We start from the raw sequence: 288,358 nt of genomic DNA, 5'->3' as shown, positions 1-288,358 counted from the left end.
ACTTAGTAACCACATACAATTTCGGGTTGTTTTTTTACCGAAGAACCTTCTGGTTGGGGAAATAAAAAAAAGCTAGAGAATTAAATATACAAGGAATCAGTTATATTCTGGATATAACTTTGTATGGTGAAGAAAAAAAGAGCTGAGGACTTGATTTCTAGTTTAGGATGACCAGATATGTAAGTATGTTCCATGCCATATTTGGGATGTACACTTTTTAAAACAATTATTTCTTGTTTATCTGAATTTAAAATTTTGTTGGGTATCCTATTTTTATTTGCTAAATCTGGCAGCCTATCTCTAGTTCTGCCACTTACCAGACTCTGCTCCTTAGATAGGAATTTTACCTTGAGAGAATTAAAGGAGGTATAACATTTGAAATTCTTAGTATAATGTCAGGCACTATGTGCTGACACTTAGCACTCAAAAATATTTATTCTCATTATTACTTTTTTTGTTTTTAGAAAATTTTATTTATTTATATTCTCCTTAGTTATATATGTAATTATAAAAGGTACTATTTACTGCAATAAGATTCCATTACTTATAATAATGAGCTACAATTTATTGTGTGTCCTACTATACATAAGGTATTGTTCTAAGCCCTTCACGTGTATTATTCCATTCATTTATTCCAATGAAACTTGAAAAGGTATTACATTATTTCCACTTTACAAACGAGATGTGAAGAGTTTGGATCACTGACCTGGGTGATAGCGTTCAGTAGTGGTAGAGACTGCCTCAGATCCAGGTGATTTCAGGGCCTGCCTTCTCCACCACTGGACAGCAATTCCCACATGTTACAAATGAGGCTGGGTCCATTTATGGATGAGCATTCTTTCCTATTTCACAGAACTGCTTTCCCTTAGCCCCTCTCACCCTGGAAAATTGATTTTGCTGCCCACCTGGTAAAATCGGCCATTCATTTTGCGCCAAGAGCTAATTTTATAGAAATCTAAATAGACTTTACTAGATTTACCTGTTAACACTAAAAGAAAAAAGGTTCCCTGTTTGCCTTTTTGTTGGGTCAAGCCTTTGGTTTTATAGGCTTGTTTGAGTAAGTAATTATTCTGGTTATGCCAAGGCCTCCTTTATTGAGCCATAAATGCATCCCGGACCACTCAGAATAACAGGCAGCCCCTTCCCTTTGAGCCTAGTAGGCAAACACTGTTTAGCTAGACAGAAGTTGGCTTGCCTGCCCCTGCAGGTTTCTCTCTCTCTGGAAACCTCCTATGAAACCATGTGAAGGGGGGAAAGAGGATCAGATAATTGGGATCTTTAAGATGGTTATTATGAAAAATGTTCTGGAACCAATTCAAATACCAATCAGAAACCACATTGTTCAACTAAATCACTTTCAGATGCCACATAAGATACAAAATACAATTATTTCCAGTTTAAAAATATAATGTTCCTTTAAAAAAACACAGTATTTTATTTTATTATTTAAAAAAAAAAAAAAAACCTGCTTTGGCTGGAATTCAGGGCCGTCACAGATGATGTACAGACAGGCTTTGTACAGGTCCCTTTGGATCCGGGGCCTATAGACCTAACTGTAATGTATTTAAAAGTTCCTTAAAATGGATGTGACGGCTGTTTTCTTTGTGTATTACAGAAATATACAGAGTTCAGAGGCTCCGTGGCTACACTTTGGGCATGTATGTCATTAGAGGAATGAAAAAAAGATGATGGCCAAATGCTGTATTAAAATCCCATTAGAAACGCTGGGAGGAATTTATGGCCCCAATCTCTTTTATCTGACAGGCGTCAGTTTGGTGAAACAGTTTTCCTTCTTGCCATTTTCTTTTTTTTCCTTTCTTTCCTCTGTCTTTTCGCTCTGTCTTTTCTTTTCCCTCTTTCTTTTCTTTCCTCCCTCCCTCCCTCTCTCTCTTTCGTTTTTTCTCTCTCCTTCCCTCCCTCCTTTCCTTCCTTCCTTTTTCTTTCTCTCTCTCTCTCTCTCTCTCTCTCTTCCTTTCCCTTCCCCTTCCCTTCTCTTCCTTTTTTATTTCTTGCAGTTCTCAACTTGGCCACAGAATGTCTGGATGTTATCTTGACCACCAGAAAGGCAAATATTATCAGGTTTCTGTCAATATTTGCTCTTCTTTACTGTCTCCCACATCAGGCAGCATTGAGGGGGAAGGTCATTCATCCTTTTCCCAGATAGACTTTCCTCTCTAGCTGAGGTTTCATTACATCCATGCATGTTTATCTGAGCCGTCATCACTGTGATGAGGGGCAAGGAGGTTAACACACCATGTGACCTCAGGAATGATTTCTGTTACAGCAGCTCCCATATGAACCATCAGACTTTGAGCATGAATTTTAATGGACTCAGAACCGCTTCTCCAGCCTTGGGGCCAGAGGTCACTGGCTTTCAGAGTAAATCTTCCATAAACTGTCAAGAGAGGTGTGGATTTTTGTCCCTCTTCAGATCTGTAGGGCATGCATCACCCTCTGTGGAACAGGAGGGAAATACCAAATCATTACTCCATTGAATATAGAGTTACTTATGGAGTAACACAGAAAATTCAGCCCACAAAGAGCAGCTACAGGGTCTAACAATAGGAGCAGTAAGAGCTGGGAATTCTGGTTCTGGTCCTGTCTTGCCACTTACAAGCTGTGTGACTGTCAGCAAGTTGTTCTCTCTCTAGGTTCAGTTCACTTATCTGAAACTCTGTTTCTGTGAATCCAACTCACCAAGAGTCAGACAGGGGAGAATAAATATTGCTGTGAGATGTTTTAACCAGTGATACACAGTAGCCACTGTAATTTTTTTCCCCCTAAGTAGTAGTGAGATACCCTGAGAAAACCATAATTCAAAAAGAGTTATGTACCAAAATGTTCATTGCAGCTCTATTTACAATAGCTAGGAGATGGAAGCAACCTAAGTGTCCATCATCGGATGAATGGATAAAGAAGATGTGGCACATATATACAATGGAATATCACTCAGCCATAAAAAGAAACGAAATTGAGTTATTTGTCGTGAGGTGGATGGACCTAGAGTCTGTCATACAGAGTGAAGTAGAAAGAGAAAGACAAATACCGTATGCTAACACATATATATGGAATCTAAGAAAAAAATAATGTTATGAAGAACCTAGGGGTAAGACGGGAATAAAGACACAGACCTACCAGAGAATGGACTTGAGGATGTGGGGAGGGGGAAGGGTAAGCTGTGACAAAGAGAGAGTGGAATGGACATAGATACACTACCAAACGTAAAATAGATAGCTAGTGGGAAGCAGCCGCATAGCACAGGGAGATCAGCTCAGTGCTTTGTGAGCACATAGAGGGGTGGGATAGGGAGGGTGGGAGGGAGGGAGACGCAAGAGGGAAGAGATATGGGAACATATGTATATGTATAACTGATTCACTTTGTTATAAAGCAGAAAAACTAACACACCATTGTAAAGCAATTATACTCCAATAAAGATGTTAAAAAAAAAAAAGAGAAGGATAAATAACTCCATACTTGAGAGAACTCAAAGTCACTGATCATACATTAGTTCATGCTCATCTCTTTCTACCAGCCTAAAAACCACCTGAGGACAAGGATGGTGCCACCCATCTCTGTATCTTCACCTCTGTGCCTGTTTGTTGAGTGTGGGAACAAAGGTGTAAAAATTAGATAGTACTCATGGTGAGGAAAGTGAAGGAGGAGGAGAAATCCAACAGATAGGTAGAAAACTTAGAGCACACTATCACAGAAATTAAGGCAGGGGAGCATCTGAGGAACAGCACGTGGAGACCACTGTTGAATGCTGCAGGTGGGCGAAGAGAGGCCAAACAAAAGAATCTTCAGCTGGGGGATATCAGTCTCTGGAGAGGAGAAGAGTTGCTCTATTGTGACTTCAACTTGCAACTTTCATCTAAGGAAGTTAAAGCTCTTCACCTGTCTAGGATCTCAGGAAAATAGGAAGACAGCACTGTCATTCAAGGTTGAATAAACTGAATTTCGAAGAAATTGATCTTTCACTAAATGCTACACAGCAATAGAGGTGTCAAGTCTATACCTCTGACCTTTTAGATCTCACGCCCTCTAGACTACATTGTATACTTTACTTCTTATTATTGTGGGATGGACTAGTTAGTGGAAAGGGGCAGAATGGCCTAGAAGCTGGCAGAGTATACTTCGAGGCCCAGAAGATCATTATACATGCCACCACAGGCTTACTTCTCACTACATCCTTGAATCAAATGGAAGGAAGAATTTGAACTACTTAATAGTAAAGAATTACTTGCAAAAATAGCAGAAGATAAGAATCTGTAGTAGGCAAGAAATGGGAAATGTGAACATTTTACAACAATTATGTTCAAATGACTCTCAGCAGAAAATTCTGTATCTGCAAGGACTGGCTTAAGTAAAACTATGACGATAGGATTTAATACTAACTTCAAATTATAGACCCATCTCCAAAACAGAGAAAGAATATGGTTAGGGGCAGTACCATTTAGATAATTTAATGTTAGTTTTAAGGAATGTTAAAATGCATTTTGAGAAAAAAATTGGAAATACCCAAAGAGTAAAGAAATCATGAGCCAGAAAGGGTATGGACTTTTGCAGGAAAATTATGCCAAGAATATTATATTACTTTTTTGAGAATAAATTTATAATATTAGTGAGAAAGGAAAGGTGGATGCTATTTATTAGAGTTTTTATAGACAATTTGATTCAGAAATAGCAAAATTATATTTTTAATTTATTTTGAAACTTAGTTTCAATTGGCATACATTATATTCCAAAGGCTGCTTGTAGAAGAACCAAGAAAAGAAAATGTCAAACTCCTGTTGGAGTTTGGAAAGCAATATGGTTTATATCTCTTTCTTATAAATATTTTTATTGCTTCTCTGAAAGAAAAAGAAAATGGAACATTAATGAAATTGGTACTTAAACCCTTAGTTTGAGAGTGTAGTGAACATTAAAAAATGACATAATTAAGACAAAATTATTTCTCTCTTTTCTCTGGGTTCTGTGAAAGGTCAGAGGAAAAAAATTTATTCATTCATTTATTTAATTATTTTGTAATTAAAATATTTATATTTTATAAAATATTAATATTTATTTTGTTTATTAAACATTTATTTCTCCATGATCACATCGATCCCATAATAAATACAGCAGGGACACATACAAAATTACCATTTATTTAAATTTCAGTTTTCTGCACCTTGATTTCCTTATCTGTAAAATGGAGATTATAACAGCTAATTCTGAGGGTAACTGTGAGAATTAAATGTGATAATTTGCGTAAAACAGCAGAATGCTTGACACATCATATGGTAATGATATCACAACAAACATTATCAATCACTTACTCTGTACTAGATACTCTGTTAAGTTTTTATATATGCTAACACCTTTGATATTCACAACAACCTTATGGTGGATGTAGACATTGTAATCCCATTTTGTGGAAGAAGAAACTGTAGTTTAAAGAGTCTAAGTAACTTTCCTGAGCTTATAAGCAGTATAGCTGAGATTCAGACCCAGACAGTCTGACTCTGTTGCTCATACCTGGCAGCTATTATGGTCATTACTACAACTACTAGGCTGAGCTGAAATTGCAGCAATAGGAATTTAAATATAGACATGAAGTTCTTGACTATAAAGATTATGAAAAAATGGAATGGAAAATTTTGAAGTACAAAAATCCCTAGAGATGCTTAAGTGTATCTCAGCTGTCAGCTGAGGTCCTACGATCCCTTGGAGACTTAGATCAGCTTGGTTTAAAATTCCACTTTGGTACCTCTGCAAGTTCAGAGCCATCTCTACAATTTCTGTGAATCCTTAATGGCTTTCTTTCTCAGTTTTCTCTGCCTTGCTTTGGATTTATCCTGCATCATCCAAACACAGAGTCCACTTTCTCAAAATATGTCATTAGTTTAGTGGTTTTACTGAAGATCTGAGAGATTATGGGAGAAGTCACATCACATACAATATTATGAACTTCCTGGTTTCACCTCCAGTCCTCCTCATTTCAGACAAGAGCAAACATGCTTGGCAAGCATGTCATTTCCAACCATCTAGTAAATGGTGGAGCCAGAACTACAGACAGGATCCTGTTGGCAGATAAGATAATCAAGCCAGTGCAAGTGAGGAGAAAAACCTCCTTTTTATTCATCTAGCTATTCCTCTTAAGGCCTGCATTTTCTTTCTACCAATAAAAGAAAAATAAAATAGACATTGTCAAAGCTAATGGAAACCACTTCTGATTTTATTGATTTTGGGTCCTCTCTTTTTTCCTGGATGAGTGTGGCTAAAGGTTTATCAGTTTTGTTTATCTTTTCAAAGAACCAGCTTTTAGTTTCATTAAACTTTTCTATTGTTTTTTGGTCTCTATTTCATTTATTCTGCTCTGATCTTTATGATTTCTTTCACTCTATTAACTTGGGGTTTTGTTTGTTGTTCTTTTTCTAATTCCTTTAGATGTAAAGTTAGGTTGTTTGAGATTTTTTCCTTGTTTTTTGAGGTAGGCTTGTATTGCTATAAGTTTCCCTCTTAGAACCGCTTTTGCTGCATCCCATAGATTTTTGGACTATTGTGTTTTCATTTTCATTTGTCTCCAGGTTTTGTTTTTTTTTTTTTTTTGCGGCATGCGGGCCTCTCACTGTTGTGGCCTCTCCTGTTGCAGAGCACAGGCTCCAGATTCGCAGGCCCAGCGGCCATGGCCCACGGGCCCAGCCACTCCATGGCATGTGGGATCCTCCTGGACTGGGGCATGAAGCCGCGTCCCCTGCATCGGCAGGCGGACTCCCAACCACTGCACCACCAGGGAAGCCCTCTTCAGGTATTCTTTTATTTCTTTGATTTCTTCAGTGATCCATTGGTTGTTTAGTAGCACATTGGTTAGCCTCCACATGTTTGCATTTTTTTTCTTGTAGTTGATTTTTAGTCTGCTAATGTGATCAAGAAAGATGCTTGATATGATTTCAATTTTCTTAAATTTACTAAAACTTATTTTGTGGACTAGCATGTGATCTATCCTGGAGAATGTTCCATGTGCACTTGATAAAAATATATTCTGTTGCCTTTCAATGGAATGTTTTTTATATATATATTTATTTATTTATTTATTTATTTATTTATTTATTTATTTATTTTTTGGTCTAGGGTGTCATTTAAGGCCAGTGTTTCCTTATTGTTCTCTCTGGATGATCTATCTGTTCATGTACATGGGGTGTTATAAAGTCCCCTGCATTATTGTGTTACTGTCAATTTCTCCCTTTATGTCTGTTAGTATTTGCTTTATGTATTTAGTGTTCCTATGTTGGGTGCATATATATTTACATTGTTATATCTTCTTGGATTGATTCCCTAATCATTATGTAATTTAAAAAATTAATTTTGTATCTATATGAGATGATGGATGGTCACTAACTTATTATGATAATCCCTTCATAATGTATGTAAGTCAAATTATTATGCTGCATACCTTAAAATTATACAGTACTGTATGTCAATTATATCTCATTAAAACTGGGAGAAAAAAAAGCTAAATTCCTCTTGAAAATGCAAAAGACCAAAAACTGAAAACAATAAGGTTACATTAAAGCTAGAAATGTTTCTAAGATGTTACAGCAAAAAGATCCTTTGCTCTCTGACTTCTGGTTGGGTTGGGCCAGTGGGAAGCCCTGGCAGAAGCTTGGAAAAAGGGAGGAAAATGAGGTCAGAGCTCTCTCCCTCTTGGGTCATCTGAAGCTGGCTATGTTGCTCAACCAAAGGTCACTGCTTTTCTGTGGCAGCCTGCTAGTATCCAAACCCTCTCCTCATCCTTTGAGGCCTAGAGGTAGTAACAGCTCTGCTGTCCTAACTACAGGTTACTGCAGTACACAGTGCAATTCCCTATATTCCATCTATACCATGTGTTATGGGTTGAATCATGTCTCCTAAGAAGATGTTGAAGTCCTAACTTCTAGTGCCTATGAATGTGACCTTATCTGGAAATAGATTTTTTGCAAATGGTCAAGTTAACATGAGGTCATTAACGTGGGCCCTAGTTCAATATGACTGTGTTCTTAGAAAAAGACACAGAGACATGCACACAGGGAGAACGTCATGTGAAATGAAGGTAGAGATCAGAGTGATGCACCTACAAGCCAAGGGATGCCAAAGAGTGCCAGCAAACCACAGAAGCTAGGAGCTGGGCATGCAATAAAGTCTTCCTCATGGGCCTCAGAAGGAACCAACCCTGTCAACAGGGCTTGATCTTGGGATTCTGGCCTCCAGAACGATGAGATAATAAATTTCTTCTGTTTCAGCTACCTAGTATGTTGTACAGCAGCCCCACAAAACTATTAAATCATTTAAATAGTCCCTTAAAAATTCCCAGAGTTTTCTTCTTTCAGCCACGTGGTGTGGCTTGTGGGATTTTAGTTCCCTGACCAGGAATTGAATCTGGGCCCTGGCAGTGAAAGCGCCGAGTCCTAACCACTGGACCACCGGGGAATTCCCCAGAGTTTTCTTAATTTGATTATACCAACTGATACTTATTGGGACCCTGACTGATACAAATGGTATTATATAAGGAAATAAATCACTGGAATAATGTCTAGCTTATAGAAGAACTTGACGAGGTATCGCCAGTTAAGAGCCAGTTGTGGGCTGTGTTTGAAAATCTCTCACGTAAACTAGTACAAAGCATCAGATTGGAAGCGAACATTTGTATGACACATTTGTAGAGTTTGCTAATTGCTCAATACTGTGCTCCTTTTCAGCTATCCAATGATTAATTCCCATCTCCAAACATCCATTAGCTCTTGAGGACATTTAGTGGGAACAAAATATCTGTGACATGTTAAGAAGAAAAATAAAAACAGGGTAATGGGACAAAGAGTTATGGGGTAGGGGCTCTCAGATAGGGGTGATATTTGAACAGAGATCTTTCAGTGGAGTAAAGGAGTGAGACCTATGGAAATCTAGGGACCAGTGTCCTGGGCAGAGAGAGCAGCCTATTCAAAGCCTCTGAGACTGGAGTGTGCTTTGTGTGTCAGAAACAGAGTGGAAGCCAGCATGGCTGGAGCAGATGGAGGCAGCAACAGGTAAAAGATGAGAGAAATAACCCTCATTTCCCTTTATTTATTTATTTTTAATTAATTAATTTATTTTTGGCTGCATTGGGTCTTTGTTGTTGTGCACGGGCTTTTCTCTAGTTGCGGTGAGCGGGGGCTCTTTGTGGTGGCTTCTCTCGTTGCAGAGCACGGGCTCTAGGAGTGCGGGCTTCAGTAGTTGTGGCATGCGGGATCAGTAGTTGTGGCTCGAGGGCTTTAGAGCGCAGGCTCAGTAGTTGTGGCACATGGGCTTAGTTGCTCCACAGCATGGGGGATCTTCCCGGACCAGGGCTCTAACCCATGTGCCCTGCATTGGCAGGCGGATTCTTAACCACTGCGCCACCAGGGAGGCTCCTTGTTTCCTTTTCTATCCAATTAAAATATTTTAACTTTCTCTACTCATTTGTTGTGAGCATTTAAAGTTTGAGCACAGTGTTTGCAAAGTAATTAACAGAATGTTTCTCACATAATAAGTGGGGTAGAGGTCACAAGCACCATGTTTTTCTCCAGATTCCTTCTCCATCCTTTCAACACCCCCAGCAAAAATTCATATTATTCAAAAAGACTAAGAAATATTTTATTTTTAAATGACAACCTAATATCTAATCAAGTGAATTTTCTTGACTTTGGTAGAGATGATTTTCTTCAGCCCCAAGTTAGTTTCCAGACCTTCCTGTTTATTCCATTTTGATTTGTGTGACCATGCATCCTTTCCCTGACCTTCCATTATTTCTCTGGAGCCATGTTTTGGCTCTGGGAGTCCCAACTACTGTAACATAAAGAACTCTTACAGATTTTTAAGGAAGTTTTTCACTTACAGAAAGTAATAAAAGTATTAATTTCCTTTTCAGATTATTTAAATGGATCATAAAATAGCCTAATTTACTGAGCTTACCTTTCCTTGTGTCTCAAACAATCAAAAGAGGGTGTATGGTCTGGGATACTAAAGCATTTATGCTCACTGGTGCCTGAAAGGTTTAATGTCTCTTCCTGGAGTAATTAATTTAAAGTAGGGCAAGACTGGACCAACATTATTATTTCATTTTAAGTGCATCTGGAAATTCAGAGAGTGAGCTTTTGTTTAGCTCTGTTGAAGAAAAAGAAATACATGTTCATAATGTTTACCTATTATTAGAGCAATTCTACAATTGCCGCTCACAATCAGGAGGCAAAGCTCATGACGTCACTTTGAACAGGAGCCAGGAGGCAGCAGAATCATTTGTGTTCTATTGATGAGGCATGGACTTAGGGAGCAGAGCAAATGGGGCTTAGTGAAGCAGGGAATTTCTACAATGGGAGGAATTAAGCAAAAATTGAGGATGTATTTAGAAAGAGAAAAGGAATCCCCCAGATAACTTTTTTTTTTTTTTTTTGGCGGTACGCGGGCCTCTCACTGTTGCGGCCCCTCCCGCTGCGGAGTACAGGCTCCGGATGCGCAGGCCCAGCGGCCCAGCTGCTCCGCGTCATGTGGGATCCTCCCGGACCGGGGCACGAACCCGTGTCCCCTGCATCAGCAGGCGGACTCTCAACCACTGCGCCACCAGGGAAGCCCCACCAGATAACTTTTAAAGATGTTCACTATTACAAACATCACAAAATCGAGCAACAGAACATAATAGTTTTTAATAATTGACTGCCTGACATACCACTTTGCTTTCTTCCTACATTTTTGACTGCATACTCTTTGATGACCTTTTCATATTAAAATGACTTTGTAATATTTTCTACAGAAAGAAGAGAAAAATATCTCAGTCCCAGCTTAGTCGACTGGAATTTGTTTTCTATTATTCCTGGTTTAGAGGAATACAATTGTGGCTTAATACACAGTCATACTCACTGTTTTTACTACTGCTTCCAGTTTGTGATCTGGAATCACAGGAATTCTGATCATTCTATTATTTTATTTCTCACAGTTCCCATCAAAAAATAATGTATGATGTGTCTATAACTGTACATGCTGCATTACATTCCTGCCAGGAATGAATGCCCATGTTGACCAGACATCTGTGAAAAACAAATCATTGAGGAGAAGCTAACAGGTCTATACAACTGGTGATTGGAACAGTGTTCTTCAGACTGGCTTCTAGCTTCTTACATTTCGCTTTTCCTTTCTCTTTCATTCTTCACGTACTCCCAACAACTCCTGACCTAATTATCTCCCAAAGGCCCACCTCCAAATATGGTTACATTGACGAATCAGATTTCACATATGAATGGGGGGAACACAAACATTCAGTCCATAGGTAGGCAGTGTAGGGGAAAAGTAAATACACACACACACACACACACACACACACACACACACACGAATAACATGTGCATCCCATCAGCTCCCATATCTTTGTATGGTCATAGCTGGGTCTAAGTCTCTTCCTTCCATGAGTATCCTTTCGACCACTTTCTGTATTTTTTTCTTACTCAAGTCTGTATGTGATGTATATATTAACCTGATTTCATTTAGATAGGTTGTTAGTACCCTGCTGCTGGGCACAGTGTTTTGTTGGCTACTGGCATTTGGTTGAACATAAGGGAAGCACAAGGTTGTTGGTTTTTTTTTTTTATCTTTATTGGAGTATAACTGCTTTACAATGGCGTGTTAGTTTCTGCCGCACAACAAAGTGAATCAGCTATACATATACATATATCCCTATATCCTCCCCTTCTTGAGCCTCCCTCCCACCCTCCCTATCCCACCCCTCTAGGTCGTCACAGAACACCTAGCTGATCTCCCTGTGCTATGCAACAGCTTCCCACAAGCCATCCATTTTATGTTTGGTAGTGTATATATGTCAATGCTACTCTCTCACTTTGTTCCAGCTTCCCCTTCCCCGCTGTGTCCTCAAGCCCATTCTCTACTTCTGCATCTTTATTCCTGCTCTGCCACTAGGTTCATCAGTACTGTTTTTATAGATTCCATATATGTGCGTTAGCATATGATATTTGTTTTTCTCTTTCTGACTTACTTCACTCTCTATGACAGACTCTAGGTCCATCCACCTCATTACAAATAACTCAATTTCGTTCCTTTTTATGGCTGAGTAATATGCCATTGTATATATGTGCCACATCTTCTTTATCCATTCATTTGTTGATGGACATTTAGGTTGGGAAGCACAAGGTTAATCCAGTCATTTGGAATTACTGGAAGCTCTTCTTGATGTAGTGTAACCTATGGAATCCATTTATATTTTCTTGCCGTTTCAGAAATTAAGCTCCACTTAGACCAGAAGGAAAAGAGGCTACTTTGAATTTTTTATTTTTTATTTTTTTTTAGTGGGAGCCTTCAGGTGGAAGGAGGAAAGACAGGGCATATTTCCTATAAGAACAAAAAAAATGCCACATAGTGTTTCCCCTACCTGTCTGATTTCTTTCCGTTAGGAATATGTTTCACAAGGGAGAGCATGTTCTCCTGATCAGGGACCTTCTTTATTTTTCTCTCATGTCCCTTAAGATAATTTTGATAGATTATGGTTCCCCCTTGCACATTTAAAAGTTCATAACTAAAATGTTTAATTGTAAATGTATACAGTTTCAAAGGATATAATTTCTGGCACATTAAATTGAAATTTTAAAGTGAAACTGTTACCTCACTTTTAAATATATCTATAGCAATGTTACACCACCATCATCTATTTTTAAAGGCATGAAAATTCCTTCTTTAACAATTAGACATTTTTCATTATTCTCTTTCCTCCTGGTAATTGTATTTCCATTCCACCTCCTCCTCAAAATTGTATACCAGTTTAATCTATTTTTCTGTTTAAGTATATTTTATTGATTACTCTTTCATATGCTTATGCAACAAAAATAAAAGAATTTCCATTCTGTTTTTTTAATAATCTCTAGTCAAGAACTTCATGTCTAAGTTTAAATTCCTTTTGTTACAATTTTAGTTCTGCCTAGAAGTTGCAAAAAAGAAGATAAATTTTCTGTAAACTTAGAGTTCTAAGAGCTAAAACTTTCTCCTGTAGTATCATTACAGTTATTTTTCATATGCAAATGATCAAAAACAACATACATAAATTATATTTTTTTAAATTATTGCATATCAAAAATAAAATTGTATTGGGAATGCATTTCATAGTGTGATAGGTAGTGGAGGTTTATGATGTTTCAATCAAATGAGGTGACACAAATATTTACAGTTGTTCGTTTGACACCCAAGAGATTACATCTTAGAACCATGCAGTGCACCAACAGGAATGGGTGACAGGTGTACCTTTCTATTGTCAAGTGGGAGACAGGCTATGGGCAAAGGAAGGGCTACAAATATTTCATTGACATCTACCTTGGCAAATTAGTTTTAGGAAAGAGTCGATATGGAAGTTGAGTATCTGGAAATTGATTTCCTTAAAACTGTGTTTGCATATCTTCTGAAAAGCTACATGTACATACCTGTTTGAAAAAGCTATTCTATATAGTTATTAAGATAGTCCATGAATGTGTTCCCCCGCAGGAGTAAGAGATAAGAGTGCAGTAAGAGGTGCAAGTGGGGACAATTGCAGACACCTCTTTGAGACCTTTGTAGTGGGAAGGAACACAGTGGGAGAGCCTTTTTTTAGATAAGTTTTAATCTTTAGGAATTCTGATCCAATTATATTTTGATTAGAACAAGAACTTCATTTGATTTCTGTTGTCAAATATTTCCTGCCTTTTAAAAAGTGCCTTTTAAATTAATCTGTTAAATTATCTGTGTGATAACTGAAGCTATTAATCTCAGATCCAATGACTTCTCCTAATGTATGCTCACACGGGAGACCCTACTAATTATAAAATGTCACAGATTATCACTTACAAAGGAGAGAGGAAAATATGGAGGAAACTCACAAACAATATACATGAGTTTAACACATACTGACAAATGTCACCCACTTAAAATTGTTTCTAGAATCAGTTAATGATTTTACCTCAAAAACTTTATATAGATAAAAAATTTCAATAATCCTATTTATTTCATTTTATATATTTCAATGTATTTTTAATTTATAAATTTATTTATTTATACTTATTTTATATTTAATAAATTGATAAATGTATGAATAAATATAAATAAATAGATGTTATTTATTCATAGTTATCTTTTTTTTCTCTGAAAAATGGTATACTGCATAAGGAAATCAAAAAATATCTTTTACAAAAAAGGTTAAAGATACCACATTCGTAAAGGCACATATGAAACTATAGCAATGGCAAGGCCAGTGAGAATATAAACAATATGCAAGTAGGACCAATATCTAAATAAGACTTTATAAAACAACTAGAAAACAGTGCAAAAAAAATACCTCATAATTGTGCATAAAACTGGCAAGCATAAGCTTATTTACTAATATAAAAAAAACATAGAATAGCATGCATAATTTTATGTGAGGCTTTTAACATTGAGAGGGAGTCTACACTAAACTAAATTATAAATTTATAATCTTGTACATTTCTTAGTTTATTCTATTTATTTTCAGTTTACGTTTATCTTAATTTAGCAAAAATACCCAGCTATTAAAACAAAGGAATCAGACTTTTTACTTTACACTTCAGAAAAGTGTAAATTAACAAGGTCTTACTGTAAACTAACTATTTGTTTTCAATTACTTGGCACCAGATCTTACATATTTTTAACCCAATTTTTAACTTCCCCTTGGAGCACCCTGGAGCAAAAGTTTTGAAACAATGTAAGAAAAACTGCTCTTGGAGCACTTGGCAGCCAGAACCTCACTCCATATGTTATGTGATGTCTCACCTGGGTTTTAGTTAAACCTGGAAACATCTTTCATCCTTGGGTCAAGCAGCAGACTTGCTTAAGCAAAGCTGGTGAAGTCAGAGCCTGATCCCAGGCTTGGAAGTGTGTGTGGGGAAAGGGAAGGGAGAAGGAAGCGAAGGAGAGGAGAGGAGTGGGCAACAAAGAGATATGGAGAATAGGAGGAAAAAGAGAGATGTCAAGAGGAAAAATAAGAGAGCTGTGTGAGATTGGAAAGGCTAGGGCGGCACCATCCCTGCATCTCCTGCTGAGCAACATTGTTACCTAAGTCTGTTTAGGGAATTTCCAAAACACAGAGGAGCTTTGAGGGTCTGGCTGTCAGACCTTATGCAACCAAGTTGTTTTGGGAACAGCCTGAAAATTTCACAAGAGAGCTGAGTTCTCAAGAGATTGACAGTTTGACCAAAAGATCAAAGGTCTGGTGCAGCGGGGCTAATTTTCAGAAACCCTTCCAAATTGTGAAGATTTTCCTCCTTGTTATGGCAATTAAGACGTGAAAATAGTCATTCAAGGCACTTCTAAGCAGCTTTCTTCTTTGTTCACAAGGTTCCACGAATGTCAGTCCTCTCCAAACCCACGAAAACAAAATAGGTGACCAGGATGATTACACCCAAATCACTGATAAAAGGAGAGAGAAGCACAGAAATATGCAGTGATTTGTTTGGCTTTCCGAAAAGAGAAAGTTGCATGGTTGGATTACAAATATTATTGCCTTCAGATCAGCAAAGTACATAAGCAGCATTGCTGTGGGTGGGTGTGGAGGAAGGAGTAATTGCATGATTAAGAGTGAGTAGCAGGGGCTTCCCTGGTGCCGCAGTGGTTGAGAGTCCGCCTGCTGATGCAGGGGACACGGGTTCGGGCCCTGGTCCGGGAAGATCCCACATGCCGCGGAGCGGCTGGGCCTGTGAGCCATGGCCACTGAGCCTGCGCATCCGGAGCCTGTGCTCCGCAACGGGAGAGGCCACAACAGTGAGAGGCCCGCGTACCGCAAAAAAAAAAAAAAAAAAAAGAGTGGGTAGCAGCAGCCAGATGGGGTGGAGAAGGAAATGTTAACAGTTATTTGAGATTCTGAGTTCACCAGATACAGTTCCCAAACCAATAAGAAGATCTAAAAGCCATACAGTGAGATCCCCTAGATTAGGGAAGTCTGTGATAAACAAAAGCTAATATGCTGTGTTGCTATTGAAAAATACACATAAAGTAATAGCAGCTCTCTCTCTTTTTAAAACATTTGTTTAATTAACAAAAGGTGATATAGATAATCTAAATACCAGTTAGCAATCCCTAACAACCAGGAGATGCTTAAAATTTATTTGGAACTTAGAGTCTGGAAGTAAAGACCCATTTTCCACAACATTTTATACATCACTGTTTTGGCTGCTGAGACTAACTCAGAATATGGGACCATAGAAACTTCACAACTGCACCAAGATTTTTCCGTTCATTGTTCCTACAGTTTGGATTCGGCTTCACAACCATACCTGGGACTTATTAGGCCAGGAAGTCAGGGAGTTGGCATGTGTTTTTATTATAGTTAAACTTATCTGGATTTAAAAGGCATTAAACATCTTCTGATTTCTTTCCTTTCCTTCAATTGTACAAGAATGTTTTAATTGGATATTGTAAACGAAAACGTTCACTCTGCATTGATCACCTAGAGATCTGTTTTCAACCCTCTGAAGATTCCCAAATGCAGGCCTTCCCCTTAAAAGTCCTTAAAGCAGGGTCTTTAAGCCTATAAAGATCCATGAGCCCAAGATTTCCGGCTTGGAATGCTTTGAGCCTCAGTCATCCAGTTTCACTCTTTGTTCAATTACCCGGATAGCAGCCAGACCCTGGTTTCCTCTTGTGCCTTGTGGATAAAGTCATCATTATCTTCATTAATGAAAATGAAAATTCAACTTATTTGCACAGAATTCATTCCGTTGCTACATATCTCCTTTCCATCATAATTTAAGAAGTTTAAACTTGGTACACAAAGCACATTCTGAGGATGACTGGCCAGACGTTGTTGAAGGGCTTAAGTAACAAAAGAGCAAAATAGTATAGGCTGGGTAATGGTCATCTAAATTGCACTCTAAGCAACATCAGCTCTATTATCAGCTCCCACTGAAATTAAATGAAGATGGTTTTTCCAGAAGGAGTATGCATTCAGCCATAGTGAATGTACAGTGGAAGCTTTCAAAAGTGACATAAGTTTCTCCTCAGTTACTCTACTCATAATTCCAATTAGGAACACACTGATTAACCCCAGCACACAATTTCTGGGAGAATCTTACTTCTGTTATCCTGACTAATTTCATGAACCCAGAGGAAAAGGGAGAAGTTTATAATTCATTATGGCAAATTATGCAAAACTAAACCTCCGAAAGCCTGTATCTATAAAAAGATATGAGATTGACCATTATTGATGTTTTTCCTAGGAAGATGGGAGAGCTCTGAATTCAGATGCTGAATGAACTGACTGCTTCAGAACTGCCCTGTAGATACAGTCCTTTCAGGTAGGGGAAGATGCTAAATATCTGGCTGAATTTTGTCAGCGTGTTAAAGCATTTATTTTTTCTAAAATCATTTCAGAAGAAAATAGTGGGCGCAATTCATTGGAGCACATGCACATGAATGTGATAAAACGCAGTGGTCTGCATAGCCAAGATAACATGGAATGAATGACAAAACAAATTTCTCCAAAGGTAAGTTGTGTCATAATGTTTATCTATATTGAACGATCTGTCTTTACCTCATCTTTACCAGCACTGCTGTCTTTACCTCATCTTTACCAGCACTTCTGTCTTTACCTCATCTTTACCAGCACTGCTGGTAAAGACTTTACCAGCACTTCCTCTGTTTCATCCTTACACTGCTTTACCAGCACTTACCTCATCTTTACCAGCACTGCTCTGGCCAAGCCACCTCACTGAAGTCTTTACTTCCTCTCATATGCCTTGTCAAGCCTCTTTTCACAGCTACCACGGTGATTTAAAAAAAAAAAAAAAGGATCATGTTACCCCTGCTTATTTAAAACTTATCAAAATTCCCATTGCATTTTGAATAAAATACAGATTCCCCTCAGATCTCATTTCTTCTCATGTCTTTCTCAATCATTATTTTCCAATGTCACTGACCAACTTTCTGTACCTACAAAACATCTCTGCTTCTGGGCCTTTGCATTTCTTAGGCCCACTGCCTGGAGTTCACTTTTCCCTGAATTTGACCAGGCTAATTCCTTCTAGCAATCAGGGCTTAGTCTTTTCTAGGCATCTTATCAAAAGTAGCCTGCAGATTTTTCATTATCACGTTATCTTGTTTCATCTTCTTCATAAGGCTCTCATTATCGGAAATTATCTTTATTTGTGCTTAATGCCGTTCTTCGCCACTAGAATGGAAACCCAAAGGTCAGCGGCCTGTTTGTTCTGTTCACTGTTGTATTGCCAGCATTTTGACATATATGAAGACCATGCGCCATTTTCTAAATCAAGATTCAGAATGGCTTACATTTTTTGTGGAGAGGGCTTGTGATCAAGACTGTATGAACTTGGAGGGATATGTTGTGGATATGTTGTGGCCAGGGATACGTTGTGGCCAGAATTAAGGATGGCCAAGATGATGGGCAGTATGATATTGCAGAAAGTATGTGAGCTTAGAATCAGACCTGAGCTCAAATCTCAGGCTGCCTTACTAGTTGTGTGACCTTGGGCAAGGTACTTACAGCTTTAGTGAGGCTCACTTTCCTTACATATAAAGAATAGAGAACAAAGAGCATTTACAAAAAACTGTTTCACAGTGTTGTGAAGACTAAATGATACCATGAGTGTAAAGTGACTAGGTCTGTGCCTTCTACATATAGGCTCCCAATAAGTGGTAAATTATTGTGATAGACATTACTTGTTACCTATCCCATAGCTATAGTCCCTTCTTCTTTGATAACAGGGCCCTAATTTTGTTCAGGGTGGTAATGCCTAGGCCCAGATGGTGAATCATGTTTAATCTAAGACAATCATTAGCAACCTGTTCCCCACTTTCCCAGCCTCCTTTGCAACTACAGGTGGTCACGGGATCCAATTCTGGATGATGAAACTAAGGGAAGGTTGGCACTGTGTGTGTAAAGGGGAGAAGGGAGACTCCAGGGAGGTTTCTGCTTTTCTGATACAAGGACAGACATCAGTGATGCTGTATATGACTGCCTCCCCCCGCCACCCTTTCTTCCTGCCGTGAATATTGAAGTGATGGCTTATGAGTAAGCATCCTACAACCTGAAGAGAAAGCCTTGCCATTTTTGAGCCACAGAACCAATGCCAGAAACCATTTACCTGCATGCATTTTTGTCATATGAAAATAATAATCCCATATTTACTGAAGCAACTGTTAGGTTACCTGCTACTAAAAGTAATGTTTCTGAATGATGCAAATGTATATGTGTCTGTGTGTCTGTATATGTGTGTGTAGGCAAGTAGAGCATTTAAAGTTGATGGTAGTGAGATATACGTTACTGGTACCCAAAGTTAGCTGGTTCAGTGTCACCAGGATGTTTACCAAGTAAAAGCAGGGATGGATTGCCAATCTATTCAAGGTCACACCTTAAACATGGTAAAGTTTAAGGATGTGGATTTTAAATTTCATTAATTAAAGCTGATACTCAGGATACCCATCCCTCCAAAACACGGGCTACATTTTATTGTGGAAAACAATAGTATGTGTATTTATCTAAAACCAAGTTTTAAAAGAAATCTGCTTTCCATTTTCAATGTTAACCTCATTTTATTTCCTTTTATAAAAACTGAGTATATTCTCTTTATATTTTTGGATATTTGAGTAAAGAACAAACAGCATTTACAAAATGCTACGTTTAAAAAAACTTATTTTAGGGCTTCCCTGGTGGCGCAGTGGTTAAGAGTCCACCTACCGATGCAGGGAACATGGGTTCGTGCCCCGGTCCGGGAAGATCCCACATGCAGCGGGACGGCTGGGCCCGTGAGCTATGGCCGCTGAGCCTGCGTGTCCGGATCCTGTGCTCCGCAACGGGAGAGGCCACAGCAGTGAGAGGCCCGTGTACTGCAAAAAAAAAAAAAAAAAAAAAAAACACCTTATTTTAGGTCTTAAAATTTTCAAGTGTTTATGAGACAAATGTTTTTTAAAATAAAACTGACATTTAAACTAAAAATGTTCTATTGTACTATATAAATTCATCATGCTATATGAAATATATTATTGTAGTCTAAAATTTTAAAACAATATGGTATACTTTTAGGTACTTAGCTAACTGTTAATTTTCATAATAAAAGTAAAATTTGTATAGTGTTACTATGCACCTAATTGTTCTAAAATCTTAATTTATATGAACTCATTTAGTCTTCTCATCAGTCTTCTCTATGGATTTGGTACCGTTATTATTGTCATTCCCATTTTATAGCTGGTGATACGGAGGCACAGAGATACTGAATAATTTGTCTCAGTAGAGCTAAGATATGAACCAAGGGATCCTGGCTCTAGAGGCTGCTCTCTTATCTGCTATGCTTTGTTGCCTCCCAAGTTTACTCATTATACCTCATATGAGCATAGTTATATTATTTGTTAACTTGTGGTAGGCTACATTCCTTAACACATTTCCTATTCACTCCTTTTGCTGTGTATTTAAAGATTGTTTTTCATTTATTATCCCATATACTTTGGAATAAATGGACTTGCCACCCTCCCTTACCCTATTCCTCCCGGTAAGCTAACAAGTTGCGGTAGATCTCTAGCACTCTTGTGCACTCAGCCAATTAGAACAAAACTCCTTCTGATGGGAATCCTAAGCCAAAATTCTCATCTGCCTTAAGAATAAAGATCCTTAAGAATAAAGGATCAGTTGCCCTTTGGGGACACATTAGGAGGCATTGCACCAACCATATTCAGCTTGTAAAACTCTAGCTTGAATTCTGCCATTTCTATTTAGTTCATGGCCTGCAGTTCCGGGGCTGTGTATATCTTATTCCATATTCTGGGGGAACCTCACAAGTGTTATCTTTTCCTTTGTCTGTCTGTCATTGTGACTTAGGAAATATGGACAAGGATGAGGACTACTGATTTTATGGATGAAACAAAAGTTTTAGAAAGGGAGCGGGACTGAGCATCCCTTCAGTTGTCTGTTCCATGATTAGGCTGACTGTGAGAAAGGGATAAGAGAAAAGCCAAAGTCAGACATATTTAAAGGAAGAGAGTAGAGAATGTGAGAATAAAATGTGGGAGAAGGGAAGAGATTCAGAGAAGAGTGAGAAAGTCAGCAGGTCTGGGTCTTGGGGGTGTGGGACAGGTATATGAAGAGTGTTGGAGAAGAAAAGATCTGCTTCTTCCGTGTCTCACTTGTGGAAACTACAGTGTTAAAGGAAGCTGCCCAGAATGGCCTCTCTGCTTGGAAGCTCCTTAGGCATCAAGGAAATAAATAATTAAGCCTAGTCCTGACCACATCCTTTTTCTCCTGGCATTTGTATCCTCCCTCCATTCTCCAAACCTTTGATATTATTCCTTAAATTAATCACTCATTTTCTCTTTGCAACGTCCTGTCCTGGCGTCTGCGGCTCTCGCTTTTGTGAACGGCTTTTGGGTACTCTGCACTAAGCAGCCATCCTGGATCAGATCATGTCAGAAAGCTGCTTTTCCAGTTATGGGAAAACCACAAGAAAGTTCCTAAAATGGCAGTCCCGGCTTGCTCCCCGCAATTATGTTTTTGTCTCCCCCTTCTCGCTTTCAAGTTTTTTTTTTTTTAGTTTTGTATATGGAACTTAGCTAACAGGAAGAAGAGATTACTAGCGTTAACTTTTGAGCAAACTCCTTAGAGGAGTTCCTCTGAAATTTCTGTAGCTCCATGATGTAGGCTGACTGCTGCCTCTTCATTTTCCTTTCACTCATCAGCATCTCACAAATTCGCTTCTGCTCCTCTACGAAGTCTGGTCCTACAGAAGTTTCTAAGAACCTCCCCGTTCATGACTCAAATAGAAACTGTTCAGTCCTTTTGTTAACTGAGTAGTTTTTGTCCACATCTTTCTTTCTTCAATCCCCAAATCCTTGTGCCATGTATTCCTCTCAGGTTCCTTCTGATTTTTTTCCCCACTGGTTCCTCTTCCTCTGTTTCATCCTTACATTGTAGCTTCCCTGGGCTTCTGATTCTGTCATCCTTTCCCCTTCCTTCACCTTCTTCCCTATTATGGGTTGAATTGCATCTCCTCCAAAAAGGTATGTTAAAGCCCTAATCCCTAGTACCTTGGAATGTGAGCTTATTTAGAAATAGGGTCATTGCAAACATAATTAGCTAAATTGACATGAGGTTATACTGGAGTAGGATGGGTTCTAAGTCCAATATGACTTGTGTCCTTATAGGAAAAAGTAAATTTGATAGAGCATATGTACAGGGGAGGCAGCCATGTGAAGAGAGAGCAGAGACTGGAGTTATGCTGCCACAAACCAAGGAACACCAGGGGGTTACCAGGAATTGGGGGAGGTGAGGACGGCTACTCCTTGAGAGACTTCAGGGGGATCATGGCCCTGCCAACATCTTGATTTCAGACTTCTAGCCTCCAGAACCATGAGACAATACATTTCTGTTTAGCCCTGGTTTGTGGGTACTTTGTTCTGGCAGTCCTAGGAAACTAATAACCCTCCCCTGTTCTCCTCTCCCCTCTCATCCCTCCTCCTCTTTTCCCTTTCTTTCTCTTTTCTTCCCTAATCCCTGGATAACAACATCCACCCCATGACCTATATTCCATTATCCTATATTCCATTACCTGATATTCCATTATCACCTATATTCTGACAACTCTCAGGTCTCCTGAACTCTAAAACCAAATTTATAATTTCCCATTTATCTTCTTCATCTGGGTGTTCTGCAGACATTTGAAAGTCAACACATTTAAAACAGGACTCATATTTGCTCTTTATTCTATGTTCTTGTGGCAGGTTGTATTGTCCTAAGATGACTGCACAATGTATCTCACTGTGACATCGTAATGTGACATTGTAACTCTGTTCATCCAGAGTTGAGGGTCTCTGTTCCCTCCCTGAACCTGGGTGGACCTTTGTGATAACCTTGACCAGTGAAGTGACTAGTAGCAGAAGTGACTTCATGTAACTTCTAAGGCCAAGTCATAAAAATTCCATTCACTTCCACCCGGTTTTCTTGGAACACTTGCTATTGGAACCCAGCCACCATGCTGTGAGAAAGCCTAGGCCACATGGAGAGGCCAAGTGTAGGCACTCTGATCAACAGCTCCAAGTGAGGTCCCAGTTGACAGCCAATATGTACCTCTAGGTATATGAAAGAGGAAGGCTTTGAGATGATTCCAGCCACAGCCGCCATCTGACCGCAACATGTGAGAGATCTTGAACAGGAACCGTAAGGCTAAGGCAATCAGCCTCCAAAACCATAAGAGATGATCACAAATGATTGTGTTATTTTAAGCCACTAAGTTTTGGGAATAAATCATTATGCAGCAATACATAACTGCAGTGGTTCTTTATTTCGATTAATAAAACAACATTTAGTCAGTCACAATGCTTTATATTCTCAGTCATCTGTAATTCTTCCTTTTCACTCATTCCACAAATTTAGTCCATTTTCTAATTCTTGCCAATTCAACCTCATAAATTTTTGCTGAGAAAATGCTCTTCCTTATATACTCTGTTTCCCTGCCTTATGGATACCATTGTAATAATGCATACGAAAGAGGATGAGGTCTTAAACTGGCATCTTCCAGGCTTCCATTTTGTCCTGATTGAATCGATCCTCATGCTTATGTTAGAGTGATCTCTTTAAAGTACAAATCTGACCATGTCATTTTCCTGCCTGTCACCCTCTGAGTTAAAGATAATGTCTTCTTATGCAAAGATATTCATGCAAGGTCCTCCATAAGGTGGTTCCCAAAACTATCTTTCCAGATTTATCACTTGGCATGGCACCCCATGTCCCCAACATTCTAGCCACTTTGGCCTATTCATTTTGCCCTAAGTAAGCAGCACCTATGCTTCTGTGCTTCTGCCCATGATCCTTTTTCTCCCTGGAATGTCTTTGTGAGTTTTTCCTGTCCTAGATTACATACCACTGTTTTGAAGAACTTTATTGGAACATTCTCTTGTCCCCCAGCAGAACTACTTTTTTTCCCCTCTGCTTTAATAAAACCTTGCAATATCTCTCTCATTTTATTAGAATTATGTTTTTCTAGCTGTCTCTCCTATTAAACTGAGAAACCTCTAGTACTAGAACTACATGCTAGATTTAATATTAGATACTGATGATTCTAAGAACAGCAAGGTATAATATAGTTACACCATTCATTCAATCATTCATTTATTTGCTCATTCACTTATTCCTTTATCAAATATTGTTTACCAATGGCACTCTATTCCCAAGGAAAGAGTGAGCATGTAACTTTTCTAATTTGTCTTAGAGAGCTGAAAAATCAAGCCATTGTCTTTTGCTGGGAGAGCTCACAGGATACTTTGGGAACAATTTCAATACCAAAGATAAAACACATGTTTATGAAACTAAACACTGTAATAACCACTTTACATATATCATTACACTTAATCCTCATAAAGATACTTGAATGTAGATTTTATTGTTGAGTAAACTGTTAAAGACTAAATAGCTTGCCCAAGTTAACAGTAAATAGCAATGCTATATTTGGATCTAAGTCTGTTTGGTTCTCAAGTTCATTTTCTTTCCATCATTAGGTCATATTTTCTTCTCCTTTTAGTATCAGTGGTCATCTCTTTCGTAATTACTGCATTGTTGTCATTTCCAGATCACCTACGTGTCCATCTACTAAAATATCTGGTGGGGAGGTGGGACACTACTAGCCCTGACAGCCTTTCCACCTAACTTTCCAGATTTCAGTTCCCCCAGGTGTCTAGTGAGCTGTCCTTTATTTCTCTTCCATTCGCAGTTATTTTGAGCAGTTTAGAAGTTGAGTTTTCATGAGGCTGCACTGAGAAGTTTGATTAGTCAGGCAAAGATGGACTTGAGAGACTCTAATTAGAGACAGTCTTGTGTTCAAATAAGGCATGTGGGAGGAAAGTCACAGCTGAGTAAGTAAAGACTGTGGGTCTGGGTGTGGCATCTGCGTGTGGGCCTTTGTGTCTGTGTGGGTGTGAGAATGCAAGCACATGTGCTGTCTGTAGCAGAAGGCATCTGTGGCTGGAGTGGGTCTTGCTACCACGAGGCATTTTTATTGTCTGCCTGTCCATGTGTTCTTAGGTGCACATGTGGCTTCTCCGTGGGTGTGCCAGTCGTGTCTGTGTATGGGTTTCTCTGTGTGCGTGTGGAGGTGTGGAAGGAAAAGCTAACTTCTCGATAGCTTTTCCAGACTTCCATCGAGAGCCCAAGACTCAGAGTGAAAATGCTGTCAGATGCTTAAATGAAATTTGCTACTGATATCTTAACTAGGAGGCATGGAGAAGCCAGAAAATGGAATCAACAATCCATTACATGCCCCACTCCTCTTCTTTTTCCAGTCTTAAAAGAGTCTCCTTCCTCATCTCCACCTCATCACTTATCTGTCCAGGTGAATTATTTTTCACTCTGCTTGCATGTCATCAAGCTGAATGATTGTTTCTGTGTTTCTGCCTCTAAACACTTCTGTGTTTTTGCCTCTAAAAAGGAAGAGAAGAGCTGTGAGATCCGGAGAGGACCGGCAGGTGAAATGTCTAGACGGGGGACACAGGGAGCCACTGCCTGCTCTGCCGTGTTGAATCATCACGTTGACTACATGCCAGGCACTGTGTTATAATATCGTCACACCACTGTCCCAATGTCCCCAAGTGATAGGCTAACAACCAAGAGGAGATAAAATAACAGGTAGAATTATGGTGGAACGTGAAACAGATCAATCCATGAAAGCAACTATGTGAATTGTGGAATATAAGTTCTCTTTGTGCTCTATCAAAGTAAAATTTGCAAAAAATTTGACCAAGGTAAAAAATTTATGCAAAAAATAAAGAGAAAAAATCTATGAAAACAGTCTAATGCAGAGCTTCTACTAATACCTGAGTCAGACTTCACCCCTCTCCAAACTATATGTAACTATTCTACATTGGCTGGTGACTCTGATTTCTAAAAATGAAAAATATTTTATTTTTAAATTCTGTGGCTTTTGTATAACTAGAGAGGGTACATTTGAGAGAGAGAGAGGAGAGACAGAAGAGAGAGGACAGAAGAAGAGAGGGAAGGATGTAACATGACTGAGATGTATTGATAGATTTTTATTCTTCTATTGAATGACAGCCATACAATCAGAACAGCAGTGAGATGCTTCCTCCTAAGTTGGAAAAAGGAGAAATAAGGTTTGCCATCTGTGGGAGTAGGCCTGGAGACTGTAAATAAGTGCCTGAAGTGTTTGGGAACACGAAAAGCTCCAGTTAAGGTCACCTGGGTGTAATTTCAGGCAGGCAGTTCTAGAATGTGATTTTAATTTAGTAATGGGAACCCAGTTGTATTGTACTTCATATGGAGAAAGAGTTGAATGGACAGAAGACAGTTCAGTCTGGAGGAAAAGAAAGGGAAACTACAACTGGGCAGTCCAGAGACAGGGAATTGGGAGACACAAATACTCAATCACTGCAGCATATTGTGGGGCAATGATCCTTCATCCCACAGCCCCCCCTCTAGCATGAATAGGAGATTTTGCTTAAGATCATGCATATTTCCATTTGTTTTTATTTTCTGCTCACTAAGTAGCATTTTCATCATGAACTGTTCTGCTAATGAGAAGGTAATAACCTGGATGGGAAAAAATATCATTATTCTAGAACCTGGAAGGAGTGTCTTTCCCAGAATAAGTGAAGGAAGGGACAGTCTAATTGGACTGATAAACTTCAATCTCCTGTGAGTTTGATTAGTTTGATTAGTCTTTCCAGGACTGATGATGGAGAGACGCTGACAAGGTAAGAGCCAGATCCAGAACTGTATCACCTGTGAGGCCCATTGGTGGACAGGAAGCTGGCCTTCCTCTGGAAAGCACTCTGCTGTTACTACATTGAATACTTAACACTGCTGGGTCGTTATTTAGGAACAATACATATAGATGGGATAAGGCTTATCAGTATATGCATATTTCCAACATTGCTCCTTCCCTGACACTAAAAAGGACTCTAGCTTGCCTATTTAGTGTTGTTTCTTTTCTCCACTCTGCAAATCATAGTCCTGATTTGTTTGAATGGTTTTTGAGATTTTGTGATAGAGGGTTGAGAGGAAAAGGTGGGGAGTTGGGGAGCAAAAGGACAAGATATGCTTGTGTAGGGATTGAAAGGAGATTAGTGGTGGTCTGTGAGAGAAATGGATTGAGGAGCGAAATAAGTAGTCATCAAGGTCTGTGTATCAGCTTCATGGAGTTTGAGGTGACACAAGTAAACTACTTTTTTATACTGAAATTATTTTAGTTGGATGAAATAGAATGCATTTTTTTTTACCCACACATTTTCTGCCTTCCTTCCTTCCTTCCTTCCTTCCTCCCTCTCTCCCTCCCTCCCTTTCTCTCTCTTTCTTTCTTTCCTTCTTTCTTTTTTAACTTAAATTCTTTTTTAATTGAGATATAGTTGATTTACAATATTATATTAGTTTTAGGTGTGTAACATAGTGATAGAAAATTTTTATGGCTTATACTCCATTTATAATTATTATAAAATATTGGCTATATTCCCTGTGCTGTACAATATATCCTTGGTCTTATCTATTTTATACATAGTAGTTTACGTCTCTTAATCCCCTAACCCTATCTTGCCCCTCACTCCTTCCCTCTCCCACTGGTAACCACTAGTTTGTTCTCTATATCTGTGAGTCTGCTTTTTTCTTGATATGTTCACTAGTTTGTTTTATTTTTTAGATTCAACATATAAGTGATAACATGCAGTATTTCTCTTTCTCTCTCCGACTTATTTCACTTAGCATAATATCCTCCAGGTCCATCCCTGTCATGACAAATGGCAAAATTTCATTCTTTCTTTATGGCTGAGTAGTATTCCATTGTGTATATATACCACATCTTCTTTATTCATTTGTCTGTTGATGGACACTTAAGTTGCTTCCATGTCTTGGCAATTGTGAATAATGCTGCTATGAACATTGGGGTGCATGTATCACTTTGAATTAGTGTTTTCATTTCCTTTGGATATATGCCCAGGAGTGGGATTCCTGAATCATATGATAGTTCTATTTCTAGTTTTCTGAGGAACCTCCATACTGTTCTCCATAGCAGCTGTACCAATTTGCATTCCCAGCAACAGTGTATGAGGGTTCCCCTTTCTCCACATTCTCACCAGCATTAATTATTTATGGTCTTTTCGATGATAGCCATTCTAATGGGTGTGAGGTGATATTTCATTGTGGTTTTGATTTGCGTTTCTCTGATGATGAGTGATGTTGAACATCTTTTCATGTTGGAATGCATTCTTTTAAATTCAACATTTGTAAGGATGAAAACAACTTAAATACAGCTTTAGAAAGATTTCACATAAATTTTATTGCTTACTATCCTAAATTATTTTGCCTAGAATTTGTTAATTAATTTGATTTTCAAGCCCAGAGAACCATCAATCATGAGCTATTAACCCGCCCTCTCTCATAGCTTAAGGTATCACATATTAAACCATTTTTTCTCCAGAGCTCCAGACCATATATCCAGCTACCAACTGATCATTTTCACTGAGATATCCCTTTAGCAGCTCAGGTTGAAATGAGCTCACCATTGTACTTTCCAAACCTTCTTCTCCTTCAGTATTTCTTTTCTTGGTGAATGGTACTCTTTTATGCCTAGATTTCTGAACCAAACCCATGGAATCTATCTTGACTCTTCCCTCTCTGTTATCAGCCTCACAATTTCTCTATTATAATTCCTAAATATATCTAAAATTTGCCCACTCCATCTCCATCTCACTGACACAGCCTTGGATCAGACCACCATTGTGTCTCACCTGGGTAACTGAAAGAGCTTCCTAGTGATTTTCTCTGTCTCCAGGCCTTCCCTGACCCAGACCTCTAGATGAAAATAATGTGACAATTTACTTCTGTTACTGTTTGGACTATACATTTCCTATATAGTTCTATTTAATTATTAGTCTTGAGGGTTTTTTTATTTGATTTGTATGTAAGTGTTTTATATTGATCATATTCTAGAGTTTTTCCAAATACTACATCTTAATAGCTATACTACTTAATTTTCCCCATATTAAAAAAAAAAGCGATAAATCAATGCCATTCTTTTTTCCCCCATAGAGACCTTCCTCAGAGAATTTTTGTCTAACTGCCTGAACTACTTAGACCTAACACCTGGGGCTTCCTTTTATGTCTTCCTGCGTTAGATATACAATTGGCTGGATCCCATGTCTTCCTCTTTCTTGGTTTATTCCTGAAAGTGACAGCCTATGAGAGGGTGAATATGGGAGACAATTCTATAGTGTCTTCTTTTATTTTAACATCTTTATTGGAGTATAATTGCTTTACAATGTTGTGTTAGTTTCTGCTGTACAACAAAGTGAATCAGCTATATGTATACATATATATGCCCATATCCCCTCCCTCTTGTGTCTCACTCCCACCCTCCCTATCTCACCCCTCTAAGTGGTCACAAAGCACTGAGCTGATCTACCTGTGTGATGCAGCTGCTTCCCACTAGCTATCTATTTTACATTTGGTAGTGTATATATGTCAATGCTACTCTCTCACTTCATCCCAGCTTACCCTTCCCCCTCCCAGTGTCCTCAAGTCCATTCTCTACATCTGCATCTTTATTCCTCTCCTGCCCCTAGGTTTGTCAGAACCTTTTTTTTTTTTTTAGATTCCATATATATGTGTTAGCATATGTTATTTGCTTTGATCTTTCTGACTTACTTCACTCTGTATGACAGACTCTAGGTCCATCCACCTCACTACAAATAATTCAGTTTCATTTCCTTTTATGGCTGAGTAATATTCCATTGTATATATGTGCCACATCTTTTTTATCCATTCATCTGTATATGGACACGTAGGTTGTTCCATGTCCTGGCTATTGTAAATAGTGCTGCAATGAACATTGTGGTACATGACACTTTTTGAATTATGATCTTCTCAGGGTATATGTCCAATAGTGGGGTTCCTGGGTCTATGGTAGTTCTAGTTTTAGTTTTTTAAGGAACCTCCATACTGTTCTCCACAGTGGCTGTATCAATTTACATTCCCACCAACAGTGCAAGAGGGTTCCCTTTTCTCCACACTCTCTCCAGAATTTATTGTTTGTAGATTTTTTGATGATGGCCATTCTGACTGGTGTGAGGTGATACCTCATTGTAGTTTTGATTTGTATTTCTCTAATGATTAGTGATGTTGAGCATTCTTTCATGTGTTTGTTGGCAGTCTGTATATCTTCTTTGGAGAAATGACTGTTTAGGTCTTCTGCCCATTTATGAATTGGGTTGTTTGTTTTTTGATATTGAGCTGCATGAGCTGCTTGTATATTTTAGAGATTAGTCTTTTGTCAGTTGCTTCATTTGCAAATATTTTCCCCAATTCTGAGGGCTGTCTTTTCGTCTTGTTTAGGGTTTCCTTTACTGTGCAAAAGCTTTTAAATTTCATTAGCTCCCATTTGTTTATTTTTGGTTTTATTTCCATTTCTCTAGGAGTTAGGTCAAAAAGGATCTTGCTGTGATTTATGTCATAGAGTGTTCTGCCTATATTTTCCTCTAAGAGTTTTATAGTGTCTGGCCTTACATTTAGGTCTTTAATCCGTTTTGAGTTTATTTTTGTATAAAGTGTTATAGAGTGTTCTAATTTCATTCTTTACATGTAGGTGTCCAGTTTTCCCAGCACCACTTATTGAAGAGGCTGTCTTTTCTCCATTGTATATTCTTGCCTCATTTATCAAAGATAAGGTGATCATACATGCGTGGGTTTATCTCTGGGCTTTCTATTCTGTTCCATTGATCTATATTTCTGTTTTTGTACCAGTACCATACTGTCTTGATTACTGTAGCTTTGTAGTATAGTCTTAAGTCAGGGAGTCTAATTCTTCCAACTCCATTTTTCTTTCTCGAGATTGCTTTGGCTATTAGTGGTCTTTTGTGTTTCCAAACAAATTGTGAAATTTTTTGTTCTAGTTCTGTGAAAAATGCCATTGGTAGTTTGATAGGGATTGCATTGAATCTGTAGATTGCTTTGGGTGGTATAGTCATTTTCACAATGTTGATTCTTCCAATCCAAGAACATGGTATATCTCTCCATCTATTTGTATCATCTTTAATTTCTTTCATCAGTGTCTTATACTTTTCTGCATACAGGTCTTTTATCTCCTTAGGTAGGTTTATTCCTAGGTATTTTATCCTTTTTGTTGCAATGCAAAATGGGAGTGTTTCCTTAGATTCTCTTTCAGATTTTTCATCCTTAGAGTATAGGAATGCAAGAGATTTCTGTGCATTAATTTTGTATCCTGCTACTTTGCCAAATTCATTGATTAGCTCTAGTAGTTTTCTGGTAGCATCTTTAGGATTCTCTACATATAATATCATGTCATCTGCAAACAGTGACAGCTTTACTTCTTCTGTTCCGATTTGGATTCCTTTTATTTCTTTTTCTTCTCTGATTGCTGTGGCTAAAACTTCCCAAACTATGTTGAATAATAGTGCTGAGAGTGGGCATCCTTGTCTTGTTCCTGATTTTAGAGGAAATGGTTTCAGTTTTTCACCATTGAGAACAATGTTGGCTGTGGGTTTGTCATATATATGGCCTTTATTATGTTGAGGTAAGTTGCCTCTATGCCTACTTTCTCTAGGGTTTTTATCATAAATGGGTGTTGGATTTTGTTGAAAGCTTTTTCTGCATCTATTGAGATGATCATATGGGTTTTTTTGTTTTTTGGGGCTTTTTTGGTGGTACGTGGGCCTCTCACTGTTGTGGCCTCTCCCGTTATGGAGCACAGGCTCCAGACGCTCAGGCTCAGTGACCATGGCTCATGGACCTAGCCACTCCATGGCATGTGGGATCTTCCCGGACTGGGGCACAAACCCATGTCCGCTGCATCGGCAGGCGGACTCTCAACCACTGTGCCACCAGGGAAGCCCGATCATATGGTTTTTATCCTTCAGTTTGTTAATATGGTGTATCACATTGATTGATTTGCGTATATTGAAGAATCCTTGTATTTCTGGTATAAACCCCACTTGTTCGTGGTGTATGATTCTTTTAGTGTGCTGCTGGATTCTGTTTGCTAGTATTTTGTTGAGGATTTTTGCGTTGATGTTCATCAGTGATATTGGCCTCTAGTTTTCTTTCTTTGTGACATCTTTGTCTGGTTTTAGTATCGGGGTGATGGTGGCCTTGTAGAATGAGTTTGGGAGTGTTCCTCCCTCTGCTATATTTTGGAAGAGTTTGAGAAGGATAGGTGTTAGCTCTTCTCTAAGTGTTTGATAGAATTCTCCTCTGAAGCCATCTTGTCCTGGCCTTTTGTTTGTTGGAAGACTTTTAATCACAGTTTCAATTTCAGTGCTTGTGACTGGTCTGTTTATATTTTCTATTTCTTCCTGGTTCAGTCACAGAAGGTTGTGCTTTTCTAAGAATTTGTCCATTTCTTCCAAGTTGTCCATTTTACTGACATATAATTCCTTGTAGTAATCCCTTGCGATTCTTTGTATTTCTTCAGGGTCAGTTGTTACTTCTCCTTTTTCATTTCTAATTCTGTTGATTTGAGTCTTCTCCCTTTTTTACTTGATGAGTCTGGCTATTGGTTTATCATTTTGTTTATCTTCTCAAAGAATCTGCTTCTAGTTTTATTGATCTTTGCTATTGTTTTCTTCATTTCTTTTTCATTTATTTCTGATCTAATCTTTATGATTTCTTTCTTTCTGCTAACTTTTGGGGTGTTTTGGTTCTTCTTTCTCTAATTGCTTTAGGTTTAAGGTTAGGTTGTTAATTTGCAATTTTTCTTGTTTCTTGAGGTAGGATTGTATTGCTATAAACTTCCTTCTTAGAACTGCTTTTGCTGCATCCTATAGGTTTTGGGTCATCATGTTTTCATTGTCATTTGTTTCTAGGTATTTTTTGATTTCCTCTTTGATTTCTTCAGTGATCTCTTGGTTATTTAGTAGCATATTGTTTAGCCTCCATTTGTTTTTGTGGGTTTTTTTGGTGTTTTTTTTTTTGCGGTACGTGGGCCTCTCACTGTTGTGGCCTCTCCCATTGCGGAGCACAGGCTCCGGACGCACAGGCTCAGCGGCCATGGCTCACGGGCCCAGCCGCTCCGCGGCATGTGGGATCCTCCCGGACTGTGGCACAAATCCGTGTCCCCTGCATGGGCAGGCGGACTCTCAACCACTGCTCCACCGGGGAAGCCCCTGTTTGTATTTTTAACAGTTTTTTTTCCTGTAATTGATATCTAGTGTCATATTGTTGTGGTCAGAAAAGATACTTCATACAATTTCAATTTTCTTAAATATACCAAGGCTGATTTGTGATCCAAGGTATGATCTATCCTGGAGAATGTTCCATGAGCACTTGAGAAGAAAGTGTATTCTTTTGTTTTTGGATGCAATGTCCTATAAATATCAATTAAGTCCATCTTGTTTAATGTGTCATTTAAAGCTTGTGTTTCCTTATTTGTTTTCATTTTGGATGGTCTTTCCACTGGTGAAAGTGGGGTGTTAAAGTCCCCTACTATGACTGTGTTACTGTTGATTTTCCCTTTTATGGCTGTTAGCATTTGCCTTATGTATTGAGGTGCTCCTATTTTGGGTGCATAAATATTTACAATTGTTATATCTTCTTCTTGGATTGATCCCTTGATCATTATGTAGTGTCCTTCTTTGTCTCTTGTAATAGTCTTTATTTTAAAGTCTATTTTGTCTGATATGAGAATTGCTACTCCAGCTTTTTTTTGATTTCAATTTTCATGGAATATCTTTTTCCATCCCCTCACTTTCAGTCTGTATGTGTACCTAGGTCTGACGTGGGTCTCTTGCAGACAGCATATATATGGGTCTCGTTTTTATATCCATTCAGCCAGTCTATGTCTTTTGGCTGGAGCATTTAATCTATGTACATTTAAGGTAATTACCAATATGTATGTTCCTTAATTGTTTTGAGTTTGTTTTTGTAGGTCTTTTCCTTCTCTTGTGTTTCCTGCCTAGAGAAGTTCCTTTAGCATTTGTTGTCAAGCTCATTTTGTAGTGCTGAATCTCTTAACTTTAGCTTGTCTGAAAAGTTTTTAATTTCTCCATCAAATCTGAATGAGATCCTTGCTGGGTAGAGTAATCTTGGTTGTACATTTTCCCCTTTCATCACTTTAAATATGTCCTGCCACTCCCTTCTGGCTTGCAGAGTTTCTGCTGAAAGATCAGCTTTTAACCTTATGCACATTCCCTTGTATGTTATTTGTTGCTTTTCCCTTGCTGCTTTTAATATTTTTTCTTTGTATTTAATTTTTGATAGTTTGGTTAGTATGTGTCTTGGCAAGTTTCTCTTTGGATTTATCGTGTGTGGGACTCTCTGTGCTTCCTGGACTTGATTGATGGCTTCCTTTCCCATTTTAGGGACGTTTTTGACTATAATCTCTTCAAAAATTTCCTAGACCCTTTCTGTTTTTCTTCTTCTTCTGGGACCCCTGTAATTCTAATGTTGGTACATTTAATGTTGTCTCAGAGGTCTCTGAGACTGTCCTCAATTCTTTTCATTCTTTTTTCTTTATTCTGCTCTGTGGTAGTTATTTCCACTATTTTATCTTCTAGGTCACTTATCTGTTCTTCTGCCTCAGTTATTCTGCTATTGATTCCTTCTAGAGAATTTTTAATTTCATTTATTGTGTTGTTCATCATTGCTTGTTTGCTCTTTAGTTCTTCTTGGTCCTTGTTAAACGTTTCTTGTATTTTCTCCATTCTATTTCCAAGATTTTGGATCATCTTTAGTATCATTGCTCTGAATTCTTTTTCAGGTAGACTGCCTATTTCCTCTACATTTGTTTGGTCTTGTGGGTTTTTACCTTGCTCCTTCCTCTGCTGCATATTTCTCTGTCTTATCATTTTGTTTAACTTACTGTGTTTGGGGTCACCTTTTCACAGGCTGCAGGTTTGTAGTTCCAGTTGTTTTTGGTGTCTGCTGCCAGCGGGTGGGGTTGGTTCAGTGGTTTGTGTAGGCTTCCTGGTAGAGGGGACTGGTGCCTGTGCTCTGGTGGGAGGGGCTGGATCTTGTCTTTCTGGTGGGCAGGTTTGCATCTGCTGGTGTGTTTTGGGTTGCCTGTGAACTTAGTATGATTTTAAACAGCCTCTCTGCTAATGGGTGGGGTTGTATTCCTGTCTTGCTAGTTGTTTGGCAAGGGACGTTGAGCCCTGGAGCTTGCTGGCCATTGGGTGGAGCTGGGTCTTAGCACTGAGACAGAGAACTCTGGGAGAGCTCTTGCCAATTGATATTACACAGGGCTGGTAGGTCTCTGGTGTTCCAATGTCCTGAACTCGGCTTTCCCACCTCAGAGGCTCAGGCCTGACACCAGGCCAGAGCACAAAGACCCTGTCAGTCACACGGCTCTGGGAATTCAGGCAAAGTCGGCAGGAATCAACTCCAAATATTAAGACCTCCAGCTTATAACCAAGCAGAAATGCTTCCAATTCTGCAGTCTTTTCCTGTCTTAAAATATATTAATTCTAATCTCAAATTGATTGATAGTTTTGGTTATAGAATTCTAGGCTGAGTTATTCCCAAAAGCCAAGACATGGAAATAGTCTAAATGTCCATTGATGGATAAATGTATAAATAAAATGTGGTATATACACAATGGAATATTATTCAGTCATAAAAAGAAGGAAATTCTGTTTTTGTGAGAACATGGATGGACCTTGAGGTCACTTTGCTAAGTGAAACAAGTCAGACAGAGAAAAAAAATACTTCATGCTCCTATGTACAGTATCTAAAACAGCGGTACTCATAATGATGGACAGTAGAAAAGTTGTTGCCAAGAGCTGGGGGTTGGGGGAAATAGGGAGATGTTGATCAAAATGTATAAACTCCCGGCTACAATATGAATAAGTTCTGGGGATCTAATGTATAGCATGGTGACTATAATTAACAATACTGTATTATATACTTGAAAGTTTTTAGGAGAGTAGATTTTAAATGTTATCACCACACACACACACACACACACACACAAAGGTAATTATGTGAGGAAATGGAGATGTTAATTAGCCTTATTGTGGTAACCATTTTGCTATATATATGTATCAAATCATGAAAAAATAAATAAATTAATTAAAAAAATCCTGGGCTGAAAACAAATTCTCATTGAACTTGAAAATATTGTTCTCTAGCATATGCTTTCACTGACAAGAAGTCTGCTTTTCTCCCTGGAGGCTATTTTCCCCCAGCTTTATTGAGATATAATTGACATATAATATTGTGTAAGTTAAGCTGTACCCAGTGTTGATTCCAGGTATATATTGCAAACTGATTACCACCATAGTGTTAGCTAACAAAGCCTTCAGATACAGACTTCCCTGGAGGTTTTTACGATCTGCTCTTATGATTTTTTTATGTTTTGATTTCTTTTACAATGATTTTCCTAAGTGTGATTCTTATTTACATCACTTGGCATTTGGTAGAATTACCCATTTTAAATTCACCCTCCAATTAGGAAAAAAAAATTTTTCTTGCTTTGTTGTTCTGATTATTTCTCCTCTATTCTCTCTTCTCAATACTCTTATCCTTTGGATTTGGATCTTCTGTATTCATCTCTTAAGTCTCTTATCTTTCCCCATGTTTTCCCTTTCTTTATCTTTTCTTCCAAGTTCTAGGGAACACACTAGATGATATGTTCCTATCCTTCTATTGAAGTTCTATTCTGGAAACTTGATTTTTAACTCAATCTGATACTCTCTCATGTCACATGGGAATGAAACTAAAGGCTCTGTCACAACCCCGGACTTCTTTCCAAACTGCTCCTGTCGTACATTTTCTACGTGGCTCCTGCTTGCTTGGATTTCCCTCTGATTTGCAGTCCTGTTTCTCACCTTTGCTTTTGGCACAGGAAATTCCTGAACAATATTTCGTAAGCTGCTCTGAGACATCTCTTTAGACCCCATAGGGTCTTGGCACCATATGTGCTTCTAAGAGCACTGCTACTCTCAGACCCATTTATGGTCAGCTGATCATTTGTGTTAAGGTGACTCCTTTTATAGAGTAGAGAACAATTTGTAAATTAAATCATCTCTCCTAACTTTTCTTTTGCCACAGTTACAAAATTCCTTGAGTCAGGTTTGATGAAACGAGTGGGCACTTCTATTACATGAGGTAAAAACAGTAAGAAAAAGTAACAGATTTCACGGCCACTGTCTTTCAGACCCCGGGTCAATGATTTGTGGCTTACAAAGCAGGCAGTTGTTCACAGTGCAGTAAACTGCCACAGAGGGCTACTGTCTCTGAGCATAAATTCGGGTGATTCATTTCTATTCCAGCCTGAATCAAAATAATGATAATGAAATTGATGATATGAACTGCATGAGAAATGAGCTGCATTTTGTGTTATAGACGTATTTTGTAGGTGAGAAAGCAGAACTCAGGGACGTCTTGCCAGAGGTTCACATCTAGTAAATGTCATAGCTTTGCATGTCCCTTCCTCTCTACATCTCCTTATACTCTCTGCTGCCTGAATTAACCTCCCTTCTTTGAAATAGCTAATGCCTATTTCAAAGCCATTAGCAGTAGAGCATGGTGGTTAAGAGCCTGCTCCATCACTTAGAGACCTTGATTCACGTTAGTGACCTGCTCTATCACTGTGACCTTAGAAAGTGACTGTGCCCATCTAGATCCACTTTCTACCCTCTCCACCTTTCTCTCTTCCCCAGTAGTCTGACCTCAGCATATTTATCCACAGGCTCAGGACTCCTGATTGGTTTTTAGGTAAGTAGAGCATGGGAAGAGAATGAAGATGGATTATTTATCCTCCCTTGTCCTTCCTTGCATTTCCCATAGGCCGGCTGCATCCCTCTGTAGAGGGGATCCTGTCAGATAGTCCTCCCGACTTGGCTCTCCTTCTGGCTTCTGCGAATCATTCTCTCCTCCAGGGTTAGGATTAGTAATGGTCCCAACATTACTAGCATCAGGGTACTGCATTATTCCTTATGATTTCCTTACACTCTGCCTATACTTTGGCAAATAGGGCTTTTATTAAAACCTACTCCAGGGCTTCCCTGGTGGCATGGTGGTTGAGAGTCTGCCTGCCAATGCAGGGGACGTGGGTTCGTGCCCTGGTCCAGGAAGATTCCACATGCCGCAGAGCGGCTGAGCCCATGAGCCATGACCGCTAAGCCTGCGCGTCCGCAGCCTGTGCTCCACAACGGGAGAGACCACAGCAGTGAGAGGCCCGCGTACCGCAAAAAAAAAAAAAAAAAAAAAAACCTACTCCAATTAACCTATTTTTGAGTTCTCCATCTGTTTCCTGCCAGGACCCCACAGATATATCTATGGCACTCAACTTTTTATGTAAAATGAGTATAAGAATATTATTCACCTTATGGATTTGTGGTGAAGATTAAAGGAGACAATGGCCCTAAAGCATCAAGCATAATATACAGAAAGTACTTGATACGTTTTAGCTATTACTATTAATTGTAACAATGTTATTCCATTTAGGTTAAGGTCAAAATTTGCCTATTATTGACTATACTTTCAAGTTCAGTGTTTCAATATTTATGCATACTGGGTTTTTCCCACTTTCTTTTCTCTTCTCTGTCATGCTTTGTTCCTTCAACTAACTAATATGCTTCTTAAAAGATAACTAGTAGGTTAATGCTAAAGAATCGTTTATTAATAAACAGGTTGAAAGAGATTCTGGTTTAAATATAGGTATGAGTTCCTATCGCTAATACAGCAGTCATGGACAAAAAAAGTAAAAATAAAAATACGTGTCTATTGTGGGCTATAAACTGAAACCTGCCCACAGGTTTCAGGTAAGAACTTAGTGAGTAAATTAATATATTCTCTGTATATGGAGGTAAGAACAGAAAATCCCTTTACAAATAGAATAAATCTAAACCTGCTTAGAACTGTGACGTTCTGGCAGGAGTTAGTAAGATGAACTGGTTGACCTTAGCTTTCCTAATCTTTCATTCTATGATTGATCTTGACAGGAAGAGAAAGTCACAGAGAAGCTGTCCAGGGGCAGGCCAGTCACCAGTACCTAACACCATGAAGTTTTAGCCTTTGTTCATCTAAATACGGAGCATTGCTTTGTACAAAGAAGAATGGAAAAACATCTCGGGAACAGATGTAAGAAAGCATTCTTTTCCTTTTTAGCAAAAATGTGGTTACCGTAGTCCACCACAGTCAGGACCAGAGGACACCATGCTGGCTAACGGAAACCAGATGCTCTGGTAAAGGAAGCCATGAATAAATATGAATTATTTTCAGCTGAATGACCTTCAATTATCTCCCTTAATGTTGAGCCCCAGTCCTCTGCCATAATCTTCCTTTGGTTACCTAACGAAGAGAACAACAAAGGCGCTCCATGATAGAGTGATTTATGGAGGACATGTACAAAGGCCATCTATGGTATGTGAGAAAGGGAGGGAGAGAGAGCTGGAGAGCAAGAGAGAGAGATTGAGAATTAGTTCAAGATCAAAAAGAAAAACACAGGAAACACAGTTTTGTGGGTAGAGTCCTGGCTATGAGCCAAGAGTCCTGGGTTCCAGTCCTTATTTTGGTACTCATTCATTGTGACATACTGGAGCACTTCAAATTATATTTATTATGAATCTAATGTCTTAGCCTCAGTATACCAAGATTTTCCCACCATTGCAAAATGGGCTGATATTTGTAGATTTCCTAATTTCCAGGAATGCTATGAGACTTGATAGTCATTTTCCTTCACACTAGCTCTACAATCCCGACGTTGTTTCCTTTATCTCTATATGGGACTATGTGCTATCCTAGGCCCATAGTTAAACATCTTGAAGATGTCAAGCTTGAATAGTCATTTTCCTTTTCCCAAACGGAACTTGTTTTTAACCAACTTCCCTTTACCAAACCACTTTTTCGTCACAATGGCTATATCTTAATAACTATTACATCCTTTTTTTTTTTTTTTTTTTTAAGGAGGTGGTGGTGGTGGTGTGGTGGCAGGAACTCTTCATAGTAAGAAAATTGTTAATGGGAAATGTAATCTTTTAGGGAAGATTTACTTATAGACTTACCCCATCTCTTTCTTTGGATTTTGCTAAATTTTTCTCAGCAATTTCAACACCCACAAGAACATCTCCACCTACATATCTTACCAAATGCAGACAAAGTTAAATTCATCTTGTTTCTTTTTTCTTGACTCTCCTCGATTCTGCCTCTCTCTTTTCTTCCACTTAAAAATAATTTCTGTTTTTCTGATCTATTTCTCTTAACAGATCCATGATTTTTCTAGAAATTGAGGTTTGGTAGAGTCTTCTCCTCTCCCTTATTGTTTACTGATTCTGATATAATCACTATCAAGAAATCAGAGAAGGTTTATTTTATGGTCCTTGACTGAGGCCTAAGGCTAAGAGGAGCTCTGGGAAATGAATAACAAAGACCAGATCCCATCCACTTTAACTTTCTCAACAAATATCTCTTATCAGTTTTCCTCCTCTGCCTCCTAGATAATCATTTTCTCCCTCTGGATATTTCCTAAAAAGCACGCAAACGTGCTATAATTATTTCTTCCATTAAAAAAACCGTGTCCCCCCCACGCCCCCGCAAGAGAAACAAAAAAAAAAACCTTTAAAACTACTATATGAGTTTCCTAGGGCTGCTATAACAAAATGCCATAGACTGGGTGGTTTAAACACCAGAAATTTATTTTCTCATAATTCTGGAGTCTAGAAGTCCAAGATCAGGGAGTTAGGTTTGGTTTTTCCTGAGGTCTGTCTCCTTGGCTGGCAGATATGGCTACCTGCTCGCTGTGGTCTTCACATGGTCTTCCCTCTGTGTGTGTGCATCCCTAATGTCAATCTCTGTGTGTCCTAATCTCCCCTTCTTATAAGGATACTAGTCGTATTATATTAGCGCCCACCCTAACTGCCACATTTTAACTGAATTACCTCTTTAAGGGCCCTATCTCCAAGTGTAGTTGCATTCTGAGATACTGAAGGTTAAGGCTTCAATATATGAACTTTGCAGGGACACAATTCAGTCTACAACAGAAACCAACAGCAACAAAAATTCTAAGAACCAGTTTTTACCCCACTCCCTTCTACTACTACCACCTGATTTCTTGCTCCCCTTTGCAGAAAATCTTCTCAAAAGAATTGTGTATACTTGCTGTCTCCAGCCTTTCCCCTCCCATTCTCTCAACACCACTCCATTCAGTTTTTTGCTTTCACCAGTCCACCTAAACTACTCTGGTCGGGGTCACTCACAACGTTGAAGATAAATCCAGTGGTCACTCTCAGTGCTCATTTTAATTGATAGAGCACCAACATCTGACACTGCTGATGGACCCTCTTTCTTGATACCCTCTACTCGTTTGGCTTCCAGAACACACACTCTCTTGGTTTTCCTCCTGCCGTCCTGGTTATACTCTCTCAATCTCTTTTGGTGGTTCCTCCTCTTTCACCAGAACTATTAATGTTGTAACAGCCAAGATTCTCCTCTTTATCAACATTTATCCCCTTGGTTAACTTATCCAGTTTCACACTTTTAAATACCATCATTATACTAGATTCCCAAGTTTATATCTCTAGCCCTCTGTCCAGAATTTTAAATGCCTATGTATCATTTCCATATGTATATAATATGTAAAAAATTGAATTCCCAAACCTACCCCATATGTTACCTCCTTGACCTCAATTTTTGGCAGCTCTATCTTTCTGGTTGCTGGGATCAACCATATTGAGTCATCCTTGACTCCTCTCTTCTCACATTCCATATTTTATTCACCATGAAATCCTATTGGCCCTACTAACAAATGTATTTAGAATCAGACCACTTCTTGCTACCTCTGTTACTACTAATCGGTGCCCAGACATGATCTTACCTCACTTGGATTACTGTAATTGCCTCCAAAATAGTCTCCCTGATTCCATACTTGACTCCCTAAAATCTATGCTCAGTAAAGCAGCCAGAGTGATGCTTTTAAATGCAAGTCAAAAAAAAAAAAATGCAAGTCAGATCCTGTCAGTCCTAGACCTAGAACCCTCCAATGACTCCACATGTCACTCACTGGAAAAGCCGGTCTTTATATGGCCTAGAGACCCTTCATGTTCTGCCCTCTCTTATATCTTTGATCTTATCTTTTGGTCTTCACCCTCTCACTTGCTGCTCCACTCACACTGGTCTCATTTGTTTTCTAGAACACAACAAGAACATTCCTGCCTCAAGGCTTTTGAGCTAGTGGGAGCATTCTTCTTCCAGATACTCACATAGATAACTCACTCCTTTCCCTCAAGCCTTTGCTTGTTATGTCCTTTTCATCAGGCTTGCCCTGACTGCCTTTTAAAAATTGTAAATTGCCTCAAACCCCACTCCACCCTTGTGATCCCTCTGACTTTATTCTATTATTATCTATTTAATTACTTATCTATTCAGTAGAACTTATCACTTTCTAATGTAATACATAATTTGTTCAATTATTATGTTTAATATTTTCATGTTTTTATCCTCTATAATGTCAGCTCCAGGAGGGTAGCAATTTTTTTTACCTGTTCACAAAGCATTGTGAACAATGGCAAATGTAGTTATTCAATAAATACATGTAGTTTTTGGCAAATGTAGTTATTCAATAAATACATGCTGGCAAATGTAGTTATTCAATAAATACATGCTGAAAGAATAAATGCATGATTTAAGAAAAATTAGCTCTAGAGGAGAAAATCCTTTAAGCTGAGTTCTCACATCATCGAGAGGATATTGTATTTCTATGATCTGTGTCACTAACTCGGTGGATCAACAAAGACCCTCATGGGCTCTTTAAGACCTGGGAAAAAAGTTTTTAAAAAATAATTGAAAAAAAGAATATGAAAAAGAATATATACATGTATAACTGAATCACTTTGCCACACAGCAGAAATTAACACAACATTGTAAATCAACTATACTTCAATAAAATATAAAAAAATAATGAAGACCTGGAAAGACCACCTTGAAGACAAAACTTTCAAGGAAAGGTTGGAATCACCTCAGCAAAAGGCCACACTTGCCTGAAGTCTCTTGTCAGTATAACTCTCACTCGAACGGACCACAGTCCTAAAGTCTGCCTCACATTCTCTGACGTTTTCCTCTACTATCTTTCTCCATCTATGGTGAGAAACTATAGGTGACTTAACCATGAAAGTCATTGGTCATCTTGATTCTGCCTGTTTGTTCACTCCTGACACTAAAGGTCCTGCAGGTGTCATTCACTAACTCACTTCCAATTCATGCTAGCCTCCCATCCAGGTCTTTGATGACACATTTTACCATATTGACTAAAACAGGCAGCAATATTTGTCACATTTAATAGTATCATGACATTTTAGCAGTCACCTCCTTCTGGAAGATGTTTATTCAGTTTTATACTGGTCCAAATTCATCTCCCAGCCCCAGTCTTCTTCCTCTAACTTACTCTTTGTATTGTTTTAGGTTAAGCTTTTGAAAAAACAGCTCTGATTTCATGAGACCTTGAATAGCTCCCAAAGACTGCTGAATAAATTCCAAATCCCTTCGCTTGCTGTTCAAGGCTGTCTATAATCCAACCAGAGTCCACCTTATCAGCCCCATTTTTCACTATGTCCCTATGCATACCTTAAACCTTAGACAAAATGGAACACTTGATACTCATTGAACAGATCTAATAGATTTCCTGCTTTCATGCCTTTCTCATATTGTTAATTCCACTTAGAGTACCCTTTCTCCCTTTCCACCATCTGAATTGCTTCTATCAGACTGAGTTTGAATACCATCTACTTTATAAAATTACCCTAAAACATCCTTCAATGAAGAGATATTTCCTTTCACTAAACTCCCACAGCGCTTTATCTGAACCTCTCTTTTGGCAATGATCACTGCTGCTTTCCGTTATATTTATATGTATAGCTGTCCTTTTTTCTCTCTGCCCACTCCCTTACCCACACTGCCCCTAGACAGAGAGTTCTCCCTCACCAGGGTGGATTTTATTATCCTGGGGTCTTCTACAGTTCTTAGCTCCATGCCTAGCACCTCAGAGTCACAGTTATGAATCTGTTGAATAGATGTTGAATAAGTTTCCAATTTTTTCTATCAGGTTGTGTAACTCTGTACTGCCTCCTTTATCCTCCTGTATCCCTTTGCTCTTATGACACCCTACTCTTCTGCCATCTGTTTTATTTTCCTCTCTGGTTCTTTTTGGCTTTGACTTCATTTTAGATCTCATGCTTTAAGCTATCCAGTGAAGTATGTACGTAAATTAGTAAAGGCCTCAAATCATTTCCTCGTGTGTACACTCACCAAATTAGTGAATGTATATTTAATGCAGAAATACATATTCTGTTTATAGCCCTAATCTTTGCATTGTGTGTCATACAGTTTAAAAGTGGGCCAATATTTATTTTCTCATACAATTGTGAAGGTCCAACTGGAAATTCTTAAAGAACAGAAGGCGTTTTGATTTTTTCTTTTGGTGATCAGAAGTACTAAAAACCAGACATCTTGAATGATCCCTGCTGGTCGTATTTTCAAATATCCTCTCCTGGTGTAAGAACATGTGACAAAGATTTGGCTTCAGATATTATGGTTGGTGTGGTAAACAGTTTATATGCTTAGATCCCTTCTTGTTCTTGGGTACTTGGGGTCCTGAGTGAGAGGAAGAAAGGTTTCATATCACCAGAAAGAGTGAAAAAAACAGTAACTGGCTTTGCTGGCATACATTCATTTTGGCAGGCTTTTCTTTCCACTTAGAGGAAAGTAACTGTCTGAGAACTGACTAACCAACTAGCATTTATTGAGCATCTACTCTGTATCAAGCCATGTGCTAAATTAGAAAGACCTTGAAGAAAGAGACTCATCCTTGTAATCACTTTCTTCAATCCAACAGGGCCAAATTTAATCTACTCATTAAACAAATGTATGGATCCTTTGCTATGTACCAGGAACAGTGCTAGGCACTGGGTATATTAAGGTGAATATGTCTGGTTATCTGATTTCAAGGAACTTATAGGATGAGAAATAGACAAAGAAGAATGACTATGAAAATTTAACCACAGTACAAGGCCAAATGTAGTAAAATAGCCAGTGAATGGTAGAGTCAGTGAGTACTGAAGGAGTTTGCAGGGAGATGACTTTAGGATGGGTGGTTTAGGGGGGCTAGAACTGAATCCCCAAACCCAGCCCAACTGATGATTCCAAAAATTCTATTGAGATTAAATTCTTGTTCTATAGTCCTGCAAGTACAGAGTCGTAGGTCAGCTTATTGTGAAGAATGTTCTGATACCGTTTTTAGAGTTAAAACTGAGATAGCTGCCTGGATTAATTTTGGGGTATGTGACTCTCTGACCCTCTGAACAGAGATTGTATTGACATCCTGTGCAACTATGAACCTTCCCTTTCTACTCTTTGTGAGACCTTAGGAAATAAATCCTAAATGAGTGTGGCAAGAAAGTCTGTAAAATGATCTGCCTATGATTATTAAAAGGTAGTGAAGTCTCTCTAACCAAAAGATGAGTTCTTTGCATCTGGGAAAGAGAGAGTTGGAATCTATTCTGTATCATCTATCATAAGCTTCTAGCTGCGGTCAAAGAGTTGAATATTTATTACAAGCAATGATGGAAGAGGCAAGAAGAGCCCAGTTTGATTTCCAGATCTAAGGCTGCATTTTGAGCCGACACTTAGAAAAATGCTTTGACTTAAATACTGAGCCAACTTGATTTGGAACTGTCACCACCAAGAGAGAAAATATCTGGAATACTTGCAATGTCATTTCTGGGTAGTCTGTCTTTTATGACTTGCCGTGCATTACTAAAGAGAGACAAGTGAATACTGTGTAGGATTGGGGACTACATGAAACCATTAGTGCTGTCATAGCAGGCAGAAACAAGACCACCAGGCAGAACAAAAGACCACCCAACACAAAACATGAGTTCCCATTAGCAGCATTGTTGAAACTGTATGCTCTTGACACTTGCATTTCAGAATGTTGAGCCACCAAGCACGCTGTAGGATAATTATTGCTTTGTGATGATATTTAGTGACTCTCACAATGTGGACCACCAATTCTGGTGTGGGTTTCTTCTTTTTTATTAGCACCATCTGAGAATGTCTGTGGTAGAGACTTTGGTGAATTTCGTCTGTCCTGTGGCCAAAGGAATGAAAGGAAGAACAATTTAGTTTGTTAATAGGGAAGAGTTCAGCAACAAAAAGCCCATGACACATGTCTGAAAGAGGCTTCATTGAGGGCTTTTTTTTCTCCTTTTTTTCCCAAACAAATCATACCAGAATGTTTTACTACCACTTCTTAAAGTACACTCTGTATGCAAATAGTCTTGTACTCATTTCAGAGCTGTGGTGGGATCTTTTTATCCAGCAAAATTTTCTGGTCACTATTTCTATCTCAGACAGACCCAGCTGTCTCCCAGTTAATAAAACAAACTAAAACAAAACACTTTTCTTTTTCCCTAGAAGAAATCAATATGATTGCTCAAGATAAGTTCTTTACCTTTTATTTTATTTCATGTTTTGTAGAGGAAAAGCCAGCCCAATTTCTCTCCATTTCTCCCCTTGTTCTCAGACTCTTTTCTTTGCCTTTATATCATTTTATTCTTCTTCTTATACTGAGTGTCTTGATCAAATTTTTAAATCTGAATTCACCAATACTAATTCTTGTCTAACTTATTTCCTGATGGCAAAATTTTTGATGAGTTTTTTTTATTGTTGATACTTTCTCCTCTTGTATTCTAGTTTGCTCAGTTAACATTTCGTCAAAGTTTATTTACAGATTTCCCTAGATGTTCACAATCATTATCCAACTTCTTTTCTCTCTCACATTTATGATTTCAACACCTTTTACATTCAACTTATTTTTAAGGAAGTTTCCATTTTATTTGAGAGTTTTGGGTTCAAAGAGAATGAATAATCCTTAAATCAGTAACTCAGCAACTTAGTTTTCTAATTGGAACTTACTTAGTTTCCAGATTTTGTTGTGAAATTGATTTAGCATGTTATTGTTGTCATTGTTCATAAAATTAATATTTAGTGGAAGCAACAAAGAAGTACCTTAACAATATCATAGAGAAAGGTTGACTTTTATATCTAACACATAAATCTCTTGATTCAAAACCTTTGACAAAAGTAAATCAAAATTGAGTTATCTTTCTCTGAAACTAATCTCTAGAGCAGTGTCACTAGTAGAACTGGGGCTCTTTAACCATTCCAGTCTGTTGCTTGAGTAAGCAACACTGCTGTGTTACAGGCAAGATTCTGGTCCAATTAGTGTTTGGTCAGAGGGGATACACCTTCTAAACCTTTCCAATTCAATGAGAGCAGAGTAGGCGTCTTACACAGTGCACAACTATAAATATTTGATGAACAAATGGCAAGAGATGAACACATAACTAGAGAATGATATAGACAAAAGAAGAGGCAAAATTGTAAAAGAGCTAGATCTGGAAGGAAAAAGTCATGAAATTTATGGATTTTATAGTTGAAATCTCTGTTTCACCTCTACATATGCATGATTTGCTTTTGAACCCACTGTACATGCCACGATTCCCAGGAACTCATCCCAAATTGAATTCCATCCTGGAATTCTGAGGTTTTCAAATACTAAATTATTCACCAGTTATGGAACAATCCAAATTTCTCCTCAATTTACTCAAGCCTCTTCTGACCATCATTTCCTGGGTATCCTTATAAGAAATTCTGAGTTTCTCATGTTGGTATATAAACTCTCTGGCTTCACTTGTGTGAGTTTATCTTCTTTCTCACTCAGGAGATTTCTCTGCTTTCCCATGCCCTGCATCATTCTTTCATCTGTAGGGGCTGATCTGTCCATTTCCTGTGGGGTAGACGCTTGGCCCAAATGTGTGTAATTATGAAGTTTCCCCTGGGGTGTAGGATGGTGGGAGGGGTAATTCCTGGTGCCTGGTGTACGCAGTCTGTGTCTCAAGAGAAGAATCATAGAAAACAATTAACTGAGCATTTGTCAAAAATGCTGGCACGTGCATATGTCTTTTAGCTCCCAAAAGATTTGTCTTCTGCTTTGCTAACCTCAGGATACTGGCCAGCCACAGGGAAAGACTGCCAAGCACATCCAGCTCATGTAGCAAGAGGCTGCTCCACTTGACTATCTGGAAATCATTCTTTCACTCACTTGGGAGGTTCTGGGGCCTTTTTATTTCCTCAGAAACAAGGCCCACCCAAATGATTTCAAGGGTACGTTGCAGCACAGTTTTCACAGGCAGACAAGCTGTGAAAGTTGGAAATCTGCAGCTCCTCTCCTTCCCCATTTAGTGCAGAACATTCTTTTCCCAACCACATAGGTTTACAGTCTCCCAAGACCTTTCTCGTGAAAGGCAATAGAACCCAGTGTCAAGTTAGGTTAAGATTAATAATTAGGAGGATCTGTAGCTACTGAGAATGTAGTTTCTAGATGAGCATCAATACTGACCACAGGAGGTGAGGGTTTGCCTTTTTTCTATCTGTTGTCAGGAATGATGAAGAGAAGCAGAGGGCTCTGGTTTGCCTCTCGAGTTCTCAGCTCCATTTCTCAGTGTTGAGAGTGGTGCACCGGGTAGAGGATGAAGCTTCCTTCCTATTTCTCTTTCACTGGTGGGCTGATGGTGGCTCCAAGTTGTCTGCAAGCCGAGGACACCAATGTGAAAATAAATTCCATCTTTCGCTCTGAACTTCTCTTCTCCTTATCTCAGATCAAAATGGCCTTTCTTTATCAAGCACATATAATAAAACTGTGAAAGCATGACCAATAAAAAATAGAAATTCAGTGAAAATAAATTTATGCCTGACGGTTCTTTTTTTCCCCATTTCATTACTTCCTTTCCATTCTCTAAACTGGAAGTAATATTTCAGTAATGGTCTTTCTAGTCTATATCTCTAACTACAGCACTTTCTTGCTTTGAAACTTCCAATGGCTTGCCACCATCTGTAGAATAAAGTAAATGGTCCCTAGCATGATGCCACACACCTGAACTCAAGCCTTGCTGAATTATTCCACCTCCCTAAGCCAGCAGGCCCTTTTCCGTTCTGTTCCCGTGCACAGGCTACTCTCTTTATTTGGAATGCCTTCAGTTCACTCTGCTTCCAAAAACACTACTTCAAAATGCAGCTTGGAAGTCACCCCACTCACAAGCCCTCTTCAACCATCCCTTCCCTCTTCCCCACCAGCACAGTTGTGCTTGCTCTTGGCACCATGGAATTGTGTACGTACTTCTTTTAAAATATACCATACTGTTTTGCCGGTGTTATTATTGTTGTTGTTCATTTGCATGTCTCCTTCCCCAGTAGAATGTGACCTCCTCTGGAGCAGGAGTTTCTTACTACTGTCATATTAACCTCAGGAGTTCTAAATGCCGGCCATAACTGTGGGTGTCAGGAGCCAAAGTCTTGCAAATGCTTAGTGATTCCTGAGAAATAGTCTCCACTGAAGATGAAATTGGTGTCTCCATTCTGTTTCCTGTCCTACGTCTGTTTCCCATTCAGTCAACAAACACTTATTGGGCACTAGTTGCTCTTTATTCTTTTCTTTAATTTTTGATCTTATCTTTCCCCTTTTTGTGGGAAAATTCTTAGACCATAAATCAGAGAACTTTGATTGCTGGCTATGTAATTTTCAGGCAAGTCTCTGAGCCCTAGTTTCCTTATTTATGAAATGGTAAGAATAGCACCTCCCTACCAGAACTTACAGAGCCATTGAGTAAATCAAATAAAGCAATTTCATGAGTAACTTATAATAATTATATTTTCTACTTGTATTGTTTCTGCTATTTTCCTGGCCTTTAACTGTCAATGTCTTTCCTCCATAGTGCTTCTTTCTTAACAGTGTATTTTCTTCCTGCTTGTTAACTTTCCTTCTCTTTCCATAATATTCTTTTCATGCTCCTCTTTCACAAGTGCCACCCTTTTCACTGATGTCTTCAAAATCATTTTTGAAAGTCAGTCACTGTACATCACAGCTCCTTGGGACTGTCACATTCTTTTTTCTCTGCTGCCCTATTAGCTTCCTTATAAACATCTTAAAAAATGTTTTTTCCTTTGGGAAAAACTTGAAAATTCAGGGGAAATTTAAACTTGTGCCTGGAATCAAACAGATGTACAATTCTCCTTTCAGAGGGTTGTGATTTTTGAGACTAAGGTCCTTAATGACTAGCAGGAAGGTTTCTAGGGTTCAGTTGATCAGGGACTGAAAATTCTCTTCTCCCCATGCTGCTGTTATAATTAATGGTCTGACAACATGACTAAAATTTTGTCCCTTTCCTATTTCAGTTATTCTTAGTTCTTAATTTTTATTTGCTCAATAATTTATTTGTTCAATATTGAGCACCTACTTTACACCAGACGTTTGCTTGGTATTGTGTTATTTTTCTTTTTATTAAAGTATAGTTGTATAATATTATGTAAGTTTCAGGCATACAATATAGTGATTCACAATATTTAAAGGTTATGCTCTATTTATAGTTATTATAAAATATTGGCTCTATTCCCCATGTTGTACAATATATGCTTGTAGCTTATTGTATACCTAATAGTTAATCCCCTACCCCTCTTAATCCCCTACCCCTATCTTGCCCCTCCCATCTTCCCTCTCCCCACTGGTAACCACTAGTTTGTTCTTTATAACTGTGAGTCTGTTTCTTTTTTGTTGTATTCACTAGTTTGTTGTATTTTTTAGATTCCACATATAAGTGATATCATACAGTACTTGTCTTTTTCTATCTGACTTATTTCACTTAGCATAATGCCCTCCAAGTCCATCCATGTTGTTGCAAATGGCAAAAGGTACTGTATTTTTATGAAAGGCATGGTCCTCACTCCCAGGGAGCAAACAGTCCAGTGGGGATAAAAGGGATCATGCTGGTGATTACAAGACATATTTGGGGGACACATGGCTGAGTTTTGGTCTGATTTGTTCCCTGATATATGCACAGCAAAGGCAGTGCCTTGGACATAGTAGGTGCTCAATAAATATTTGTTGAATTTATGAATACATTTTGAAATTGAAAATGTTGAATATGAGTTAATCAGTTAAAGGAAATGGAATAGGGTGTTGGAACAGGCAAAGGGAACAGCATATGAAATGGTCCAGTGGCAATAGAAAGCATAACAATTATGGGGAACTACAGATTTCTTTTTGGCAAACGCTTAGAGTGAGGGATGGGTGTGATGAGAGTTGAGCCCAGTAAATCTAGGTGTTCCTTGATAACGACCACCAACTACTATTTACCTTCCTTATATCAGGTGCTTTGCATACATTATCTTAAAACCTTACAACAACCCTATGAAAAAAACTAATATTCAGCCTCTTTTGTTCATTTCAACCTGATTTCACTTAACTACAAGTGGTTGTAGTATTTGAGAACTGTAGTATACTTGACCCTGGCCATATACTTCTCTGATGACAGACAAGGTGACCAGACCCCTGCACTTGAGTTCAGCTGCCTCTGGAAAAAAGACTTCAGGTTTAGAAGTGTTCTTTCAGCTGCTCTCAGACTCTCATTCTCTGGGAATAAATTTGAGAGGACCCTAGGTAATAAATGATCTGTAGCTTTCAACTGCGGTGCAATGTTTCCTTGAGCAGTTGGATGCCAAATTTCAGTAAAATGTGGAATAAGTAAACCAGAGGAAGTCTAACTGGAGCATAATTCTACTTGGAAAAAAAACTCTGGGAAAACACTATGTTCTCTGACTAAACCATCAAAAGGTATGAGTTTTGAAGTGGGCTAGAGCAGAAGAGCAGCAAAATTATGACTATTTTAAATTCTAAGAACTTTCAAATTACTGGTTGGAAATTCACTCTGGGGGTTATCATTAAGAGGTTTCAAGAGTCTTAGACTTCTTGTATTGGAAAGGATCTTATAGATCTTGAAGTCTAACTTCCTTGTTTTGTAGATGTGGAAACTGAGGTCAAAGAAGTTCAATGTCCCATAGCTGTGCATGGAGGTCAGTGTTCTCTCTACTGTACCACATTATCTCCTGATAACTTTAGGTATTACTATTCTAACGTGAAAAGCTCTTTTTTAAATTTTTTTAACATCTTTATTGAAATAAAATTGCTTTAAAACGTTGTGTTAGTTTCTACTGTATGACAAAGTGAATCAGCTATATGTATACATATATCCCCATATCCCCTGCCTCTTGCATCTCACTCCCACCCTCCCTACCCCACCCCTCTAGGTGGTCACAAAGCACTGAGGGATCTCCTGTGCTATGTAGCTGCTTCCCACTAGCTATTTTATATTTAATATAAATATATAATATTTATATTATATTTGACATATATATATGTCAATGTCACTCTCTCACTTCGTCCCAGCTTACCCTTCCCCATCCCCGTGTCCTCAAGTCCATTCTCTACGTCTGAGTCTCTATTCTTGTCCTGCCCCTAGGTTCTTCAGAACCATTTTGTTTTTGTTTTTGTTTTTGTTTTAGAGTCCATATATATGTGTTAGCGTACGGTATTTGTTTTTCTCTGTTTTACTTACTTCACTCTGTACGACAGACTCTAGGTTCATCCACCTCACTACAAATAACTCAATTTCATTTCTTTTTATGGCTGAGTAATATTCCATTGTATATATGTGCCACTTCTTCTTTATTCATTCATCTGTCAGTGGACACCTAGGTTGCTTCCATGTCCTGGCTATTGTAAATAGTGCTGCAATGAACATTGTGGTACATGACTCTTTTTGAATTATGGTTTTTTCAGGGTACATGCCCAATAGTGGGATTGCTGAGTCATATGGTAGTTCTATTTTTAGTTTCTTAAGGAACTCTATACTGGCTGTATCAATTTACATTCCCACCAACAGTGCAAGAGGGTTCCCTTTTCACCACACCCTCTCCAGCATTTATTGTTTGTAGATTTTTTTTTTTTTTTTTTTTAATCTGCGGTACGCGGGCCTCTCACTGCTGTGGCCTCTCCCGCTGCGGGGCACAGGCTCCAAACGCGCAGGCTCAGCAGCCATGACTCACGGGCCCAGCCGCTCTGCGGCACGTGGGATCCTCCCGGACCGGGGCACGAACCCGCGTCCTCTGCATCGGCAGGCGGACCCTCAACCACTGCACCACCAGGGAAGCCCTGTTTGTAGATTTTTTGATGTTGGCCATTCTGACTGGTGTGAGGTGACTGGAGTTTCGATTTGCATTTCTCTAATGATTAGTGATGCTGAGCATCCTTTCATGTGTTTGTTGGCAATCTGTATATCTTCTTTGGAGAAACGTCTATTTAGATTTTCTGCCCATTTTTGGATTGGGTTGTTTGTTTTTCTGATATTGAACTGCATGAGCTGCTTGTATATTTTGGAGATTAATCCTTTAATCAGTTGCTTCATTTGCAAATATTTTCTCCCATTCTGAGGGTTGTCTTTTAGTCTTGTTTATGGTTTCCTTTGCTATGCAAAAGCTTTTAAATTTCATGAGGTTCCATTTGTATATTTTTGGTTTTATTTCTATTTCTCTAGGAGGTGGGTCAAAAAGGATATTGCTGTGATTTACGTCAAAGAGTGTTCTGCCTATGTTTTCCTCTGAGTTTTAAAGCGTCTGGCCTTATATTTAGATCTTTAATCCATTTTGAGTTTATTTTTGTGTATGGTGTTAGGGAGCATTCTAATTTCATTATTTACATGTAGCTGTCCAGTTTTCCCAGCACCACTTATTGAAGAGGCTGTCTTTTCTCCACTGTATATTCCTGCCTCCTTTATCAAAGATAAGGTGACCGTATGTGCGTGGGTTTATCTCTGGGCTTTCTATCCTGTTCCATTGATCTATATTTCTGTTTTTGGACCAGTACCATACTGCCTTGATTACTGTGGTTTTGTAGTATAGTCTGAAGTCTGGGAGCCTAATTCCTCCAGCTCCATTTTTCTTTTTCAAGATTGCTTTGGCTATTAGTGGTCTTTTGTGTTTCCATACAAATTGTGAAATGTTTTGTTCTAGTTCTGTGAAAAATGCCATTGGTAGTTTGATAGGGATTGCATTGAATCTGTAGATTGCTTTGTGTAGTGTGGTCATTTTCACAATGTTGATTCTTCCAATCCAAGAACATGGTATATCTCTCCATCTGTTTTTATCATCTTTAATTTTTTTCATCAGTGTCTTTTGGTTTTCTGAGTACAGGGCTTTTACCTCCTTAGGTAGGTTTATTCCTAGGTATTTTATTCTTTTTGTTGCAATGGTAAATGGGAATGTTTCCTTAATTTCTATTTCAGATTTTCATCATTAGTGTCTAGGAATGCAAGAGACTTATGTGCATTAATTTTGTATCCTGCTACTTTACCAAATTCATTGATTAGCTCTAGTAGTTTTCTGGTAGCATCTTTAGGATTCTCTACATATAGTATCATGTCATCTGCAAACAGTGACAGCTTTACTTCTTCTGTTCCAATTTGGATTCCTTTTATTTCTTTTACTTCTCTGATTGCTGTGGCTAAAACTTCCAAAACTATATTGAATAATAGTGGTGAGAGTGGGCATCCTTGTCTTGTTCCTGATTTTAGAGGAAATGGTTTCAGTTTTTCACTATTGAGAATGATGTTGGCTGTGGGTTTGTCATATATGGCCTTTCTTATGTTGAGGTAATTTCCCTCTATGCCTACTCTTTCTAGGGTTTTTATCATAAATTGGTGTTGAATTTTGTTGAAAGCTTTTTCTGCATCTATTGAGATGATCATATGGTTTTTCTCCTTCAGTTTGTTAATATGGTTTATCACATTGATAGATTTGCGTATATTGAAGAATCCTTGCATTCCTGGAATAAACCCCACTTGATCATGGTGTATGATCCTTTTAATGTGCTGTTGGATTCTGTTTGCTAGTATTTTGTTGAGTATTTTTGCATCTATGTTCATCAGTGATATTGGCCTCTAGTTTCCTTTTTTGTGACATCTTTATCTGGTTTTGGTATCAGGGTGATGGTTGCCTCATAGAATGAGTTTGGGAGTGTTCCTCCTCTGCTATATTTTGGAAGAGTTTGAGAAGGATAGGTGTTAGCTCTTCTCTAAGTGTTTGATAGAATTCTCCTGTGAAGCCATCTTGGCCTGGCCTTTTGTTTGTTGGAAGATTTTTAATCACAGTTTCAATTTCAGTGCTTGTGAAGTGCAGTGTCTGTTTATATTTTCTATTTCTTCCTGCTTCAGTCACAGAAGGTTGTGCTTTTCTAAGAATCTGTCCGTTTCTTCCAAGTTGTCCATTTTACTGGCATATAGTTGCTTATAGTAATCCCTCATGATTCTTTGTATTTCTGCAGGGTCAGTTGTTACTTCTCCTTTTTCCTTTCTAATTCTGTTGATTTGAGTCTTCTCCCTTTTTTTCTTGATGAGTCTGGCTAGTGGTTGAAATCAAAGAGGAAATCGAAAAATACCTAGAAACAAATGACAATGAAAACACGATGACCCAAAACCTATGGGATGTAGCAAAGGCAGTTCTAAGAGGGAAGTTTATAGAAATACAATCCTACCTCAAGAAACAAGAAAAATTGCAAATTAACAACCTAACCTTACACCAAAAGCAATTAGAGAAAGAAGAACAAAAAAACCCCAAAGTTAGCAGAAGTAAAGAAATCATTAATATCAGATCAGAAATAAATGAAAAAGAAATGAAGAAAACAATAGCAAAGATCAATAAAACTAAAAGCTGGTTCTTTGAAAAGATAAAGAAAATTGATAAACGACTAGCCAGAGTCATCAAGAAAAGCTCTTTTTAATTAACTCATTGGGTGTACAGAATTGTATCACTCTTGTTTAATGGTCTACATGCCAGTCATTCAGTTGTCCATTTAAAAATATTATTCATTCTTAGCGCCTTTAAGGTTGTAGAAGATGTCTGTGGAGGAAGAACTGAATTCAGTCAGCACAATTTTCTTTCATCTTGGCTTTATTGCCATTTCTGTTATTTTTAGTTTGAAGGAGCTCAAAATGCTTTGCCCATTATATGCCTTAATTATTTTGCAGCATGTAGAAAGTATTATTAATAAAATATTAGTTTACGAAACAAAAGGTCAGATAGGTTGATTTACTGGCTTACCTTCAGGTTGTACAGGAATCACAGCCAGAATCCAGTTCTTAAGAATCCTAATTGACCTCAAAGGTCAGAGTTACCCAGAGCTTCTCCTTGGAGGGGCTTTGTGGGATGAAAAGGCATATTATGTGGTCCTCAAAGAGTGCCTGGAGAATTTCCTGAAAAGCTTTGCAATAGTACTTCTCTAATCAAAGAGTAAGCTTTTGTAAGAGAACTTCATGAAACAACTGGTATGGTGCTTGATTTAGGGTTTTTCCATCATCATTGACAGTGGAGCCTTAATAGGAAAACAAACAAATAAAAACATCTGGACTGATGGAAACTAATATGGAAGCATCTGATATAGTATCTAGCAGAGAGGAGTTTTGATGGAAAAAAAGAAAGGGAAAGAGGGAGAGTGGAAACATGGTAAGGCCTTTTCAAAACAGCTTTTAAAACAGAAAAGAATGGACCCCAAATTCAAGTTGTTTAGTATCCCAAAGATAATACAATGCATTTGGGCCTCTTCAAAATGTTCTATTTGTAGAATTTATGACTTACATTTGGAGTGAAGTTTTGAATGTAACTTCAAGGAATATTTGAAAAACCTATTTTTGTTGAGGTTTCTTCTCATGTATTTGCATAATTGAAATAACTTGGTCTTTTGACCAATTCTGTTGTGTAAGAAATATTTTATGTGTCGTTATATGGATCCAAGTGCCAGCACTATAGTAATAAAGCACATGGAGCTATGAAAAAGAAACCCTTCTTAATAGTGAAATCCAGTTGGCAAATCCCATTTGTCATGAAAATTATTGAGATTAATTATAACATGTTCTATAAAATCTTTGGTAAAAGTACTCTGCAATTGTAAAATTCATAACACATAATCTTTGAGGAACTAAAGTTTTAAGCTATTTTGTTAAATTTTTAATTACAAAAACTTACGTGCGGGAACAGTGATAAATGATGGATTTATCTTTCTGTGTTGTGTGGGAAAGGGTTAGTGATATGGCAAGACATTCTTTCAGGGTCAGTTCCTAGAGCATACCTCTAATCCCAAATTCATAACACTACCAATTTATTCCTAAAGAGACCCAACTTCTTAATGAAATAAAAATGCAAGCTCCTTTGGCCAAGTCTATTCAAGATCCTCCATTAACTGTCATTTCTACCTTTGTGGACTCCTCTCCACCAAGAACCCCTGGCGTAAGCCTTGCATTTGGACCTCACTCTCCTGTCTCTCAAGTACCTCCTCAGCATCTTCTCTCTGTCATTTCATCTGCCTTGAGTCCTCCCCACCCTGCCCCTCACCTGTCTGATACCCACACCCATGCCGATATCCACCATTAAAATAAAAAATGGTACGTGTAATTCAAGTTCTGGCCAAATGCTACATCCTCCATAAAGAGTGCCCCATTCCACTTACTAGGCCAGTGGCTAGTCACTTCTTTTTCTGAAATCCCAAAATACGTCATAATCAGTGCCACACCAAAGGGAAAAACACTCTATCATATAGAATAGCCCTTTGTGCACACTTTTCTTATCTCTTCCACCAGAATATAAATTCTTGATAGCAAAGAGCTGGACTTGTTTGTTTCTGAATTATCTACAGTACTTAGCACAGTGCTCAGTACATTTTAAACCCTTGGCAAATATTTGAAGGATAAACAGACTGAAAAACAGCTCATAGGACCTCACAAAACTGATGACTTTCCTTTCTGAATGACGATGATTAAAATAAAAATAATGATAGCAGCTGACATTCATTGAGGATTTGCCATGTGCCAGACAATGTTATAAGTATTTCACATGTATTAATTGCCAAGACAGTCCTGTGACTTGGATACTATTTTCATTTTCCTTTTAGTGATTAGGGGAACTGAGGCAGAGAGGTTAGGGAATCTGCTCAAGTTATACAGAATGGTATTTGGAAGGCCAGGATTAAAAACCCAGGCAATCTGTCTCCAAAGCCCTCACTCTTAATTTCTTTACAAACATCTCACCTTTTTCAGGCTTTCCCTGATATTCCAGACAAATGAAGTCTCATGTGGGCACCTTCTTTCCCAGTTAATGAAAATATTCATGTCCTCTCTTGAAAAGACCACATGTGTTACAGTTACCAGCAGTGACTGAGACTTTGGCCATCCTCAAAGAGAGCCACACTGTCTGCTTGATAAAAGCCATAATTTTCCTGACCTGCTCCGGGCCTGGCGCCCTCAAAGAAAATGCAGGCAGACACTTGGCAACTCGGCTCTCCCAGACTCTCAAGCACAGTGCTGTGTTAGTGTTGGCAGTGGGGGACGGTTTGCTTCCTCCTCCTTTCATGAACTGTCACATCAGCCTCTTTGATCCTCCCAGGGTCTCGAGTGTGCCAAAATCGTAATTCCGTGTCTTTGCTCTGTTTCAGATAAGTGCCAGAGAAAACGCTACAGTCGGTAATAGCCAAGGTAGGGAAATATTGCTCCCTGCACAGTATACTGTTTATATATTGCATACTCAGAAAGGTTTCAGAGTGGAGGCATTGGTTATTTTTATTGCTCCAAAGCCATGAAAGGGAAAAAATGGGAATGAACAGAAATTGATACATCTGGAACAAGAGCCAGGCATGATTTACTCACATTTTTACCTGACCTGAAATTGCTTATTTAGAAAAAAGAAACATTATAAAATCTCAGGAAAATGTCATGAATCAGAGCCAGCATGATTTCACATCGGGGCTCCATAAACTTTTTTTAGGCAAAGAAACTGTCCAGGAAAATCAAATGAGCCAAAGGTAGCCCTGCCACCGCAACTGTCACCATAGCGACAGTTTCCTAGCGCGCTGCCTTGTGATGGCGCAGCTTAGGAGACTCAAACGTTCAGGGTTGCAAGTGGATGGAAATCTGGTGGTTCACTCGAAGCTGTTCTTACTAGGGCAGAGGGTGAGTGCTTGTTTGGGAAAGTAACAGACAAGAGACTTTCACCAAAACACTACTTTATTGCCTCAAAAATTGCTTTGCCCTAACCACACACTACATCACTGAAACACAACTACAGGAAGTTAGAAGAGAAAAAAAAGCTGATTAAAGCCTTCCATCCTGCTTTAATGGTTCCCTTACCTCGTGTGTTCTTGGCACATTGTAAGCAATATGAGCACAGTTATGAAGCAATTAGATAATAAATGCTATTCTTATAGCTACCAGCTGGAAGAGACTTTACAGACCATCAATTTTTTTCTTTTAATTAACTAAACTCCAGACTTTATTTGAATTTCATCCATTTTTCCATTAAGGTCCTCTTTTGATTCCAGGATTCAATCCAGGAAAGCACATTGCATTTAGTTGTCATGTCTCCCATCTCCTTTGATTTGTGACCGTTTCTCAGTATTTTCTTTTTTAAAAAATGACCTTGACAGGCCTTACGGGTATTAGCAAGGGATCCTGTAGAATGTCCTCCAATCTGAGTTTGCCTGATGTCTTTCTCGTAAGTAGACTGGAGTCATGGGTTTGGGGGAAGAAGATAAGAGAGATGAAATGCCCTTCTTATCACATTATATTGAGAGTACATGATAACTGCATGCCATTATTGAGATATTAACATTTATCACTTGGTTAATGTTGTGTTTGCCAGATTTTTCCAGTGTAAAGTTACTATTTTTCTTTTCCCTATTCTATTCTTTGGAAGTGAGTCAGAAAGCCGAGGCCATTCTCAAGGTATATCTGGGTAGAAGGAAGAGTCAAGATTCACCTCTTGGAGTGGGGTGTATCTATGTATATTATTCAGAATTCTTCTATAAGAAAGATTTGACTCTTCTTCCCCATTTTTAAAATGCAATTATTCATTTATATCAACATGTACTCATGTACATTTATTTTACATTTTGGATTATAACTCTATATTGTGTTATTTTGTTGACCAAATTGTTCCAGCTTTGGCTATTAGAAGCTCCCTTTGGTTGGCTTCCTTTGACATGTCCCCATCTATTTTTTTGTTGGGCACTTTCTTCCTTTTTGGTGCCACAAGGTGCTCCAGGCTCATCTTTTATTTTACCTGCCCAAGCTCTAGCATCAGGTATTTCTCCAAGGAACCCTGGTTCTTTTTATTCAAGAATAGTTTTTAGAAACCAAGGAGGTCATCAGTTTTTAACTCCCTTGCTCAAACAAGGAAGCTGAGGTGCAAGTGGGGAAATAAATTACCCAGGATATGACACTTAGTTAGTGGTGGGCAGGAATTAGAATCTGGGTCTGACTCTTGGTTCAATAGTCTTTGTTGTATATCTATGCTTTTCTGGCTAGTTTGTGTGCTCCTTGAAGTTAGGAAGTATGTTTTCTACTCTTTGTGAAATCTCTATTGTGTCTTCTGTAGTGTCAAGCACAGAATAGTCAATAAATGCAGGAATCAACTCTGCAGCATTCTCATTCAGCCTTACTTTTCACTGTCCAGGTCAGACTCTCATTAACTCTTGCCCTGAGCTATTGCAATCTCCACTAAAATGGAAGTTTTCCTCTTCTCTAATCTGTCCTACTCATTGTTGCAAGACTAAGAATAGAAAAGCAGAATTGTCGTCATCTCTTACCCAATACCATCTTATAGAATAAAATTAAACTCCACAACATGTCAACTTATTCCCATTTTTCTGAAATCTCGGACAGTCTTTGAAAGCCATCTTAGCAAATTTTACTACATGATGTGTTGCGCATAAAAGAAGGACCCTCAGATATAGCCTTAGCTTTCATCTCTTCTACGACCCATTTCATCTCTGTCTTTCACCAAATTCACATTTTTCTTTCCTGTCCCAGAATAAGTCCCTACTTCTTTCATAGGTTTTAATCAGTGTCATTGGGTCTGCTTTCTCTGGATTAGTGTTTAATTAATTATCATCTCTGAGTCTTAAATTTGTTTCCTCTTTTTCTACTGGCTCATTCCATTGAACATGTTTATATATGAATTCTTTCCCATCCTTGAAAAAAAAACAGCAACACAGTTTCCCTTGCCTTTTCTTCTTCTTTTTTTTTTTTTTTTTTTTTTTGCGGTACACGGGCCTCTCACTGTTGCGGCTTCTCCCGCCGCGGAGCACAGGCTCCGGATGCGCAGGCCCAGCGGCCATGGCTCATGGGCCCAGGCGCTCCGCAGCACGTGGGATCCCCCCGGACCGGGGCACGAACCCGCGTCCCCTGCATCGGCAGGTGGACTCCCAACCACTGCGCCACCAGGGAAGCCCTACCTTTTCTTCTTCACATCTGCTATTCTTCCTTCCATTTACCTTCATATTACTTAAAAAAGCCTCCACTCACAGCTTCATCTTTCCCACTTACTGATTGACTTATCCTACCTGGGTTCAGATTCCCCACCGTAATCATCTATTTACAGTATCCCTAATGTATCATGAATGATCTCTTTAAAGTTTTTAATTACTCCGTCAGTCATGGTCACAGTAGGAAACAGCACATTGAAAGGGTTTAATTTTAATGAAGTAAATTTTAGTGAACTCAAATAACCCCTTGGGGAGGTGAAGGGAGCTAATCATAGGTGGTGAGGTCTCCAGGAGCTAGCCAGAGCAGGAAAGTAAGACCTGGAGCGGTAAATGAGGAGAGGAGTATTATCAGAAACAAACAAGAGCTGTAACAATCTGATAAGAGCTGTGGCCTTAGTAGAGCAAAACCAGCCTCTGCCAAAACCAATGCCAGCACGGAGGGAGCAGAGAAGAAATTTCTTACCTTGCTCTTCTTTTACCCTTTGATGTCCTGCTGGTGTCTTCCATTGTTTAACCCAAACTCAGCAGAAGGCAAGAAAGCCCAGATAATGCAATTTGTAGAGGTCAGTTTTCTAAGGGATAGAGAGCAGGGCAAAGAAGGGTGGATAAATGATGTGAGGGATGTGAGGCACGAACAGAATAAGCAGTATAGTTATTATCTGACATAATATTTAGGAAGATTTTTCTGCTCACTTAAAGTTTTTCCATGCTCTGAGATCTGTAATGCTGTCTCCTGGTTTCTTTCAATACTACCTTCATTTAAAAGACTATTGTGGGGCTTCCCTGGTGGCACAGTGGCTAAGAATCTGCCTGCCAATGCAGGGGACATGGGTTCGAGCCCTGGTCTGGGAAGATCCCACATGCTACGGAGCAACCAAGCCCGTGCGCCACAACTACTGAGCCTGTGCTCTAGAGCCCACGTGCCACAACTACTGAAGCCTGCACGCCTAGAGCCTGTGCTCCGCAACAAGAGAAGACACCGCAATGAGAAGCCTCTACACTGCAACGAAGAGTAGCCCCCGCTCACCGCAACTAGAGAAAGCCTGCGCACAGCAACGAAGACCCAGTGCAGCCAAAAATAAATAAATAAATAAATATATTTTAAAAAAAGAAGACTATTGTGCACCCACTATGTTGAGAGCACTGTTCTAGACATGAGATTCAGTGGTGAAAAGATAGGCACTGTCCCTTCTTTCAGGGACCTTCAGTTCTAACAGTTTCTTTTTCATACATTCTACCAGGTTTTCCCTTATCCTCCTCATTTAATATCAACGTTCCTCAAAATTCTCTCCTTGAATCTTCTGTCTGTCTCTCTTGTTACCCCAGGGCTTTGGTTCTCACATACATGCAAGGACTTCCCAATCAATACTCTAAACTTAGACTGTTTGGCTTGTTAGCAAAGGATTCAAGGCCCTCAATATACTGGCCTCAACATTGTTACTTTTATTTTCTTACTTTTTCATGTATTCTCTATGCTCCTCCCACCTATAAAGGATCCATCTCAGCGTTTTGTTTTGTTTTGTTTTGTTTTAATCTGCTTTGTTCATTGATGTCTCTGAAGTGCCTATAATAGTATCTGATACACAGTAGGCACTCAATAAATATTTATTGAGTAATAACTGAATTGCTTACATGAAGTCCCTAAACATAAGAACTTGCTTATTTCTGCACCTTTGCTCACATAAATTTTCTTGCATCATCTCCATTTGTAATCCAATCTACCTTCAAGCCACAACTCAAATATCATTTCCCCTATGAGCCCTCTTAGATACTGTCTAATCAGAATTAATCCATTCAAATGTACTGCCAGTGTACCTTGTTAATATTTCTTCTTCAGCACCACTCTTATGCCATATATTTTAGTTAAATTTATATATTTCTTTTCTCCAGCTTTTTGAGGCAAATAAAAATTGTGTATATTTAAAGTATACAATGTGATGTTTTGATATATGTATACATTGTAAAATGAACACCATAATCAAGTTAATATATGCATCACTTCACATAGTTATGATTTATTTATGGTGAGAACAGTTAAGATCAACTCTTAGCACATTTCAAGTATACGATATAATATTTTCTATATTCACCATGCAGTACATTAGATCTCCAGAATTTACTCATTCTGTGTAACTGAACTTTTGTACTCTTTGGTCAATGGATGTGTATATTTCTTATCTCCTCTCACAACACCACTAAAGTTACCTAGGCTATTTATTCATTGCTATTTCTCCCCCACCTCTCCACAGAGCTTGCCAAAGTGCTTTGTTAAATTTAAGAAGACAAACATTAAGTCATTGCCCAAATAATCAAATTTGCCTCTCTCCGTCACTTAATATTAATATGTAGAAAAAGTGCAGGTCCCTCCTTTGTAGGAAAGTGAGGACATAGTGCATCTTTCATTTTGTGGTTCCTGAGAGTCACCAGAAGGTGTACTTGAAAAGCCTATGTCAGATAGCACGAATGGGATGCACCTCCAGGCTCTGCAGTGGATGAGCCCTCATTTAGAATGGGCTTCTGAATCTTCAACACTGTGATGCCACACTAGCCTATCTGTGCTGTAAAATGTATATGACCCAGCTCTAGTAAACTCAATTGTATTGATAGGAAGCCATATGGATCCAACTCAATATCGTTATGAAAACTGTCTTTTACAGGAAAAAAATTATCTATGAGTAGATATATACAGAAATCCAGAATAAATTACTGATGAATTTATAAGTATTAAAAATGATCCTCTAAGTCTATATGGAGATACTTGAGGTTGGTTTGTAATAATTCAGCTGGCCCTATTTTTGAATCTATTTATCATACCCTAAGAATTAGAGATCAACAGTCAAATCCAGGTTGGGCTTTAGCAATCCCAAATTGGCTTCCTTCTTTACTCCTCCACTAACATGTGGTGAGAATCATGCTTCTACTTCTCTTTTTGTTGTCTGGTCTTGGCTTCTGATCTACAGTGGGTGACTATAAAGACTAGAACACACATGTAGCTATAAGAAACTGCTGCATGCAAATTAATTCCTTTGACTTCAAGAATATGAAAATCCCCCACCTGCCTCAGCTTACAATAAACTAGAAATGAGGAGAACTGTAGCCTCCCAAGGACAACTGTAAACTTCCAATTTAAAAAATTGATTGATGGGGCTTCCCTGGTGGCGCAGTGGTTGAGAATCCGCCTGCCGATGCAGGGGACACGGGTTCGTGCCCCGGTCCGGGAAGATCCCACATGCCGCAGACTGGCTGGGCCCTTGAGCCATGGCGGCTGAGCCTGCGCGTCCGGAGCCTGTGCTCCGCAATGGGAGAGGCCACAACAGTGAGAGGCCCGCGTACTGCAAAAAACAAACAAACAAAAACTTGATTGATGAAGAAACAAAGATAGCGTGACTTGACACTGGCCAGCTGTTAGCCAAACTCATTTACTTTTGTTCCTAGGCACGCAACTAGAGCACATCTTTTAGCCTCCCATCAAATCTAGGTCTTATGATTGGCTTTTAACCAGTGGAATCTGAGTGGAAGTGATATATACTACCTCAATGTCCGGCCATAAAAATTTCCTGTGCTTCAATCTGCATGATTTTTCCCTTGCAGAGTGTGATGCAGATAAACATGGTAACTTGGAAGCTACATGATGAAGATGGCATAGCCTGAAGGCAAAAGGATCCTGGATCCTTGAATCACAACTTGGAAAAGGACTGGCCAGTGTTTAGGGACACCTCTTTTAGACTTTATGTGGTAAGTTTCCATCACTTTTGGTGTTATAAAGACTCATGTTATCTTAACTAAAAAGAGGGAGGGTCAAGGGAAGTGTTAAGAAATAGAAGGGTAGAATAAATGGTGTAAAAATTATAATACAGGGGATATACATTAAATCTTATTCTGCATTAGTTGACATAGTCGGAGTAGCTGCTCATGCTGTCTTCCTCCAAAAAGCAAGACAACCTACTGGTTAAAAAAAGTATAAGTTGATTTTTTTTTATTAATTTGCTTTGGTCACCTATGGCCAGCAAAGTGAGAAGGACAATTCAACAAACTAAACACACATTCATGAGTCTAAGACTAAGCAATGTAATCTAATATGTACCTAGAAAAGAAATACTCCTTTAAAGAAAATGATTTCCAGAAATGGATTGTTGTCTCCACTAGTTCCAACCTTATTCATTATTGTGGAAAGCAGTTTAACTCCTTAGAGTCCCACTGACTCAAGCATCTCCATTCCAGGAAAGATATTTATTCTTTGTTTGCTTAAGTAAATCTCTTTTGGGAAAGTTATCCTAGGTCAAAGGGATGTGCTGCCTCAAACTCGATGTCCAACATCTACTTTCCAGAAAGCAGAAAAATACTTAAAACATTTAGGTAATAGATTTTTTTTCAGACTCTATGCAGAAAGGATTCCAAAATATTTATCACTGGATCCGAGTTGCATACTGTACACAGCATTCCTTTAGCCTTATTATTTTTTCAAGGATGATAAGATCTAAGTTTGGACACGACACCCATCCAAATTTTCATTGTTTCCTTCACAAAGGTTCTAGAGTTTACTACTACTGCCAAAAATTGGCAGAGAGATATTCTGGTTACACCAGAACATGTGAGATAAAAGTGGGAACTTTACAAAGTATTTTTAGGTGAAGTCTACTGAACTCAATATTATCTATGAGATAAAATATAAAAATCAATATGGATTATTGGCCGAGAATTTTTGTCTTGCCTTCTGGAAGAGTAGGTGTATTTGCTGAGGTATGCTGAGTAGCCTGGCATGTACAATACTGGTTTATAATCCTTCCAGTATCAGAATCAATTCCAGGCCACTGGACAAAGCTACTAGCCAAGGTTTTCACATGAACAATTCCCAAGTGTGCTATATGTAGCATGGCCAAGAAAATGTGGTGACCGCTTTCTGGAGGATCAGCATAATTTCTCCATGAAAGGCCTTATTTATTATCAAATAACTCATAGTCATTAGTTTTGAGTAGATTGAATTTATTTACTGACTCCCTTCTCTGTACCTAACTGAAGATACAGACCAATCTGGTAACAGACCTAGATTTGTACCAAGATACATATTAATGAAGAGAGGAAAGAAGCTGACATGCTCACACAGTCCCAAGTGCTATTCTCAGTGTTTAGCCCTTATATCAATTAATTTAAACACTAAGAAATATGCCAGAGTTACATACATAATGGTTTAGAGTTTGGGCCTAGCCTTAGAAAAGATGCCAAAGCAAGATGCCAAAGCAAGTGATTAGTATTATCACTTACTTTTACTCAGTGCTTACTTTGACCAGGCATTGGACTAAGTGTACTACTTATTTCATTTATCTCTTTCAACAAACTTTTGGGATAAATATGAGTTTGTTTCTATTTTTAGTTGCTTGTCCAAGATTACATAACTTCTGTGTGGAAGGTCTTAAAATTCAGCCTGCCTTGAGGTCTCAAAATAGAGTGAGATTCAGCGACTATTTGATATTCTAGGAAATATCTTCATATTGGCAAATTCAAAACGTTGGAAACAGTGGGAAATCAAGTGGATTAACTACATCTGCTTGACTTTTATAAAAGATAAATATGTCCAGAACTAAATAGCCCAAGAAATTTTGATGCTTTTGGTTTGTTTTTATTATAAAAAGTTTCAATTACACATAAGTAGATAATATTTAATGTCCATCATAATGGCAAAACTTAATGTCTGATAACACTAAGTGATGGTGAAGATGTGGGGAAATGGGAACTCCAGCACATAGCTGTAGGACTCTAATTTGGTACAACCACTTTGTGGAGCAATTGCAACAATTAAGTTAAACATGTCAATACTCAGCAAGTCTACTTCTTGAAGTCTATTCTAGAGAAGATCTCACACGTGTGCAAGGAGACATGCTCAAGGATGATTGTTACAACTCTGTGAGATCAACAGTGAAAACAACCTAATTGTTCTGTATTAGGGAAATGTGAGCTATGAAACTCACCTATAGTATTAAATTTAAAACTTCAAGTCACAATAATAGTTTTACATTTACATAGAATGATATGTTCATGTAAAATGTTATACATGGGAAGACACTAGGATATCTTGTTAAACATGCAGGGACATCTAGTTCACAGATAGAAATGCCTATGACTTACATGTATCTTATACATACAGGAATGATAAATGTCAAGTGTAAAATAATGGTTATCTTTGGGGGAAGAGTGGTGTTCTTCCCCCAGGAAAGGTACCAGTGCAGCTGAGAAGCCTGGTGCCGTTGAAACTGGATCATCTGAGATAAGCCCAACTCTGTCTCTTACAAGCTGTGTGACCTTGGACAGGGGCCCTAACTTTACAGAGTCTTAGTTTCCTTGTCTGTAAATGAAGCAAAGAATATTTGCCTATTCTGAACATTTCTCATAAATGTATCCAAACAATATGGGGTCTTTGCTCATTGGTTTCTTTCACCTAGCATAATGTTTTCAAGTTTCATCAATGTTGTAGCAGTATCAGTGCTTCATTCATTTTTAATGCTGAATAATATTCCATTGTACGGATATACCACATTTGTTTATCCATTCATCAGTGATGGATATTTATGTTCCTTCCATTCTTCAGCTATTATAAATCATATTACTATAAACATTCATATATGAGTTTTTGTGTGTACATAAGTTTTATTTCTCTTTGGTGTATACCTAGTGAAATTGCTGGGTCAAATGGTAATTCTTTATTTAACATTTTGAGGAATTATTTTCTAAAGTGGTTGCACCACTTTACATTCTTACCAGCAAGTTATGAGTGTTCTAATATCTCCACATCCTTAGCAACAGTTGTGATTACTGCTATTATAAATGGCATTATTTTATTAATTTTATTTTCAGATTGTTCATTGCCAGTGTGTAGAAATAAAATTTTCACATACTTATCTTTTTTTTTGTGGTACGCGGGACTCTCACTGCTGTGGCCTCTCCCGCTGCGGAGCACAGGTTCCGGACACGCAGGCCCAGCAGCCATGGCTCACGGGCCCAGCCGCTTCACGGCATGTGGGATCCTCCTGGGCCAGGGCACAAACCCGTGTCCCCTGCATCAGCAGGCGGACTCTCAACCACTGCGCCACCAGGGAAGTCCACATACTAATCTTTATTCTGCCACATTGTTGAACTGATTTATTGGCTCAAAGTTTTTTGGTGTCATCTGCAAATACAGATAGTTCTAGTTCTTTCTTTTCAATCTGGATGCCTTTTATTTCTTTTTCTTGCCTGATTGCCTTGGCTAGAACTTCTATTTTAATGTTGAATAGAAATATCGAGAACAGATATCCTCTTCCTGTTCCTGATCAAAGGGGGAAAGTATTCAGTCTTTCCTATGAAGTACGATGTTAGCTTTGAGTTCTTTGAGATAGCAAAATAATAAAAGAAAAACAAATGTTAAATATTTGAGGTCCATTTAGAAAACTTAAATTTCATTTTCCTATTTAAGTTCTCCTTATCAACATTGAAATCATAGAACATAAGTTGCTTCAAGCTAGGAAGGAAACTAAAGTTACCATTTAGCTTTTGCAAAATATCACCTTATAATAGGCAAAGTCGTCACCAAATCTGTATGAGTAAAGCTATTATCAACACAACTTTTGTAAAAGGAGGTTGAGTAGATAATTCTTTGTTTAGATGTTTTTGTCCTTCCCTGAAACCCTCAAGGGGAAAACAAAAGAGATTCCTGAACTATTTTCTAGACCTAAGATTTAACCTTTGCCATATTCTCCAATGTTTTGTAATGCTTTAAGCTTGAAATGATTTTTTAAAATCTATTTAAGGCACAAAATGTTAGTTGGTTCTTATTCACTGTCTCATTTGAATTTGTGGGAATAAAATGGTTTTCAATGATAATCACAATGCTTAAGTTTTGCATGTGGACTAATTTTTGGTCTCATTTTTAGTGAGTTATACCCTAAGATAAAATAAAAACGCTGTGATAAAAACAAACTGCATATAAAAGAAGTAAAAATTATCTTAATAAAATAGCATTGATAAAAGAGAACTAAAGGATTCCTTCTTACCTTACTCTCCCATTCACCTTGACCCACCCTTGCCAAAACCACACTCTGAAGAAGCCTGAGCCCAGTGTCAAGGCCTCAAGCCTCAGATATTCAGACCTTAAACTGAAAACTCAGGACACCCAGGGAGCTCAGACCTTCAGACATGAGATCATCAGGAGAATGGAGAACTGAATGATCTGTAAAGACAGCACGGACTAGGGCAGAAAAGAGTGGAATTGAAACTGTGTAACTCAGATTGGGACTTGAACCCATGGTCTTTTAACTGAGATCACACACCTGGTCTCAGGACTTAATGAAGCTCAGGTTCTTGATGTCCTGTCACAGAAGGAATACAGTAAGAGACAAAGTGATAGGTAAGAAGTGGATTTATTTTATTCTATCTTTTTATGCAGCAGGTTTTTTTTATTAGTTATCCATTTTATACATATTAGTGTATATATGTCATTCCCAATCTCCCAGTTCATCCCCCCACCATCCCACCCCGCTTTTCCCCCTTGGTGTCCACACATTAGTTCTCTATATCTGTGTCTCTATTTCTGCCTTGCAAACCAGTTCATCTGTACCATTTTTCTAGATTCCACATATATGCATTAATACGCGATATTTGTTTTTCTCTTTCTGACTTCCCTCTGTATGACAATCTCTAGGTCCATGCACGTCTCTACAAATGACCCACTTTCGTTCCTTTTTATGGCTGAGTAATATTCCATTCTATATGTATACCACATCTTCTTTATCCATTCATCTGTTGATGAGCATTTAGGTTGCGTCCATGACCTGACTATTGTAAATAGTGCTGCAATGAACACTGGGGTGCATGTGTCCTTTTGAATTATGGTTTTCTCTAGGTATATTCCCAGTAGTGGGATTGCTGGGTCATATGGTAATTCTATTTTTAGTTTTTTAAGGAAAGTCCATACTGTTTTCCAGACTGGCTGTACCAATTTATACTCCCAGCAACAGTGCAGGAGGGTTCCCTTTTCTCCACACCCTCTCCAGCATTTATTGTTTGTGGATTTTCTGATGATGCCCATTCTAACTGATGTGAGGTGATACCTCATTGCAGTTTTGATTTGCATTTCTCTAATAATTAGTGATGTTGAGAAGCTTTACATGTACCTCTTGGCCATCTGTATGTCTTCTTTGGAGAAATATCCATTAGGTCTTCTGCCCATTTTTTGATTGGTGTTTTTTCTTCTTTAATACTGAGCCGCATGAGCAGTTTATATATTTTGAAGATGAATCCTTTGTCTGTTAAGTCATTTGCAAATATTTTCTCCCATTCTGAGGGTTGTCTTTTCATCTTGTTTACAGTTTCCTTTGCTGTACAAAAGCTTTCAAGTTTCATTAGGTCCCATTTGTTTATTTTTGTTTAATTTCTATTTCTCTAGGAGGTAGGTCAAAAAAGAGATCGCTGTGATTTATGTCAAAGGGTGTTCTTATGTTTTCCTCTAAGAGTTTTATAGTATCTGGTCTTATATTTAGGTCTTTAATCCATTTTGAGTTTATTTTTGTGTATGGTGTTAGGGAGTGTTCTAACTGTATTCTTTTCCATGTAGTTGTACAGTTTTCTCAGCACCACTTATTGAAGAGACTATCTTTTCTCCATTGTATATCCTTGCCTCCGTAGTCATAGATTAGTTAACCATAGGTGCGTGGGTTTATCTCTGGGCTTTCTATCCTGTTCCATTGATCTATATTTCTGTTTTTGTGCCAGCACCATGTTATCTTGATTACTGTAGCTTTGTAGTATAGTCTGACATCAGGGAGTCTGATTCCTCCAGCTCCGTTTTTCGTTCTCAAGATTGTTTTGGCTATTTGGGGTCTTTTGTGTTTCCATACAAATTGTGAAATTTTTTGTTCTAGTTCTGTGAAAAATGCCATTGGTAGTTTGATAGGGATTGCATTGAATCTGTAGATTGCTTTGGGTGGTATAGTCATTTTCACAATGTTGATTCTTCCAATCCAAGAACATGGTGTATCTCTCCATCTGTTTGTGTCATCTTTGATTTCTTTCATCAGTGTCTTATAGTTTTGTGAGTACAGGGCTTTTGCCTCCTTAGGTAGGTTTATTCCTAGGTATTTTATTCTTTTTGTTGCAATGGTGAATAGGATTGTTTCCTTAATTTCTCTTTCTGATCTTTCATTGTTAGTGTATAGGAATGCAAGAGACTTATGTGCATTAATTTTTTATCCTGCAACTTACCAAATTCATTGATTAGCTCTAGTAGTTTTCTGGTAGCATCTTTAGGATTATCTATGTATAGTATGTCATCTGCAAGTAGTGACAGTTTTACTTCTTCTTTTCTGATTTGGATTCCTTTTATTTCTTTTTCTTCTCCGATTGCTGTGGCTAGGACTTCCAAAACTATGTTGAATAATAGAGGCAAGAGTGGACATCCTTGTTTTGTTCCTGATCTTAGAGCAAATGGTTTCAGTTTTCCACCATTGAGAACAATGTTTGCTGTGGGTTTGTTGAATATAGCCTTTATTATGTTGAGGTAGGTTCCCTCTATGCCCACCTTCTGGAGAGGTTTTATAAATGGGTGTTGAATTTTTTCAATAGCTTTTTCGGCATCTATTGAGATGATCATATGATTTTATTCTTTGATTTATTAATATGGTGTATCACATTGATTGATTTGCATATATTGAAGAATCCTTGCATTCGTAGGATAAATCCCACTTGATCATGGTGTATGATCCTTTTAATGTGCTGTTGGATTCTGTTTGCTAGTATTTTGTTGAGGATTTTTGCATCTATATTCATCAGTGATATTGGTCTGTAATTTTCTTTTTTTGTAGTATCATTGTCTAGTTTTGGTATCAGGGTGATGGTGGCCTCATAGAATGAGTTTGGGAGTGTTCCTTCCTCTGTGATTTTTTGGAAGAGTTTGAGAAGGATGGGTATTAGCTCTTCTCTAAATGTTTGACAGAATTCAACTGTGAAGCCATCTGGTCCTGCACTTTTGTTTATTGGAAGATTTTTAATCACAGTTTCAATTTCATTACTTGTGATTGGTCTGTTCATAATTTCTACTTCTTCCTGGTTCAGTCTTAGAAAGTTATGCCTTTCTAAGAATTTGTTGATTTCTTCCCGCTTGTCCATTTTATTGGCATAGAGTTGCTTGTAGTAGTCTCTTATGATTCTTTGTATTTCTGCAGTGTCTGTTGTAACTTCTCCTTCTTCATTTCTAATCTTATTGATTTGAGTCCTCTCCCTTTTTTTCTTGACGAGTCTGGCTAAAGGTTTATCAATTTTGTTTATCTTCTCAAAGAACAAACATTTAGTTTTATTGATCTTTGCTATTGTTTTCTTTATTTCTATTTCATTTATTTCTGCCCTGATCTTTATGATTTCTTTCCTTCTACTAATTTTGGGTTTTGTTTGTTCTTCTTTCTCTAGTCCCTTTAGGTGTAAGGTTAGATTGTTTATTTGAGATTTTTCTTGTTTCTTGAAGTAGGATTGTATTGCTATAAACTTCCCTCTTAGAACTGCTTTTGCTGCATCCCATAGGTTTTGGATCATCATGTTTTCATTGTCATTTGTCTCTAGGTATTTTTTCATTTCCTTTTTGATTTCTTCAGTGATCTCTTGGTTTTTTAGTTACATACTCTTTAGCTTTGATGTGTTTGTGTTTTTTACATTTTTCCCCTGTAATTGATTTCTAATCAATTTCTAATTGATTTCAATTTTCTTAAATTTACCGAGGCTTGATTTGTGACCCAAGATGGGATCTATCCTGAGAATGTTCCGTGTGCACTTGAGAAGAAAGTGTAATCTTCTGTTTGCGAATGGAATGTCCTATAAATATAATTAAATCTATCTGGTCTATTGTGTCATTTAAAGCTTGTTTTTCCTTATTACTTTTCTGTCTGGATGATCTGTCCATTGGTGTAAGTGAGGTGTTAAAGTTCCCCACTGTTATTGTGTTACTGTCGATTTCCTCTTTTATAGCTGTTAGCAGTTGCTTTATGTATTGAGGTGCTCCTATGTTGAGTGCATATATATTTACAATTGTTATATCTTCTTCTTGGATTGATCCCTTATGTAGTGTCCTTCTTTGTCTCTTATAATAGTCTTTATTTTAAAGTCTAATTTGTCTGGTATGAGTATTGCTACTCCAGGTTTCTTTTGATTTCCATTTGCATGGAATATCTTTTTCCATCCCTTCTCTTTCAGTCTGTATATGTCCCTAGGTCTGAAGTGGGTCTCCTGTAGGTAACATATATATGGGTCATGTTTTTGTATCCATTCAGCAAGACTGTGTCTTTTGGTTGGACCATTTAATCCATTCACATTTAAGATAATTATGGATATGTATATTCCTATTAGCATTTTCTCAATTGTTTTGGGTTGGTTTTTGCAGGTCCTTTTCTTCTCTTGTGTTTCCCACTTAGAGAAGTTATTTTACCATTTGTTGTAGAGCTGGTTTTGTGGTGGTGAATTCTCTTAGCATTTGTCTGTAAAACTTTTGATTTCTCTGTCGAATCTGAATGAGATCCTTGCTGGGTAGGTAATCTTGGTTGTAGGTTCTTCCCTTTCATCATTTTAAATATATCATGTCACTCCCTTCTGGCTAGTAGATTTTCTGCTGAGAAGTCAGCTGTTAACCTTATGGGAGTTCCCTTGTATGTTATTCGTCATTTTTTCCTTGTTGTTTTTAATAATTTTTCTTTGTCTTTAATTTTTGTCAGTTTGATTACTATGTGTCTCGGCATGTTTCTCCTTGGGTTTATCTTGCCTGGGACTCTCTGCGCTTCCTGGACTTGGGTGACTGTTTCCTTTCCCATGTTAGGGAAGTTTTTGACTATAATCTCTTCAAATATTTTCTCGGGTCCTTTTCTCTCTCTCTCTTCTCCTTCTGGCATTCCTATAGTGCGAATGTTGGTGTGTTTAATGTTGTCCCAGAGGTCTCTTAGGCTGTCATCATTTCTTTTCATTCTTTTTTCTTTATTCTGTTCTGAGGCTGTGAATTCCACTATTTTTCTTCCAGGTCACTCATCCATTCTTCTGCCTCATTTATTCTGCTATTGATTCCTTCCAGTGTAATTTTCTTTTCAGTTATTGTATTGTTCACCTCTGTTTGTTTTTTAAATCTTCTAGGTGTTTGTTCTTTAATTCTTCTAGGTCTTTGTTAAATATTTCTTGCATCTTCTTAATCTTTGCCTCCATTCTTTTTCCGAGGTCCTGGATAACCTTCACTATCATTATTCTGAATTCTTTTTCTGGAAGGTTGCCTATCTCCACTTCATTTAGTTGTTTTTCTGGGGTTTTATGTTGTTCCTTCACCTGGTACATAGTCCTCTGCCTTTTCATTTTGTCTGTCTTTCTGTGAATGTGGTTTTAGTTCTACAGGCTGCAGGATTGTAGTTTTTCTTGCTTCTGCTGTCTGCCCTCTGGTGGATGAGGCTATCTAAGAGGCTTGTGCAAGCTTCCTGATGGGAGGGACTGGTGGTGGGTAGAGCTGGGTGTTGCTCTGGTGAGCAGAGCCCAGTAAAACTTTAATCCACTTGTCTGTTGATGGGTGGGGTTGAGTTCCCTCCCTGTTGCTTGTTTGCTCTGAGGCGACCCAGAACTGGAGGCTACATGTTCCTTGGTGGGGCTAATGGTGGACTCCGGGAGGGCTCATGCCAAGGAGCACTTCCCAGAACTTCTGCTGCCAGTGTCCTTTTTCCGCAGTGAGCCACAGCTGCCCTCCCCCCACACACACAGGATACTGTTCAACACTAGCAGGTAGGTCTGGTTCAGTCTCCTGTGGGGTCACTGCTCCTTCCCCTGGGCCCCGATGTGCACACTACTTTGTGTGTGCCCTCCAAGAGTGGAGTCTCTGTTTCTCCCAGTTCTGTCAAAGTCCTGCAATCAAATCCCACTAGCCTTCAAAGTCTGGTTTTCTGGGAATTCCTCCTCCCATTGCCAGACCCCCAGGTTGGGAAGCCTGACGTGGGGCTCAGAACCTTCACTCCAGTGGGTGGGCTTCTGTGGTATAATTGTTCTCCAGTTTGTGAGTCACCCACCCAGCGGTTATGGCATTTGATTTTATTGTGATTGCACTCCCATCTCATTGCAGCTTCTCTGTTGTCTTTGGATGTGGGGTATCTTTTTAGGTGTGTTCCATTGTCTTCCTGTCGATGATTGTTCAGCAGTTAGTTGTGATTCTGATGCTCTCACAAGAGGGAGTGAGTGCACTTCCTTCTACTCTGCCACCTTAGACCAATCTCCCAGAAGTGGGTTTATTTAGAGAGAAACACACTCCACAGACAGAGTGTGGACCATCTCAGAAGGCGAGAGTGGCACCAGGGTATGGGGTTGTCAGTTTTCATAGGGGTAGGTCATTTCATAAGCCAAAGAGTGGGAGGAGTATTCCACCTGTTTTGGGGAAGGGGTGGGGATTTCCAGGAGTTGGGCCACTGTCCACTTTCTGACCTTTGTGGTCAGCCTTGGAACTGTCATGGTGCCTGTGGATGTGTCATTTAGCTTGCTGATGTGTTACAATGTGTGTGTACTGAGGCTCAAAGTTTAGTGGAAGTCGACTGATCCATCATCTTGGACCTATTTGTTTCAAATCAGTTTATGTTGTGTCCTTGGGCTATGTCATTCTTTTAAAGGTTGTGCCCTGCCCCCTTCCCTCCTGTTTCAGAATCCTGATTCTATTGACTCACTGGTTTGGGCAAGGCACTTGATCCTTCACCTGTACAGTGGTAAGAGGATCACTTACCTTTTAGGATTCCAGTTATGATTAAATGACATAACTTAAAGGGCTCAATATAATATTTAGCATATATTCAGTACTCAGTGAATAATAGCTATTTTTATTCCCTCTGAAAAAGAAGCAGAGGAAATTTAAAAGGCAGAAAAAGAGGAAAAAAGAGAAGAACAATGAAGACAAGCAGGGAAACAAATAGCAAAGGAAAGGTAGGTGTTCAGGTGAAAGCTCCAGGGGAGTTTTCTGACTTGAAAGTGAACCATGCTGCAGACAGAGGTTTGCCATTGATGCTGAAAACTTGGCCTCTGTGCACTGGTGCTGAATCAAATCTCAGAGACAGAGTTTTGAGTGAAGTAGAAAAGAATAGCTTTATTGCTTCACCAGGCAAAGGGGGACATGGATAGGCTCTGTGCCCTCAAAAACTGTGTGTCCCAACCCCAGAGGATTTGGTGAGGCGTTTTATAGCAATGGTTCAAGGGTGGGGTTGCTGATAAGCTTAGGGTGTGTGCAGGGCCTGCACTCCTTTAATCTGGCCTCAGGTGGTCTCCTAATCTTGATGAGCTTCTCTGGTTCCTTTAGTCTGGCCTCAGGTGGTCTTCTGTGGAAGGAATAATGCTAACATCTTCCATTTGTTGGTGGTTTTAGTTCTGTAAAGAGCTCAAAGATATTGTTGTGTGTATCCCTGCAGAACCAGGACCTGCCCCAAGGCTGCACTATTGTTTCTTGGCTGCTCCTCCCTTGTCTCTGCATCCCCTCCTTTCCCTGCTTAGCAACTGTTTGAATCTGCCCTTTGGAACTCATGGAAGGTCATGGAGGCTGGAATCTATTCCCTACAAGAAACACAGGGCATGAAAATCTTCTGTGCTGAGGAGCCCCACAGGTTCCTGCTCAGTTTCACCATGAACAATCTCCTTCACAGAGAGCAGTATCTCCCACTGGTTTCCCAACCTACTTCAAATCTGAAGCATAGGGCTTCCCTGGTGGCACAGAGTCCGCCTGCTGATGCAGGGGACACGGGTTCATGCCCCGGTCTGGGAAGATCCCATATGCTGCGGAGCAGCTAGGCCCGTGAGCCATGGCCACTGAGCCTGCGCGTCCGGAGCCTGTGCTCCGCAACGGGAGAGGCCACAATGGTGAGAGGCCCACGTACCGCAAAAAAAAAAAAAAAAAAAAAAAATCTGAAGCATACACTCTCGAGTGAGAAAACATCAGGGAATGTAAAGAATGAAAGATATGAGTCAGCAAGCAATGGAAAATATGAAGCAAGAAGAAGAAAAAGAAGACATTAATCAAAAAGTGTAGGGCTTCCCTGGTGGCGCGGTGGTTGAGAGTCCGCCTGCCGATGCAAGGGACACGGGTTCGTGTCCCGGTCCGGGAAAATCCTATATGCTGTGGAGTGGCTAGGCCCATGAGCCATGGCCGCTGAGCCTGCGCGTCCGGAGCCTGTGCTGCACAATGGGAGAGGCCACAACAGTGAGAGGCCCGCATACCGCAAAAAAAAAAAAAAAAAGTGTAAAGAACATGAAGGACAATGAAAGAATAAAGGCAAAGTTAAATGCTTGGTAGTAATACAGACTAGCAGGCAAAGGACAACCAACTGCCTTTATTAATTTAAAAAACAAGCAGATCTTAGTCCTGTTAGTTTTGTAGTTTTGACCTTTAAGGTCTTTTTTTTTAGGTTTATGAGTAGGCTGAATCATGACAAATGCCTAATTTAAAATTGAATTAGCTGCCAATCACGTCTCCTGTGAGAATCAACTGCCAACTGAACTCTAAAACAAATAAAAATATTGGATTAATCCATTCAGCAACAGAGAAACATATCTCTTTCTTTCTGGGATCTTGGAGACAAAGTAAATTAACTCTGTTAAGGAGAGAGAGCCACATAAGCCTTACAAGGGAATGACTGGATTGGGGTCTCCACTGTCAAAGGCACAGAGGGGATTCAAGGTAACATTTCTTGATTGAAAACATGGTTCAAGCATTGGGCCAAGTAGGGTTTTTAGGGGTCACATGTCTTGGATACTATTCCACATCAAACATTTTATTTCTAGGACACAGTGACCGGAAAGGTTTCTCATTCCAACCAATGTAAAAAAAACCATGGCGTACTCCTCCCCTAATCCCACGCTAGCAGCCCTCCTTGGAACAGCTTACAAGGTAAAACATCTTTGCAACAAAATATTATTAGATCTTTCCTTTTAGCCACTTGATTTTTTCTCACTTCAGTAAGATTCTTAACAGGAGTGCAAATGCCCTATTTATTAGGAAAGACCTTGACCCTACACAGAGCAAATACAAACAGCAAAGTTATTATAACAAACTATGTAAGTTGGTGATCTCTTCAATCTGCTTTCTTTGTGCCTAACTGTTGGCAGGCCAGTAAAGCTTAGGGCCCATGGCATAGGAAGAAAGAAGTGTAGGGAGCCCATGAGTTTCATGCAATCTGGGAGGGATTTCTGGACAGGGAAACATGGATTCCTGGCTCCAAAGGACTTGAATCTCTGGCTGCTCTGGGAAAGTGTCCTGTTTGTGTTGGAGATGTCCCAGGGCAGGCTTTCATTACAGAAATTGAGAGATGTTGCCTTAGGGTTCAGTGCCTTTCCCAGGCTTGTTAAGTGCCATTCACTCATTCCTTCATTCAGTAGGTATTTATAAAACACTTCTGACTCAGAGCTAGGAAAATGTGAGCCAAGGGCAGGCTGCATCCTAGGAGTTGTCCTAGGAAATGAAAAGGTCACTGACTCTGACCTTGTATAGGCACAATTGTGTTATAGAGGTTAATAACACAGATATTAATTGGAGTTAGGAAGTTCTGGGTCCCCGTCCCACATCCTCCATTTTCTAATGTGACCTTGGGCACATTATTAACTTGTCTGGGTTTCCAATGTGAATAATAGTAATTCTGATGTGAATAATTAGCAACAGTAGGGTTATGATGAGCTTTAAATAAGATAATGCTTTCCCTAGCACATTATAGCCTTACACACTGCCTGACACATTGTAACTGTTATTAGTATTTGATAGTCTAATATCAAGACATATCTCTTCCGTTCATCAGATCCCTAAATTAAAATAAAGAAGCACAGCAATTATTGCTGGTTATAATTTCATCTGTAATCAATATCTCCAGAGAGCCTTCTCAGTGTTGGAGTAGAGCCCAAGCCATCTTGGCCAAAATGTCTCAATCTTTGGGTGTCTGAAAATGGCTTATGTTCATTAAAAGTTCTTTTGTTCTCACTGGATTGCCAAGTGCTTTATGAATATAAACTGATCCCAAGAGAGACTGATGCCTATTGTCTCTGAGAGGAGCCCTTTTTCTCCACGCAGCCCATCCTGCCAAATCCAAGACCACTCCAGTTTCGCTGAGAGCTGAGCATTGCTGAACCTCAGAGTTGAAAGGAGCTTTGGAGGACATCAATCTCAGGCCTGCTCCATTGCATGAGCCAAACCACAGAGCTAAGTAAGACACTTAGGTCAACTGATAATATTTCCTCTCAAAGTCTCATAGTTTTTTTCAGGCTTTCAGATCCTTAGACTTTCATGGAATAAGCTAGTGATTTTGAAGCAGTACCTATGAATTATCATTCAGTAAAGTGAAAAAACAATGGCTCCATTTGGGGGCTCCCCCGCTGTTGTAGATGGCTGAACATCTCTGAACTGGCTGTGGGTTGGTGGGAAAGTGTCAAGAATCCCATTGCTTTTACCATTTATATGGTAGTAAAAGGTATGCATTTGCTTTGTGTGTACTCTTGGGAAATACGTTTCTGCACATAAGTTCATGCAAAGTGGTAGCAAAAACAGCCACAAAAAGGTTCCAAGAAGGGGTGACCAGAAGACAAGGAGAGAGACCTCCACATCATCTCCGAAGCTGAGATGTAGGAGGAGGTGAAGTACCTTTTCAAATAGTAATAATATAATAATAATAATAGTGATCATAACCAGCTACACCAAGAAGTAAAGGGTTAAGCGGTGTTGTTCATTGTCACATGATGCTGGGAAAGAGCTGAGCAGGAACCTTGGGGCTGGGGAGGAGGCACATCTTGCCTGCACATGTGGCCTCTACCACAAACACTTCAAAGTGCCTCCTCAGACCGACATAACATTCTGACGCCGACTGTAAATGCCCTTGACACGCAGAGTGGAAAATATCAAACGCTCCACCAGTCCCCAAAATGCAGTGTCTCTGCACTGGGAAAGGCCTTAATGAGCCTGCAGTGAAGGGGGAGGTTGGGGGCCAGGACTCGGAGCCAGGGAGAGGGGAGGGGGGGTAACGGGTGGTTCTGATTTAAGGCTTGTACAGATGCACGCCGGCGTGTGCAACTCTGCTCAGACCGCTGTGAATCTAAATGCCCCAGGACCTTGCGGAACAGCCCCAAACATCAATTCCAGGCCTTGCTGAGTCAAGACCCTACTGAGACTATTTCCCCTTGCACATTCCAGAGCATATGACTCTTAAGTGGAAGAATTTTCCAGCCCACAGAGCTGTGATTTTTCGCCAGAGAATCTTTGTGCCCTGTTTTCTCCCACACAGTTCCCTTCCATTCTCATGGAGGACACCTTACCACGCTGTCCTCTCTCTGGTAGATTTTCATGATGAAGAAAGTCAGCTGCCTGAAAGGTCTCTCATCCTACTAAGGTGCACCTGCCTTTCTGTGAACAGAGGGTCTTTCCCTGGAGGTCTGTTGTTATCTGTTCCCAGTAAACCTGCTACAAAATAACTCAGGAGAATAGTCCAGGCAATGTGAAGGAAGAGTGTGTGTCCCTCTTTAATATCCCATCTTTTCATCATTGGCCCCTTGGGCTGAGTTTGTCATCCACTCATTCTGTAATTCATTCATGATTTTTGAAACACTGGAGCCCATAAAATTTATAAAACACCCTACCCTTTGAAGATATCACTGTGTAATAGGGGAAGGGAACATACAAAAAACCAATTACAAATGAGTGAGTACAGTGCTTTAATAGAGGTCTGTTACAAAGTGCCCAAGCGCACAGGAGCGAAAGTGAAGAGGTCAGCTCTAGGCATATGGACCTTTCTTCAGGAGACTGTTTAAGTTGGACCTTGACGAATGCATGGGATTTTAGCAGGCAAAAGAAACAGCCAGTGTAAAGAATTGGGAGAGAGCAAATCCTAGTGAATTTGGGGAAGCTGTTCAGTGTGGTTGGAGTACAGGGTGTGGGGAGCAATGATGGTGGATGAGGCTGGGAAGGCACAACATTAAGGGCTCGTGTGCCAGGCTGATGCACTCATTACAAAGTCTAAAGGATTTTAGGTTAAGCTCTGACCTAGAAGGGTAAATCTAGTGGAGTGAAAGATGAACTGGAAAGTGGAAAGGCTGGAGTCTTTCCTGTGTGTGACATGCTCTGTTCATCTTAAGAACATTATTTGCTCATCAGAAAAGATGTTTAATTTCTGTTTCTTCCCACGTCTGTTATACTCTCTGGGTGCTGTTTCTCCAAACTCCTTAGAGGCTTAGCATCGAAAACCAGTGTTCTCAAGGCATTTTTCTCCTGCCTTTGGCCGCTGCTCTCGTCTCTCCAGATCGTGTGTTCTAGAAGCAAGAATTTCGGGAAGTAATCAAAACCACTGGTCCATTATAGAGCTCCACCCCAGAGGAAATATGGAGGATGAAGTCCAGTCCCCAGGAGAGAGCAAACACATTCTTATATAAACACGGAGCAAATGCGAAATTTTAGCCAGAAAAATACATTCTGTTACTAAGCTTATATCAAACAGGCCCAAAGGGGCCCATCAGAAGTTTTCTTGCAAATTATATTTACATGGCTTTAGACGGTGTTTGGGTGGTTAAAATTCTTCTAGTATAATAACATGGGAACATAAGATAAGTGAATAATAAAAAAGATAACTGAATCTCATGTGTTAAGTCCTAAAGTTTTTACAGGTATAATCTTTAGGGAATAAGGAGGAATTAACCCATGAATAGGAAGGGTTCTGGAATGATAGAGGCAGTGCTCAGTGGTTTCTCCAGCTTTAATTGTCACTGCTGGAGACAAGACCCCAGAATGCATGAATTGATTTCCCTGCTGAAAACATCAGATTTTATGTATTTTGAAAATTGGTGGGAACTGCTGTAAAAATAATTACGACTTGTTTCTCTCCTCACAGAAAGACTGTAGATGACCAACGTCATTGCTTTGTTTGGAATATTGGCTCTGATTAAAAGTCTTTAGTTAAGATTCAGTGATTTATTATTGGAAACTTGTATAGCCTGGTCTAGATGTACTGACCACATTGAATATGCTCTTTTGATCTATCTCACCATCTGAATCATTTATACACTGCTCTACAAGTTATAGAACACAAGTTAGTGTGCTATGACTTTTATATGCATCATTTCATTTAAATCAATCTTACAACAACCCTGTGAGATAAGCTCTACTATTAGCCCTATTTTACACGTGTGGACACTGAAGGCTTAGAGGGATGAAGTTAACTTGGAGTTCCCAAGGAGCAGAAATGAGATTCTAATCCAGATCTGACTCACCATACTACATGGCACGCTGATATTTCTAAATGACACTAAAGGCTGTTACCTGAGTATGGGGGCGGGGAAAGGGACTAGATTGGGTTTAACTTAACCAAGTGGCCTGGGTGAGTGAGGGACAGACTCAGAGAGGTACCAAAATATTCATCTCCCTTCTCTTTGGTGTGGGCTGCACTTTTGACTCTCTTGGGTGCTAGAGGCAGTAGGGCACTGTTATCCCTGGGCTTGGAGTTGCGTCTGTAGAGCCAAAGAAAATCACCAACTCAGCAGGCTCAAAGTCTGAAAGCAATTATGCTGGGCCCAAAAAATAAGTGAGCAGCAGGTAAAACAATTTAATAATGTCTATTTAATTTCTAAATCCATTCCTTGCTTTTCCAAAATACTATATATATATATATATATATATATATATATATATATTCTGTGTTTTAGCAAGGGAGGTGTTTTACCAGGATTCTATTCCTCAAAGAAGCTGCTTCTGTCAGACAACTTCTCTGGGAGTTAGTCCCACAGGCAGGCTGTCCTTGAGCACTTAGCACCGTTCTCAGCTCTTACTTTAAATGGTCCAGAAGGGCACACGGAGCCCCCAGAGGGCCACCTTGCTCCCCACCACAGAGTCTAAGGAAGAGCCTTCACTGCTGTTCTACTCTCTCACCTGCTGTTCCTGACATGAGCAGAGGAAAATTGAAATTGTAAACTTGGCTTTGGTGAGCATCTTTACATGGCAAGTAGATTTGAAAGGAACCCAAGCAAATGCCCTGCTTCCTCTAGGAAGAAATAATACCCAGTTTGCAAGAAAAGAGTGAGGTGACAATTGATCTTGTTTCCCATATTGTTCCAACAGAGCTTCTAATCCAACAGGTTCCTTGCAATGGCATGACATCGGTGTTTTAGGTTGGAATAGGAAATTCGGACAGGGACTTCCCTGGTGGCGCAGTGGTTAAGAATCTGCCTGCCAATGCAGGGGACACAGGTTCGAGCCCTGGTCCGGGAAGATCCCACATGCCTCGGAGCAACTAAGCCTGTGTGCCACAACTACTGAACCTGCGCTCTAGAGCCCACAAGCCACAACTACTGAGCCCGTGAGCCACAACTACTGAAACCTGTGCGCCTAGAGCCTGTGCTCCACAACAAGAGAGGCCACCGCAATGAGAAGCCCGTGCCCCGCAATGAAGAGCAGCCCCTGCTCACCACAACTAGAGAAAGCCCGTGCGCAGCAATGAAGACCCAGAGCAGCCAAAAATAAATTAATTAATAAAAAAAAATGGGACATAAGAGGACATGATTACCTGGAGGTCTTCAAGACACCTCACCTTCCCCCTGTGAATGTATTCCTTTGCCCATATGTCCTTGATTAGTGAATGGTCCCACCATATACCCAGACAACTGTGTAGGAATCCCAGATTCTTCTTTCTGTCTTATCTCCCAGGAAGTCTTTTTGTTTTCCTCCTGAATATCTCTTTTCTCTACATTCTTCTTTTCACCACTGTCAACTGTCAAAATCCTCTTTATTAATCTCACGCCCCCCCTGCCCATCTTCCATACTCTGCCAGAATGATGCCATGACGACCTCCCCCATCATGTTTTCCTGAAGGTACCATCTTCCTCTGCTTGTCCACCACCTCCCTTTGCTCACTTCTGCCTCTGAGTCTTGCAGCAGTGTGTCTGCTTGGTGGAACTCAAATCACCTTGGAAACCATAGCTATAAGGAAGTCTGGAAAATATCTTCTTATTTTCCACTATTCCAACCTCTGAGTACAGGAAGACACATGAGACGGAGGCTGGAGTGGGTGTTGAGAGAACAAGTATGAAGTATTTGCCACTCTGCCAACTCAGCTTTACCTGTGGTTCTTTGTGTCAGAGCTGTCATTGTTCAGAATTGGTGGAGACAAACAGCAACGGGAATATATAGTGGAGTTTGTTTCATGCACATGATGCTGAAGGAGAAAAATTTACAGAGTATAGGAAATAGAGGAAACAGAACAATCATTAGCATTTAGAGGACCTCAAAAATAATAGCAAATACCAACTAGCTATAGTGGATCCAATAACTGAGGAATTTCAACAGCATCCTAACTGGTCTCCTATTACTACCCCTGTCTCCTTCAATGGCGTCTCTACACAATGATCAAAGTGACTTGATAAAACTTAAGGTACATCAAGGTGCTCTCCTGCTCAAAACTCCCCAGTGACATCCCTTCTCACTCCCTTCGCTCAGAGAAAAGCCGTAACCCCCCATCTGCCATTCCGCCCCTTTGTTCTTCCAATGTGCTGGGTGCACTCCACCTCAGCCCTTGCTCTGCTGCTCTCTTTGCCTAGAATACTCTTCCCCCAGGTACCTGTGGGACCTGTTCCCAAATGTCGTCTTCTCAGTAAGCCCTTCACTCGCTACCTTACCTCGAATTGCATCCCCCAGCTTCCCTCAGCTTCCTATCAATCTTCCTCTTTATTTTCTCCTTAGCATTTGTTTCCAAATGCTTATCTTGTTTAAATCATCCCTCTCCATCCCCTCAAATGTAAGCTCAATATAGGTAGAGATTGTTATACCCCTTTCTCACTACTATCTCCACAGAAACCAGCACAGTGCCTGGTGCATGACAGGTGCTTCATGAATATTTATTGAATCAAAGAATAAATGGACAAGCTGGTTAAATGAAAGAACTTTTGGATAGATGAAAAAATAAAAAACCTTTTCCCATAGAGAGATAAAATGTAAAAGGGATTTCTAAGGAGGCATAAAGGGAATTTTCTAAAACCGCTTTCCTTCTGGGGTATCGCTGGGGGCAAGACTGTGGAGGTGCTTTCTGCCAGCCACCTACTAGAGAACCCTTGGGGCTGGCAGAGCTCTGGTGGGAAAGGAACACTGTCCTGGGAGCCAGGACGGCAGGCTCTAGCCCTGCCTCTGCCTCTAGCTAGATAAGTTTGGGGAAGCCCTTTCTGCTCACTTGGGCCCTGATTTTACTGGTGGAGAAACTTAGGCTGCTATGGGCTCTGACTTTCTTCCATGGTGGATTGCACTGAAAGAACAATTCATTGATAAGTGATGTAAACTCTGTGGGTGTATCTCCAAAGACTCAAGAGCTACATTTTTAGCCTATGAATTTCCTCCAGAAGTGCTTGTGGCCCCAGAAATTTCTCCACTCCGCCCCATGGAGCGGGGCTGTGTCCACTGGGCTGTGGCCTCTGCCGGCTTATGTTAACAGTCAGAGCTCATGACGATGTCTGTGGCCTGCCTCTTTAGGACACCGTGTTCCATCTGCTGCAGCAATCTTGTGGTCCAATTTTTATTTCTACTTTAAATACACAAGCTTTCTCTACACATTTCACGTGAGTATCTTGAGGGAATCCAGGGACATTTTTCTTTAACCTGCCTGAAATTTGTTTTGGCAGAAGTTCTGAAGGCTGAAGTCTTGAGAGATTTGGGTTTTGTTAAATTATAGACATAATTTCAGTGAGGTTAAATAGCTCAGGCAAAAATTGGAGTGCCCTCACATCATTTATGCCCGTGAAACTCTACCCATCCTGCAAGGCCTGACTCTAGTGCTGTCTCATCCAGAGAGCTTTCCCAGGTCAGCAGAGCTAGGAGGGCATTCTCTTCTCCCCGAGGCAGAGCATGTAAAGGGAAGCCGGACAGATAAGGGTTTGAATCCCAGATCTTGCTAGTGGGTAACCTTGACCAAGTTTCCCAATTTCTCTAAGCCTCAGATTTCTCGACTGTAAACGGTGATAGTGAACATAGTAAGTAGTAGGTAACATTTATTGAGCGCTTACTGTCAAGCACTATGTTAGATATTTTACATCATCTATTTTACTCAATCCTCTGAAGAACCCTGTGGGACAAGACATTTTATTATGTCTTCTCTATATATGAGGAAACTGAAGGTAAAAATGAAATGATAATTAATATCTCACTGAGTGATGAAGATTAAATTTAAAAAATATGGATCATGGCATTCATTAAGCACTTAATAAATGTAAGTTCCTTCTCCATTGTATTCATTAAACCAGCTTGGGTATGTCATTCTCACACCACTTATGCTGTGTTGCCTTATATTATGACTCTGTAGAAGTAGTGAGATGTACAGGATGGGAAGTAAGAGCCTGGGCTCTAACCCTTGGACATGTTACTTAATCTTTGTGAACGCTGAACTCCTCAACTATAAAATAGGAGGAATGCTACTGTGAAGGTTCATTGAACTGATATATAATCTAAAATAATGCCTGGCACATAATAGCTATTACTATCATTATTTATCAAGAATGTTAAAATCTATATTCCTTTTCAGTTTGAAGTTACCTGAGAAATAAAACAGGTCTTTTCCATTGTTGTACCCCTTTGTGACCTCATCCTGTGTCTTGTATGTTACGAAATTACTTCTCAAAGTGCACCCAAAGTGGCACCTGAATTAGAATGTCCTGAAAGCTTGATAAAAGGAAGATTGCTGGGCACCTCCCCAAACTCAATGGATTATGATCTCTGGCAGTGACCCAGGATTTTGTATTTTACCAATCTCCTCAGGGAAGTTCTCTGGACCCTGATGTTTGAGGACCAGTCTACTCAGGGCACCAAATATCTATGAGTGAAATAAACAAGTGGATGGATGATCAAAGCAATTTTTTTTCCCATGTGGCACAGCTCGCATGATCTTAGTTCCCCCACTAGGACTGAACCCCGGGGCCACGGCAGTGAAAGCGCCGAGTCACTGGACCGCCAGAAAAGTCCCCAAAGCAATTTGTTTAAGTATGCGTTTTTCAAAAGTAATGGAAAGAAAAACTACCAATAGTGCTAATAATGTCAGGTTAAAAAGATTCTGGTCTTGCTCTTCAGCGTACAGTTTTGGATCCCACTTACTCGTTTGGCTTATTCTTGCCCCAAATGCTCCTTCAGTCCATTTCCTTGAGGAGGTGGAGTAGTTATCTATTGAGGCACAGGTCTTCAATAGACTCTGAAAATTTCCTAAGAACTGTGAGTCTCCAGCTGATTCCTCAGCAACATAGACTTACCCACACACTCTGGGTGCCTGCCTGTAAGTATCATCTTAAAGCTCTATCGAGATGAATTCTATTAATGGAGTCTATAAGAAAACAGACACCTCCAAACTTTCAGAACTTTTCATTGGGATAAAAGTCTTTTCAGCCTCGACATTTTAGCAAAGAAAATGAAATCTTGAGTTACATGAATCATAGACATAGACATTTTGGATTTATTTTTTATCCCAAGTTTCTTTTTTAAGGACATTTCTTAAAGCACCGCTAAACAAAAGATTATTTTTCTATAAAGACTGGTCACACCAACATCTCAGTAGAAATGCCGCCGCTTTAGAAATAAAAAGGAGGGAAGACAGAAAGTGATGTGGTCAGCAGAGTAATAAATTAAATTCACCTGGCAGAGTTTGTTCTTCAGGTCTGAAACATGTAAAAGAACACACTGCTAGTGAATGAAAAAAAAAATTCCACAGAAAGAAAGACCAGTTCTGAAACATGAAAAGAGAGGTTACTGTTCCCAAACCCTGACTCCAGCGTAAATGGCAGGCTCGGGTTAAGAGTCATAATTTCCATACCAAATGTGCAAAATTTTACAGGCCAAAACAAAAGCTCTCAAGCCCAGCAAAGCCCAAGCTAATTTAATTTCTCCTACAGAAAAGAAAGATGATAACAACCTAGAATTGAATACTTTTGTCATTAAAAGTTGCTCTATTTTAAATTTTTAGTTGAGTTGGGTAGTAAAAAACTACACACAAATATATCTTCTTCCAGGAGGTAGTAACTGCTATATGCTAAAGAGCTCAAAGTCAAAAGTTCTATAGGGTTTGCGTAGCATCTGCACTAGCATATTTCATACCCAGTAAAGCCTCAATTTCTTCATCTGCAAAACCAGAAACAGACCTGTGCTTTTTTCAAAGGGTGGTTGTAAGGATTAAATATTAAAATGTCTATAAAGCTCTTAGCACAGTTCCCTGCACACTGTAAGACCTTAATAAATGCTAGTTGTTATAATTATACAAGCTTCAGCCTGGAGACAAAGATTTCTACCTTTATTGGAATGAATAACTGATGCTCATGACCTCAATAATAATGAGATATTATGTTGTGTAGCCCTGGCAGAGGAACTAAAGCAAAAGTGGAGACTAAATAACATGGAAGGAAAGCCAATTACTTGAGCAGCAGGGGGTGATTGATGTACACTAGTTGGATATATCTTAAAGGAGTTGGTACTTCTAGACATGCCTCATGTCACCAAGAAGCTCTATGCCAACAATAAATTATTGTCATGTATTTAGGCAATAATGCCAAATGCAACACCAGATTTATCTGAGTCCTAGTTTTAGGAAAAATAGCCATCTGTTACCTCCTTTTTCTCTGAGGAATACAAAACACTTCGTATGAATTTTTACATTTTCAAAGATTATATTGTGTTAGTGAGGGAGTGGGGAATATTAATTTCTATTTTCTGTTGGGTAGAAGCAGGCCCAAGAAGATAAAACTGCTTTCATAAAATCACATAACTGAAACAGAACCTCAGTCTTTTAATACTAAATTTCAAACTCAATCCAGTAAAGCTCACTGCATTTCACATGGGCTTCACGTGCACGGTAGCTCTGCTTCTTTTTGGTTTCATTTTCAAGAGTAATAATTCATAAATTTCAACCATTTCCACGGTTTTTCCCATCACTGGCTCTCTGGACCTGTTCAGGGTGTTTGTCTTTTCGGCTTCAACGTAAATGCTATGCAAGTGTGAGCCTCGTGCTGGGCAGAATTGGAAAGCAGTGCAGTCGTGAAGGCTCTGGGGAACCACACCTTTGGTTTTTCATTACAAGTGAACCAAGCTGGGATCAAATCTGAGATCTGAGGGAGAAGGACCTGAATCACTGGAAGTGGCCTCAGCGTCCAAGCAGGATGTGTCAGGTATGGTTGGAGGGAACTTGAGGATCAGAGAGATGGCTGTCCTGAAAGAAGCCCCAGTCCATGGGGAACATTTTATGCCTGGCAAACGGGTGTGGGGATTTGAGGTTAATGATCAGTCAGGATGAGAGAGGTGAGCTAGAAGAATCTTCTAGAAGCTGAGAGGTCATTAAAACAATGCCTATAGTGTTAAAACAAACAAAAAATAGAATCCATAAAGAAATGATGGCCCTATAACACACAGGCAGAAAGTAAATGAAATAAGAGAAAAAAACTTCTTGGTTCCAGCTTTAGACATCAGTTCCTTTTCTCAGAAATAACAAACATGTATTTCTTGAAAAACATACCTTAGGGAAATAGTCAGAAATGCAGCAAAGATTTCTGTTAGAAGATGTTCATCAGTGTGTTATTCATGTTAGTAAAATAATGGAAGAAAATGTAACACTCAACAATAGGAAAATTTTAAATAATTTAAATATTTTATTGATACAATAAATATTGATACAATGAAATAACTATTTATTGATACAATAAATATTGATACAGTGAAATAGTAGACATCCATTAAATAACAAGTTTCCAAAGAATGTTTTATCACAATATTATATTTAGGTGAAAAAGTAAGACATAAAACTGTGCGTACAATATGGTTTTAATTATGTAAAAGAAACACAAAGACACACACACACACACACACACACACACACACACAAAGATTGGAAGTAAATACACCATAAAGGAAACGATACTCTATCTCTGGGTGATGAACTTCTTGGAGATTTTATATTCTTCTTTGTTTAAATTTTTAAAAGACTTGAAAATACAACTCACATATCTTTTCAATAATCTGAAGAAATATTATCTGAAGAAAGATGATGTGACAAACCCACATAGAAAAATGGTCAATGTGCCTGGCAACCAATGTTTTCTAAAACAACTTGTGCATTCTAAACCTGGAGAAAAACAATTTCAAATTAATCTTCTGCAACACCACTCCCGTGGCTACCTTGATTCAAACTTTCAGAAATTCACAAAGACCACGCCACTCAGCTGGCCTCAGGAATGCAGATGTCTGAGTCATTTCCCTTTGGCCATGTGGGGAACATCATCCCCATATATCCAGAGCTGTAAGCAGGCCAAATCCTGTCATTTTCTGTGGGCAAAGGGAGGGAAGGAGCTACGTGATGGCATGCACAGAATCACGTATCATCTCTTGTGCCATTACGTCTTACCAGCTTTCTGAAGGCACAAACGTTTCAATGCTCTGTTCATTTTTTCCTCGCAAGAATGTGGCCAAAATTTGATGTGTGTAGAAGATGTCTATTTAACCTCCCTTCCTCAGCATTCTCCCCAGTCTTTCAAATATGTGGTAGGAAAAGAAAACTGATTTGCATTACAACTTTTTTATTCTCTGCATTGAATTCTCTCTAGTTATTGTTTATTTGGCTTTGAAATGTTCTCCTTTTGAGAGATGAGCATTTGCATACACTGCAGATAGGACTATAAATTGGTATAATATTTTGTGGGAGATCTCTTAATCATAAACAAACACATATAGACGTGTATATATAACTTTACCTATATATATTAAGAGTCTTGAAAGTATCTTTAAAGTACACTTTCACACCAAAATGCCACTTATAATCAGTCAAAAGAAGATAGTTTAAAATTTCTTCCCATTTTGATACTATTGTTCTCACATGAAATTTGGTTTAAATAACAACAGTGAACATCATGTGTTATTGGCAACTTTTGGATAAAACTACGAAGCTCTGAGAAAGGTAAAAAGAAACCAACATCTGTTGAGAATTTTCTGTGTGCCAGACATTTTCCCAAGCTTATCTTCCTTAATTCTCAAGCTGAGATAGATGATGGACAGCTTCTCTTTAATCCCCCTTGTCCTGTAAGCCCTTTGCACTGGAATATAATTCTTCTGGAACATTTTCTCACAAGGTTCTCATACAAAGTGATTGATACCATCCTGTTTTCTTCAAAACCTTGATGATCAACTGATTGCTGAGGTTGGGACTGGAAACTATCTTATGATGGTGGGATAGGGGTCTTTGAAGGCATCTCAAGCAACACCACAGTGAGGAAGCACAAAGACTTCCAGAAAGGAAATAGTTCATGGGACCAAGAATCAATGTGTAAGATATAACTTTCATTCAACCTAGCCTCAGCAAGGTGTAAACAGATATTTCTACAAAGAACCGGAAGCACTCTTAAGGGACTTGTGTCCATTATCCTTCATTTTGAATCTAATCATTGTAGCATATTACTTGAGAAAATGCACCAAATTACAAAAAAATATAACTTTTCCTCTAATGGGTTAAATTACCAGAAAGTTTATGAAATGGAAGAAATGAACATTAATTCCACCTTCTCTAAGTTTAGGAAACTTAATCCTTTTGAACTGATTTGATAGTTTGGTTTTGGCTTTTAAGGTCCTTTGCTCTTTTTCTAATCTAGTATTTATAAGGAAGGAAAGACTTGATTTTTATAAATTCCTTCCTCCATTAATTAAAAATACCCTGAGTCTTCCCAGGAGTTGAAGTAAAAAATAAGGTTTCATATAGACTTCTTTCTTCTAATGACCACAGAAGTGGAGTTTCACATTTAGGAAACATGTACCTTATTTTCTCTGGAGTGTTATTTATTAGGAATGCATCATTAGTCACTTCATGGAGAATGCTTCCAAGACAGTGTGGCTGGATAATATCTTAACTGCCGTTTGATGCGCATAAAAAAATCCTTTACAATTATAGGGCAGAAAATAATGCAAGCTTCATTTAGGCAAAGCTTTTTGGCCTAGACAACTTTTAGAACTGAGTGACCCAGGGAAGGTCTGGAACTTCACTTAAGTGAACATGAAAACAGTCATTATAATTGACACCTGGGTTTGGTACCTAAAAGCTGCAAGAAAAGAACACAATTACAGATCACAATAGGACAAGATAGATTCCCTCTATATATTGCTCTTCACCCAACACTTTTATCATTACCAAGATGAGTACATAAATCACTCCCTGATCATTCTTCATATGTTCCCCAGATTGTAGTTCATTTTCCTGAGCCTCAACTTATTGTACTTTGCTGGACCGTAAGACCAGAATGTGATATTGAAACCAGGCCCGTATTCTTCAGAGCTCTACTATTTATATTACTCAACCTCCGTGGTCGTGCTGAGTGCCAAATCTATAGAATGCTTCCACCCCCATCGAAAGCTTCCTGGATTTTTAAGCAAGATGATACCTTTTATGACTTCTTAGTGGCTAATGTACAATTTAGGGAAACCCTCAAGAAGTCCATTCACCTTGCCTAGTTCTGGTTACTTCAGAATCCATACCGTATAACACACGTAGTGGCTCTGTGACAGAAAGATCCTGAAGCTGTGTGGGACCAGGTATCTATGTTGTCCTGACAGCCGAAGGGTGCTTTTAACTCTTAGGGAGAGTGCTATGATTGTGGCCGGGTATACACAGATCATTAGCTTTTTTTTCCTCCTAGGTAAAAAATAATCACTAACTGTGATCTTTCCACCAAGTTTAACTTGAATGACAGGCAGAAAGAACACTGCTAAGAACAAAAGCACTTCTAGGCCTGGAGAAGGGAATGGTGGAGAAAAGAGGTAGCCTTTTTTAAAGTCTCTTGAGTTGTAAGTGGAGGCACAAAGGAAGCCGGAATCAAAGAGATTCTTTCATAAAACTGGTAATAATTATAATTTAAATACTTGATTGCACCAATGTATTCAAAGAAAGCTGTGGTTTGGTCGTGTCTCCAGAAATTACAGAATATAAAACAAAGTTGGAAAGTTGCAAATGGACCTGATTTTGTGAAAGGAAGCAAGAGCATTTGAAATTTAAAGAGCAGTCATGGAAATTATTTTGCAAAATAATTTATGAGGGGAAGCAGAAAGAAATCTGAATGAAAAAGAATAAGGTATCACATGCATTTTTTACAAAACAGCATAAAAGGGAACTTTCAGGATGCCTTCCAGGATGTAGTAATAAGAATCGGTAATATAATGCAGGGATTGGGCCTGATGGGTGGAAGCAGGAAAATAAGTAAACGGTCACACATTAGAATAGATTTCATCTTAGGGGTGAGGAGCCACGTGACAGCTTTTGCAGCGAGACCACCATATTCTTGACAGACATCCCTTGTCTCCATCAAGAAGCTGCAGACGGACCACACCCCGGCGCACCTGGCGCTGCTGGACGAGATCAGCGCATGCTACCAGCTCCTCCACCCGCAGGTCCTGCAGCTGCTGGTGAAGCTCTTCGACACGGAGCACTCCCAGCTGGACGTGATGGAGCAGCTCGAGTCAAAGAAGACCCTCCTGGACAGGATGGTGCACCTGCTGAGCAGGGGCTACGCGCTCCCCGTGGTCAGTTACATCCGCAAGTGTCTGGAGAAGCTGGACACCGACATCTCCCTCATTCGCCACTTTGTGACTGAGGTGCTCGACATCATCACGCCCCCCTACACCTCTGACTTTGTGCAGCTTTTCCTTCCTATCCTGGAGAACGACAGCATCGCCGGCACCATTAAAACAGAAGGTGAACACGACCCTGTGACAGAGTTTATAGCTCACTGCAAGTCTAACTTCATCTTGGTGAACTGATTCAGAGCATCCTCCAGAGCTGGAGCAGAACATTCCAGGAGACCTGCTGTGGATAAACCCTTTCCAGAAGCTATTGTTGAAGAGGCCCAGTCAGCATCTTGGAAATGGGCTCTGGTGGGAGGAGGTGGATAACTTTTTTAAAAAGGAAGATGTTAGCAGTGTAACGGCTATTAGGAAGAGTTCCCTCTCCTCGTGAGTCCAGGGCTGCCCCCAAGTCCTGTTTACAGTATTCATTTCTCCCTGTAGTGGAACTAGGTTCCCCTTACCTCTTGGGATGTAGCCAACTGTCAGCCCCTTGGGTGGTGGAAATTCAGAAACTGAGACACTTAGATGAACTATTTTCAGAGTTGATTGGTTTTCTCACAAGGCTCCATTGGTTAGTTCATATTATTGCAATTGCTTTCATTTTCCGAGAACAAATAAAATGCCCTTCTGTGGTTGGAAGGTGTAGGTCCCGGTGTTAATGTTGTTTTCGTGTGTAAATAAAGCACTCAGATTCAAAAAAAAAAAGAAACCATGACCATTTGGCAGAAGATTTCAGCAAGGTCTTGGTCCTTCTATGGCCTTTATGTTTGTCAAGAAGTTCTGAAAAGTACTTCCTGCCAAACCTTACACCCTTTACATCTTGAACTTTCTGGGAATTCCAGCCCTCCTTGGAGGAATGAGATGTTGATTTTCATCCTTCCCTGCCAGGTCCAGAGAAGTTCAGCACTGCCAAGGGCTGGTGTCAACTATACAATCTTGATATAGCATGCAAATATCAAATATAGATCATTAAGTTTGAAGTTGCTAATGATCACTGATTCATGAACAAGTCAACAGAAATATTGACCAAGCATCCTCAATGTGTAAGGCATAATATCAGAGATATATAAATGAATTTAAGATATAGTCGCAATCAGGAAATCTACAATCTCATTGTAGAACAGACATTAGACATTAGCTCTTAGGAGGTATTGTTAGTTTTTCATGGAAATAAATATAAATGGCATGATCAACAAGAACCATCAAGTTCAGGTAAAGTGATAGATCCCCAGGGACTAGAGGGGCTACCATACCTTCAGGAAATAAGGGGACCTGAGGAAGGAGTAGAGCAAACAAACATACATTCTTGATAACCTTTTATGGGTCAAGCTCCACATTTATTCTTTCATTTAATCCTCTCACCAAGTGTCTGAGGTAGATTTTATTCTTATTTTTATAGATGAGAGCACAGAAGCCTAAAGATGCTTAGAAACTTGCCAAGGTTACAAAACTAATAGACAGCAGAGTCAGAATTTGACCCACGTCTGACTGAGTTCACCATCTTATACTCCTAACTTCATTAAGAAGGATGGCTGAAGTTGATAGACGAAGAAGCAGCCACAGAGCAACTTCCACACAGTCTGGCATGTACTTTCTCAATAGGCACCTGCAGAGATAGTTAAAATTAGTTCAGCGGTTAACGGTTCTCTTAGTGAAGTGGCGGAGAGAGAAATATGATAGCCTAACACATAAGAGGTGAGTGCTACAATTAGGTTTTTAGCTAAATGTTGTCTGGTTTCGTGCTCTCCCAGAAGCAGACCCAGAGATAAGGATTCAAATGCAAATATTCAATAGTATAAAAAGGCAAGCAGCAAATATTCATAGAAAAGTGGGGGAACAAGACAGGAAAGAACATGTAAAGGGTGACGTAGTAAAGCCAGTCACCGCCATGGGTGACTGGAACATAATCTTGTAGGGGATCATCTCTGGAAAACAGTGGAGAACACAGACCTCAGAGGCACCCGTCCAGGAAGTCATACAGCTGGAGGATTTATACCCGAGTTCCAACCAGCCATTGGTTAAGAGCAGAGGGATGGTGGAGTTGGGGTAGTTAATTCCCTGGTACTTCTTGTCTGCCGTGAGCACAGGCAGAATCCTATCTGAGGCTTGGAGGAAAGCCCCAGGAGAAGGTCATGCAGACACAATTGAGGCTGGCTGTCTTGAGTGACACAGGTAAGACTCAAGGGTTATGGGCAGGGCACTAGCAGCACCTAGAAACACCAGTATCTTTGGTGCAGATTTTGTAATATTCTCTATTACTCCAGCCCTTTGGATGTGTAGGATTATGTAGGTCATTGTCTCTCAAACTTCAAAGTGCGTAGGAAGCTCTTGCGAAGCTTGTTAACAAAGCAAATTCTGGGACCTCATCCATTGAGAGTCACCTGTGGTTCAGGGATGGAGTCTAGGCATTTATGTCATTAATAAGTATCCCAGGTGATTCTGACCCACATGGTCCATGGGTCACACACTGAGAAACAATGCCTGGAATCTCCATGAATTACATGGAAAACAGATGAACAGGGGAAGGCCATGTGATAAAGTGAAAAGAAGATGGTATTTGGATCAAGATATCCTTGGATATAAATGCTGGCTCCATTACTTAGTGACCTAAGAAAAATTACATAATCTCTTTGTTTCAGTTCTTTTTTTATAACCTATAAAATGGAGAGAAAAGCATACACTTGGACTGTTTTCTATGAGCGTTAAATAAGATAACTGGTAGAAGAGTCCAGAGCACTATGTGTCATGTGGTAAACATCAGTGTTAATTCTTTTATTTTTTTCTCAGAAGATTGAAATCTGTTGACAAAGTGATACCAATGGCATTTGACAGTTAATGCTGTTTGACAAATTATACCTGACTAGAAGAAAACTCGATGACAAAATAATGCAGGCCTTAGCTCTAAAATTTCCCCCCAATTTCTCAGTGCACCTACAAATTAAGTTATTTTTTACATTCCACTTACAACTGCATTACATAATGATTACCCTGGGGCTATAAATAGAAGTGCCCAAGTTCCAAGGGACAGATCAGGTTAAGTTGGCTCGAGATCTGGCTCAAGGACCTGGACTGCAGACTCTCACTCTTAGACACTGACTTTCTATACTGAGAAACTTTGGTTTATTGGTTCTTTGTGTTTCTAGGGAAGATACTTTCAAGTATACACTGAGAAGAGAAGGAAAGGTGCCAAGAAAAAGATTAGAGCTAAAACTATGATTTTGAATAGATCGTACTTATTTATTGTTATCATCTCATCAAACTGATTGACAATCAGAATGAATTTGGGATTATAACGGTATTACCACGATATAGACCTCAAGAGATGAATATTAGAGCAAAAAGCAATATGCTTTGTACTTAATAGATACTCAAGTGTTCACTGAATTTAATGACATCATTCAGGACACATAGTCACCTTCATGCTCCTCCAAGATCTCTAGATAGTTCACTCCCTCTGCCTCATCTTTACCTGGGTCACCTAGTTTGGCTTAAATATTAACCGAATCTCTCTTACCTTAATTTAGAGTAAGTGACTTCTGCTTGGTCCTCAGGAATTTAGAGGAAAATGTATCCAAGAGCAAAGCTTTTTTAGCTACTCCCAAGATGGGCTGACTTAATCTCATAACCAAAACATGGGTAGGACAATAGTGAAGATTTTAGAAGAAGAATTTTTTTCTATAAATGTTGATCTCATTTAGTCCTGATATGGATCACAGGGGCCACTTACTGTAGAGTACGAGGCTGCCCTCAAGCATGATGCCAGGGCACCTCTTTCTTTAAGCTTAGGTACATGAGCTATGCAGTCACCCTCTTACCATCACCAGAGAGGTAAACACTGCTGGACATGAAGGACATGAAGCCTGTAGCACAAGGCTCGTGGGAAGTCATGTTTTATCTCACCCCACTCGAGTGCACCTCCCAAAGTATTCCCTTCCCCATGCTTATGAAACCTCATACAAGCCTCTGCGTCCCTGTCCTTTCAAGTGAAAGCCTTTTGCTTTAGTCTCCCAGGCCTTCCCTGACCCCCAAAAGACTGGCTCAAGAGTGAATGATTAGGAAGTGAAGATTTAGAAACAAAGGACAGCCTTTGGGACGGGAAACTGGTAACAATTTAGACTATAAACCAGCCGCATTCTCTGACACCCATTCCCAAATTGTTTGCTCAGGAAGCAGACCCCACCAGATAAAAACTGCTGACCTTGGGCTTCCCTGGTGGCGCAGTGGTTGGGAGTCCGCCTGCCGATGCAGGGGACGCGGATTCGTGCCCCGGTCCGGGAAGATCCCACATGCCGCGGAGCGGCTGGGCCCGTGAGCCATGGCCGCTGAGCCTGCGCATCCGGAGCCTGTGCTCCGCAACGGGAGAGGCCACAACAGTGACAGGCCCGCGTACCGCAAAAAAAAAAAAAAAAACCTGCTGACCTCAAGCGCAGAGACCCCAGACCAGCTGAAAGCAGAAGATTGGTGATGCTCACAACTTCACCCTGATGCCAACCAATTCAAGAACTGTGCGCGAGCTGCTCACACACCCTGCAGCCCATCTCTCACATTGTCCTTAACAGTCCTTTGCCTGCACCACGATGTCAAGATGGTTTCTAAGGACACTAGTCCACCGTCTTCTTGGTTAGCATGCTTTCTCGAATAAAGTCACTTTCTTTGCCTCAACACCTTGTCACTTGACCCATTGGCCTGTTGTGCAGCGAGTAGCCGAACATGACCTTGGTAACACTTCCACAGGAAAACCAGTGTGGTCTGGTGGTATAAGGATGGGCTTGAGGGCTGATGCACCTCGTTCTGGTCCAGGTTCTGCCTGACTCTTCTTGCTTAGGGACCTGGATCAAGTCACATCTCTACACTCTCATTTTCTCTAATGTACAATTATGGAGTTTGAATAAATGATCACTAAACTCTCCTTCATCCCTGGAGGTGATTTTTCTAAGGAGAACACATCAGGATAACCAATGATAGATACATCTGATTCTCATTACCTGCAGCCATTATGTCCTCTAAGTAGCCAAGAACACTGAATTAGCAAACACTGAACCATGCTCTTAGGGGAAATACAGAGTTAGGTTCCTGCAAGCCTCAGAGCACAACATTTTCATCAACTGATCAATACCTAACCTTGTTTTATATGTGTGTCTATTTAAAGACTCCTTATTTAATATATATTGTTAATTTATTAACGTTGAACTCATGGCCAACAGCACTATAAACTTGTGCCTGAATAAAACTTATCTAACATTTATTTTCTCCATAAGGTACATTACAGCCTTCTTGTGCTTGGGAGCACAGCATTTCAGCACTCTGCTTGGGGACCATTGCAAACAGATGAATTCACCAACAAAAAGTACAAAATGCTAAAAACACGGCATTAAATAGACTGTGGAAGGGACACGTTTACAGTTTGAGAGTTGAAATAAGAAGGCAGAGCGTCGCCTTGTCCAGCCTCAGCTGGGAACGTGTGCAACAGGCTATTCAAATTTTTTGACACTCGGTGCACAGCCAAGAATGACTATGAAAGGACCACAAATATTTATTTGGAAGTTACAAATAAATTTTAGCGAGTAGGCAAATCTGTAAATATGGAACCCATGAATAATGAGAATCAACTGTACCAGTGTAAAATAAAAATAAATTATTGTGTTACTTTAAAGTCTCTTGCTTCTAAAAACAGCAGACTTTCTTCCAAATCTTGACTTCAAGCTGTGTAGTAATCTCCTAAATTCCCCTACACGTTCATTAAAATTACAACTCCATCTCATAGATGGTGACATGTAGAGATGAAGCAGCTTCCTGAATGTCCCCAAGCAATGCAACAACCAAGCCGGGATAACTCAGGAGTGTGAAACTAAGCCTGTGGTCGGCCCACTGGACTGTCCTGTTCCCGCTCAATTACTCACAGAGAAGATGTTCTCCCTTCTGGACCTGTTAGTTAAGTCCTGTGCTTAGGCTCCGTGGTGGAAGTCTGCAAATTGTTCTGGGACACACCTTTTGGGATTTCAGCAAGTGATTATAATTTTGTCCTCTAAGAGTGTTATCTAAGGATTACCTGGCTGTTCTTTTACCACACTTTTTTTCTTTTTTTTGTCTCAGAGATGGAATAGCTGACATTTTACCCCCACCCCCTGTATACAGGCAAGTTTTAATGCCATAGCCTCAATTAGGACGTTCCCGTCTGGGCTACTATAATGCATGTATTTGAGAACCATACGGGGCTAATCACTGTTCCTTTTCTGTAGGGCAAGAAACACTTTCTATTCCTTTTTAAAATTTCCCTCTCTTCCCCAGGTTGTCTGTAGCAGTGCCTGGGGCATAGAGCACACTGTAAACACGTTGATGAAACTGAATTCTCTTCCACCATGAAAAATTTCCCAACATGTCTAGTTGGGGAAGTGTAGTTGGAGGGGAACAATGGAGAAACATGTCCAGAAGAATTTACATAACTTGTCTAAAGTCACTAAGCTAGTAAAGGCAGAACTATGATTGAAATTTAGAGCCTGTTTTGGGGTTTTTTTTTAAACCAGGACCTATGGCTTAGTTTATTTGTAGTGGTAATGCCTTATATTTCACCAGGTGTAGTTTCAAATGAATTGGTAATTCCAGTTTACAAAAAAAAATTCTATTCTACTTTGTATTGCCTAGGGCTTCACAGGCAGACAAAAAGGATTGGGAAGTATTCAGGTTAAAAAGAACTGCCATTTACAAGTTGCTCTATGAGATTTACATCAGAGTTCTCTATCAAGAACCAAGAATGTAGCCATTCACTGGGAGAACCATTCTATGATGCTTATCTTTCAAGAAAATGAAAATTAATGAAAGTAATTATATCATAAATTGAGTGCAAACAGTATCAGACAACTCTAAACAGTACACAAAATGGCTTTTATTTCACATCCACTCATCTTTCAAGTAATTGCACAGCTTCTATACTATCACAAAAGAAGACAAGTAACTGGCATTCTCTTCTCTCCATTATTAGATGTCAGACCTTGTTGGTCTGCCTGGAACTGAGGAGATAATACAAACTTCATTATATAGATGATATTCAGAAAGCTTAATATTTCCAAAAGATTCTTCTGTATCAGTCATGTGTCAAGCGTTGCGACTAAGTCAACTCTAGATTTGATGACATTTTAAGATCCCTTCCTTTCAATCAAAAGTGTATTCTTTTCTGCGGCTACTCTAAGGACGACTAGATTCTCCCAGTATACTAAACCCATTAAAAGTCTTTGGAAGAATATGTAAGCTCATGAAAGAGGTGTTTTTCCCCTTCTTTTGCCATCTGCTGAAACAATTCCAACATTCTCAGGGCTGAGATTCTTTCCCTTTAAGATCTACTTATAACAGTACATTGATCAAGACACATGAAACCTTTAGAAGAGGCCTTAGAGTTCACCTTGTTCAACTGTGGTTCCCTCTGTAATATCTGTGCTCAGATTTAGCACTTCCAGTGATGAGGACTTCTCTACTGTCAGTACCATTTTGAGAAACTCTTCCTGGTATTTATTTAAAATCCATCTTCCAGTGACCTCTACCTACAAGTCGTAACTCTTTCTCCTTGAACCAGAAAGAGTAAGCCCAGATAGTTTTGAAATGACTCTATGGTGTGATCATGAGCCCAGAACAATACTAGTTTATGTGTATTGCCCTGGTTTCCCATCTGGTTTAGTATCTGATCCAGACTTTTCATTGTACAATAAAATTTTACTGTAATAATTGCCTTAGAATAAGCTTTAAACAGTTGGGCAGATCTCTCCTTTGTTCCTCTAGCTTCTACCATAGTCTTGTCCAGTAGTGGGTGAGACATACTTGTAGGGCACAGGGTTCTTATTCTCATATGCGGGCTAAATCTGAAAGATGCCCAGTGATAGCTCGTCTCGCTTTGCCTCACCTTTCCCCAGTCCTTCATACCTCCCTTTCAAAAACAGTTTTCTGATAAAATGAAGTATACTCAGACATGAATTGTTAGGTACAGCTGACCTCTTTCAGTCTCTGATAGTTCTAGGTGTATTCGACACTCTACCACTGCTGGCCGTCTGGTGTGGCAATCAGTTGTACTGTGGCCAGTTGCAAGGGCTGCAAAATACAGGAAGCCACCAGGTCACAGTCAGCAAGGTGACTGAGAATAAGAAATGTGGCAAATTATAGTTTAGGTACATGTGAAACAAGTGGAGGAAATAAAAACAGGGCAGTCCTGTCTGTGAAGCAGGAAGAGAACAGTTTAAACAGTTGGGTACTGTTGTTTTGTCAGTTATTGTACAGTAAAATAACATTGTTGTTGTAAAATCGACAACTATTTATTTTATTATTTGACAATGCTTTTTTATTCTGCAATAATCACTTTTAGCAGCAATAAGTTTAAAAAAGGAAGTATAGGTTTAGTTGAAAAAGAGGAAGTGAATTTTGATTACTCAGGAGAGTTAATGATGAACATGTAACTTGCACAAAATGTTTGTTGACATTTACTATCCACCATGGGGTCATAGTGGTATAAACGACCACATGAAAACCAAAAGACACAAATCTGCTGGAGAAGCATCAGCAGTTACTTCAAAAGTTAGTAACTAATTTATACAGACTGGGCCCTATTTACAACCGAAGAAAGTACCCTTCGTATCATTTGGTGAGATACAACTTTTCATTTAGATCAAATGGCTATTCTAAATCACTTTCACTCATTATTTATTCCAAGATTTGTTTTGTGTGCATGAATTCAAAATAAAGTAATAGCTGTTGGTGTGTGGCTTCATGAGCAGAAGAAGAAATTCACAGTTAAATAATGAGAATTTTATGTTGGTCATCAAATAGTCCAAACAGAAAATTAGCTCATCTCAATTATGCTTCTTTTTTCATCAATTTCATGTAATCAAAGCCAACATTTTAGAAACTCATTCTCTTGACAGTGAAATATTTGATGTTATTGTAATATAAATTCAGTGAAAACATTTGACATTGAAGATAAATTATGTTTTTGCAATGATAATACAGCACACATTTTGGTGAAACACAATGTTCTTAATAAATTAAGAAGCTATGAAGGAGAGGTGCCCTTGGAATTGGATATTATGCACACATACTTCATAACTATGTTGAAACACGTTGTGATATTCCACCAGTTGATATAGAAACTGTAGCTTCAAACTGTACAACTGTGTTTTTTATTTAACACACAGAGTAACTAATTCCAAACTTTTGTGATAAAGCTGATTTAAAATTTTAATGAAGTACTTTGGCATGGCAGTTCATGTTTTCTCTCTTTGCTATTTGAAATCAGCTTTTAAAAATGTTGGACCTTTTGAAGTACTACTTAGTAAAGTAGCCCATGTTACCCGCAATGAAAATAAACATTTTTATAAAGGATTTCTGTAAACTGGGATTTTTTTTTTCAAAATCAGTTGGAAATATTTAATAAAAGTGTTCGATGAATGGATCAGATAAATACTTCAGCATTTGAAGCTTTGTATATATTGTATATACTGAGATATAGTGAATATTTATATTGACCAGATTGAAAACAAATTTGCAAAGAGAAACACACTGACATGTATCCCTACACAAGCTAGGAAGAAACTGATCAAATTAAATGGTGAGAGTTCAAACAGTGTATGTAATAACTTTTATAATCAGTAAGGATTAGCTTTGTGCCATCTACTAAGCAAAGCACTTCATATACTTTGTCTTTGATGTTCCCAAGTATGAAAAAAAAGTAATTGTAAAAAGGAATAGTAATAATACTACTATATTATTATTCCGGGATTTTGTTTTGGTTTGATTTCAGGGTTTTATTTTTTTTTTGGATTAAGAGTCTGTAGCTTAAAGAGCAAGGTGAATTTACCCAAGATCATGTGACATGCCCAAAGAGCTAATGCAGCTCCCTCAGACTCCAAATCTGTGCTCGAAACCATTACACTCCAGTGTGGCATGCCTAGCTAGCAATTTGCTGAGCCTTTTAACACCTAAACTGTGCTATCAAACTTTACTTTGCATAAATTATTCTATAGAAAAGTACTCAAATGTTTCCCAATGTTCTTTCCCGAATCCAAAAATACATTGCCACATTAAACATTTTTTTTTCATATTAAATATACAATTCCTTCCTGATTAAAATCCTAATTCACCTTTAGGAAGATATAAGCATTTTTAACTCTTTCATTTTACAAATGAGAACTCTGAAGCCCCCAAAATGCTTAATGACATCTCAAAGACACAATGCAATCTGAAGGCAGAGCTGGGTCCGGAAGCCAGGAGGCTTAGCTCTCTGCCCTAATGCATTTCCCTATTTCAGAGAGACTTTAAATCTCCACAGGAACGTTAGCATGGGTCTGAATCTTCATTCTTAGCCACAGAGAGGTCAATAGCGCTTCTGCAGAGGGAGAAAAGTCCAATGGGCCTTCAGGGTGTTCACCCAGAAAATTGTAGAGAAATCAAGAAGGGCTGCTCTAGTAAGAAAGAAACACACTTGGGAGAGCAAGAACTGATGGAAATAGGCACTTTGAAGTTGCTTGTATTTTATTAAAGTCCATTGTTTCTGAGAGAACATTTTCATTTGCAGGAAGCAAGGAGTGCAGGTCTGAAAGTCCTGTCTTCCTTGACTCACTTCCAGAGAAATGAAGAACAGGACCAACGTGGCTCCCAGCCACCCATGCTAACAAAGCTCCCCCAAAAGGCCCTTTCCCTGGGTGTTCAGATGATATCATCAGCTTAAAGTGTCTCCAAGTGAGATTGGCTGCTCCCAGAAATCTGTCAGCTGAATGTTTGGAAGAAACTGAGAAATCCTTGAAAAACATGGAGGGATCAAAAGTACTTATTAAAGTATTTTCAAAAGAGCTCTGGATTTAATAAGAAGCAAATGAGATCAGATGGAGAAGATTCCAGAGATTGGTTCTAGTGTGGAAAACTCGTGGCAAAGACCAGGAAAATGGAATATATTGATGGGAACAGCACTTATTTGGAAGCGGGGTGTTAGACAGTGTGCAATTGAATTGCTCTGCCCTTGAACCTGAAGGAGTATGCAGAAGAAAGCAATTACTTAAACAGTCACATCTTTCCTAAGAGATCTGATCCAAGAAAAATAATGAATTACAACAAAAAATTTTTTTAAGGAAAAGAGAGGAAACACCCAGGCTCCTCTCTTACTGGAGAGCCTTTTGTGTCTCTAGAAGGTTTGCAACAGAGTCCTGACTTAGTCAGCCATCAGCCCTCTAACAGTTTGATTAAAAGAATGTTCTAAAGAAATTACAAGTTTTCTTCTCTCATCAACCAACCAACTAACTAACCAACCATACAAACAAAACTACCCTTGTTTTAGAGTAAAACATAAGCATGCTATTATGTAGAACAATTGCTCACGGTAATGAGGAACCATTCACACAATAAACTCCTAATATTTGAATAAGCCAAAAATTAATTAAATGTTCAGGTCCAGGCAAATATTAAGGCATTAGAACTAACATAGAAGATTTCTTCCATGGAGAATTAGGAACCCTGTGAATCTTATCTCCCTGTATTCTCAGTGAAACTTGAAAAAAGGCTGATTTGTAGAGAGATATTTATCCCTAAGGGATGAATCAAACTGATGGCAGCAATCTTCCCTTTTAAATTGCAAGTGTATAATTAATGAAATGTAGTAAGTTGTAACAGTGAAATGAAAAATAAAGTCATAACACCTGGTGTTCACTGGGTATGATAAAAGAGATGCTTAAACACAGAATGTAAGATCTTAATTGGCGTAACTATTTCTGTAAAAATGGAAGTATTTGCAACAGCTTTCATTTTAAAAGTTTAGCCTTTTTGACAGAAATTCCAGTTTAGAAATATCTTCTAAGGAAATTATGCATGCACACAAAATCTTAGCTACAGAGTTCTTCATTATGGCTTTGCTTAAAAAAAATAAGAGATTGGGCTTCCCTGGTGGCGCAGTGGTTGAGAGTTCGCCTGCCGATGCAGGGGACACGGGTTCGTGCCCCGGTTCGGGAGGATCCCACATGCCGTGGAGCGGCTGGCCCCGTGGGCCATGGCCGCTGAGCCTGTGCGTCTGGAGCCTGTGCTCCGCAACAGGAGAGGCCACAACAGTGAGAGGCCCGCGTACCGCAAAAAAAAAAAAAAAAAAAAAAAATAAGAGATTATCATAAAAGTGAACAAAGGGGGATTAAGTAAATTATGTGCATTCATTCAATAGCCATTTTAAGTAGCCGTTAAACAAAAGAATTTCAGTGTATATTTAATAATACCTATTATATCTATCTCTATATCTATCTAGCTATCTTGCTAGCTCTATATCCCTAAAAAGGTAAACTATAAAATAGAATCACAATATTCAAAATTGGTTAAAAATATTGAGAATATACATGCCTATATTGAAACTTGAATGAAATATATTTAATTATATATGGCTATTGTCTCTGGGGGGTAGAATTGCAAGAATTCAAAAATTATTTTTCCTAAGTATTTGTATTTTTGTTTATATGTCTGATTTGCTAACCAGCCTTACCTTAAGAGCAAACAACTATTCTTTGGGCATAGGTGACTCTCATGGTCTGGGGTAGTTACCTGACCTAAACTTACCTCATCCTTAGGTTTTTTGGTACACCTTGAGATGGCTCTACTTTTCAAGGGTGATGAGAGGAGAAAGAAGGAAAAAGAGATAGAGGGAGAAGGAGAGAGAGAGAGACCGTTGATCCCTAAAGCCGCCTCTGTTTTCCATTTTTAATCGTTTCCTTGTGCCAACTGTAGTAACTATATACCTCACAGTAAACCCTCTTCCTAAAGGTGGCTCAGGCGTTCCTTGCAAACAACAACACAACAAAACAGAAAGCCTAATCTGTTATAATCAGGAAAAAATGTTAAATAATATTTTAAATACATCTGTAGCAGAATAATAACATTTTACACTTTTTCAATTATAGAAAGATAATTAGACACACTTTATATTCTTGTCATCTTGATGAGCAAAGTGCACTTTTCTCAGAGAGATTAAAATCACTTGCTCTGCTTCTCTGTTTTTATAATTCTGGGAAAATGACAATATTGTTTTACTTGAAACTTGGATAAGATTTTCCTCCTACATGCAAGTTTTAATCTTAGAAAAGTTTACTCTGTATTCCTCCTTCAGTGCAGTTTTCCTTATTTTTAGCCCTTATTCATCCATGTGTCTTTCTCAGAGTGGGATTTTAGTAATGTTATTGATCTCCAATTCATTGTGCTTTTGAAACTCTGGGAATCCACCTGTACTGTGAGAAATTATATATTAGAAGAAACAATTACTGAGGAGATGAATGGATGAATGGATGGATTAATGAATGGATGGATGGACAGATGGAAGCGATCTCAATAATAATCAAGTATGTTTTTTTATATCTATGATGTGCTTAGCACTGTGCCAGCCTCTGGGAAGCAATGAGGGGAAGTATCTTGATTCCCTTTCTCAGAGAGCTTAAAATAATGTCACGTTGGACTATATCAGGTTAAGAGCCTCCCTAGGAGAAATCTATTGTTTTGAATGGCTCACTCCCTGAAGGCAGGCAAGATCATGCTAAGAAATGTGAAGCTCTGGAAAACTTCATTTTGCGGGACCCCTACTCACATCAACAATTTGAGTCACCCCAAATCAGTGTCAACCCCATCTGAAGCCCAATCTCATGTGGTCCTGCCAAAGAAATTCCACACCAGTCAGTGGGAGTGATCAACTTGCCAGGTCAGCCTCTTGGGGTCCTGAGATGACCCCATAGGTAGCAGTCTTAGAGCTTCTAGAGGCATCTGATTGACCCTCACAGATGGGATAGAGGGTTGACTGAGGTCCATGTGGATCTCTGTCTTGGCAATGAAAGTCTTGTCTGGATGGCACTGTGGGCTTCACCTGCTCCTAGGCACTGGAAAGGGACTAGAAAATGTTGAGGAAAATGATCCAAAGGCCTGGGCTCCTTAAGACATGGGGTTAAGGGCAGAAGTCCTTGCTTGTCAGGTCTAATGGTGATAGTAAAAGTAGTCATTTCTCTTTTCTTTCAAGTGCTCTTCCCCTGGACTCACTTTGTCCCATATACTAGATACCCACAGTATTTAAGGCACTAATAAATAATGACCTTGGTAATGGAAGATTCCACTTCCCTACTTGGAGTCTGACATGCCATCATTAAATTTCCAAACAGCTCATCATTAATGACAGAAGTCTGAGCACATACTTCTTAAGTGTATCTTCCAAAGCTCCAAACAAATTAAGGAAAAGAGATATGAGGTCTTGCTCCTATATTTAGATCAGGTTACTCTAATATTATATTTGTCTCTGTTGCTTAATTATTTGATGCTGTGGGCCATGAAGCTAATGAGCTAGATGGCTTTCTTCTTTAAACCAAGAGCCTTCAACCTAATTAAGATCACTTAGCTATTACCACCTGAACAGTACATAAATTCCAGCCAAGTAGTAAAGATCATAGGCAGGAGTTAAAGCTGTTTGGGTAACTGAGGACTTTTGTCCCAGAGGACAAAAGTGGGACACGGAAAAAAGTGTGGAGTCCAGGGCATCCCTTGTCCCAGACACAGAGACATAAGTCTGAGCTCTATGCGAAGAAGAAGCACTAACAAAACTGAAATGGAAAATTTCCTGAGACATTCAGTGACATGGGGCAGTTCAAGCAGTGTAGCTCTAGAGCACAGGAGTGAAATGCAGTATATATTCCTTTAAAGGACCATTCTCCTCTTTTGGTGGGGAATAGAGCATGGCTTTTTCACAGAGATGATCCAAGAGCCGCAATTCCCTTTTGAGACCTGGCTGCTTTGGAGGCACTGGGAGATGGTACCCTCAGCACTGGGATCAGTGTCCTTATAGTGAACACTGGCAGAGACGACAGTGGTCGGTCTTCAAAGCGTTTTGAGCACATCAGCTGTATATAAGTGGGTTCCAGAGCAGAAGAACACAGCAGGTACAACTGCTACTGTGGCCAAACAGACATCAAAACTTTTCTTTATACACTGAGTTGCTATGGGATTTAATGTAGATCAAACTTCTTCCTTCACTTCCCAGAAAAATATTTTTTAGAAAAATGGAACGAACTTGGGATTTAGACATAGACCTGAATTCAAATCCTGGCCCTTTCGATTGTGAGTTATGCCTCTTTGAACAGGTCATTTGACCCTTTGGAGACTCAGAATTGGTCATTTGATCCTCAATGGAAATATTGACTTTGTAGAGGCAGCATGAAGATTAAATGCACCTTGTAAGTCTGCTACCATTTTTGTGTTACTAGTCACAGGGTTATTCTTTTCTGAGGCCCTACAGTTATCACTGCGTTCTTCTACGGGTATATGTATCCTGGTTCTTAAAAAATGTGGGCTTCTTTGCTGGATCCTTCCCCTGGCTGCCAGCTATTGTGGTGAGTAATTATGTGCAAATGAGTGTTCTCCACCAAAAGTTGTAAGAGGCAGAAAACTCATTTCTTCAGTGCCCTTGAAAAGCACAAGACACTAATGCATGTCTGTGTTCCAGCAGTTTAGAAATGAAAATTTCCACATTCCTTGTGCCTGGTCTCATTAATTCTCCCCACCCCATTGGTGTTAAGGTTTTATAAATAAGCAAGACAGGATTGATTTGTTCCATTTCAGCAAACTGTAAAAGAAAACAGTCAAGAAATCACTCCCATCATCATTTCCGCTCCCCGCCCCCCATCACATTACTCTTTAAAACTGGGCAAAAGCCTGTATAGCCTTTCCCAATTAGGTGAAAGATGATTTCATTTCAGTAAGCTTTAGGGAAGTTATTTCTGGTTTGTGCAAACATGCCAAAATAATGCAGCAGAGACCAGTTTGATTTCTCACTGGCTAAAGGGAGATTCAAGATGCAGGAAGACCTGACCACCAGTATTATTAGGATTTATGATGTTCAGTCAGACCTACATGATGTAGCCTAGAGGAATGGAAGGAACATTGAGGGGAGAATTGGAACACCCCTTAAAGATGTCTGGTACTGGGGTTTGCAAACCTTTTCAGTGAAACCCTGGAGATTCCAGGCAAGGGTTGCCTTTTGGATATGTACAGGGAAAGGGGCAAGAATCTTCAGCCAGAGCAGACCTATTTTTGTAGATTCTACATATAGGCTTCCACATATGATCAGTTTCTCACCAGTATAATCTAAACACCCTTCTGTTGTTTGAATTCTCTCTACGGCTTCCCAGCTGTTCATCCTCTTGCTGATGCCTAAACAGCCCCAGTGACAGGGTTCCCTAGGCAGCCATCTTTAGACAGATGTTTTTCCCTAAATTCCCTCCTAGCCCTATTAATCTCTACCAGAGTATGAATGTAAACAGGAAAGACAATGGTGCGAAGACATAGACTGAGCTTTCATTAGTCTAACTTGACTCATCAATCCAAAACATCCTATGCCGTTACTTTTCTGTCTATAACAAATGAGGGTAAAAAACAATCTCAAATTTAATTTGTTTTAATATATTTTTAAAACATGTGAAACTACACCCCCCTCTTTGACACAGGGTGTTGCTTTTTCTCTTCAATAGGGAAAACATTCACATCAGGATTGATTTAAATTTTTTCCCCTTTTAAATCATAAACAGTCCCGGTACAAGAAACAGTAGCTGTTATTGATTAAAAGTTCATTTGCCTTGCCTGGGCTGATGATTGATACTTGGAGGGCAGGAGGGGTGTTGGATTTTGGCTGGGAAATTGGAAGTGGGGCAATTTTGTCACATTACCTGTTCTTTAGAAGAGTGTGAGGGTTGGAGGAAATTTAGCTTTGGGGAGAGAGCTTTTTTTTTCTCTGTAAATTTTGGTAGATGTTGGTCCAACATTTTGTTTTGTTTTGTTTCTTACTCTGCTGGTTTCACCAGCTTTTAAGTACTCATAGTGCACGTGAGCCGGTGAGAGCCCCTCTGAATGGGTTTTTAATGGTCTGTTGAATAAAGCAGCTACCAGTTCAGGAAATGCATGCATTTTATAGGTGCATATCTTCAAAGCTTCTATTTGTGAATGCTAGTTGAGAGGTACCTTTGTATATGTTCTTCACAAACCCAGTACAGCAATAAAGACTGCCTCTGGAAGCATTAAAAAACAAGAAATAAATTTCCTTGTCCCATTTATACTTCTAATTTCAAGAATAATAATTTTTGTGGGTAAAAGAAGTATCTTTCCTTTAGGAAAGTTATCTGAGCCCATTGGAAAATTATAATTTCACAAGAGTGTGGCAATCAGATTCATTGAATGCATTTGTCAGTGATATTTACAATCAAGGCATGGGATTTTAAAGAAAGTAAGAAGTGATTAGCAGTTACAACAGAATTCTTAGTCTTCAGTTTTCTAATTTTTATGTGTTGTGAACATTATCTCCCTTTTAGTTTTTAACTGTAGCAAACATCTACCATACACTAGAGATCCTTGAACTTGTCAGTTTGTACAACATCTGGAAATAATAGTGATCTTTGCACAACACCATTTAATATTGACATATTAAATTTAAAATAACAGAATATATAATATGACACCAAGTTTTATTAGATAGTAATAAAAGCAACAAAGAGCAGCACTGAATATTTGAGGAAAAAATGTGGTGGGAAACCTTGGAATTGAAAGATATTCCATTAAGTGTATTTTTCTGAAAAATTGGAAAGACTGCTATTATTCATATTTAATGGCACAATACCTTGGCTAAAATTGTGGAAGAATGGTGTTTCGTGGAAGCCTAGTCTTAGAACCAGTATCATAAATAAAGATGAATGGAGATTCTGAGTTTCTAGAGAGTTTGTGTATCATAAGTCAGAATTTTTCAGTTGATTTAAAGTCCTCAGGATGGTCTAAGCCTGAAAACAAAGGGAAAAAGCAAAGAAATGCTGATAAATTTGACGACCAAGAAATGCAAAATTTCAGTTTGTTGTATGAAATACCAGAAGAAAAATTAAAAGGCAAAAAACGAGCTGAAAAAAATATTTGCAACATATATCATAAGGTATTACAATATTTAAAATAATAAATTTGTACAATTAAATAAGCAAACAACCAACACTAGGGTAGAAAATAATGGGCAAAAGAAAATGATAAGTAACTTACAAAATAAGAAATACATCTAGCCAATGTGCATAGCAAGATTATTCAACATTATTGCTAACCAAAGAAATGTATATTAAAATGATGAAATAACATTTATTTCCATCAATCTGTGGGTTTAGGGAGGTGGACACAGTTAAACACTACTATGTATGTTAGTATAACTTTTGGAAAAATAATTTGGGACCATCCATCAAAAGCCTTAAAATTTTTTATACACTTAATCTAACAAAAATTCTACTTCCAAACATATGTTGCTATCCTTCATTTTTTCCCTTATGTAAACTCTTTTGTATGGCAGCCTTTGTATCACTATTTAAAATGAAAAGTTGGAAACAGTCTCATTGTCTAATTCTAAAGGACAGGTTCAGTAAGTTATGACACAACACACGATATCATCCTACAAGGTCTTTAATTATTGTGTTATATATGTTTCCTTATGGACATCAATAGGTACTCATAATATCAAATGAAAAAAAGCAAGTTTCAAAGATGTATTATGTTATGATCTTATTTCTGTTAAATTATATATGCAGAGAGAAGGGCTGGAAGTTCACATATCAAGGCGTCTATTATCGTTACATATATGTGGGTGGAATTATGTGTGTTCATTTTTTTAATTTTCTATCCTATGCATATTTTTTTCTGTAATGATTATGTGTGTCAGGTTGAGAGAAAAAAACCAAAATCTATTTTTAAGTTTCCATCCTGCAGAAGCTATCTGAGGAGACCAAATAACATATCTAGCCTAAGACATGTTATTACCTCCAACAATAATTTTTTTCCTCTAAAAATAATCTCTCTTACATATTCTTCCTCTCTAGAATGCTTTTCACTCATTTTATTCATGGGTCATCTCAGCCGGTGATGACTTTCGCATTTCTCCAAGGGATCATATAGTTTGTTTCTATGCAATAAGCTCTCCTAATCACCAGTAATGAAATCAAACCACTCTAAATTAAGATCTTTGGAAGGGAAAAGCCAAGTCAATGAATAGCTTTGTATGATTTAAATGAATCCCTGAAGAAATAAATCAGACTCTTGGCTTTCATCTTATTCCCAGCCTCTGGAATAAGAATGTTAAGTCAGCCAACTTAATGCTTAGGAAAACCAAAAAAGAAAATAAAATGTTTAGGAAAACCAGAAAAGAAAAGAAAAGAAAACTTTCAATCCTAGTGTCCATAACACAATGATAAAGATACTCACTGATCGCACTTTTTGAGCGTCTATGTAAAGGAGGTTAGTGTGACCTAAATATGTTTAAAATGAACAACAGGAACAAACTTGGAGGGAACAACGCAGAAATAACATGTAGATTTTGGAATTGGCAAGACCTCAGGGGTTCACAGCTCAGTCCTGCATCTTACAAACTGAGAATGTAGAGAAGGCACTTAATCCTTCTGAGGGGAGATTATACCAAAGTAAAGGTGTTATAAATACTAAAATCACATTAAATATATCGTGCACCAGACAATTAATAAATATCAGCTTTCTTTATTCCTGGGAGAATAAAGAGTTAGAAGGCAGAGGAGGAGAAAGCAGGAATTCTCCTCACCTCCAACCCCCATGTTCAGAATTTCAGGCACAGCCTTAGCAGTATGGTGGGGGCAACATACATGTGTTGGGAGGGAGGAAAACAGATAACGACTGGAAGGAAAGAGTATTTTAAAATAATCTTAACATCCATCTGAGAATAAGAACAAAGAAAAATCCATGGTCATAAAGAGCAGTAGCAACGAAGGTACCGTAAAGGCCAAGGAAGCTTTGGGCCTGGAACACATAGATCATTATTTTTGAGAATCAGCTGTTTCTGTCCCTGCCCTGCCTCCTCCTGGATCATTGTGAGGGAATTAGCTATGCCACTTAATAGTTTTGCTGTTGTCAAATGAGAAAAAAATACCTTCCTCTTTTTACCTGGTAGAATGCTACAACAAAATATGATGATTTTTAAAAATGCTTTGAAATGGTTCTGAAGAACCTAGGGGCAGTTCAGGAATAAAGACGCAGACGTAGAGAATGGACTTGAAGACACAGGGAGGGGGAAGGGTAAGCTGGGACAAAGTGAGAGAGTGTCATGGACTTACATATACTACCAAATGTAAAATAGATAGCTAGTGGGAAGCAGCCGCATAGCACAGGGAGATCAGCTCCGTGCTTTGTGACTGCCTGGAGGGGTGGGATAGGGAAGGTGGGAGGGAGGGAGATGCAAGAGGGAGGAGATATGGGGATATATGTATATGTATAACTGATTCACTTTGTTATACAGCAGAAACTAACACACCATTGTAAAGCAATTATACTCCAATAAAGATGTTAAAAAAAAATAAAATAAAAATGCTTTGAGCTCTAGAGAAGATAACCCTTACACCCAAAGTATTGGAGTTGTCATTTGCAGTGTAGTTGAAGGTATGAGCTTCATCTTGGAACTCTGAAGCTAGAAAATTCCATCTCACTTCCAGTTTAAATGGTTTGGAGGAGATTTGAAATTTTAGGAACTCTTGAGGTGTGGTGAATGGGAAGGAAGTCTGATTTAAAAAACAAAAAAAAAAGTTTGTGAAGTGCCTGGTGGGGAATGGGACTGGCGGTCAGGAAAATGGGAATGGACGTGTGGTATGTACCTCGTACTGAGTGTGGTTTGAGAGAGTTGGTGTGAATTAGGAAGATCACGAATGTGAAATACATCTACCACAAGGTCTGGTATTGTGGGTTTGAGTTTGAAGTACTGAAGTGTTTCTTTAGGATCAAAGCTTTGGCAGGAGGAGATGGGCATGGGGACAGTTTCCAATCTGGCCAGAAGCAAAAACTCCACATTCTCCTCAGGAGACATGTAGTCTGAGAAAATGCTTTTGGTTGCTCGGAGTGTACATGTTCACATTTATTTTGCAGTACTTTTTGAAATTTCTTAAGCAAAAATGCTTCTGCTCCAAAACAGGGCAATCGTGATAGCTGTTCATTCTCTGTCTCATTATCTTTGTCTCTGTCCTTGTCTGTCTGTCTCTTAAACACACACACACATACACACACACACACACACACTCACACACACACACACACACACACACACACATTAACCCGCATTTACTCAATGCCTTGTTGCTGCTACCTTTGGGGGCACACAGTGAATTGGAAAGAATCCTTCTGAGGTCCATTGGGAAGTCCCTACCTGAACTCTCTGGAGGAAAGAAAGAGACATTCCCCAGTGAATCTTGGCATCATTCTTCTACCATAAGTATGGTTAGTTTATTTTGAAGTCAAAATGGCAAGTGAAGCATGAAGGGTGCTTCCAGTACTTAGAGAAGGAGGAGGGGACCTGGACAGACACAGGACACTCTGAGCCAAGAGCTTCACTGTATCTCAGGGCAAAGATAGTGCTGCCACTCAGCTGCATTGCTGGCGGAACAACCAATTGGGAAGGACAGTCCTGAGCATTCGGGCCAGATGTTCATGGCATCTTGCACCATCCCAGGAAATTAATTTCGGGATAAAGGCAAAGCAGATGACTGGCAAAGGCTCTTGTGATGGATATTGAAAACGTCAGGGAACAAAAGACATAGGAAATAAGAGTTCCCTCTGGATGCAGCTCTCCCAAGGGTAAGGCAACATCACATTCCCCGCCCCAAACCTACCATTCAGCCCGAGAGAGTGAAATCCAGAAGAGAATTTGGTCCCATTTCCTCTATATGTCCTGAAGTGGAAGTGGGGAAGGATTACTCCCCATTCCCAAGATCCCAGCCTACCTTTTCTCCCTCCAAAAGGAGGACTTTAGGTGGCGCAAAGTCTCTTTCCCTAACAAACGCAACAGATGGCCAAATTCCTTGAGGCAGAGATTAAAGGTGATTTATATTTGTATTCTTACTTCCCAGTGAGACTCCCATATAGTAGGTGCTTGATAAGCATTTGTTGGTTGAATGCACAAACTGCGTAAATTGCGTGTGTGTTTGGGTGGTTCGGATGGGGTGGGGATTTTAGAGCACCTCCTCTGGGTCACGGTGTCAAGCATGGGACTATACTCTTTCTATGAGCTATCTCACTCAACTCCTTCCACCAGTCCTACAAGGGAGGTCACCAGAACTTCTCGAAAACTGGAGGCACGTGGAGATTAATTTGAGTAACTGGGAGTTGGTATTCGAATCGAGATCTGTCCACCCCAAAGCATGTACTCACCAGGATGATGGAGACTCACTGATTGTAGTCTCTCAGTCAAGGATCGAGGCAATGCCACACTTACGAGGTGTGAAGCTGGGCAATCCCTTTATTATACCATCTTAGGGAAGAAGCTCCAAAACTCAAATTGTTTCCTCCTGCTAGCTGATAGACCAAGTCCGTTCTGAGTTCCTTTCTGAAGGAACGTCTGGGACTGAGAATCAGAGTAATGTAAAGATTACTGAAATTGACTCTTTGGATGTATTTCCAGCATTTCCTGTAACTGGATATGAGGCTCTGTGAATCAGGTTGCCTTTCTGAGCTTCAGTTCGTTCCACTGTCAAACAGGAATGTGTAACATTGCTTCTGCTTTCACCACAGAGAATGATCTTGACCCAATGATTAAATTAGATGAACTTCATGAAAGAATTTGAAATCTGCTAGATTGTTAAGGTCACACACTGTCTTTTATCTTTACAAGCCCCCAAACATCTGGGAAAGTGCGCAATAAATTTGTGAAATAGGGGAAGTTGTGTAACTCCATATTTAATACAAGATTTCCATTTTTCTAGGTTCAGTTTAGACAACTGTTCCCACAATCAGTGGTCTCTCCCTTTCCAGTGGCCCGGGGAGGTGAGTGGTAATTTAGAAGGCATGGGTTTCCTGGTATAACTAAGGAGAGGTTTGAGATGTGTGCCTTTGAGATGTATGGAGGGATCCAACTTCAGGAAAACACCTAGAACCCAAGGCTGACATGGAAGTAGCAGGGCTGCTCACCTTCAAGGGCACAAATGTGCTGGACAATGAACATATCGATGATGATCAATGTTGAGCGATGACACAAAGGTACTCTGAATGTTCTGGATTGCTTAAGGTTCTCATAGTTCTTGAATGATACAGAGAGATGGGAGTTTCATTTCTTACTACCCCCTACTAACATTGCAAATCCCTGGATTTTAATTTTCCGCCATCCTGATTGGAACAGATTAAATTGGCTTTAGAGGAACAAATGTATGTGCCATTTATTGCATGCTGGTATTGTGAACTAAACTTCATACTTGTTAGAAAAGCAATATATAACTTATTTTTTATTTTTATTTATTTATTTTTTTAACATCTTTATTGGAGTATAATTGCTCTACAATGGTGTATTAGTTTCTGCTTTATAACAAAGTGAATCAGCCATACATATACATACATCCCCATATCTCCCCCCTCTTGCATCTCCCTCGCACCCTCCCTATCCCACCCCTCTAGGTTGACACAAAGCACCGAGCTGATCTCCCTGTGCTTGGGCTGCTTCCCACTAGCTATTTATTTTACATTTGGTAGTGTACATATGTCCATGCCACTCTCTCACTTCGTCCCAGCTTACCCTTCCCCCTCCCCATGTCCTCAAGTCCATTCTCTACGTCTGCGTCTTTATTCCTGTCCTGCCCCTAGGTTCTTCAGAACCTTTTTTTTTTTTTTAGAGTCCATATATATGGGTTAGCATACGGTATTTGTTTTTCTCTTTCTGACTTACTTCACTCTGTATAACAGACTCTAGGTCCATCCACCTCACTACAAATAACTCAATTTCATTTCTTTTTATGGCTGGGTAATATTCCATTGTATATATGTGCCACATCTTCTTTATCCATTCATCTGTTGATGGACACTTAGGTTACTTCCATGTGCTGGCTGTTGTAAATAGAGCTGCAATGAACATTGTGGTACATGTGGTACATGACTCTTTTTGAATTATGGTTTTCTCAGGGAATGTGCCCAGTAGCGGGATTGCTGGGTCATATGGTAGTTCTATTTTTAGTTTTTTAAGGAACCTCCATACTGTTCTCCATAATAGCTGTATCAATTTACATTCCCACCAACAATGGAAGAGGGTGCCCTTTTCTCCACACCCTCTTTAGCATTTAATTTTTGTAGATTTTTTGATCATGGCCATTGTGACTGGTGTGTGGTGATAGCTCATTGTAGTTTTGATTTGCATTTCTCTAATGATTAGTGATGTTGAGCATTCTTTCATGTGTTTGTTGGCTATCTGTATATCATCTTTGGAGAAATGTCTATTTAGGTCTTCTGCCCATTTTTGGATTGGGCTGTTTGTTTTTATGATATTGAGCTGCATGAGCTGCTTGTAAATTTTGGAGATTAATCCTTTGTCAGTTGCTTTGTTTGCAAATGTTTTCTCCCATTCTGAGGGTTGCCTTTTTGTCTTGTTTATGGTTTCCTTTGTTGTGCAAAAGCTTTTAAGTTTCATTAGGTCCCATTTGTTTATATTTGTTTTTATTTCCATTTCTCTAGGAGGTGGGTCAAAGGGATCTTGCTGTGATTTATGTCATACAGTGTTCTGCTAATGTTTTCCTCTAAGAGTTTTCTAGTATCTGGCCTTACATTTAGGTCTTGAATCCATTTTGAGTTTATTTTTGTGTATGGTGTTAGGCAGTGTTCTAATTTCATTCTTTTACATGTAGCTGTCCAGTTTTTCCAGCACCACTTATTGAAGAGGCTGTCTTTTCTCCATTGTATATTCTTGCCTCATTTATCAAAGATAAGGTGATCATACATGCGTGGGGTTATCTCTGGGCTTTCTATCCTGTTCCATTGATCTATATTTCTGTTTTTGTGCCAGTACCGCACTGTCTTGATTACTGTAGCTTTGTAGTATAGTCTGAAGTCTGGGAGCCTGATTTCTCTAGCTCCATTTTTCTTTATCAAGATTGTAGAAAAGCAATATATAACTTTTGACCTAGGAAAAGTTTATATAGCTCACATGAAATGTGTGTAAGTGATTTAGCAGCACATGAAGAAGCTTCCTAATTAATAAATGTGGCTATATGAAGCCCTTTGGGAAGCTCTGGTAGTAACCACTCCCAATATATCACTCAGGAACTTCTTTAATTCTATTTATATTCACATTATTGTTTACTCTTTACCAAGTGCTTTATGCATATTAATTAACCTGAGCCACACAATAATCCTACCAGGTGGATGAGAGTATTACCATTTGACAGATCGTGGTACATAAGTAACAAAGACGAGATAAGAATCCAGCAATTTTGACTCCACAAACTTCTGTCTTTTAAAAGCTGGGTGTGTTCCCACAGACTAGCAGTTACTGATTCTGAATGCAAAGTCCATATGACAGGTGTCTTGGCAAACAGGAAATGGATCACAGAGCTTTCTAATAAGTGTGTAATTTTAAAAGGCAGATCAAGAAGACATGATTATAGGATGGGGAACAGATAGCTGTCATCTCCTGTTAACCACAGCACACAGTGAGGAGAATGCAGAGTCCACTTGGGTGTTGGAAAACAAAAATTTCCTTGCATGTCCAGCACTTAACACTCTCCTCTCCTGCTTAGGGGAAACAAGCACATCACAATAATTGAACAAGCACACTTGAAGTTCTGCTTATCAGCTTCTTTTAAAGAAGTTATAGAGAGAGAAGAAGAAAGAAAAATAATTAGAACAAACAAAACCCAACACTTTGCTTTTTGTTCTCACTGTGTCATCATAACTGAATCACCAAGTTGCATGCAGATATTAACTCTGAAAGATGCATGGAGATGTGAAGGGAAATATTTATGATTCTGACAGTTGGTGATACACAACAGCTGGGGTCATGGATTCCACAGCTTTTGTGGGTATATTGTCAAAATGTTTTGTTTGAGGAGAATATAAAATTAACAACTCTCCCTTCAGGACTTTCCTACTCTAAAATACTTTGCAGTAAAATGAAGTAACACATCCATGAAGCCATAAGATTTTCAGTCGGTAGAACTTTGTTTCTCCCATCCGTTCTGCACGCTTTTCTTCTTCTCTCCTTGATTGTTGCCAAAGCATCAGAACCACTCCCCACTTCAGTTCCGAAACTGAGTATGCAGACATACTCAGCCTCGTTTAGATCAGCCCCCACTGGGCTTAGGTATTTTGATTCCAACCACAGATTAACTGACCTCTCATCCTCCCATTTTCCTTCCAGGGATGCCTGTGGTTGAAGCCAAATACTATGCATCTCTAACCACTTAAAACAGAGCTACTGATTAAGACACAGACGGCTATAACAATTGGAGGCAAAGCTCCTGTTCTGAGAGTGACCAGTGCCCTGCGCCCTGACAAACAGCCAGTCCAAACACACTGGAGACTAAATGGAGCTTTGGTGGAAGGGTGGTTAACTGTGTGTTGGTTCCCATGGACAAAGTCCATGTTTCCATGTGTCATTTCCAGAATATCCAAGAGGAATTATGGGAGAGGCCAGATGAAAGGCTTGGTATGAGTGATAAATAGGGGTGAGAGAAGCAAAGAGTGGTTGGGTTAGATGAACTTGTCAGAAGGTTACTTGTGGACATTAAAGCTGGGCGTTGTGCCCTACATGGCTTGAATATGGGCCATCCTTGCTTGGATCCCTGAAGCAATATCTTCATAGGCCCCATATTAGGATCCAATTACCCACGACAGAGCTTTATTTGATCCATTTTGGTTTCTGTTTTTCTACTGATATTTATTGAGCACCTTCTATATGCCAGGCCATACGTGCCAGAAATAAGTAACGAGCGAGACAGACAAAGTCTCTGCCTTCAACATAGTTTGAGTCCAGTTGGTGGAAACAGAAAAGTGACCAATAAACAAGGTTACTTTGGGACATAAATAGTGTTATAAACAAAAATAAAAGAATTAAACAGGGAGAGATGCTAGAGAGTGACTGGGATGCAGGAAATCCCCTTTAAATTGGATGTTCAGGAGAGGCCCTCCCATAGTGCAAAGTGGAGGAAATTTTGGCTAAGAGTTTAAAGATGAGACAGAGGCAGCCACAGGAAGATCTGGGGGAGAAGAGGGAGGATCACAGAGAGCATTTGGAGGGAGAAGGAGCATTACCTGAGACAGTTGTAAGGCAAGACCTTAGGACCTGCATGTTTTAAAGGAGGCCATGTGGCTGGAGCATTGAGAAGAGGGTAGAGAGAAGACCAGAGGTGGTTGGGAAAGCCATCAGAAGCCACATTATGTAGGACAATAGGCCATGGTGAAGAGTTAAAATTTTATTCTAGATGCAATAAGAAGATTTTGAACAGTATGGCTACAAAAGACTCGTTCTACTTTCTTCACTTCAACTCAGTAGTCCGTTCCCCTAAGTTTGCATTTGGCAGTTGGATAGCTACGTTAAGGACATCCACTCCCAATCTTTGGCCAACACTGAATTGAACTCTAAGTATATAGAATTGAACTAAAAGTATATAGGATTGCAAATCATTCACTAATGACTCTTTATATTAAGCTTTTTATGGCAGGAATCAGTTCTCTCATTTGGCATATCCAACCTCATAGCTCCTCATAATTTACCATCCTACTTTGGCAGAAAATAGACATTGATTTAAGTGAATGATTTCTGAAGGTAGATTTTTACCTTTGTTGGCTATCCATGATGGGAAGACCATGAAGGATGTCTTGATGAGAAAGGGGCAGGTGATCTCTCTCCTGATCTACAGTTAAATCCAAATAAACACTTTTATGTAAAAGAAACAAATTGAGATTACAACCCAAACTTTCCCATATTAATGAACAACTTTGTGGTATGTAAGGCAAGGGACCTGCAGCTGAATACTGAGTAAAATCAGAGACTCAAGACTGGAACTTGTTTTCCCCAAAACATACATTGAACAGTTTCCGGTACACAATTTCACCAGAGTATCAGTAATCTGACATTTCCTAGGCATCTGGGTTCATGAATATTCAGATACATAGAGTGCTGAATACTTTATTGAATGATGACATCTGGCACTCCTAGATTAAGTGATGCTTTCAGTCCTAGCAGAAATAAAATAAGTTACTTCTAAGAATACTGGCATTTATACAGGATTCACTTATTAATGAAAAAATTCAATCTGAGGCCAAGTTTTTTCTAGGTTATAACCTTGTGCAAGACGTTGTGTTAAGGTCTAGAGAAATATGAAGTTTCATATTTACAACATTATACCTGACATTTACCAGTTTTTTAGAGACGTTTTCTTTGTTTTTAAGCCCCAGGTGCTATTCAAATATTAAGTCTGCTTTTGTCTCTGAGAAACTGGATGATCTCATTTGATAAGCTGCAAAAAGCATACTTAAAAAAAATCTGTAACTCTAGGATCTAAGTGTTAAATTGACCCTAAGGAAATTTCTGGAAATGTACAGGACCACAGTGAACCAATTACATCCTAGCTCAGGACTGTTTGGCCAAGGACCCTTAGGGGTTATTAATGTGTGTGAAAATCTTGTATACTTCTTGTCTTTCCATTTCTAAGGCACAAAAATTACAAGTGTAGATTGTAGGTAAAGCATATTTACATTTCCTAAGCCCTTGTTTTTCAGTCCAAACTATGCATTAATGACAGGTTGTTGATGCCATAAGGAATCCTTAGACTTTGACATTCCATGCTTTAAAGTGTAGGTTATTGTATATTTCCCTGATATTCGTGCCTTACTGCTCCTTTAAGAATACAAATTCTCTGCACTGATGCTTCATTTCTTCACTGGCAACCCTCACCTTCATCCTGAATACATGAGCCACATCAGTTCAGGTCTTAATGATCATGGTACCTACTATACATAAATCTTTTCTCTAAAAAAATCTTTCTCAATTTCTCTATCAAATTGTCCAGAACTGATAGCTTTCATGGAAAGTTCATTACTTTGTTACTTCTGGCAGGCACATGTGTTTTTCTTTGGCTGGCCAGGCTAGTGGTGTTTCCAGCAGCATGGATAACTGGAGATCCTGCATAGTTCCTTCTCTTAGGCCTGTCAAAGTCTTGTCTGACACAGGTAAACTGGACATGACTATATAAACATACCTGGCTTTCAGTGCTGCCTTGAAATGGTCACACCCTGCCAGAAAGTCTCCCTAGCATGTCAATGGCTGGTTAGAACTTTCTAGGCCCAGCACAGTGCTTCCCCACAAGATAAGATTTCTGCAAGCAGAACTTTGTCTTCAAGGTTTACGTTTTGCTTAAAACTTAAGCTCCAAAGGTTTCAGGTCAAATTCCATTGCCATTTATTTCCCCTCTCCATTTAGGATTGGACAATCCCCCAGGGTTCCTTTGTGGAACCCTGGGTCCACTACTTTCCAGTTTTGTTTCTGCCCCTTTCGCTTCTCAGCCATAAGTGTGTTTATATTGATCCATATTACTGGCTTTTTCTTCCAGAACACTTTTGAATAAAATTGTAAATAGGGGTCCAAGCTGCTTTTTCATTTCACATTCCATGGTATGAGTGAGAGGGAGAGGGACTACCCTACTGCCAGAACACCCTCCATACTCCTGCGTGGAACTGCCCTCAGAGGAGCACTCATTTTCTTTGCACATTCTGCTGAAGCTGATTGACAAAGCATGGGAAATTCAGAAATCTGCCCTGTAAAATGCTCCTGTAGTATGTGTTGCACACACTTCTAATTTCTAACATGTTAAGTAACCAGTTTCAAATATGCTTTGGGGGCTTCTCTGGTGGCGCAGTGGTTGGGAGTCCGCCTGCCGATGCAGGGGACTCGGGTTCGTGCCCCAGTCTGGGAGGATCCCACATGCCGCGGAGCGGCTGGGCCCGTGAGCCATGGCCGCTGAGCCTGCGCGTCCGGAGCTTGTGCTCCGCAGCGGGAGAGGCCACAAGAGTGAGAGGCCCGCTTACCGCAAAAAAAAAAAAAAAAAAAAAATGCCTTTTTTTCCTCTAGACTAAAACCCTCTTAAAGTAATGGTGACCACAGTTTTCACTCAGCACTGTGTCTCTTGCACTTAGTAGACTCTCAATGAGTATTTGATGAGCTGACTATAAAACCATCTTCATAAACTTGTTAGATTTAATTTGGCCTTTTAACATACCCTGATTAATTGATGGTCCTTCTCCTTAAAGTTCTATTTTAGGGTAGTACTCTTTGAATTTTTCAAGCGTGAAACTTTTAAAAATAGGAGGTTGAAGAATTCCATCCACAGCCAAAGTGGCTGAGGTATTTTCAGTCCAAGGTAAAAATCTATATGGCCTCATCTGTAGCCTAAGTATAGATTTATGCTTGACTCTTTAGGATAAATTTGTCTTCCAAAAGCTCACCTAGGTTAACGGAGAAAAGCTTCCATCTATCCTCACTAAAAATAAAGCCTTTGGGCTTAATGGAACACAAGATGTCTCCCTTGCATGAGATATAATGCAGCTGGGATAGAATTCTCTGACGGGTTTTTATCAAAAAATGCCCTTGTCTCTTTCTCATTCCCTAAAGCACTGGGTGGCTGCCAATATATTCAGAATGTGTAGGCATCTGGTAAAGCTCGGGTTTGATTGCCTTGGTCAGGTTGGATAGAAGTAGACCCAGGCATTGCTCTTCTAAGCACGGGTTCACTATTACTACCTTGAAGTTTATCCACTCTGTAAGTTCAATCACCTTAAAAATTACCCTCTAGTTTTCCATCGCTCACATTACCTTAGCTAGTCAGTTTCTTAGCTACTTGGATTTTGTGTGGAATATTTACTAAATTAAATCACACCAGTGGGCCCTGGGATCCATGAACTGTAAATATATTTATAGTTAATCATCTGACTAAATTCCTTCCTGAGAGGAAAACAAAATAGTCAAAAGCCTATCTTGTTGTTTCCAGATTGCAAAAAGGCAGAACTTGCCAGCATTCCATGATTTTCATTTAATAGGGCTCTGTCTGGCCTTGAAAGGGATGAAGAGCTTTAGAGAAAAGTGTTAGTCCCTGGTTATTCAAAAGTGAAGGGTGACTTCAGTAAATTTTGGGGGTTTTGTCAAGACTAAGCATAAACAGAGGTAATTGTGGAGTTAATCAGATTTCAAATCATACAGAATTTTTTTTTTTTTTTTTTTTTTGTGGTATGCGGACCTCTCACTGTCGTGGCCTCTCCCATTGCGGAGCACAGGCTCCGGACGCGCAGGCTCAGCGGCCATGGCTCACAGGCCCAGCCGCTCCACGGCATGGGGGATCCTCCCAGACCAGGGCACGAACCCGTGTCCCCTGCATCGGCAGGCGGACTCACAACCACTGCGACACCAGGGAAGCCCCATACAAAATTTTTAAGTCGACGTTTGTACATACCATGACAATGCTTTGTTAATAAGAGGTTCTTGATCATATCATTTGTTAGTGGAAGTTTCTTCATGGATAAATGGACTGCCCTGTCAGAAAAAGATTTATTTGAACCAGTTTGTTTTTTCACAATAATAGAAAGGTTTAATGTTTTGATATCTTTTATTTGTGGACAACTTTCAAACACTTAAAATGGTCTGTAAACATGTCTAACACTACACCTTTCAACTTAAAAACTCAAAAAATATCTGAGAACTTACTAATGGTAAAAAAGCCCAAGTGAGGGTTTTAAAATAGGTAAATGAGGCATAGAATTATAAAATTGTACAAATATTTTACAAGCAGATCTATCATTACCTAAATACCATCCATCTACAAATGCTTCTTTTTTAACCAGTTTTTAATTGAATTATAATTAATTTACAATGTTGTATTAGTTTCAGGTGCACAGCAAAGTGATTCAGATATTATATATATTATATATATAATATATATATTATTTTACATTACAGACTATTACAAGATACTGAATATAGTTTCCTGTGCTATATAGTAGGTCCTTGTTTATTTTATATATAGTAGGGTGTATATGTTAATCCCAAACTCCTAATTTGTTCCTCCCCTCCCCTGCTAACCCCTTTTTGTAACCATAATTTTGTTTTCTATGTCTGTGAGTCTGTTTCTGTTCTGTAAATAAGTTCATTTGTATCATATTTTTTTTAGATTCTACACATAAGTGATATCATATGATATTTGTCTTTGTCTGACTTAATTCACTTAATATGATAATCTCTAGGCCCATCTATGTTGATGCAAATGGCATTATTTTATTCTTTTTTATGACTGAGTAATATTTTGTTGTATATGTGTACCACATTTTCATTATCCATCCATCTGTCGATGAACACCTACGTTGTTTCCATGTCCTGGCTATTGTAAATAGTGCTGATATGAACATCAAGGTGCATGTATCTTTTTGAGTTAGAGTTTTTCCAGATATATGCCCAGGAGTGGGGTTGCTGGATCATATGGTGACTCTGTTTCTGATTTTTAAGAAGTCTCCAGACTGTTCTCCATAGTGGCTGAATCAATTTACATTCCCACCAACAGTGTAGGAGGGTTTCTTTTTCTCCACACCCTCTCCAGCCTGTATTATTTGTAAATATTTTAATGATGGCCATTCTGACTGGTGTGAGGTGATACCTCACTGTAGTTTTGATTTGCATTTCTCTAGTAATTAGTGTTATGAGCATCTTTTCATGTGCCTTTTGGCCATCTGTATGTCTTCTTTGGAGAAAGGTCTATTTAGGTCTTCTGCTTTTAGATTGGGCTGTTTGTTTTTTTGATATTAAGCTGTATAAGCTGTTTGATATTTGGAAGCTCCTGAAAGCTTTTGAAAAAAAATAGGACAAGCTTTATGCTGTGGGAACACAAGAGACAAAGTGGGTGATAGTGGTACAGGATGCCAGGTGGAGGTCTGAAAGGTGTATGAGCCTCAGAACTTTCTTTAAACAGAGGCTTTCAGAACAACGGAAACTTATACAGCTTCCTATATCGTCAATGGCTCCCAGTGAATTCTCACTTTCACAATTGCCTAATACTGATCACGCAGAGCTTGAGAGATGATATAATAGAAGTGATATAATAGAAGGACAAAGGTATCTATCACTTAGCAGTATGTTACATTCTGTCTTTTAAAATTGCATGGTGTGTTATTCCTGTGTTACTGTGGTCTCATTAATTAAAATATGTAGCTTGTGGGGAGGGATGACATATAATACACTTTTTTTTTTTTGCGGTACGTGGGCTTCTCACCGCTGTGGCCTCTCCCGCTGCTGAGCAACAGGCTCCGGACGCGCAGGCCCAGCGGCCATGGCCCACGGGCACAGCTGCTCCGCAGCATGCGGGACCCTCCCAGACCAGGGCACGAACCCGCGCCCCCTGCATCGGCAGGTGGACTCCCAACCGCTGCACCACCAGGGAAGCCCCATATAATACACTTTTAAAGGCAAAAAAGTGAAATATATTATCTCATGTAACAAGATGCTGAAGCAAGGGATTTGAATTCTATCAGTCTGTCTCCCCTCCACCTTTTATTCTCTCCTTCTCTCTCTTTGTTTCTTTCTCTGCATGCTGGTCCCATTCTTTTGGGCGAACTATAAGCATGGCTGCTGCTGCAGCCCTCAGGCTCATATCTCAGCTTTGGCACCAGAACAGAACAGAATCAAATAGTAATGTTTGTATTTGTATGAAAAATGTAACACCATGCTCAATTGTCCCAAGAGTGATTTTATCTTGAAAGGCTTTCGTCCATAGATGAAATGTCAAATGGAAATCTTGAATATTTTAAAATATAATAAGAGATTTTCTCAGGTAACATTCAAATAAAATATGAATTTAAGGAATAATATAGTAATGAGGCAAATGAAAATCTCATATACCTCAGGTGGGAATGTAAAGTGGCATAACCACTTTGGATAACAGATTTGCAGTTTCCTAAAAAGTTAAACAAACATGTACCATATAATCCAACTTTTCCATTCTTGGGTATTTATCCAAGAGAAATGAAAGCATGTATCCATAGAAGTAGATGTACACCAATACTCATAGAAATGTTATATATAATAGCTATAAAGTGGGAACCACTACAACTGGTGACAACCTGAAAGTCCATCAACATGTGAATGGATAAACAAATTGTGGTATATCCATAAAATGGAATACTACTAAGCAATAAAAAGAATAAACTGTTGAAACATAATATAACATAGATGAATCTCAAAATAATTATACTCAGTGAAGGAAGTCAGATAGAAAAGAGTACATATTATATGATTCTACTTATTTAAAGGTATAAAAAGCAGACTAATCTACAGTAACTGAAAGCAGATCAATGTTGCCAGGAGGAACCGGAGTGAAGTGAGGAAGAATAAGAGGGAGATTACCAAGAGATTGTTTATAATAATAAATAACTTGGTACCACGGAAATACTTGGTAGTGTTTGATACGTTCATTGTCTTGACTGTAATGATGGCTTCAGAAAATATTTCAAATGATATCTTTTAAATATATACATTTTAATGTAGGTCAATTTAGCCAAATAAAACTGTTAAAATTTTTGTGGAATTCAACTAAATTAATGCTTAAGGAAGAAATTATAGTAATAAATACTTACATTAGAAACAAAGAAAGGTCTTAAATCAATAGTCAATGTTTCCATCATAAGAAACTAGAAACAAGCCTGAAATACTTAAGGATAAATTTAACAAAACATGTGTAAGACCTGTACATTGGAAACTACAACATGTGAAGATAAGGTTAAAAGAACCCAAATAAATGGAGAGATATACCATTTTCATGGATCATAGGACTCAATATTAAGTTGTCAATTCTTCCCCAATTGATTTATTGATTCAAATGCAAACCCAGTTAAAATAGGTTTTTTTGTTTTGTTTTGTGGTACGCGGGCCTCTCACTGCTGTGGCCTCTCCCGTTGCGGAGCACAGGCTCCGGACGCGCAGGCTCAGCGGCCATGGCTCACGGGGCCAGCCGCTCCGCGGCATGTGGGATCTTCCCGGACCGGGGCACGAACCCGTGCCCCCTGCATCGGCAGGCGGACTCTCAACCACTACGCCACCAGGGAAGCCCCAAAATAGGTTTCTTTTTGTAGAAATTGAAAAGTGAGTTCTAAAATTTGTATGGAAATTCAAAAGACCTAAAATAGTCACCCTGAAAAAGTTGAAAGTGAAAAATCAAGTTGTAGGACTTATACTACCTGTTTATGAGCCTGTAGAGTTACAGCAATCAAGATAGTATGATAGTATGGTGTTGGCAAAAGGATAGACATATAGATCAATGGGATAGATTTGAGAGTCCAGAAATAAACAATCACATATTTGCTCAATGTTTTATGACAAAGGTGCCAAGGTATTTCAATGGAGAAAGGATATTTTTATCAACAAATAATGCTGGAACAATAAGATACAATTAAAAAGATAAATCTTGACTCTTACTTTCACCATACAGAAAAATTAACTCAAAATAGATTGTAGACTTAAGTTTAAGTGCTAAAACTAAAACCCCTCTGGAAGAACATATGAGAAAATCTTTGTGAACTTCAGCTAAACAAAGATATTCTAGATTGAACCAAAAAAATCTGCAAATGAGAAAAAATAATTGATACATTGGATTCCAACAAAATTTAAAGGCTTAGCTCATTAAAAAAACAGCATAAGAAAATGAAAAGGCAAACGACAGACTAGGTGAGAATATTGCCAAAAGATGTATCCAACAAGAATCTATATAAATTACACAAAGAACTTCTACATCTCAATAATGAAAAGACATCAAAAAAAAGGCAAAATGTGGACTTCCCTGGTGGCTCAGTGGTTGAGAGTCCGGCTGCCAATGCAGGGGACGCGGGTTCGTGCCCCGGTCTGGGAGGATCCCACATGCCGTGGAGTGGCTGGGCCCGTGAGCCATGGCCGCTGAGCCTGCGCGTCCGGAGCCTGTGCTCCGCAACGGGAAAGGCCACAAGAGTGAGAGGCCCGCATACCGCAAAAAAAAAAAAACCAAAAAAAAACCAGGCAAAATGTTTTTATAGACATGTAACCAAAGTAGATATATACATGATAAATAAGCACAGAAAAAGATGCTCAAGGTGATTAGTCATTAGGTTAATGAAAATAAAGCCACAATAAGTTAGCAATACATATATACATGCATACACATATACATACATAGAATGGCAAAAAACTTTTAAACCAGCCATACCAAATGTTAGCAAGGATATGGCAAGTGGAGCTCATATACAATGCAGGTGGGGATGCAAAATTGTACAATCACTTTTATATGATTAACCATACAAGTAAAGTATGTAGTGAAATATATATACTTACTAGATATCCCACCAATTCTACTCTTTTCCTTTAGTCAAGAGAAATAAAAACATAAATTCAACCAAAGATTTGTACTCAAATGTTTATAGCTGATTCATTTATACTAGCCCCAAACTGGAAACAACCCAGTTTCCATCAACTAGAAATATTTTTAATCAGACCTAATTTTGAAAAACAAACAAACATGTTCCGACCTGATTGGAAAGCCTAAAATCACAAGTTTTTCTGAGTTTATAGTCGTAGCCAAATGTCTTAATTATCAATTAAAAGGTTTTAGTTTTTACTAAAATTTAGAAGACACTCCTCTAGGGCCCATTAGTACCACTCTCAGAAAGGGGAGGATAATGCGGCTGCCACCTTGGGTTTTACTCTCCTCAGCAACTACCATACACATAGCATAATGCTAAAAGCAATTTTAAGAAGAGCTTCAAAACAAATGCAATCTCCATTTAGTTTTTATAACCAGGCCTTCCTGTGTTTCTCTCCACATGTCTTGATAGAAGAGAATCTTTTCAAGGGGACAGTCACTCCCTGGGCTCTGCAGAGAAACCCCAGCGGATTTGACAAGGTTGAGTCATCAGTACCCCATGTCCTTGTTTGTGCACCACAGTTCAGCAGCCTTTTCTGAATCATCTTGATAAGAAGCCAACTAGAAGAAAACATGAGAACCAGTTGAGAAACAGGCTTTTCCTTTGATGTGTGTTTGTAGGAAAATCCAGTATCCGTCATGGGGAAATCTCCATCTTCTAACACACACACACACACACACACACACACACACACACACACACACACACAAACTGCCTTTATTACAGAGTTGTCACTTGAGTAAAAACTTTTATCTTTAGCTGATTCACTGACGGGAAGCTGTTGGCACAGACTTAATAAAACCTTCATATAAAAACAGCAGAGTAACTGCCAGAGCTTCCATATAGAGTGTAACTGGAGGAGTTATCCTGATCCTTGAAGAGCCGGCCAGCTTTCCAGAAGGAGGCCAGTTAAATGTGGGGAGGGGGAAGGCTAAATTGGAAACGCTGAAGGGGAAGCTTGTACTTCTAAATATTCCTTCAAATTTTATTTCAGATTTCAATCTTCACGTCCGCTCAAGATCGGGCGGCTCAGTGTCAGAGCGACTTCTAGAGATGTCCAGAACTCCTGCTTTTTTTGGAAGTGGTTATATTAGGACTACAAGAGGGTGAAAACTGGTAATGCATGAAAAAGTGATAGAGCATATTAACGTAATAATTTGTATTAGCTAAATCTAATGGAAGCGTGGATGATTCAAATCCTACGATAATTCAAATTTTTCATTTCATCAGTTAAATTCCTACTATTTTACATGTAGTCTTTTTGAGGATATTGTTGTACATGTTTTCTCTTAAGTTCATAAGTGTCCAACAAAAGGGAGGAAGAAAAAAATAAATTTCGGGGACAATTGACACATATGGAAATTTGCTTTTGAACAATTGAGAATTTGGTCCATGTCTGTGAAAATGATGCAAAAATATCAGCTAATTCACTGTGGGTTAGTAGGCTTAAAATTTTCTCTAGACAGCAACATACAGCTCTTGCCTTTCTCTTTGTGCCCTACATCCAGTCCCAAAGAACTTTGGGAAAATCTCTTTGCATTCCAGGCAATGCTTGTTCAAACTTCCCTTTTAAAAAGGAAAAGCACCGTCAACTGAAGAAATCCTTGTTATAATGTCACCCCAAAGGACAGGTGGTCTCCTAATAGACTGTAGACCAGCAGGTCTCCTAATAGACTGTAGACCAGCCCAATTAGGAGACAGGTGGTCTCCTAATAGACTGTAGACCAGGTGGTCTCCTAATAGACTGTAGACTATATTAGCAGGTGGCTCCTAATAGACCAGCCAATACCTCAATCTTCAAAGATGGGGAGCTATTAGAGAGAAGGCATCTGAGAAATCAGATCTTGTGTGCTGTTGTAGGAGATAGCCGAAGACTGAGTACATTACAGGGTGCCAAGGAAATAAGGCAAAGGATAAACTTGGTTGAAGGAGAAATTTGATTTTCAATTACCTAGTGAGAAATAACTAATTAAACTGAAATAAAGAGGAAGGGTTCTTAAATTACACATGTATTGTTCTTATCTACCAGGGAGAGTCAACTGCCACAAAGGTCTAATAGATAAAGATGGACAACTGAGATGTGTGTTACTCAGAAACAAACTGAAATGCCTATGGCAGGCTTGTTGAAGCAAAGGTGAGAAATGTCTTCTTGTTCTTGTTTCTACAGATACTTCCCAAATCTCATCATCAGGTGTTGACATTATTTTGTTTCTAGCAAAAGCATAATTTGTGAATTTCCCTTACCTCTTTGGATCGTGAAACTCTAGCTACCTAGACATGGGAGCACAAGAAAAATACATCTTTAAAAATGTGTGTTTTGTAAGAATTTAAATATGCTCAGGGAAATAACACTAATTCATCTTGGTAGGAAAACTTCTTTGAATAAATGAAATTATCTGAATTAACTTTTTAAAGTGGGAATTTATAACTTTTCTATGCTTAAAATAATTGGAGTTAGGCTAACAATATGTTGCTTGTATGAGTGACACTCAGGGGATCTATTTAGTGAATACAGAAAATGATTTTAATTATACATACCAAATATTTATATTTAGATTGCAGCTGTAAATTGTTTGGGAAAGTTTTTCACCTAAATTGCTTTAAAATTCTATTTACAATCTTTTTAAAAGCCAAGAGTTTATTTAACAAGCTCTTTCTCCTCACCCCATGGAACTTAAACTATGAAAGTTCCCATCCAAGAATCATTAATTATAAATTAAGGTATGATAAATTTTCCTTAAATAGCAACTACTGTGATTGTGCTCCATGTACTTTATTTAAGTCTTATATCTTGACTGTATAAGACTGGAATCTACACTAAATATTATCTTCTCTGTTACTTCATCTAAAATTTTAAAACCTCCTTATCCTCAATACTCCTACTCTTCCTTCTCAGTGTTACTTTTTTAAAAAAAATTTATCATTACGTAGTATACTGTATATGTATGTTGCCGTGAGGGCAAGATTCTTTGCATGTTCTTTGGTACATCCCTGTCATCCCTGCCAGGAACATAATATTTGCTCAATAAATAATTGAATAAATGAATGAATGGGATGTATCTGAGTTTTGACATCTTTTCATATAGCACACAGACATTTGAGGAATAAAATTATACCTGGTTTACTACCCACTACATTCCACTGAAACAGAAGAGAGGATTAAATGATGAACAAGTCAGGACTCTTCCTTTACTGAGGACGTTGCCTATGTAGGTATACAAAAATGATGACCATTACAGAAGAGGAAAAAGTGGCTGACTACTCCTGAAGGTGGGAAATAGTTGAGGAATGTTTCTATGGAAACCTAAATTTCAGTTAAATCTTGAAGGAAAAGTATGGCAACATTCCATGTAGAGTCAGGTCCAAATTAAAACATATCTTACTCTCAGAAGATGCTACCAGAAATAATTGGGGGTTGTGTAGCTTTTCAGATTTTATTCAACCAAATGCCCCAATACAAGCCCCAAATTTGGTCAACCCTGCCCTTAGTCTAATCCCATAATCTAGTCAACTTTACTTTATTGTTTCTTCCTCAGAACAATCCCTCATAATTCAATCACCTTCTCTAGTTAATGTGAGCACAAGTGTGTACACACACACACACACACACACACACACACACACACACACGCATGAGCGCACACACAGACGCACACATGCAGAATCTAAAAACTTGCATAAATCCTTTGGAGAGTTTAATAAATAAATAAAAATAGCAGATAAACTTCTCTCTGTGAATCTGAAATTCTGATTTTTAAAAAACCTTTTTTTATTATTTTTGTGAAGCTGATAACCTTCCCCTTCCTCTTTGGTTTCCAATGTGATAAAACGTTACTAAACTAAAAAGCTACAGTGTTTTAGTTTTATAAGAAGAAACCAGAAAGACAATAGGCAGATTATTTACTCTAATCTGAATTGTCTAGGAAAAACAAAGATGCTACAAGCAGCCTCAAAATTAACCTATGCATGGATCCTTTTCTGCTAGCCATGATAATAGGTCCCAACCTATAGTGAGGAATTTTGTCCAGTCTATAAAAATGAAAGCCACGTATTCTGTGTGCCTTATGCAAGTGTTAAGTGGTGTGACCATATTTCATAAGAACTTTTAAAAGGGAATTTTCGTGGTAACCAGAAAGCAGCCATTTATTTTCTAAAAATAAGAACAGAGCATAATTTCTATGTCCAGATCGAGTTTCACTGGCCCAGATTCTCTCCATAGATATCTGGAACGACTCCAATTCTATCTTTTCTTGATTGTGAGAACTGAGAGAAGCTTTCTGCTATGGGTGACCCAATACAAGAACAGGGAGGAAAATATTTGAGGTTCATACTTCATAAGAGTTAAAACTTCTTCCAATGTTTGCTTAAAGTGTGGAACTGATTAAATAATTCTATTATCCCTGTCCTACACGAAACAAAACAAAACAAAACCCTGCACAGGCTCACAATTTGAGCCAATAATCTAGGACTTTTACAAGTGTATATCAGAGTAGAAAAAAATGACAGCAGCTGTTTCCCCTGATTAAAATAATGGAAGAATTAGTCCTGGCTGAAGATAACACAAACTCTAAAATGGACCATCTCAGGCAAATCTCTGTGTTCTGTGAGATTCCCTGAAGTCATCGAGAGCATTCCCAGGAAACCACTGAGTGGTCAATCAATGCCAATTCCACACCGTCTGACCTTTCTCAACAAAAGGGAGCAGCAATGTTGTTCTAAATCATTTTGTGTGCCCTGGGTCTGGATAAGTTTGGACTTACGTGAGAATAATATTTATGGATCTAATATATCTCAAAGACGTGAGTTGCTCTCTGTTGTTGTTTGATTGTTTTGTTTTGTTTTTTAAACTCTGTGTATGCACAACACACACACATACACCCAAAATCCGAAAGAGTTTTCATTACCTCCTTGTTATTTTCCCCTCAACTAGGTTGAAATGTCTGATGGCTTACATGAACAAGTGGCTATTATGAAAGTTCATGGTACAGATGTCTATTTCTTCAAACCCTACAGCTTGCCTAACACATAGTGAGAAGCTGTTTAGCATGTGATAAGATGCTTTGAGATGGTCATATAGGACTGGGTTATATCCAAATATTCTATCAGATATAAAAGTGTCACACACACACACACAAAAAAAAAAAAAAAGAAGAAGAAGAAGAAAGGGCTTCCCTGGTGGCGCAGTGGTTGAGAGTCTGCCTGCCGATGCAGGGGACGTGGGTTCGTGCCCCGGTCCCATGGCCGCTGAGTCTGTGCTCCGCAATGGGAGAGGCCACAACAGTGAGAGGCCCGCGTACCGCAAAAAGAAAAAAAAAAGTGTGACAGTTGCAGGGTAGCCCAATTTAGATAACTATTTCATTGTTGCCTGAAGCCACTTGAGAAGGAGTCGCTCCATCAAATACCTTGCTTTTGCACCTCAATCTATTCAAACTTTTTTGTTCACATAATTTTCACATGCACTGAGTCTTTCACTAGGACTTGAGAGGAAGGTGCAGGGGGGAATTTTTGTTGTTTTTCTAGCATAAACCTGGGCCCAACTGGACTTAGAACTACTTTCCATCTTGCCAACTCATGGAACCTAAGAATGAAGCCACAACTTAAAATGTTGAACTGAAAGACAGAGCAATGAAGGTCTATTGGCACCTGTTGAATCCTTCTTTATAGCTGCATCTAAAACTTGTTCCTCCCTTACTCTGTTTGGTTGGGAGAACCAAAAAATTCACTCCTCCACTCCCTCCCTCCACCTTTTTTTTGGCTTAAGCCGAACTTAGTTAGGTTTTCCATCATTGCACAAGAAGGAGCTGATACAGATGGAGAACCACTGAATCGTCAAGATCTATTCCAAAATTAAAGTTGCCAATGTTCTGAGGATAATTCCATTATAAATTGGGTGTGGTGTGTTTCACAAGCAAAATTGAAATCTGAAATAAAAATAATATAAAACATAAATTAAGTTGGAAGATAAAATCTTTAGAGCCTACAGTGTTCCATCGTTGGAACTATTTTGTAAGATAGATGGATGGATAGACAGATAGAGGTTTACTTGGAAGTGTTGGGTGATGCCGATGTTGCTGAGGTATTTGTAGCCCTTGGAGAGATGGCCTTATAAGGTATAAACTTTTCTTTCCTTGCACAAAACATAGAGTATTGTCTTGAAGCCGTTGGAATTGAGGGTACTGTGAATGCCCTCATTCTCGTGATGTCTAAATCACATATTTTTCCTTTCTAGATTATAGTGGCATACCATAACAATACAATCTCTTAATAAGAGGTGGTAAGTATCACTTTAGCTGTTAGCATTTCTGGATACAGTGAAATTTAAAACTACACAGAGAAAAATCTATAGTGGGTGGTGACCTTTCGGGGATGGTGTTGAAATCTGGTTCATGATTAAAACAGGGTGTGGTTAAGAGGGGCAGGGATGGAAAATTCTCTTTTGGCAACTTGGTAGAGACGTGGGGTTAAACTGTCGAAACAACCACAAAAATCTCTTGCAAGAAGAAAAAAATAAAAACTCTTAACAGCAGCTTTAAGCTGTGCCAGGCACTGTGTTAAGTGCTTTATGCATGATCTCATTCAATTCTAGAAGTGATGTTGATTTCATTTCTATGCACATGTTACAGATGAGGAAGTGAAAACAGAGAGGTTAAATAATTTGTCCAAAGTTTCACAGATAACCAGTGGTGAAGGCTGGGTTTGAACCCAGGTCTCCCAAATTCCTAATCTCATATTCTTAGCAGCTAAATGATAGCTCATCCCTGTTGCCTTTCTCTAATCTAAAGCAGATTCATAAACACTTATTTGCTTCCTTTCATACACAGGGCGTTTTTTTCCCCTTTGATGATTCCCATATCAATATCTCTTTTGTTTGAAAATCAATATGCATGAAATACTCACAACCGTGGAAAAGTGTTTTATTTTTCCTGGAAATTTCTCAATCTGGATTATCACAAGGAAAAAAAAAATATTCTTCTTCACTGCCTTTGAAGTCAAGAAAAAAAACTACCATTTAATTTTTTAAGGCATGAAATCTCAATGTTCTTCCCTAATCTGTCAAGGAAGCTTTTTACAGCAGTGAATATTTTCAAAGCCTCTAAAATTTCAAGAAGTTAGAAATAGGACCTGCCCTGGCTTAGCATGCATCTTTAGATGTGTTTTGGAAATCACCGGTCTGTTGCTCAGTCTCCTGATACCATCACTGTTTAAGAGGAGTAGCTTTCTAGAAGAAGAAATCCACTCTCATAGCTTCTGTGTGAGGGGTTAAGTGCTACTTGACCCTTGCTGAGGAGGCAAATGTGCATGTTTGTGAGAGTCTCATACAGAATACTTGGGGTCTATTTTGCTTCGAACAGGAGCACATTCTTAGCTTATTGAGGTGTCTAGAGAGCAGTGAGCACCTTGGCCAGTTAGAATCAGTTTCACCAAGATTTCACGTTGGTTAAGGTAGACTGATTTTTCCTTTTATTTGTCAAATTTTAGAAGCACCTTTAAACACTGGGTATTTTCACATTAAAATATAAGGGCATGGAAGTTTACCATTTCTCAGAATCAAAAAGAAAGTTAACATATATTTTAAGTTTGAAAGACATATAGACTTACTATTGCCGACCACTCACTTATCACACACAAATTACTTTTATTTCCATTCATATTTCCCAGTTTAGGCCAAGAAGTAAGCATTTTCCTAAAACTAGTGTGTAATCTGAACATAAGACTTTTGGAAACAAACTTCTCTCAAACATCTGAATAGCCTGGAAGGAAAGTTAAGAGGCAGTTTCTAAAAACTTGAAAATGAAAGTGGTTAGAAGAAACTTCAAGGAAGGGTAGCTCTGGTGTTGGGAAAAGTAGAATCCAGTTTCACTCTGCCCAGCAGAAGCCTCTGTGAGGAGAGAATAGAGAGGGCCCTGCACGTGGTGCAGAGGGCCCAGCCAGGTGCCCTGAAGACAGAACACGGGATTGGAAAGCATCTTTCTGGTGACAGCAACCAGCCCACCTCTGAGAATATATGACCAGAGAATATTCCTTCTCCTCACTGGCCACAGTTTATCACAGTGGTAAGCAAGAGTACTTAATTTATCATTCAACTGTGGTCACATTACATAAAGCAATAACTACCCAGAGAGCTATCACCATGCCCTGCCTTAAGACAATGGAAAATCTGGCATGGTTGCCATGGTAACCATCCTGGCAGAACAATAGGAATCCTGTCACTATTTTTAAATCGTGCTGGAGTCTGGGTGGTCTCTATCCATAGGAGTTATTTTCTTGTTTCCTTATAAATGTTCCACTAAAACTTTTTAAAAGAAGTATTAGATTTAAGAAGGGATATTAGCATGAGATTCATACTTTGACACACTTAACACAAAATTCTGTCTTTAGGAGTATATGGCATAGAAAAGTCAAACCCAACCTGAAAATTTTAAGTGAAGATAAAAAGTGAAGGTTGTCAGGGTCATCCCTCCATTTCTCTTAAAAAATTAAAAGAGAGAGAAGTGGATAGGGAAATGTAATCCACTTTAACTCATCTGCCAAAAAATGACCAGCTTTACAATGACAGATTCTTCTACTCTAGGCAGCCTTCTCAGATACTGAGAACAGTATCTGACCCTTGGGAGGTATGCAGATGATTGCCCATTAATCTGAAGTGAATCATTCAGCATTCCTTCAACAAGTAGATATTTCGATATCGTTTATTGATGGATAATGAATTACAGTTCAAATAGGATTTTCAAATGAAAATTCTGGACATAAGTCATGAATAGAAGCTCTCTTGAAGGAAATCAATGATGAAAAAAAAGAGAAATAAGAAGTCCCATTAGATGTCCTTAAACATATGGATACGTGTTCCAGCCATTGCATTTAAGGAGAAAAGAAAAGAAGAGAAAATTCTGCTCTAGAATTCTGTCCTTTACATTCCAGGACTTTTCAGGAGCCACTCAGGAGCTTCATCTTATCCAGACTTGGTGCAAATCAGCACCAGTTCAACATCAAATCAATGGACTGAATTGCTCCTCTTTGGTGTGTACAGTTCTCAAGGGCTTGGGAGAGTCTGAGCATGAGGGTATGTGATATGCCAAGGGGCAGTTAGCTGAGCTGAATCCTTTGTAAATACATATTTTGCTATGCAAAATTTCTGTTGAAGACACAGGGCTATTTGAAATAAAGAAGAAGTTTAGCTGGGCCTCCACCTCAAACTCAAAACAAAACCTCTTTTAAACTCTAAAAATATTTGGCTAAACATGCTCTTAATGACTCTGGTTTTTGAGATTTGGGTCTGCCCCAAAGCAATGACAGTGATTAAGTACCCACTGGGTACAATGTACTAGTGAGTTCAGGGGTCTATGGGGAGTTACAAAGAAAGCAATGAATTCGTCCCTGTCCCCTGAGAGCTTATGGCTCAATAGAAAAAGGACTACCACATAATTTCTTACAAGAAATGCTAGACTAGAGCAGGCTTTCAGCCAAATTGCTAAAAAAGAAAAAGAAAAAAAAATTCCCGAACTTTGTAATCAGTATGCTTGTTGGCAGAATCTTTCCATTCAAAGATCCCTCTCTGCCTGCTTTGTGTCTCACACCAAGCCTCATGTGGCACACGCAGGAGCCCTGTACTCTAGGAGGCCGCCCACAGGACACGCCCGTGCCCTCACAGAGAAGGGCCAGAAGCTGATGTGTTCCTTACTTGATATTTATGTTATCTTCCAGGCTGATAGAAGTTATTATTGCATTACCATTGTAAGGATTTTCTGGCTGAAGAAAGTCAAATAAAGTTGCTATTAACTTCTGAGCCTGGAAACCAGTGCAGCATTGCTGATGATTGCTCTTTCTAATTATTTGCAGATGACCACACTCATGTCCATGTGCAGATGAAATGGCAGATTTTCAGCACTAGTTTTTTTTTTCTTTATTTCTTTTTAACACCCAATTTGTTTACTGGTTACTTTAGTCCAGCTAACTTGAACTAAGGAGAATGAAGATGGCAGTGACTGCAAGAAGGAAACTTGTGACTTACATAACAAGTATCAGAATCATAAACTTGAGTGGGACAGACTAGTAATGTGAACCATCTTCTTACCTTCAAGTGGGGCTGTCCTTAGACAATTGAGACTTTTCATATATATATATGAATATATATGAAATATATATATACATATATATGTAATATAGGTATATATATTTTTAAAAACCAATTAAATTTTTTATGGGCTTATATATATACCTTTATATGTATATATTTTTATATGTATATATCATATATATATATATATATATCCCCATGAAGCATACCTCCCCACTCTGGTTTTCGTGCCCTTGTGTAGACCATACCCGCATTGACTCTGGACTCATTGAGATATAATCAAGCATGATGTCAAGGCTTAATAAGCACTTTCACATTGGGGCTTGTCGTCTTGTAATATTTGCTCTTGGAGCCCTGAGCCACAATGTAAAGTGGTCTCCTCTGCCAGAGAGACCCCCATAGAGAGAAAGGTAGCTAGTGAGCCCTAGATGTGACAGTCATCCCTCTGAGGAGCCCCACATGTGATTGGAGAGACAATCTTAAAAAGTTCAGCCCTTGTCCAGCCAAGGTGGTCAACCCACAGGATCATAAGAACAATAAAATACTGTTATTGTAAGCTACTAAGTTTGGGTAAGTGGTGTGTTACACAGTAATAGGTAACTGAAAAAAACATGCATGGATAGCATATTTATGAGTAAAACAAAGTAAATAAACTTTATATGTACATTTTAATATAATTAACAAATAATTGTAAAGCAAACACCTATGTAAGCACTACCCAGGTCAAGAAATAGAACATTACTAGCACTCAAATACATTCTTTTTCTTTGTTTTCAAACACATTCTGTATGCTCTTGCCTCTCATAACACCCCCCGCGCATAGGTAACCATTGTTATGATTTTTGTGACTTTAATTGCTTAACATTTCCTTACAGTTCTACCACTAATGTATACATTCTTAAATATTATGGTTCATTTTACCTGTTTTGAACTTTCTGTCAATGGAGTCCCTCTGTATGTAATCTTCTATGACTTGCTCCATTTGCTGACCTTGTATTTGTGATACTCACCCATATTGACACACATAGCTGTAGTTAGCTCATTTCCACTGTTGCATAGCAGTCCATCGTGTGAAAATAAGTGTTTTTTTTTTTATTCATCCTACTCTAAATGGACATTTGGGTTGTTTTGATGAGCATTCTGGACATGCCGCTATGAACATCTTCATCTCACATCCTGGCGCATGAGTTTCTCTCTGGCAACAGTTCTCAAAGGGTGATCCAGAGACTGCCGGGGTTCCCAGAACAATCTCAGGGGGTCCATGAGGGCAAAACAATTTCCGTGATAATACTGAGATATTATTTTTATTTTCCACTCTCAGTCTCTCATGAATGTAGAGTGGAATTTTCCAGAGGCTACATGACATGCGATACTACACCAAGTCAAAAGCAGAAACAAATATGAGAATCCAGCTGTCTTCTAGTCACCCAGACATTAAAGAGATTTGCTGAATGTAAAACCATGCCATTCTTCTCCCTAATTTTTTGGAGGGGTTGGAAATTATAGTTATTTTGATTAAAAATATGTTAATGTTTATTTTAAATATTATTTTAACAACATTGATTTCTAATGAATTAATACATATTTTCATTTTTTTCTTAGTTTTGATTTCAAATACAGTAAATACCTACAGATTTGACTCACATAAACAAAGTTCTTTATAATTTTTAAGAGTATAAAGGTGTCCTGAGAGCAAAAGATTTGAGAATCACTACTCTGGGTCATGAGGTATATACATTTTAAAATTTCATACATAGTGCCAATCTGTTTTCTAAAGATATTACATGTTTTTTCTCTCCCATCAGCAGCATATGAGTTTCCACTGCTTCATATACTCATCAACACTTTGTTTTGTCAGATTTCTGTTTTCAAATCTGGTGGAGTATAAATGTTTCTCCTTGTAGTTTGGTTTTGCATTTTGCTGATTATTAATAAGATTATATCTCTTTTCAAAGGTATATTGGCCATTTAGACTTCTTTTATGAACTACGTATTTAAGCTTTTTGTCCATTTTTTCTATTCTATTTCCTTTTTCTTATTGATATATAAAACTCTCATACATTCTGAATACACTCTCTTTGCCAATTATACATGTTGAAAGTATATGTTAAAAGCACACTACCTGTTGTCTTAGTCTCTCTATGATTTTCTTTTTTTTTTAATAAATTTATTTATTTATTTATTTATTTGACTGCATTGGGTCTTCATTGCTGCATGGGGGCTTTCTCTGCTTGCAGCAAATGGGGGCTACTCTTTGTTGCAGTTCATGGGTTTTTCACTGCAGTGGCTTGTCTTGTTGCAGAGCACAGGCTCTAGGTGTGCAGGCTCAGTAGTTGCAGCTCGCGAGTTCTAGAGCACAGGCTCAGTTGTTGTGGTGCACAGGCTTAGTTTCTCCGTGGCATGTGGGATCTTCCCGGAACAGGGCACGAACCCATGTCCCCTGCTTTGGCAGGCGGATTCTTAACCACTGCGCCACGAGGGAAGTCCTCTCTATGATTTTCTGATGAACAAAAGTATTTCATTTAACATAGTCAAACTTATCAATCTTTTAGTCTGTGGTTATTCAAATAAATCCTTTCCTGTCCTGAGGTTATTTTTGTTTACTTGAAGTTATTCTTGTTTATGTTCATAAAATCTTCAAAGCTTTTACTTTCAGATTTCAGCTTTAACCCTACCTGGAATTTATTTTAATGTATGGCCTAATATAAGACCCCACTTTCATTTATTTCCCACCTGGATATCTAATTGTCCTTGTATCAGTTCTTGAAAATTTCTTTTCCCCACTAATCTCTCATGCCACCTTTGTTGCCTATCAGGTGCCAGTCTTCTAGTGGGCCTGTTTCTGGGTCTCTTTAATCTGTTTCACTGGTTTATTTGTTTGTCCCTGTGCAAAACCACATTGTCTTAATTATTGTCTTTATAATAATTCTGGATATATGGTAAAGCAAGTTCCTCCCACATCCTTGTTCTTCAAAAGTGTCTTGTCTCCTTGGCCCCATCTCGTATTTTAATCTTCCTCCAACTAGCAATCATGTGAGGTGTGGGGAGTGGTGCATTAGACACAACAGTAGGTAACCATCTGTAGGTAGCAGATGAGTGCAGAAGAGAGCAATTAGGACCCACAAAGATTTTGTTGATTTTTCGTCTACTAAATAAAGAAATATGTCAATGGCTTATCTTAAGAGTAAATTTTACCTATTAATAATAACAATGAATTGGGGTGAGAAATTCCTTTTCTGTTAGGCTTACTTGATTTATTGGGCAGGATCTGATAAGCTAATGAAATTCAAGCAAAGGAGGAGACAAGCATGGCTTTCATTTTTCTAAATCTGTGGTTAGAGCCTTTATTTATACACAACCTACAGAGCTGGAACACAGTAAGTACCTAATAAATAGGGATTGCATGAATGAACGACCTCATCATTATCATGAGTCAGAACCCTGCAACTTAAAAAGAATCTTTAAATATGCTTCTAAAAAATTTAATCATTAAGATAAGATAAAATATTCAGTCCTCTCTGTTTTAAAACAAATGGCTTCCCTCACTTTCCTTTTTCACCCACACCAAGTTGCGATCTTCTTTTACAAATACTGAATAAAGAATCTACTTTCTCGCAAACTCTTCGTTCTCAATCCTGTGAAATTTGGCTTTCCCCCTTCTACTTCTTCAGCCACTGCTGTCTCAAAGGTTAATGTTCTCCAAGTTGTCAGATTCAAAGCTTTTTCTCTGATGATAAATAGGGTCCTTTATCAAGGATGATAACTACTTATAACTCAATTGTCAACCCCTTTTTATGAATATTTTGTCCTTGCTGAGAAAGGATTGCTAATAATCACTGGGCATAGTTCAAATGCCAACATCTATATGGGACCTTCCCTGATCACCCTCTCTGGGAATGATCTCACCTTCCTTAAAATGCCTGTGTATTTGCCTGAACTATAATTTTCCAAACTGTGATACATATTACACCAGTGTCCAGATACACTCTATTAGTCAGCTGTGAAAATCTCCAGCACCAAGTAAGTCCAGAAAACTCTATAGTAAAACCCCTCATGCACAGTGATAATACATATGAGCGTGTTAAATCTTCAGATAAGTCCTATAATAAAGAAAGCTTAGTTCAGCGTATCTTGGGTGTTTTTGGCATGAAATCCTTTTTACTTGTAACACCTGCTAACATCTCAAGTGGACATGAACCATGTGGGTCAAACATGATTTAAAAAATGATACCCAACTATTCATTTGACTCTTCTGGGGCATCAAATTTTAGGTACTTGCATACACACTTTTCTCCCTCTCTAGAATAGAAGTGACCTCAAAGCTGGGACCTTGTCCTATAAACTTTGGTGTCCCCATGAAACCATCTTCTTTTCCAAGAGTTTCTAAAACAAATATTCAGACACAGACAAAGTTATCAGCCTATAGGCCTGGACACTATGGAGATATTACAATTCTGAATCTGGGGGATTTCATTTGTAATCCAGTAAGAGTTACTAGTTTACGGTCGTAGCGAAAAGTTTAACTATCCTACATGAGTTGAAACTGAGAATAACCATGAGAGCCCAAACATGGTATTAAGATATGATGAGATAGTTTAAGAAAAGAAAACATGGCATAGTCAAGTCACATTCCTGGGTGTATAGCATGTGGCTATACAGTAATCTGTCCAGATGAGTGTGTTGTAGAAAATGGCCTGTTGATCATGTGCATGAGAGGCCCTTGGGAGAGCTTGTTAAAACACAGATGCCTGAGCCCTACTACAGATCCACTGGATTAAATGGGACTTGGACCCCGGGGTATCTGCGAATTTATTTTAATAAGATTCTTAAATTATGTGATGCACATTGAAGTTTGAGAACAACTGCTTTATATGTATAAGGTTTGGCATGTTCAAAGGAAATACTTCTCACTTTACATTTTAAGAAAGCAGTTGCCTTTGGAAACAACACATTTATTCCAATGACGTTGCTGTTTCTCAGTCCAAACATTTTTTGTGACTACGCCTTTTGTGTTGCCATAACGGCCTCTAAAACATTCTTTGGTATCTACTCAGTGCTGCAAATCTGTACTTTTAAAGAATGGATTTGAATGTTAGCAACAGTCATGACCATTTTGAAGCATGCGAATAAGGTAAATGACCAAGCCATGTAATATGGACCTAAATAGGGTGTGATTATTAGCAAATTAAATTATTATTTAAATTATTATTATTTAAATTATTATTAGCAAATTAAAACCAAGGTTTTCTCGGGTGGCTCTCATAAAATACGAAGATGAGTAAGTTTAACAAAACCTATGCATACTTTCACAATCACTATATTTATTTTTAATGAAAATTGTTAAAATATTACATTTGGCTTGTAGAAACAAATATTCAAAATGTTCTGTTTCTAAACATTCTTGAAAATACATTTATGCATTTTTGTTGTACCAGAAACACATACATGCAGATATTAATTCAACATGATGCCTCAAATTTAAACCATGTTGATGACTTTTTAGCACAGATATTTTCAGATCAAGTTTTCAGAGTATGAAAACAAGAGAGTTAGAATGCAGGCTGGAAGGGACCCATAAGGACAGCATTCCCAAATTCTGAATTACACTTTCACTCATCTTGATGATGTAAATTCATTGTTTTATTATTTTAAATTAATTTTTATTGGAGTATAGTTGATTTACAATGCTGTGCTAGTTGCAGGTGTACAGCAAAGTGAATCAGTTAAACATGTACATCTATCCACTCTTTTTTAGATTCTATTCCCGTATAGGCCATTACAGAACATTGAGGAGAGTTCCCTGTGCTATACAGTGGGTTCTTATTAGTTATCTATTTTATATACTGGTGTGTAGATGTCCATCCCAATCTCCCAATTTATCCTCCCCCACCCCCATCTTTCCCCCTTGGCAACCATATGTTTGTTTTCTACATCTGTGACTCTATTTCTGTCTTGTTAATAGGTTCATTTGTACGTCAAATTTTTTTGTCCTGATTTCTGTTTTGACTGCAGGTTCTGCCCTAGGTTCTTGGTTTCTGAATCCTGTTGCCTCCAATGAGCTGTTATTTGAGCAGCTCACCACAGATTCACATTTTCCTGGCACCGAGGAGAGAATAGCAATGGCCCGTCATCAACAAATCAATAGAGATGGTCCCTGACTTATGATGGTTCAACTTGTGATTTTTCGACTTTATGATAGTGCAAAAGGGATACACATTCAGTAGAAACCTTACTTCAAATTGTGACTTTTTATATCTTCCCAGGTTAGCGATATGTGATATGACCCTCTCTCATGAGGCTGGGCAGCAACAGCCACAGCTCCTAGTCAACCGCACAGTCATGAGGGTAAACAACTGATACTCTTACAACCATTCTGTACCAGACAATTATTCTTTCACTTTCAGTACAGTATTCACTAAATTACATGAGCTATTCAACACTTGATTATAAAATAGACTTTGTGTTAGATGATTTTCCTCAGCTATAGGCTAATGTACGTGTTCTGAGCACATTTAAGGTAGGCTAGGCTAACCTGGGATGCTCGGTAGGTTAGGTGTATTAACTGCATTTTCAACTTACAGTATTTTCAACTAACAATGGGTTTATTGGGACTAACCCCACCATAAGTCAAGGAAGATCTATATATGATTTGTTAGATTTATGGATTAAATGCCATTGTAATTTTCAAGGCCTTTTGCGGTCTAAACAAGTTTATAAAAACACTCTCAACACTATGGAAACAATAAAAAAATTCTCAAAACAGTGTTCTCTTAGCTAAATTTCCTTTTAAGAATATCTTACTGAGAGTCACTTTGAATTTAAAACTTAAGCCTTAGTTTTGTCATCTGTAAAATATATGTAATAGTGAGATGACTTCAAGTTCTTGAAAGAATTACATGAAATAATTCAAGTAAAATAATAATTTAGGGCTCCCCTGGTGGCACACTGGTTGAGAGTCTGCCTGCCGATGCAGGGGACGCGGGTTCGTGCCCCGGTCCGGGAAGATCCCACATGCCGCAGAGCGGCTGGGCCCATGAGCCATGGCCGCTGAGCCTGCGCGTCCGGAGCCTGTGCTCTGCAACGGTAGAGGCCACAACAGTGAGAGGCCCGTGTACCGCAAAAAAAAAAAAAAATTCAAGTGTGTCACACTGTGCTATTAGCTATTGTTACTATTATCACGTAAATGTTAGCTATTATTACTATTATGTAAAGCAACCAGCACAGCACTTGACATATGTGGTTGAATAAAACAAAGGTAGCTATTAATATTGTTATTATTATTTTTTAAATTACTGATGAAATAGGCAGGAATATACTTTAATCAAAAATTTAATTGACTCAGTGATTATACACACCAGAGTAGACACACTGTCAAATTCTTAGTTTTTGGACACTGCCTAAAGTATTTTTTATTCTAAATAAATATTATTAAAAGCATGGATTCCTTTGTTGAGTCTGACTTTCTGACTGGAATTAGAGCATATGTAAAAAATGTCACTAAATGCCGAGATTTCCTAAGACTTTAGTCTAGTACTTTCCCACTAGGGAAAAGACAATCAAGAAATTAAACTGAGGCCTTATGCATTTAAATAAATGTTTACAAAGGCTAAAGAATGATCAGTTTATTCACAACTAGTAAAAATAACCTAGGGTGAAGAAAGATGACCCAGGCATCCTATATTCCAAGCCAGATCCACTTTTTAAATTCTAACTTGATGGTCAAAAATAGTTTAGCAAACTCACTTCTACTTTTTCCCTTTTTCTCAAAATACTGTGCCCTTCTGTACTTCTTGGCTCTTACCAGAGCAGAGGGAACAAAACTGCCAAAATATCATAAGATGGGTCGCTCTCAAGGGTACTTCTTGTCAAGCAAGAAGTACCAGAAATCTTGTCGAATGGCCAATACAAATTTTCTTTTGCAGACTCTAGAGGTTTGCATCTGCATACACATCTGCATTTTCTGAGTGCTGGGCCAAACTGAAACGTTCAGTTTATCCATTGCTAATAAACATGTCAGCAGTTTCTTTGCTCTCACATCTGTTGTGAAAAATGTTATCTTTCCTGAAGTGTATTTATTTTGTCTTTAATACCAGCTTTCATGGATTACAAAATAGAGATATGCTTTCACTTAACCAATTCAATAGCATATGTTGGAAGGTGCCCCACAAGAGTGATGAGATAAATTAAATATGTGTATTATATCTTGGGTCCTGAAAAGGAAATCAAATGTAAAGAATAACAGCGACTCTCAGGAAGGCCATGCCAATGGAAACAACTTGCCTCTTAAGTTCATCTCAAAATCTATTCAAGACACTCTATGCATCACAGGAATTCAACAAAAAGTTAAAAAAAAATCTATTATCAGTTTTTTCATTATAAAGCCTGTCTTCAGTCAAGCTGATGACTTTCTTTCCCAAGGAAACAATTCCCAAGCACTTGCCTCTCATTCTATATTCATCAGAATACCTGCCCTGCCAACTTTACTAAGATTAGGGTTGTTAGAAGATCAAATGAGGTTTGGTTTATTAAGATGCTTTAAAAAGAAAATTTTCAACTATCATATAGATGGTAAATAATTGCCAACATTTTCTCCCCTTTCTATGCTTTCATTTTATTTCACAGTCTTTTTATTTCCATTTTCCAAGGGTACATTCTATCTTCAGCAACTCTCCTTGCCTTTCGCCACCAATATCCCAAAAAGGTTATGTCTCTCACACAGGTAAAGAATAGCATATTTGGAAATTTACCAGTATATAGTTTAAGGAAGCAAGTAGGAAAATCCTGATAACAGGTGTGTGGTGAATGTGATTAGGGCTATCAGAGATGTAACTGTGTCCACTTCAGACTCTTCCTCTGAGGTTACGGATATTCCTAGTACCACACACCACTCTCTGAAATCCAAAGCACTTCTGGTAAAGTCAAGAAGGGAATGGGGTGGAATTCCCCCACCCCACCACTCTGTCCCTTCAGCCCTGTAACATAAACCAGCAAATGGTGTACTCATATATGAAGTTCTTTGCTAAAGAATTAGGTCAATATCAGAAAGAAATGTGCCATTAAATGGACAGTGATTCGTTAATAATAGAAAAAAACAAAAGATTTAAATAGAGAGGATCAAAAAAAGCCAAAAAATTGTTTTAAAAAATGCTCAATTTTGTTAGTAACTAGGGAAATGCATATTTCATAACACCATAAATGAGATATAATTTCACACACACACACATACACACAAATTAACAAAATAAACAAAAAAGGCCCTGTTTCTATAGTGTAGTGGTTATTACGTTCGCCTCACACAACTTGGCCAATCCAAATGTTGTTGAGAATGTAGAGTAAATAGAAATATAAGTTGCAACAACCATTTTAGGAAATAACTCAGTATTATCTAGTTATGTTGAAAGTACTTGTAGCCTATGACCTAGGAAATTTCCTCTTAATTTTACAACCTACTAAAACTATTTAATAAATAAACCAGGATATATGCATACATATATCCATAACAGCTATTTTTATAATAGCAAATAACTGAAAATAACCCATATATCTGTCAAGCAAAAGTAGAAGGAATTAGTAAATTGTGGTATAGTTACATAATAGAATTTCTTGCATTAATGAAAATTAATTAAGCACCATGTATTGATAAGCATTCATTTAAAAAATAGTAAGAAAGAAAAGCAAGTCACAGAGGCTATATACATCTGATGCTATATTTGTAACCCTCAACAAAAGCAAAACTAAGCATCTCTTAGGGATGTATGCATAAATGGTCAAATCATTAAAAAATGGAATAACAAAAACATTTTGAAGGGATAGGAACGCATGTGCAATCAGGAGGAGCCTAAAAGGGCTTCAACAATATTAACAGTATTCTATTCCTTAAGCTTGATAGTGTACACATATGTTAATATTATCATTATTTTTTAAAACTGCACACAATGAGTATATTCAAGAGTTATAGAAATGAACTAAGTTGATTGACATATGTAATTTCATATCCATATATTTCAAATGTAATAAATATAGAAAGTAAGGAAAGCAAAAATGGGTCAAGAATTTAGGATGTATTCATAGAAAGAAGACATGACGCTCAGGGGAACTTAGCAGAGTATTGTGCGCAAGGACTAGATAAACAAACACGTCAATAAAGACCAAGGGCAGTAAAGAGGTGACAATGAAAGTGTCAGATTGTTTAGGCTTCTTGAAGAGCAATTTTGATCTGGAGTCAAAAAGTGTTGAATATGGAGCCAAGACAGAAATATCTAGAGAGCTAAAGAGGATAAGTGGATTTAGACCAAAATGGGGGGGAAGGCAGTGAGTAAGGGTGAGGTAAGCAAAGCCTAAATTCTAGGAGAAATGGGCACCATTAAAGGGAATTTTGGAACTTTTCCAGTGGCAAAGCTGCATCAAAACTCTGTTGCCCTTTAAGAATCTACCATAAACACTTCTGTTCACATGGGATCAAATTTTCCATTTATATGAACCTGGAGTGTATAAAACATGTTCTCAAGATGGCTTTTTATAGAGATGAAGTAAATGGACTAAGGGGTGATACGTGAGCTTCTTCCTCCAGAAGTAGTAAGGCAACCCTTTGTAAGGTTTCAAAAAACAGAAGAGGGGCACTTGTTAGGTCACCAAAGATGAAAAAATGACTATATCACAATCAGAATATCTACATTTATTGTAAATCAACTATACTCCAATAAAATTAAAATTTAAAAAAATATACAAAACAAAAAATATTATAATGGTAACATCAAAGATCACCGATCACAGGGGCTTCCCTGGTGGCGCGGTGGTTGAGAGTCCGCCTGCCGATGCAGGGGACACGGGTTTGTGCCCCGGTCCGGGAAGATCCCACATGCCGCGGAGCGGCTGGGCCCGTGAGCCATGGCCGCTGAGCCTGCGCTTCCAGAGCCTGTGCTCCGCAACGGGAGAGACCACAACAGTGAGAGGCCCGCGTACCGCAAAAAAAAAAAACAAAAAAAACAAAGATCACTGATCACAGATCACCATGACAAATATAATAATAATGGAAAAGTTTGAAATATTGCAAGAATTACCAAAATGTGAAAATGGACACAGAGACACAAAGTGAGCAATCACTGTTGGAAAAATGGCACCAATAGACTTGCTCAGTATGGGGTTGCCACAAACCTTCCATTTGTAAAAAATGCAGTATCTGCAAAGCACAATAAATCAAGGTATGCCTATCCTCTCTTAACAACAACAACAACAAAAGAATATCTATGTTTAGTGTTTATTTTCAAACAGACCTAGGAGCTTGGGAAGTCACACTTTTTTTCTGTGCTCCAATTCTTTCATCCGTAAGATAGAAAGGTGGGCCTCTGCTTTCTTCAACATTTTCTAGACCTAACATGTGACAATGTTAGGATTCATAAATTTAATGATTCAATTCTAACTGAGGTTTCTATGTTCAAGCAATTTTCTAAAAGCTAAAAGAGAAAAATGTCCACAAAGACTTTTACTTCTCCCAGTTTTTCTTCTTCCATTTTGGCTTAGCAAGCCCTGCTTTCTCTAGGAAAGCCATGTACTCACTGGGCAATCACCTTTTCTTGCTTTGAAGTCCTACCCACGCTACACCATCATTGGACATTGGACACTTTATTCTTGAAATAGTTTTGTAAAATTGGCACACTAAGTGGCTAAGCCTGGAGTGCCCCTTCATCTAGAAAGTGCCTTGCAAAGTTAAAGGCAATAGAGGCTTTTTGGTTTCAGTAAAGGATGCTTGAAGGTGAAGATATCACATTTTTTCCCTTCTTTTACCTCATGAAATTTGTTTTTATGGCCTTCAAAAATGAAACAATTTTTATCTTAAAAGAAAATTTTCTCCTGCTCTTAAAACGCCAGCATCTGAAAATCAATATATAGTGGCAAATAACGTGGGAAATAGACATGCAGAACACTTAATAATGATTGAATACATAAAGCATTTTTCTTCTGTTGTTATGTGACAGCCTGATGAGTTTCAACTTCCTGCTCACTGCACAGGCTCTAAACTTCCAATTCTGGGATTTTTCCTTTTCTTTTTCTTCCCTGCCTCCCCATCCCCTTCTTGCCTCCTCCTTCTCTTTGGGAATACACAAATGGTTTTGATTACATACTAGCTGCAAACTTTATATCTCCCACTTCAATAGTTACACATCATAAACAGAAGAGCGAACTTCAGACTCCATTAAGACAAAGGTTGGTCTGGATTGTTGGGAGGCCTTTCATGTTAGCACAGTTTAAAAAAAAAAGAAGTTTCTATAGGAAAAAGGAATGTACTGGGCCTGGCTAGAGATAATGCTCTGACTACCAACCACTCAGTCTAAAGAGTGATAAGATCTCATTCTAGTCAAGGCAAGAGTGAAGCCTGGAGCCCAGGACCAATGCAGCCCCAGCAGGACTTGTTCAACCCAGTGAGAGCTTTAATATGTGAGGACCAATAAATATCTAAATGTTAAGCAAGGATAACCAGAGCCTGGATGAAAACACTGTGCAATGTGCTTGAACCTACTGATTCTGATTCTCCCTTCTCTACTCTGACGTTTTCTCTTGAATTTTCTTCTATAAATGAGGTTCTATTATTGTCATAGTGCTCAGGTAACCAAATTGGAAACAGAAGGAGCAAGACAGTGCTTTTTATTCTTTATACCATACTTCTGAGTACATTTAATTCATTATAATATAATAATTTTTATTGAGCCCCTACTAGTAACAGGTACTGTTTTAGGTGCCGGAGATACATCTTTAAGAAGGTAGGCAGGATCTCTGTGCTTTTGGAGTCACTATTCTAAATAGGTGGGGCAAATACATAAAAGAACAAGATGTTTTCAGATAGTGGTGAAGGTTATGCAGAAATAAATAGGGTAATAGGGCGGTGGAGAAACAGATCTCAGATAGGATGTTCAGGGCCAGAATCTCTGACTTTGATCTGAGAGCTCAATGAGAAGTTTATGGTGGACAGGTGAAAGTTTTTCTCAGCATGAGGAAGAGGAAGTCCAAAATCTCTAAGAGAAGTTGATGCCACTGACCTGTTCTAGGAACAGAATGAAGGCCGTAGGTCTAGAGCAAGAAGAGGAGTGGCAAGAGATGATATCAGAAAAGTAGACATTGTTGTGAACTGAACTGTGTCCCCTAAGAAGATGTTGAAGTCCTAACTTCCAGTACCCGTTTGTGGATCTTATTTGGAAATAGGGTTTTTGCTTGTTAAGATGAAGTCACTAAGATGGGCTCTCAACCAATATGACTGTGTCCTTTGTAAGACAGGAAAAGAGGAAATTTGTATATGGAAATAGACATGCACAAGGAGACTACCATGTGATGAATGCAGGGGTTGGGATAATGCATCTACAAGGCAAGGAGCACCAAAGATTGCCAGCAACCCCCCAGAAGTTAGGAGAAATGCATAGAACAGATTGTCCCTAGCACCTGTCAGAAGGAACTAACACTGCTGACATCTTAATTTCAGATTTCTAGTCTCCAGAACTGTGAGGCAATGAGTTTCTGCTGTTTAAGGCACCCAGTTTGTGGCACTTTGCTATATCTGCCCTAGGAAACTAATATAGGCAGGAACAAATGCCCTGGACATTTATGTTTTAGTCTAAGTGCAATGAGAAGATACTGAAAAGCTTTAAGTATCTGATGGATACCTTTAGAAGGATCTGATGGATACCTTTAGAAAGGTTATATTGATGTTGCTATCTGGTCCCGGCAGTACAACCGTGGAGAGCTTGATGATTTCCCCAAAAGAAGCCAATAGAACTTTACAGAGTCATTAGAGAGCAACCATCATATCTAGGATAGTTGTCGCAATTCTTAAGCATTAACATTTACCATTCTCAATCTTTAAAAGCAACTTTTTGGATAGAAGTTTCAAAAACAAACATAACCTATAAAATTTTGAAAATTTAATTCAATTATGTGATATTTAATTTAACCCTTTTTATGATTCAGAAATATCCATTTTGGTTTACAAACCATTTATTGTTTGGAATGTGAGGTGATGTGCAAGGCATTAAGGTATAAAAATGAACAAGATTGTGCTCTTGAGTTTATAGACTGATGGAGAAGACATATACCTAAAGAGGTATTGAATAATATCAATCGTTGAGAGTAAATAATAAGGAAAGGTGTTTATAGGGTTCTACAGGAGCACAATGAAGTATTCAGTGATGTTTTCTCGGAGATGATGTTGAAGCCAAGTATTGAAAGTAAATAACAATTGGCCACATGAAATAGGGAGGGGGATGTGCTCCAGGAAAAGAGAAGGGTCCAGCAAATCCATATGGTTTCCAGCTAACTTTCAGCAGACTAGCGATCCTAGAAATAAGACTGGTGACAAAAATGTGAGGGTGAGAGAGGCTCCTGGTTATGGAGGCCCTTGTATGGGCAGCCAAGATCCTTCTTCTGCTCTGTAGGCAATGGGGATCCCATGGGGAGATGTAAATAAGAGATCAGATGAGCATTTGAGCAAATGTATCAGTCAGAGTAGTGGGTTGTAAGCAACTGAAATTGACCCCAACTAAAAAGAAACTTTTTTGGCAAAACTTTAGAGGCTGGAGGAAAAGCTGAAGAAATAGTTCTTGGGAAAAATAACCCCAGAGCCACAGGACAGATGTGGCAGAATGGTAGTGGGCATCCTCCTCAGGGGTGAACCATTTACAACTGTGTACTTTGGGGAAAAAATTATTTTATCAAATAAAACCTTTCCATATGTACAAAATGCCAAACAGTATTGCAGAAATGATACAAGAAGAAAGAAATCATCCCCAAACTGATTTCCACTCCAAAGAGCTTCTTTCAACCATTTTAGCCATTCTTTCTTTCTAAAATTTATGCCTTTATTTCTAAGTTTTAGAATGCTTATACTGCTAACCAAAAATAAACAAAAAAAGATTATACTGTCTGCCATGTGGAGAATGAGTTGAGGGCAGTGGTAGAAATGAAAACAAGGATATGTGTTGGGAAGCTATTATCTTAGTACAGAAATGATTTGTCTTATTTCTATGGATCTGAATAACTTAAATGTATGCATTAATTGTCCAAAATGTACATTATTTATTCTTAATATAAACATAGCATGGCTAGGATGGGACAAAATATTTACTTATCATAAATCAGGGAAATTAGGGCTGTATCCAAACATTTTTGTAATACAAGCAAAGTATGACTATATATTTAGGGTTAAAAGAAATCTCTTTTGCAGAAAAAGATGTTTGGAATGTATGGGTTTGCTTAAGTTTCTATTTTGTTTACTAGCAGAAATGTAGGCTCAGTCAAAGCTTTCATTTATTGACTGAGTAAACTTCATAAGAAAAATGCAAACAAGCTTTTAAATCATATATTTAAACATGTTTATAAACACATCTAGATATGTACATATGACATACAAATATATGTGGATATACATGTGCATATACGTATCCATCTACAGTGTACACGTATATTATTTTTACACTCTACACTTTTGTCTGGATACATTCCTGACTTTTGGAACTGCAAACAATGTTAACCATTTAGGCCTTGTAAGTCAGCACCAATTTCGATGACCGTTGAAATAGGTAAACCATCTGCTACAAAAGGAGGTTCTTAGTAATGAAAACTTAGGGGGAAATGTGCTCTTAAGTTAGCTATTTCCTTAATCTGTTCTGATTGACTTTTTCTTCTGAAGGTTTGATTACTTTATTTATACGTTATAAACTTTTTGAATAAAATCCAGAATATGGAAAATTCACAGAACAAAACACCAAGTTTCTTCAAGAAATAAATAGCAGGTGAAGTGGCCAAGTTGGCAGAATAGGAAGATCCTGAGATCACCTCCTCCCATGGACACAACAGAACTACAACTATTTACAAAGACACTAGTGATGAGAAAAGCTTGAAAACTAGCAGAAAAGATATTCTACAACTAAAATATAAAGAAGGACCACAAGGAGAAGGGTGGGAAGGGCAAAGTCATGTATATATTTTTGCATAACTATACATAATACAGTATACATACCATAAAAGATGTTCAACACTTTTTAAAAATAAGTAAATGAGTGAGAATCCATAGAGAAAATGTGAGCATTTTTAATAAGCAGCAAAGCCACGTGCAAATGAAGTAAATAGTATATAAACTGGGGCAAGCAGCAAGTAGTACAACAAGCTCTGCTTTTGGGAAGGATCGGAATTGATTTTGTGAGACATTTAGGAAGAGTTCAAAGAATGAGGTTGTGTGGGGAAAAGCTAGTATAATACGTAGAGATATATATGGAGCCAGTATACTCCTGAGTACCCCTGCCGTTTCTCCAAATACCAGATAGGCTGAATAATGGCTCCTCAAGATGTCATGTCCTAATCCCTGGAATATGTAAATGTTACTTTATGTTGCAAAAGGAACTGTGCAGGTGTGGTTAAATTAAGTATCTCAAGATGGAGAGATTATCCTAGATTATCCAAGTGCGCCTGATGTAATCAAGGGGTCCTTACAAGAGAGAAGCACGAGATCAGGGAGATAGAAGGCAATGTAATGATAGAAGATAAAAAGGTAGACAGAAAGATTTGAAGATACTATGCTGCTGGCTCTGAAGACATGAAAAGGCAGCTATGAGTTCAGGATATAGATGGCCTCTGGAAGGTGGAGAAGGCAAGGAGACAGATTCTTCCATAGAGCCTCCAGAAAGAACCAGTCTTGCTGGTGCTTTGACTTTAGTCCAATAAAGTTGATTACAAACTTCTGACCTTCAGAAATGTAAGATAATAAACTTGTTTTTGTGATAATTTGTTACAGTGGCAACAAGGACCTAACAGCCATGTTTGTAATCAGTATTTTTTTAAAAAAGAATTTATAAAAATTAAATTTAAAATAAAGATATATATATATGACATTCTTGCCAAAGTACTACAAATACCAGTTGGTTTTAGAAATGCAGTAATTTGGCCGAGGATAATTTTAAAGGAAAAGCACTTTGGATAGGGAATAACAATTATTCTTCACAGTTGAGGGTATAAGAATCATGATTAGGTAAGAGATAAAACTGGCTAGACCACCCACAAATGGAAGATCTCCTGCCTTTTTTCCACTACCTCCTCATGGGGAATTTTCCATAATTCACTTTGGGACAACAACCATTTTTCTTTATCCCTCATGAATTTTCTTATTCCCTGATAGGCTGAAAGAAAACCATTTAGATGGCAAGAACACTAATGATCATTTTGGTATACAAGTTATATTTTTGTAAGTAGATAGAACTTTTTTGACTTTAGCATCCTAATCAGGTTCTAGTCCTCTCTAATTCAGTTCCCCATGGCTGGCCTGTGTCACATTTATCCTGTCCCTCCATGCTGGGTACCAGGCAAATCCTTCAGTTGGTAACAGCATCCAGGAGGAAGACATTGTGAACCAACCCAAGCTGAGGGAAGTGGTCAAACTAAAGAGCAGGTGTTCTAAGCCTAAAGTGTCAAGGTCCTCTCTATGGGGCTGCAAAGAAAGCTACAGCCCCAAGTGAAAGAATGTGGTTAAACTTTGCTGCTGTTCAAAATAACCAAGCTAGTCTCTAGAGCTTTGCTAATGACTTTTGTCATGTGGTGAGACAGAGAACTTCAAAGATTTTATATATATAGATAGATATATGTATGTGTAAATATATATATATATGGCAAGAGTTTCATATCTACATGAAAAGCATTTGGCCATAGCAAACATTGGCAAACTTTTCCTGCAGGAATAGCTTACCTAAAGACCAAATAGAATAGTAAGATCCCTTAGTAATTGCCTTTCAGATAGAAATCCAGCTCCTAAGGTATGCCTAGTGGGGAATAATTAGTCCTAGATCAAATACTCTGGTCCCATCTAACAAATCTTAAAGGAGGTACCCCAAAAGATCAACCTGTTTCTAAGTAACCACATCTCAGAAGAAAGCTCAAGAAGATTTATAGGAATACAAAAATATCCAGGACCCCAAAGTATAAAATTTAAAATGTCTGGCCCCCAGTCAAAAATTACCAGGCATTCAAAGAAGCAGGAAAATACAATCCATAATGAGGTGAGAAGACAATCTATTGAAATTGACACAGAACTGACACAGATGTTTGAATTAGCAGACAAGGGTATGAAAATGGTTATTTTAACTGTATTCCATATGTTCAAAAGTTATGTAGAAGCATAAAAGAAATTTAAAAAAAACAAATCAAACTTCTAGTGATAAAAACAAAAAGTCCGAGATGAAAAATACACTGGGTGGATTAACAGCAGATAGGATCTTACAGAAGGAAAAATAAGTGAACTTGAAAATAAAGCAATGGTGGGAGGGAGATGCAAGAGGGAGGAGATATGGGAATATATGTATACATATAGCTGATTCACTTTGTTATACAGCAGAAACTAACACAACATTGTAAAGAAATTATACTCCAATAAAGATGTTAAAAAAAAGAAAGAAAGAAAATAAAGCAATAAAAGCTGTCCAAGATAATGCACAGAGAGAAAAAAAGAATTAATATGTAAAATGGCATCAGTGAGCTATGGGACAACTTTAATCAGCCTAACATAGGTGTACCTGAAAGAGATGTGGGGAGAGGCAGGAAAAGTACCTGAAGGAATAATGGCCACTTTAAAAAACTTTGATGAAAACTATAAACTTAAAGATCCAAAAAGCTTAATTAATTCCAAGCACAAGAAATATGAAGAAAACTATCCACCAAGTCCAATCATAATCTTTATGGGAAAAATTTAACTACAAATGCAATGTCTTTATTAGATTTAGGGCTATTCACATTATCTATTTCTTTTTGAGTGAGCTTGGGCAGTTTGTGTCTTTCAAGGAATTGGTCCATTTCATCTAAGTTGTTAATTTGGTGAACTCCACCAAATATTAAAGGAAGAAATAATACCGATTTTACACAAACACTTTCAAAAAACTGAAGAGAATACTTTCCAAATTATCATTTTGTTCCAGTACTACTCAAATACCAAACCGGAAAAAGACATAAGAGCAAAGATAGTGATAGACAAATATCATTTATGAACAAAGATACAAAAATTCTAAACAATTTTTTATGAAAGCAAATGAAACTATACAAAAAATGATAACTTATCACTGACAAATGGAGTTTCTTCCATGAATGCAAGGTTGGTTTAACATACAAAATAAATTAATGTAATTCACCATATTAAACTATAAAGAGAAAAACTATATGATAATTCTCAATAAATGTATGAAAAGCACTTGACAAAATCAACATCCATTCCTGGTCAAAACTCTCAGTAAGCTAGTAATAGAAGGAAAATTTTTCAAATTGATGAAGTTCATCTCTGAAAGACCTAACATCATCTTTAATGGTAAAAGACTAAATGTTTTCCCCATAAGTACAAGAATAAGACAGAAATACCTACCCTACCACTCCTATTAATCATTAAATTGGAAGGTCTAGTCAGTAAAATATGGTAAGAAAAATAAATGAAAGGCATCCAGATTGGAAAGGAAGAAATGAAATTGTTTTCACAGACATGTTCTCTATGTAGACAATCCAATGGAATCTATGAAAAATCTACTAGAACCAATCAGTGAGTTAGCAAGATTACAGGATATAAGATCAATAAACAAAATCAATTTTATTTCTATGTACTAGAAATAAAAAAGATTTTTTAATATATAATTCATAGTAGCATAAGAAAATATGAACTTCTTAGGGGCAAAACTGACAAAAGACTTACAAAATCTGTAAGCTAAAAACTGCAAAACATTGCTGAGAGAAATGAAGGAAGACCCAAATAAACAAAGAGGTCTATTGTGTTTGGGGATAGAGATATTCAACATAGTTAAGATGTCAGTTTGCCCCAAATTGGTCTTAGATTCAACAGATTCAGAAGACTTCTTTTTTAAAGAAATTATCAAGTTAGTTGTAAAATTCACATGAAATTCAAAGAACATAAAATAACCAACACATATTTAGAGGAGAAGAATAAAATCTTTAAAGCAAAGACTTACCATACTAAGTAAGTCAGACAGAGAAAGACAAATATATGATATCACTTACATGTGAAATTTAAAAAAATGGTACAAATGAACTTATTTACGAAACAGAAATAGACTTACAGACATAGGAAACAAATTTATGGTTATCAAAGGGGATAGCGGGGTGGTGGGGAAATAAATTAGGAGTTTGGGATTAATATATACATGCTACTATATATGAAATAGGTAAACAACAAGGACCTACTCTATAGCACAGGGACTATACTCCATGTGTTGTAATAACTTATAATGGAAAAGAATCTGAAAAAGAATATATGTATATGTATGTATAATGGATTCACTTTACTGTACACTTGAAACTAACACACAATTGTAAATTAACTATACTTCAATTAAAGAAATCTTTTTAAAGTTATTTCTCCTAGTCATCTACAGGTCCTTCTCTGGTTCACTGGTTTAGTAAAAAAAAAAAAAAAAAAAGTGCATTTGTAAATTACATATTCAGACACACACACACAATTTTTTGGAAAGCCTTTGCAATATTCTTTTTAGTCCTGTCACTTCATTCCCAGGCCTGTTTTAATTCATTTTAGACTGTGTAGTTTCAAGGTTGTTCTAGCTTCAAACCCTCTCCTGTGAGGTGAGGTGAGGAGCCCAAGGATGTAGAGTTAGCAAATGTCAATAATATACTTCAAAGGGATTGGGATATATAAATTGAAAGTTGTTATTCTTCCTGTAATAGAAGAAATGGTTGAAATGTTGAATTTCCTTTAATGAAAGGTTTTGATACCTTTCATTGGTAAAATGGGTTACTGCCAAAGAAATCTAAATAACTAGTGATTTGGTGTATGGTAAGAATTTCTACAATAACACCTGAACAGCAGGAGGTGCAGGTATTTTTCGAAGTAAAAGAGGACTGGAAGCAAAGGGGTCATGCACCTTGCAGTAAGGTGAGACATCAGTTATGCCCCATGGGCTGTTCAAAGGGGCAGAACAGATGTAAAGAAGGGGAAGCTGGAATGGAGCCATATAACACATGCCTTTATTTCATCCATGGAGCAGACAGAGCACAGAGCAGATGGTCCCTTACTTTGATGAATGATCAGAAAGGAAGCCCATGGATGTCATAGAGTAGGAGAGTACAAAATGCTTTTAGGGACCAAGTGTCAAGGAGAGCTCCAGATGGGGTGATTGGCTCCCTTTTCTCACCTTCAGAATCAAAATCCATCAAGAAGTTGACATTGGAAAGGATGGTCAGTAAAGAGACAAACAGGATCAAATGGTTAATGGTATGGGAGTAAATGTCCTCTTCCTCATCAAGCTTCCATTCCAGGCACACAGATCTACATGCTTTCTTTTCAGAGTCTTTGCCCTCACCATTTCTTCTTTCTGAAAATCCCTTTGCATTATCACACTGATTTCATGTCTACTGGAGAAAGTATAAAAGTAAATCCAAAGCAGTCTCATTTTTCTTTGTTCTCACTCCCTGAAGGAATTTTTTTCGCCACCGTCACATTAAAAGATGGCAAAAATTCTAGAGAAAGTACAAATTGCTTCAAAATATTAAGATAGTTCAACTATTTGTAAAATTTATTTTCACAAAGATAAAAACCGTTCCAAACAGATTGAAGACCATTGTTGAGAATATTAAAACACTTATGAGGCATCCTTGTAATTTGTATCTGAAAAATAAGCATTTGACCATGCTAGTTTCTAAGCATATGCAAATGTCACTGAAGAGACAATTAAGAAATTCCATTGGAGGAATTCCATTGCATTCCATTGGAGGCTTATACTCTGCTTTGGAGAAGTACCCTAGCTCTAGTGTATACGCCCTCCATTGTCTGTTACTCTGTTTCTTGGCTTCTCAGCTAGAAACTCTAGCTCAAGCTAAATCATTCCATCTTTAACCATGCGATAAGCCTGGGCCCAACCTGGGCCACCACTTCTACAAGTGTGCCGGACCCTGGGGTCCTCCCACTGACCTTTTCTCCCACTGCAACTTCTTCCTCTGGAGTAGGCCTAGCTGATCCAACCCAGGCCGAGGATGTCTGGCATAGTCAACCCTGTCCATGATCTGAAGCCACCTCCCTCCTCCTCCCCCAAGTCCTCCTTTTTCTCCTCCACATCCCCTTCCTCCTCCATCTTCTCAAGGACACTTCCGTTTCTTCCTTCTTTTCCTCTTCAAGGCCTCTCTTCCTCTCTCTTCTTCCTGCCTAGCTCTTCCTCATTGGTGAGGTTCTTGTGCCTAAATACTGTGACCCAGTCCCCACTCCACTTCCCACCTTCCTGTCAGAAGTGCATAGGAACCAGTTGCCCCAGGAAGTTGTGATTTTAAACCCCTTCCTTCCTTGCTAGGAAATGTATCTGTGCCTAAATAGAGTCCATGTCCTTTTTTTTTTTTTTTTTTGCCGTACGCGGGCCTCTCACTGCCATGGCCCCTCCCGTTGTGGAGCACAGGCTCCGGACGCGCAGGCTCAGCGGCCATAGCTCACCAGCCCAGCCGCGCCGCGGCATGTGGGATCTTCCCGGACCGGGGCACGAACCCACGTCCCCTGCATCGGCAGGCGGACTCTCAACCACTGCGCCACCAGGGAAGCCCCATGCCCTTTTTTAAAGCGCAAAACAAAACAAAACCCCAGAACGAAAACCAGAAAACCCACTCAGCTGAGACATCTTGCTAGCTTTTATATACATTCAAAGCAAAAAAGTAGAAAAATGGTCTCTTATGGACTCACTCATATCTGAATGTGTCTCCTAGGAACAGATTACTTTAGCCTTCAGCCTTCTCCCCTTTGGGGTCTCCTTCCACAGGCTTATTTCCCTGACCCTCTACATTCTTACAGTAACCCAGAGTTTCCCAAAGTTTCTAATCAGAGTTTTCAACTTCATTAGTTTGTAAGAAAGTATCATGTCTACCCACCACCTGCGTCTTTTCCCTTTGGATCTGTGCATGATGAAACAGATGCAGTGTTAAATAACTACCCCATTTATCAAACAATGACCCATCCTTGGGACTCTCTGGTGATCTAAATCACAGTCTACAATGGGCCACATGTAAATAGCCACATTTTTCTTCATTAGTTAAGATTAATGAAAGGAATGTGTCATTTAAGAAACGTATTCATGCCTAACAGCTTCAGAACTCAGAGGTCATGATTGAATACTAATTTTAGAAAGATTAAAAAGGGTTATAATCTTTAGGTTTTGATTTTTTTTGATCCCAAAATTCCGTGGAGTATACTCCAAATTATTAAAAATCCTTTTAAGGAAGCAAAACTCAAATGAGCTATTTCTGTACTCCTTTCTCATTTCTTCACTGAAAAAAAAATTTTTTTTCCCATAATGTGAATAAAACTCCCTCTGGAGTATTTTTCCCCTCCCTTTGTTGATGTATACATGAATCATCATTGTACTATTTAATGAATATTCTCAGAGTAAACGTTCTCATGTAATAGGGAGTCAGATCAAGAAAAAGAAGTCATCACAACCCCTAGAAGCCCCTTGTGCTTCTTTCCAGTTACTATACACACACCCCAGGTAACTAAGATCTGACTTCTAACATCATACGTACTTTTGGCCTGTTTTTGAAATTTACATCCCTGTCCAATATATACTCTTCTGTGTCTTGCTTCTTTCACTCAGCATAATGTTAGCGAGATTCACCCATGTTGATGCATGTAACTCAGTTTGATTATTGTCATTGCTACTTAGTACTTCAGTATATACATAGAACACAATTTATTCATCCATTCTTTTATTGATGGACATTTGGCTTATTTTCAGTTTTCACTTGAATAATGTTACTATAAACATTTTCATACATGTCTTTTGATCATCAAATGTATGTACTTCTATAAACCTAAAGGCAGAATTGTTAGGTCATCGGATATACATATGTTCATCTTTAATATATAGTATCAAACTGTTTTCTAACTTTGTTATGCCAATTTACACTCCCACCAGCACTGTATGAGAGTTCCATTTGCTTAACATCTTTGCCAATCTATTCTGGTAGCTGTGTAGTAGGCTCATATTGAAGTTTTAATTTAGATTTCCCTGAAGAACTATTGATTTTGAGCACATTTTGATGCACTTACTGGCTACTTGAAGCTCCTCTTTTTCAAAGTGCTTCTTCAAGCCTTTTGGCCTTTTAAAATTAAGTTGTCTTTTTCTTATTGATTTGTAGGTACTCTTCATATATTCTGGGTATGAATCCTTTGACAGATACGTGTATTGCAAATACAATTTCCCACTCTATGGCTTGTCTTTTCACTCTCTTTTTGATAACTCTTAGTGGGAAGAGTTCTTAATTTTAACCATCGTCATTGGTTCTTAATGCTGTTATAAGCTCTAGTTTCTACTTATAATGGTTAAAATAATAATGAAAGATGTGTGGTATATGTTCAAAACTGTATCTGAGTCTAAATCCAAAAGCTTCTTGAGGTACACAAAATGACAAATATCTTCATGCCACAAGTCTCTCCCAGACCTGAAAGCAGCTCAAGCTCTCACAAAGTACAAAGCAAGTTCAGAGTCAGAGATTTACATCTCAAAGCACTAGAGTCACTTAATGTTACCTCAGGTCCAACGAATGCATATCTCCTCTAAGAATTCACAAAACATATAGAAATTCTCCAAGTTTGCCACAGTCAAGTTTCTTGGACAGAAAAAAGAGAGTGGAATAGGATGATACCCAACTATGTTTTGCTTAGAGGCAAAATCATCAAACCAAAGTTCTAAATAAAAGAGAACCTCTATCTTCTCTCAAGATCAGTGATGTTCCCAGAATACCCCCCCCATTCTACAATCCTGAATTTTAGTTATTTTTTTCCTTGAATTCTTTGAGTCAATCTTACATTCCATAATAGTCCCCATTTTTAAATCTAAGTTGAATAGTTTTCCTTCATCTAAACACATGTAGCTAACATAATTTAGACAAAAACAAAACCATGAGTGTTCCTGAACATCCCGTAATGCCCCCTGGAAAACTGTGGGAAATTTTGCCACTCAGGTACCTGGGAGGTTGGTTTATGGCAATGAATCACAGTGCCTCTCTCAATAAAGTTAAGTCCCTTTTCATATCCTGGAAAACTATAAAGAAAGATGGAAGTTAGTGAACAAGACTGTTAAAAATTTCCTAAGAAGCGGTGACTAAGACAGAGATTTGTGTGCAGGATATTCATTAGGAAACACTCTTGGAATTAACACTTGTGACAAAAGAACAGAAGAACTTGCGACAGGGAGCATAACAGAAGATAGAGATGTTAGGCTGCAGTGCTGTCACAACAAAGGACTCATCTGAACTCAGTAGCAACTCTGAAGCTGGAATGTTCTTTCAAAGTTGTCCAACTTGGGGTCAGGGCAGGACCTTTATAGTCTCCAGTCATTGGACAAAGGCAGCCCTGGAAAGAGAGTGTGATCATTGGTGAGGGGATTCCAAGGGAGAGCAGACATATAAAGGCGTTCAGCTAGCAGCACTCTCGTCATCTATGGAAATGAGTCTTCCCCACCTAAGAGGGGAGATGAAGAGGTGAAGGCTGGAGCACACAGCACAGCATCCACTACAAATCCTTTCCATACACATGCAAAACGTTTTCCAACATAATTCTTAAGTCAATATCCCAAATTATGAAGCTATATTTTCCCATCATGCAATGGGGAAAACAAATTGTCAAGGGGACAACTAAGAACCTCACAGAAACAAATGTCTTATTGTAACCCAATGATCCTAGGTAGAAATAAAATAACCAACATTTAAAAACTCAAATTTTCAAGAAACTGTGTCTTTCAGCTCCAGGGTACCTTAAGCCCCACAATTTCTCCAAGTTATCTCTGCAAGCCTCCAAGGGAGGCTTTTACAAGTGGAAGGAACAAGTGGGCTCTTATATCTCTCTGACAGCCTTGGTATCAAGGGATTCGGCAATGGCCTGTCTCGCCAGTGCCCTGCCCTACTAGGCAAAGCACTCTAAGCTGATGGACATTTTGAGCCTCAGAGTACTAGACCTACAGTGTAAGGCAAGAGACAGAAAGATTCTTTTTTCCTATTCTGGGTTGCATTTTGTTACTGGTCCCAACAGCAGCTGTGCTTGTGCCCAGAGTTCCTTCAAATCTTTCTGGAAAAGAGACCCTGAAGCTTTGGTCTATAAGATCTCTCTACAAAAAGGTTAAAAATCTGTTCATGAGGCCAGATGAAAAGGCAGACATAATGCCATTCTCTTGGCCATTCTTGTCCATCCTTACTTTTACTCTTTCACATAACTCCTTCCTCTGCCTCCTAAGCAAAAGCCTTTTACTCATGTTAATTCATACAAACAGATACGTGCAGAAATCACATATCTATCACCTCCACAAACTACGTTCGTTATGACAGCCCTAACAAACTAATATATTCATTTTAGGTCAAAGTATTAAATTTCATTTATTTTACAATCTTTTGATAGAAGGCCAAGACCTTTATTTTGAATGCACTGACTGAAATTTCAAATTTTCTCTCTCGTATTGATATTAACCACACTCACAAATCACATAAAGTCTTGTCTATGATTTTCACTTCTGATTTCTTTAAGTAGAGAAAGAAGTCAAAGACACATGTAAAGCAACTTACATGATATATATCTTTGGACGTTTTTACTTTCAATCTTTTATGTATTTAAAGTGTGTCTCTTATAAGTAGCAAACAGTTGTATGTGTGTGTTTTACAGTACAAGTCTGATGATTTTAGTCTTCAAGATGGAGTATTTAGTCCATTTATTTTTAATGTAATTACTAATACACTTGAATTTAAACCTATCATTTTACTATTTGTTTTCTTTTGTTGTTGTTGTTGGTTGTAAATGTTTCCACTATTTTTAGTGGCTACTCTAGATATTATGACATGCACCCTTGACTTATAAAAGGCTTATGTAAATTGATACTTTCAACATTTTCTACACATGCAATTACCTTAGGACATTAACTCCTTTACTCCTATCCATATTTTTGTGCTTCTCAAGTCATGTGCTTTGATTTATATGTATCTCTTAACGCCACAAGATATCATCACCATCATCATCATTGTTATTATTATTTATTTATTTAAATATCTACCCTTTTCATTTCTCTGTATTTCACTTTAACTTCTCTTTAGTTCTTCCTGTATTCCCATGCTTCCATCTAGGATCATTTTTCTTCTGCATGAAGAACTCCCATTACAATCACCTTTAGTGATGTTCTTCTGATGAAGGATCTTAGTATTTGATTGCTTGGAAATTTCTTTATTTTACCTTAATATTGAAAGATAATTTTACCAGGTACAGAATTTGGGGTAAGAAATTCTTTTCTTTCAGCTATTTGAATATGATTTCCATTATTTACTGCTTCCATTATTTTGATTGAAAAGTCAGTTATTATTCTCATTGTTTCTTCTTTGAAATCAAAATATTTTTTATCTAGCTGCTTTTAAGATTTTTCTCCTCCTCTTTGGTTTTCAGTAGATTTATTATGGTTTTCCTTGGTGTCATTTTCTTCATATTTTCTTATTGGGCATTCATAGCATTCCTCAAATCTATGCCTTGATGTTTTCCAGGAGTTTTGGAAAACCGTCAGCCATTATGTCTTCAAATATCACTTCTACCCCATTCTCTATCTCTTTCTTCTTCTCGGATTGCAATTAAACATTTATCATTCTTTCCATTTCTATATGTCTCTTATCCTCTGAACTTTTTTTGTCTTTCTATATTTTATTCTGGATTTTTTTAAACTGATTACCTTAGAATTCACTAATTCTGTCTTGGCTATATCTAATCTGTTCTTAAAACCATCTATTGTTTTAAAAATTCAGTTATTGTACATTTTAATTTTAGAATTCCAATTCAATTATTTGTATAGATTCTGGTTCTCTGCTAAAACTTTTCACCTTGTCTTATATTTTCTTGAAAATATTAGTCATATTTATTTAAAAGCTCATGTCTCATAACTCTAATAAATGTTTTTCCTTATAGGTCTTTTTAATTTTTCTTTTCCCTGAGTGTTTTTTCTCTCTACTTTTGATCATTTGATCTCACTTACTGGAATGTCTGACATTTTATTCAATGCCAGCATTGAGTATGGAATATTTTAAAGATCGTTGGAGATTTTGATGATGTTATCTTCCTGCACAGAGCACTTACTTTGCTTTTGGTGGACCATTGGCCTGCACAGGTCACTTTATTTTAAACTGGGATTAAACTGATTTTAGAGCTTGTTCCAGTCTCTGTTAGAGCTAATTCTGTTCATTCTTACTCTCAGTTTGTAGTCCTTGAGGGGTCCCACAGGAAAGCCTGATTATTTACCAGATACAACACCTTCACAGACTGCAATATCTAATTTTTGTCCCTTCGATCCCATAAAACTGCTAAAAGTTTCCCTCAGTATATTAATTTCTTGGCTGCTTTTAAACTGGGAAATCCTTGATGGGAAAAGCAGCACCAAATGTTAGGCTCATCTCTTTGTTTTTCTATTATTTTGAAGATCTTGAACCCTCTATTTCTAGCTGTTTTATAGTTTTCCAGTGTCATCAAAAATGTTTTTTGAATTTATCCAGCTTTTCAAGTTGTTATTGTTGGAGTGTTGGTCAGATACAAACTATTCTGTCATCACTAGAAGTGAAAGTTAACCACTGCTCTAGAAATTATCATCTTAATGTTTATCATATCTAAATTGAAGTGAGCATTTTTTAATATAGTGTTTAGCTCATTAACACTAAAGGATGACAATATTCAAATTAATATTTAGGACTAATATTTAAGAACAATCTTTTAAAAGTGACACTAAATATATGAGATTTCCTTTTCAGAATGCTAAAGGGCTTTTTCATTTAAATTTAAACTCTTTACATTGTTCACTGTTTTAAATAATGCAGTGATAAACATCATTGGATATATACTTTTGTGTCATAATTTCCTGATTATTTCCTGAGTAGGCTTCTAAAGGCATAATTTCTTGATCAAAGTTATAAACATTTTTAAAGTTCTGCTACATTTTTGCCCTTTTGTCTCCAGAAGGGTTTGGCTATTTACATTCTAATACTTAAGCTTAATTTTATGTACATATCTATAACTTTGTACTTTTGTTAATTCAAGAAGAAATAAGAAAATATTTTGATCCTAGAAAATATTTTTCCCTACCCATCTAACCATAAAATTTTATAAAGGGAATTTTTATTTTATTCTTCACACACAACAAAAGATCTCTTTGAGCTTGATTCAAAATATATTAAATTTTATCCATAAAGATCTTTTATTCCTAGCAACATGTGTGAGTTTATATCAAAGAGGGTGTTCCCATTAAATTCATGTTGTAACATTAAATGCTTCAATAATTAATGAAGTAGAGGTCTGGTAAGTGAAGTCTAACAAGTAGAAAGGTACTAAAGTTTTGCACATGGTTTAAGATTTCCAACATATCTGGGTGGCATGACAATGCTTACACATCTTCTGTTGCCATCCATTGGGAAAGCACCATTTGAGTATGTTTAATAAGAGTTAGTATATGGCTTGGTTCGGTTCACAAGACATAGAAAAAAATAGGGTTCTGAACTTTGGAATGATAGGACCAAACATTGTGTGACTACCTCTTTAAAAAGTTACAAGAATATGGGGTGGCCTAGGGCACCTCAGTGAGGGAGGCTGACTTCAAATTACCAGACAGGTCTATTATGAAGTGTTGAAAGGAGAAAGAAAAACAAATAATAAAGTTACAAAATAAAGTTTATTTTATCAAAATTAAAACTGTTTCCTTCTCTCCACTTCAGAGCAACCTTGAGATGGAACAGTCTGAGGATTACATTGCTATATCCCTTAGCAGTTAGTTCCACAGCAGGAGATGCCTGCTACAGACAAAATTATAGGGTTAGGAATGTTCACAATTCAGCAACCTGATTGGCTGACTATTCCTCAGGGCTTTTGAATCAAATATTTATACATCTAAATGGGAGGAAAGAAAAGAAAATGGTTCATAAAGAGAGTCCCAGAGCATGTATTATTAAAATAACAGATGGAAATATTATATTTTTGAAACATTCTTTCTATAAAGATGTCTTTTGAAGTGGGTTTTGGTAGGATAAACTGAGCCAAAAGTAGAGGAGAGAGAGAGAGAGAAAAAGTTTTATTTTCAAATATTTAGTGTCAGCAGTGTACAAAGTTAGCACTTTCCAAAAAAGGCATGTCTCAAAATGCACTGCAGCACAATGTGTTTGCAAAGTCTCTACTTTACATAATAGTCCCAGGTGAGGAATAATTCAGAAAACACTTGATTGTTGTTGCTTAGTTTGTGTGTATCGTCTCCTGAATCTTGACCTCTGAAATCTTTAAAGAGGGTGTAGGGCCTCTCCCCACTGAACTTTTCATGTCTCCTAAACTTATTGAAACCTAAGCTAAGACTCAGAGCATCGTCTCATAAAAGCTATTGGCCACCTCCTTCTTGCTGAGATTTTGGAAACAAGCAGATTAAGAGTGTGGATTTTAAGCCACATGGCCAATATAGCTGGGCCATCTAGTCAGGGTTTAAAGAATAAAAATAGAGGCATGAAATACACGGCAAAAAGCAAGAAATCCAGGCAGAAGGCCAAATGAAAAGTTCATCACACTTGCTTTATTTTCCTTTACATGGGAGCTTGTACCCTTGACAAAATCAATAGTTCAGAATTATCCTGTTCTTTCCAGGAAAAATACCCCGTGACTAAGTCATCAATTTGAAGTGCTCCATGTTCAATTTCTCCATCACTTAGCTCTCAGGACATGGTTCAGTTATCCTGCTAGTCTCAGCTATTAACTGGATCTGCTATATGATGATGTGATTTATTGCATGGCAACTGGCAGTTACTCTGGCCAAGGAAAGAGAAAATTCACAGAGACACAATTATTTTGACCTTGTATCCAGACATGATCTATGTGACAGGGATCTGAATGTAATTTCTGTTTGAATCTATTTTTATAAGGAACAAAGGAAGACTAGCCTGGGAGAAGGGATAATGGTTATGATGTGATAAATAAAGGAAGTTCATTTCTGTATTGATATTTGCTGATCAGATGATCTAGGTATTGCTAAGAGTTTGAAGATTTGGTTTTTGTATACATGCCATGAGCATCAAACAATGGCCAGTTAGCAAAGCGTAAGAATCCAGTAATCTATGGCTTCTGAAAAACTCAAAGTGAGCAATCAGATGACAAACTCTGCCAAAAGGAAGAAGCGAGAAAGAGAAAAAAAGAGAGAGCGACTCACTCCCACACCCCAGTGGGGCCACCTCAGGGCAAAGCAAGAAAATGCTTTAGTAATGGCTCTGTAGGTGACAGCATCTGCTCAGGGAGTTGACTCAGAGAGCCTCAGAAGCTCAGGGTTCCAGCGAGCAGCAGAAAGGACTCTTGGCAGAGCTACTTCCTGTACCTCTTTTGATCACAGGGCTCAGGCTTGGAAAGGTTTTCACCAGTCTGTGGTTTCCTGGTTGTGCGTCAGTACATTCTGGCTGAAACACTTCACTTCCTTCAGGCCAGCCCCTCCACCAATGGCTCCCAGCTCCATGGTTCACTTTCTGCAATTTTGAACTAGACTCCAAGGACACTGCTGGCTGCGGCAAGAACCCTGAATGAGAGGCTTACAGCTGGGATGATAGCTCTCTCCTACTTGTGACAGGGATCCTAAGTGGAAAAAAATAGGTTTAATGGGGTCACACCAAAAATCCACTGAAGTATTGAAGCATGGAATATTATGTAGTTCTCACACAATCTCTTTTCAGAGACATTCTGCAAAAATAGAAGCACCTGGGCAAGTAGTCAAAATACAGAGATTCCCAATCCAATCTCAGACCTTCTAAACCAGAATCTCTAAGTGGAGACTGGGAATCTGTGTTCTTAAGAATCTCTTTCACCATGCTGATGTATAGTCACTGGTTAGTATGATATACCCAATTTTATAAATTAGGAAACTCAGACCCAGAAAGGTTGAGTAACTTTGCTAAGGTAAAACAGGTTCTAACGATGCTCCTTGTGTGATTTGACCCCATGTACCTCTCCAAAAAGAACTCATTCTGCTTACATAGGGCCCCTTTTTAATTCCACTACCCTCAGCTCAGGTCATATTAGAAAAATGTGTAAGTTCAAAACAGCTATCAGAAAAGGTAATCCTTTTGTTCATCTGTTTTGGGTGAGGAGATTTATATAAAGGAACCTGAGACACTGGAAGTTCGCGATAGCTCACTCACAAAAAAGGAATTCCTCAGACTGATAATTATATACAGTCATTCAAAAATGTCAGGGTTAGCCATAGAACAAGGTTTCTGCTGGGTGATTTGGGGGATTGGTAGAGATCAGGAAGGATTGAATAGAAGACCGAAGAATTTCCCAAAGAAAATGGATGATTTTCCTCTTGAAAATGAATGGTATTAGAAACATTACAATTTGCAATGGATCAGAACCATTGTAAGCTGAAAATTGTACCAAAAATAATATATGCTTTTATCATTCACACAGACCAGAGTTTAGATTGTGCCAGGAGTCACAGACTATCTCAGAGAAGTCATAATCCCATGTGATTAAGTACTTAATAGTAAAAGCATGGAAGAAATTTTTTAAAGAGTACAAAAATAAAAATTGTGGTTGGTTATACAATTTTTGGAGTGAGATATATATGAGTCAAAATCCCAGATCTACCACTGACTAGCTGTGTGGCCTTGAGGAAGTTATTTAACTTCCTTCAGTCTAATTTCCTCATCTATAAAATGAAGCCTGACAGGGCTCTTAAAAATATTAAAGAATGGTGGAGTGTGGGGGGAGTAATTGGTGAAGGGGTCGGGGGCTGAGGTTACTGAAGAAAACAAAAGGCAAAAGGAAAAATGCAGGTGAACCAAGATTATCCAAGGAGAAATACATCTAGACTAATAAGGCCCAAAGAGTAACAACCTAAAAATATTTGTATGATAATTAATCTAAAAATTTAAGCTGAGTTTTTTCATCAAATCTCCAGAGTCCTGTGCCCATAGACAAACCGTACCCAGCCTAAGGAGTATGTAAAGATTGTTGAACATGACTATAATATATGCATTGGATCTGCTCCATGAAATTAAGAATTTTACCTGTTTTGTTCACTCTTGTGCCCAGTGTTTTGTTGTGGAATGAATGAATGGGTTAGTGGAATCTAACAAGGTCCAAAAGCCTCAATACCTCCACAAGGGAGGAGGTCAATGAATATGTAATGAGTGTACTTCTGGATGATGGTCTATTCTGTATGCAGCTGTGCTATTTCTGTTAGCCATAACAACCAAGGGATGAAGAAAGTTGCTCTATTATGTTGCCAAAACACCTTGAATGCTACATTGATACCAATGAAATTGAGGAACAATTGCCTAGAGAGAGGTTCTGATATTAGTAATAAACTGCCCAATAAATAGAAGGTATTACTGTTACTATCTTAAATTAGATGACATGTCACAAAAGTCAAAAGTTTGCTCTAGATTCCACATCTGCAGGGCAGGAATAGAGACGTAGATGTAGAGAACGGACATGTAGACACAGCAGACGAAGGGGAAGGTGGGACTAACTGGGAGATTAAGATTGACATATATACACTACCATGTGTAAAATAGCTAGTGAGAACATGCTGTAAAGCACAGGAAGCTCAGCTCGGTGCCCTGTGACGACCTAGACGGGTGGGATGGGGGCAGAAGGGAGGTCCAAGAGGGAGAGGATATATGTATACATAAAGCTGATTCACTTCACTGTACAGCAGAAACTAACACAACATTGCAAAGCAATTACACTAATAATAATAATAATAAAAACTTTTCTCTAAATGTCTCCAAAATATTGCTATAATTTAATGAAGACTTGGTGGATAGGTGTTGGAAATAGACGGCAATTTAACAAATCTTTTTTGTATAGAATTGAAGTTCAAAGCCATTAACTTTTAGAAAGAAAAGAAGGAAGGAGGGAGAGAGGGAGGGAGGGAGGAAGGAGGAAGAAGGTGGAAAAAGAGGAAGATGAAAGAAGGAAGGAAGGAAGGAAGGAAGGAAAGAAAACCAACAAAGACAGCATAGGACCATATACTTAAACCAAATTGTAAGTAAGCAGAAAACTGTAGTTATTTTCTAATTTATTTTCTGTTAAAATATTCTTAGCATAACAATACTTGTTATGCTAAGAATATGAGTCAAATTGTCACAAAGAACAAGAGTTCCCACTTCACAGCTGTCTGCTGTGAGCCCAGTGCCTTGGTCAGTGAAAGCGATATGGTATGCTGGTTATGAACTCAAGTTTGATGTCAGAGAGGTGAGAGTTTTGCATCTCACTAATTCTGTGAATTCAAACAAGCCACTTATCTGGACTAAGCCTCACTTATTTTTGTTTTTCTTCAAAAAAGAGATAGTAATACATACTTCTCAGGAGTTTTGTAAAGTTTGATCCAGAATCTGGTACACTCTTAAGGCTCAACAAAGGCTATATATCATTCTCATCATCATCATTGTTAATATTATTGAGATTTTAAAATACTTCAGATTTATCATTTAAAAATGTGTTATGTCATTTGGTCTTGAAAATGGAGCTGGGAAATAAACTCATTGCTGGGCCTCATGGGAGAAGGATCTGAAAGCTCTAATCCCCTGCAGCAGTTGGGATGGCTATATTTAGCTTTTATATATAGTCTTAAGCTCACAAACTGCATGCAACTTTTACTATTCTTTGCAGTCGACCTTCTGGTTACACAGAATAAATTTTACCTTTTGCTGATGGAGCAATGAAAGCAAAGAAAAATAAATACTTGGCCTGGGATCATAAGATGAGCCATAATTATCTTAATTCCCCAAATCCCAGTCCCAGGTTCAGCCAAACAAACTAGCGTTTCCATGAGGTTTAACAGTGGCATCAACCCTAGAGATATTTGGGACAGTTTTAAAACAATCCAAGTATACTTTGTATTTCCGATTTGAATAACAGAGTGAACTAAAACAGAGGAATCAAGAATACAAGGCAGTGGAAAGGAAGCAAAAAAATCTTTTCAGTTCTGTTGTAAAAACAAAGTACATTTGATTCATGAGCTATAGGAAGATTATTCTGCCAACAGAGAACCAAGAGTGAGGTCAGTTTCAGAGAAAAATTATTAACATAGTCTATGTTGTTACTAAGGTGGTTGCACGGAGACCTAAAAAAATTTTTAATAAAATAAGAAATATTGAGTCAAATTCTGAGAGGCGAGAGAATGGAACAGAAAGAACATAGAAGTGGGAATAAGGTGACCTGACTCTGTCTATCAGTAATTGAACTGCTTTATGGAAATCACATAGTTGTTCAAATAGAGATATCTAACCTAACCCTACAGAATTGTTTTAAGGACACAATAAAAGTGCGTTTTTTAAAATGTTTTCAAAACTTTATCCAGGGAACTCCCTGGTGATCCAGTGGTTAGGACTCCACGCTTCCACTGCAGGGAAGATCCCTGATTGGGGAGATCTTGCATGCCGTGGGGCACGGCCCCCCAAAAATTAAATTAATTAAAAAAAATAAAAACCTTATCAGGCTTCCCTGGTGGCACAGTGGTTGAGAGTCCTCCTGCCGATGCAGGGATTGTGGGTCCGTGCCCCGGTCTGGGAAGATCCCACATGCCACGGAGCGGCTGGGCCTGTGAGCCGTGGCCGCTGGGCCTGCGCATCCAGAGCCAGTGCTCCACAACGGGAGAGGCCACAACAGTGAGAGGCCCGCGTACGGCAAAAAAAAACAAAACAAAAACAAAAACAAAAAAAAACCTTATCCACTCAAAGCAAACAAACAAACAACAACAAACCCTGGGAAAAATGTAGCCCTAAATCCCACTCTCCTTTACCCACAAATAAATGTTTATTAACCACTAGGTATTAGATATTACAAAGGGTTCAAAAATTTATAAAACATGAATTCTATACTTGAAAGTTTCAGTTAAAGGGTAAAACATAAAAGGATGTAATTATATAAAGATAAATCAAGACATATTTTGAAAATTACTGAAAGATAGAAGACTGTTGTAGAAATGCATTCAAGATGATTAGAGACTGCTAAAATCTGGAATGTCAAGGAAAACAAAATAAAAGAAAGTTGAATTTGAGATACAACATGAAGGATTTAAATTGTTAAAATGAAAGTGTGGAGGGGTTTATGTTATACTGAAGAATTAGAAATTTATTTTATGAATACTAAAATAAAATCCAAAGAAAGATTTTTGTGTAGAAATGAATCTTTTGGAAGACTCATCTAGCAAAAGTGGTTTGGATGAAGATTGTAAGTAAGAAGACTCTTTAGAAGGTATTTGTGAAAATTCAACTATAATAACAAGAACCTGAAATACAGTGATGGTTGTGGGAATTAAAATGAAATGAAGTATTTGAGAGCTCGTCTGAGAGATTTCTTAAAAAAAAAAAAAAAAACCTACAAAGTCTGACAATAGATTAGGTGGAAAAAGTAAAGATCAGGATAAAAATTAGGCAAGTGTGAGTGTGGTTTTAAGCCTAAGTCTAGAAAAATATGGTACCATTTATAGACCTAGGATATCAAAAGGAGAATGTCTTGGTAACTTCTGAGAATAAAATTTTCAGTACAGTGCTTAGGGAGTGGTAATAGCTGTAAAAATTCATCTGGCAGGTATGCTCAGAGATGTCACAAGAAATCAGGGGTAGGTTAGAGGAAAATCAGAGACTGGGAACCAAAGAATTTAGGGCCATATTTGGCAAATCCCAATTATCTGTAAATATGTTATCTACCTTGGAGACAAAGCATCATCCATTATGACATAAGCAGTATATCAACTTCACACGGCCTCAGGAAAATCAATAGCAAAATCTGCTTAAATGTTACCAAAATCCAGGTGCCCTCATGTCTTTCAGAGTGTATGTGGAATATGTCAACAGAATAACTTTTGTTATAGTACATTCTAAGAATGATGATTTATTATCCTAATAATTGGTGAAAAATACCATAATAACTGTGGTAGGCAGAATGATGGTCCCCCATAGCTATCTACATTTTAATCCTTGCAACCTATGAATATGTCACCTTACATTGCAAAAGGGACTTTGCAGAGGTGAGAAAGTTAAGAATCTTGAGGTTGGGAGATTATCCTGGATTATCCAGGTGGTTCCAACGTAATCAGAAGAAATTATTTCAGTGATAAAGTAAGGCAGGAGAATCAGAGTCAGAAAGAGATTGATTTGAAGATGTTATGCTTCTAACTCTTAGATGGAGAAAGTGGCCATGAGCCAAGGAATGCAGGCAACATCTAAAAGCTGGAAAGGGCAAAGAAGCAGATTCTCCCCTAGAGCCTCTAAAAGGAATGCAGCCCTGTCAACACCTTGATATTGCCCAGTGAGACTCTTACTGAACTTCTGACCTACAGACTGCAAGGTAAAAATTTTGTGTTTTTAAAGCCACTATGTTTGTGGTAACTTGTCACAGAAACAATAGAAAACTCATGCAATAATATTACATATATTTTCTGAGTAATACTTGCTCATTGTAGAAAATTTAGAAACTATAAACAGATATTTTTAATAATATAAAGATAAAAATTACTTTTCTGACCGTGACAGAATAACTGGTACCTGACTTGCCTTCCTGTCATAAAAAAATCTAGAAAACTGGACAAAATATAAGAAATACTAAAAATAAAAAACTGTTTTCAAACACAGAACTTTACTCTCTATAGGAAGTAAAGAAAATGAAGTGAGCTCTATAATCCCCCAGCTTTGCCCCTGAAAACACTTTTGAGACCACATTTGTATTCCAATCATCCAAAATTGAGGGACTTTTATGAACATGCATAGCATAAAGTAGAGACTCAAGAAGTTTACACCTTAGTTGTAGGACAAAATTGGCTCTAGAGGAGAGACAACTCACACTTCCACTAAGAAAGCTTTTTTTAAAAAAAAGCCTGAAAGAACTAAGTGGAATCTCAATTAATTTAACCAGCACTCCAAACAAAATTCAACACTCTTTAAAGAAAGAAAACATTCAGGAAGCCTTGTTGAATTTGCTGTTTCAGCTTCCCCTCATGGGTCTCACAGATCCTAATAATATTAGGTTAATAGGAGAAAGGGGAAAGGAAGAGGACAGAATCAAAAGGCTAGTCTTAGGGTGGAAATTTTTAAAACCTTATTAAGGAGTAAGATGAATAAAGCAAATACTGATAGGGAAAAATCAAAGAAGAAACAGGAGAGTCACGGGATTCAACCAGCAGGGTGGAAATCATTAGACAGCTATTAAACTGTGGGATGAACAAAACAGATATTGATGGGGTTAAAACAGAGGTTTTAGTACAGCACTACCAAAGGTTGGGTGGACCAAAGGAACTCCCTGCTGGTCCCTAAAAAAAAGAAAAGAAAAAAGAAAGAAAGCAAAATACCCAAACTCATCAGTGTAATAGTCACAATCAAAAAGGACTAGATAAACAAAAAACCTTGGAAATTCGACCCATAACCAAAAGAAAAATGAATCAATAGAAACAGATGCAGAAATGATAGATGGTAGAATTAGCAGATAAAGAATATTAAAACAGCTATTACAAATATGATCATGAATTTAAAGTAAAAGAGGAACATAAGAACAAGAGAAGTGGAAACAGTAAAGAAGAATCAAATTGAACTTCTAGGGATCTTAATATGTATAGAGTTAATAACAGGGCTTCACATTATTTACAATAGCCAGGACATGGAAGCAACGTAAGTGTCCATCGACAGATGAATGGATAAAGAAGATGTTGCACATATATACAATGGAATATTACTCAGCCATAAAAAGAAACGAAACTGAGTTATTTGTACTGAGGTGGATGGACCTAGAGTCTGTCATACAGAGTGAAGTAAGTCAGAAAGAGTAAAACAAATACCATATGCTAACACATATATATGGAATCTAAAAAAACAAACAAAAAATGGTTCTGAAGAACCTAGGGGCAGGACAGGAAAAAAGATGCAGACGTAGAGAATGGACTTGAGAACACGGGAAGAGGGAAGGGTAAGCTGGGACGAAATGAGAGAGTGGCATGGACATATATACACTACTAAATGTAAAATAGATAGCTAGTGGGAAGTAACCACATAGCACAGGGAGATCAGCTCAGTGCTTTGTGACCACCTAGATGGGTGGGATAGGGAGGGTGGGAGGGAGATGCAAGAGGGAGGGGATATGGGGATATATGTATATGTATAGCTGATTCACTTTGTTATACAGCAGAAACTAACACACCATTGTAAAACAATTATACTCCAATAAAGATGTTAAAAAAAAACAGGGCTTCAAAAATACATAAAACAGAAACATAAGAATGAAATGAGAGACAGAAAAGTCCATGATTATAGTTGGGTGCAAAAACACTTCTGTCCTAGTAATAAAACAAGTTGATAGAAAATCAGTCAGGAAGGTTTGAACAACACTACCAAACAATTTGAAACCTATTTGACATACACAAACAATGACAGGATAGACATTCCTTTCAAGTACAAATGGAACATTTACCTAGAGAAACCATACGCTGAACTATAAAACACGTTTAGATAAACTAAAAAGAATTGAAGTTATACAGAATATCCCCTCTAACTTCAACAAAATTAAATAAGAAATTAATAACACAAGATATATAAAAAATTCCCATGTATTTGGAAATTTAACAAGATACCTCTCAAGCAGTGAATTAAAGAAGAAAATTGCAAGTCAAATAAGATAATATTCAACTGTATGAAAATGAAAACAGCATATCATTTAGCTTGGATGCAGCTAAAGCAGTGCCTGGAGTTATATTTATAGCTTTAGTGCTTATATTAGAAAGAGAAAAAAAAAAAAAAAGAATGTCTGCCATCAATGATCTAAGCTTTCATTTTAAGGAGCTAGAACCTGCTGTATAAAAAGTAAATAAAATTAAATTAAAAATTTTTAAAAAGGGAGCTAGAAAAAGATGACTATTAAACATAAAAGAAGTGTAAAGAAGAAAATTATAAAGACAAGAGCAAAAATCAGTGAAATAGAGAAGAGAAAATCAATAGAGAAAAATTAAAAATCTAAGAGCTACTTCTTTAAAAGTATCCATAAAATTTATAAACATCTAGCTAGGTTGATTAAAAAGACAAAGATTTTCACTAACCATAATGAAAAAAATATTAAATTAACTTAATTAAAAACTTTAAAAAAAAAACAAACTCTGGTCTTTAAATGACATCCTTAGGAAATTAAAATGCAAGCCATAGACTGGGGGGAGAATGTCTATAATACATTATGATAATACAATATCAGATAATATGTAATACATGTATCTGGCTTGTAGCATATATATATATGTATATATGCCTTATACAGTATTAAAAAACCCTCAAATTTTCAAAAATGGTTAAAAAATTTGAATAGAACTTCTGCAAAAGAAAAAATATATATGACCAACAAGTAGCAGAAAATATGTTACACATAATCAGTAATCAGGGAACATAAATCAAACCCACAATGAAGCTTTACTATACTTGCATTTAGAATGGTGTTAAAAAAAAACCTGTCAATATTCACTGGTTTTATGGATGAAAAGCAACAGAAACTCTTATACATTGACGGTAGAAGTATAAAATAGTACACCTCTTTAGAATGCAGTTTGACAATTTGTATTAAAGTACACTTACTATTTGACCAGTGATTTCATTTCTAGATATTTACAATAAAAGCTGAAAACATATGTCCACAAAATGTCTTATATACAAATGTTCATAACAGCTTTATTTTTAATGACCCCAAACTGGAAACAGCCTAAAGGTCTATAAACAGGTCAATGGAGAAACAAATTATGAATACTACTCAGCCAAAAAATATTAAAAAAATAAAAGAGGAACAAACTACTGCCGCATTCAACAACATAAAGTTTCAATAACATTCCACGGACAGAAGAAAGCCAGAAACGAGTACGTGCACTTATATGTATTTTCCATTACACTGTTGTATATTCCATTATGTGAAATCTAGAGTAGGCAAAACTAATATCTCAATTTTGTAAGAGTTAATTCTAATTTTTCCAAACTTTTTGTTTATAGTTGAGGTAATATTCTGTGCACTATTTGGTACCATTTTCTCTACCTCTACCACTTATAGTCAATTTACCATATCATCAATAATTATTTGTAGACATTAAACAGCTTAATGATCCCTACTTTATTATTTTAATAAAAATTATCTTATAGTTTAGACTGTCAAGTTTTCAGTTTTATAAATAATAGTCCAGTGATCATCTCTGCACATAAAGCTTCGTCCACATATGTATCATTTCTTTAGGAAAGATTTCTAGAAAAGAAATATTGGGTTAGGTTAAAGGATAAAGGAAGACAATATTCTTATGTGGCTCTTATTTTTCTGGACTTACTTTATAAGAATTCTACTTAAAAGCTTAGACACATTGACAACCTGGCCTGTGATTCTTATTTCAGGTTAGTGATTTGTTTGGAAGACACATTTTGATTAATTTCCTCTTAGGAATTAGGGCAAAGACCATAAGGAACTGTTAACAAAACATAATGGCAAAATGCCCATGGAAGTTTGGTTCTGTTGCTGGTAGAGCCTTTGCTTTGTTGAGTCCTATAAGGAGTCATCTATGAACTTTGGTGGTAGAAGCTGGAGTGGAGGTGAACTGTTCCACTGACTCCTCATGGTTCGTTCTCCTTATTCCTCAGGTCTCTCTCGATGTCTCCTCTCAGAGAGGTCTTCCCTAGCTTCCCCTTGTAATTCAATGACTCTCGTGCTTGAGTGCACACACATGTGCACAAACACTCTAGTCACTCCTTCTTTCCCCTTAGTCTGATACATATTTTTTCTTCATGGCACTTTTCCTCATCTGACATCTGCCACACGCACCATTCCCTTTCCCTGGAAGAAAGTAAGTTCCATGACAGCTGGGATTTTTTTGTTGTTGTTCATTGTCATATCCCTATTACCTGGGATGTATCTGTCTCATAGTAGGTGAGTGACTGCTTCTCAATAAGCCCTTAATTATTTGTTGAATGAAAGCTTGAATGAATAGGGACGAGGAGCTTTAAATTGCTGACAGAAAATCCTGGAGTAAAGAAAAATTAATGCAAGGCTGGGTATTGCGGAAGAGGAAACTAAACCAAAACAAAGCAAACAACCCCTGGGGAATAATTAAAATGTCTACTGTGATTGTTTAAATAGTTAGCTGAGAGTTGTATTTAAATTGTTTGCTATAAGTTTATGAGGAAAGCTCAACACCTACCTCCCATTCTGCTACAAAATCTTTAGTTAAATCTACAATATATGAGTGATTTTGGTGGGAAATGTGGAATGGGTTGAGTTCTATAGTAAATTTGACAAGAGAAATTCAGAGTCAATCAGTAAAGCACTTGTAAACAAATGTAAGAAAAGGTGCTTCCAGATTCTTCCTTTCTTGGCCATAGATAATGTTGTAAAGAATGAATCACCGGGCTTCCCTGGTGACTCAGTGGTTAAGAATCCGCCTGCCGATGCAGGTGACACGGGTTCCATCACTGATCCGGGAAGATCCCACATGCTGCGGAGCAACTAAGCCCGTGTGCCACAACTACTGAGCTCGCGTGCCACAACTACTGAAACCTGCGCGCCTATAACCCACGCTCCGCAACAAGAGAAGCCACTGCAATGAGAAGCCTGCACACCCACCACAACAAAGAGTAGCCCCCGCTCACCGCAACTAGAGAAAAGCCTGTGCATAGCAACAAAGACCCAACGCAGCCAAAAAAAAAAGAATGACTCACCACTCATGATTAGGAGTACACTATTTTTAACTTACACACGTTATATCTCTTCAGGGTCACATAAGTGATTTATGAAGAAAATGAATTTTATCATGGAAGACATTAGAACAGAATAAACAAAGACATTGGAGGTAAATGATGACTTAAGGTCTTAAAATTCATAAACCATTTAGATAGTAAGTCCACAAACTCTCGAAAGGTGTACTGGAAATAGTAGACCAAACTCATGATTAATGAAGACTATTCAACATGATCATATGTTCTATTTCAAAGTTTTATATTAAAATCAATTTAGTTCCTCCTTTATTTTGACTAGGTAAGATGAGAACACCATAAAAAGAGTATCTCCACAGGAAGGCATTTTCTCACCAGCATAATAACACATTTTACAGATTCTTAGATTATGGTAGTAGTAAAAAATCCAGATGATTGCTTATTAGTTCAAGGTTTCTGTCTACTGAAATCAGTAGTTACCATATTTTCTAGATTCTAAGATGCCATTGACTGTCACATGCACCATTAATTTAATAACAACTGTGGGCACAAAAATAAACAAACTTACTAAATGTTCACACTAAGTATGAGATGCATTCCAACCATGGAAAAAGTAAATTATGGGCAAGCGCATTTTATCATTGAGAAAATACTATACTTTGAAAATAGATGATGTGAATTCAGCAAGTTCATTGTTTACTGGTTTTGAGACCTGTATCAAAACACTGGATCCTTTTGGTTCTCAGTCATCTGACACTACAAGGAGACCATTCTCTTCCTCCCTGTAAGGTGGAGGAAGAGAAGGACTGAGGAAGGGAAAAGCAGATCAGATGATCTTTGAGGAATCATTCTAGCTCTAAGGCTCTAAGGCTGTGGTTCCATGTTTTTTGATAATACAATTATTGAAAGGGAGAAGATCCTGATTTAGTTAATTCATGCAAACACTTGTGTTGATTTTCATTCTCATCTAAATCTTTATCTAAGTGCTTAGAGAATATCGACCTTTGTAACCTCTGATTTTGAGAAGGCCCTTGAAGCTGACGATTTAAGGAGTCGGTAAGTCATTCTTTCTTCATAAAATCTTCGACGACAAGCTCCAATAGCTAAAGTAGACATGGCTTCCAAAGAGCAGGACGGCAGCTCCACTTCTAATAAGTTAATCCAATGGGTTTTGTCATGAGCAAAACAAGAAATCATGTTTTTAATCATACTAAAAGGTCTCTGCATCTTGTTAACATCTGGAGTTCAATCACTTCTGTGCTAAAAACCGGGGAATGCTTCAGCAGGGCATAAATCTTGCCCCTCATAGTACATGCGATCCAGATGCTGGAGGAGAATTAACGTTCGTTTGTAACACATCTGGTGTCGGCAGCTTTGAGTAAACTCTAATAGAAAGAGTGCAGAACTAACATGGCATTACACCTTTCCTCGGGCCAGGGGTTCTAGACTGAAGGTAAAAGCCTGCAGGTGCCCCTTGGGGCTTAGCAATAAACTGCACTAATCAGCTCTGGCATTGTGTTAAGTGCAGGGTGTTTTGAATTTTCCACAGAAATTTCACAGCCAAGTAATTTTACATTCTAACTGTCTGCTTTTGACAACTCTTTAGATTTGCCACCATCTTGAAACTCCAAATAAAGTAAAAGTCCAGAGTCATTGTCAGGGTTGGGCTACCCCAAAAGATGGAAAGGGCAGATCATGACCAGATTGGTAGTGAGGGAAAAACAAGACTGAACTAACTGTAGGTATGAGAAGTAGCTTGGAATCTGCAGTGAAAGGCAGTCTGGTGGAGTTGAGAGAGCAATGAATTTGAATTGTGACATCTGAGCTTACGTCCCACCTCTAGTGTGTGTGCAGAAGTCCAGAATTACCTGGGTCACAGTTTTCTCACAAGGATATTTAAGAACCAAATAAAAATTTGATGATGGTTTTTTGTAACAAAAGAATTAAATCCAAATTTCTTAGAAGAGCATCTTAATTCACTTCATCATATAGCTTTCCTTTCCAAATGCCTTTGTCTTCAACATATACCTGGGTTTTAAACTACCACAAATATCTTACTTTTTAAAGACCCATTGTGTATGGCTTCCGTGGTGGTGCAGTGGTTAAGAATCTGCCTGCCAATGCAGGGGACACGGGTTTGAGCCGTGGCCTGGGAAGATCCCACATGCCGCAGAGCAACTAACCCCATGTGCCACAACTACTGAGCCTGCGCTCTAGATCCCACGAGCCACAACCACTGAAGCCTGCGCACCTAGAGCTGGTACTCTGCAACAAGAAAAGCCACGGTAATGAGAAGCCCGCGCAGCACAATAATAGTCCCTGCTCGCCGCAACTAGAGAAAGTTTGCACGCAGCAACAAAGACCCAACGCAACCAAAAATAAATAAATTTATTTAAAAAATAAATAAATAAAATAATAAAGTTACATCAATTAACATTCAAAAAAAAAAACTGTTGCGTACTTTTGCGCTTTGGAGTCTATTTCCATGCTATTCTTACTGGTTTTAATGCTTTGCTTTGGTTCATTTGCTGACCTGTTATTTCCCACTTAGCTCTAAGTCTCCATAATGCACTTGTACAAGTCTCTATTCGTGAAGCACTTCTCATGAAGCATTATATATTTCCCATTGTTTTTTGTGCCTATCTTCTTGGCTAGACTTTGATCCTATTTCATGAGAATCTATGAGAGAAGAGGTGGTATCCATTGGAAGCATTTAATAAAGTCTGAGGGATAAAGTCTGTTGTTGCAGATGGCCTCCAAGTAAATCATACTTCTAGGAGAAAATTATTTGTTATAGTCAAGTGATAGAACATGCAAATGCTGCTGGGTAATTGGAGGGTTTATATTAGGGTTTTAAAGAACATCTAGTTAACTATGTGTTTTTATGATGGCATTGTGTTCTGTTGAGGGTCGGGCTTTGAGGTCAGGAGAGTAAGACGTTCACACCACAAGACCATCTGAAAAAGAAAGATCAGATTCACATCTTCCCATTCACGCTCTGCTGGGCTCTTGTGCTCATTGAGGGAAATTGTGGGTGAAATCGTCCACCCTATTCAAAGTGTTCTTCTTTATTTTAATTTTGTGCAGCATGTATGGTTGAATTATATGAGTTAAATGTGCATATGACGTGACTCCATTAATCTCTTATGTTTTGAATTTGGTATTTGTAACTATAACTAGAATGCCAGAAGAAGTTACTTTCCAATTTAGACTTGAAAACCGCCACACCACAAAATGAATCATATAGAATAAAAGAGATAAGACATGAACACTGATAAATGTTTATCATCTCATTAGAAGAAAAAATGTGAACTAAAAAAGTAAGATTGACAATGGTATTGATGTCTTAAAGTGACAGATCTCTAGCAGTGATAAGATCCTAACTTGAATTTGCTTGGATAGCACTTATGTTTTCCCCAGTACTTGTTTCATTCATTTCATGTATTTGCCATCTCTGTCCATCTGTGAAGTAAAGCACTAGGGAAGCAGGAAAACTAAAGAATGGTTATAACAATCTAAAAGTAGCCAGGCAGGATTCATCAGTTGTTCAGCAGAAAAGTTTTGTAAGTTAACTTATAAAGGTTTATTGAGGAAAGCAACTTTGATTGAATAAGACATATTCAATTCAGGTTTGATGGATAAATAACTAATAGAAGATAAGGCCATTGATGTGCTGAAAGAAAACATACACATACACACACACAAATGCTGAGAGAATTCACAACCAAGAGACATTTACTATAAGAAATACTAAAGAATGTATTTTAAGCTACAAGAAAATAATAGCAGGTAGAAGTACAAGAAGCAATGGACAGTTCTGAAAAGGGTAAATATGTTGATAAATATAAAAGAATATTGACTGTTTAAAATAACAATAGTGTAATGTCTGTGGGGCTTACAACATGTAGAAGCATATGACAAAAGCAAAAATGGCAAGAGTGAGGTAGAGAATAACGGAGTTATATTGTTCTAAATTTCATGAATTGTTGAAAAAGCAGTAAATGTATTAATTTAAGATAGACTATAAGTTAGGATGTGTCTTGTAACTTTCAGGGTAACCACTGAAACAAGGACATTAAAAAGTATAACAAAAGACTAACAGAGGAGATAAAGTAGAATATTAAAAAAAATTGACTATTACAAAGAAAGGCAGGAAAGGAATTTTAAAAAACAGAAAGAGAATGGAAAAATAGAAAACAAATAGCAAGTATGGTAGACTTAAACCCAGCTATATCAGTAATTGCATTATATATAAATGAATGAAAGACTTCAGTTAACAAGATTTTTAGACTGGATTTTTAAAAGAATACAATTATGGCTGCTTATAAGAAATACACCAGAAATATAAAAATACACAATGTTTAAAAGTAAAAGAAGAAAAAAGATATACCAAGCAAGCATTAATCAAAAGAGAGTTGGTATGACTATATTGATATCAAAGTAGACTTTAATACACCAAGCAAGCATTAATCAAAAGAGAGTTGGTATGACTATATTGATATCAAAGTAGATTTTAAGGTGAGAAGAATTAAGAGAGATAAAGAGGGATATTTCAAAATATTAAATGGGTCAATTCATCTTGAGAACACAGAACCTTGAATAATCCCTAGCAAGTTTAATTTAAAAAACAAAAGGGGAGAGAGAGGAGGAGGAGAGCGACAGGGTTGGACGGGGAGGGAAAAGGGTAGGAGGAGAGGGGAGGGGGACAAGAGAGAGAACAAGTGACCAATATCAAGATAAAATGGGAGAAATCATTACAAGCATTAAAAGGATGAGAAATATTAGAAACAACTTTACACCAATAATTTAACAACTTAGGTTAAATGGGCAAATGCCTTTAATACCACTGCTTAGTAATGCTTATGATAAGGTGGAAGAGTACCTTCCTGGTCATGCTCGGCTCGGTCCATCACAACAGAGCTGCAAGAGCTGAATGCCCACGGGGACCACAGGATCTGCTGCAGACCCTCCAGCACGCACAGACTGCTCCGAGGTAGGGTGACTACCTGTTTGCCTGAGACTGAGGAATTTCCCAAGATACAAGACGTTCAGTGCTAAAACAAGGAAAGTCCCAAACAAACCAAGAGGATTTCATTATCCAGTGCCCTCCAAAAATCTTCCACGGTGGAGGGGACCAGTACCGAGCAGTCCATGTCTCTCCTGGCATCCTCAAGGGCTGAGGGGATCAGTATCTCAGTATCTCAGAACACACCCATATCTTGAGGCGCAGCTTTTGGGGAAGCTCAGATGTGATAACATCTTTAAAAGATGTCTCACCCAACTCACCTAGTAAAATGGCTTAATTTTTGTTCCTTATTGGTCAGTAATAATGATATCCTCAGTACTTATTCAAAATATCATCAACATCTTACCCTTCATCCATGCATAAATGTATTTTCTAAATGGAATTTTGTGTTCATATTTGGTTACCTAAAGCTACCCTGGCTTACACCCTCTACCTTTCCTAAGTCCTCCTCCAGCCCAGACACTATCTTCCTTAAATGTAAGCACAAACAGCCGTAATCTTATGTAGCATCTGACCATTCCTTCATTTAGTCAGCTAAGATAAGACAATGTGAAAGCCCCATATTCCCACTTTGCTGCAGGTTTTTTAAATGAAGGAAAAAAGCAACAACCCCACAACTGACTATTTGCATTTCAGTTTCCCCTATTTTTTTTTTAAATTGAAGTACAGTTGATTTACAATGTTGTGTTAGTTTCGGGTGTATAGCAAAATGATTCAGTTATACATATGTATATTTTCTCAGATTCTTTTCCCTTATAGGTTATTACAAAATGTTGAACATAGTTCCCTGTGCTGTACAGTAGGTCCTTGTTGTTTATCTATTTTATATATATAGTAGTGTGTATCGGTTAATCCCAAACTCCTAATTTATCGCTCCCCCCATTTCCCCTTTGGTAACCATACATTGGTTTTCTATGTCTGTTAGTCTTTTTCTGTTTTGTATATAATTTCATTTGTATCTCTTTTTTTGTTTAGATTCCACATATAAGCGTTATCATATGATATTTGTCTTTCTCTGTCTGGCTTATTTCCCTTAGTAAGTGAATCTCTAGGTCCATCCATGTTGCTGCAAATGCCTAATTCTATACAGTATAAGCACTCAAAATTAGAATTGACTTGAAGTTATCTAAATAAGTCAGGACTTCCTAACTGCTTGGGGTTCCAGAGATTTAAGTTGTCATCAGCCAGAGGAAGAAGCTAGGTGTCACTGAAAACTATTTCCTTAAACTATAGGGCAATTTAATTCTGGACATTACCAAAAAAAAAAAAAACCCATAAATTAAGCAGAAAACACTGTCTTAACCTTGAAAGGAAAAACCTCCATCCCATTGCACCTCTTATTGTGGGTGAACATTTTCCAGTAAAAACAAGGCAGTAAGAGGCACCAGAAAAGAGGAGTGGCTGCCTGGGAAAGGTGCAGGAGGGGAAGCTTGCATATGAACAGGGGCTCTTAAAAAATAACAAGTATTCTCTTTATTCCAAAAAAGGGAAGAAAACTGGTAAGTGGCTTAAGTTTACAAAAAATAAAGAAATAAATGTATATAGGATGCCCTACTAACTTGAGAAAATTGGCTTGTATATCAATATTTTGAAGGTTTTTTTTAATAAAAGATCAAAAAGACATAAAATTCTTCTCCAAGTATACATTTCTGGTTAAAAAGTAAAAAGGTGTTTAAGGAGCCTTTGGATAAACTTGGAGGTAATAGATTGAATGATTTATTAAAAGAAGTCTGGAGGGCTTCCCTGGTGGCGCAGTGGTTAAGAATCCGCCTGCCAATGTAGGAGACACAGGTTTGAGCCCTGGTCTGGGAAGATCCCACATGCCACGGAGCAACAAAGCCCGTGTGCCACAACTACTGAGCCTGCACTCTAGAGCCTGTGCTCCGCAACAAAGAGTAGCCCCTGCTCACCGCAACTAGAGAAAGCCAGCATGCAGCAACAAAGACCCAATGCAGCCAGAATACATAAGAATAAAATAAATAAATTTATTAAAAAAAGAAAAAAAGAAGTCTGGAAAATATGGAATAGGTGCCACCTTAAGTTTTCTTTGGTCTGAGACATGTACAGCTAAAGTTGTGTTCTCTGTTAATCAGCTAATTTTTTCCTGGTGTACCTTTATCACTTTTATTTTCAGATTTTTTATTTTCAGATTTTATTTTTTATTATCAGATGAACTCATTTTTTGTAGTTATATATTATAGCTATGGTGAACTTTTTACGCCATTGTTTTATCTATTTATCATGAGTTTTTTTTCTCCTCTCCTAACTTCCATGAGCTACACCATATTTGTTTCCTTTACTTTTACTATATATTTTATTATTTTAGCCATTACCCTTTAAATTTTATCCAAAATACTTATATTTTGCTTTTAAAAAAGGGATGAAGAATTAGTATTTGTATTTGTTCCCCTGAAGACAATGAGATTAGTATTCTTTAATTTCTTCCAAAATCCTCTTACCAGAGTAAGAAGTTAGGGACTTCCCTGGTGGTCCAGTGGTTAAGACTCTGCGCTTCCAATGCAGGGGGCGCAGGTTTGATCCCTGGTTGGGGAACTAAGATGCTACATGCCATGCAGTGCAGCCAAAAAACAAAAACAAAACAAAACAAAAAAAACCAGAATAAGAAGTTAGTGTTATCTATATTTAGATCTACTTTAAAAAGCCAATAATTATTATAACAGAAAATGTTCATTTAGAATATCAATACGTTTTACTGATTTATATGCTTACAGTTGCTCCTTGCATTCCATTCTACTTCTGCTTCTCTACCCAGACATCCAGTTCTCCTCCACAAAAGCAATCACTCTGAACAGTTCTTCTTTGTCCTTATAGAAATAATCTATGTATCTACAAACAGATATATATATATATAGATAGATAGATATAGATGTATGTACATGTGCGAGTCTCTGTGTGTGTATGTGTATGTGCAGACATACATAATATTTTCATATATTTTTAACACTAAATTATTGGGTTGGCCAAATTGTTCCTTCAGTTTTTAAATAAAAATAAAAGACACATTTTTCATTTTCACCAAGAACTTTATTGAACAACCGTTTTGTTCCACTACCTTCTGCCATTTTCCAGGCAACTTCATAATTCAGTCTTCCCAAAACTCTTTATCTTTTTGAGCAAAGAACTGTTCCAGGTGCCTTTTACAGTCTTCCAGGGAATTTAAATTTTTTTCATTAAGAGAATTTTGTAAAGACCTAAATAAATGGAAATCCAAAGGTGCAATGTGTGGTGAATACAGCAGATGAATCAGAACTTCCCAGACAAGCTGTAACAGTTTTTGCCTGGTCATCAAAGAAACATGTAGTCTTGTGTTATCCTGATGGAAAATTATGCGTTTTCTGTTGACTAATTCTGGACACTTTTTGTCAAGTGCTGCTTTCAGTTGGTCTAATTGGGAGCAGTACTTGTTGGAATTAATCATTTGTTTTCCAGAAGGAGCTCACAATAGAGGACTCCCTTCCAATCGCACCATATACACAACGTCACCTTCTTTGGATGAAGACCTGCCTTTGGTGTGGTTGGTGGTGGTTCATTTCACTTACCCTACGATCTCTTCCTTTCCACATTATTGTGCAGTATCCACTTTTCATCCCCTGTCACAATTTGTTTTAAAAACGGAACATTTTCACTACGTTTAAATAGAGAATCTCCTGCAGAAATATGGTCAAGAAGGGTTTTTTCGCTTAACTTATGTGAAACCCAAACATCAAAGCAATTAAAGTAACCAAGCTGGTGCAAATGATTTTCAACACTTGATGTGGATATTTTGAGTATGTCGGCCATCTCCCGCGTGGTATAACATTGATTGTTCTCAAGTGAAGTCTCAGTTTGATCGCCATCAACTTCAACTGGTCTACCCGACCATGGAGCATTGCCCAGTGAGAAATCTCCAGCATGAAACTTCACAAACCATTTTTGACACATTCCATCAGTCACAGCACCTTCTCCATACAATGCACTATCCTTTTTTTGCATTTCAGTTGCATTTTTACCTTTCTTGAAATAATAAAGCATAGTATGCTGAAAATTTTGTGCTTTTTCTTCCATCTTCAATATTAAAAATGGCTACACAAAAATTCACCAATTTTGATAAGTTTTTTCAAAAATGCATGCTGATATGACAGCTGTTGCAATACAATCTAACAAAATTGTTTCGAATGAAGTTAAAGACAACTAAGTGCTACTAGAGACATCTTACAGAAAAAACGGAACAAACCTTTTGGCCAACCCAATATAGTGTGCTGTCCTTGCTTTTTAAACTTAAAAACGTATTTCAGAGATAATGCTTTATCTATACCTTATTCTTTTTAAGGAATTCATATTATTCCATAATGTAATCATGCATAACTTATTTAATCAAACCCATATCATTAAACATTCAGGCTGTTTCAAAACTCTTGCTATTATAAAAAATACTGAAACAAAAATCCTTATAAAGACACATTTCAGTGTGCTCATAGGGTAAATTTCTACAAGTTAACATGTGAAAACAAAGGCTATGTGAATTTATAATTTTGATACCTATCACCGTGTTGGCCTCCAGAGAGGTTTAACAATGTACACACTTACTAATTATGTATAAGAGTGCCTGTTTCACTCATCCTCGCCAACACACTATGACGTTAAACTTTATGATTTTTGCCAATCTGGTAGGTGAAAAGGTGTAGCTTAATATAGTGATTTGTAGGTTTCTCTTATATGGGTCAGGTTAAGCATTTTTTTAACAGTTTAAAAGAGATCTGAGGGTTTTTTTCATTTCAACTCTTCCAAGGCATCTATTTTAAGCATAATTTTTATATAAAACATAGAGCTGAGTTTTTTACTATGATCAAAAATGATTTTTTTTAATAGGTGAGTTACCCACTTACATTTATGGAGGCCAGTCTTGTCGGGTCTTAATTCTGTCATTTTTGTCATGCTTTCTGTTTTTACTGCCTCTATTAAAAAACTTTACACTACATGATCTATTTTCTTCCCTTTGTTCTCTATTTACATGTTCTTGATTTTTAAAACTCTTAATAAGGGAATGATAATCATACTTTATAATGCAAAGAAGTGTACATCTCAATCATCATCTGACTTAACAGGCTACTTCTGCCAAATCTTCAAAAAATTGATCATTCCAATGATATTAAAATTGTTCCAGAGAAAAAATTTCTACTAAAGTCAAGGATAAAACATAAATGTTTATTACCATTACCCTCATTTAACATTATCCCGGAGGTATTAGCCAACAAAATTCAAAAAGAAAAATAAACTAGGGTCTAAAAAAAAGGAGGCAAAATTACCATCATGCAGATGATATGATTGTATACCTGGAGAAAACAAAGAAATCAATTTTAAGAAGTATTACATCAATAAGAGAACTTTATAAGGTGGTTTGGTAAAAGATTAATGAATAATCACAGTCCTTATACTATAAACAATACCCAGTTGGATGATCTACAGAAGAAAAAGATTTACAAAAGCAATAACAACAACAAAATCTAGGAATTAACTTAATGAGAAATCAGATCAATATGAAGAAAAATTTAAACTTCTCTTGAGAATCACAAAATATACATACACATACATAGAGATATACACACCTGCACACATACACACTTGAACATAAGGAAAAGTATAGAATGTGCTTGGAAAGGAATATCAAAAAATACTTTAAAAGTCAATGTCACCTAAATTAATTTATAAATTTGATGTATTTGTTTTAAAGGGTAGGTGTGGGACACCTCATTGACTCTAAAATTCATCCAGAAAAATAAGCAAGTAAAAATAGTCATACATTTTCTGAAAAACTAAAGCAAGAAGCCATTTTTACTAGGTTTTGATACATATTATAAAACTAATATAAATTTAAAATTTGCTACTTGCACATAAATAGACAGAAAAGCCTATGAAACATACAATAAAATCTAGAAATCGATCCAAATGCATATAGTTATATAGTAAAAAACAGGAAACATTTCAAAATGGCATTGAAAATATGGATTATATAGTAGTCTGTGATGGGAAAGCTGGGTAGCTACCTTAAAAAAATAAACTTGGATTCATATCTCTCCCCACAGTAAATTTGAAATTGATCAAAGATTTAAGTGTAAGAAATGAAACAATAAAATAGATGAAACCATGAAAAAAAAATTCTCTCAAGTGAGAAAAGTTTTTCTAAGTATAAACAAAATCCAAAAGCCATAAAAAACTGATAAACTTCACTATATAAAAAAATTTTTAAACAGTTTGTGTGGTAAGAATCACAATAATCAAAATCAAACAAAAAATTGAGAGAAAATGTCTGCATAAGAAACAAAAAGCTAATTTCTCTAATATATAAAGAATTTCCACTAATCAATAAGGAAAATCCCAATAATCCAGCAGCCTAATGATTAGAGACTATGAACAGATAGATCACAGAAAGGAGATACAAACAAATCTTAAATACATAAAAAGACGTTCAAGAAATGCCTCTTCAAAGTACATTAAAATAGCATTTTCTTTAATCTAGAAGATTTTGGCCAAATTCAGAAACTATGATTAACTCTGTATCGACTAGAGTTCAGGGAAACAGTCTCACACATAGACTATGTACATTGAAATCAATAAAACATCTTTGCAGGGCATTTGACCAGACTTATCAAAATTACAAATACAGCAGATCCACATTTAGGACTCTATCCTACAGATTTACTTACACATGTGGTAAAGTGATGTGTATACAAGATTATTCACCGCAACCTTGTTTATAAAAGCAAAATATGGTAACCACCTAAATATGCACCACTAGAGTACTGTTTATATAAATTGTAGTATATACACATAATGGTATATTATAAATAGTAAATAAAGAAAAAGAAGGAGCTTTATGTACAGATAGGATGATCTCCAAAGTATGTTTTTAAAAGAAAAAAACAGAGAATATTGTGTGCAATATACAAACAATTGAGTAAAAATTAATTTATAGGTCAAGAGATAGAAACATAAAATATATATCTTAACCCTGGCCAATAGAGTCTACATTTCAATAGCATCAGGAGACTTATTCTCCACATACACCTTTTAATTAAAGCCATCATACATTTGATTACATTCTTCCCTGGGTAGCATGTCCTACATCCTTATTTTGCTTGACAAAATTCAATCCATCTTTAGATCCTCCTGTAAATTAGTCTTTATCTTCTTTTCTTTCAACATTACCATCTGAACCTGGATTTTTTTTCTAATAAAAGTTAGTAAAATCTATTGTCTACATAATGCTGAAAGAAGGGAAGGAAAGGAAAAGAGACAGCTACTAAATATGTGTCTGCCAGACACTTTAATGCACCATGTCACTTAATTGTATAACAACCATATAACTCAGGTATTGTTCCAGTTACAAATGTTGAAACTAGATTGAGGAGATTAAAGAATGTTCCCAGTGTCACACATCTAATAATTGGACATGCAGAGGTTTAGACTCAAGTACCCAGGATCCCCCAAATTTCCTTTTTCCACCATACAGACTTATACCCATGGAATTTCTGCCACTTTTCTTTAGAACCCAAACAAATGTGAGATCATCTAGTTCAACACTCTTGATTTACAAATGAGGACAAAAAACGCTGGAGAGGTTAAGTGCTTTGTAAACTAGTTTGTTGGTGTTGAGGTTGGATAGAACGTCTATAAAAACACATGTACGTAATTAGGGCAAGGGATGCAAGGTCAATCTGGTACTTCACACTTTTATAGTAGAATTTAGAATTAGCAGGATAATTGATAGTCTTTAAAATTAAAATATTGTCACATACCACAGTCTGGGGAGGTTCAGGAATGAAAAGCATAAACATCTGAGAATGAATAACCTTCTGTGAAAATTAATGTCCAGCCATGACATTTATAAGAATGCTTTAGTGTAATTAATTCTTTGCCAAGCATCTTTCTGGGCTAAAGACAAAATGAGTTCTTGACATTCTGATACAAAGTCCATGCGCCCGACGATAAAATCCTGAGGTCTCCAGTGCTTACATGCCTCCTCCCTCCAATATCTGGCTCCCATCCACAGCCTCTACCACTCTGGCTCAGGAAGTAGGCAATTTCCTGCCCTGACTGAGCCGGATATTAAGACCTCTTTGTTCCTTATCTCTGAGAAATAACACCTCTCTGTAATACTTCAGATGGCTGACTGACTAGTGGTCATACCTACCTAACGCCTCTCTGCTGTTCTTTAACATCAGTGTTAACTGAGGCAGAGCGATTTGCCTACATTCTAATTGTAAAATGTTGGGTGATATAGAGCATGTTGGATTATTATAGTTTGTGGATTGTCTATTAGGATAAAGAAGATTTTTAAAAGAACTATAAAGGTAGAGGATCTTGGGGCTTCCCTGGTGGCGCAGTGGTTGAGAGTCCACCTGCCGATGCAGGGGACACCGAGTTCGTGCCCTGGTCCGGGAAGATCCCACACGCCGCGGAGCGGCTGGGCCCATGAGCCATGGCCGCTGGACCTGCGCGTCCGGAGCCTATGCTCCGCAACGGGAGAGGCCACAGCAGTGAGAGGCCCGCGTACCGCAAAAAAAAAAAAAAAAAAAAGATAGAGGATCTTTCCTTCTGTGCCCCCTTGCCCCCCAACTCATCTGCAAACAAACAAACCCACCATTTTATGTCAATTTGCATTTATGGAAGCTTCCTCTTTCCTATGAGACATCGTAAATGGATTCATTCATATTGATGCAGACAAAACTAAAAGTTCTAGGCTGCATAACATGGGCAATTTGACTCTTCTCCTTGGAGGCAATACATACAGAGATAAAAACTGCTGACAAATTCTTGGTACATCCCAATGTATAAAGACACGTGACATATTGATCCGTACGCATAGGCTGTGTACTCTACTTGACTGATGGTTGGTAATAACCATCTGCACATTCACAGTTTGTCCAGTTTCCAGGCTTCTTCCATTTGGTGGAATGTTCTTAATACAATATTCCTATTCAACACTTCAAAGCCCTTTCAAAACATTTTACTTTTCATGTAATGCATGCCCTACATTCCAACTTCTTCTGTTTGGAGCTCTGGTACCAGGTATAGCTAAAAACAGTTCATCATGGTAACCACGCACAGAAAATAAAATTTAGAAGTAAAGATACAGGGGGCACATTCTGCCCTCCTCCTTCACTAGCAGGGTTAAAGGAATCAAAATATTTTAGAGCTAAGAAATCTTAATGATTATTTAGTCTCACCAGCTTATTTTATAATACCGGAAACTGGGCAGGATTATTAACAGTATTTTAAGTAGTGGGATGGAAAAGCTTCTAGGTAAAGAAAACTCCATCTCCATGGACACAGGAATGCTGACTGGGCTACCAGGAGAAGAACCTGACTAAATGGGCCAATCAGGAAGAAAGAGAACACAAGATTTAATAAGTAGGGTTGAAAAAATTTACGAAGGACCTTGAAATTTCCATCTGCAATTTGTGGATCAATTTTCTACTTTCCTGGAAATTTAAACACTAAATCAGGTAGTTTACATTTGGAAAGAAACTCAGGATCTCAGCTTTTATTTCTTGCCTTCATTACAGTTACTTTATTTAGTTGCAATTTTTTATTTATTTAATTTAAAAATCTTTGCCATCCGCTAGATTGTAATCTTCATAGTATCCGGCCCAGCTGGCAGGCATATAGTAAGTATAGAAAAACTATCTCTTGAATGAAGGAGGTCATCTGAATTAACCTTCTACATAGAGATGACATCTTTTTATATAGTTTCCTGAATAGTTGACTCCCTAACCATGGTCTCCATAAATATCCTCAATGATAAAGCCTCGCCATCACCAAGGTATCCCATGTCTTTGTCAGGCTGCCATTATTGAGAAGGAGTCCACTACCTCTGGAGGAAGAAGGATGGACTTTAGGTTACTAGGATATTCTAGGTCAAGGGACATGAGAATATTGAATGATCCTTACGTTTCTGGTAGGCACTAGACTTTAGGTAAGATACAAAGAAATGAAATATATAAGGGCCTTTCTGCACTTCTCAAAAAGCCTTATGGAATTAGACATCACCATACTTATTTTTCATATAAAATAACTCAGGCTAAGCTTTGAGTACTTTATTCAAGACCAGACGTAGTAGTGAAATTGATTTGAAACCAAGTCTGGCTTGGAAGTTCAGATTCTTCCTCACTTGCTACACTGTTTGTATTAAAAAGTATAAAACAAAATTGCTACCCTAAAATAAGTCACAATGTAGCTGGAGAGACAGATTTGTAAACACCCACTATCATGTTTATTGCAAGTATGTAAAATGCACTAAGCACAGAGAAAGCTATTCATTTGGCCTGGAGTTTGGAAATGTCAGGGAATGCTTCACCAAAGCAATGGTTTCTGACGTGGTTCATGAAGATGACTGTCAAGTGGAATCAACCTGACTCATCAGAAAGAGTGTTCCAGAAGGAGTCCAAGAACTCAGTGCAGCCAGAAGACTTTCTCATTGGGGCATATAATACATTCCAGCCAGGCTGGGAGCACAGCCAAGTCAATATGTGATGTTTTCAGTGGGATTCTTATAAGATCTTGTTTGCTTGATACATAAGTACCCCCTTAAATCTCTCTACCTATGTGTGTACATGCATACACACACATATACACGCCACTCGCCACCACCATCACCATCACATACACCCCATCGTCATGCTTGGACAGATTGTCTCAGTGCCCTTTCTACTACACTCACTGCCTCTGAGCATTAATAAACAAGGCACTCAGTTTATGTGATAATAAGAGTACAACCAAAGGAATTTTAAATGCCAGACATGGTTAATTTAACTAACTTGAATGTTACAAACAATTGTCTAACACCAAAATTTAGCATAGAGAATAAATACAGACTAGGCAGCAGTAGAGAAATTCCCTGAACTTCTCAATTTCATAGTAGAAATTGGTGAATGCCCTCTGCAATTTCTTTTAATGTGGATGGAATCAGTCTACCATGGAAACAGATACCTTCCTCTGTGTTTATTGCGCATTAAAAAAAAAAAAAAAAAGACTGTCTGGCTTTAAGGCAGCCGCATAGACCACCTCGCTCTCTTGCTTAGAGGAGACTCAACAGGGAATTTAAAATTAAAACTCCAGCTTGTTCATCACACAGAAAACTATCCAATACTAATCGGCTAACTGCAAATCAAATTTGCTGGTATTATGGTATTCAAATAGACCAACAGGGGTTATTTGAGACATTCAGTAAGTGGTTGATTTGTGATTATTGCTTAGTTGTTAATAGGTACTGTGAGAATAATGATCTTTCAAAGAAAGCATTGCTATTCCTGAACAATGCCCCTGGTCACTCAATAAACTTTGAGTCTTTGGCAGCAAATTTTAAGTTTCTTCTACCCAATACATATCCATACAGCATCCAATGAAGCAAGAAGTAATTGTGTGTCCAAGATGTACTGAATGTAACACCGATTTCAGAGCTCATCAATGATACTGAGGCTGAGGGTGGCATGTGTCAGGGATTTTGGCACAGTTCTACTAAGAGGTTAAGAAAAATATTGAAAAGTGATGGTGGGAAGTGATATGAACAGTGTGTGGAAAGAAGTCTAATTTGAGAGTGGACCTGATTTCCTTAGTCTTGAACTTGATATGTCTCAAATTCCCAACACTGCATGGTTTGTACAACTGGACAGTCTTAATGAGGTCATGGAAGATGATGTGGAAGTGACATTAACTCCTTACAATGAGTCCTTAGAGAGCAAGTGCTGCTGCTGCTGCTGAGAATTCAGAGTTTTCCAGTGCAAAGAGCTTAAATATATTCAAAGGAGCCAAACAGACTTCTGAAAAAGAGGTCCTAGAAATGGGAACCACAGCAGTGAGCTGTTAAAGAAGATGCCAAAAGCACTGACCTATAATGAAGTGAACAGGAAGAAAGGAGAAAAGACACATCTTTAGAAATACTCAGTTCTATCTGGATTCACAGAAAGAAGCAAAGGAATATCAACCTAGGAAGAGAAAGTTGAGGAAACTATACCTCTAAACAGCATAGTCTTTCTTCCACATTGTCACATTACCTTTTTCAGGGAAAATAATCTTGGAACTTTAGAACTAGAAGGACCATTAGAGACCAACTACTTCAACTCCATTACTATACAGCTGGGAAAACTGAGGGCCCAGAGGTAGTGATTGGCCCAGGGCTGCACAGCTAGTAACTGGTCAACCAGGACTAGAGCTTATCTTTCAGACTTCTGATGTTCTCTGATTTCGGGATCAGAAGACTCTGGATCTAGTACTTGTTCTCCTACCAACTAGCTATTGTATATTGAAAAGATTCTGCAAGCTCTCTATGCCCAGCTTTTTCATCTACCCGGTTTCATACAATTATTAGAATAAAACGAAGATTTGGCATGTAACATTCATTGTAAAAGGCAAATAGTACTATTCAAAAGTAATTCAAAAAGAGACATGTACCACAATGTTCATTGCAGCACTATTTACAATAGTCAGTACGTGGAACCAAACCTAAATGTCCATCGAGAGATGAATGGATAAAGATGTGGCACATATACACAATGGAATATTACTCAGCCATAAAAAAGAAACGAAATTGAGTTATTTGTAGTGAGGTGGATGGACCTAGATTCTGTCATACAGAGTGAAGTAAGTCAGAAAGAGAAAAACAAACACCGTATTCTAACACATATATGTGGAATCTTATAAAAAAATGGTACTGATGAACCTAGTTGCAGGGCAGGAATAAAGATGTAGACATAGAGAATGGACTTGAGGACACAGGGTGGGAGGGGGAAGCTGGGGCGAAGTGAGAGTAGCATCGACATATATACACTACCAACTGTAAAATAGTTAGCTAGTGGGAAGCAGCAGCATAGCACAGGGAGATCAGCTTGGTGCTTTGCGATGACCTAGAGGGGTGGGATGGGAGGGAGGGAGGGAGGTTCAAGAGGGAGGGGATATGGGGACATGTGCATGCATATGGCTGATTCACTCTGGTGTACAACAGAAACTAACACAGTATTTTGAAGCAATTATACTCCAATAAAGATCTATTAAAAAAAAAAAAGGATTCCTACCAGATGGTATCTCTTTGGAGGTAAGGGATGAGAATTAACTTTGTATCTTTCTCAGGGTCTAGCACAGACATTACATGAATAACAATGAAATGAACTTCCATTTTAATAAACTCAAAATAACCTGAGATTGTGTATAACAGGGAAGCCATCTAGTAGGGCTACTTCCAAGAAAGCTATGTTTTCGAAATAATAAATATACTCCTTGGGAAAAAGCAACACCCCTCTGCAAAATACTCTGAGATCTAGTAAGAGTTTAAGGATACAGAACTTGTTGATAAAAAAAAAAAATTGATTATACTTCCAAACTTCGGAATTCAACAAATAATTTCTAATTGCTATGCAACTTATTTTCCTTATTACTCTATTTCATTAGGGGAAACCCCACTGAAAATAATCTTTCCTATTTTAGCAAACTAAATAAATTTAATTTAAAAATATGTACAGGACCACTCAGATAGTTGGTTAATGAATTCAAGGCAATTGGCATTTACTAAAAATATTATCAGCATTTATGAACCAACTCATTCATGAAATATTTCAGTCAAGTTATAATTCATTTTAAGCTTAGCATTTGAACTTTCTAAAAATAGAATTACTCCACTGATACAACCTGACACTATTTCACTTGTTACCCATTTTGAAGCAGAAGGACATATACCAGATATTGAATTCATAAAAATTTATTGTTTAAATTTATTTGTTTAAATTTTTATTATTGTTAAAAATTTATTGTTTCTATTTGTCCCTGTATTTTCTTAAATAGCTTTACTGTTAACTAAGATGTCAAATGCCTTATGCCAACATTTATTCTTTTGCATCTTCTCCAGAGGACATTCATAGAGCACATAAAAATGACACCCTCTCTCTCATTTCAGAAGTGGCTGAATTTCAGTGCGTTTATTCTGTGAAATTAAACTAGCTTTTTTTTTTTTTTTTGCGGTACGCGGGCCTCTCACTGTTGGGGCCTCTCCCGTTGCGGAGCACAGGCTACGGACACGCAGGCTCAGTGGCCATGGCTCACGGGCCCAGCCTCTCCGCGGCATGTGGGATCCTCCCGGACCGGGGCACGAACCCGTGTCCCCTGCATCGGCAGGCAGACTCTCAACCACCGTGCCACCAAGGAAGCCCTAAACTAGCTTTTTGTCAGCACTGTCAGGGAAAAAAATGGTTCAAACTGCCACACTTGATTTTACATCTCAGCTCTAGAGAATAGCAACGTTAGTTATCGTCATCATCAGAAAGTTCTAGGACCAAATTCTACCAGGTGAAACAGTATTGTTGCTAAGGAAATAAGATACCTAAGAGGAAAGAAGTTGATCCTCAGATCTGGTTTCCCTCACCGAAGAAATTCCAGACGGTGTATTTTAACATATAGAGCTTTCATTGCCATCAAGACCCTCCTGGGCTCTTAAATTTTTGTCAACTAACACTTTCAATTTGCAGAGATGGAAAAGTGCTCCCAGAGACATGGTCATCCTCCTCATATCTTGTGACAGAGGTGCCGTGGAAAATTCCCACACATTTTGGTTTGTCAAAACATACTCTTGGGTGGACTTTGCTAACTCACAACAGACAGGAATATTTTAATGTCCATTAAAAACTTCCTGAATTTTTAAGTTTAGGAAAAACTTATTCCTATTTCACTTACAGGAGAAGTTCAACAAGGAAAATAAAAAATGACTCTATAGGATAAAAGAAGACATCCATATAGTTTGGCTTAAGCAAACTAAAACAACCAGGACTTACTTAGAAATAATCTCTGGATCAGGGTGATGAGGAAATCAGAAGAAAGGGAGCATCAACATGTGACCTCCATATACCAAGGTTGTATGAGGCGGTATTGTCCAAAGGGGTGGACTTTCTTTATCAAAAATCCAGACAAGATTTATCAAGTAAACTGATTGGCTCCAGAAGGAGTTCAGTGAGGGTCCCACAAAATGCTGTAAGAAGGGTCAAGTATTACTTCTAAAAGCTATATGGGTCACGCTGCAGACCATAGGCTTTGGAGTCAGACAGATCTGGGTTTGAATTCTAGTTCCACCACTTACTAGCTGACTGACCTTGCAACAGCTGCTTAATCTCTTTGAACCTCAGTCTCTTCATCTGGAAAGTGGAGATAATGCTGACTGCCTCCATGGGCTGCTATGGGGTCAGGTGGGCACCTGAGTGTGAATGCTTAACACAGTGCCTGGCACACAGCAAGAGATTTTAAAAAAATGGCTACTCCAGGGGAAAAGATGTAACCAAAAGGTTATGTGGACTAACCAGGAGTAGTGTCCTACCATTGCAAGTGAGAGGGCATGACAAATCCAGACACCCCATTTAAATCTTCTGATTTTCTAAGTGAAATGCTTGTTTATTAGTAACCATATAAAACAAATGCACAACTAGAATGAAAAGTAGATTTCACTAATAATTAGAGATAATTTGAAGAACTATAAGAGTAAAGGATATCTAGATGTAGTATCATCAGGCAGTAGAAAAGTATACCAACTAAAGAAGACAAAAAGAGTTGAAAGCACTACCGTCTTCAGAGTATTACTTGCTGATGATCACTAATAGTTTCAAGATACCCCTTAAGAATTCCTTCACTTGGCTGGATAAGTGGAAAATTATACAGTAGTGTTTTCATTGTCCACTGAAGTCAGTTGTTGCCCATCTTGTCCCCAAACCATTTGTTCCATAGTTTAAAAACTAGATTTAATTTTGAGGTTTACATAAGCCAAATACATATTTTTATACCCAAAGAGGCTCAAAACATATCCTGTGCTCCAAAAATTTAGTTTGTTTTTAACATTTGAGAAAAACAGTGTTATTTCCATTTGTCAGAGCAAGTTGCTCTTGTCTTCCATATCTAGAGGGGGTAATAGAAGCAAAGAGTGGAAGATACATAGTTTGAATAAAACATGTTCAGTATTATAATTTTTAATATCTAAAATCATGTAAATCAATAAGATTTTTCGAAAGCTACAGAAAAAGAAACAAAAGCTTGATATAAACTTCTTGGCTGGTGAAGAAACTCAGAAAACAGGAAACAAATGAAGCAATCATCCCTCCTCCACTCCTCACTCATCTTGGTCTTTCCCCTTTTTCAGGCGGGCCATAATATAATTTCCAGAGAAACATGAATTTTTTCTTTATCAAAGAGGGGCAGAGGTTATAAAAAGGTCGAGAAACACCTTTAGAAACCCACCAGCTGGAGAACTATTTAAACATCACTAGGGACAACATACTCCCCCCCTGAGGCATGCTACAGGAAGGAGAGGAATTGAAGCCTTTAATCTCTTCTGTGGTTAAAGGAGCCCCCCAAAATCAGATTATAAACATTGGAATACTAGCTCGAGTGGTTCCACCAAAGACTTTATTGCAGTAACTATGTCAGACCTTTGCTCTTATCAGTTCTCTTAGGAATAGTCAAATGAACAAGATCCCTGAATAAGGATCTTTACACACTGCTAGTCCTACACTCATTTAAAAAGAAAAATGAAAAAATAAATATTACTCTTATAAATGCCAGTTTTATATGCGTTTAATATAGGTTACTCTTTTAAAAATGACCTTTCACTTAAATGAGACTTGCAATGATATACACAAATTTTCTATAAAAGCCAAGCATTTCTTGCTTATACTAAGAGTCTGCTTGTTTTCTGCTACGAAGTATATGACTTCAGTACCTTCCATTGGATTTTTATCTCTTTGCATCATTGAGCTCAGTGTGTTTTCAACCCCATTTTTTCCAATGTGGTTTCTCATTAAGATTAGATTTTTGAGTTGAAATAATATTTCACAAAAAAGAAAATAAATTGCTCTCTTTGGGCAATAATGACCAATTCAAGATGATTTGCACAGTGCTAAAGAACCATAGGTATGGCAAGTTCTGATAGCTCATCTGCTGTTGAATTTCTGAATGTTTCAGGAAAGTTTGTGTTATTAATGACAGTTCATGGTTGTAAGTACATACTTATATGTCAAAATTATCAGCTGACACTTAGGCTTACATTGATAGAATCACTGCAATATTTACATTATAAAGGGAATAAACATGCTAGAGACAATTGAGTTGCATCAATGCTGGGCTGTGGGTGATGGTTAAGGGGGTTGTGACACTTTGAGTCTTGCTAGGGCTTGGTTGATACTGCAGTTAGAATAAGGATGGGCTCAAGGACAAACGGATGTTAAGAGCTGAGAATCTCAGACAACAGTAGAGGCTGCTTCTAGAGTTGTATAAAAGAAAAGCCTATGCAGCTCAGTAAACAAGTTACATCTCCTTGCGTGAAGGATACTTAGAAACACTGTTTACTACCATTGATAAAGCCTCACTGTATATGTGGCAAGGCTGGGACTAGCTGAAACGGCAGAGCAGGGCCGCTATGCAAAGTGCTGGACAAGACAGTTGAGCTCATCCAGAGGCAGACTCAAATAAGGTAATAAAATCAGTCATGGAAAACAGACAGCTTTGAGATCATATGTAGCAGCTGAGTCAATCTTCCCCTCATGCCCAGATGGGCAACTCCAAATTCTTTTGCTGTATGCAGATGATTTATCTTAGTGGACATCTTGGGACTAGGTAACAATGGCATGAGGTGGATTTAACTCCTGAGATGCCTCATTGGCAGTGGGTCCCTGATATCAAACTCAGAAGATTTCTTTGAAAACTATTTAATTGTGGGTAATTTGAATCATCCATTGCATTTGTAAGACTGACCACTGGATATTTTTGTGATTTCACTGTCTTGCAAGCCAAGACACATTCACATGAATCAATATTCTAGTTGATGAAAAAATGAAATAGACATCGAATATAAGATGCCATACATATTAAGGAAGAAATTATGACATGGATCTATACCATTAGGACTACTCTTAAATGGAGGATCAGTTTCAAAGGACTCACTGTATATAGCTTGGTGAAGAAAATAAAATAAGAGTAGACTCTCCTAAGGCTTTAGTTCAGACTTAATTATTTGCTCAGGATGGTGAAATCAAAGCATTACTCTTGGACTTAATGATAGGTTCTAGATTTTCTTTGGAAGCTAATGAATCATTTCTGGCATTTCAGCCTCCACATAATATAAAAGGGACCCAACAATTTGGAGATGAGAGACACAAACATTCTACATATTGGTTAGCTCTCAGTCAATACGAGCTGGATAAATTTGAGAGTATGTTCACGATTTTGATGTCAACGTTTAGATCACTAACATGACTAAGACTAATATCCCATTTTCTCAATCCTTATAATGTCCTAAGTTTAAGAATGTAAGTTCCACTTAATATTTGAATATCTAATACACCCAAAACACTGATACTCAGATAAATATGAAATGTTTTTTGTCCAAGAGGCAGTAATTGCATAAAAATGTAAGTTAACCTCAAAAGGAAATGGAGTTAGTTACCTGGGGTACAGTTTCTGACTAACAGATACATAGTTGTGAAAGGATGGGGGCAAAATTTGGTGTTAATATACATTTTTTTCTCTGTAAAAGGGAACCATAGCTTTCATCAGACTAAAAATTGGTCAAGATTATTGTTTTGTAGTTTGAGTTGTAGATTCTGTTTCCACATAGCACCAGATGTCTATTACTTCTGAGATAAGGGTGCTGATAATTTATTTTCAAGAGAGAATACTTGATAGGATCTGAAGTAACCTCTACAGATTTTAATTTTAAAAACTGTTTTTCTTGCTGTAACTGGCCATAAATCTGCCATTCAGATGGACCTGGTTTATTGCTTTGGAAAGGGAGGGGAAGGAAGACTTTCTAAGGTGAAAGTCTTAGAAATGATTAAAAGTAAAAAAAAAAAAAAAAGTCAAGATATTAAAAAAAACAATTAGAAATGTGAAAACATGAGCAGCAACATACAATTCTTAACAAGCAATTGAAGTAAACTCAAATTTTAAACAAACTTAGGAATAACAGTAGTTTTAAAATTACTTTTTGCCAAAGCCAAACTTTTGAAACTACTTGGCCTATTTTTAGGCTAAAGATAGACATAGCTAGATGGATAATGGAGATAGATGTAAATAGATCAACCGTGGATACCAGATCACCTAAAATTCAAAGCCATGGAGTAGCCTTATTTTATTAGCATTTTTTGAACAACAGAGCAGGCAATCTTATATAAGTTTTAAAATACTGTGAACAATATGAAGTAGTAAGAGCCAATATAGACTAAAACTCATCAGAACAATAAACGGAATTAAATGAAGTAAAGTTTGCCCACCTATTTTCAAGCAAACCAGAATACGCTATTTGATATATCATCCTTTGGGGCTCTCAGCTTTAGAATGAAGGGACTATCTTGTTGAATAGCATAACCTGAGAGCCTGTTACACAATAGACACTTGATAAATATTTGTTAAATGAATGGAGTTTGATATTGCAGAAACTCCCCTACCATCACAAAACCTGTAGCACTTTCAAATGCTAATGTCTGGACTCTGAGATGAATCCACTGGGAAGAGAGCTCTTAGTAATATTAAAAACATGAAAAAAAAAAAAAAAAACCCAATAGGGGCTTCCCTGGTAGCGCAGTGGTTGAGAGTCCTCCTGCCGATGCAGGGGACACGGGTTCGTGCTCAGGGCCGGGAAGGTCCCACATGCCGCGGAGCGGCTGGGCCCGTGTGCCATGGCCGCTGAGCCTGCGTGTCCGGAGCCTGTGCTCCGCAATGGGAGAGGCCACAACAGTGAGAGGCCCGCGTACCGCAAAAAAAACAAAACAAAACATGGGACTAGTTCTTCAGAGCTGAGTCAGAAGGTGCCAATAACCTGGGGAGCAAAGGGAAGAGGGGAGGGAGGACTTTGAAAATGAAGTATATACATCACATTTATTGGAATACCTAGACCAGCTTATATCTATAACCAGAATCTGATTGGTAAAGGGGGTAGTAGTTTATTCATTCTTATAAAGAATTATAGTGGTTCCTGTCATATATCAGCAAGTCAAGCTTTCTGTGATTTAATAAATGCCTAAACATGGATTTTTCTTACATATATGTGCATGCTGGGTAAGGTGCGGCATGCATAAATCAGAATTCAATACAAAATTCTACTCATAAATGACAGATTTTCAACAGTCTGACCTTAACCTTCAGTAAATAAAAGCATTTTTTGTGTTTGAAATATACCCATTCACGATATGCAATTCACTTTATCTTGTTTCCATATGGATGGGGCTGGCAATGGGGGAAACAATGACAAATCTGTCTTGACTGAAAGTGTTCTACCAATCCTCCCTCCTCTCCAATCCATCTCCTGTTCCCTGCCTGCCTCCCCCCCTCCCCGGCACCCCGCCCCAAACAAGTGGCTTCAAGAGAGGAGTAGCATTAGATTGCTACCAGTGGTGATTGCTGTTGGCTGCATCTTTGAACTTAGGCACATGTCTGTCTAGCAGTGGAAACAAAGGTCTCTGCAGCCCCACTAGCTGGTGCTGTGCTGCTTCTGTCTTCAGCATTCATTAATGAGGCAACGTGAAGGCAAAACCTTCCATTCCTGTCCTCAATCCCTTCCCCCAGAGAAGCATGGGATAGGCATTAAGTAAGGCCTCCTTCTCCGAGACCATTTCCCCCACTTGAGCGTTCTCTCACAAGCCCCCTTTGTTCCCTGCCCTCCGCCCCATCTATATGCTGCAGCAGCAGTTGCCCAGATGTTCTCTATCAAAGCCGAAGCCATGGCAGCAAACTTTGGCACACATGAAAGTGCACTGAGTACTGGCCCTCCAGAAATACCTTTTCCACCCCTCTGATTTCTGCAAATATTTTTAAATGTTAATGGGTTCCACTCACCCACAACCTAGGGGGAGGTTACAGAACAGGGCTCTGTGTGTCCAGCAAATTAGCAGCCCAAGGATACTGCTTGGCGCCTGGGTTCTGTCCCACCCTCGGGCATTGGCTGTGGTTCTCCAACCTTGAATTGTTGAGGCCAGTTTGCCAGCGCATAGCTTTCTAGTGACAGAGGTTAGATGGATGGTTGACAGGAAAGTTGCTTCAAGCTACAAAAAAGAAAGGCCCCTATCTTGCTCTGAAGTTTCTGAGAGCAAGAGAGATCCTTTGAGCATCATGGAAATAAGATTTTGAAGTGTTTATTTTGCCTCCTACTCATCCTCTCTCTTTTTCTTTTGTTTTGGTTTAAATTTTTTTCCAATTCAATACATAGGCACAGAACAATGGGATGTGTGCTCTGGGCCTTTGGGTATCATGTCCATTTTGAAGTACTTTAAATATACAATAAAAAATGGTATATTAACAGAAGCCTTTGTGCAAATTTTAATAAAATAAAAATTTGGATCTTTCATATGGAGGCAGGAAAGTGATATGTATTTGCAGGAAGAAGAATCGATGGCACAAGAAAGACTTATTCATCTTCCTTTGCGTTGAAACAGTATGACAGCTGTTTTAAGGCCCAGTTTGAGGCCTCTAAAATGCCCAGTTTCAAAAGATAATTGAAAGCTACCTTTGAAGATTCTTTGTTTCTAATCCTGTCCTCACAATCTCACAAGTCACTCTGGAAACAAATTGCTTCAATGTCATCACCTCTAGGCCCTTGTTCTCCATGGCTAAGACTCCCTTGATATTCATTGAAGTCACAATGCTTGGGCCAGCTAGCCCATATGCTTTGTTCCTGCCCACGCTTGGGAGTGGAGAACTTGGCCCTCAGGTCTCGGGCCTCCTAGATTTGAGCTTCAGATAATCACACCATGCTTCAAAGACTTCAGAATATGCCAGTTAGACCATCAGTATTCCTGCTTCCAGGCAAAATTTTATTCTACCACTTTTTAGAGAGGAGTAGTTGGAAAATTAGGAGATTTGACTGCAGAGCAAATAGAAGAGTACATAACCTGGATAACTCGAGAATCTTGAGAAGTAAAACCAACTACCCACACACTCAGCCTGGGCACTGAGAAAGGAAATAACAACTTACTGCCTAGATTCATGTGACTTTGCTATTCCACTGTCTTCATTAGCATTTTAAATATTTATTTATTTATTTATTTATTTATTTAACTCTTCCAGGACTGTCCTACTGTTTGATTGTTCAATACAGGAATTTCCCCAAAGACCTACCAACTCTTCAACAGAAAACATCAACAGACAAATGCTCAAATTTTTTGGAATCCCTTGGTTCAAAACCTTCCCCTTGCACTTTCTACCAATCCTGGACATCTTAACCAATCCTAATCTAGTCCCCACATTAAGAGAGCAGATTTAAACCAGACTTGCAATCCTTAATAAATTCTGATCTTACCGTTCCCCCTTTCCCCTCCCATATACTGCCAAAGCTTTGTGAGGTGGTACTTATTACCTTACCTTAGCAATAAATTCAGCTCTATCTTACCCACAGATTGTGTTGGTGATATTTAGGGAGCCAACTGTTGATATCCTTTTGTTTAACTATAACCTGAGATGGAACTAAAAGTTTTAGATTGAATTTCACGCTAAAAACTGGGGGAAGTAGGACAGTTTTTTTCAATTCTCTATCTTCTTTCCCTCAAAATTCGTCTTCTCTATTATTTGAAAAGTTCTGAGATAATTAAAAAACTGAAATTAAGAAGAATTTCCATTATGAGTTAATTCTAAAATGAAATTTAAGTAATGTTAAGAAGCAAAGCTTTATTTAATAAATTAAAAATATAAGCAGAAGCCATGTCTTTAATCTCCAATTTTTAGTGATCACAAATTAATTTGGTGCAAACTAAAATATCTGTAATATTTATGTCAATGTCAAATCATTGGGACTTTTTAGATGTGGGAAAACTCAGCATACAGAATTCTATTGTTGGCAGTCCCTGTAAGCATGACTCATCCTGGGTCCATATTGATAAGGTTCCAACATAGGAACTACCTTGATATCAGGCAAAAGAGTGTAACCAGACAAATAAAGCACACATGGAACTTCACTAAATTTATTTTTAAACAGCAAACAAACAAGGCACAATAATAGATGTCTGATATAAGACAGGTGTCTCACCAAAGAATATGATGATAATTACACAGACCACTAAAAACTCTGCAGAGGTGTACTGAGTCAAAGGAAAGCACTGTAAGATAAACACTGCTCTATTTACAAATGCCTTAGTTTAAAAAAGAAGCAGAAGCAGAAACAGAAGAAGAGAAGAAGAAATCCAATGAAGATTTTATATACAACAGTGTTTCTCAGGCTAAGTCAGTAGGAGCCTGCAAAAATTTTGGCTTTTCTTTAAAAGGGTTCTGCAAGTTTGAGGACCACTGTTAAAACACTCTAAATCCTTACTTAAACCAATATAAAGAAGATAAGACTTCTGGTTTAAGAAGGTAAGCTAAACATAATTATTCATCTGTTTCACCTCCTAAAAATCAGAGAAAGCGTAAATAAACAAATTTTTAAAAAGGTGTTAACAAAAAAAAATTACATCAACCAAAACAGGATGCCATGAAAAAGAAGTTTCCAGAAATTATCATGATTAATGAAATATGGGCTGAATTGTAGAATGAATGAGACTCAAGATGAAATCAGTGAGCCAGAATGGTAAACCGAAAGATTCTATCAGAATTCAGTTGAAAAAGACAAAGAGATTAAAAGCATGAGAGAAAAGATGAGATATGTAGAATATATCTAAAAGTTCTGCCATGCATTTAGTAGGAGTTCAAGAAGAGAAATTTAAAAAATAGAAGGAAAAAAATCAAATAAATAATAAAAACAGTGAAGAACAGCAACAAAATTTCCCCTAGATAAAGAAAGTCCTTTCATAGTGAAAGAACCCACTGATAGCAGGGAAAGAATAACATCCAGACACATTTTATTAAACTATATGTACTCCAACAATAAGTAATAAACTATGAAAGAAACAAAGAGTATAACTAAATAGAAATGAAAATTAAAACAGCATCAGACCTCTCATCTGCAACAAATACCTAGAAGATACAGTACAATACTTTAATAAGGGACAATTAGAATTTACATACAAAGTAAACTATCATTTAAAAGCCAGGGCAAATAATAATATGAAAAGTCTAAGAGTTGAACACCAATAATCTTTCTGAAAAAATACAAGATAATGTACTATAACTAAAAACAGAATTTAAGAAAGAGGCTAATATAAGAAAAAACTGTGAGCAAATGAAAGATGAAGCCTGCAGTTAAGTTCAAGTAGAAATTGACAATTGACTCTAAAGTTAATTCAATTGCCAAGAAGTGATTCATCAGCAATCAGAAAGACAATGATAGAAGAGGATGCAAATACATCCAGATCAATCCAAAAGGATTCCAAAAAATCTTCAAATGTAAATTGATGATGCAGTGCATTGTTAAAGAGAAAGTATGGTAAAGGATTTGTCTGCTCTGGGAGATAGAGGAGATTCAGATTCCGATTAATTCTTGATGTTGATAGAAAAGTCAGTATCAGTATGTAATTATAAATGCACAAGTAAAGGTGTTTATTTTTAAATTAGCATAACATGGACACTGCATATTATTTCTCCCTTCTGCTTTGGCCCTAAAAAGTTTCAGAGCCAAAATTGTGATGTAGCTCTAGAAAGTATATGAAACCTTGAAACATGGTTTTGGTAAACTACCTTCATTCCTGGCTCCATTTTATTTTTTCTGCCCTTACTTTCCCTTAACTTGGATTCCTCATTTCCTTTAAAGTAAAATACATTGGCAAATGTGTGTACATACGTACCTATTCAATATATATGTGTGTGTATACGTAAGCATCACCTTAAATTCTTTCGGGCCTAGGTAGGGATATAAAGAGTACAAATTTATCATTTCTTGATATATGATTTCCATTAACTAAAGGCAAGGGTACACCTTAGCCACATTATTATTTAATCTCCATTTTATTAATGTAATCCAAAGATTATCTGGCGTAGAAATGTCTTAACCTTAAAAAATGGTTTCCAAACTGTCTACCCTTCTGAATATCAATGACAGCTTCACTATATCTCTTATCCACTTATTGAATCTTATGTAAATTCAATGACCAAAAAGAAACATTTTTTAATATTCAAAGTGATTGGCTAACTGCTGTAATCTTTAAAAAAACAAACAAAAACAATACAAATACAATACCCTTTTGCTTTTGAAGCAAAAGAGTGCATTAAGAGCATGAACTCTTGAGTCAGACTTCCTGGATTAATCCCAATTACTAGGTGTGGCAACTTGGAAAAGTTACTTAAACTCCTTGTTCCTCAGTTTCCTTACCTGTAAAATGGGAGGGATAATAAGGTTGTTGTGAAGATTTAAAAAGATAAACATGAGAACCTCTTAGAACAGAGAATGCCAAAATAAACGTTAGCTACAATTATTTTAATAAAATATTTTCCTGAAAGACATCTTTCCCAGAAACATATTAGCATTCTATCATACAAATGAGTGTTTCAAGGGACCCAGATCAAAGCTCATTCAGATTCTTTGTGAAAAACAAGTAATATAAATAAAAAATGACCACTTTGACTTTTTCTATTTCCATTCATTTTGCCAAGCCACTTATTCAATAGCTACCTAAAGTTTATAACTAGGCATTTGCTCAAAATTCTCCATTTGATAAGGTGATTAAATTCTGTCAAAACTTTCCCAGGTGGTATATCCCCAAAGAAATGGTACTAGTCCATCTTACCCAGTTAAATCAAATTTTCCCTTTAAACTTAGCCCTTTATAACTGATGGCTTCCAAAATGTACGTTTAGTAAATATAAAAGAATTCCTCTCCAGTGGTCTGCTGGAGCAGGCTGGCATCAACTGATAAGAGGTGACTGTATGCATCTCTTCTTAACTCCACATTTCATATTTACACTATGGGAATCGAGAAATCAAGGTGGTTGCTGGCTTTTTTCTTTTCTTTCTGGAGAGCCTTTTGTTAAACATTAACAGCAAATCATAGCCTCTAGCTCAAAAGAACCAGTCTTTGTGAAATCCCAGAGTTAGAATGTCCACGTTATATTTTACAATGCAGTGTATTTTAAAAGCAGGTATCAGAAGACATCCTGATTTGAATATACAAAAGAAATACAGCGCAAAAAAAAAGTGTGTTTTTATCTATAATATTCCTACTTGTGAATCTAGCTTTCTATTCTGGTTTAAAATTTTGAGCATAAATCTTTCTAGATGAAATAGCGGTAATGTGGTTTGATGATTCCACATACTCAATTAACTTGGAAATATTGATACATGATGTAAGTCCTCTTAGAAATTCAGTCTGTTTTATTCAAAGAAGTTTAAATGCAGAATATTGTATTTTGCTCTGGAAATTTTATAAAGATGTTTTGCCAAAAGCACTAAATATTTGACTCTAGTTGTTAAGATTTGCAGGAACTGCTTTAAATTTATTATAAAAAGTAACAGCAACAGCAACACATTTTCCCCTTTCATTAAGGTAGTGAAAAACAGAACTTTAAGAGCTTTTCCATAAAAATGCTCTAAAATATTCCATTAAAATTAAAAGGCAACTGCCATTTCACACGTGGTCAGATTTAACTATTCAGTTATTTTAGGTATATCAGTCTCCAAAGACCAAACTACCTGATAGTCCAGCTGTGCTCAAAGATCTCTAGAACTTAGCCTCCAGAGATGGATAGGGCTGACCAGAGAAGGGAAGAATAATTTGGGGTGCAACATTAGTATCCTATTCCCTCCAATTCCTCACTTAATTATAGGTTTCTTAATGAAACAGTCATCCTGCAATGATCAGGGAGAAATCCACAATAGAGACTTCCCTGGCAGTGCAGTGGTTAAGAATCCGCCTGCCAATGCAGGAGACACGGGTTCGAGCCCTGGTCCGGGAAGATCCCATACGCCGCAGAGCAACTAAGCCCGTGTGCCACAACTACTGAGCCTGTGCTCTAGAGCCTGTGAGCCACAACTACTGACCCCGCATGCTGCAACTACTGAAGCCCGTGCGCCTAAAGCCCATGCTCCACAAGCCCCCGCTTGCCGCAGCTAGAGGAAGCCCGCACACAGCAACGAAGACCCAACGCAGCCAAAAAATTAATAAATTAATAAATAAATTTATTTAAAAAAAAAAGAAATCCACAGTAGAGCAAGGAGCTTGGAACAAAAGCCCAATTCCAATATTGATAGCATGTGACCTCACGTCAGCAATGGTGAATTGAGAGTCTTAATGGCAAGCAATCTTCCAAGGTTGTGGGAAATAATATTTCAGTTGAAATCTTATGCTCTCATGATTATAAAAAGTATTTTTTAAAATGCTACAATAATATGCATATTTGTCTTTAAATATTATACTCTTTCTGGTATGGTTCTCCTTGCCTTGTTTTGTTTTATAGCAATACTTCTGCATTTTAAATATGGTTCAAACATTAGTTGCCACAAAGATATGTAGTTTCATGCATGAATCACTCATTAATGTAGTTCTTAGGGTGGCCCGTTATTCGTATGTTTAATTAGCCCTAGAATCAGATTGTTAAATACTTGTTTAAATGTCTCAAATATCAGGAAACGAGTACCCTATATTTTTCAGAAATTTATTATTGACTTTTTACTTAAACCTTAACAATCCTTGTTAGGGTCTCTCCCAGAACCCCAACAAACTTTGAAATAACTTACTTTTACTTTAGTACCAGATGCTGATGTCTTTGGAATTTCATTTTTGGTAGAAAAGAGAGTTATCCAAAAAAAAAAGTGAACTAATGACATAAGATTAAAAAACATGGACACAAAAGATAGAGTAACTAAATTAAAAGGCCAGAAGACTTGCCAATAAGTCTTTATCTCTGATCCAGTGTTAGAAATAGGATATGGGGATAGGAGTGTTTTTGTTTGGTTGGCTTGTTTGTTTAGACTTAAGTGAAAAGTACAGGGCTTGAAGACATACATATTTGGGGCATCATTCTGACTCTCCCATTTACTCATTTGCCTGACCCTAAGGAAATCACTCAACTTCAAGTGATTTCTACATTTCATTAGATTTCCTTTCAGATCCATCAAAATATGAGAAAAAAATAGTGAACATTATTTTAATTATCTTATTTATACAAATACGGTATACATTCTGAAAAACTATAAAACAATGATAACTTTCAGGTTAGGCCACTGCCCTTCCTCAAAATATTCCATTTAAGAATTTCTCAGCCTCTGCTTTAGAAAGATTTCTTATGGTAAAGGCTGGCTATAATGTTATTTCAGGTGAAGGACTCCTTTGACTTCACACACACATTACTTGCTGGCAGGCCACGGGCTTTTCTTCCCACTGAATTGAGGAAAGGGCAATTTCTTGTCTACTCACCTATGCATTTACTGTGAGCTCAACTCCATTTGGTGGAAAGCTGCCATACACTTATAAGAGCCTCAGGGATACTGGGTGGTTGTCATCTTTCTCTTGCTGACTCCCACCACACCAAGTGCCCTGGCAAGGTTGCTGCACCTGGACTCTGCATTCCCTACAGAGCACCTTGTTACCAAAATTATGGAAAACTTGTACTAAGTTCAGAGAAGAGCTACTAAAATGATTAAGTGACTGAGGGGACCAGTTTATAAGGAACTCAGAAATGTTTGGTTAAGTGGTAATTACCCTAAAAAGGTGTGGTGGCTCTGGCATTAAGTTTGAATTCCAAACCATTCTTGGCAAAAAGACTTCCTTTCAGGCCTCTACATTCAGAAATGCTCTGAAGAGGGGGCAGAACCTCCCTCTTATTTGGGCCCCCGAACCACTGCACAGACTGCTTGGGTGATGTTCCCACTTAAGTGTAATGACTTCTACAAACAAGCACGGAAGGAAAACTACCAAAGCAGAGAGCTCACTTAAGAAGGCTGAAGGATGCTTAAAGGAAAGTCTTGGGAATCATGAAGAACAAGGCTGGGCTGTGACGGGCCAGTCCCTCCACCCCTGTTAAGCACCTATTCACACCCCATTGCCAATCTCTGCTCGATGGGTGGTACCATTTAATAAGAGCTGCTGACTGAGTCCAAGTGTGCAAGTCTGCCTAAAATACACTGCTGGGAATGTTGAGTTCTTCAAGAATGACAGTTCCCACTTGGCCAAAGAGGAAAATCTAAGAACACCTGTAACAGTTAAGGAGGCTGAAAGAGATAATTCCTCATAGCAGTATTTCCCAAAATGTCTTCCAGGTGATGTTACTATGTGTTACACATACTAAAAAAGAAAAGAGCTAAAAACTGGAATAAACGAAGCTTCACCTTGTGTGTATGTACATGATGTGTTTGTTAACAGTAACACCTCTCAGAGCCATCAATATGCTAAAGTCCGTTGTGTCTCACTAAAAGGGGTGGTGTGTACACTCTTTCCCAAATTCAAATTGAGCATGGAAGGCTTTATTCCTTAAGTACAGGTTCTTTGAATTCACAGTCACTTCCATAATGCCATTTATTGGGTTAGCCAAAAAGTTCATTCGGGTTTTTGGTAGTATCATTCGGAAAAACCAGAACAAACTTTTTGGCCAACCCAATACGATGCTGCACTCAGTAAATAAACAATGAAATGTATGAATCAGCCTAAGCTAGAAAACAAATCTTAAATCCCAATCCACTCCTCTTTTGACCACACTGATATTCTAGTTACACTTCACTTACATGAATCTTTTTATCCTGTATAAATTAAATGAAATTTGTTTACTAGAAGCAGATTGACCCCCTGAGGCTACTACAGCTCAAGCTTGAGGGCCTTCCACTTGCTTGAGGCTTCCAAGTCCCTGAAAGTAAGTGTGCACTTATAATATTGTCATTTTTATCTCTTAAGGAGGTCCTACGAAACTGTATAATCTTCATGTCCTACAAAACCTGCTGTTACCATATAAGATGAAAATGACTCAATAGCTTGTCACCAAATTTGTAAGTTATGATTGAGATAGCTGAACTTAAATGACTCATGATAGGACAGACTAAAATTCACTTTATATTACTCTCAGGTCACCTTTGAGAGAGAGGTATTCATCCTTCTGTGCAGGTAAAATGTAGATCCAAATAAGAACTAAAAGTAGATTCATTCCCTCTATATGCTCCATAAGAACATTAGCTTCAACCGTCTCACTTTTTAGAATTCCTCTTAGAACATTCATCACCTCTATTATTCTGGTTTTGTTTTTGTTTTTTAAAACACCTTACCCAATAGTATTACTTCTACTCTCCCTACTTCTCAATATTATAGGACCATGAATAGCCACTTTGAAATCATCACATTGTAAATATTACCACAGTTGAAATTCCTTCTGAAGACCGTCTGAAGTTTCTGTATCATTTTTTTTCCTTGAGTAGGGACTGACATCTTTAAACTTGAACCCACAGTACTGCAATCTGGCATTCCACTTCAATTCTTTAAAAGCTTCATTTATACTTATCTTGTCTTTTGGAATTTCCTGTAGGCTGCCTCAGATAAAATAATTTCCAGTCTAATCTTCCTCTTGTCTGCTCTCTAGTTTGACATTATGCCTTCAAAATCAGATCTTATTATTTAACACAAAACAAAAATACTTTATTACAGAATAGTAAATCAATAACATTAACAGACTGACCTTGGTGATTCATTTATACTATGACTGATAAGCCAATGTTTAAGCTTTGACTATTGATAGTCAAAGCTTTGTAAATTTCTTCTAGACTATTCATAATTTAACAAGATATTCTAACAACCACACACACAGAAATCACTATCCAACCACTTGTGTCTTAGACTAAATCAATGCTTCACTCTCTCATTTTTTAAGTAAACTTACAGCTAAAATTACAAAACTAGGACTGTGTATAAAGGCCAAACATTTTACCTTCCTCTCTTTGCTTCCTATTATCTTCCTGAGTTGGTGACTATGAAAATATGCTAAGCCCAAAATAACAGCTGTGCACTGCCAGGTCATCCTCAGTCCCAGTTCCAAGCCAAATGGAACTTCACAGACCTTTATAAGTCATAGTGTTTGTAAATATCCAAGGAAATTACTTCATTCAGTCAATTATTTCTGGCGAAAGCTGGCAGAATAACACAGTAATTAAACTGAAGACTAAACAGGAGACCTATTTTGCCCAGAAGTTCTAGTTAATGCTTTTAATGCATTTTCATTTCTTAAATATGCTTGAAATACCAGTGTAATGAAAAGGCATTGCCTCTCCATTGAGAAATATATTTAAAATATTCCAGTGAAGACAGCATATGGAAAAGGAAAGAGAAACTCAGTATGATTTCTTATTTTAAGTGTGAGGAATTCTGAAATCAAAAAACAACTGGATTCAAATGCAAATAGAATAGACATCCCAAAGCCAGAACATCACGTGGTCAAGACTCAATTGTCTCTGTGCTAGATATTCACTTCATAGGGAATATGCTGTCTGCAGCATATTGCCCTCCGGTCTCCCTTTGGCCCCTCCAATTGGCCACCAGCATATTCTGATTCACCCATCCATCCATTCATTCATTGAGTCACCATCTCAAGTGACTTGTAATGTTACTTGTAATGTAGCCATAAACAGAAATACTTTCCCACATACCTCTTCTAGCTGCCTAATGGTTATACACTTGGAGACAGACAACAGTTCAAACACAAAGTAATAAATCAGAATTCAAAAGCTAATGGAAAGAGCTTTGAATGCTTCCCAAAGGAAAATGCAAACTGTTAAATTACTTGTAGTACTTCATTTTTAAAAGCCTCTTGCTTACAAATAACCATCTTTCCTAGTACCTGATGCCATGAATACAAAGGTTAAAACAAGGGAAACTTTTGGGCAATCTGTAACAGTCTAAAGAATGAAGTAAGAGAAGTTGGCAAAAATCAAGACCAGCTAAGGGAAACCAAGTCAGAAAATTCCAAGGTTGAGTGAAATTGGGAGAGTTAATGACTAAAAAGTGTTTCCGCTACACTTCACAAATATTTCTCCTTTCTCTTTGTCAGGACACATGGTATTTCACTTACTAAAGATTCTTCTGGATGAATAAGCATACTGTTTTGAAAATGCAAGTAACATGGGATTAAGATCTCAGCTACATAAGAAGTTAATGAAATGTATGCCACAGTTCTTTATAAACTGAGGAATACTACAAAATCAGAATGGCAGGTAGGTGGGATAACAGCTTCTGGAGTCATACTGTCTGAGTTTGAGTCTTAGCTCTATTACTAACAAGCTATGCAAGTTTGGGCAACTCAGAGTCTCTTGGTGCCTCAGTTTCCCCATCTACACAACGGGAATATCAGTTGAAAGTATTCCACAGTGTTGAACGGCTTAGTTAATATACGTAAAGCACTTAAAACAGTGCTGGGACTTGCACTGTTGACCAAAATAGAGTAAGAGGGATTGAATTTATGTTCCCTCCTAAAACAACCACAAACAAACAAGCAAATAGAATATATGAAACAATGATTTTCAAGACATAGGCAATGTAAAATAGTTATCCCTGAGACATGGGAAACAAACGAAAGAAGCCCTATGATTGCCCCAATTTAATGCCTTGAGACAGTTCCTAGGCCACCAAATGGGGTGGGGGAGAGGGGAGAATCCAGGCAAAGCCTGCTGGACTCCCTAGGTTGAGGAGATGAAGTTCAGAGTACCAGGAAAACAAGGGGGTCAGGATTTGCAAGACAGAGTACCAGAAAGGAAAGAGCTGCACAGGAAAGGAATGATGGAGATCAGCAGAGGGTTCCCTCAAATATGCAGCAGAATAGTGATCAGCACATGCATGTGAGGAAACTGTGTGAGGCCAGGGAAAGAACTATCCGAAAGCACCAGAGAATACAGTGCACAGCACCCACACAGGACCAGGAATAGGGGCTATTGCCACCAGTCAGACTGGAAAACCTCGTAATTTACAGAGCGTTTGGTAGAGTATTCAACAGATTCTTGCCTCAGTAGTAGGAAATAATTAGTCTTGAGTAAACATTTCTCTGGTCACGTCTAACAAATTTTAAAAGTTACAATTCTCAAAAAGATAAAACTATCTCCAAGTAACTTAACTGCATCTCAGAAAAAAGCTCAAAAATATTTATAGGAAAACAAAAATAGCTAACACCCAACATGATAAAATTCACGTCTTGAATCAAATCAAAGGTTACCAGGCATGCAAAGAAGCCAGAAAATATAAATCATATTGAAGAAAATAATTAATCAATTAAAACTGACCCAGAACTAACACAGATGTTAAAATCATCAGACAATGACATTAATATTTATCACTACTGTATTCCATATGTTCAGAAACTTAAGGAGAGATACCAAAGATATAAAAAGATCCAAACAGAACATCTATAGGAAGAAACTACAATGTCTGTGTTGAAAAAATACACTTGATGGGATTAGTAGAAGGTTAGACATTGGATAAAATATTTGTGAATCTGAAGACACAACAATAGAAAGTATACAAAATGAAGCAAAAAGAGGAAAAACAAAACATGTTAAAAAATAAAAAAAGAGCATCAGTGAACTGCAGGAAAACTTCAAGTGGCTAACAAATGTGTAATGGAAGTCCCAAAAGAAGACAGCAGGGAGGACAGAAAATATATTTGAAGAAATAATAGCAATCTATTCCTTTTTATTACTGAATAGTATTCCATCACATGAGTAAAACACAATTTGTTTATCCAGTTATTAAGCAATAGACATTGGGATTGTTCCCAGTATTTTTTTTTGTTCTTTTTTTTTTGTTCCCAGTATTTTGCCTGATATGAATAAAACTTTTTTGTATATTCAAGTATAAAAAACAAAAACAAAGAAAACCAAAGGCAAAATAAAGACTTTTTTACATATATAAAAGCTGAAAGAATTCATCAACAGTAGACCTTAACAGTACTAGAAGAAATGTTAAGCCTTTTAGGCAGAAGGAAAATTATACCTGATGAATATATGGATCTGCACACAGGAATGAAGAGCACAGAAATCTGTATCTATATGAGTAAATATATAAGACTTTTTTATTTAAATCTTTTAAATAAATAATTGTTTAAACAAAAATAATAACAATATATTGTGAGGTTTATAACATGCATGAAAATAATAACATAAAGGGCAGAAGAGAAGTAGAATATGTATTTGTAAGTTTCTTATATTATATGTGAAGTGTTGTAATATTATGTGAATGTCAACTGTGATAAGTTAAAGCTGTATACTATCTTTCTAAAGCAACCACTGAAATAATAAAACAGAGTTATAGATAATAAGTTACCAAAGGAAATAGAATCATTTAAAAATTTTAATGAAAAAGAAGATGGGGAAGGGGAACAAACAACAAAGACAAAGAGAAATCAAAGACTGGAATATTTTGATTTAAGGTTTAGCTTAGAGGTTTAAGACCCAAACATAATAATCACATTAAATATAAATGGTATAAACACACTAATTAAAAGGCAGAGGTTGCTATATTGGATAGAAAAGCAAGACCAATGCTGCCTAAAAGAAAGGTACAAGTATGTTAAAAGAAAAAAAAAAGATATACCATCCTAACATTATTCAAAAGAAAACTAGAGTTGCATATTAATATCAGACTAAATAGATTTAAGACAAATATTATCAGGCAAAAGGAGGACAAATTTTATAAGTGGGTCTAATAATCAAGAAGACATACAAAACTAAGTGTTCATGCACCTAATAATAGGCTTCAAGACATTAACGCAATACTGAGAGAACAGCAAGAAGAAATGGACAAATCCAGAGTTATAGTAGGATATTTCATTTCTCATCTCTCAATAAATAGAATAAGTAGACAGAAAGCCAGTAATAATATGGGGGACTTAAAAACCACAATCAAACAAAATTGACCTGATTGGCACTAATAGAACACTCTATCCAACAACAACAGAATACATGTTCCTTTCATTTGCACACAGATATTAAAAGGATAATAAGTGTTGGCGATCCCCATACCACCCTAAGTTTTGATGATTAGCACTAGAAAGGCTCAAAGAACTCAGAAAAACTGTTATACTTACAATTGCAGTTTATTACAGTGAACAGATACATATTAATATCAGAAAAGGCAAAACACACAGAGAGGAGCCCAGAAGAAATCAGATATAAACTTCGAGTTGTCCTCTCCCAATGTAGTTGTATGGACAGGTCTTAATTCTCCCATCAATGATGTGTGACAACACATATGAAGTATTGCCACCAGGGAAGCTCATATAAACCTTGTTGTCTAGGGTTCTTATTGGGAGTCAAGTCATGCAGGCATGGAACACCAACATCACTGACTTTAGCTATCCAGTCTCCAGCCCCTCCAGAGATCAAACTGATAAAGTATTGCCCAGAAATCCAGGTAAACAAAAATAGGCATTCACCATAAATCACATTGTTAGCATAAACTATCTGACAAGCACAAAGACCCTAGGCATATAAAGACAATCTTATCGTGAAGGATGCTTAGAGGTTTTCTCCCAGGAGCCAGTCAAGAGCCAGTTACTTCTTTGGAATGTGCAGAGTTTGAACAACACAAACCCTCTGAGCTAACCCTTTCCTGAACAATAAGCACATTATGAACAATTTTATGCCAATACATTCAACAACTTAGATGAAACAAATAAATATCTTGAAGGAAAAACTACCAAAATCACTCAAGAATAAATAATCTAAGTAGGCCTTTATCTATTAAAAAAATTCAATTTGTAGTTAAAAAGTTTCCCAAAAAGGAAAATTCAGATGGCTTCACTGGTAAATTCTACCAAGTATAGAAGGAAGAATTAATACCAATGCTACACAAGTCTTTCAGAAAATCAAGGAGAAGAAAACATTTCTCATTTGGTGAAACCAGTATTACCCTGACCCCAAAACAAGGGAAACATTACACAAAATTAAACTTTAGACCAATATCTCTCATGAATATATGCAAAAATTTTAGCCAATCAAATCCAATATACAAAAAGCATAATGTACTATACTACATCTAAGTAGAGTTTATCCCAGGATGCAAGATTGGTGTAACATTGGCCAGCTGATCAATGCAATTCACCATATTAAGAATCTGATAAAGAAAAATCATATTATCATGTCAATAGGCCCAGAAAACACATGCAAGAAAATCCATTATCTATTTCTGATAAAAACTCTTAGAAAACTAGGAATAGAAAGGACATCAACCTAATAAAGGACATCTACCAAAAAAACCTAAAGCTAGCACCACACTTAATGGTGAAAGACTTTATGCTTTTCCCCTAAGATCAGAAACAAGAAAAGATACCCAATCTCATTTTTCTATTCAACATTATACTGGTGGGTCTAGCCAGTGCAATAAGGCAAGAAAAGAAGAAAAGGCATGTAGATTAGAAGAAAGAAGTAAAACTGTCGTTTGCAGACAACATGATCATCCAGGTAGAAAATCCAATGAAATCTACTTTAAAAAATGCTGCTACAACTATTAAGTGTGTTGGGCTTCCCTGATGGCACAATGGTTAAGATTCTGCCTGCCAATGCAGGGGACACAGGTTCGAGCCCTGGTCCGGGAAGATCCCATGCTGCAGAGCAACTAAGCCCATGCACAACTACTGAAGCCCGTGTGCATAGAGCCCGTGCTCCATAACAAGAGAACCCATGACAATGAGAAGCCCACGCACCGCAACAAAGAGGAGCCCCCACTCACCGCAACTAGAGAAAGTCCATGTGCAGAAACGAAGACACAACACAGCCAAAAATAAAAACAAATAAATACAAAATTAAAAAAAAATAAAGTGTGTTTATCATGGTTGATCAACAAAAATTGATTTTATTTCTATATAGTAGACACAAAATATTAAAAATTGAATAAAATTGCTATTTACAATAGCATCATGTTATTAATTACTTACGGATAAATCTGATAGATGTGCAAGACATATATTGAAAATTATGGGATACTGCTGAAATGCTATTTTAAAGGCTTTATAAAATGGCATCTTCTTTTCAGCCTATTTTTTTAATAAATTTATTTATATTTTATTTATTTATTTTTGGCTGCGTTGGGTCTTGGTTGCTGCATGCAGTCTTTCTCTAGTTGTTGTGAGCGGAGGCTACTCTTCGTTGTAGTGCACAGGCTTCTCATTGTGGTGGTGGAGCATGGGCTCTAGGTGCGTTGGCTTCAGTAGGTGTGGCTCACGGGCTCTAGAACGCAGACTCAGTAGTTGTGGCACACGGGCTTAGTTGCTCCACAGCATGTGGGATCTTCCCAGATCAGGGATCAAACCCATGTCCCCTGCATTGGCAGGCAGATTCTTAACCACTGTGCCACCAGGGAAGTCCTTTTTAAGCCTATTTTTAATGTTTTTTATTTACTAAACCATGAGGCCATGGCTGCAACTAGCAATAAGTAACAAATGGGGTTCATAGAAACTCATACTGGAAAGGAATCTCAGAATATATAAGATGTGGAAATGTTTCAGTACTTAACTTTGAAAGGTTTCTTCTTTCAATATTTATGTGAGTGCTCAGTAAGTGTCAAACACTTATACACTGAGTAAATAAAAGATGCATCACCTGAACTTGTGGAGATATTAACTAGTAAAGGGAAACAGAAAATAAACAAATGCAAATAATTTAGGAGTTGTAATTAGCGCTAAGTGAAAATAATAAAGAACACAGAAATGTAAAAAACTGGGGTGCTATTTGGATAGAATAGGGTAGTCATTGAAGTCTAAGTGGACATTCAGGTCAAAACCTGAAGCAGAAAGAGCCAGCCAGATAAAGTAAAGATCATTACAGCCAAATGGAACAGGAGTTGGGAACGCCTTGGGTAGGGCAGTAGGGGATGCCAGGAGAGACTGGCATGTTTTAAACTCCAAAGAAAGCCAACTTGGCTGGAGTGTAGGGTATGTGGAATAAAGGGAAAGACAGCACAATGGTCATGTAAGAGGTAGGCAGGGATCGGATCATGCAGGCTCATGTAGGAACTGGGATTTTATTCAAAGGGCAATGGGAAGCTGTTTTACAGTTTTAGGCAGGCTATAGACATTAGATTTTTCTTTTCTAAAAAATTACTCTAGCTTCTCTGTTGGAGAATCAACTGGAGCCAATATAATAGTCTAAGTTGTCACAGATGGTCCCCTTTTGCTACAAACACAAAAATGCTGTACACTACACAACATGTTTTTATTTAAAAGAAAAAATACATCACAGAACTTAAAAGAAAGCAAAAAGAGATGTAGAAAGCAAATCCAAGGGGTACTCTACCTGAATGTGTGCTGGGGATTTGATTCCTAAACACATATGGAGACAAGATCACCGAAATAAAGTTCAGAGTGTAGAAACTCGTAAATTAATTTACAACTCCTAAATTAATTACCATGGTCCACATGGTAACAGAGGATTAGAGAAAACTCAGCCTACTGCTTTGTAAAAGCAGTAAGGAAGACTGTTATCTCTGAGTTTTATATATATATATGTGCATATATATATATATATATATTTTAAAGGGCATCTACAGATACTTGAGGCCTGTATCATACAGTGGGGGTTAGATCTAAATTTATATTACAAGTTTAAAAAATTACCTTAAATCTGGTTTAAAGCAAATGAAACTTCTAGGGACCAGCAAAACCAATCTGTAGTCTCTCAATCCAAGATATAAAGGGCTCTCACAGAACTTTTTTGAAGATAAACTCCCAATAAAATATACATTATTTGAAGAAACCAGTCACCATGAGGGAGAGCTAACAGAAACAACAAACAGTAGATTCAGAAGCTTGCAAATTGGAAATTATAACTTTATACAGATGTTGTCTTTTACTATAATCTTGCTCGTGCTTTGGTTCTCATCCAGGGTTAATGCAAAACTTTTTAAAATACCTTAATTTTCATCTCTATTATGATTACGACACTTCTTGAAATCTACCCAAAGTGAGCTAAAGAAAGTTTATGTGTAAAATTTAACATGGGGCATACAAGGTGGTTCATTTTTATTAGATGGAACTAGATAGCTGATGCCTGTAAATGGCAAACTGAATTAACTACCAGAATGTACCGAGCCCCATCTACTATTTTGAAGCTAGATTATCTGTATACTTTAACGTATTTAGTCTAGCTTCAAAAACTGGATGAATCTGGCTCCTCCAATCCTTTTGGATAGCATTTTTTTAAATGTTAGGAAAAATGAGTCCACGTTTAAAATGAAGAGTTTGTGCACACCTAAATTTAAGAAATCGCTTTTAAGCTTAAAGGTTACAAAGAGAATTCCAAATACCCTTCACCTTCTAATCACCTGTTTAAGCTTGAAATATTCATTCCAACTCTTTTCTTGGTGTAGTATTTTAGTTTTAGTCTACTTCTTTATTTCAATTTGTTTAAAAATATTGACACACTAAAACCAAAAGCCACACATGTGATTTTTAAATACAAGCCAAAATAACTCGTTTTAAAAATGCAAAACAGTGAAAAGAGAAACACGAAAAATTAAGTGGTCTCATTTAAATCATCCTGATCTATATGTACTTTGACAACGTTTGCATCTTTTAATCTCCAAAATCTTGCTTAAAATGAGAAAATGGAAGCCCAGAGTGGTAACGTGTTCAAGGTAGTACCAGAACATTGAAATCAGGACTCCAGGCGGGAGAAGCCTAGGAAGTGTTTTCCCATCCCCCCAGCGCCGACGTTTTTACATTGTCTTCTCTGAACATAAAAACAGAGGACAGATCATTTTTAAGAGGAGGGATTTAGACATCCCTTAGGAGAAAGGTTACAGATTAGCGAGAATCTTTCACAAAATCGAAGAACCAACTCCCAATCAACAGAAATCTAGGAGTCGCTACAGCCTGGGGGAGACCTGGCTACGCTGTTAAACGTGTCTTGTTCCTTTTCCACTATTATACCCCAGTCCTCTGAAATGATTCTTTATAATTAAAAGCCTAAATCTGAACATTCTTGAGTCAATTTGCGGGATGATTTCAGCGCAGTTTTGGAAGAAGCCACTACAAGCCACGCAGCAAAACCCTCCACCAACAACACGTAGAGTGCTCCGCCCCAGTAAATTGGAGGGCGCCAAGAGGCAGCTCTGTCCTCCCTTTTCCGCCACCGACTCGTAGTCACTTCCTCACTGCCTGTTTATCTCCACATTTATTTCCATTGCTATTTCCCCCTTTACCTCTTGAAGCGATAACCCAACAAGCATAGGAGACAGGGAGAAAGAGCAGCCAGGTCAGGGGAAATGAATGTCTGCGAGGCCACGATTTCTTCACGCAGTTTGTCCGGCACTGACGGAGAGAGCCTCGAAGAGAGCCGGGTCCTGCTGCAGGGGAGAGGGGGCCTTGCGTCCAGAGCTCGATGCGCTGATTGGTTGGTCAGCTGCGGCCGGGGAAGAACCCGGATGTGCCTGGGTAGCTGTGTTGGCAATTGGGGTTCTGAGGTTTGGGAGTTCTGGGCGCGCTGGCAAGTCGAGGCGGATGGCGCGGGGTTGGGCTGGCTTCTCTGAGGAGGAGCTGAGGCGACTAAAGCAGACTAAAGGTAAAGGGACGGGTCTGCACAGATTTAATTCTTAGGTCTGTTAAGGGGAAGGGGCGGGGTTGCAGTTTTTGAGGGGAAGGGGGCGGGGAAAAGGGTTATCTGTGTGAGGGGAAGGAGCTATAAGTGGGAGGAGAGGCTTGAGAGGGCGCCAGAAGTGGATGTGCTTGGAGCCACGGTTGGGGGAGGGAGGCAGGCACAGAGGACTGGGGTCTACTTTTAGAAAAGAGACTTCAGGCATTTATTTCAGGGATTTGACTTTTTCCGGTGAAAGGAAGGGGACTTGGGAGAGGAAGTGACCTGTTAGGGGGATTGCTGCATTGATCAGTGGTTGGAGGGTTGGGGTCTGAGTAAAGGAAGGAGAAGGGGCACACACCATATTAGGTTTGTGATGAATTTATAGAAGCAGGCAATGGTTGGGAAAAAGGATCACAGGGGTCTGAATAAATGCAAAAAATTGGTGCTTTTCATAAGACATCTGGAGTCTTGCTTTCACTTGCCAGGTGATTTTTGCAGTTCTTTCCAACTCTTGAGAGTCAGCAAACCAAAAGGGTCTTTGAGAAGATAGATGTGAAATATCTAGCTACCTATCTACGCCTCTGTCCATCCATCCATCCATATCTACTGACTTTAGTGTAAGCTAAAATTCTGTGCTTCCTTCTCCAGCTTTATAACGTAATCATTGAATGGACTTGTACTATTTTGTTATCTTTCAATGAAGAAATTAAGTTTGCTGATACTTTGTGAGAAACTCTTGGTAATATAAACGGTGCTTTGATTGTGGTTGAAATTTCGTAAAGTTCTGTACAGTGATCCTGGTGGTGCATACCTCTTCTGTAAGCTTACACCATTCTTGGTGCCATAACTTATACATTCTGGGAGAAAATTAAATAAGCTCTGCCATGCCTTTAATTAGAGTATGTGAGAAAACTGGATGTTTTCTCAGGTAAGCTTGTGCATTTTTAGCATGGTTGTGAAAATAATCTAGGGCTGACAAGTGGAAAAGGAAGTAAATTTGTAATGTAAGGCCAGTGTAGATTATGTAGATCGAGGAAATTTTGACTGGTCCAGAGACCTTTTAAAACTAAATCATAAAATTTACACTACAGTTTGTAATTAACTGACATTCCCATGTTCCGATGTATGGAGTACTAGTACCCCTGCTTCTGGTCTGACCAGAAGTTACGGGTATCAGCTTCTGCAATTAGGGATGCTGATATGAACAAGGCCTCATCCCTGCCTTCGAAGAGCTTATAGTCTAATGAGGAGACAAACTATAATATAATGTGATAGAAGATGTTGTACAAGAGCTTGCTACAGAATTAGCAGGAACTTTACTGTGCTGGTGGTTGGGTGGAGCTTGGCAAAATTTCACAGAAATTATGTGTTAGCAGAGGTGAGTTTGCCAGGGGAAAGAAGACTTAACGTAGAAGGCTAAATTAAACATTGGGTTCATTATGTGGAAGTAACGTTTCGTACGTTAAGGATCTTAACTTAAAGACCTATCATTTCAGTGAGAGGTTAGAGCATAAAGGTCAACTCACTAGTCTTTGATCACCTTAAGAAAACATCTCAGCATCTTTGTATACTCATAGCCAAACGCTGATTGGTATATAGAAGATCTCCCAGCTCTGCCTCTAAATCTTTTTGTCTTGAAGTTCTTATTTATAAGACTAGAACAGCTGAATCTTTAATTTTTAAGGCTCCTTCCAGCTGTTCTCCAGCCTTAAAAATATATTTAGGGCTTCCCTGGTGGCGCAGTGGTTGAGAGTCCGCCTGCCGATGCAGGGGACGCGGGTTCGTGCCCAGGTCCGGGAAGACACATGCCGCGGAATGGCTGGGCCCGTGAGCCATGGCCGCTGAGCCTGCGCGTCCGGAGCCTGTGCTCCGCAACGGCAGAGGCCACAACAGAGAGGCCCGTGTGCCGCAAAAAAAAAAAAAAAAATATATATATATATATATATGTATATATATATATTTAAATAACCTATGAAGATGGGGTTGGTTGCCAGCAAAAATAAAGACAAGACTACTCTAGAGAAACCCATATGGGCATTTGGGAAAGTCAAAAAGTTCTTAATAATCTTGTTTATATTGTTTATAATATTAAAAAGCTGGAAACAACCCAAGTGTTCATTAACAAGGGAGTGGATAAATAAATTGTGGTATAATCATCCACTGGGCTACTATACAGCTAGTGGGAATATATGAACTATAGTCACATGTATTAACATGTATAAATTTCATAAACTTAATATATGAAAGGAACAAATTGCAGAAGAATATATACAGTCTGATACCATGTATAGAAGTTCAAAATCATACAAAGCAGGTATATTCTTTTAGGAATATAGGAGATATATAAAGAAAATCAAAGGAATGAAACACAAAATTCAGGGTGGTGGGAAGAAGGCAAGGGAATATGAACAAGAAGAGGCAAATACACTTTCAGAAGTACTGAAAATTATGAAATCAGGTTAAGCCAATTTAAGCTGCAGTAACACATATCCCTAAAGTATCAGTTGTTTGAAATAATAAAGATCTCTTTTCCACTCTAGTTTCATGTCTTCCATGGGTTGACATGGTCACTACACACCATGATTTGGTATTGTCATAGGAGTTTCACCATGGCAGGAGAAGATTGAGAATTGAGCATTGGGAATGTGTCACTCCTACTTATGTTTCATTTAGCAAAAGTAAGTCATATGACTTGGAGGACAGGAAGTAAAATTATCTTGTGTGTTCCAAAAGAGGGGTAATGTGTCAGTCCTTGAACATCAGTTACGTCTACTGTAGTCATGTTTTATAAAACTGTGCTATGAGTTTTTATACTTCGTACAAGTTGGATGTGTATATGTAACAGAGACATACATCTTATTTAATGTATAGTTTATTTTGTAATGAAAAAAATTGTAAATAAACAGTGCTGTCAATTTCTAATTAAAGAAAATATTCACGAGTTCTTTTTTTTTAAATTTTATTTATTTTTGGCTGCATCGGGTCTTCGTTGCTGTGTGCGGGCTTCCTCTAGTTGTGGCACGCAGGGCCTACTCTTCATCATGGTGCACGGACTTCTCATTGTGGTGGCTTCTCTTGTTGCAGAGCACGGGCTCTAGGCGTGCAGGATTCAGTAGTTGCAGCACATGGGCTCAGTAGTTGTGGCATGAGGCTCTCTAGTTGTGGAGAGCAGGCTCAGTAGTTGTGGCACACTATCTTAGTTGTTCCATGGCATGTGGGATCTTCCTGGGCCAGGGATCGAACCTATGTCCCCTGCATTGGCAGGCAGATTCTTAACCACTGTGTCCCAAGGGAAATCCTGAGTTCTTTCTTCTAGATACTAGTTCTTTGCCAGTTCAATTATGAATATCTTCTCACAGTATGTAATTTATCTTTTAACTTTTATCTTTTAATGAAGAAAGTATTTAATTTTAATATGGACAAATTTGTTAGTTCTTCTTTTATAGCCAACGTTTTCTGTATTTTAAGAAATTAGCACCCTACTATAAGTTCTAAAAGATATTAATCCCTATTTTCAATTAAAAGTTTTTAAAAATCGTTTTTATTATAAGCTGTAGCAGATTCAAAACATTGCATAAAGAAATGTGTTTCTGATGTGTTTTAAAGTGTTGATTTGACATTTAAGTCCTTAATCCATTTGGTGAGTGTTTTGTTTGTTTTTATATGGTATGAAGGATAGAGCTGATTTCATCTTTTCCATATAGATAACCAGTTTTCTCCCGGGTTCATTTATTGAAGAGATCCCACCTTTTGTTGTTGATCTGCTGTGCTACCTCTGTTGTATACCAGTGCTTCAAACATGTATGAGCTTGTTTCTCTGTTCTTTATTCTCATCCATTGGTCGCTTATCTATTCCTGCACTGATACCACAGTGTTTTAAAGTTTTGCAATATTCCTGATAGCTAGTAGTCTAGTCCCCTTGTTCTTTTTCTTTGCAAGTTTCCTTGCTATTCTTGAACTTTTACCCCTTCATATAAAAATTTTGTGATTTTACCAAATTTCATGGAAAACCCAGTTGAAATTTTTATTGGAATTGCATTGAGTCTTTAGATCAATTTGGGGAGGTTTCACATTTTCACATTGTGAACACTACCACTAACACAGTATGTGTCTTCATTTATTTAGGTCTTCTTTAATATCTTCTAATAAAATTTTAGAATTTTTCCTGTAGAGGTTTTGAACACCCTCTTGCTAGATTTGTTCCTAGATACTTGATAATTTCTAGTATTGAAATATCTTCTCTTTAATTATATTTTCCAATTGCTGCTGACATATGAAGAATACAAACAAGCCAAAAGAAAAATCAACAAAAGATATGAATATATATTTCTTAGTAAAGGAAATATGAAGAGATGCTTATCACCGTCAACAATCAGAATTACAAATCAGGACCACAGTGAGATACTACTTCATACCCATTTGATTGACAAAAATCAAAGTTTGATACTATTATATATTGAAGAGAAAGTGCATCCACAGGATCTTATACGTTGCCAGAGGGAATGCACTTTGGAAAGCAACTTGACGTTTCTCCTAAAGTTATACTTTATGACACAACAGTTCTTAGATGGTATCTAAGGTAAATTCTTGTACCTATACAAGAGGAGACATTAAAATTAAATTAGCATTAAAATTGAATGGCTAAAGCAACATGAACAATATGGATGAATATTGGCAATATCATATTAAGTTAAAGATTACATCCACCATGACACCCTTTATATAAAGTTAAAGCAAAATAAAATTTTAAATATTTGTAGATGCAGTATGACATAAAAAGCAAAGGAAGGGAATGATCAACACATGATTCAAATGATGGTTGTCTTGGTAGGAGAAAGTAGAGCTTAAACTCAGCCTCTTGGATTGATTTAACCCAGAAATGTGTTTGTCTTTCTATTTTTCCTTTTTAGGGTTATCTAATCTTTAAATTTCTTTTTAAATTAATAGTGTGAAAATACTCCTAGTTCACTTCTCTTCCCAGTATATTCCTATTGCCGTTGTTTTTGGATCAGACCAAGTGCTAGTTCAGCATTGAATTGTGAGCAGAAGTGTTATGTCACTCCTGGGTCAGAGCAATTAATTGCTGAACCAGGACCTTCCTGAGCTCTCTTCTCACCTGCCATGGGGGCTAGCAACACTAAATGGCTGTGCAGTCGGCCTGGTGCCCTAAGAGACTGATTAGCAGAAAGATGCTGCTGGCCTTCAGTTGGCACGTGGCATTAATGAGAAATAAACCTTTGTTGTTTAAAACCACAAAGATTCCAGGGTTCTTTGCCTCTACAGCATAACCTAGATTTTCTTGATTGATGCAATTCCCTATATTTTACATAAAAATCTGAATTTTTCTGGTGAAAAATCAAAATGTCTGATAACACTGACCTAAATTTTTTAGTGACAGCTGCCATTTTTAATGGCTAGAGGTGGCTGTGGATCGCCCCCTTTAAACTGTGCTTGTGCTCCCAGTTTACCACAGTCTTCTGGATACTTGCAGCCCCCAATATAAGTATGTAAAACAGTATGTTCCCTTTTTTTCCAGTTCTTCCTAAAAAACCTAATTTTTTTAAGAGCAGTTTTAGGTTCATGGCAAAATTATGAGGAAGATACAGAGGTTTCCCATTTACTCCCTGCCCCCACATGTACATAGCCACCCCCATTATCAACATCTTCCACCAGAGTGGCACATTCATTATAACCTACATTGACCCATCATTATCACGCAAGTCTATAGTTTACGTTAGGGTTCACTCTTGGTGTTGTACATGCTATGGGTTTGGACAAATGCATAATGTCATGTATCTGTCACAGTATACGGAGTATTTTCACTGCCCTAAACATCCTCTTTTCTCTGCCTATTCATCCCTTCTCTCCTCAGTCCTTAGCAGTCACTGATCTTTTTACTGTTTCCATAGTTTTGCCTTTTCCAGAACGTCATATAGTTGGAATCATACAGTATATAGCCTCTTCAGATTGTTTTCTCTCACTTAGTAGTATGCAGTTAAGGTTCCTCCATGCTCTATGTGGCTTGACAGCTTATTTCTTTTATTTTTAACATTGAATAATATTCCATTGTCTGTGTGTACCACAGTTTATCCATTCACCTACTGAAGGACATCTTGGTTGCTTCCAGGTTTTGGCAATTATGAGTAAAGTTTCTGTAAACATCCATGTTCAGGTTTTCATGTGGACATGAGTTTTTATTGCCTTTAAAATACCAATGAGGGGCTTCCCTGGTGGCGCAGTGGTTGAGAGTCCGCCTGCCGATGCAGGGGACACGGGTTCGTGCCCCGGTCCGGGAAGATCCCACGTGTCGCGGAGCGGCTGGGCCCGTGAGCCGTGGCTGCTGAGCCTGCGCGTCTGGAGCCTGTGCTCCACAACGGGAGAGGCCACAACAGTGAGAGGCCCGCATACCGCCAAAAAAAAAATAATAAAATAATAAAATAAAATAAAATACCGGTGAGCACGATTGCTATATCCTATGGTAAGAGTATGTTTAGTTTTTTGTGTTTTTTTGGTTTTGTTTTTTTTTTTTGCAGTATGCGGGCCTCTCACTGTTGCGGCCTCTCCCGTTGCGGAGCACAGGCTCCGGACATGCAGGCTTAGCGGCCATGGCTCACGGGTCTAGCCCCTCCGCGGCATGTGGGATCTTTCCGGACCGGGGCACGAACCCGTGTCCCCTGTATCGGTAGGCGGACTCTCAACCACTGCGCCACCAGGGAAGCCCAAGTATGTTTAGTTTTGTGAGAAACTACCAAACTGTCTTCCAAAGTGACTACCATTTTGCATTCACACCAACAACGAAAGAGTTCTGGTTGCTCCACAACCTCACCAGCATTTGGTGTTGTCAGTGTTATAGATTTTTGGCCATTCTAATAGTTGTGTAGTGGTATCTTGTTTTAATTTTCATTTCCCTGATGGCATGTGATTTGGAATCTTTTCATATGCATATTTGCTGTATGTATATCTTCTTTGGTGACAAGGTGTCTGTTAAAGGTCTTTGGCCCATTTTTTAATCAGGTTGTTTTCTTGCTATTGAGTTTTTAGAGTTTTTTTGTATATTTTAGATAACAGTCCTTTTTTATCAGATGTGTCTGTTGCAAATGTTTTCTCCCAGTTTGTGACTTGTCTTCTCATTCCTTTGACATTGTCTTCCACAGAGCAGAAGTTTTTAATTTTAATGACATTCAGTTTATCAGTTATCTCTTTTATGAATAGTGCCTTTTGGTGTTATATCTAAAAAGTCATTGCTGTGCCTGAGATCATCTAGATTTTCTCCTGTGTTGTCTTCTAGGACTTTTATAGTTTGGAGTTTTGCATTAGGTCTATAATCCATTTTGAGTGAAAGGCATAAGGTCTGTGTCTAGATTTATTTATTTTTTGCTTGAGGATGTCCAGTTGTTCCAGCCCAGTTGTTGAAAAGAATATTTTTATTCCATTGTATTGCCTTTGCACCCTTGCCAAAGATCAGTTGACTGTATTAATATGGGCTCTGGGCTCTCTGTTCTATTCCATTGATCTCTATTCTATTCTTCTGCTGATACCCACTGTAGCTTTATAGTAAGCATTAAAGTCAAGTAGTGCCAGTCCAGCTTTGTTCTTCAATATTATGTTGGTTATTTTGGGTCTTTTGCCTCTCTATATAAACTTGAGAATCATTTTGTCAATATCCATAAAATAACTTGCTGGGATTTTGATTGGTATTGTGGTGAATCTATAGATCAAGTTAGGATGAACTGACATTGACATCTTGACAATGCTAAGTCTTCTTACCAATGAATATGGGATATCTCTCCATTTATTTAGTTCCCTGATTTCATTCGAGTTTTGTAGTTTTCCTCACAGATCTTCTACATATTTTGTTAGATCTATACCTAAGTAATTCTTTTTTTTTTGAGTGCTAATGTAAACGTTACTGTGTTTTTTATATCAAATTCCACTTGTTCATTGCTGCTAGGAAAGTAATTGATTTTTGTATATTAATCTTGTATTCTGTAACCTTGCTATAATGACTTATTAGTTCCAAGAGGTTTTTTGTCATATGTTTAATCCTTAAGTGACCTGATTTGTTGTTTGGGAGTTTAAAAGTTAGCATTTTTAATCTCATAGGTAGGTTCTGTGAAAATGCAAAATAAAATGGAAGCTACATTACTGACTTTCAGAGGGATATTAATAATTCAGCTAACAAGTGTAACTGAAAGGTAAGCAGGCTCAGTGACATTTTCTGATGGTGTGAATAAAGATCAGTAGCCAAGAATAAGTTTCTGTTGCAAGATGTAGGACTCTACTTTGTGTTTCTGTCTAAAGTCAACAATAACATTTTACTTTTGATTGTATGTCTTTGAAAATATTTTCTTTAATTCTTACACCAACTCCATGAGATAAGTAGAGCAAGTAAATTTTCAACCAGTTTGACAGGTGAAGAAACTGAGGTATGGAATAATTAATTGACTTGCCTAAGGTTACTGAGGTGTGGAGAAAAGCAACACCAGAACTTTGACTCCAAAGCTTTTAACTCTCCTTTGGGAAATTTAAATATTAAGCTTATGTTGTTTCAAAGGTCAATATGCAGGATTTAAAAAACACACTTAGTTCATTTATTAGAACTTATCATAGTTTCATTTCTCAGGCATTTTGTAAAGAATATCTCTTACAGATCTTATGTAGTATAGTATGAATGTGAGTCAAGATTCTCCAGTTGTCTGACCTACAAGGTTAACACTGATATGGACAATCCAGAAAGTACAATAGAAGTGTTATCATTTAGTTTGTAATGCTTTTAAGAAAAATTTCTCCCGATTGTTTTATCTTCCTCTATTGCTTTGCTCAGGCTGCTATTAAAATTAACTTGCATACATTGATTAAAGGCTAACTACACTCTGGGGAACACAGCCCTGGACTGTTTGGAAGATGAAAGAAAACAATTTAGGGTTAACTAGCATTCCTAAAATTAAGAGACTTCATTCAGCTCTACTTTGTGTATCATGTCTACCTATGTATCAAATTACCCTAAGATCTGTTAAAATTTAAGAAAGGTGAAGCCTATCTGAAAACAACCACCGTTTTATTTCAGAAGAACAGACAGAACCATAAATCAAATTAAGACATATCAGAGAATTCATTTGTCTACCTACTTTGGTCATATTAGATTCTTTTGGCAGTTAGCAAATCAAGTTGAAACCTTGCTTTGTATTCTAAGGCCTAACTCACAGACAAATGGACTTCCTCAAAGATAATTGAGAACTAAGGAAGTTTTTGTTAAATATTAACGGTATGATCGGAGCACTGTCAAAACTCTGCAAGAAGATGGCTGTTTTTCTCTGGGATTTTAAGAAAGAGAAGGGGAGAAAAACCCTGCAAAATTATCAGAGTTTAATGTTAATGCTTTATTTTCTTAGAGAAATTATAATTATTTGCTGCTCACACAAAGGAATTTTTCTCCATTCTCTTTTTTATATAGATCCATTTGAACCACAGCGGCGTCTTCTCCCTGTGAAGAAAAGTCGACAACAACTTCAGCGAGAAAAAGCCCTTCAAGAGCAAAGCCAAAAACTTGGACTTCAAGATGGATCAACCTCATTACCTCCAGAGCAGCTGCTTTCTGCACCAAAACAAAGATTTAATACTCAAAGACCATGTTCTTCTCCCCCCACTCCCCCCACACTCACCTCTCCTATTGGTGATGGAAAACCACAGGGTATTGAAAGTCAACCAGGGGAACTAGGACTTAAGAATTCCCATGAAGGTCACAAAAATGCTGAGGTTCTACCTCCAAAACCAGATTGCAAATTGGGAAAAAAGAAAGTGGAATTGTTAGTAAGTCTGTATATCCATGAGACTTTTTTCCATTTTAACGTTTTTTTCCCATTGGGCTTTGAAGAAATGCGTTTTGTTTGTTTTATATTCTAACGTAGAAATGTAATGAATAAACTATTGAAAAATAGCTACCACCTAAATATAAGTAGCAGTGTTACACACTTATGTTTTATGTTATTTAGTCTTTACAATAGTCTTACAATGCACGTTCATTATTTTCACTTTATAGATGAGATATCTTGGACTCAAAGATACTGTATTCCCAAAGTGAATACACCACTAATAAGTAACAGAGTTGGGGTTCACATACAGGACTCTCTGGATCCAGAGTCTATGCCCTTTACACTCACCAGAACCAGTTCTTATATGCATGGTACTCCTCCCCAAATTGAACCCATTCTTTCAACTTCCAGATTGCATCTCCATTGGCCCAGAAAAGGGTACTTCTGAAGAGACGTGAAGGGATGGTCAAAGGAAAAAGTATTGGAAATTGAGAGGACTAATTAAATAATTCAGCTGCATCATTAGATTTCTTTTTTTAATGTGTTTGTATTAGAAACCACCTGCAGAATTTGGTTTAGCCACATTTTTGTGGAAATTACCATTCTATGACTTGTGAATTCTTATAATCAGAATTTTTTTTATTATATAGTTTATGTTTGAATATCCACTCTTTATTTCCTCCTGATTTATCACTCACAGGGAAGAAAGAATGGTATTTGTTTCTTTTTTCCATTTTCTGAGTCTTTCTTTTTCAAAGTGTCTTATGTTTTTTCTAATCTCACCTATTTTTCCAATCTCTGCTAATCCAGATTCTGTACTGAGTTTTAAGTGTTTCCTGCCCACCAGGGGTTTACAGCCTAGAAATCATTTTGGCAAGAGACAGAAAGCCACATGAAGTATGAGACCCAAATTAAACAGATGCATACTTTTAATGTCTTAAGTGTAGTTTACCAGCAAAGTCCTGAGACAAGTTGTTGCGGGGGTGTGTAAATTGAGCTGGAGAATTTAGACTGAATGTCATTAGGAAAATTATTCTCTTTTTAGGTACTTGAGAAAATATTCATAGAAGACATGTAATCTCAGGAACTGTTGTTAAAACGGAGAAATTCTGAGGCTCTAAGGGGGGAAAGGAAAAGTATATACTAGAGAAGGTCAGAGATGACATTTCACTTTTCTGAAAGAGGCACAAGATAAGCCAGAAAATAGAGAATTAAGGAAGTGAAAAGGACTTGGAAGCAGAAGATGCTTGCCTAGTGAGTTCCTTGATGCTGTAATACCCCACCAAGACCCCTGAAGGAGAGATGCCCTGATAAAAATAATGGTTAGAGAAAATCCAGGTGTCACTGTTGAACACCATTTGGGTGCTGGGTGAGCTGGAACTAAGGTATCTGGGGAGGAGGTACCTGCAGGTAGTAAAAATGAGAAAGGACCAATGCCAGCACTAAGGTGGAGGCTGTAGGAATGGAGAGAAAAGGATAATTTTGCAAGTGGTTACTAGGTCTGGGAATAGAGATTTTTGATATAATGGCTGTGAGAAATGACAGTAATAGGAGCAAATAGCTTTGTCATTACCTTGTTTAATTTGAGTTGATATTAAGTTCATGAATTTACAGGAAATTTTAATATATTTCTTTTAGAATTGGAAAGATGGGAAGACAATTCATGTTTTCAGATCTTTGGAGTTTTTCTTTAGCCCAACATTCAAGTCTTAGTTCATAGTGTTTCACTCTGTTTAAAATGTTTAAGAGCTAGAAAGAAGTGAGCAAATTGTAAGAGAATGTATGAAATAAACATTGGTTACTGTGCTAAGGGTTATTACATGGTGAAGATGTGTATTATAGAAAACTATAAAAGATATGAAGTTAGTTACAGAACAACTTATTTTGCTTTCTATTTTGCATATAACACATGATTAACTTAAACAAGTTTCTTTGTACTCCAAAAAAATGCCATAGTACTCTGGCTTCCAGTTTGGGTTCCTAGGTTATATATGTATAATGGATTTCAAAGGGCCAATTTATATAAGCCTTCTTTACTTCAAATAATAGTCTTTGTTCCTATTAGAACAAAATAATGAGCTACAGACGGGTTCCTTTTAAGAGGACTTTTTTTTTTTTTTTTGCGGTACGCAGGCCTCTCACCGTTGTGGCCTCTCCCATTGCGGAGCACAGGCTCCGGACACGCAGGCTCAGCGGCCATGGCTCACGGGCCTAGCCGCTCCGCGGCATGTGGGATCTTCCCGGACCTGGGCACGAACCTGTGTCCCCTGCATCGGCAGGCAGACTCTCAACCACTGTGCCACCAGGGAAGCCCTAAGAGGACTTTTGAAAGAAAATATATATAATCTGGTTGATTAAATTTTATACTTAGGAACTGAGACTGGTAAGGTGGAGCAGGGTTTCAGAAACTCATTTTTATACTTTTGCTCCCTAGGCAAGAAAAATCTCGTTGGGAAGTCCTCCAACAAGAACAACGGCTAATGGAAGAGAAAAATAAACGTAAGAAAGCTCTTTTGGCTAAAGCTATTGCAGAAAGGTGAGGCACCTGAACCAGGAGAGCTTGTTTGTAATCTGTAATTAGTTTTGTCATGTTTTATATTTATTTTCCTATGTCTGTTCTAATAAATGGCGTTTTCTCTACAACCATTACTTTTAAGACCTACTAAACAAATTATGCTTTACAAATGATACTGAAATTACAGTCTTAATTTATTAAGGAGGGCTTTTTAAGCATAGATTATAATGTATTTATGAATACAGGGGCAATTAAAACTTAAGGATCATCATCAGTGTTTTTAGTTTTAACCATCTACACATTCATAAGGGAGCAGTAAATAGCTATCAACATAAGTAAATTAGCAACAAATGCAGGTTTTAATTTTCACAATAGGCCTTAATCATCTGACATGTGGAGGAATAAGATTATTCCACATAAGTGACTTATACACCCACAAATCCTAATTGTATTTCCTATGGCCATTTTTCTTAAATAATGTATCCTGCCCCCACTGATAAAAGGTACATGATATAATTTAACTTTTTATCCTTGACTGTGGGTCACCATTATGAGCATTGTCCCATACTGTATACAATTCAGTTTTTCTCTCACCTTCCAGAGTAAGCTTGTCAGCGATCCCTTTTCCTTTACTGCACTGTACAAGCCTTGAACAGCAACATTCCTATTTGAGCCACTTTTCCCATCCCTCACCCACTCTTCCCTCTTTGTAGTTTCTAGTGTGCTGTGGCCTTAGGAAACCAAGCTCAGTCAATAAAGCAATGATTGAGAATAGTGAAAACTAAATGCAAGCAAGTATTCAGAGGCATTTTCTTTTTAGATCTCCAGAAAAGTTTGGCACAACTATTACTCATTAAAGCTGGTGTGTGTGTCAGGGGGAGAGGAAGGAATAGGGATGGAGAGAAAGGCACGTGAGTATAAGAGTAATTCAGGATTTTATCTGCCAAAGGGATGTATGTATTTGAAAATAATGATTTTTTTTTTCTTACTGGTACACCTTGATCTTTCATGAAGCAACTTACTGAACTTATGTTTTAAGAAGAAAAACAATGTGATTATTGAAACATGATTATTGAAAAGCATTTTAGTAGTCTTCAGTTTGGAAGAGGTTGGGGAGGCTGTTTACTCGGGATTTTACAAAAAGATTCACAGGCTCGGCACTTACTCTTCTCTACGTGCTTTTGATTTAAGACAGAAAGTATTACTGTAGACAGAAGTGTAAGGAAATATAACCTGATTAGATTATTACTAAATGGGTAGTGAATCACTTGAAGTAAAAAGATCACGTGGTTAACTTTTGTAGGCAGAAAATAAGGGTAAATGCATAATGGAGTAGAAATCAGGAGAATGTAAGTTGCAGTATAGTGGTTTTATTGGGAGTTTTATTCTCCTGTGAGAATGTGTATGAAATTTCAAAATGAGTGGAATTGTGATTAAAGGTTGGCTTTTGTATTTGTTTATTCTGTTTCTTAAGTAGATGATGTACTTGGGGTTGGAGAGAAGGCTGAGGTTGCTTCTAAACAAAGGAACAAAAAGAGTGTTTGGTTTTGAGCCCCAGAAAGAAGAATTTTGAGGACCTGTAGTTTTCCTAAGGAAGAGGAATCAAAGAAGTTTGGGGAAATGAATCTTAAGAAAATTAAAACCGATTGACATATACATGCTACTATATATAAAATAGATAACTAATAAGAACCTACGGTATGGCACAGGGAACTCTACTCAATACTCTGTAATGGCCTATATGGGAAAAGAATCTAAAAAAGAGTGAATATATGTATATGTATAACTGATTCACTTTGCTGTATATCTGAAAGTAACACAACATTGTAAATCAACTATACCCCAATAAAAATTATTTTAAAAAATAATAAAACCAAATAGATGTTCTCAGACTTATAAAGGAATGGTGTTTAATGTAGGCAGCTGTTCTTGGCGTCCACTAAGTATCAGACAAATGAAAGTAGGCTTAGCAAGAAGAGTTTAAGGCTGGAATTTGGAAAGCTGTGTTCAGTATTCCAGCATATCCAGTTCTCTATACAGATACATCCTTTTAGTGCTTATTCTCATCCTTATGGAATGAATATAGGCCTATGAGTGAACTCTCTATTGGTATTTTTTTTAATTACTTTTTTTCCTTGTGTATAAAAAAGTATGTACTAATATATAATTTGGCCTAATAAGGAGGAAAAGTGCAAATGCAGTTTTAGAGATATACCAAAATGTTACCAGCATTTGTTTTATCTCAGTTTTTCTAGTTTTTTTTTTTAATTCTTAAAACTTACACATTATAATCATATTGTATATACAGTAGCTTGCTTTTTTCACTTATATTGTGTATGGATACATGATTTTAAAATGTTTTTATTTTTCCACTCATATTCCTCATTTTATAGATCTAAAAGAACTCAGGCAGAAACCATGAAACTAAAGAGGATCCAGAAGGAGTTACAGGCTTTAGATGACATGGTGTCAGCTGACATTGGGATCCTCAGGAACCGGATTGATCAGGCCAGCCTTGACTATTCATATGCTTGGTAAGTTGGGGAAATGGAACTCTGAACAAGGAGTTTAATTTAGTTAACGTTTATTGCTGGCTAGGCCAGGGCATTTATATATATCATCATTAAGCCTCATAATGACCCTATTAGGCGCTGTATTTATTCCAGTTTTATACTAAATCAAGTATCTCCTTTTTGAAGTCTTCCTTAACTCTGCCCTACCCATTAACCTTGTTTATATCCCTGTTAGAGCATTTCTTGCATTATTTATTTACATTTTAGTCTTTCCTGCTAAACCATCAGCTGTTTAATATTTGAGACTCTTTAAATGTCTAAATGACTTGCCCCAGAACTCTATATATTATTCTGACACCAAGTCTGTGCTCTTTCTTTTAGAAATTTTGATTATGTGAGATGGTATAGGGACTAGCCTATTTCTCATTTCAGTTTTCATCAAAGAAAGGAGATCTAGTTTATTTTTTAAAACCTTTGAGTATTTGAAAGAAAATACCACTCTGTCTTGAAAGCTTGAAGTTTTTTCTTTTTTTTTTTGCAATTATACTGTATATTAAAATGGCTTGCTATCATGTGTTTCCTTGGTTTTAATGATTGGCATTTTTTTAAAGAGAAAAAATCATCATTGCATATTCTCAAAACAAACTAACACATGTAAAGAATTACATGAGCTTTGCAAACAGATAAAAGCAAAAAATTAAGCCCAATTTCAGGGTTATCAGTCCTTTCAACATTGCTTTAATCATCCTGGATTGTCTTTTTTCACAAGGGAATGCTGTGTTAATGACTCGGTTTTGCATCTTTCTCTGTAACACTAGAAATCAATCAGAGTGCCGCATTAGTCCAGGGTAAACCACAGCATCAGAATGTTTATGTAACAATTTAATAAAGCAGAAATGCTTGATTGTGGTTTTTAATTCACTGTTTATTGTTTAAGAAAGAGGTTTGTGGTGTCCTTGTGATTTTTGTAATTGTTGTTTGACCACATGCTCTTAGACCTAATGGGTTGCTTTTATTAATTAACTGTGTAAATTAATGCCATCAGTAGCTGATAACTGGTGGTTCCATTTCTGTTAATAAGGTCATTAAGGAGCTAACCAAGATTTTATTAAGATTAAACTAAGCGTAGATTTTTAGCACATTTTATTCTCTGTAACAAGTTTGCCAGAGGAACATTTTTATGCCTTTGTAGCTCCTTAAATGAATAATTCTGATTATTCTGGATATCTCCACAGAAAAATCATTTGATCGTGTTTTAATTCAGTCCTAGGGGAGGCTGAAGAGGATGCCTTTGTACATTGAAAATTATATAAGAAATGTCATAGTTTAAGCCTTCTGAGAACCACAAAGAAGGTGGGATTCTGGTTAAAAGAGAAGACATCCCATAGTATATGAATATTTTTAATGATATTTTAGTACACTTTTATATAGTAAAAAGATTTTATATGGTAAATTTTTACATCTCTTAAGCTAAAGATGACAGCTTATCATGATACTAGTATTGACATAGATGTATGTGAGTATCCTTATCGTATGTGTGAGGTTATTTTTAAAAACATAAGCTCTTGAGTTAAGTCAAAGAGAAGCCACTGACAATTTAGACTAGAACCAGGGTTGTATCTTGTTCATGCATAAGATTAAGATAGTATTTTCTAAATTTACATCTGTGGTTATTAAGAAAGTATAGATTGGTGATATAGTATTATGGTCTAGATTTCTACTAGAAGGTAATCCGCAGGGCAGTTTCTGTGGTTCTGTGGGAGATTTCCTTGATTTTTTTTTTTTTTAATAAAAACATTGTAGTTCTGTAGTGGCTGGCATGGTGCTGTGTCCACAAAATGTTCTTGTATACGAATAGGCCAGAATTCATCCTAAAATTGGTTTCTGTAGAGCAGTGTCAGGGTATCCACCTCTGAGGAGATGGTACTTGGAGTGTCCCAGCGGAGAGAGTTGTCACTGCTGCTGCTCTTCACAGCTGTGATTACAGTGCTGCCATGTGCTGCGCAGGCAGCTTGTACAACTAGAGTGCCTGCCTGTAGAACATTTCTTTAACCCTCAGTATACCAGGAAAAACAATGATCACCATTTGCCATCAATGTTTAATAGACGCTCCCATACGCACATGCACACATACACGTGTAAACATATATACATAAATATTTTAAGTCATTTTATGAATAATTTAAAGAAGTAAGAATAAAGGATTGTGGAAAACACCTTGGTTAAAAAATTTTGTATCAAGTAATGTTTGACTGCAAACATTATAAAAAGCTAAAAGAATATCGTTATATCCTTTCAGCCACACAGGATGGTCCAGGTACTTGTAAAATATTGTATGATAAAATTCTTCCTCTTGAAATTATTAACTCTCGGAGAATAACGTATTTCCTTTCTATCCTCAGAAATATATTTTTCACTCATTGATTCTTGAGTTTGAGAAAATTCATCTAAGATGTGTTTTTCTGAAGACTCATACTCTGAGATTTCACTTACATGGTCAGTTTCACCATCTAGAATCTAGCCTGTCTCTGCATTTATATTGATTTGCTAGGGCTACCATAACAAATTACCAAAAACTGGGTAGCTCAAAACAACAAAAATTTATTCTCTTATGCTTTTGGAAACCAGAAGTCTGAAATCAAGGTGTCAATGGGGTTGTTATTCCTTCAGAGACTCTAGGGAAGAATACATTCCTTGCCTATTCCAGCTTCTTCTGGTGGCTGGAGACATTCCTTGGCTTGTGGCCACACTACTCAGTTCTGGGTCTCCATAGTCTCATTGATTCCTCCTGTTTTCTCTCAAAAGTTTCTCTGCCTTTTTCTTAAAAGGATACATGTGATTGTATTTAGGGCCCAGCTGGATAGTCCAGAATAGACTCCTCTCAAAATCTTTAACTTAGTCACATCTTTTGCCATTTAAGGAAATGTTCACAGGTTCTTAGGATTAAGAAATGACTATCTTTCGGGGCCGGGGTGGGGTGGTCATTTTTTAGCTTCCACAACATGCATCTTTTGATTTGTCTAATAACTGCAAAATGTCTTCATCTGTCAATTTTCTTTGTCATTCTGGGTAGAAAACGAAAAGTAATAATTCTCATCTGAACAGTGAAAGCTAAGAGCAGATTACAAGTGTGCTATTTCCAGTCTTCTTTTATACCTTATTTAAAGGTGATGTAATACTTTGGCAAAACAGTAAGGAAACTAAGCGATGATGATTTATTTCATTATAGTATCATCCTTTTGGGTCATTCCATCATTCTCTGTTTTCTTATTATTTTAATTTTTTTAGCATAAATGTGAATAATTGATGAGTAATGAGTAAATAATTCCTAGGGTGATGAAACGGCAAAATGTTTCAAGATACAGGAAAAAATATATTTCAACAATCCCATAATATATCTTAGGTTTATAAAAGTGGACCCATATAGTAATTGCAAACTATAATTAAAGTCTATTTTTCAAAATATAAGTAAATTTTCTCTTTGTTCTCTGGAACACTTCTAAGAAAGGATAAAAATAATGATATTTTGATCCTTACAAATAGAACTGCTCAGGAAAGAAACTGAAGAACTAAGTATTTCATTGGAACCTAATGACATGCCAAGGGTTAATGGTGTTTTAAAAAAATTTCAGGGAACCAAAACCAAGAGACAGTTTCTAGAATCCTTTAAATAAGATTCATTAAATCATTCAGCATTCCTTTAAAATAATAAAACAATTCTATAATTACATTTCCAGTTCAATTTGTCTTACTGTGTTATGTATAATGCTCTTATTATTCTGTTCCAAAGTATGTCTTCATACTCTGATTTGGTATTATCCCCCTGACCCCCAGACTCATAGTGCAGTTTGTGAAACTAATCAATATTTTGCACATAAATCACTCTGTAAAAAATATATATATATACGTGTTTCTGGCCAGAAGGACTTTAAATAAATAAACAAAATGCAGAATCTTCAGTGATTTATCCAGGGTGAAAGATCATTGGAAACCTAGGGACCTATTTGCAAATTTTAATTTCAATTCAGCATTCATGAGCCCAGTCAGTAAATCTTTACTAACTGACTTTGGCTGAGGGAGACCACAGATTTGCAGAGAAGGGAGGTTTGAGCTGGGGGGAGAGACAAGATATGTATACCTGTAGAGAATGTTGTCAGAGCTCTTAAGCTGGATGAAAGAACATTCATAAACAGGATATGTTATAAAGTATGGAAATAAGGGATCCAGATACCCAACACAGCTCCTTTACAACAATTCTTTTAACATAGGGGTGATTGAAAAACATCTAGTCCTCATTCTTATATTTACTAGATGACAGTAAAAAAATGAAATATGAGAAATGAACATAATATAAATAAGTTTTCAAATATAAACACCAAGTCCTTAAATTGTACATAATTTTAATTTTAGATACATGTTTAGTGGTATACTAACAGTGCTTTTTTATTCTGGTGCTCTGAAGAAGTAGTTCTGTTTCTTGAATGCCTACCAGGCACTGGGCTAGACACTTGCCCTGTTTATTGTGTTTAATGCTTAATTAACACTCCTATGAGATGTTATTATCATCACCATTCTACAGATAAACCAAGACTTAGTTCAAGAAACCACCCCTGGTCACCATACTGGAATTTTCAGTCACTGCATGCCTTTTCTCCAGCCTCTTCCACAGGAACCTGGCTGTGTTTTGTATTCATGATATTGAGCCTGGGACACACCTGATAAGAACAAAGATGGGAACTCCAGAACATTTAATCCATAGACTAAACTGGGGTGCATGGCATGGCCTGGCACTAAGAGTTCTGTTTAAACTGATACGAGTCAAGCCAAGCCAACCCAGGTCCTCCCTCTGGAATTTTGGGATTGGAACACTGAGGGATTGAGTGGAGTGAATTTGATGTCAAGGCACAGCTGGTGGCCATATTGGGCTGTGAATATGATAGGAAAGCCTAAATGAGAGAAACTGTGGTTTCTCAGCATTAGCATGAGCAATAGCCTTTGATTCCAATGACATGCCTGTGAGATTGCCTCTTGTATCCTACAATAAAACCCATTTTTTACCTGAGTGAGTATGACTGAATATCTGCTCGTTACATCCAGAAAAAGCCTTCAACAAAGGAGGTACACACATAGTAAATGGCAAAGGCAGGTTTTGAACCCTGGGTTCTCTAAAAGCAAGGCCTTTTATTTTTTCACTATATTTCCCTCCAAGACAGAGAATCTTGCATAAGGAGATATACCTGTTTCTTTTTTGCTATAACTCTAGTATTAGAAATTATTTATTATGTTGAGTAAGGTAAGGCAGTCATAACAGGTAAGGCGTCATGGCCTTCACAACTGTTAGTGGTAACTAAATAGAATAATTAGTTGGTAGGTAGGGGTCGTCCTCTTTTCTGGGCAAAAAGAAAAGCAACGCATTATATGGAAAAGGCAAAAAAGAAGAAAAAAAGAAAAAGGAAGATTGCAAAGTGACTTCCCCAAGTAGAATTACCCTACTTCAAATAAATCTGGCATTACCTACCTATGGAGTTTCTATATATATAAAAGTAATAAACTTTTCTTAATAGAAGTCTAACAGTAGTCTGTTACAGAGTGGAGAGGGTGAAAACAACTTAACCTGGGGATTCTCAACTGGGGGCAGTTTTGCCCCTTAGGAGACATTTGGTAATGTCTGGAGACATTTTTGGTTCTCACAACCAGTGGGTGCTACTGACAACCAAGGAGAGAAAGCCAGTGATGTTCTGCACATCCTGCAATGTACGGGACAGCTCCCCACAACAAAGAATTACATGGCCCAAGTTGTCAGTAATGCTGAGGTTGAGAAACCCTGCTTAAACGTATCCTGAAGTTTTCTCTTCTACTTGGTGTTTACTTCTTACTCTCACCTAGTATCATTGGGCTGGCTGCGCTCTGTCATTTCTGAACCACTGTCCATGTCCTTCTCCACCAAAATTTTTCTTCCTTTTCTACTCCATTAATCAAAAGATATGGATTTTCTACTTTCTCCATCTCTTATTATTTTGTCTCATAAATCTAACCAGTTGAGTGCTGGAGCTGGCTTGCCCTGGTTCATGAGAGAGATTTTGTGTATCTCTTCCCAATTCTGTATTCAGTGATGTCTCACTGATAGCTTGAAATTGGACATAGTAATAGTATTTTTACTACAGAAATTGATAAACACTACAAATTAGGGCTCTCCCCCACTGGAGCTAGCACACCACCGAATTAACCTCTCAGCCTGCTTTCATTCAAGCACAGCCTTGGAAAGAGGAAATGGATGTCGAAGAATGTTGTTAGGTTAGGAGAGTCCAAATGTGCATGTTGTGGAAGTTTCAGCAGCAATAGCCTACTTTGTCTAACGTGTAGATAAGTGTTCGTAAAGTATTAATAGCCATATTTTCATCATATATATATATTTCCCGATTTTGGAGTTTAATTATTATTTCTAGGCCCTCCTTTGACTGTCTTCTTCAATGGAAAACTAATGGACCAGTCTTTGTACCTGTCCCTGCAGGAAGCGGTTTGACAGGGCTGAAGCAGAGTATGTTACAGCAAAGCTAGATCTACAGCGCAAGACTGAGCTTAAAGAGCAACTCACTGAACACCTTTGTACGATCATACAGCAAAACGAGCTCCGCAAGGCCAAGAAGTTGGAGGAGTTGATGCAACAACTAGATGTGCACGCTGATGAGGAGACTTTGGAGCTCGAGGTGGAGGTGGAGAGACTGCTGTGTGAACAAGAAGCAGAAGTAGGGAAACAAGTGGTTCATTCAGAGAGGCCATTTCAGCCTTCTGGGGAGAATATGACCGTAGGGTTTGCTAAAGAGAACAAAAAGCATCAAGACCAGGCTGCTTCCCCAAAGGTAGATGAACAGTGTGAAAGCTCCAGTAGCATTGCCCTTCTTGATCCAGACCAGCCAAATCAAGAAGTGGAAACTACTGTAAAAGACATTTCAGCTGCTCTGACCACATGAGGTGCCAGTGTTTGTTCTTTACAACTAATATTCAGTAAACTAAACTTTCTGTTGTAGATCATGCCATGACCTCTGATAAATGCCTCTTTAAAGCAGTATTAATTTTTAAATCCATTAGTTTTAGTATAACGTTTGAACATTCTAGAAAATCTGAGATTATGATAATTTTTTATATGGAGGCATAGTTCACCTTGATTTTGATCCAGTTCCTTCATTGTACGCTTACAAACAAGTGATTTAAAAGGATGGAAGAAAAACTACACGGTTAATAATGTTTTTAGACCAGGTGAATACTGAAAAGTAAAGTGAAAAATGAACTCAGTACCTAATTGAACTCATTTAACTTCTCCTGGGAGAAATGTTGAGAATGAGAGTACTATTTTATGTAATCAGTAAAGAGACATAAAAGCTAACATGTGAAAAAGAATGAGGAACAACCAACAAAAGTAGTAGGTTGAATTATCTATTTGGATCTCACTAGAGTTGTAAAACACAACTTGGAAGTTGTAGTTTATGAAAAGAACCAGAAAACTTAAACCAGCATCACTTTTGTTTTCAATTTGCCTTTTAAACGGCTTTAGTTTACAACCTGAGTTTTGGTTAGTTGATACACATGAGCGCACGTGCACACACACACACACAGATAGATATACACATACCATGGTATATAAATAATTTCACTGTTAATATATTGTCTCTTTAATCGGCACATTGATTAAATTTACCCTTCTGCAGGCTGAAAATAATATAAAAAATCTTATTGCTACTTTGGATTATCTAAAAAAGTTGATATATTTTCTTAAAGTTACCTCTAAGATATGTGTTTTATATGTTGGATATAAATTATCCTGTCATAAAACATTTAAATTGTTAAAATGATGGTTTTCTTATTACTTCAATAGTTTGTTACTGTCACTAATACTTGACCCCTACATTGTGCTATATGTGAATGTGTAAATAAATATTGTAGTTTCGTCACAAAAATCTATGAATATCACATTAAATTATGATCTATTTATCAGAAATTCCAAAAGTACAAATACTACATTTTAAGTCTTAAAGAACTATTATAAAAGAAGATAAGGACAAATGTAACATTGTATCCATAATAACTTCTGAAAAGTTGGGGACATACTATTTTTAAATGAGTTTCTTTGAGGGTATTACCTTCTAGTAATGCAGATGAACTTTGTATTTTTATATTATGTAATTTGAGTTGAATTTATAACTTTCCATTACTGCCTTCTCTAAACAGAGGCTTTTATACAGATAGTTGTTTTTTTATTCATGAATTACATACATAAAAACGGAAAGCTTCGTTGTCTAATACACTTGTTTTTCTAAGGAATAAATGATTCTAATGCATTTATAATGTCGCCTTTCAAAGTTTTAAGCAGTTTAGTGTGTATTCTTAAGCACTATGTGGCAATAATGTATCCTGTATCTCCGTGTGGTAGATACACTTACCTCCTTTTTATAAGCCTCTTTTAGGGAAAATCCATCAATTCAGCTTCTATAATATTGGCTAAATGCAGGTAGGTACAATCTAATTCTCAGTCTATACTTTAAGTACTTATAAGGTACAAGGAGAATTGAGAACCATGAAATAAATGAATTGGATGGGAACTCAGAGATGATTCGATTTAATCATCTTATTTTACAGTTGAGGAATTTGAGAGCCAGAGATTTCACTTATGGCAGGTTGGCCGACTGGCTCATGTTAAAGTGCTAGTAAAGTTGCAGTTCTAAACTCAATATATCTCATACATATATTAGGCCATGAAGTTCACTGCGTTTTTCCACTTGAAAATTTTGCTTTATAACTCATTCAGGGTTTGTACATGTGAAATGATTTCAAATGTCTATAAAAGGTCCACTGAAACCATTATTTTGAAAAACTTACCTTACTTGGCTTTCCCAGGGTGGTATCCAAGTGCTCAGGTGATGATATAAGTGACAAAGTTATATTGCATCCGTTTTGTACAAGGCAGCTGTCTCCCATGTGTGAGAGGAACAGAGCAAATGAGTGAGAATGGAGGCTCATTGGTATGAAGACCATATGCACTGGTTTTTCCAGGATAGCCCTGATGTCTTTTAAAATCATAAAATACACTTGAAAGACTTTTGATATATGGATTCAGAAATCCACAATAATTATTTTCTTTTTTTAATATTTTATTTATTTCTTTTTGGCTGCTTTGGGTCTTCGTTGCTGCACACAGGCTTTCTTCTAGTTGCGGTGAGCAGGGGCTGCTCTTCATTGTGGTGGGCATGCTTCTCATTGCGGTGGCTTCTCTTGTTGCAGAGCATGGGTTCTAGGTGCGCGGGCTTCAGTAGGTGCAGCATGCAGGCTCTAGAGCGCAGGCTCAGTAGTTGTGGTGCACGGGCTCTAGAGCACAGGCTCAGTAGTTGTGGCTCGCAGGCTCTAGAGTGCAGGCTCAGTAGTTGTGGCGCACGGGCTTAGTTGCTCCACGGCATGTGGGATCTTCCCAGACCAGAGCTCCAACCCGTGTTCCCTGCATTGGCAGGCGGATTCTTAACCACCAGGGAAGCCCCAATAATTATTTTATGAACAATTTATGAAATGTTATGAACAAAATTACTGGTTCAAAATTACTGCCATGAGTTTACTGGGATGCTTCATAGAACTGTTCCTCTCTGGTGTTTAACTCCTCTTCTCTTCCTCCCTCTTCTCAGATAGTTAGAGCTTAATGTTATCAAGGCTCTTAATGATGTGATATGTAATTTAGGAGTTAACTGCTTTGTTATCTCACTTGTTCTATTTAAAAGATAGGGTTTACCAAATTGTAGTAATTTTCACTCATTATCTTAAAAAGGCATACTTTGAAGGGTAAACATGAATTCCAGAATTTAAGAGTTATAACTTGAGACTCTACTACTTTCTTTAAATTAGAGCCATTTTTATAGGTTTCAGAGAAGCAAAATTTCCTAAAGCATGGTTCTCAATACATTTAAAATAAAAAGTTTTTCTCAAGTTTTTCACCTCTGCATAATTCTGCAGAATTATAGCAATTGCAGGTGGTAAATCTTTGTACTCACTGAGAGCACAGCTGGTTTCCAAGTCAGCTGATACAAATCTCTGATTGGAATTCCTAGAACATATTTCATTGCTAGATTGGCATTTGAATTATAGAGTAAAAAGTCAGCTATAAACCTCTCTCATTCTTTGTTTGGATTTGGCAACGTAGTATTCTCAAGGAGCTGTAAGTATTCAGCAGCTTCCTCTTCTGAGGCATTGGCACAAAATGAACTCAAGTTATTCTGACCCAGGCCATTCCCAGTGACCTTTATAAATGATGTTTTGGGTTTTGTATTTCTAAGAGCTAAGTCAGCATTTTAAAAGTCCTTGATAGATATAACTCAGTCTGCCAGACAAGACCTGGGGCCACTCTGTACCAGGGTAATTATACCCCTTCTCAACATAGATCTATCCCAGGCCAGACTTGAACTGCTCTCTGGAGGGATGAAGCAGGACGTGATTCTCCAGTCTGCCTTTACCTTAATGTCAGGCTACTTTGGCAAGCTCCTAATCCCAAACAGTTGTCTTGAAAATACAACATCATCTCTTCACGCAGTTGATCAAAAAAACAGCTGTGTGTAACTACATACATGCAGAGCTATATAAGAGGTATACAGTCTGCCTTTTGTCCTTAAGAAGCTTGTAGTCTGCTTGAAGGACTAAGATTTACATGCATAAAACAAATGCTGATAAAAGAACGTAATGTATTATTAATGGGAAGCAAAATAAGTGACCAGTGATGCATTCTCCAGAAGTCCCAAATTTTTAGAACAGTTCTAATTTTAGGGGTCTGTACACTTGTTCTGCGATCTCTGAATGTATTTAGGACCTGCCATATCTCGGTTTGCCTTTAGCACTGAGGAGCAACACATACACAACTAAAAAAACAACAACAAAAAAACTGCTAGACAACATGTCCAGATTTTAAACTAAAAAATTGTAGTCACCAGAACAAGAGTGAAAGGAAGTTTTTGCATGACATGATGTAAAACAGGGGGCCCACTGGGATTTATCAGTTAAAAAAAAAATCAAGCTTGGTAAAATGAACTTTAAGCACATACCTTTCTGACAAAGGGTTGATGGTATCTTATGTGGAGAAGAGCATAAATATAATATCTCATTACAGTAATTCAAGGTGTTGCTGAACCAAGGGGCAATAATTATTGCCCAAGCCAGAACAAGATGGAAATGGAACAGACTGGTGTGAACTCAAGGATGACAGTGTGGATGCATGTTCAAAGATCACACACATAAGAGAGGTCTTTTCAAGCCAAATGACTCTAGGCATCTAAAATAGAGCCATAATTAAGCAATAAGACGTGACAGAGAGCACATTTCTCAGTGATTATAGCATGCCTCAAGGGATAAGTCACTAGGCCAAAGGTTCACATGAGGAGTGAAATAATAACCTTGCAATGTATGGTATCGCGCTCTTAGAGGGAAAAGAAGCAAATGAATAATGGGAGTTAGAAGAGTCATTTCACGAACTCTTATTTCAGTTGTAGGGTTACACTGCCATATGTACATTACATGTAACCATTAGTTGTACCCCGCATCCTGAAGCTGTGTATTTACACCAGAGCCTTCACCTAATTTAAAACCCAGAATCTTCCAAATCTTTCAAATTTTCTTAGCCAAGCAAAAACCAAGTAATTAAGACACAAACAGACTTGAAAGTTCATAGCCGTATATATGGAACTACAGTCTGGTAGAACTATAATTACAGTTGCTCAGACCTGGCTTTTATAACTGAAAAATAACTGAAGCAACCACACTGAGTTATTTTTATTATCTTGGCTCCTTTATCTCATATGCATTTCCCTCAGAAACTACCAGTAGACATGGCCCCAGTGCCCCATAGGTCCAGAAACGTTTCCAGCTTTCTAGTCAGCTTTCCTTTCCCTACTGCTATGCTGCTGGTGGAAGATGGGGACAACTCTAGAGCTAGTGACTAACTGAACCCCACAGTACGGTGGAGGTGAGCCTTTCACTAGGATGAGAAGTGCGATACCCAGTAGCCGTCAAGTGGGGTAAACAATTTCCAGACTCTGACGGATGCCCTGAAAAGCCCAGCAGACAGAGGTAGGTATCTTACTGCCAGATGTCTCTCCATGTTTCTATGATTCTTTATCACTTTGGAAGATAGTTAAAAATCTGAACCAAAGTCAGAGGTCAAGATTTTTTGTGGACTTTAATGTCTCCCTATACCAGTGAATTTTGTCTCAGGCTGTTGTACCCTGGACAAAATGCTATGCAAACAATTTATCTTAGATAGTCTAGGCCCTTTTGTAACCAATGTTCTCACTCAAAATCTGTTCTTGAGAAAAGATCTGAATACAGTTGCTAGAGACTGAATGCTTGTGTCCCTCCAAAATTCATATGTTGAGCCATAACCCCCAATGTGATGGCATCAGGAGGCAAGGCCTTTTGGAAGTGATTAGGTGATGAGGGTAGAGCCCTCACCAATGGTATTTGTGCCCTTAGACTCCAGAAAACTTTCTGACCCCTTCCACCATGTGTGGGCACGGCAAGAAGACAGTCATCTCTGAACCAGGAAGCAGGTCCTCACTAGACCCAGAATCGGCCAACACCTTGATCTTGGACTTCCCAGCCTCCAGAACTTGAGAAATAAATATCTCAAGTGACTCGTTTATGAGTCACCCAGTCTATGCTATTCTGTTCATTTTTCAGACATTTGGTCCTGTCCAAAACTTCTATGAGCATATTTGGTCCATGCCAAATGGTTTTGGATGGGACCAAATATCTTATGGACCAAGTGTCTCTTATGGACATTTTGGACTGGACCAAATGTCCTTCAAGTTTCTATTATAGCTGCCCAGACAGACCAAGACAACTGTTACTTACATCTTGGGGAAACTTTAAGTCAGGAGGTTACTTTTCCCAAGGGTGTCTGCATTTTAATGTAGTGGAATATTTTAAAGTAATGTATTTTAATTTGTGTAGTGGAAGTCTTAACCCCCAGCTAAAGGAATTTCAAGCATCAGAGAGCAGGTGTGAGAATAGTGCTACTGCCTGGAGAGGACTTGAGGAAATCCTGAAATCATACCCTACTGCATGAGCTGAGAAATGAGTCCCTGAAGCCTTTATTGCTCATGCTGGAATAATCCTCATTTGAGGAAAATTACTGCAACCCGAAAAGAAACCAAGTCTGCCATTCAGGCCATATATACCAGTTATTTGTAGCTGCATAGTAAGCCATCCCAAAACTTAGTGTCTTAAAACAGCAACCACTTTTATTTGCTTATGATTCTGTGGGTCAATACTTTGGTCTAGGCTGTGCAGAGAAGTTCACTGTGATTGCTGGGGAACACTCATGTGGTTGCAGTAATTTGGTAACTTCCCAGGGCTAGATGACCTAAGAAAGCCCCACTCACATTCTGGCAATTGGCGATATCTGTCACCTGGGCTTTTTTCTCCATTTAGTCTCTTATCCTCAAGAGGGTAGCATGAATTTCTATTTATGAGGTTCTAAGATGGCAAGGGTGTAAGCTGCAAAGCTTCTTGAGACCCAGGCTTAGCAGTCACATACCTTACTTCTGCATTCCACTGCAAAGCAAGCCACTAAATTAGCCCAGATTTGAGTGGTGGCAAAATGTACTCTACATCTTGAAGGGAGGAACAGAAAGGCACTCAGAAAAGGGTTAATCATACAGAAAAGGGAGGAACTGTTGTAGGCATCTTTGCAAACAATTTAGCCACAGTCTGCACCCTCCCCCTCGCTACTATAAGTCACAGCCATTTCACATGCAAAATGTACTCACCACCTCCCCTAAAAGTCCCTTCCTAGTCTGGTTTCAGGCATGGAGTCCAGGATCTCATCCTTTGATCAAGTCCAGATATGGATTAGTATTGCAAGGCTGAAATATTGAACAATATCCTGCAAACTAAGAAAGTTTGAGACCAAGAACTGAAGTAGGTGACTCCATAAAGTGCAATTACGGAGTTTATTATGGTAACTTCCATACAGGCAGGATCAAGTTGATGATGATCCAGAGACATTCACAGCTTCCCTCTGTACCATCAAAAAGGGCACAGGGGAATTTAAGGGGGTCAACGCTAAAAACAGAATCTGACTACTAGGGAGAAGTATGTCTGCGTTGACAGGAACCAGGAGGTTTTCCTTGCCTCCACCCCTGGGGGGTCTCATGATCACTAATCATCTGCATCAGCAAAAGGCGTTCTTCCAGTTTTCGTATTAAATGAAGGCAAGAGTAAAAGTTGATAGGGAACTTATCTGGCTCGGGTGCATTGCTTGTGAGGAGGCTAAAGCTCAGTGATGCAGAAAGGGGAGAGGGTAGGACTGCGGGCCTAAGATGGAGCTGACAGAATGGAGTCAACGTGGTTCAGCCACACAGTGAGGCTCCTCAGGTGTAACTCCTCCAGTGTGGCTCCTCTTAATCTAAAGACCTGTGAACTAAAATGAAAAGTTACCTGTCCTGACCACATATCAACGTACAGTGGTGAGACAGAACAGGATAGCTTCAGTAGACATTCCCTTTTAAAAAGAAGAGGAACATGAGGCAAACAGAAGGCACTCTGAAATCTAGCCGGAGGTATGTTGTCAGGTCTCCCTCTTCTGGGGCCAGGGAATGTAATGAGAGCCTAGTTCTGCTCTCTGGGAGTGGCTCCCTAGTTCACAATTCTAGCCTGCACACTCGGACATCTCTTCCCTTTTCCAGAAGAAATGACCCGTGTTTGCAAATGAGTAGCTTTCTCAGCCTGCTTCCTGTCCATAGAAACTTGAGGATCCAGAGGTCTCTTTTCATTTTGGAAAGTCTTAGTCTCTTTTAGTTCGAACTGGTGGTGCTTTTGTCAATTCAATTCTCTTGTATATGTCAGGGAGCTGTGACCCCATGTCTCTACTGTGGATTGAATTATGTCCTCCCAAAATATGTATGTGAAACTCTAACCTCCAGCGTAACTGTATTTGGAGATAGGGCTTATAAGGAGGTAGCTAAGGTTAAATGAGGTCGTAAGGGTGGGCCCCTGATCTGATAAGATTAGTGTCCTCATAAGAGACAACAGAAAGCCCTCATGTTCTCTTTCTCTCCCTCTCTTTCTCTCTTTTTTCCTCTTTCTCTCTTTCTCTCTCTCTCTCCCTCTCCCTCATATGAGGACACAGCAAGTAGATGGCCATCTGCAAGCCAGGAAGAGAATGCTCACGAGAAATCGAATCAGCTGGAACCTTGATCTTGATATTGCAGCCTCCAGAACTATGAGAAATACATTTCTAATGTTTGAGCTATCTAGCCTATCATGTTTTGTTATGGCAACCCAAGCTGACTAATACACATATATGTAGCAAGAACTGGGATGCTGTTAAAACAAATTCCATCCCAGCAGCTCCAAAACCCTTAACTTATTCCAGCATCTGAAGTCTAAAGTCCAGTCTCATCTAAATATCATCTAAATCAGGTATGGCTTACATAAAACTATACACTTAAAAAGGGTGAATTTCGGGCTTCTCTGGTGGCGCAGTGGTTGAGAGTCTGCCTGCCGATGCGGGGGACATGGGTTCGTGCCCCGGTCCGGGAAGATCCCACATGCCGCGGAGCGGCTGGGCCTGTGAGTCATGGCCGCTGAGCCTGCGCGTCTGGAGCCTGTGCTCCGCAACGGGAGAGGCCGCAACAGTAAGAGGCCCGCGTACCGCAAAAAAAAAAAAAAAGGGTGAATTTCACTCTATATACACATGCCTCAACAAATAAGACTTTGAGAAAAAAATAGTGACTTAAAACAACTATTTTATTTTCTCACCATTCTGTGGGTCAGCAATTCGGACTAGGATCAGAGGGGCAGTTTTTATGTTCTATACACAGCATCAGAAGCAAATAAAATGATTTTTGTTTTAAAGGGATTAAGTTTTAGGGATGGTTTTTTACACAGCAATAAATAATTGATATGGTGCAGTAGATTGAATCAGGAGCTCTTGCTTTTATATGAGGCAACAAAATACAAGTTGGCCATGAGGGAGGTCAGCCTCCCTTAAGGTGATTAGCAGAAACTCTGTCCCATCTAAGGAGGTGTGTGCCATATCTAAATGATGCCTAAACGACCTGATCAGAGCCTTCATTTGAGGTAGTATTCAGTGCAGAGAGCAAAGAATTGTGGGTTAAATTCAGATCGCTACCCAAAGGGAAGCTGAGCTACTTTCCCAGAATTGCCTTTGCCTGTCTTAGGGTCTGGTTCTTGGTTATCTGTCCAGGCTGGCATCCTCTTAAGTAGTATATGGTACCACTTGTCCGTCGTATTCAATTCATGTGGATTACATCTTCAACATCGCTTGGACCAGACTGTGGGATTCTTCCACATCTGGCTTCCTCTTGGCCATTTCTATACCTCTCAGGACCAAAGAAAATTTTAGGCTCACAACTCCTTTGCCACTCTAGGACTATGGAAAATTCTCTGAGGCAACCCATACCCTTTTGCTCTAGGTGTGCCAGGCAGTGTCTCTGGCACAATGCTGGGTAGAGGGGATCTTTGGGAAGTTTGCCATCTTTTGGCTTCCAACCTGGAAATAAGGCATAGGTCTCCTTGTTCTCAGAACCTGAAAAACCCACGCTTAAGCTAGGGTTCAGCCTGTGGAGGGGGGCAAGAATAGAGTGCAAGAGTCCCTTTCAGCGAGTCACCAGCATCTAACCCTCTTGCTTTGCTTTAGAATGGCCTCTTGTCTCCCAGCCAGGGGAATTTTTATTTTACGTGGGCAGGAAAATATTGGCTCAAGTTGATCAAATATTCTTCCAAATCTTTTTTGTCTGAAGCCTGAAGCTCAGCTTTTTAAGCTCTGAAAGCCAAGAATTTGTCTCTTTTGTTCTCTGGTTCTGCTGTGACAACCCTCCCTTGAGGCAAGGAATGACTCATGGTCTGGCTGCCCGGTGGGGGAGGGTCAAGGGTAACAGGAAATCACGGGGAAAAACACATTTGTTAATATATAAAAATATTATCCTGCTACACTAGGATTCCTATTCTCTTTCTCATTCTTTGTTCAATGACAAACCCGTCTTTCTCCTTTCTTACAGTCTTTTGCATTAGAAAGGGGTCTTTGGGACGTAAGTAATAGAGGTCAACCCATTTTTGCCCACCCGCTCCCTGAATGAAATGCAGGTGCTGAGAGAAGGAGCGGGAAGGATTTGAGACAGAAAAGTAATCATGCTTCACGAAGCCACCAAGGACCTAAATTTCTATCAGAACCAAGCTTTCTCTGTTTTCATGTTGGCTCTGTGTATGCCATGGCGCTCTCTGGCCCCTCTGTAGATAGGGCCTGCATTTGAACTCCTCCTGCTACTGTGCTGAGACTGAAATCTTCTTGTTCTAATATATGAATTCTAACGGAACGGATCGATCAGTGTGGTCAATGATCAAGCAACAATAGCTGAGAGAGCACTTGTAGGGAAGGGCAGAATCCCATTTTACAAAGACTGCCAAGTGCCCATACCCAACAGAAGAAAGGAAAATTCTTGAAAAATAAGAGGTTGGACAGATAGTGCTTTAGATGTCTAGTTTACTGTTCTCTGGGTGGAAGTGACTTCGCCTTTCCAAAACTTATCTCTACCTACCTACCAGACTACTCATTTCATAGCTATTTAGGGATATGTCTCTCTTCTAATGGGACAAGCAACCATGGGCAAGAACTTTGTTTCTCCTCTCCACAAAGGCAAACACAGTGCCCTGCAGAGTACAGGATTCAAAAGCATCCATTGAAGAATCAATGGGGACTTCCCTGGTGGCGCAGTGGTTAAGAATCTGCCTGCCAGTGCAGGGGACACGAGTTCGAGCTCTGGTGCAGGAAGATCCCACATGCCATGGAGCAGCTAAGCCCGCGCGCCACAACTACTGTAGCCCGCGCACATGGAGCCCGTGCTCCGCAATAAGAGAAGCCACTGTGATGAGAAGCCCACTTACAGCAATGAAGAGTAGCCCCCGCTCACTGCAACTAGAGAAAGCCCACACGCAGCAACGAAGACCCAACACAGCCAAAAATAAATAAGTAAATAAATAAATTTAAAAAAAAAATCAATGAATGGGAACAAAAAAAAAGAGTTAATTGAACCAATAAGCCCTCCCCCCAAAATCAATGGATACTATAAGGGGAGAAATATAAGGCATTTAATGACAGATATAATTTTGAAGAAGTATCCAGATACCTTCTATTATATGCTACAATTTTCTTTAGGCAGGGAAAGAGTTAAGCAGTCTTACACCGCGTTCATGGACTTCTGACATGATATAAAACACTACAATTTTGGCTTTTCCATTTTAGCTGACATAGTTTAAGTTGATGAATATTTTGATTTGTGCCAGTCTCAGGCAGTTTTAAATGCTATCCCTGCAGGAGTCAAGAAGTCCAGTCATAATCATAACAATATGCTTGTCAGTCAAAAGCACCGGAAGATTGTTTAGGTGCAAAGAAAGCATTTTCCCCTGAAAGGAAACAGGGCAATTGAAATCACCCACTTTTCAAGGCATTGAAGTCAAAACTGTTACCAGCTTCATGGTGTGAAAATCCAGGTCTCAGCACCCCCTTGGTCAGACTCCAGTATGTCCTGGGGCTATCCAGCCAAAAAACAAGTTACAGTCTAAAGTTCAGAAGAAATTAGACTAAAGGGAAAGCACAGCGATCAAGGTTGATTTCCCCATCATTATTTGCAGGTCACTATTTCAACAGGGAATGTATAATGAATTCCCGTCCATTTCTGCAGTCAGTGCACCTTGGGATAGATTTGCAGAGCCAACTAAATCAGAGAATTCATGCAATTACATGAGATCTGGGCAGATGAATGTGATTTTTTTCTTCCTGAACCGACCAAGCAAATAATGCTTGATAAAATTGACCTAAAGGTTATACCATAGGAACTGTTTGCATTAGAGCAGGCAAAATTAAAACATCCACATAGTATTGGGTTCGTTAGAAAAAGGGGAAAAGCCAGAAACCAATGTGGGAGAAAGAAAGGAAGAAATGAACAGCCTGAAGAAATGGATTTCAGAATTGGAGGCAGCCCAGAATTATTCAGATCTTTGGCTATGTTGATGTCAGGACCTTCTTTTTTCAAAGTTAGTGTGACCTTAGCCATTCCAGCTGCTCAACAAATTTGCTCAGCAACTCTGCCCCACCAGAGGAAAATTAAAAACAAATCTGATATGCCCCTTCTTATTTTATTGCATCAATAGCAGCTTTTACATGGAAATGAACTAGTTAAATAAAAAGTTACTATAATAGAAAGAACACCTTTCACCCCCAAAGAATTCCATATACCCCATGCTGATATCAAAAGAATCTCCTCATGGGAAAGAGCAATGTGGAAAGCAGAGGGGAACGAAAATCTGGTGTTCAGAGTCCGCTGGGAGCTTCAGACAAATATGAAACAATGACTTCATGTACTAGATAAATTTCTCACATTCTTCAACCAGTTTTATTGGCTAAATACTCATGTATCCAGTTATATGAACACCAAGCCCGCCCAAAGAAGAATCTGAGTGGGTATTAAAAAATATATCCAGGGTAGAAATCTAATCATGAGCTAACCCTTTGTCCAGCAATTAACCAATGTTCCTATTAGCTGGTCATTGTTGAAGTCATCTAAAAACATGTCCATGATTATCCTCTATCTCACTGACAAGGAAATCATAACTTTGAAAAGGTAAAAAACCTTTTAGCAATAATAGAGCTGGAGGACATATACTGTGGCTCTGTCTCTTTAGCTCTGTCTCCAAATTTTTTCCTATGAGAATCTTTCTTTTCATTTAGGCCATTTCTCCTTGTCCTTAACCAGGCTACGCACGCACGTGCCTCTGCACCTTCAATGTGCTCTGTTTCCCCTCTTTTCTCTTGTCTAAGCTCTGTCTTTCTATCCTTCGGACTAGATGCCTCCATGAAACTCTCATGGGCTGCTCCAGGCTTTCCCAGGTCTCTCTCATCTGGATTCCTCTGGTACTTAGGCTAGTCTGCGTTGCCCTGTGATATCTCATATGATTTCATTAGCCTCTGAAGGCCATGAGAGATAATAGAAAGTGTATAGGGTTTGGAATCTAATAGACTTAGTTGGAGATCTGGGACCTTTCCCTAATAAACTGGTAATTTAACCTCTCTGCAGTTTCATTTTCTCATGTGTAACCTGGAAATAATAATATCTAGCTTACAGAGTTCTTAGGAACATCAAATAAAGTCATATATACAGAGTACCTGGTCCCTTACACTACAAAGTAAGTCAGAGCTTTGTCTCTTTTGTTCCCTGCTTTATCTTTGGCACCTAGAAGAGTTCCTAGCACAGAGCATGTTCTCAATTCATGTGTATTAAATGAATTAATGAATAATCAGTGTGCAGTAAGTGTTGGTTCTCGGGTTTTTGCTTTTTCCACTAGCCTGTAATTTTTGGAGGACAGGGCTTGTGCATATATTTCTTGGTATACTCGCTTTGATGAGTGTTTCAAGGAGCTTTGATGAGTGTTTTCTTCTGAGTCCTTGGTCTCCCTGTTTGATGACTAGATGACTCTCAATGGCACATAAAGATCTATTCATCGTGGCAGGTAACCCATTTGTCTATGGACTTCAATGCTACTCCCCACTGCTGGAAGCAGCAATACAGTAAAAATAATAACCATCTTGGAAAAAAAAAGAAAGCTATAAGAAGGCGTTTGACAAATATGTATCATTTACTAACCTTTTCCACCTGTCCAGCCCTCTGAAAAATATACCATAAAACTCAAAAATAAAAGTTAAACAATCAATAATAAAGGTATTGAAGGAGGAAGGAAGGAAGGGAAGGAGAGAAGGAGAGAGGAAGGGAGAGAGGAAGGAAAATAGAGAAAGAGAGGAAAAAAAGAAAGGAAAAAATGCCGTGAACATATCGCTATTGCCTCAAGGCTGCGTGTCTTATGTTTGTTCCCAGGACTCTCGTGACCATTCTGGCTCACGCTGGGAACAGCCTCAGAGGAGTTCTAAAGTCCCAAAAGGACAGTGGTATTTAGAGTCCAGAAATCTCATAGCACGATCTTTTCTTCAGAGACCATGCCAAGGCACCATACATATATCACAAGCACACGCTCTCGGTGTCTCTCAGAATAATAAACTAGAACTGAGAGCCTAGAAGATCCCTTCTTGATTTTAACCCAAAGACTTCAGAATTTTTTAAATCAACTTGGGCTGCGATGTCATACACTGGAGAGACAGTTTAGAGCAGTTAAGACAGGATTTCCCTTGGCATAACGGAAACCACGTGCACTATTATGGATTTCTAATGCACCATTGAGGTGGGTACCTGTTGCTTTGAAGAAAAGGAAGCCATTTCCAACCACATTTCTCCTGATTTATGCCCAAGCCCCAGAAGGTCCAGACAGGTTGGGAAAGATCTGGTAACTAGAGAAGTGACAGGGGGTGAGAAAGTATACTTTGTAAAAGACTGCAAACTTGACTCTCATCTTAAATCCTTGTCTTGGGCAATGTGTGCATTTCAGAGTTTAAATCATGTTAGTAGTTTAAGTCAGATTGAGGGTGAAAAACTTCATGGCTCTATGAATTAGGACTGGATTGTTTTGGTAAATACATTTTCTAAGTTGGACAAACATAAATCAGTCCTAACAAGGCACCCGTGATTACAAGCAGGTCTAACACCCTTCCCCATTTTCCACCCATTCTTAATTCTCTTCTATTCACATTTTTTTCCAACCAGAAAAGTGGGGAAAAAATGAGGATTTTTAAAAAACCATGTTGCACTCAGCCCTAAAAGAGAATAGAAGAGTCCAGGATGACTCAAGGACACAGGTGACTGCACGTGTCTTAGCAAGGAGGTCAGGACCAGGCAGAATCTGGATACAGGAGAGCTTTTCATCAGACAGCAGGGAATGGAAGTCCTAGATTTCAGCCTAATGTCCAAGAGCTGGCAACAGCTATCACCTGGCAGCTGGCATTCCACAGTGCTGTCCCGGAGGGCCTCCACAACTGCGCCCATGTGCCTCATCTTTCTCCTTCTCTTACTCTTTGACCTATAATCTTCTGGTGCAGGAAATTCTAGCTGCCCATCTTTTCCATTGACTCTTGTTTATACATGGAAAATCTTCATATTTGTTTTTTATTAAACCTTGGGTTTTGACCTTACTATATTTTCTCATGATTGTTTTATTCTTTATTGCTGTCTCATCAATAATGGTCTCACCTTTGAATGACTGCTTTATTTCTATTAGCAAATGACTTTCTTCTTCAAGTGTCATCAGAAATAGAACAATAACACTGAAAGAAAAGACACCAGGGTCATTTTGTCCTTTTTCATACCATGGTAAACTGGTCAAGTAGGTTTGAGACTTTTTGTTCACCCCACCCCGCAGGGCTACCTAATTCAGCACAAGACTTGGTTTTCTTTGAGGTTAGTGCTATATAAACACTGTCCATTAAAATTTGACAAGGTGTCAGGTATGAATCGATTATGGGGCCCCTGATCATCTCTTTTTAGCAGAACTGAAGAGTTGATATGAATAGAGTTTTAATTGAATACTATTTCTCAGGGACTTGTTCCAAACTTTCTTTAAAGATGAAGAAAAAAAAAAAACCTGACGTCTTATATAATCATCAACATGGCACAATGAAAACTGCTAATATAAATAACCTAGATAACCTAATCTGCATCCCTAAGACACCTCAGCCTCCTTTGAAGAGAAGCAAAAAGGATGTCCAAATGTAAATAAACTAAAATAAAAACCAATACACCCTGAGGGATGGGGTTGTTTAGCTCACACAGTGGAATGAAAAGTGGTTTGTGTTTGTTTGCGTCTTTTTAGTTTGTTTTATTGTTGTGGTTTTAACTTCTCCATGATTAGGACTCAAGTAATTTTCTTCTTTTCTGTTATAAGTTGCTGGCAGGCTGGTCAAGATTCGGTTTCATTCTAACGTTTAGAGAAAATGATCTTCCTGTTCCATATTCAAAGATAAAAATATCTCCCAGCTAAAGTGATTGTCAATGCCAGGGCCAGGTCCCTTTTCAGGAATTTCCTTCCTGGACTTGGCCCTTCAACCTCTGAAATAACAATTGTTTTTTAGCTTTTCTGAAATGAAAATATTTACCAACAGGGTTTGATTGTACAACATCGCATCTCCTTCTTCAGTCTGCTGGGGTAGCTCATCAGACCGGCTGGTGGTGAGCCGGGGAAAAGCCAGGAGGAAACCTCTGTGGGCAAAGAAGGAGGGAAGGAGAGAGAGAGCAAGAAAGAGGAACAATCCCTGACTATTTGACGTGCACACAGGAATTTCAAAACAGGCTGCAGGGCTGAGTATCCAAACGGAGGAAACGTGTATCAGATGAAACACCCACGCTTTGATCTTTCTTAGAATGTAGTTCTTTTTGGCAAAAACCCTTTCTCCTCCATACTCATTACAGAAAGGAACTTGTCGTTGCCAATCAATAAGGATAAAACAATAACAATAGTGTTAACACCTTCCCAATGGGAAAACAGTGTTGGGAACTGTGCATGCTATCTGCTCTTGGCTTGGTTTCATATTTTAAAGGGGATTTGGCAAAATAATTAGATGCTTCTGTCCACCTCTGTTCTATCCTATCCAAACCCTATGCAGCTTAATAAACTGATGTCAGAGGAATTTGGCAGGATGCTTAGTGATAGCTTCTCAAATGAATGTATAAGTAGGGCAGAAATAGCCTTTCTGAAGGATACTTCCTATCTCAATCCCTAATGCATTAACAGTTAATGCTGAGTAATGCTAATACCAGGGATGGTGTTGAAATGGGATGACGTGGTGGTGGGGTAAGGGCATTACGTCATTTGATTGTTTTCCTCTGACAAGAGTGACATCCTCCAGGGGCAGAAAGCACAACCCTGATCCAAAATGTCAACACTCTTCCAGGAACAAGGCAGTTTACAACATGACAACATTTTCATCTGTGTATTAACCTCAAGGACAATCTGCTATTTGCTAGATCTCCCTTATTTTTTGAAACTATCCTTAGACATGAAAAAAGGATTATCATTTGGTAAGAGAGGAAGGTGAAACTCACTTTGAAAGAGAGCCCATTACATGTCAGGCATTCTGCTAGATGCTTGAAAATTTTATTTCTTTTTGTCTTCATTATAACTTTATCTGGTTCTGTTATTATCCACGATTTGTGAATGAGCAAAGCATGAGTTAAGAAGCACAAAAATTAACCATCTTGTCTAAGGTCATACATCTAGTAGGAGAGAAGCTTCCAAAAGAACGATGAGAACAGATCCTATATTTGTCTTTGTAACGGTCACAGTGGTGCACTGCCCAGATGACCCTTTCAGGACCAGCTGTGAAAAGTGTTGGTTGCTAATGGCTCACTGGAGATTCTTTCTTCAGGAATTGCCCTAGGCTAAAGAGAGTGGTCTTGCCAAAATTTGTGCCCCCTTCCTGGGGGGAAGCCTGGAACCAAAGTCTGAGAGTTATGGGGGTACAAAGAACTGGCCCCCATGCCTCAATTGGGAAGAACTCGGGCCAGAACTCGGCTGAGGCCTTTGTTGTGTCTGTATCACACCCAACGGCTCTCCCTACCCAGTCCTGCTTCCTTGACCACTTACAGACCTTGTCCTCAAACATACTCTCCAATAAACTTTGGCACACACATCTCCATCCCAGACTCTATTTTCTGAGAAGTCTGATCTTTGACAGCCTTCTGGAATGTATATTAAAAATGAAAAAACAAAAACAATTTAAATGCTAGGACATAGAAAAAACAAAAAGATAAACAAACAAATAATACCCTGCCTCATCATTTCAGTATAGTGGCCCTAGTATTGTACACAGGAATATCTAGAAGTGACACTCTTAATCCAGGAAGAATGTTGTAAATCATAGGATTTTACTCTTTTTAGAACCAAAATGAATGTTAAGGAGACTTTCTCTCCCATCCCACTTCTATCCACCTTCATATTACAATTTAAAAAAATAAATGAGGCTTTGAAAAAGTAACTGACTTGGTTATGGTCACCCAGCTATTTGGTAGATGAGGGCCTAGTGCTGAATCTAAGATGTCACTATGAAACACAGAGCCAAGGTCATATTAAACTTTTAATTTGATTAAATTAAAACGCTTTATGGTACATATGATGTGCAAGAAAGTAATTAACTGAGAAATGTCAGGTTCTTTCATGCCAATTTTAGAGTTAGTGATACATAGCTATTGCTTTTACAAATATAATAAAGGAACTTAATATCACGGCAGCAAACATTATCCTCTGCTTATCCTCTGATCAAGTACTGGATCTTACTTGATTCTACCTATTTTAACCAAGTAGTGTCTTTTACACATAATTCACGCAGCTTGAAGTGATGCATTTTCCCTCCCTGCCACCCTGTGATAATTTTAATTTAAATTTCACCATGTTACATGATCAATTTATTTTCCTTAAAGGGAACAACTTCAAGTGTGCCTTCCAGAGCTCTGGGAGTTCTTTTTCCTTTCAATTAGATTAGTTTATAAATGGGGATCTTGGAAACTGAAAGAAGAGTCAGTTGCAGAAGGGAAGACTTTGTGCATGATTCTGATCCCCCCGATACGTACGCGTGCGTGTGCACAGACACACACACCATCCTCCATCAAGAGGTTAAAGGACCATGGCCTTTTGTTTCATGGGATGGATTAATATTGCTGGGTTGCTTGCGGGGAGAAAGGACTTTCCAAGCTGTTATATGCTGGATGTGTTGAGAGTGCATGTTTCTGTAACACCATACTTTTTAATACAACTGACGGTCTGTCTTGAGATTTAAGTGTGTTTTGACAGTTTTTATGCACCTGTTAATTCAAAGCTCTTAACATATGCCAGTTAAAAAGAGCCAGGCACTAAAACATCTAGCTTTAGAGGCTAAATATGGCTCAGCTGCAATCCCAGGCAGGCAGGCTGACAGGAATAATTCCTTCCTCCAAGATGGAAATCAGCTGTAGCCTCCTCTTGTGCCTTAAACAAACCATTTCTAGGTGGGGAGGGTGGAAATACCATTTGATTTCCCAGGGAACAGTTTTCAGAGTCAACTCAGGTCTTCATCCATGGTTGGTTACTCTGGATAATATTCTGTTGTGTTCAAGTGGAGGACTCAGGATTTGGAAAGACCTTTATGTTCATCGTGGTGTCTAGTTAGGAGAGCTCTCCATCCATTCTCTGCTCCACACCTTCCCTTCATACCCACCTACCCACACCCAGCAAAACTGAGGACAGATGCCCAAATTTTTCCAATGCTAACTCCACGGTTTTTAAGAACTAAGGCCATGCATTTCTCTACAACACAAAGAGCAATATTTCTGGTGTAAATAAAGAAATAATTCTTGTCAAACTTAAACAAGGATGATTAAGGGATATTCACTGTAGCACTAGCTAAATGCCAAAAGATAAATGATCTCTCTGTGCATACAAAGTACCTTGTACTCAGAGCTTTAAAACAGTGTAGAGTGGAAGATAAATAAGCATTTGCCTTTATTGTTCTCTGAGACTCTTTGGGGCAAGGTATGGATTTGATACATTTCAAACATCTGGTACATTTCCTCTTGAGGGTACAGAACAATTGCTGTCCAATGGAAATGTAATGCAAGCTACAAATGTAAGTCTGTGCATATGTAATTTGAAATTTTCCAGTAGCCACATTTTCAAAAGTAAAGAGAAACAGGTAAAAATAATTTTAATCATATACTTATTTAAGCAATATCCAAAATACTATCATATCAATGTGTAAGCAATTAATGAGAAATTTTATGTGAAATTCGATGTGTATTTTGCACTCACAGCACATCTCTGTTTGGACTAGCCACATTAGCCACATTTCAAGTTTTTAATACCCACGTGTAGCAAGTGCAGTTCTAAAATGTTGATCATGAAAATGTTCCAACAAATGGAAAATAACATTTAATGACCCTGGGAATATTACTAGAAACTGGATAATGGCCAAGGGACCTGTAGAGAATTCACCAGCTTCTTCTCTTTTTTACCCTGTATTACAACACATTTCTTTTCATACGATTGTTTGAATGTCCTTCTCAGCTTCACAGTGATGGTCATCAGATTCCAAGTAAATAACTATAGAAAAACAGAACTATTAAAAAGTGGAATGAGTTACCTAGATGGAAAAGTAGATTTCATGTCATCAGAGTATTTGAGCAGAATCTAAATGATTGTCTGCAGTGATGCTATGGTGAAATTCTGTACCATGTGGCTGAATAGCATAAGGTAGTATACACAGCAGCTAAGAGCTTGGGATTTAGAGCCAAGTAGAACTGGGTTACAATCTCACCTCCACTATTTGTGTGGTAGCACATAATGAGATTTAATTGTCCCATTTGTAAAACGGGAATAACCACTTCATGAAATTGTTATGTGAAATAAATGAAAGAATATATCTATAGCTCTCACAATGTTCAAAAAGATATTATGATTATGATTATTACAGCATAAGAAAACTGCCTACGGATATTTGGTACTAAAGACAGATGACACATAATATTAAGCATTTAAGACATTGTGTATCGTGTCTCCTTTAACTTCTGCAACTACTCTAATCTATCATGGTTATAGCAAGGTCATCAACTGTTAAAGAGGGTGACAACTAGACTTCAGAGTGATTTGTACCAAAAATGGTTCACTTCAAAAATTGTGGTTTTGTTATAATTTTAGGAGAAAAGAAAGAACTAACTTTCATTGAGCGTTGCTGGTTTTGTTTTTGGTTTTTTCCCTGTTTGTTTTTTAAACGTACAAAGCACTTTCTGCATCTTATCTTAAAAACCCCTTGAGGTGGTGTTCTTTTTAAAGGGTGAGTATACTGAGGATCTGGGAAGTCAAGGGTGCAAGGTTAACATGTAGTGTGTTAATATGTGCATCCAGACCCGTCCGACTTTAAAGCTCGTGCTATTTCCACTACATGGGAATGGCCAGATTTGACTTTCACTTATCTGCAACTGTCAGTCAACAGTAGAAACAGATAGAAACAGTATTTCAATCCGTACTAACATACAAATATTCTGGCTCCTAAATTGACGCTGGTTAAAATACATGTCCCCCAACTACCATCATTTACCCAGAAAGGGGGTTAGTGCTGCACCTATATATCATCACTGTTATCCACATCACAGTCTGCTTAGGCACTGCTTCTTACTGCACCACTGAAACGTTCACCCCTTTGAGGAGCTCACTTCTGATGGAAAAAATACTGGAAATTGGGACACATAAGTTGAAACATATTTCAAGAGACTTCTCATAGAGCATGCTACACCAGTGTTCTCAGGGCAACACTGGTGACCACCCTAGAGGTGGGAGCCATGCACACACTTCTCCAGAATGACTTTCCAGGTGTGTCTATCCTGATAAAACTAGCTTAAGGTTGATGTCGGGGGAAAGGGGCGGGGCGGAGTGGAGTGGCAAGAAAATAGATGTTTAAACACCACCCTTTAGACAATCATTTATGGTTAATCACTATCAGTGCCTTTAGAACATGTCTGCCATAGAAGAAAACAAAAGAACAAAAGTCCCTGGCAGCTGTTCTAAGGTTCTTTGCTTCATCAAGTTCAGTCTTTGTAGCTTTGCAGAGAGAGGTCCAAATAGGAATGTCCATAGTACGGCTGTGATTTTCAGAGGAGTCAAAATTCCTCAGTTTTGATCTTGGGACAGAGATGAACAATCCAGTTCAAACTGCATTTGTATTTCTTATCTATAATGCATTCAATTTAGTTTAAACAAACTTCCGTGTTTCCCTTAGGTGTTCTTACTCCAGAGGAACTGTTTCCACAAATTATATGTAATTACCCCTTCTGGTCAAAGGTGAGAAGGAAATTAGCATCACAATGGCAAGTCTTCTCTCTGGGTGTTGCCAGCTCACACAGTTCCATGGGTGATTTGAGTGTGTTAAGCCTCCGTTTACAAGCAGGAAAGCTCAGCAGAGCCCATGAGGACAGCATTAAAAATTCCTGATCAGAGACAAGCATTTCAGACATTCATTACCACACAAGCCATCAGTGGATTAGATCGAATAAGCCAAATACTTGCAGACCTCAGCCCTGGGGCTGGTTAGGACTATTCAAGTAATGCAAAGTCAAATGGGCCCGAGTTATACCCTGCCTTCTCTTGAAACAAGCCAATGAGCCTCTGTCTACTCATAAGGGGTGTTAGGATACTAGTTGAAAGACAGTAGGCCCAGACATTTGGGTTTTAGCACTCTATTTGGTTATAGAAAGTAGGAAGTCATCTAGTGAGTCAGCACACACACACACACACACACACACACACACACACACACACACACCATTTTTAAAAAATGTGTTAAGTTAGAGGAGGTAGCCTTTTGGGGGGAAGATAAGGGTGCTCTCTCCACTATTCTAGAAGAATGAAAATAACTCATCTTTTTCAGTAAAAAGAAATTGCAAAATATTCTTCCAGAAATAAACATGAAAAACTATACACACACATGAATTTCTGAGATAGATGCCAAGTACTGCTCTGAAACCATGTGAATTTTTCTCTCGTGCATTTGTCAGCCTGACTCCAAACCATTTTATTCTTTCCTCATTTCTCCCCTCTGCTCTGTCTGTTTTTAGTTAGTTGCTTCTTGGCATAGCTTCCGTTGGAGCAGAGAGTGCCTGTACTTTCTTCTTTTCTTCCTCTCTTCTTTTTCTTTTGTTTCCTTTTAAAACTTCTTTTTTTGTGTTCTTTCTCCTGGGCTCTGCAGTGACTCTGCAATAATTACTAAGACCAGAGCAAACAGGAGGTATGTGTCTCTGGAGCCCACTCTGTCCCCCTCCATCAGGCCTTCCTACTACACATAAAGAGCAGCTCAGTGAGGGGCACAGAGACATGTTCACGAATGCAAATGATACGTGTGCACGCTGCCCATGACTCACTTCTCTGCAAGAGCCTGCAGCTCCCCCGCCACCTTCTCTTGTGAGTGGACTTGCCCAATGGCACCATTTTGTGTCGAGGACTTCCTGCAGAGGAATTCTCCAAGCTGCTTTTGCTTTTAAGAACTAGGATTTTGAGACCCAGAGTGTAGAGGTTGCGATATTCATGTATTTACAGAACTCCATTACATTTTATTGGACCTCATTTTTAACTGGCTTTGTCACAACATGTTTCAAGTTGTGGAAAAACAGAAACACACTAGCCATGCAGCCACATAGAGACCTGAAAAGAAGATGGTTGTTTTAAATCTAAGTTTAAGCAAACAAGTTTTGTTTGAATATGGAGTAAGTTTTAAAAAGCATCATGAATACACAGAATATAAAATGAAACACACTGTAAGGGCACGTCTTTGTTCTCATTCATTTTGTCTGGGGAGCTGGAGTGGATTCAGCTGGTGTTACTGTTTCTAGCAATATGTGATCAGCCTTTGGAAAGGACACAATATCAGAACACACTCATAAGTGTGCGTTGGTTCAGGAATGTTAAAAAAAAAAAAAAGGGACTTCCCTGGTGGTGCAGTGGTTAAGAATCCACCTGCCAATGCAAGGGACATGGGTTCGATCCCTGGTGTGGGAAGATCCCACATGCCACAGAGCAACTAAGCCCGTGCACCACAACTACTGAGCCTGCACTCTAGAGCCCGCAAGCCACAACTAGGAAGCCCACAAGCCACAACTGCAGAAGCCCGCGTGCCTAGAGCCCGTGCTCCGCAACAAGAGAAGCCACCGCAATGAGAAGCCTGCGCACTGCAACAGAGTAGCCCCTGCTCACCACAACTAGAGAAAGCCTGGGCGTAGCAACAAAGACCCAATGCAGCCAAAAATTAAAAATTAATTAATTAATTTTTTAAAAAAAAGAAAGACAAGTCAATGCCTTTAACAAATTGAGAGTTACTTAAACTTGAATCAGCACTGTAGTCTAATGAGACAATAGAAATTGGCCTATTTGTTCCTGTCTTACCCTTCCCAAGTTCACGGACATTCAGCTTCTTTGAAAGAATTAACTCTGAAGCATGAAGCCCACTCTGTCTTCAGGTAAAACTTGAAATAAGAAGATTCTTTCCCTCTCTAGGAGCAGTTTTTTCAAAGAGACATAGAAACACAGAGGCATTTGTTGATGATGTGCATAGGACTTATGAACAAAATTTAAATCTCCATCATGTATAGGATTTTAAAAAATAATCATGTTAATTTCAGGAAACAAAAATAAAGGAATCAACACACACAGGTGCAAAGACTGTTGTGGGAGAAAATCATCTGAGGTATAAAATGAGAGATGTGAATTGGAATGACTTGGCTACTTGCAAGAAAAAGTGTTCAAAACTTACCCTCTTTGAGTATGCAGCCTGGAGAATGTCATTTCAATCACTTCTGCAGTTGCTCTACTGAGTACTTTTGAAATATCCTCTATCTACAGATGAAAGCACCCTCATCAGGGAGGGAATGAGCCTGTGACCATGTCTACATGATGCCAAACACTTGGGTAAAAACTGAAACCATTACACCAGTGCCTTGATGCTTTTCAGACACTCAGCTCTTTGGCATTGTAAAGGGAAACAATTCAGATTTTTCAGTTTTCCTTCTGATATTTGTCATTGTGTAGCTATAGTCAATGGCTAGATAAGTGTATGTTTACCAGAAAAAAAAGTTTGAAAGTTATATATATGATAGGTAATTCAAGAGAAGTAAATTATAGGGAAGATACATAAAGTAAACAGCTAAATCATCGTGCCATGGTCACCTATGTGTCTTTATTATAGACAAACACATAACACGCACAGGTGCAAACATACACTCAAAGAGCAATTTTTAAAAATCCAGTTAAGTGAGATTTTTCCCTCTACCTTTAGTTATTTGTTGTGATGTTATCTCAATCTTATTTGTCCATACACCAGACAACTCCTATGAGAATAAAACTTTGCAGAAGTACATGACTTCTCTTTGTAAATCTGCAAACCATTTTTCTTTCTGTCACTTGAAATATTGTCACTGTGGTTTCAGTTATGGGCAGAGTATATTTTAAAGGCACTGCTCAAATCCAGAATGCTCTGAGCCTCTCTGTTATTTTAGTGATCATATGGTTGCTGAAATACAAGACAATTTATGTGCAAAAAAAAAATCCCAGCTTCAGTTTCTAAAATATGCTTACTGTTTTTTCAACAGAAATAAAAATTGTATCCAAAGAACACATGATTAATATTCTTACGTTAAAGGATTCAAAATCAAGATGAGAATAAATATTTTGTGTTTTGGTAGCATAATATATTTGCCAACAGACTTACCTTAATGTCTCTTAATTGGGAGATGGGGAAATAAGGGAATGTATTTAAAGTGAAGAACCACTTTACAGTTGACTTATTTAAAATGGATATTTAATGATTTCTAAAACATTTTCTAAAATAAATGGAAAAGAAAATGTTTAAGCTATTTGATAAAAGCTGCTTTCAAAAGGCACATAGCATACTACTAACCTTTTCCCTGAGCCTGCCGTTCTCCAGAAATTCTCCTAACTATAAGGCACGTTCATAAACCCCACACCAGTAGAGACATACTTGTCACACCCAATCTTGCTATCTTCTTAGTTATTCATTTTACAGGAAAAATTCCTCGTCTTATTTTCTAAATTTTTAAATGCAACTTCCTCTAGGTAATATGTACATGAAATGGCATTCATTTCCAATATATTAAATGTCATAACTGAGGTCATCTTAGGATTAGAAAGAATCAGTGTTTTCAAAACAATACACTTGAATTATCTGTGCAAAGACATACATGTACTTAATTAAGGTTGGAATTGTATAGGATTATTTATAAAGTTATAAATTACATTGTTCAAGAAAACACTTGAAATGGGCACTGAGAAGCCACATAATTAAATAAAAATTGAAAACCTTTGAACATGTCTAGATTGGTATAAATGGCTTCACAGACATAGATTTCATGTTTTCATTTTAATAGCAATAAAATATTTTGTTTATGTACACTCACTTTAAAACTCAACTTGAAAAGCATGGCATATATGGCATTTATGCACATGTTTACCATATATTTAAAGACAGATTTTAATGATCCATTACTGGAAATCCATAAAAGTTTGCATGTCAACACTGGCTCCATTTTAGAAAATATTTTAGAAAATATTTTCCTTTCTCTATTACATTTCTAAAAGTATGAAATGTTTGGTGAATGTGGAGGATAAGACAGAAGAAATGCTTTAAATAAATACATAGATTCTGAAGGTGCACTTTCTTTCTCCCTTTCTTTCTTTCTTTCTTTCTTTCTTTCTTTTTCTTTCTTTTCTTCTTCCTATTGAGAACAAGAATAAATAGATTAGTAGTTTAGTGCAGAGGAGAAATTATACAGAAACTGAGATGGTGGCTGTAACATCACTGCAGTGATAATGTATAAATACTATTAGCTCCGTGTTCCTCTATCGCTTATGAACATTTAGAAAGTATTCAGCATGTTTGCTGGGTCAGATAAACTGTTGAAAGTCATTATTTGTCTACTTTTCAAAACTTCAATATTTAGTGCTTTGTAATTTTGAACAAGGAAATTTAAACTGGTTGCAAGTCAAATGTTATAGAAAACAAACACAAAAACAAAAATCAGAAAGAAAGGAAGAAAGGAGATATAAAATGAGAATAATAGTATGGAAACAGAGGGAGAAATAATTTGGGGGGAGGGCAAAAAGGACAAAATTAAGATCAGAATTGAAGGGGTCTGATAAAAGAATCCAACATAAACTTAAAAATATAGAAGCAGAGTAAACATCACAAAATGCCCTTAACAAACCCCAGTTCTGCAGGCTTTTCTGCTGCTACACAAAAGTGTATTTTTCAAGAAAATTGGTTACAGCAGTTACCCGTGCCTTCGAATAGCAACAAGTAGAAATAAGGCAGGACGTCTAGAGGGGCTCTCCTTAGAGCCGCATTCCCTACCTTTTCAATCCCTGCCAGTTCTCCTGCGCCAAACCATATGGAATCCATCTCACTCAAGGACATAGACGAGGAGAGGGGCTTCGGGAAACCAGGGCTGCTGCAGGCGTTTTAACGGCATGCCACAGGAAAGTTTTATTTCCAATTGATTGGTTACAAATCAGATAAATATCGCTTCTAATGAAAGCAGCTTCAAACCGCTGGAAACGTTATCTATAGGAGTCTGGGGTTTATCAAAAGTCAAAAGTAGCTTTAATCACATCAGCATGCTAATTACAGGCAAACAATAAAAGCTTTAAGAAATGATTGTGCGGGTTTTATTACTATTGACAGTCACTGAGGTATATTTATTTCGGGAGGTAATTGTCAGAAGACTTTCTCCAGAAAGACTTGTTTGTATAATTAAGTGCGTGTTATGCAAGCTTATCTACTGATCTACTTCTGCTAGTTATGTAGCTCCCCCAATGCCTCAGAACACAGAAGCAATTAAAAAAGAAAGGCCCAGGGAGATGGTTTTTCAGTAGTTCATTTGTGAAGGAGGAAAAAATAAAGACCTAATGTACTCTGGAAAAACAGAACGTACTAGAGTAAGAAATGTGATCAGTCACTAAAACATAAAGGAATAAAACAATAAAGGTAAGTTGAAAACTCTTCACAATCAGTGATGTAAAAGTAGGAAATAATAAGAATGGACATTTTCATTTGGAGGAGAAGTTGGGGGAGCAGGAATTTTCTTTTTTGTATATAAAATATCATTCAATAAAATGGGGTATTCCAACCTAAAAATATGTGATGAGAATGAGACAAAATGGAAAATAACAATAAATGGCTTCAGGACCACTGGTTTTATTATTTTATTGTGGGTTTATTACCTAATTCCCAAAAGTGCCTAATTTACAAGTAAGAGCCTAAACTTTTGGTAGCATCATTTCAAATCTGCACACACACACATGCTTTTTCATCCAAATGAACAACAAAGGTAGATTTACAGTTGCCGCCCTGAGCTTTTTTTTTTTTTTTAGGCTAAGCCACCTGAAACATATTTAAAAAAAAATATTTCCATCTTATTTCTAATGACAAACTGCATTATGACTGGACTAAAAGAGGAAAAAATAAACCTTTCAAACTATGAACTATTTTTGTGCCATAAAGAATCATTCAACTCTAAAAGGGAAAAACCCTAATTTAAAAGATATCATTATTATATCAAAAGATGTTGGACTGGATTTAATTCTTTCCATTCCAACATATTGGCCTCAGTTCAGTTTCCACCTCATTCAAAGCAATTAAAAATGTGGCAAACCCTTGATCAATTTTTTACCCTTAAATCCGGTCGGTTCTGAAGTTGTCACATTTTAATGGGTTCAGAGTCAGTTTATGCAAGAGACAATCAAATGTTGGCTTTTAAAAGTCCTATAAAAAGTAAGAGCTTTTAACCTTTTGAATGCATTAATAAAATGCTAATGGCATCATGGCCAAGACCACATTTGGAGGTTCCCCAGAACTCCAAAGGACTGTTGTGAAAACAGAATTTTAATCAAATGATCTGTTATTTTAATGGCCACTTACAAAACAGGAGATTTATTGAGAAGCATAAAGTTTGTTTGCATGAGTGAAAGCAAAGCTTTTAAGAATTACCTTCTTCCAGGTTTTTTTTTGCCCCAGTTCCTTACAACATAATACTACCAAACATTTGTGAATTGTGACTCAAGTCTGCAGTCTTATTTCTAGCAGAAAATAAAAGGGAGGCTGGAGAGCAAAAAAAAGGTGGTGCCAATTTGTCTGCCCAGGCTCTGATTATTGGATGCAGAAAATTTTTTTTCCTTTCAGGGGAGAGGGATTTGGTGGGAATGTTTCTCCCTTCAGGGTGAGATATCTGATATCCATCCCGAGACCAATCATAAGGCCAAACTTTCATGCAAACTGCACAAGGGAAAAAAATTAGGTCTTTGGGTAAAATTCTCATCTAAATTTGCAGCAGATCCCTAGTTTCCGCTGGGCAATTATGTCTCTTCTTACCATTTCTGATTGCAAAACACATTGATTTTTTTAAAAGTTATTTCTGATAACTTGAGAACCTTCGATCCCTAGCCCCTTCCCCCAACTCTTCGTCCTCTCTTTTGAGTCTCTGTTCCTCATTTCTGTCTCCCCCGTCTAGAAGTGCTATCCAGTGACCCCTGGTGCTGATTAAAGTTTCTCGGGTGACCCCTGAATGCATTTTATTACACTGGCTGGTCATAAAACCTGCTTAAACTGCTGGCTTATCCAAACTCCTACCTCTTCTGTGGAAAGCCCTACAGTCAGTCCAGCCTCAGGCAAGGAAAATACAAACAAGCAAACCAAGGAGGGCAGAGAAGGCTTGAACACAGACTTTGTCAATACCAAGGAGCCATCCGGCATAGGGGAGGGGAAAACTTAGAATGAAGACAGACACTCACAAGGGTTCCGGAGGAAATCAACTTAATACTAGTGTAGGTGGGACATGGAGAAGTAGAAACATGAGAAAAGAGAGAAAAAATTAAAACTGTTTGGTGTTTTCTTTTCCCTTAAAATGATGTCACAACACTGAAATAGCTTACAAGGTGAAAGGTAAGCATCACTAACACAGGTCAGCATAAGACATCTCTGAAAACAACATACTCCTAAAACGGATCCCAGGACAACATTTACTCAGCTTCTGGGAGCAACATAAGGAGGTTAGAAGCCTTTGTATGTTTATGTATTTACTACATCTAGGTAAAAATATGTATTGTTATATTTACATGGTTCAGGAGAAGCCAACTTACAGTGAGGTTTAGTTTAGCTGTTTATTTTCCTGGGCTGCTGAAGGGAGGCAAAATCTATAAGATTCACAATCCTGCCTGGATGGAATTTCTGTGGCAGGGATAAGGCATGCAATGCTTATAGGGGAGGCCAGAGAAATCAGCGTTCGAAAGGAGAATGGTGTTATTGCGCATCAAAACCTATCAAGCTCTGGGTTTTCCCCTGGGACTAAAACTGAACATATGCGTGTGTATCAAATCCAATTTAAAAAGTGTTTTGAATTTCATTCTCATTCGCGAAATCTGAAAATAAATCGGTAGGGTCGGTTCTCAGCCTTAAGCCAGAGTAGGAGGCTACAGTCTGGAAGTCTGCCGAGAGAAGTCCGTCTGTTCAGTTCTGCAGGTAAGGTGCTACCTGTTGCCTTGCAGGCAACGGGATGAAGATCTGACACACAGAGTTAGCTCCTGGCAGCTGTCCCACCAACCACGGTAGAGATCCACAGAGGCAGGAGAAGAACACACTTTTCCTACTGGTCAGGTTCCCATTTCAGTGACACTGAACCTGGATGAGATCCAGACTCTGCTCGGAGCCGTTGACATTCCTAATGTCCAAGTGACAGGCCCCCCGATTGCTGGGCAGTTTTTCAATACTTTGGTCATTTTCACACTAGCTAGAAATCTTTAAGAAGGTAAAATCAAGGGCCCAAAGTGAATCATTAATGACTATTTAATTGCATCTTGTGATTAAAAAGTGATTTGTGATGGTTACTCTTGACATCATTTTCTTTGTTCATGTGATTTTTTTAAACTCTTAGAAAATGTCATTATTTTCCCTTTTGTTCAAAGAAATACAAAATAACCATGAATTCAACTCCTCTGTAGACCAGAAGTGGTCCCTTTCACCTGTTTATACTTTTCATGTAGTCACTAAGCAAAAGTCAAGCATTTCCCCAAAGATACTATTAGTGGAAGCTGGTGACTTTGTTAATACCTAGAATGAACTGGTGAGATATGCTTTATTTATCTAATTTAATTGATCTAATGTAATTCACTCAGAGAGTCTTCATAGTGAATGATAAATCTGATAACCAATGACATTCATCAACCATTTTTATTTTTTATATGCAGCCCACATTACACCAGGAGAGGAGTTTGATACCGTTCCTGCTGTTGCTTGCCTATCTACTAGGCCTGGCAATTTACAGATGTAAACACTTTACTTCTTACTACAACCATATGGAGTAAATATAATTATTCCCAGTTTGTAGATGAGGAAACTAGGGCTTAGAGAAATGAGGTAATTGCCCAGCTTCACATAACTAGTGAGTGTTACAGTCAGGAATGTGATTCTGGACAATCTGACTCTCTGCACTGACTTGGGCTCCAATTCACTCCTTAACCAACATCTCTTCATCAACTTTGCTGGGTCCCAAACAGGGTAAATAGAAAGGAAAGATCAGGGAAACAAACAAATGTACACTTGGTTGCTTATTTCATTTTTCTCAATATGTTAGGTCCAGAATATATATGAATCCACAACTCAAGGTTATTTTCTTCATGAAAACTTCCTGAGTAAACTAACTTACTCTCCACTTGATAAATCTATTTCTCACCTCTCCTTTCCTCAGTGGAATCTAAATTTCTTTTAAATTCTATATATTTTAGTTGCTTACATATAGTATGTCTTCTTAAAGGAAGTGATACATTTTTCTTTAAATGGTGGATAGTTTAAGTAGTTAAAAAAAAAAAAAAAAAGCTTGTTCCATGCTTTCAGATAGAGGATGTAAGAAAGGAAAGTGGGTGCCAGATGTATCAAAATGCTAAATAGTTTGGAGTTCAAGTTGAAGCTGGGAAACAGAGAGGGTAGATAAGTCAAAGTGGTAGTCAGCCTTCATGTATTTGATTGAAAAAGATGGTGAGTAAAGTGGTGGGGTGACAGAGTCTAGGAAGTTAAGATATAGAATGACCTAGTAAACATTTCTTGGAATCTAGCCTAGAACAAAAAATTATGAGGGAAAAGTTATGTGCAGGAAGATATTCACAATAGCAAAAGTTTGAAAACAGTAGAGCTATCCAAAATTGGGAAAATAAATAATTAAATGCTGACATACACACTGTGAAATATTATTACAACTACTAAAAGTGGTAATATAATATAAAGTGAATAAATTACAAGTGTCATTACATTGTTTTTACTCTAGGTGAAATGTATGTACAGATGAATAAAGATTGGAAAAGAATGCATAGAAACTTTCAAAGTTACTTTAACAAGAGTATTGGTTTAGGAATTTTTTTCTCCCAATTGTCCAAAGTTTCTGTAGCATTGTTATACAGTACATTATATACAATATAATAAATAATAATATATTTACTATAGTGCACAGTGACAAGCACTTATATGTGTAGAAATATTGGGGATATTTCTCTATAATATTTCTATAGCCCCATTATTTTCAAAGGACATTTGATTTATGTAAATGTATGGATATTTATAGAAATTATTAGATTGATTATATTTATACATTTTAAAGTGATATTCTTAATTATTTTCCTCTTTTTCTTGACGTCTCCCTCCACTTTCCTCTGTCCCAATCTCACCCCCACCCCAATAATCTAAAAAGTATTCACTATTGAAATCCCAGGGACAACACAATAAAAATTTGTCACTTATTTCAAATCTGATGAAGGTAAGGTGGTCCTCTTCCAATTTGTAACTATATCATCTGGAACATATGACCTTCAAGATCACTATACAAGAAAAGAGTTTTTAACTATTTTGGCTTGCAGGTGACACACAAATTCTACTGACAGACCATTAGCTGAATTAGTCACAAAGCCCAGCTAAACTGTAAAACAGGCTGCAAAATGAAGGCAGCTCATGGAGTATGTAGTGAGCACTGTCATTGTGACAAATAGCCCATTTTCTCCTTCCTTTCCACAGTCAATATCTTCTCAAAAGAGACAACAAAAGTCCTATTCAGGTGCTGCCTCCATCTCAGAGTCCAGGATGTAGATTAGTATCTCCATCAAGACTGGAGAACTTTGTAAGGTAGTTAGCTAGTGGGAAGCAGCCGCATAGCACAGGGAGATCAGCTCGGTGCTTTGTGACCGCCTGGAGGGGTGGGATAGGGAGGGTGGGAGGGAGGGAGACGCAAGCGGGAAGAGATATGGGAATATATGTATATACATAACTGATTCATTTTGTTGTGAAGCTGAAACTAACATACAATTGTAAAGCAATTATACTCCAATAAAGATGTTAAAAAAAAAAAAAAAGACTGGAGAACTTTGAACTAAATACCCAAGTCATCTTCATACCCCAACCCTGCTGCTCAAGATGTTAATAAATAATGGAACAGTAAACACCCCCCATTTTGAAAGGGAAAAATGGAACATACACCGCAGTCACTGGTTCTCAGAAGTTCTGAAGTCCTCTGGGCAGGCAATATGAAGTCCTCCTAGCTGGCGTGGGGATGTGTGTGTAGGACAGCACCTTGGTCAGCCCCCAGTTCTGCTCTCTGAATCTTCTCTGTCCACTGTTCTCAATAACCTTTCTTTTTCCATCTGAAAGTTCTTTTTTGAACATCCTCCTTGTCTACACCTGAAAAAGTCGTTTAGGGAATATACTGTCCTTGGAACTATATACCTTTCTCAGTCTACTTTCTGCTTGCAGAAGTTTGAGGCCCTAATTGCCTGGTTTTTTTAAACAGATTTATTGTGATATAATTGAGATATAAGTTGCCCATACTTAAAATATAATTTGATAGGTTTTGGCATATGTTTACATTGAGAAATCATCATAGTCAGACAATAAACATATCCATCACATATAAGAACTTCCTCAAGCCCCTTAGAATTCTTCTCCACCTCCCCTTTCTGCCCCCCTCATCCTTAGGCAATAACTGATCTGCTTTCTAGACCATTTCATTCTCTAAAATTTTATATACATGGACTTTACATATAGCGTGTACTTTTTATTTTTGGTCTGTTTTCTTTTACTCAGCATGATTATGTCGATGTTCATGCATGCTGTACAGCAGGCATGAACATCTCATTCCTTTTTATTACTGAGTAGTATTTCGTTATATTCCCCTGTTAATAGATATTTGGGTTGCTTCTAGTTTTTGAATATTACCAATACAGCTGCTATGACACTCAAGAACAAGTCTTTGTATGGGAATATAAATTTATTTGTCTTGCTTAAAAACCTAAGTGTAGAGCAACTACGTCATATGGTTGCTGTATTTTTTTTTTTTTTTTTTTTTTTTTTTTGCGGTACGCGGGCCTCTCACTGCTGTGACCTCTCCCGTTGTGGGGCACAGGCTCCAGACGCGCGGGCTCAGCAGCCATGGCTCACGGGCCAAGCCACTCCGCGGCATGTGGGATCTTCCCGGACCGGGGCACGAACCTGTGTCCCCTGCATCGGCAGGCGGACTCTCAACCACTGTGCCACCAGGGAAGCCCTGGTTGCTGTATTTTTAAGTTTCAAAATCCCACCAAGCTGTTATCCAAAGTAATTGCACCATTTTACACTTCCACCAGCAGTATATGAGAGTTTCAATTTCTCCACTTCCACAGCACTTAGTATGGTCAGTCTTTCTAATTTCAAACTTTCTGGTAGGTGTGTAACATGAACTTCTTGTGGTTTGGACTTATATTTCAAAAATGGCCAATGACTTTGAACTTCTTTCTGTGTACTTATTTGCCATCAGCATCTCTCCTTTGGTGAAGTGTCATTTATACACTTCGGCCTTTTTTGATTGGGCTGTTTCTTTTTTTATTGAATTTGGAGAGTTCCTTCTATATTCTGGATATAAATCCTTTATCAGATATGTGATTTTTAATCATTTTCACTCAGCCAGAGGCTTGTCTTTTCATAGTAGTATCTTTCAAAGAGCAGAAATTCTTAATTTGGATGAAGTCCAATTTTTCAATTTTTTCTTTTGTGGATCATGCTTTTGTTTTGTTTTCTTTAATTTTTTTTTTTTTAATTTTGGCTGCACTGTGCAGCATGCAGGATCTTAGTTTCCTGACCAGGGATGGAACCTGTGCCCCCTACATTGGGAGCATGGAGTCTTAACCACTGGACCGCCAAGGAAGCTCCTAGATCATGCTTTTGATGTTATATCTAATAAATCTTTTCCTAATTGAAGGTCATAAAGATTCCATGCATTGCTTTTATTGAGTGTTTTATAGTTTTAGGTATTACACTTAGGTTTATGATCAATTTGAGTGATTTTAATATGTATATGGATGGAAGTTATCCCTCCACCATACACACACATATAGATTTTCAATTGTTCTAGCACCTTTTAACATTATGAATTGTCTTTCTTTATCTCTAATAATATTTCTTGCCTTAAAGTATCATTCACCTTATATAATCACTGCTTTCATAATTTTTATCAAATTTGTAATTGTTTTGACCATTATTTTTAGCATTATTTCTTTTAAAAATTTTCTGTCCCTCCCCTCCTCTTTTTGGGGACTAGAATCACGTGTATATTAGGTTGCTTAAAATTATACCACAACTAACTGAAGCTCTGTCCATCCTTTTTTCAATAACTTTTTTTCCTCTCTGTGATTCATTTTGAATTGTTTCTATTGCTATGTCTTCTAATTCGCTAATCCTTTCCTCTGCAATATCTAATCTACCATTAATCCTGTCCAGTGTATTTTTCATCTTTGACATTGTAATTTTCATTTTAAGAAGTTCAGTTTGGTTCTCTTTTATATCTTCCATGTTTCTGATTTACATATTCAAGCTTTTCTCTAGCTTCTTGAACATACAGGATGTACTTATAATTGCTTTTTAAATTATTTTTTATTGAAGTATAGTTGATTTACAGTGTTTTTTAAATTAAATTTTATTGGAGTATAGTTGATTTACAATGTTGTGTTAGTTTCTGCTGTAGAGCAAAGAGACTCATTTATATACATATATATTTTCAGATTCTTTTCCTATAATTGTTTCAATATCCTTGCCTATTCATTCTGTCATCTGTATCATTTATGATTTGATTTTGATTAATTGATCTTTTTTCCATATTATCAGCCATTATTGGTTGCATGCTTGATAATATTTGATTGCATGCCAGACATTGTGAATTTCACTTTGTTGATGGCTAGGGAGTTTTTCATTTGTTTGTTTTCCTATAAATACATTTGAGCTTTATTCTGAGACATTGTTAAATTATTTAGGAGCAGTTTAATCCTTTGGATCTTGCTTAAAGCTTTGTTAGACATAGTGGTGTTGAGTCAGGGACTAATTTTTCCTTATCTTGAGACAAAATCCTTCTGAGTACTCTAATCAAAGCTCTGTACATTATGAGTTTTTTTCACTCTTGCTCACAGGATTTTCCCTCTAATCCTTTCAGGTGCCTTTTTGCTCAGTCTTGGGTATTTCATTACATGCATGTGTTGATCATTAGTTAGCTGAATACTTGAGAAGAACCCTCTACAGGTGTCCAGAATTTTCTGTTTGTGCAGCTCTCTTCTCTCTAGTACTCTGCCTACAAAATCTAGCCACGTTTTCACTACCCAGGCTCCCATCTCTGTCTTCTCAACTCAGGGAGACTGCCATGCTCCACCTGTACTCCTTCATCTGTGCCCTGATTGGAAACTTTTTCTGGGCTTTAAGCTGGAACAATTGTAGGGCTCACCTACTCTGTCTCCCATTTCTCAAAGATCAGTTTTCTTCATTGCCTTATGCCTAATGTCTTGAAAATCAATTTTTTATATATTTTCTCGGTTTCTTAGTTGTCTTATGTGGGAGGGTAATTTTTTTTGGATGGTAAGTAGAAGTCTCTGTATCTTGATCAAAATCTCACAGTTGGCCTAAGCTACTGGTTTCTTTGGCAATGTAGTTCCTTAAAATCTTGGTTGGCTTAACACTTAAAAAATATAGTAGGCTTTTCATCCACTTGCTCAGTTTCATGTGCCAGTAACCACACTGTAAATCTTATTGAGGCATAGTTTTCAGATCTGCTTTATGTCTTTGCTTTCTTATCTCTACGCTTGTCTTTCTCAACTTAATAATAGCCACCTAAAGGCTTTCAGGCTTAAAAGTGAGAAATCTGAATGTGATCACTTATGCCAACAAGGACCTTAATTTTTTTTTGTTACTATCTTACACTTTTTGAGGTTGATAAGCAATCAGTTTTTCCAACCTTGTATGATCCCAAATTTCTCATCTCTGTAATCCTTCTAACTTCTGCTTGAAAATTGGCCAATTTTTTTTCTGAGTTCATCACTTTCTTATAAGATTCTGACAAAAGCAATTAGCAGTAGCCAATATTCACTACTAATTGTTGTCTTTTCTAATCTCTTCTGCTATGCATGAGGTCTGGCCTAATGCCAAAGTTACCACAAGTGATCATTTTACCTTTTCTTTTTCTTTTTCTTGGGGGTGGGGGTGGGACACTGGATAACATCAATTTCTATCTTTCTTTCCTCTGATGTCAATTTTCTCACTGCTGGCTTCACACTAATATGAAGCATATATTTTAGATTTTTAATTTCAGCAACATCTCATCTCAAAATATTAATCACTGGATTAAGATAATTAATGTAGCTACCATAAGAGAAAAATGCCAAAATCTCTAAGGCTTAACAAAATAAGTTTAATTTTCCTCATGCAAAGTTTAATGTAGATTGGCAGTCTTCCTCAGACTTGTAGCTATGCCATCTGGAACATGTAGCCTCCAAGTTTTCCAAGGCAAGGGAAGAGAGAAATGCAGGAAACACATCATTTCTGAACTGCCTCATTTTTCCTCTCAGTCCATTGGTCAAGATTGTCATGTGGCCCCAACCTAACTCCAAAGATAGGAAATGTTAGGAAACATAAGAAAGTAATTGGGAGAAACAAGGGGGACATAATGATTAAATAACTCTTCCACAGCATGCTAATAACTTTGTATTGTACCATTCACATTTTCTTTATGGTCACATCGTTCCAAATATAAATGTATTATATATAGAAGGATGTGCAATGATAGGATTACGTGTATATAATATATGATAGCTATAGTTATATACATATAATCTTATCATTGTATGTGTGTACATAGATATAAAATCTTATCATTGTTTTCTGAAAATAGAATCATATTTATGCTATTTTATCTTTCTTTTTGTTTAGAAATATCTACTGGAAGTCTTTCCAAATTAACTTCTAGACCTGTAGTTCATTCATTTTAATGACTCCATAATATTCCCTGGTGTGTTTGTACCATAATTTACTATTTCTATACTGAGGTATATTTACTTTATTAGCTCATTTTTTTGTCAGTATCAACTGTGTTTTAGTATATTTAATCAAATGAAATTTATTTCTGGAAATTAATGGCTTTTCCCCTCTATGGGATAGATATTAAAGAGTGGGATTTAATGGGTTGAAGTGTACATGTTTTGTTAATTTTAATACTTTGCCGGATTGGTGGTCATAAAGGCTGAAAATATTCACATTTTCATGTACAATATATAAGAGAACCCATGTCTCCATGAATGTGACAATAGATGTTTCAATACATTTTAGTTTTGTCAATTTAATAGGGAGTAAAGAGAATTAGGGAAATGCAAATTAAAGTAAGAATATCTTCATATATTAATTGGCCATTTGGTTGCCTCTTCATATTCTTTGCTATTGAGATTCACATGACATTTTTGTCAAGTAGTAAGAACTTTTCATTGTCATAGTAAACATCTGGTGATCTTTTGAATTGCAAATATATTTCCCA

The 288,358-nt window shown here is 38.0% G+C and overlaps 2 protein-coding genes and 1 long non-coding RNA gene across 7 annotated transcripts; 2 read left to right on the top strand and 1 right to left on the bottom strand.

The window, feature by feature from the left end:
- The first annotated feature begins 89,256 nt into the window (after nucleotides 1-89,256).
- Nucleotides 89,257-94,363, top strand: LOC132515843 (negative elongation factor D-like). The gene is made up of 2 exons (XM_060142198.1): nucleotides 89,257-89,295; nucleotides 93,467-94,363. Exons 1-2 carry the CDS (start codon nucleotides 89,287-89,289, stop codon nucleotides 93,914-93,916), a joined length of 459 nt encoding a protein of 152 aa, XP_059998181.1. The 5' UTR covers nucleotides 89,257-89,286; the 3' UTR covers nucleotides 93,917-94,363.
- A 16,937-nt stretch (nucleotides 94,364-111,300) lies between these two features.
- Nucleotides 111,301-228,134, bottom strand: LOC132510894 (uncharacterized). Of its 2 annotated transcripts, XR_009537457.1 has the most exons (5): nucleotides 227,786-228,134; nucleotides 129,867-130,515; nucleotides 124,978-125,057; nucleotides 121,311-121,386; nucleotides 111,301-111,519 (listed from the first exon to the last, which is right to left on the bottom strand). It is a non-coding gene; the product is annotated as an uncharacterized LOC132510894 (long non-coding RNA). The 2 variants fall into 2 exon arrangements; XR_009537456.1 differs by lacking the exon at nucleotides 227,786-228,134 and having other exon boundaries at nucleotides 129,867-131,023.
- Nucleotides 228,002-281,328, top strand: GORAB (golgin, RAB6 interacting). 4 transcript variants are annotated; one of them, XM_060133377.1, is made up of 5 exons: nucleotides 228,002-228,144; nucleotides 237,614-237,965; nucleotides 240,406-240,507; nucleotides 242,880-243,020; nucleotides 280,749-281,328. In XM_060133377.1, exons 1-5 carry the CDS (start codon nucleotides 228,084-228,086, stop codon nucleotides 280,774-280,776), a joined length of 684 nt encoding a protein of 227 aa, XP_059989360.1. In that variant the 5' UTR covers nucleotides 228,002-228,083; the 3' UTR covers nucleotides 280,777-281,328. The 4 variants fall into 4 exon arrangements, with proteins under 4 accessions (XP_059989360.1, XP_059989342.1, XP_059989351.1 ...); XM_060133359.1 differs by lacking the exon at nucleotides 280,749-281,328 and adding an exon at nucleotides 249,511-251,306; XM_060133368.1 differs by lacking the exon at nucleotides 280,749-281,328 and adding an exon at nucleotides 249,446-249,699.
- The last annotated feature ends 7,030 nt before the right edge of the window (nucleotides 281,329-288,358 follow it).

Source organism: Lagenorhynchus albirostris, chromosome 2 (assembly GCF_949774975.1).
Source record: "Lagenorhynchus albirostris chromosome 2, mLagAlb1.1, whole genome shotgun sequence".
NCBI classification, from domain to species: Eukaryota; Metazoa; Chordata; class Mammalia; order Artiodactyla; family Delphinidae; genus Lagenorhynchus; species Lagenorhynchus albirostris.
The sequence above is the reverse complement of the archived record's forward strand: the minus strand, read 5'-3'. Positions and strand labels throughout refer to the sequence as shown.

Excerpts from the sequence above, each read along its gene's own strand:
- GORAB (XM_060133359.1), top strand. The coding sequence starts at position 228,084 with ATGGCGCGGGGTTGGGCTGGCTTCTCTGAGGAGGAGCTGAGGCGACTA. Across the intron at positions 237,966-240,405 it reads GGAAAAAAGAAAGTGGAATT|GCAAGAAAAATCTCGTTGGG; the intron begins GTTAGTAAGTCT and ends TTTGCTCCCTAG. Across the intron at positions 240,508-242,879 it reads GCTAAAGCTATTGCAGAAAG|ATCTAAAAGAACTCAGGCAG; the intron begins GTGAGGCACCTG and ends CTCATTTTATAG.